General features: G+C 40.6%; 1 protein-coding gene across 7 annotated transcripts; it reads left to right on the forward strand.

The window, feature by feature from the left end:
- Positions 1 to 44,763: 44,763 nt before the first annotated feature.
- On the forward strand, positions 44,764 to 206,408 carry SULF1 (sulfatase 1). 7 transcript variants are annotated; one of them, XM_082433479.1, is made up of 22 exons: positions 68,820 to 69,272; positions 78,936 to 79,030; positions 109,413 to 109,439; positions 130,070 to 130,142; positions 130,450 to 130,679; positions 144,611 to 144,850; positions 154,815 to 154,966; positions 157,418 to 157,587; positions 168,250 to 168,400; positions 169,355 to 169,530; positions 171,042 to 171,170; positions 171,448 to 171,504; positions 172,291 to 172,420; positions 184,100 to 184,316; positions 186,572 to 186,824; positions 188,339 to 188,435; positions 188,862 to 188,956; positions 189,270 to 189,335; positions 190,271 to 190,443; positions 192,085 to 192,227; positions 192,322 to 192,445; positions 204,092 to 206,408. In XM_082433479.1, the coding sequence occupies exons 5-22, from the start codon at positions 130,508 to 130,510 to the stop codon at positions 204,760 to 204,762; spliced, it is 3,216 nt and encodes a 1,071-aa protein (XP_082289605.1). In that variant the 5' UTR covers positions 68,820 to 69,272; positions 78,936 to 79,030; positions 109,413 to 109,439; positions 130,070 to 130,142; positions 130,450 to 130,507; the 3' UTR covers positions 204,763 to 206,408. The 7 variants fall into 7 exon arrangements, with proteins under 7 accessions (XP_082289604.1, XP_082289606.1, XP_082289605.1 ...); XM_082433482.1 differs by lacking the exon at positions 109,413 to 109,439 and adding an exon at positions 194,272 to 194,305 and having other exon boundaries at positions 204,092 to 204,263; XM_082433478.1 differs by lacking the exons at positions 68,820 to 69,272; positions 109,413 to 109,439 and adding an exon at positions 44,764 to 45,217.
- Positions 206,409 to 212,773: the final 6,365 nt, after the last annotated feature.

Consider the following 212,773-nt stretch of genomic DNA (forward strand, 5'->3'; position numbering starts at 1 on the left):
CATTCATAAAGGAGGTCTGTGAAATTACGTATTACAACAGGAATTCATTTATCAAGAAAGTTGGGAAACTATTCTAATCTACTTTATTTCCCAAAGAGTTCAAGTACACATAGGAGACATCATTGAAAGAAAAAGTACACCTGCTGGGCACATAACCCTATCTTCTCATTTTCTTACCACAATTTATCTTGTATATTTTAATACACACATGCATGTACACCCACACTCAAGCAATCGGTGAAAATGACATTTACAGGTTTCCCCAATCAATTGCATATACACATAAGTAAACGAAAATAACCTCTTAGATTTTTAAGGGAAGAAGCATCTGGGAAATCTTGAAAAACTTACAACAATAACCCACAGAATTGATTTATGCTGCAAGTATTCAAGCCGCCAAGGTCAAGGTCAGCCTTGATTGGCATTTAGAATTTCATGTATTTCAAGATGTGTATAATTTTAATTAAGTCCTAAATCTCTTTCGTGGAAAGTATGCAAAGAAAATTCTTTTCTTACTACAAAATCTCCGGGATTTAGCTTGGCTCCCTGAAGTCTGAACAAATCACTTAATCCCTCTTCCTCAGTTTCTGGTTGGGAATTATAGCCTTACCATATAGAGGTGGGATGATCAAATACCCCAGCATCTATAATGAGCTTTGAAGTCTGGTAATACGGATGTACTGGCTGGGGGCAGCGCTATTGTTTTCATTGTGCTTCATTACTTTCCTGACCCAGGGTTTCCGTTGATGTGAGCCTGCAACAAAGCATTCATGGTGTGTGTGTTTCAAGCTGCCACATTAGTGGCTGCTTGTGTTTACATACAAAACAGCCACTTATTGGTAAATCAGTGTAAACTATTATTATTTGATATTTTTCAACTTTTCCATTCTTTTAACTTACCTTCAGAGTCACCAGATTTATACAGGTCAGAAGTGCTCTTACTGCATACACCCTGCATGGGATAACAACACTTATTTCACAGATTTAATTTTGACCAAAAAAAAAAAAAAAAATGCGGAGTTTTATAGCCTGCCAAATGAATAAGCCACCAAAAAAGGCTAATATTTAAAATATGTACATATGATGAGATCAAATATTGCCAAATCAATGTGACTTCCTGAAATCCCAGTAAAAATGAGAGCAGGAAGACTATTTCATTGACATCCATTAGAAGAAGTACATTTAATAAAATAAAACATATTCTTATTTTCCTTTCTTTCTCAATTTCATTTCAGAATGATGTAAAGGCTTATGTTCCAAACTGAAGCCAAGAAACATCTCTCCATCAAGACCACACTTCTGGCAGAAAGGACAAAAGGTATGCCTTACAGATAAATCAACTATCTTATCTTCATTGCCTCATTTAGCAATAAAGGAGGTTGGAAAATGTGTTGCTTTATCTGGATGTTTTGCTGCCTCAAATAAACTCATGATTCTGTTACTAAGAATGAAAAATAAAATGGCTATTAGTACAATAGAAATCTCTGCCTCAGCATAAGAGCCTTAGGGAAGTTAAAAGACTTGAATAAGGTCACACAACTAGTAAGGGGAGTGAGTCGAGATGTGAATGTGGTTGTAGAATTCCAAAACTCATATGGCTAACCACTATAATATATTTCTTCCTCAAACAGACACATGAGCCACAGAGTATAAAGAAATGGCACAAAAAATATTCACTTCTGGGTTAAAAATAAGACTCTACTTTAGAGTTATACCTTATTGTGTATATAATTTACTGATATCATAAAATAAAATCTATAGCAAAATTAATCTAATTTAATGATAGAATTATCGATATGTTGTCTTTTGTTAATAAACGCTATGCCTTGTAAGCACTTTCAATTACGCAGTACTACATTCACAAGTTTTACCAGAATCATTTTAAATCTTCAATCTATTTAGCCTCTGCAGAAGTATCTTATTTATTCTATATCCCCAAGTAATAGAGTGGCATGAATTAGCTTCTATAGTCAAATGATATATAACCATTATTAAAATGTATTTCAATTGTAACAGAGGTGGAAAGGATTGGGGATCAGGCAAACTCTGTCTGGATTAAAAGAACACAGGGTTCAGGTTCTAATCCCATCTTTACCACTGACTCACTCTCTGATCCTTATCAAGACATCTCATCTTTCTGGGCCTGGATTTCCTCATTTGTTAGAAGACTGGTAAGTTCCTTTCATTATAAAATTCCAAAATTATCATGTTCAATGACAGTAAGATCTACATCTTAGATCGTTGGACAGGAAAGGAGCAGTCAGAGAAGACCCAAAGCGGAAAACCAGAGATTAAAATGTTTAATCCAAGGTCCTACACTGTCCTAATTATGTTTTAACAGAATCCCTGGAGAGAGACAATTTGGGTCCTCTGTGTGTTCTAGTGTGAATCCTTAACCTGGGCATTTCTCGGTGTGCATAAGGGGAAAAGGGCCCTTCTGCAAAACTCTGTTTCAGAGTTCTGAATTTTACAGTGTTAGTGGTTTTAAACAGAATTTTCACACCAAACTCTATGTATTTTTTCATCTTTACCTAGAATTTAAGGAACCAATTCTATCTTACAATTGGATACTAGGCAGTCATAAAAAATAAATGAGGTAGTTCTATAAAAACTAATAAAGAGGTCTAACACACATTGTTAAGTAAAATAAAATTCAGGTGCAGAACAGTGCATATAGTCTGATTCCATTGCTGAAAAAATTATATTTATGTATCATATATATATATATATATATATATATATACACACACATAATTTGAGAAAACTCAAAGCAATTATCCTTCAAATATTGTTTCCGACCCTTCTAGAGTCAGACATTTTCACCATATTTTAATGTTTCTTCTTCTCTTTTCTTATTTACATTCTTTATTCTGTATAATGTGGATATTTGGATATTTTCTTCTGATCTATCTTACAGTTCATTTATTCTCCATTCATCTTTGTTTAATCTGCTGTGAAATCTATTGATTCAATTCTTTATTTCATTTATTATATTTTTTACTTCTAGACTTTCTGCTTGTTTCTTTTTTATACTTCCCGAGTCTATGCCAAATTTTCAATTTCATTATGTAGTTTCTTAAACATAAACATAGATATTTTAAATTTGGTTTCTGATATGTACATTATCTGGATCTCCTGTAAATCTGTTTCTACTATCTGTTCCTTCTCTTGGTTTTTAGTCACATGATCTTATCTCTTCATATGCTTTTTTTTTTAATGCTGGAGGTTATATATGAAAAATTATAGCAATAATATGAGGCTTTGGAGAATGCCATCTTCTTCCTGAAATGATAACTTGCTTCAGACAGGCAGGTATGCTAGAGTCACTAGCAATCCCAAATCAACTATCCAGTCAAGAATTGGGATGATTCAAACCTGGGTCTCCTCCATTTGAGGACTGATCTATTTCCATTTATCATTACTTATGGAACGTAGTCATTTTGAATCCTGGTCCAAAGCTTGAGTGGGATAATTCTCCTTAGTGGAACCTGAACTTGTTTTCATCCCTTTAGCCCATGTATCTACTGAAGCATACTTTCAGAACTGATGGCACTTCTAGGGCACAAATGCCATGTTCAACTCTTTGAAATCCTTCTTCTCCAGAGTCTTGGCTGCAAAATCCCTCACCATTTTGGTAGCTCTCCAGTGCCTTTAAAGAGAGTTTTCAAAATTTGTCCAACTTCTGTAGGTCTTCAGAATGGGAGGTTTTGTCCAAACTACCTAGTTTGCAATTGACAGAAGCAGAAGTCCCAGGTATATTTTTTATAATGCGTACCAATCTCCAGGAAGATATACAAGAAAATATAAATGTGATTATCTCTTGGATGAGGAATAGAAATTCGGGTAAAAAGACTTCACTTTTAGCATACATCTCTTCATATACTGTTGGAATTTCTTTTCCTATGAGTGTGCATTACTTTTATCTTCAAAATCTAGTTCGTAAAATTATTAAATGAAAGTTTTAAAAAGAAAACTAGAAATCAAATAATGGCAGTTTTGTAATTTATTTAATGCTCAACAAGTCAAAATGCTATCTGATTGCCTACCTAAACTATAGATCAGAAATAATGTATGTTAATTTGATGCATGATCCATGTTACATAGCTAAAAAAAAATACATTTCTGCAAAGGAAGGGGGTACATGAAAAAAATAGTTGAAGAGGGCAAAAGAAATCAGCAATGTTAATCATTACATTTGAGATCTTAAAGTTCATTACCATTTATGTGGCCTATTACTATTCACAATAAATATAATTATCATCAATTTGTTAGATACTTTGTATATGCAGTGTGCTTTCTAATCACTAAGCTAATATTTATAAAAGAAGAATGACTGTCTCAGAGCAAAGTACAAAGTATGGAGACTTTCTAAAATTGGCAAGTGACTAGGAAAAAATTGCAGTGCTCCCTACCAATAATTATGTTGCTTGTGCCTCAAATATGTACTTAGAACTATTTGGTAGCCCTGGTAGATCTAATCATTCGGTCCTTTGGTAAAACCAACAAAAACTATGGCTTAAATGGTTAGTGATTGTGAGGACCATTGTTCTTTAATTTCCTCAGCTGTTGAGACCTGAAACACACCATTGGTCAGGCCCTCGTGCAATAAATACCTCAGAAGGAAACTCAAAAAAAAAAAAAAAAAAATAGAAACATGACATTTAAACCTGAGCTAAAGGCATACTTTCATTGTGAGCTATGGTTCATATCCCAATCAATGAAAGTATAACTTTGCAAATACTTGTTGTCTATTAACAAGCTTGAACTTGAAATTTATTTTAAAATGAAGAAACACAGGAGTACAGAAAACATCTAGTTACACGGTTGTACTCAGATGCATCTATTAAAGCTATATGAACTATTCACATTTTGCTTCCATGAACTGTATTACTGTATTTTGTTTTTCAAATTTATGGGGAAACAACTAGTTCTTTAAACAAAATTTTAAAAGATTAAAACTGAGCATCAAAAAAAATCTTTCTTCCAAATCTCGACTCACTTCCATTCTATTCCTGTTATAATATCCCATCTTCATACCTGGAAACCATACCTGCCAAATAAACCAGCTCACATTTAACCCCATATAAAGTAGAAAGGAAAGTGAAAGAGGGAAACACACACACACACACACACACACATACATACTCACACAGTCACACACACACACACATATACCAAACCAAGGAAGAAAATGTAACACTGTAGCTTCACATCTTCAAATATTCATGAGGATATAGCTGATATTTTATAATTTTATAAATCTTTCCTCCACTATTCATTCCATGTTCATTTTCTATAAAATATATTTCTTGTTCAGAATCAATGTTAAGTGATTCATCAACGTGTCTTACTCATTTGGTGTCTTATTCACCAAGACAGTGAATAAGATAAGCAGTGACTTTAAAGTCAGGTATAGCAAGCAGGGAAAACAAGTGTATATCGAAAATAAGCACTTATTCCATTGAATACAGTTCGACCAAACAGAATAGACCTAACATAAGCCACCTTCTGCTAGAACATGATGCCCTACTGGGGACTTAGCTTGCATATTTGCAATAGACCAATTGAGCATTAGTTAGCAGTAGTTTGATCCACCTTTGGGAGGAGGAATCCAGATTCTCAGGTTTCTATCCCTGCTGCCTAAGCCCCCTTGTTCATATGCCCATTGATAGCCTTGAGGTGACCAAGAAAGAGGCTACCAACCACAGAGTAGGAAATTTTGTGCACTAGATTTTTCAGAACCTCTTCAACAGGGAACACTTATGATGAATATTCATTTGGGGCATAAATATCCACCCAGTCTAAGAGGCCAATTTACATACCTGTTCCCCAAACTTTCTTTTCACCAGTCTTCCAATTGTGGTCTCCCCAAGTCCCTGACCATTTGATCAAACCACTAATCACTACCCAAGAATCAGTGGAACTTCAAATCAAAAGCAAAATTTCCTTCCAGGAAAGTGGAGAAGCGGATATAACTCTCAGTGTTCTTTACTTGGAGGATTTGGCTTTGACAACATCCCTCAGAGCCAGGATGGGCACTGCAATTCTGCAGCAGCCTTGTTCCAGCTAGCATTGGCCCATCATGTACCACTAGTCAACTGGCCTTAGGGAAAACCTCATGAGGAATGGGTATAGATTGGAAGATGGCAAAGGAGCCAGTGCCCTGGCACTGTGGCCCACCTGTTCTTAGAATAAATTTGTCACAGCAAGATCCTTTTTGACCCACCTCCTAGAGAAATGGAAATAAAAACAACAACAAAAAAAATGGGACCTAATGAAACTTCAAAGCTTTTGCACAGCAAAGGAAACCATAAATATGCTAGTAATCTTGATCAATGATAAAAGGCATTGACCATAAAACTCACTGATGCAGTCTTCTATACTATGCATTGGAATTTTTTTTTTTTTCTCCTCTATCCCAATCTTCATGGTTTGAAAGGAACTGAGCCTATGTCCTAGCTTCAGAGATGAGCACATGTTCCAGACTTGGCCAATTAGAATATTCCATTTCTCTGGACATGGTGATTAATTCAGGGATTGTCCTATGTTCCAAATCATACGAATCAGAATAAATGACTAGAAATGTTGGCAAAGAAGATTTCTCCTGAGATTGCTAAGATTTTAAGACATGAGCGCAGAGTTGCTGATGGCCTTTTCTGCCACCACTGGGAAAAGTCTAAGATTAAAACCAATACACATAACAAAAAAAAGAAGAGAAAGTGGAGGAAAGAAAGTTTCTACAGCTTGCAATATATGAAGCCAATATATGGACCTCTGGACTTCATAGTTATGAAAAGAAAAAAATGCACTTCTTTTTCATACTAATGTCAGTTTCAGTTTGTTTCTATCACTTGCAACTGAAAGAATGCAGGCTAATACATCTAAGTTGACTTTCATTAAAATTTATAAAATTGGTTTCAAAATTTTATTTGAACTTGGCTATTGAAGATCTTCTGTCAATCCAAAGATATGTAAGTTGAAATTTTTAAAGAAATTGTCACTAATTATAACCCACAAGGGGAAATCCACATAAAAGTCTGAACCTAAGTGACCTACCCCTAAACTTCTGGGCCCTTTCACTGAGGCAGATTTTGTAATAAAAAAGAAAAAGGGGGGGAAAAAAAGATCTTTATATGAAATATACATTTTAAAATATTTGGATAAATCTCTCTCTTTTATTTTCACACTTCTGCCTTGTTTTGGCAAATCACAACTAAGAACCTCAAAGCCTAAGTAATATAAAGCAAATGGGGTAATATAAATTCAATATCATTAAATATTACTTATAGAACATTTAAAAATTCAAATAAAATGATAGCTCTCTGTTTTCCATGTGCTTTTATGTTTATCAAAATGCAAATGGAACCAAGTCTTTGATACATCATATTGTATAATTTATGAGTTTATATACAGAAATATTTCATGATATCAAAATTGAAATATAATCCTGATATAGCAGTTTGATTCACAGTGCAAGATTATTTGAACATTATAAAAACAGAGTTTAACTGAATTTCGGTAGGATTATTTCCAACATATGTATGAGATGACTTCAAGATTTGGGAGCAAGGGGGTAAAACAAAAGTTTCTTCAAAGATGTTTTCCTTCCAGACCTAATAGTGACAACATGAAGCCTGCCCTCTGCAAACTGTGTCATCTGGTCCTCCCCAAAAGAGGCCGTTTACTATGTGGCTGTCATTGGTCCAAGGCAGGGCTGGCCTTCTCCCCTTCAGGCCAATTTTCTGGTCTGAACGCACGTGCTCTGAGGCGTATAAACAGCTTTACTTCCCTTATTAAGACATTGACATAAGTGTCCCTGGAGTAGTAAAGAAAGACTTCCAAATTGAAATGAACCACCCTTGGGGTTTAGTGTTCTTGTCTTGTAGAGTTTCTTCTTTTCTTTCTTTTCTTTCTCCTGTTCTTTTCTCCTTTCTTTTTCTTTTAATAAAGACTATAACAGCGGGCAACATGCAGACCCTGAAATCACTAGAAAATGAAATGTTTCCGCAGCGCTGAGATGCATTTAGTGCTAAGACAGAAATTTAGGTCCCTCTATTGTTCTTTTGTAAGAAGGAGTTTTTTTAAAAAAAACACAAACGAAATGGAAATAATTTCAGGGTGATGGGAGAGACCCATGCCTCAGGACATGCTGCTCTCTTATTTTCAGGGTGTTTGGTGATAAAAGAAAATGAAGAAAAAGGGAAAATTTCCTAATCACAGTTCTATCAACAGAGTGGATACACTGGAGAAAATGAAAATGGTTGGTTTTGTACTCATTAAAGTGACTTTGCGAAAGGAGAGACTTCAGAATCAGTGACACTGAGTGCCTACTGCTGAATTCATTGCTGATTTTTACTTGGACCTTTTTGTTTTATGCACTTTTCTCTAGTTCTTCTTCAGTGGCATAGGTTCATAATATATACTTACATATGTAAACATACATATACATACATACATAGTTGTGCCTTTCTTTTCATTTCACTCTTTAAATTCAGATTGCTGATGTTTCATTGTCCTTGAAAACCTCATTCAAAAGAAATTTAGGGGTTTTTAGTTTTTAAAAAGCAATAAATAGGTCAATAAATATATACATTTTTCATTTAAAAATTAAAAAAGAATAAGCTATGCTCTTTATACATATATTGTTTTTATTCTTAAAAAGTTCTTTATTTGGGGCTTCCCTGGTGGCGCAGTGGTTGAGAATCTGCCTGCTAATGCAGGGGACACGGGTTCGAGCCCTGGTCTGGGAAGATCCCACATGCCACGGAGCAACTAGGCCCGTGAGCCACAACTACTGAGCCTGTGCATCTGGAGCCTGTGCTCCGCAACAAGAGAGGCCGCGATAGTGAAGAGGCCCACGCACCGCGATGAAGAGTGGCCCCCACTTGCCGCAACTAGAGAAAGCCCTCGCACAGAAACGAAGACCCAATGTAGAAATGCAAAAATAATCATTTCCCATACACTCCCATCCCTCACCTCATCCACCTACCACCATCTTATCCCATTGAGTTAACCAATACAACACCCTTGGATATATCCATTCATGCTGCTAAGTCCATTTATCTTATATGGGCATATATACAGAGATTAGAGAGTGATTATTTTTAATGAAAAATAATTTTATTTTATTTTTTTTGCAAATTGCTCTTTTCATTTTGAAAATTCATCACATAAATTCATGTAAGATTTTAGTTATAATTTTTTAACTTTAACTGTACAAAATTTCAAAAATATACAAAAGCAGACAGTTTAGTATAATGAATACCCATGAACTAATCACCCAGCTTAAACAATAAGCAACTGAAGGAAAATATTTTATCTCACTCTCCTTACTCAAAAATTCTGAAGCAAATTTAGACATCATATATGTTCATCCATAAATGTCTAAGACGTATCTTTAAATAATGAAAAAAATTTGAACATGAGCATAATACTTCTAAACAATCTTAAAAAATAATATTCAATCACTATCCAAATTTCCACTGTTTTCTCATAAATGCATTTTTCTCTCTTTTATTAGTTTCTTTGTTTGAATTAGGATCCAAATAAGACCCAAACATTGCAATAAATCAATATGTCCCTACATCTCTTTTAATTTATAGGCTTCCCTTCTTTCTTCCTCCCTCTCTTTCTTCCTCCCTCTCTTTCTTCCTCCCTCTCTTTCTCTCTGTCTCTGCAGCTTATTCTGGGGCGGGGGGGAAAGACAGGTTGTTGGTCACAGACTTCCTCACAATCCCACAATCTGGATTTTTTGGCCGGGATAATTCATACATAGGGTTGTATATTTCCCCCAAAGGCACACGTCTGGTGGTCTCTTTTTGTGATATTAACAGCGATTAATGTTGTATATCTTAAACTTACACAGTATTATATATCAATTATATCTCAATAAAGCCTGAAAAAAATAAAAATTTTGAAAGATACAAAACAAACAAACAAAAATCTTCGGCATAAATGTTGGTGTTATTTGTAGTGGAAATATGACTGCTCATCAATATCCTTATTTTCCTTTCCTTTTTGGGCACATTTCTAACCTTAGCTCTGCAACTCAATATAACCATAAGAACTTAGGTAAGGAGATTGGTTCAAGATGGCGGAGTAGAAGGACATGTGCTCACTCCCTCTTGCGAGAGCACCAGAATCACAACTAACTGCTGAACAATCATCAACAGTTAGACACTGGAACTCACCAAAAAAGATACCCCACATCCAAAGACAAAGGAGAAGCTGCAATGAGACAGTAGGAGGGGCGCAATCACAATAAAATCAAATCCCATAACCGCTGGGTGGGTGTCTCACAAACTGGAGAACAGTTTACCACAGAAGTCCACCCACTGGAGTGAAGATTCTGAGTCCCATGTTGGGCTTCCCAACCTGGGGGTCCAGCAACAGGAGTAAGAATTCCCAGAGAATCAGACTTTGAAGGCTAGCGGGATTTGATTGCAAGACTTTGACAGGACTGAGGGAAACAGAGACTCCACTCTTGGAGAGCACACACAAAGCAGTGTGCACACCAGGACCCAGGGGGAAGGAGCAGTGACCCCATAGGAGACTGAACCAGACCTACCTGCTACTGTTGGAGGGTCTCCTGCAGAGGCAGGGGGTGCTATGGCTCACCACAGGGACAAGGACAATGGCAGCAGAAGTTCTGGGAAGGAATCCTCGGCATGAGCCCTCCCAGAGTCCGCCATTAGCCCCACCAAAGAGCCTGTAGGCTCCAGTGCTGGGTCGCCTCAGGCCAAACAACCAACAGGGAGGGAACTCACTCCCACCCATCAGCAGACAAGCAGATTAAAGTTTTACTGAGCCCTGCACACCTAGCTCTATCCACCACCAGTCCCTCCCATCAGGAAACTTGCACAAGCCTCTTAGCGTCATCCACAAGAGGGCAGACAGTAGAAGCAAGAAGAACTACAATCCTGCAGCCTGTGGAATGAAAAGCACACTCACAGAAAGATAGACAAAATGAAAAGGCAGAGGACTATGTACCAGATGAAGGAACAAGATAAAACCCCGGAAAACAACTAAATGACATGGAGATAGGCAACCTTCCAGAAGAAGAATTCAGAATAAAGATAGTGAAGATGATTCAGGACCTTGGAAAAAGAATGGAGGCAAAGATCGAGAAGATGCAAGACATGTTTAACAAAGGCCTAGAAGAATTAAAGAACAAACAAACAGAGAGGAACAATACAATAACTGAAATGAAAAATACACTAGAAGGAATCAATAGCAGAATAACTGAGGCAAAAAAACGGGTAAGTGACCTGGAAGACAGGGTGGTGGAAACCACTGCCATGGAACAGAATAAAGAAAAAAGAATGAAAAGAAATGAAGACAGCCTAAAAGACCTCTGGGACAACATTAAACGCACCAACATTCACGTTATAGGGGTCCCAGAAGGAGAAGAGAGAGAGAAAGGACCCAAGAAAATATACAAAGAGATTATAGTCGAAAACTTCCCTAACATGGGAAAGGAAATAGCCACCCAAGTCCAGGAAGCACAGAGAGTCCCAGGCAGGATAAACCCAAGGAGAAACATGCCGAGACACATAGTAATCAAATTGACAAAAATTAAGGACAAAGAAAAATTTTTAAAAGCAACAAGGGGAAAATGACAAATAACATAAAAGGGAACTCCTGCAAGGTTAACAGCTGATTTCTCAGCAGAAACTCTACAAGCCAGAAGGGAGTGGCATGATATATTTAAAGGGATGAAAGGGGAGAACCTACATCCAAGCTTACTCTAACCAGCCAGGATCTCATTCAGATTCGATGGAAAAATCAAAAGCTTTACAGACAAGCAAAAGCTAAGAGAATTCAGCACCATCCAACCAGCTCTACAACAAACGCTAAAGGAACTTCTCTAAGTGGAAACACAAGAGAAGAAAAGGACCTAGAAAAATAAACCCAAAACAATTAAGAAAATGGTAATAGGAACACATATATCGATAATTCCCTTAAATATGAATGGATTAAATGCTCCAACCAAAAGACACAGGCTTGCTGAATGGGTACAAAAACAAGACCCATATATATGCTGTCTACAAGAGACCCACTTCAGACCTAAGGACACATACAGACTGAAAGTGAGGGGATGGAAAAAGATATTCCACGCAAATGGAAATCAGAAAATAGCTGGAGTAGCAATACTCATATCAGATAAAATAGACGTTAAAATAAAGAATATTACAAGAGACAAGGAAAGACAATACATAATGATCAAGGGATCAATCCAAGAAGAAGACATAACAATTATAAATATATATGCACCCAACATAGGCAAACGCTAACAGCTATAAAAGAGGAAATCGACAGTAACATAATAATAGTGGGGGATTTACCACCTCACTTACACCGATGGACAGATCATCCAGACAGAAAATTAATAAGGAAACACAGGCTTTAAATGACACAATAGACCAGATAGATTTAATTGATATTTATAGGACACTGCATCCGAAAATAGCAGATTACACTTTCTTCTCAAGTGCACATAAAACATTCTCCAGGATAGATCACATCTTGGGTCACAAATCAAGCCTCAGTAAATTTAAGAAAATTGAAATCATATCAAGCATCTTTCCTGACCACAATGCTATGAGATTAGAAATAAATTACAGGGAAAAAAAGTAACAAACACAAACACATGGAGGCTAAACAATATGCTACTAAACAACCAAGAGAACACTGAAGAAGTCAAAGAGGAAATCAAAAATACCTAGAGACAAATGACAGTGAAAACACGATGATCCAAAACCTTTGGGATGCAGCAAAAGCAGTTCTAAGAGGGAAGTTTATAGCTCTACAAGCCTACCTCAAGAAACAAGACAAATCTCAAATAAACAATCTAACCTTACACCTAAAGGAACTAGAGAAAGAAGAACAAACAAAACCCAAAGTTAGTAGAAGGAAAGAAATCATAAACATCAGAGCAGAAATAAATGAAATAGAAACAAAGAAAACAATAGCAAAGATCAATAAAACTAAAAGCTGGTTCTTTGAGAAGATAAACAAAATTGACAAACCTTTAGCCAGACTCATCAAGAAAAAGAGGGAGAGGACTCAAATCAATAAAATTAGAAATGAAAAAGGAGAAGTTACAACAGACACTGCAGAAATACAAAGCATCCTAAGAGACTACTACAAGCAACTCTATGCCAATAAAATGGACAACCTGGAAGAAATGGACAAATTCTTAGAAACGTATAACCTTCCAAGACTGAACTGGGAAGAAACAGAAAATATGAATAGACCAATCACAAGTAATGAAATTGAAACTGTGATTAAAAATCTTCCAACAAACAAAAGCCCAGGACCAGATGGATTCACAGGTGAATTCTATCAAACATTTAGAGAAGAGCTAACACCTATCCTTCTCAAACTCTTCCAAAAATTTGCAGAGGAAGGAACACTCCCAAACTCATTCTATGAGGCCATCATCACCCTGATACCAAAACCAGACAAAGATGTCACTAAAAGAGAAAGCTACAGGCCAATATCACTGATGAATATAGATGCAAAAATCCTCAACAAAATACTAGCAAACAGAATCCAACAACATATTTAAAGGATCATACACCATGATCAAGTGGGATTTATCCCAGGGACGCAAGGATTCTTCAATACACGCAAATCAATCAGTGTGATACACCATATTAACAAATTGAAGGATAAAAACCATATGATCATCTCAATAGATACAGAAAAAGCTTTTAACAAAATTTAACACCCATTTATGATAAAAACTCTCCAGAAAATGGGCATAGAGGGAACCTACCTCAATGTAATAAAGGCCATACATGACAAACCCACAGCAAACATCATTCTCAATGGTGAAGAACTGAAAGCATTTCCTCTAAGATCAGGAACAAGACAAGGATGTCCACTCTCACCACTCTTATTCAGAGAATCCAAATAAGAAAAAAAGAAGTAAAACTGTCACTATTTGCAGATGACATGATACTATATGATAATACTAAAGATGCCACCAGAAAACTACTAGAGCTAATCAATGAATTTGGTAAAGTTACAGGATACAAAATTAATGCACAGAAATCTCTTGCATTCCTATACACTAACAACAAAAGATCAGAAAGAGAAATTAAGGAAACAATCCCATTTGCCACTGCAACAAAATGAATAAAATACCTAGGAATAAACCCACCTAAGGAGGTAAAAGACCTGTACTCAGAAAACTATAAGACACTGATGAAATCATTGACTGTTGGCAATTGATTCTACCTCCAGCCCCTCTCCCCTCCCTGGAGGTCAGGGGTGGGGGTGGTGGAAGGGGGGAACTGAAAGTTTCAACCCTCCAATCACATGTTTGGTTCCCCAGGCAACCATCTCCATCCTTAGGTGCTGTTCAAAAGTCATATTACAATACACTAAGGTGTGGTTGAAAGGGGTTTGTTATGGATATCAAAGACACCTTTACCACTCTCATAACTTAGAAAATTCCAAGGGTTTTAGGAGCTCTGTGTCAGGAATGGGAATGAAGAGCAAATATATATTTTTTATTATAAATCACAAGATATTTTATAATTATTTAATATATTCATTATAAATCACACAGTTGTGACAACTGTTAGAACTAATAAATGAATTCAGTAATGTTATAGGATACAAAGTCAATATGCAAAAACCAGTTGTTGTTTTTTTTTTTTGGCCCACGCCCCCTGCAGTGGAAGTGTGGAGTGTTAACCACTGGACCGCCAGAGAAGTCCCCCAGTTGCATTTTTACACACTAGCAACAAACTATCAGGAAGAGAAATCAATAAAACAATCCCATTTACAATAGCATCAAAAACAACAAAGTACTTAGGAATAAATTTAACCAAGGAAATGGAAAATCTGTACACCAAAAACTATAAAACATTAATGAAAAAATTTGAAAAAGACACAAATAAATGGAAAGCTATTCCATGCTCATGGATTGGAAGAATTAATATTGTTAAAATGTTAATACTATCCAAAGCAGTCTACAAATTCAATATAATTCCTATCCAAATTTCAAAGGCATTCTTCACAGAAATAGAAAAAACAATCCTAAAATTTGTGTGGAAGCACAGAAGACCCCAAATAGCCAAAGCAATCCTGAGAAAGAGGAACAAAGTTGGAGGCATAACACTTCCTGATTACACAGCTAGAGTAATCAGAACAGTATGGTTTGAGTATAAACACACACACGTAGATCAATGGAGCAGAATAGAAAGCCCAGAAATAATCCCATGCATATATGCTTAATTATGCAAAGAATGAAACATGGACCCCTTTTTTATACCATACACAAAAGTTAACTTAAAATGGATTAAAGACTTGAATGTAAGACCTGAAAATATCAAACCTCCAGAAGAAAACAAAGGGAGTAAGCTCCTTGACATTGGCCTTAGCAACGATTTTTTTGGACTTGACACCAAAAGCAAGGGCAACGAAAGAAAAATAAACACGTGGGGCTACTTCAAACTAAAAATCTTCTGCACTGCAAAGGAAACAATTAACAATGAACAATAAAAAGGCAAGCTACAGAATATAAGAGAATCCTACGGGAGAAAATATTTGCAAACCACATATAAAATAAGGAATTAATATCCAAAATATACAAGGAATACATACAACTCAATAGCAAAAACAAACAAACCCCCCCAAAAAAACCCCAAATAACCCAATTTAAAAATGAGCAAATGACCTGAATAGACATTTTTCCAAAGAAGACATACAAATAGCCAACAGGTACATGAAAACGTGCTCAACGTCACTAATCATCAGGGAAATGCAAATCGAAAGCACAATGAGATACCACCTCACACCTGTTAGGATGTCTATTATCAAAAAGACAAGAGATAACAAATGCTTTCAAGGATGTGAAGAAGGGGAAACTCTTGAATACGTTGGCAGCAATGTAAGTTGGTATAGCCACTAGAAAAGCAGTATGGAGGTTTCTCAAAAAACTTAAAATAGAACTACCACATGATTCAGCAATGCCACTTCTGAGTATATTTCCAAAGAAAACGAAATCACTATCTTGAGGACATACCTGTACTCCCCTGTTCACTGCAGCATTATTCCCAATAGCTAAGGTATGGAAACAACCAAAGTGTTCATCAGCGGATAAATGAATAAAGAAAATACGGTGTACATACATGTCCAATAAAATATTCTTCAGCCTTAAAAAAGAAGGAAACTCTGCCATTTGCAACAACATGGATGAAACTGTAGGGCATTATGCTAAGTGAAGTAAGCCAGACAGAGAAAGACAAATACTGCATGGTATCATTTATATGTAGCATCTGGAACAAAATGGGTTAACTCATAGAAACAGAGGTAGAGTGGCGGTTGCCAGGGGCTGAGGGATGGAGGAAGTAGGGAAAGACTGGTACAGTGCATACATACTTTCAGTTGTCAGATGAATACCGTTTAATGATCTAATGCATAACACAGTGATTATAGTTGATGATACTTTATTATTTTCTCCAATTTTATTGAGATACAATTGACATATAACATGTATCAGTTTAAGATGTACAACATGATTTGATATACGGGTATATTGCAGAGTCATTTCTACAGTAAGTTTAGTTAACACCCATCACTGCACATAGTTACAGTATTTTTCCTTGTGATGAGAACTTTTAGATCTACTCTCTTAGCAGATTTCAAATATACAATACAGTATTGTTAACTATAGTCACTATGCTGTACATTACATCCCCAGAACATATTTATCTTATAAACAGAAGTGGTTTTTTTTGACCCCTTTCACCCATTTTGCTCACCCCCCCCTTCACCACCTCTGGCGACCACCTCTCTGTTCTCTGTAATTATGAGTTCAGTTTTTTTTAGATTCCACATATAAGTGAGATCATGCAGTATTTGTCTTTCTCAGATAATACTGTATTCTATAATTGAAATTTGCTAAAAGAGTAGAACTTAAGTGTTACTAGAAAAAAAGAAGTAAATATGTTAGGTGATGGGTATATTGATTAACTCAATGGCAACAGTCTTTTCACAACATATACACATATCAAATCATTATGTATGCTTTACTACAATTTTATTTGTCAATTATATATCAATAAAGGAGAAAGATGCATTCCTGTAGGCAGCAAACAAAAAATTACAATGGAGCAATTCCTTCAAACTTCTGAAGGAAAAGTATTCCCTACTTCGAACTCCACCCGCAGCCAAATTTCAGATCAAGTCAGAGGGCTAATAAAGACATTTTCAGACAAGCCAGGTCTCAAAAATTGCACATTGCTTTCATCCTTTCTCTGAAAGCTCTTGCAAAATACATTCCTGAAAAATGAGGTCATAAACTAAGAAAAAGGAAGAAATGGAATACAGGAAACAGGAGCTCCCACTCTGAAGAGAGGTGAAGGAATTGGCAAGAGGATGAAGAGGCAGACCCAAACTGGCGACTCTGACCTGGCACACGAGTCAAGGAGGCTGCGTGTATGCAGCTCGGAAGGTTCTGGCCGGGATTTCCTCCAGAAGATAAAAAGAAGAGAATTGCTGATCAGCCTGAAGGTCTTTAGGGCGTGGTTCATACCCTCATGCCCTTCCTGTGTCGCTAACTCTTCTGCATGTTCAGGTTGACTAATTCCACGTACCATGGCATTTAGACAGATGACTGCCATTGGAGTTAAACTATTAATGGTAAGAAAATGAAGCAAATAAAAACAGGATAATTGTAAAATATTTAATTCATATTCCATAAGGTTGAATTATGAGAGACATGAAAATATTTCATGTAACAGATCAACATTCACACCACGTCAGAATTAACTTTTTTTACAACTATATAAAATAATAATATATAGCATTCATGACAATTTTTTTTAAAAAGGTAATTATCTTCAGAGAAAACACAACATGCTGATAGAAAAAGTAAGAATTACTTAGTACAGGGCTCCACTGTGACTAGCATTTACATTTATGCTGTCATGATAATATAAACTTTGACTGTCGATGGCATCAAAACCATGATACAACAATGTTGGGAGGATGAAAAGCACATGTATGTGGGCAGGGGAGGAAGATGAAAGGGAACTAAATATCATCCATAGGGGAAGATGGATCATACCTTAGCTAAAAGTCAGAACGAGCAAGAACATTGTAGAATTTAGAGATACGGAGTTCAATATAAAAATCAGCTTAAAAGAAAGTGTTTGCCTCTGGGAAGAGAAATCTGGGGCAAGGCAGAGAGAATTGCTATTGTTCATAACATAAATTGTAAAACTATCAAGTTCTTTCAACTATAGGTATACACAATGGTGCTAAAAGTATAAGGAACTAAAAATCACTTTTATGAAAATAGGATTACTAAACTACATTTTAAAATTATAAATTCCCAAATGACATAATGGACACATCTTCAAAGCTTACTTCCATAATTTATTTCATTATCAAATCCTTTTATTATTGATGGAGCCTGTCCTCTTTCATAAAAGAAAAATTAGAATTAGTAGAATTCATCCACTTATTTATGCAATCAATCAATATCTATTAAGGTGTCTCTGTCTTAAAGGACCTCACAACTCCTCGGGAGAACATTAAACCAAAAATCTTTGGCTGCTGTAGAAAAATTGCATAAACAGGGCTATCAGAGTACAGGACAGGGATAGATCTACCTAGGACTGTCTCAGAAAGCTTCCCAGAGGTATTTTAGCTAGGTCTGAAAGGGTTTTAATTTATTTTGTAGGTTTTCTAAATAATTCAACATAGTGTTATGGTATACATCTTTGTGTGAATCACTCTACCGGGGGCTATAGGAACTATGAAGGTTAGTAAGGACAATATTTTTATACCCAGGAGGCACAAAATATAAGGAGTAGGGTTACTATTGATAGGAAAGTTCAGAGAGTTGTTCCAGATGAGGGATCTGGAGTTTGAGGAAAGTGGCATTCAGGAGATGGGTCCTGCTTCAATGTCTATCTGTCCCGTTGAATTCCAGGAGAAGAACGCTATTCTTTGATTCATTCAGCTACCATTTATGGAGCACTGTCTTCTATACACCTGACATCGGGCTAAGTACTGAGCACACAAGGTGTCCCTGAGCATAGGTGAGGGAACAGATCACCAAACAGCTTCAAAGAAAGGAGACAAGCCCAACCAGGTAAGTGTATAGGAGGGAGATGGGTAGGGAACCAGCAGGGAACAGAGGAGACGTAACACAGGAAAGTGAGTCCAAAAATTAGGAAAGGAAGGCTAGGCTGTTTGGTAATTCTACCCCTCTTGATTTATTTTCCCAATGCTCTCTAACCCCTAAATTACTCACTGCCAGTTTTAAGGCATTTTTAAAGCACTTCAAAGAAACAATTCAAGTTCTTAAAAATGAACCTATGCAGAAGCAAGGTTGCTTCTCTGTTTTACAGCAGGAGCATCTGACATCCTGAAGGGCGCTGATGGATGACCTCATTGGAGCCCTAGAGTAGAGAAACCCTTCCCAGAGCCTGGTCTATGGACCCTTGTGTGATAGTCTGCCACCCCCTGCTGACGCCTTCATTCTTTCTAAGGACAGAAATGGTAAGTTCAGTATTTCAAGTTCATCTGTGTTGTAGCATGTATCAGTCCTCTGTTCCTTTTCATGGCTGAATAATATTCCACTGCATGGCTATATCACATTTTGCCTATTTACTCATCTGTTGATGGACGTCTGGTTTGTTTTTACATTTTAGCTACTGTGAATAGTGCTAGGAACATTCATGTACAAGTTTCCCTAGAGACAGAATCAGATGAGTGGTTGCCAGGGGCTGGAGAGTGGGGAGCCATTGTTTAATGCATTCCTTTTGGGGTGATGACAAATATCTGAGACTAACACTGCGATTCTACAACACTGTGAATATACTTAATGCCACTGAATTGTGCACCTAAAATAGTACATGTTATAGGGTGTGTATTTTACAGTAAGGTGAAGGAGCAGCTCACTTTTTCTTGTCTCTGGCAACTTCTCCCTCCCACCACTTCTCACTCGCCCAGGCAACTTCCTCTTCCCACCTTTACTCAGGCAAAGCTTTGACTCTGGGCAGCACTGGGCCTTTGCTTGAAACTGTAGGAAGAAAATGCCCAAAGCAGCCTATTTTACAGCAGAGCTTACCGGGCCTGGATAGTTGAAAGGAAATGGCCTTAGAAAATCCACTCGATCCCATCCCTCCATCTGATCTTATTCTTCTCTTGTCACTTTGCTGAAATCTTTCACAGTTTCTATTAAAATTGCTCCTCAAGTGTAGACAACGGCAATCCCACTCCAGTTCAGTCTCTGACTTCGAGTCCAAGCGCGCGCGCGCGCACAAACACACACACGCACACGCACACCCCCTGCGCTTGGAGCCCCTCGTGCATCTTGCTTTGGGAAGAGGAAATGATCTGCACGGCTCTGTGTGCTCCTGGACTCACGTGTCTTCATCAGGATGAGCAGCGAGGCAGAAAGTCCAGGGGCAAGACTCCTAAGGATGAGTGATTTCTTACATGTTGCCAGCAGAAGTGGAAGAAAGAAGCAGCTTTCCTCAATTATTGGGAGTTAATAGTACATCCGAGCTGGCAACCAGGCGTGGAACTCCCCACCTATCCCCACCTCTAGTTTTCTTAAGTAAAATGACAGAAAAACTACCCTGTGACTCTCTATTTCTGTTTGCTTTTATATGCGGATTGGGTGAGACCTATTTTGTTTCTGAGGGGGTTTTGTGGGGGGTTTTTCTTAACCACCGTGCAGAAGATTTTTCACGGTGCCTAATAATGAGAACTAAACTAGTGATAAGAATTACAGAAGGATCTTTAGGAACTTAACATTAATGAACAGATAGATGATTTGCAGTTACCTGCTACACACAAATAGATAACATCAGGTTAAAAATGAGCGTCTAGAGCAAGTTTGCAAGACAAAAAATATATTCTAACACAGAAGTCAGATGTCCCAGCATTAGGCAAGGGAGGGAGAAGGTGACTAACCATTGCCTTATAAGCTCGTGGATTACTTGACTGGTCCTATTGGTTAGAATTTTATGTTTAGGAATTACAATAAAGTATTTTGAAAATTTAAATTGAGTGAAGAGCAAATGTAAATGATCAGAATCCTCAAACCAGATTTATTTTCATTTATCTCTAAGGAAAACCTAACACAATACAGATTTCTTTGGCTATTCACCTTAATTTTTAGAGTGAAAGTTTCAATTTGCCACCTATCCTATTACAAAATGCAGGTGCTGAATCTCTGCTTTACTTTTGTCTCCATTCCCTCCGAAATGATTCCTTTTGTCCTGAATAGAAGACACCAAGATGTATTCCTGACTCAATGATGGCTTACCGACATTTTTAGACAAGCTTGTTTTGTATCACAGGAAGCTCCTTAGAAACTACCTGGAAGAGGAATGAGTCACTATTTTGTCCTCTGTATCTTTTTCAAATAGAATATTTGAAAATAACAGCTTTATTGAGATATAATCCATATACTTTACAATTCACCCATTTAAAATCTGTACTTTTGGACATTGAGTGATAGTGATGTGTCATGTAGGCTCATCAACTGTAACAAACATCCCACTCTGCTGGGGGATGTTGATAATGGGGGATTTAGGCATGTGGGGGGAGGGTTATATGGGGTACTGAAGGGGGTACCTTCTGTTCAATTTGCTAGGAACCTAAAACTGCTTTTAAAAATAAAGTCTGTTAGTTTAAAAATTTTAGTTCAAAAATAAATTAAGTGTACACTTTAAAGACCTTTAGTCTACTGGCTGAGTGGGGCAACCATCGTCACAATAATTTTCGAACATTATCATCACCCCCAAAACAAACAGCATTCCTATTAGCAGTCACTCCCCACTGCTGGCAACCACGAATGTACTTTCTGTCTCTATGGATTTGCCTATTCTGGATATTTTGTTAAATGGAATCATGCACTATGTGGTCTTTTGTAGCTGGCTTATTTCACTTCGCATACTGTTTTCAAGGTTCAACCATATTGTAGCGTGTATCAGTACTTCGTTCCTCTCTATAGCCAAATAATATTGCATTACATGCATATACCATATTTGATTCATCCATTCATTGGTTCATGGACGGTTGGATTGTTTCCACCTTTGGTTATTATGCATAATGCTGCTCTGAACGTTTGTATCCAAGTGTTTGTGTGGACATATGTTTTCATTTCTCTTGGGTTCACATATAAATTTTGACTTGATGTAGAGTGGACTTGCTTTTGAATTACCTGGGTAGATACTCTGAGTAGGTGAGTGGGTGGGTGCCTGAGAAGCGTGAGGAGAGGGAATCAAAGAAGAACATGAAAGAGTAAGTGGATGGGACTTAGTTCACTGATTTCCCAATTTCCAAATCCCTCTAAAATAATACCACCTAATATCATAGCATCTTAGAATCATAACATTATGTGGGAAACTGAGAGTCCAGTAAAGTTAAATCACTTGCTCAACGATTGCTAAAGACCAAGCAGGACCCAGGGCCTATGGTTTACAGTTCTTCGGACACTGCCTTTTGTGCCACCTGCATCATGTCAGCATACGCTGTGATCCAGGAGGTGTCTAATTCAAAAAATTTACCAAGGACCCTATTGAAAAACAAGTTTAGAATTGACTAGGATTGTCTTCATTTTACTGAGAAGAGACATTCAATCTCTCTGTTAATCAAAGATAATGCTTATGGAGGTCTTACTATGTACCAACTTAAGTGCTATGCCTGAGCTACCATATTATATTTTAAAAACAGCCCCATTTTACAAATGAGGGAACTAAAGCTTAAAGATAAGAATTTAAACAATGTGACACATGGTGAATAAGAAAGTTGAAGCCAGAAGAATCTCACTGTACAAGACGCAGTTCTTAAGTGCACTGCTGTGCTGATAGAAATCAGGAAAACACACTCTGCCTCCTTTCCGAGCCCTCCCACTCCCCACTGCTGTTTTCATAGGTTATGAGTCTTAAACAACCTACGAACAGAACATTTGTAAATTGGGAACGTCTTGTCTATACATTTATAACTGCACTTAAGCAAAAATATGAACTCATTCCATTTCTAAATAAAATCACATATATGCTTCTCCAAAATTATCAACAGACGTGAAATGTTCTTCATCTAAAGCCAGATAGGCAAATGCTTTTTGAACTCAAGTGCAAACTTTAGTTAAATGTTAGTGACTTCTGGAATATTGTGTTCAGTATTCCACAGATTATTGTGAAGCCTTGACCAGATTCGGAAGAAGATTGCAGCGATCTGTTTATGAACTTCTACTGGTGTGGGAAAGGGGCACGAAAGACATGTTTTTGCCTTTCCTGAGGGTTTAAAAAATTCTCACATCAAATTACAGACAGTAGAATGTGTTTGTATGTGTTCCTTCTAAATGTTAGTTTTCCATAGGTATGCCCACTTGTTTGTTTTTTCACTTAAAAAAATAAGAATCTATTCATGTTTTATTTAGGGTATGTTGTAGTTAAATAAAGAACAATAAGAAAATCAAGGGTAAATAAATATTATTATAAGGGTCAATGTTATATTAAATTAAAATGCCTTCAATAGAATAGTTGGATAACTTCTATGATGATAAGAGTAACAAGATCACTTTAGAGGAACATCTCTTTGGGCAAGTTGGGTAGCCAAAGAGAGTCTATGAACTAGTATAGTGACCATATTTTCTAAACCTAAATCAGAACAAACAATTCCATACTGTTGTTTTAAATGAATGACTACATTTAATGGTATAAAGATATTTTGCAAAGACATTAAAATTAAATAACGTTTAAGGATGTGTTCAATAAATCACATTTATATTAAAAGTGATATTTAAAAGATATACAAATACATTATATTTGGGAATGGTCTTGGAAAATGCAGGACTGTTGATTTAAATAGCAGGGAAAAAAATTCTGGAGCTGCTGCTCTCTGATTGCTTCAAAGAAAAGTCCTTCCACCTTGCCAGACACATCACCTCCCTGAAATTCATTCACCTCCTTTAGCTTCTGCCTGAAATCCGTTAAGTAGGAGATCAACTGTTCTTGTCAGCTAGAAACATACATTTCTCTCCAGAATGAGTTAATATTCTTAAGAGCAAACTCAGGTTCTGAGAGTTCAGTTTCTAGAGACATAAGGATGCCACTTCTTATATTAGTTGTAATTTCAGGGTCATTCACATCAAAATTCGAGGTTCTCACCCTTTCATACTCCTGAAATCTCCCCCTTCTAATCATTTGCTGACTCTCTAGGGGTGGCTTTCTTTTAGCTTTGGTTTTCATTTTCATTTTCGTTTTTCCTGGTGACCAGGCAATCTGTTACTTTCATGAATGGTCTAGGAATTCTTCAGTAGAGTATAAATTCCTCCAAATCCCAGCTCTATTGTCCTTGCTCATGACCTTTAGCCCCAGTTGAAGACTTTTTCTGTAGTCATCTGCGTTTAGCTTCAGGACACTGTGCCAAACGCAACAGGACAAAGTCTTTTAACTTTGGCATCACTTGTCAGACCTACCCTGAATGACTATTTTTCTCTTTTTCCCACAATAAATATAAAAAGTGGGTGCCAGTGCATTAACTAAGGTGAACCTCAAGGTAAACCAACTACCCTATTTAATGCCCACGAATAATGTTTCATTTTATCATGTTTTCTTGCCTCTTCCTACCCTGTTAGATGTTTGTGCTTAAAGGTTAAATCAAGCTTCTCCATTCCTGGATTTTTTTCCTCCTATTCTTTTATCCTACATTGAAATCATAATGCTGGATTTGTGACGTCACTCTCAATCATTTCCAGATGTTTCTCAGGCTGATCAGAAACAACGTGAGGCCAATATATGTTAGTAAAAAGGTAGACCTTCAAACAGGGAGATGGGTCAGAAAAAATAAAGAGTATAATAATAATGTTGAGATTGCAAAACAGCTATAGGTAAATTGCCTTTTCTCTGTATCTTAAAGTCTTTGATCAATTGTGCCAATGTATGAAAATTTGAACTCTAAAGAGGCTGGGCAGCTTTCTAAACCCAAACATCAAAAGCTTTGCTTTCGTTAGAAAATTTTACATCCATGATACTCTGAATGGATTTGAAATTCTCTAAAATGAGCTCTAATAATAACCTTTACAAGCAGAAAGGAAAAGAACAGTAGGTTATGTGGCTTCATGCTACCATTTTCTCTGGTACATTAGTTTTCCAAAGATGGCATTTTGGCTTGTACCAAATAAAAGGACAAAGGTTACCAAATGCAAGCCTGGGGAAGCCAGAAGAGAGAACAGCTATTACAATGGAGGGGGAAATCCAAGCTGTCAGCTCTGAATGGATAGAAATAGCATGTGTGAAATTGACAAGCAGCAACAGCATGGCGCCGTATGAAGGGCCAGGAAATGAATTCTACCAGCATTCCTATTTACTGTATTAGAGCTGCAGTTCTGTGGTGGCTTATTTAAGATTCATAAAGAGAAATGTCTGGGTCTTTGATAACTTTGGTAATATTTGGTTGTTGTTTAGAAAGGAATTTAAACAAATAAATATCACGGTGAGAATGGTAGAAAAATGATTCAGAAGAAAAAATAAAGAACAAAAATCACCCATCATCCAACCTCTCAAGAGGCATTGTTTTTGTTTTTTTATCTTTAAAGTCTTTTTTATCTTTAAAGTGTTTATTTTTGTCTTACTGCAGCTCCATGGGGTTTTTTTTTCTTTTATAACATCTTTATTGGAGTATAATTGCTTTACAATGATGTGTTAGTATCTGCTTATAACAAAGTGAATCAGCTATACGTATACATGTATCCCCATACCCCCTCCCTCTTGCATCTCCCTCCAACCCTCCCTACCCCACCCCTCTAGGTGGTCACAAAGCACCGAGCTGATCTCCCTGTGCTATGTGGCTGCTTCCCACTGCTATTTTACATTTGGTAGTGTGTATATGTCACTGCTGCTCTCTCACTTCGCCCCAGCTTACCCTTACTCTTCCCTGTGTCCTCAAGTCCATTCTCTGGATCTGCGTCTTTATTCCTGTCCTGCCCCTAGGTTCTTCAGGACCTTTTTTTTTTTTTAAGATTCCATATATCTGTGTTAGCATACGGTATTTGTTTTTCTCTTTCTGACTTACTTTCAGTCTGTATGACAGTCTCTAGGTCCATCCACCTCACTACAAATAACTCAATTTCATTTCTTTTTGTGACCGAGTAATATTCCATTGTATATATGTGCCACATCTTCTTTATCCATTCATCTGTCGATGGACACCTAGGTTGCTTCCATGTCCTGGCTATTGTAACTAGAGCTGCAATGAACATTGTGGTACATGACGCTTTTTGAATTATGGTTTTATCAGGGTATATGCCCAGTAGTAGGATTGCTGGGTCATATGGTAGTTCTGTTTTTAGTTTTTTAAGGAATCTCCATAATGTTCTCCGTAGTGGCTGTATCAATTTACATTCCCACCAAAGGTGCAAGAGGGTTCCCTTTTCTCCACACCCTCTCCAGCATTTGTTGTTTGTAGCTTTTCTGATGATGCCCATTCTAACAAGTGTGAGGTGATACCTCATTGTAGTTTTGATTTGCATTTCTCTAATGATTAGTGATATGGAGCATTCTTTCATGTGTTTGTTGGCAATCTGTATATCTTCTTTGGAGAAATGGCTATTTAGGTCTTCTGCCCATTTTGGGATTGGGTTGTTTGTTTTTTTGATATTGAGCTGCATGAGCTGCTTATACATTTTGGAGATTAATCCTTTGTCATTTGCTTCATTGGCAAATATTTTCTCCCATTCTGAGGGTTGTCTTTTCGTCTTGTTTATGGTTTCCTTTGCTGTGCAAAAGCTTTTAAGTTTCATTAAGTTCCATTTGCTTATTTTTGCTTTTATTTCCATTTCTCTAGGAGGCGGGTCAAAAAGGATCTTGCTGTGATTTATGTCATAGAGTGTTCTGCCTATGTTTTCCTCTAAGATTTTACAGTGTCTGGCCTTACATTTAGGTCTTTAATCCATTTTCAGTTTATTTTTGTCTATGGTGTTAGGGAGTGTTCTAATTTCATTTTTTTACATGTAGCTGTCCAGTTTTCCCAGCACCACTTATTGAAGAGACTGTCTTTTCTCCACTGTATATTCTTGCCTCCTTTATCAAAGATAAGGTGACCATATGTGCGTGGGTTTATCTCTGGGCTTTCTATCCTGTTCCATTGATCTATATTTCTGTTTTTGTGCCAGTACCATACTGTCGTGATTACTGTAGCTTTGTAGTATAGTCTGAAATCAGGGCGCCTGATTCCTCCAGCTCTGTTTTTCTTTTGTTTTTCAAGATTGCTTTGGCTATTCGGGGTCTTTTGTGTTTCCATAAAAAGTGTGAAATTTTTTGTTCTAGTTCTGTGAAAAATGCCAGTGGTAGTTTGATAGGGATTGCATTGAATCTGTAGATTGCTTTGGGTAGTAGAGTCATTTTCACAATGTTGATTCTTCCAATCCAAGAACATGGTATATCTCTCCATCTGTTTGTATCATCTTTAATTTCTTTCATCGGTGTCTTATAGTTTTCTGCATACAGGTCGTTTGTCTCCTTAGGTAGGTTTATTCCTAGGCATTTTATTCTTTTTGTTGCAATGGTAAATGGGAGTGTTTCCTTAATTTCTCTTTCAGATTTTTCATCATTAGTGTATAGGAATGAAAGAGATTTCTGTGCATTAATTTTGTATCCTGCTACTTTACCAGATTCATTGATTAGCTCTAGTAGTTTTCTGGTAGCATCTTTAGGATTCTCTATGTATAGTATCATGTCATCTGCAGACAGTGACAGTTTTACTTCTTCTTTTCTGATTTGGATTCCTTTTATTTCTGTTTTCTTCTCTGATTGCTGTGGCTAAAACTTCCAAAACTATGTTGACTAATAGTGGTCAGAGTGGGCAACCTTGTCTTGTTCCTGATCTTAGTGGAAATGGTTTCAGTTTTTCACCACTGAGAACGATATTGGCTGTGGGTTCGTCATATATGGCCTTTATTATGTTGAGGTAAGTTCCCTGCATGCCTACTTTCTGGAGAGTTTTTATCATAAATGGGTGTTGAATTTTGTTGAAAGCTTTTTCTGCATCTATTGAGATGATCATATGGTTTTTATTCTTCAATTTGTTAATATGGTGTATCATATTGATTGATTTGCATATACTGAAGAAGTCTTGCATCCCTGGGATAAATTCCACTTGATCATGGTGTATGATCCTTTTAATGTGTTGTTGGATTCTGTTTGCTAGTATTTTGTTGAGGATTTTTGCATCTATATTCATCAGTGATATTGGCCTGCAGTTTTCTTTTTTTGTGACATCTTTGTCTGGTTTTGGTATCAGGGTGGTGGTGGCCTCATAGAATGAGTTTCGGAGTGTTCCTCCCTCTACTATATTTTGGAACAGTTTGAGAAGGATAGGTGTTAGCTCTTCTCTAAATGTTGTTAGAATTTGCCTGTGAATCCATCTGGTCCTGGGCTTTTGTTTGTTGGAAGATTTTTAATTACAGTTTCAATTTCAGTGCTTGTAATTGGTCTGTTTATATGTTCTATTTCTTCCTGGTTCAGTCTCAGAAGGTTGTGCTTTTCTACAAATTTGTCCATTTCTTACAGGTTGTCCATTTTATTGGCATAGAGTTGCTTGTAGTAGTCTCTTATGTTGCTTTGTATTTCTGTGGTGTCCATTGTAATTCTCCTTTTTCATTTCTAATTCTGTTGATTTGAGTCTTCTCCCTTTTTTTCTTGATGAGTCTGGCTAATGGTTTATCAATTTTTTTTATCTTCTCAAAGAACCAGCTTTTAGTTTTATTGATTTTATCAGTATATATAACTCTGATTTCTGCCTTTTTAGTTAGGATTATATCCTAAGTATTTTTCTATGTTATGAAAACGTCTTCATAACCACTGTTGTTAATGCTTATAGAACATTCTGTTGTATGAATACACAGTCCTTAATTTACTTAACTTGATTAATTCAACAACTCTTTCTCCTTTCCTTTCTCCTATTCCAATATATTTACTGGACAACTAAGAGTGAGCATTTAAAAGTCAAAGTTGATCTTGTTACTCGCCTTTTTTAAATCATTCAACAACTTATCATTGCTCATAGAAAAGATCACTATCCTTAGCAGGCTCTTGGGGGTACGTTCTTGCTTCTACATCACTCTCACATGGGGACTTCAAAATGTAGAATCTCTACCTCCTCCCAGAACTACTGAATCAGAATCTGCATTTTTATAAGATCTTGAGTGATTCCTATGCATATTAGGATTGGGAAGGGTTGGTCTTCATGATCTGGCTCTCCTGTCACTGCACTAGCCTCAGTGGGACCAGCCTCCCCAGGGCTCCCAGTGATCCAGCAGCAGAGACGTACCCTCAGTACCTAACTCACCATGCCCTTTCCCCCATAGAGCCTTTGCGGGTGATACAGACTGAAGGTTTGTGTGCCCCAAGATTCATACTTTGAAGCCCTAAACCCCCCATCTCTGTGTGATGATATTTGGAGATGGGGCCTTTGGAGATAATTAGGTTTAGATGAAGTCTTGAGGTTGGAGCCCTCATGACAGGATTAGTGCTTTTATAAGAAGAGATAACAGAGAGCGTTCTTTCTCTCTCTCTCTCTCTCTCTCTCTCTGTCTCTCTCTCTCTCTCTCCCTCTCTCTCTGTCTCTGTCTCTGTATCTCTCTCTCTCCCTCTCTCAGAAAACACAAAGAGAAGGAGGTCTTCTGGAAGCTAGGAAGAGAGCTCTCACCAGCACTTGACCATGCCGCCACTCTGACCTCAAACTTCCAGCCCTCCAACACTATGAGAAAATATATTTCTGTCGTTTAAGCCACCCGGTCTATGGTATCAGTCTGTGGCAGCCTGAGCAGACTAAGACAACAGGTATACACTGTGCTCTCTGCCCAGAAATATCTTCTCATGACTCTTTACCAAAATAACTCCTTTCAGAGCCCAGTTAAAAGGAGAGGGGGCGAGGGGCAGGTCTAATATCCTGAATATATAAAGAACTCTTATAAATCAACAACAGAAAATAAAGCAAATCAATTTAAAAATGAGCAAAGGACATGAACAGACATTTCTCCAAAGAAGATATATAGTTGTCCAACAAATATATGGAAAGATGCTCAATGTCATTAGTTATCGAGAAAATGCAAATCAAAACCACAATGACACACCACTTCACACCCACTAGGGTGGCTAGGATGGATAGATAGATAGATAGATAGATGTCAATACATAGATAGATAGATAGATACCAAGCATTGGTGAGAATGTAGAGAAATTGGAACCCTCATACATTGCTGGCAAGAATATAAAATGGTGCAGCCACAGCAGAAAACCAGTTTGGTGGTTCTTCAATAAATTAAACATTGATTTGCCATACAACCCACTCCCCAATTCCACTCCTGAGAGAAATAAAGACTTATGTCCACACAAAAACCTGTACACAAAAATTCAGGGCAGCATGATGCACAATAACTAGAAGGTGGAAACAATACAAAGGTCCACCAATATATGAATAGATAAATGTGGTATATCCATACAATGCAATATTAATTGGCCATAAAAAGGAATATAGTGCTGATACAGACTACAAATGGATGAATCTTGAGAACATTATGTTAAGTAAAATAAGCCAAATAGGAAAGACTGCTTACTTTATGATTCCATTTATGTGAAATATCCAGGGTAAGCAAATCCTTAGAGACAAGAAAGCAGATTAGTGATTGCGAGGGGCTGTGGAGAGGGGGCCATGGAGAGTGACTGCTTCATGGTATTTTGCTTCATGGGTGTGGGGTTACCATTGGGAGTGATAAGAATATTCCAGACCTAGATGGTGATGATGGTTGCAGAACATTATGAATGTAGTTAATGCCACTGAATTGTACAATTTAAGATGGTTAAAATGAATTTTGTTATGAATAGTATACCAAAATTAATTTTTAAAAAAGAAAAGAGGAAGAAGCAGAAGGAAAAGAAAAGAAACAAGCTGGGAGATAAATAAAAACAAAGAGTTAAAGAAAAAGAGACCCAGATAAAAGAGGATTCCTTTAAAAAGATTGCTTATTTACTGTGAAACCCAACCATCCTCTTTTTTTTTTTTTTTTTTTTGATGATATTTAATATTTGATACTGTTGGTAACCGGGTCTTCTTAAAATTTTCCTGGATTCTCCCATGTCAAAAAGAAGTGCTTCTTCCAAACTTAGTCCCTGGGCACAGATCTGCTGTTTATATCTTTTCTCCCTCCCGAGCTTCAACTTTCCAGATGCGATGATCCAGCTGGTATTTTTAGTCGTCACTTCTCTCCTGAGCTCAGGGACGGGTATTTCCAGCTCTCAAACCATCATTTCATACTTAACATATTCATAATTCCACCCTGAATACATCCCCCATCTCCTGCTTTTCTCCTGTACCCTTTTGCCCAATCCTCTGAATTTATAGACTCCAAAACCAAAGAGAAGTGAGTGAGTCACGACTCTGAAAGGTTACAGTCTTCTCTCACTCAGAATTTTCCTTCATCCGGGATCTCCCATTAGTCAGTAAGTTGTGTTGACCTTTTCTTCAAATGGTCTTTGTATCCACCTGCACCCTTCCATCCCCACTGCCAACCCCCAGATTCAGCTTTTCAGTACCTCTCGCCTCAATCCTGTGGTGACCTCCCGGCGGGTCTCTGCAAACCCATCCTGCACAGCAGCTTAGGGAGCGTGCCTGAATCCACAGAAAGTTTGCACAGAAAGGTTTTAGGAGATCATCAAATCTGTTGCACTAAGCAGGGAGAATGTGTGAGCTAGTATGAACCTCCAGATCTTGTCTAGGTCCACGAAGAAAGCAATATAGGATGAACTTTAAGATAATCATGTCCCCCCGCCCCCCGCCAGACTGTCAGCAGGGCTAGTCTTGTGCATGAAGGGACCAAACAGGGGTAGATGCTCTTAGACTCTCACCACAGGGAGAAGAAGCACAACACTGTGTGGGGTTTGAAGAACGGCACAACCCAGGTACTGTCCTTCCTCCTCAGACCCGGTAGGTCCGCAATATCAGAAAAGAGGAAATATGGGATTTGGCCAAAAGTGAAGCGTCCCAGGATTAATTTTTTTTAATATATTTTTATTTATTTATTTTTGGCTGCGTTGGGTCTTCGTTGCTGCGCGCAGGCTTTCTCTAGTTGCGGCAAGCAGGGGTTACTCTTCATTGCAGTGTGCGGGCTTCTCACTGCGGTGGCTTCTCTTGTTGCGGAGCACAGGCTCTAGGTGCACAGGCTTCAGTAGTTGTGGCACGTGGGCTCAGTAGTTGTGGCGCATGGGCTTAGTTGCTCCGCAGCATGTGGGATCTTCCCGGACTAGGGCTCGAACCCGTGTCCCCTGCATTAGCAGGTGGATTCTTAACCACTGCGCCACCAGGGAAGTCCCGGGTCCCAGGATTATTTTGAGGGAACTTGGGAGCCACATTTTGATGGTATGTGGCTGCCTAGAGCAGGGTCCTGGAGGGACACAGGGGCAACAGAAGACTTTAAGGTGGACCTTGGAGCCTTCCAACATCCCATTTCACGGATGGGAGAACCGAATCCCAAGAGTGCACAGCAACCCATCCATGATGCTCAAACAATGGGGAGCAGAGCCAACATGGAACTAAGATGATCCGCCTCCCAAATTAGCACTCACTTTCTTTCCTTTATGCCTGACATCAACCTCCCCTAAATAGGGTAGTACTCCTAATAGGGTAACATTTGAAAACGATCAAAGCAGCAACATTATTCACAGTTTTCTGCCTTCCACAAACTCCACTCCTGCCAATCCCAAGGGTGAGACAGCTGGGGGCTGCCACACTTTTAATCTTATGATCCTCAGAGGGTGGGTACCATGGGCATCAACTGCCAACCGCACCGAAATGCCCGGACATGTAAGATCCATCCTGAGCTCACTGTCTTAGTAAAGGAGACCACGATGTCCGGAGATCATTACATTAGTGCCTCCTTAAGTACGATCACAGAGGTACAAATGAAGCGGGAAAGCAGGAAAAAGAAAGGCATGATTGTCTCTGTCTGTGAGGGTAGAAAATATTTGCAGAAGTGACACCTGAGCAGGACTTTCCAGGATAAATAGAAGTTGTGCAGATAGAGGACAGGAAAGTGTGTATGTTCTGGATACACACCAGTGTTTTGCCTTTGGACCTCACTCCCAGCTGTTGGAGTCAGGCTTACTGGAGAATACTGTTTGTTACTCTCATCACAAGCTCCGGTCCAGGAACGCTGCTTCAGTCTGTACAAAAATTTCCCATCCTCTTAATCCTGATCTGCTATTTCTAGGTGACTGTTTAAAATCAGGGAAGAGAGAAGAAAGCCTCTGGCTTGGCAACTATCACATATTAATTTGGCAAATGTACACACCTCTTCCAGATTCTGCAATGGTTTTCTGTTCTCCTGGCCTGAAACTTTTTTTCTATCCATCGTCACGAACTCCTAAATCCAATCCAAGCCTCTGCACTATGACTGCATTCCCTCTGCCTAGCTCAGACCTCTCTGTTGCCGTGATGCCTGACCTCTTGCCAATCCACTTGAATTCTGAACCTTCTCCAGTTAGTGGTACTTCAAACTCTGATCTCTCTCTCTCCCCTTCCCTTTCCCTTCCTGTTTCTGCGTCATGACCCCACTCGCTAAGCCTTCCTCCCCATCTTGACTCTTCCCATACGTCCTTTTCCTTGACTGCACATGGCCTTGGTCTGCACAGAGCATACACAGAGAGACCCCAAGTCAGACTTTTGATAGTATCTTCAAATTTGATTACATTTATAGACCCAGAAGTACTCTAAAAGGATTGAAGAAAGATGTTTGTCATTCAACTTAAATGCGTGTCCTATTTCCAGCCCGTGCTCTCTGTTGTGTACTAGGAATTACTATTTTTGATATATCTTATAATCACAGTATGAAGGGCACAATTATATTGCATTATATATTTGTGGGTTACAAGCATAAAGTTTCAAATGTAAATGTATACCACACTTAATGTATACCACAAGGCTGTATTAAGTTATAGCAGAATCACTTTTTTTTTAAATATGCTAGAAACTTCCCTCCAGCCTTATATTCTCCTAGACAACATTATCTCTAGCAAGGGTCTGCAGAATTTGGTCTCCCAAAGCCACTGCAGAGGTGAGGGTGAAAGAAGGGAGATGGGAGGGCACATTAATTTCCAAAGGTATATAGGAATTTGGGGGCTGCCTGGATGCTTACAAAATAAGTTTATTGCTAACTCCAGCTTTAGATTAATTTGCATTTCTAAACTTCCTCTAAATAATACAGAAAACACAGTGTCCAACTCACTTGGATTCCTGATGTCTGGAAACCTAAGAAAACATTTTTCCTGATGACACGATGCTATAAACGTGGTTATCTTTGAGGCAAGGAGCAGAAGCCTAATTGATCTGCAGTTCGACTAAATCATGCAGTATGGAGGAATCTCACTCCCTAGCTTAGTGAAAGGTCAATTCTAGGCACAGATTTTATTTGATGTCTTCCCACCCCTCTTTCTGTCTTCTCTGCCATCCCTCCCACATCACCCTCCCATGCAAAGTCCAATATCCTCACCATGAGTTGGCAAATTTCTTCTCTGAAGAATTAAGGGCAGATGGTTTTTGTTTTTAAAACTACACCTATTAAACCAGATAAATCTCCATCAGAGGAATTTCAGATATGAGAGAGGTCAACAGGGTTAGAGTTTTCTGTGAGGATCAGTTTCCCTAAACTTCCACTTTGTAGCTCTCAGGATATGGATAATTCCAAGGTTTCTGCAATGATTCTCGTGGCTATGTGAGTTGGGAGACTTTCAGGGTTAGAAGAAGCATCGGCTCCATTTTAGACCCCCAATGTTCCTATGTTAAAGATTGTGTAAGCAATCCTCTTCCCATCTCCCAGAAGACTGGGCTTCTGTGTTGAGTCTGATATTATACTGAGTTCATTTTAATGAGGCCCAAAACAGCCGAGGTAGAGCCCTGATGAGTTTCCGTCCTTCCTTCCTTCCTTCCTTCTTTTCTTTCTTTCTTCTTTTTTCTTTATTTTCTTTCTTTCTTTCTCCCTCCCTTCCTTCCTTCCTCTCTTTCTTTCTTTCCTTTCTTTTTTCCTTCCCTCCCTCCCTCCCCCTCTCTTTTTCTTTCTTTCTTTCTCCTTCCTTCCTTCCTTCCTTCCTTCCTTCCTTCCTTCCTTCCTTCCTTCCTTCCTTCCTTCCTTCCTTCCTTCCTTCCTTCCTTCCTTCCTTTCTTTCTTTCTTTCTTTCTTTCTTTCTTTCTTTCTTTCTTTCTTTCTTTCTTTCTTTCTTTCTTTCTTTCTTTCTTTCTTTCTTTCTTTCTTTCTTTCTTTCTTTCTTTCTTTCTTTCTTTCTTTCCCTTGCAACCATTGCAACCACGAGGAAAGTATCCTGACAATTTGGACTTGGTGTCTAATACTCATGATCACGTAACACCATGAATATCAGAGAACAGTAGCATTTAAGGCAATAATAAAACACTTTAAACTGTCCCTTTTAAAGGCTTCACTTTCCAGGGTAACAAAATACAAATGCTTGATTGCCACTTCTGTTCTGAAAGATGATCAGAAGATAGGGCTTTGGAACCCTTCCCTCTGTTACTCTCCATAGGTGTGACATATGGAATGTTCTGCCAGTTGATGCCCTATAGGGGCATTTCTCTAAAAACAAATTTCCTTTGAATTCAGGTCTTCCCATTTATTTAACTTTAAATCACCTCCTCAGAAAAGTGCCTTGAATTTATTCAAGTGACTCTTTCCAGAAAATGTCTTATTAATGACTTTATCATCAAAGGTTAAAAAGTACCTTCCTAAACCTATTGACATACTTTGAAAATCAAGGCCCTGATATATTTTCTCTAGGAAAAACTTATTTTTTTATTTAGTCAATAAAGGAGCCTGAGATACATGAAGTATTTTACTCAGGAGATCTTTATAACCAATAAGAAAGTTTAATCAATTTCCTAGGCAACTTAGCCAGCAAGGTAATAAAATTAGAAGATACCATATGATATCAAATTTTCTTTTTTAACATATTTTGACAAACCATTTAAAAAATATCTCTGGGGTATTAAAAGCCATAGTCTTTTTTAAAAATGCTAGAACCCTTTACGTTTACCCCTTGGCTACTTCAAAATCTAATTTCTAATCCCATAATTGAGCTCACAGTGGTTTAAACTGTTATCAAACATCTTTAGGGGATTAGGACTCACTTCTGGTCCAAATGAAGCAACAGAAAAGCATGCATGGGGTTGTCCTGAGAAAGTAATGCCTGTCAATTAAAATTCCCCTGGGATTAATTAAAAGAATTGGAAATGATGGATTAAGAATGGTATTTAATGACTGCCCTGGGGCAGTCATATTTTTTTAAAAAATCAAATGCATGTGGCTATTAAGCCCTGCAAAAGATGTAGAGGCTTACAAAAATGAAAGACGACCAAGGATCTGATATAGAGAATGCAGGTGTAAATAGGTGCATGTACCTGCCTCACCGCTACTTAATATCACCTCAAATAGCACCTTCTGGGTCCTAAGTGCTCCGGTGTCCTTGCATTGGCTAGGTGCGGGAATGAGATCCTGCCAGTCAAATGCCAGAGACAGATCATGCATTGTAGGAAAACCCTTCCTTAGGTGTTAAGAAACAAAATCCAACTGAGTACATTTTTAAGATCTTATTGGCTCTATTCAAGAATTCATGATTGGGCAACATCCCATCTAGCAGATAAAAAGGAGCTCCAAGGAGCTGTACAAAATGAAAGACTTATAGGCAAAAGGCAGCAGGAACAAGGAAGTTCTGTTAGACAGAAAAAGAAGGCTGGTTATTGCAAGGTCACTTTCCTTTAGGGCATGGCAGGGTCTGCCAGGCAAAGCATCTCACTAGTGCTAATCAGGTGATTCCTGATTGGTTTAAGATTCCATTTCTGGGAGAGTCGAAACTAATTATGTCTTGGTTTGGTGATGTGGGGCTTAGCATAAGTGACTCCATTTTGGGCCTGTTGTCTGGTTTCTAACAGGGTTCACTTGTGCCTCTCATTTCAGAGCAAAAGTGGGGAGTTATTTCTCCAATTTGTTGAAACGTTTCCTTCTGGAAGGTATTCTTATACTTCCTGAACACATATGTAAACGTTGAGTACAACTGGGCTTTAGCAAAGTGATAGACACTCTTGAGGAATGACCACCTTAAAAGTCTCATAAATAGAAGTTAGAGAGTTGAAACAAGAACAAATTCATTAGTGACATACACCCTGAAGGTCGGAGTTCAAACCCAGGATTTGCTTCTTACTGGATGTTTGACCTCAAGTAGAGCACTTTCTATCCCTAAACTTCAATACTCTTGTCTGTAAAATACGGATAATAATAGGATCTTCCTCATCGGAGTATTGTGATGGTTAATTAAACTAGCCTGGGTGAATATATTAAAAAGCCTCGCTGATAGTGAGTATTCCAAGACTATTAGGTATTACATGATTATGATGATAGACTTTAGAAGAAGAAACAGTCCTTTTCATGGGATAGGTCAGGGGGATAAAAGGCCGGACTAAAGAGTAATATCTTTAAATGAAGAGCTTTATCAATGCTGGCAAGGTTTACTTTAGCAGGAGAAAATTAAATTCTTAAAATAAAATACAGAAAAAATCCTTTCAGAGAATAGACTTTTAAAAAATTAATTATGTTTGTTTTAAAAATAAATTAAGAATCATAGTAATGAACCTCTAAAAGTGTACTATTTTATAGCTTCTGGCTTGAATATTGTCATTGATGACATTAGAGGCAACTAACCCATTAATTAGAAATCTTCACCGATGCAAAGCATAGAGGAAATAAACTACTTCATCTTTAGCTTCTAACATATTCACACTTGACATCAAAGCTTTTGTTAAATTAGACCAGAAAGAGCTATTTAGCATAAGTAAGAGTTAACACTGGCTTAGGGATGTCCTATTTTTAAAAAAGAGGTCTGTTGGAAAATACTTGATAAATCTGCCTTTAAAATCAGCAAAAATATTGTGACTACTCTTTTAACAGCCTTCCTAGGAAGCAACTGATGCGAAAGAAATCGTGATTGTCAAAATAATAAGCAAACTACAACTAGCAACAGAAAAAGAAGCAGAGTTTTCTATTTTATACAGTTGCGTTTTTTTGCATATCCTGGTGTGTGATGACTAAGAAAGACCAGCAAAAGTATAGGATAATAATGTCAATCTGTCAAATATCTTTCTAAAAGAATCTAACAAAATCCAAGCTTTTATTTAGCTTGCAGAAATTCCATTAGCCTATTAAGTAAGCAACCGAAGATGGCTGCTCATTTAACAAACTCTATATTTTATGGAAATGAACCTTTTTTTATTAACATCTGTTAGCTTCAGTTTCTTGATAAAGACTGTAATAGTAACAAGTGTGAGTCTGCAGCTGTTTTCCATCAGTTACTCAGAAACTTTTACAAAGGTACTTATTTCCCAGTAGTGTTGAGTACTAGAACCATATTACCTTCCAGAAAATGAGAAAGAAAAATATGTCAAGGGACTATATTCTGCTTTTGAACAGCTATGTATTCAGCAGGTCGGTTATATACTCAGAAGTAAGGGCCTTCAAACTAACTACTTAATCTCCCCCAAAAAACTGAGCTAGGTCATTCAAGAAGCAGCATTTGTAAATTCAACCAAGACAAGCAACCCCCAGCACTGGAAACTTATATTGAAAATCTGTTTTGTAAATGCACTGTACTAAATTCTAAAGAGAAGAGATGCAAAGGTAAGACAGTTTTTGCTCTTAAAGAGTTCGTAATTTTAAAATGGATTGGCTTGTGAGCCCAAGAGAAGGAAACTCTCCCTCTTTTTTCTTTGTTTACTGACAAGTTATTTATTTATTTTATGGAATACTTCTGCCGTATGTATCCATTCTTCTGTGGTGCCCTGTTGTGGCATTCAGTGATTATTGTTTTTGTCACTAAACTTTTTATATCTTCCACTTGCCTAAGGCCCAGCTCTATATTTTAAATTTTTCAAATAAATGTCAGAAAAGCAGTGAACTCTACTTTTAAAACCATGATTCTGGTTGGTATATCGGGCAATATACCTTTGTTAATTTCCCAGGCATTAGGCAAATAACCGGGACATATTCCTGCCCTATTTCCCAATTCTTATGGCCCCAGCAAGGAAAACTTTCAGTTCAGGATCTGATATCCATTTCTCCCTAAATCAATATAGCATTAATCTTAGTGAGATATCCCCAAATCTCTAATCCTGTATATTGAAAAAAATACATGAAAGTAAGAAAGGTTGATGATGTGTCCCCTGGAATCTATCCCACTTTTTGCAATAAAGGATAGCCACAAGAAAAATCATTTTACCCAATAATTACTAAGGAAAGCTCTGTGGCATTTATGATTGCACCTGCTACCAAATCCCATGGCTTTAAGCACCCTAATGACTTAAAGAAGAACTACTGCAGAACTAAAGGTATTTCGTACATCTGAATTCCCAGTAATTTCTCAAATTATTTAACACCAATAATCATACTTACTCCAGTTTAAGAGAATTTTTGCAGTTTTGAATTGTCTTTCTAATAAAAGTGCATGATGCTGTTGAGAGCAAAAGAGGTGAGCTAATAGACTGAACCCTCGGGTTATTCCTCGTCCCACCAATGACTTAGATGGTTGGCCTCACTTTTCTTATCTCTAAAATACGGGGATTCAATTTTATCTACTATTTCTTCCGAAAGCAAAATTCTGGTCTATTCTCTGGACACGAGTGACGCCCATCCCTGCATCCAGTTTTCTTCCTTCATTCACACTGTTTACCTTAACTGGGAAATACACATAATACAAATGAAAGACAATCACGTGACTCTTTAGGTCTCAGATATACACCCCATCTCAAATATCCCAATCCTACCTCCAAGTGAATCCAATAAAACCTCAAGTTCTTACAGCCAAAATTCATATTTTTCTCTTACCTGATATCTATACTTTCTAATATAATGTCTCATAAATTTAACTCTCTGCTCAAATGAGACTACCCAATGCCTCAAACACTGATTTCCACAAATATGGATTTCAAATAGGTTTTTAAATTTTTGATTAGCCTATTTGCCATATTCTATTGAATCCAGTGTCTTTTATTAAATTACCCCATTTGTGGGTCACTGTTTTGTCCTAAGTGGTTCAGCACCCTCCCCTTTATCCTCCCAAAATTATTTACAGTGCACAGCTACCTACCCCTTTTCAGCAAACTTAAGCTTGTGCTTCCTGGAGGAAACTTAACTTCAGTGATAAAACCATCCATCTGACATGAAAGTCATCACTGGCTCCAGTGTCACCTCCCCTATAGCTCTGCAGTCATTGACAACACGAACAAGCCTAATGCTTGTTGAGTACCATGTGACTTCATTTAACTGGCAATAATTTCCCCTCTCTGAGAATGATTTGGTTCAATGTGAATAAAGACAGTAAAGTTTAGCTGAAGGAGAGTAAGTGAATGTCTGTGTAGCCCTGAGTAATTTAGAAGTGCAGGATGTTCCAAATTATAAGATATATTGGGCATATACAGACACTTTACATGATATGAATAGCAATGGGCTAATTATTACACATATTTCTAGCGTCATGGTACTTTAGAAGACATTTGCCGTTTGTTTTAAAAGAAAAAACCTAAAGGGATGTTACCATGAAAGAAAAAAATTCATCTGGATAAGGAGTGCCCCAGATTCCCATATCCTATCAGATAAAACATTGGTGATCAGAACTTTTTTCTTTTCTAATACATAGATTAAGATGACCTCAGAGCCAACCTCAGAAACTTATTTTAAGAGTAAAACATTTCAGCAGCAGAATTGGGGGAATCTGGATCTTAGTTATGTCAAAACAGGTATTGGAAAAGCAGTGGTAGCCGAGGTTATACGAAGAGGAGAAATCTAAGGCTACCATTTTGACTTACTCTTATCAAGATTAAACACAGCCCTAATGAAAGAATTGGCTTCCAAGCTGTAGGCATCATCTCAATTCTTTTATTTATTTATTTATTTATTTATTTATTTATTTATTTATTTATGGCTGTGTTGGGTCTTTGTTTCTGTGCGAGGGCATTCTCTAGTTGCAGCAAGCGGGGGCCACTCTTCATCGCGGTGCGCAGACCTCTCACTATCGTGGCCTCTCTTGTTGCGGAGCACAGGCTCCAGACGCGCAGGCTCAGTAGTTGTGGCTCACGGGCCTAGTTGCTCTGCGGCATGTGGGATCTTCCCAGACCAGGGCTCGAACCCGTGTCCCCTGCATTGGCAGGCAGATTCTCAACCACTACGTCACCAGGGAAGCCCGGCATCATCTCAATTCTTATAGGGAATGGTTTACCGCAAAATAACACTAATTTAAAATTGAGCTGTGGGACTTCCCTGGCGGACCAGTGGTTAAGACCCTGTGCTTCCACTGCGTGGTGCAGGGGTTCGATCCCTGGCCAGGGAACTAACATCCCACATGCCGCGCAGCGTGGCCAAAAAAATAACAATAAAATAAAGTAGAGTTGTGTCCAAAGAAGTAAAGTCAGCACAAATTATGAGAGCCCTTGTCTTGCTAAGTTCTCGCAACTTCAAGCTTTTGCTGACGGTCCTCCCCCACCTTCCATGGGATTCTTCTGTAGTCACACTAACATTCAGGCACCCCAGCACCATCACCTGCCCGTGGCCCTGGTGCACAGCGCCGCCTGTGACAGCCAGGATGCTGCAGATCCTGGCTCCCTCCCTCCCCACCAGGAGTCTGGAGCGGCAAGCTCACTCGCCCTCCCTGATTATTTGTTTACTGAGCCCAAGTTGGGATTCTTGGCCAACTGGCAGCACAAGGGGCAAAGAACCATGGTGTCTTAAGTGCATTAAATCTTTATATTAGCTCCCTGGCTTGGTAAACCTTTCTGCTGGCTTTGTTCTCTTTTTCCCCAGCATGACAAACAAGTGGTTTTTCTTTTTCACGTTAATGATTCTTTAGACAAAAAGGAGTCAGTTCAGGGCTTTCTCCGAGGCTGATAGGTGTTTCTGTTTAATGAGGTTTTTATTATACTGTATTGGCTTCCCTGAAAAGGAATTACAAGCAGCAAACAGCTGATAATAGAACAAGGCTGGAAGAAACAATAACCAAGAGGGGGAAAAATTAGTGTGGCAGCAGATGCACGCGTTGTAGCTCAGGGATTAAATGCCACTTCCATTCTCCCTTGGCCACCATTGTACTAGTAATAATGTGGATGTGGGCACTTATGTGCCTGTTACATGTGTGCAAAAGATATGGGTATAGATATAGACCCAGCTAAACTGCCATCTGTGGAGGAAGAAGGGTGGTGAGCTCAGTCTAGACAAAGATGAGCGAAGCTCAGAGTAGGGGTTTACAAGGGCTGGTCGGTTACCATGGAAACTAATTGGCGCTAATAAGTAAAGGGACATTTTAACTGTGGGAACAGAATAGGAAGGGCTATTTTTCAATATCACCGTTACCTACAACTAATCTTTCATTTTAGGAGTGTCCCTACTTAATTGCTGTGATGAAGCCTCTGCACACAACCTCGCCCTGATCAACATGACATTCAAAAGCTGAATATCATCTTTTAGAACGTGTCATACTTTAGGTTTCGATCTTTCAAGATAGAATCAATTTCACTTTTTTTTTTTTTTCTTAAAAAATAAACTGTTTGCAGATGGCAAGGGGAAGGGAAGAGAGGTAATGGAAAATTCTTAACTTCTAAACTGACACTGCTGAGCGCTGGAGCTGGTTACAGAGGGAAGGGGAGCCCGGATCTTATCCTGCAGCACCAGCTTCAGGTCTTTGTTTGAGTTGATTTTCCTTAACAAAAGCATGGCAGAACATCAACCCCAAAATGTGTCATTGTGGACTCATTTTAGAATACTTGTGAAAGGTAATGTTTACAGGCACTGCACAGGACAAGAATTAAGATCATAGCGAACAGGCAAGATCTGTTGTTCCACTTGTATTTTTAATTTTAGAGCAAGTTTTAGGTAGCATAATAACGGAAGTTATCAATAAAAGAGAAGTAGTGACTGAGAGTTTAGGAAAAGATTTACAGTTGAGAAGAGAAGAGAAATGTTTCTGTTAAAAAGCTTTCTCCACAATAGTGTGGATCAGAGTCAGGGTCACTGGGGAAATGTCTCACAGAAGGTGTGTTACCAGCACAGGGTTGATAAAACGTGATTCAACACCTTTACAGTTTCTTAGGTTTTACTTTTGTTACTCAATTTAACAGTTTAAGAGAAGGCAAACTACCTTAATAACGTCTCCAGGGTCTTCAAAATCTATGCAGCTGAGGTAATCCAGATTTCCAGACGTGGGTCTGGTTGGATTAACCAAAAGAAAAAAAAATTTTTTAATGAAAAAATTGCTTTGCAATAATTGGCACTATTAAAAATTTTATGGTGCCCAAGGGAAGTTTTAACCCCATGGGGCCACTTGCCATTGTTGAATGTTCCAGTGTTGATTATGTATCTGGATTTAGCTGATTAGGAGTAATGGTTTAGTGAATATACTGCATATTGTGAAACGGACACCTCATAATCACTTCTGGGAAGAAACTGAGCAAATGAATCAGGACTCCAACTTCCAATACTGTTTTTTTTTTCCTTCTTCCCTACAGCCCAGTTATAGGAAAAATTAATTGTCTGAAAATAATGGTTCTCTAATCCTGTGGTTCAGAAAATTGTACCAGAAGTCATTTTTAAGTATCTTAATATCACACAAAAATTCCTGAAAAAAAAAGTTAGTCAATTTTGCTAGATATTGAAATAATTCTCTTGGTGATGTGGGCATTCTGAATATTAGATATCTATTTGTAATCTAGATTTTCATGCTTTAGGCAAGTTTAAAGGGTTTTTTTTTTTTTCCCCAGTGATCCCCCCTCCCAGTCCAAAGAAATTCAAAAAGTACAATATTTAAAATGTTGGCTTCCCACAGACGGTCAGGGAGTTGTTAATATTTCAAATTCCTGTTTTCTATTTCAGATTATCAAAATTCCTTAGAAGTCTGATGGAATTTTTTTAAGTGGTAAGATTTGAGGCAATTAATTTATTTCCAGATAGCTCTTTAAAAGTACCGTAACAAGTATAGCCATTTTCTCATTCAAATTGCTATCAAAGTAATTACTTCTATAAAACAGTTCAGACAACTCAAAAAAAAAAAAAAAAGAAAGAAATGCACAGAAGAAGGGGGTATTGAAATGGCCCCAAATTGAAAACATTTCAAAGCAAAATTGTTAACGAGCTGTTTGAGCTATACGGACATTAAAAGTGCAATTAACTAGAAGCCAATAAAAATAATCAATGACAGAGTGCAGCCCTCTGGTACCCGGCGCTTTTTACAAAGAGATGTCTGTGAAGGCAGCGAGTGATTCAAACAGCCGCCTTTATCTATGGGAGCGCGTGCTATTTTACACGCGTAGAAACGAAAATGATTTTCATTGACTGTTTCTGAAGTTCAGCCCCTGACAAACCGTGAAGAGCTTTCTGTGGGAAGAGAGAAGTTTCTGCTCTCAGCTGCACTCCCCACCCTCCTCCTCCCAGGAATGCTGGAGACAGCCGCAATCTCATCACAGGAAGGTAGGAGTGTAGATTTCAAAATGTAGATGTCACATTTCAGTGCAAACAACTCCCACATGAACACTTTATCAGTATGTCAAGATGAATTTTTTTATCTCCCGGGCGGGGCGGGGGGGGGATGGGTGCTCGTTGAGTAGATTGCGCTCCCTAGATTGGCACGAAAAGATTTTTAGTGTTTCTGTGCATCCTACGGAGGGTCCCCACGGTCCCCACGGTCCCCCGGGGGCGCACAAGGAGTTGTGAAAAGTACCGCACAACTGGCCACCGGCATAATTAATTCCCTCCACCTTCTCTTTAGCACCTCCCACGTCTTCTCTTTTTATAGCAGTTCTTTCTCTCGGAAAATCTCAGGTTACTTGACTGGGAGTTCTCAGACCTCCAGTTTCAGCCCTGCCCTCAGCCTGCAGTCAGCGAGAGACACCCAGCCCCAGCAAATGGATTGGGCAGCCCGTCTTGACACACCACTGTGCTGAGTGCTTGAGGACGTGTTTCACCAGATGGTTGGGGTTAGTGTGTGTCATCACATTTGAGTGGGGATTAGGAGCAGGAAGGCTGCCTCGCTGGAGCTGTGTGGTCTTCTCCAAGCGAGAGTTGCAGGCAAGAGAACTACTTCCTTGGGGAAGAAGAGGAGGAATTCGTTTTCTGCAGCCACAAGAAAAGCAGTTTTTTCAGGTAAAGTAAAAGACATTGAATGCGCCTGTCTCCCTCTCTCTCTCTCTCTCTCTCTCAACATACTTTTGAATGGAATGCTAGCACAGCACACTTGTCAAACCCAGTTGTGGCTCTCCTATCAATGCTGCTATTGTATGGCTGACAGATAACAGTGAACATAGCTTGGTGCTTGGCTGTCTTTATAAAACTAACACTCCTCAAGCCTTGCTCTGGAAGGTGTAGCTCAGAAAATGTCTTTGGAAGCGGTGCTGGTCCCCACCCTTTCATATCCTCGTTGCATACTCAAAACAGGAGCTCTAAATTGTTCATAAAGGATGGGTAAGTCCAAGAATGCATGTATCTTAGCTTTCAAAATTAAAAGTCACTTTCAAACTGTTGCATTTTACTACCCAATTGATCAAGATTCTTTGATGAGTTGCTGGCAGAGATGGAAAAGCTTTCTTCCCCGATTTTTGCAATGTAGATCCTGTCTGATTTGTGAGGGACCAAAGTGTTTCGAAAACAATTTGGAGATGGACTCTAAATTGGGAAACTCCTTAAGAGAAGGGGCTGCCTTCCGAGCAGCTGAGAGAGCGTCTTTAAAACCAAAATGCTTAGAGCTAGAAGAAAAGCAGAAAAGGAAGAAGTAGGAAAATGCTTTTTAACACGGCCCTTCTGCAGCTGCAGGGGAGCAGATGGAGGTAATTCATTTGCAGATCTGTTTGTGAAAGTTTTACAAGTCACTGAAAAGTGAAGGAGCATCTCTGTAATGGATCGTTAAAGTCCCTACATTTATGGGTTTTTAAACAGGCTCTCTGAAGTGTTAATTAAATGTAAATAGATTTTCTGGCTTGGTTCTAAACAAACGTTAAAAAAAAAAAAGGTTTTAATTACAAATTAGTCACTGGAAGTGAATGGTCATCGGGTAACACAAAATGAGTTGTCATCGTATCTGTGAGTAGCCATTGATTTAACCACTGACAAAAGCACCATGAAAATTAGATTGAACTGAACATAGCAATGGGGTTTATATCTGATGCTTAATCTGTGGTATAACAAAGGCCTTTCAAGTTGGTGCCCTATTTTTACAGGGATCAAAGACATAACATTTCCATTTTTCAAGTTTGTGATCCAGCAAGGTGGGTCCATGAGTTACTTCTTTTGCACCCTGACAGGCTTGCGCTCCCACGTCAGTGTTCAGATACCTGTGGTGCTTAAAACTTCCCGCTCCTATTGGACTTCCACATTGCATAGAGAAACCCGACACTGTCCTCACCCTTGGCAGGTGAGAGAGTCTATGAATAATACTGTATATAAGCTATTCTGAAATAGGAGCTGTTTTGTAGGTTGCATAACAGGAATTTATGGCTAATGCTCTGTGATTTTTGTATTCAGCTGCAAAAAGATGCTTGAAAAATTATGTTTCAAGTTGCATTACATATATTTTTGGCAACAAGAGAGTTGATTTTCTTAATCCTCTTTTTAAAAATTTGTTTCTTTTCCATTATTGTTTATTAATCCTCTTTTTAAAAAATTAAGATTACAAGCATTTGTTATTATAGTATCTAGTTGTTATTCAGAGTGTTCTCTGAAATAGTCTCAGAAATCTTCTTCAATGAGAAAATATCCTCATAAATAACCAGGCAGTTATTACAACTGAGTTAAGATCCGATTCCCAATATTACATAACCCTAACAGGACTAAGTTCATAAGCTGCAGTCTTTTGGAATTCCAGTCATTCCATTTTAGCTTTACAATGGAACTGGGGTTTAAAAAAATAAAGACAGAAAAGGCGAACTAATATCTGGCATTGTGTCAGGACTAGGGTTACAGGCACAGCCTGGAGCAGGTACAGTGCTGGCTACCGATGCCATTTTTCACGATAGCAGAGCTATTTCAGGAGAAAGTAAAGTCCCTCCTCACCAATGGGCTCTTCCTCCAGGAGATCTGGCGTGATGGCATCTAACAAAGGCAAGTCCCTGTTTAGTCATGGGAGCCCCAATCCCCCTCCCCTGCCACAAGCATATGTTGCTAATGTTGCAGACTGACCACCAGGCTGCCTGCCCAGGATTTTGGCAATATGGGAGAACCCCCTCCACCCCCCGAAAAGTCAACTGTCCGCAGGATTTAGGCAGGATGAAAACAAGAAAGGAAGTGTTGAGAAATAATAAATTCACACCTTGAGAAGGCAAGGCTGTGTGTTACTCCCCCTAACAAGGCTTAGGTAACGTGAAGTTACTTAAGGAACCCAGAGGGTCTGTTTCAAGACACTGCCCACAGGGCAATCCCAGTTTCTTGTCAAAATCTAAATCCACTGTTCCAGATGGTAAACATTCAGAGGCATATTTATGGTGACTTCTACATACCTCAGTTTGACATTTGGTTTCTTCCTGACAGCACTTGTGCTGGTAACACACATGAAGTTCCCATCAGTATTCTAACAGCTGTGAAAGTGTTTGAGCGCCCTGGGTATCCCTCCCAGCGAGGTGAAAAATCACTGGGGGGTGGGGCTGAGGGAGATCTTGACTTGCCCTGTGGCTGCATCCTGTGATCTAGGCACGCAGTAAGGTGACAAATCTCAGAGGCGAAAAGCAATCTGAAAGCTTGATCCATTAACTTACAAAACCCACTTTGACAGTGGCGTGGAACACTAAAATACATGAATGCAGATAATCATTGAACTCGTGGTAGATGATAAGCAGGAAGCTTCATCAAAGAACTAAAAGGGCTCTACTCTTTCCTTCTAAGGAAATTTATGTGACTTCAAGCAGATTGCTGTGGTCATTTCCATTGTAATAGCAGAGACGAGTGGCACATGTGACACTTTGCATTTACTGTCTTAATTATGTACCCATATGGGAAAGGATAGGGGCTTGGTTCTTTTGTGTTTTAGATTTTAAATGGTTTATCCTTTAGGAATCCAGAAAGCAGGATTTCTAATACTGAGTACTGAGATTTCACCAACCGTTGCCAGGTGGATGAGGCCAGCCAATGGGTCAGGTCAGGACATCTGGTTCTTTTTTCCCTCTGCAATATTTTTTGTGGGGAGAGCATGGAGTAAATTTAAGGGTATTAAAATGTTTAAGGAGCTGACTCTAAATAGATTTTTATTTTTAATCATCATTATTGACTTTGAAGAAAAGGAGGCTCATGTATGAAATTAAGTCTATGGTCATATGGTGAATTTACCTTTCCTTTATGTTAGATCCATGGGCGGAAAAAGATATTTGAAAGAAGATATTTTATGGGAAAAGTTTGTCCTGAAATATGTTTCCTATTTAAAATATTTTCAATTCAAATTCAGTATGCTGGGGAGGAGGGGTATAAGCCTGTTAGCTTTTTTTTCTCCCTAATATTCCCCTCGCCCCCATAGCCAATCTGTCATCAAATTCTGTGAGTCCTCCCTTTAAAGCATCACCCACATCTGGCCCACAGCTACCGCTCCAGTGCAATGATCCAGTCACATGGGGGTCATTACAGCAACCTGCTAACGGGTCCTCTTGCCTCTACTTCCCTCCTGTCCACCAGTTGTGGGCTGAGCTTCCTAAAACACGGCTTCCATCAAAGCATTTCTCAGCTGAGAATTACCACATGGACCCTCACTGTCCAAAGAATAAAGTTTGAATTTCTCAGTCCGACATGTTACCTCTCTGTTATTCAGCCCCAACTTTCCAACTGTATCTCCCACCAAATCCCTACAGCAGCAGAAGTCTACCCTTCCCTGTGGCTCAAGTGGCCAGCTCAATGTCCCCCACTTTCTGGTCTCTTCTCTTACCCGTAATCACTCTAGTTTTCCATCTTGTTGTCTGCAAAATGAGAGTTTATCATCATGTGAGACATTCCTTCTAGTTCTACGTTTATAAGCCTGTGTGTAGGACATCCTCATCACCTCTGTATACTCATTCTTCAAAGCTTCCGCTTAAGTTCCACCTCCTCCAGGAAGCCTCCCCTGACTACATCTCCCAGTGATGTTTTCTTTCCACTGAGGCTATTGGTTATCTGTGGGTTGCAATTAGCACAATTACCTTGTTTTTTTTAGCCCTACTTTCTACTTTGCCTTCTTATCACTTGACTCCTCAGGTACGGTGAAGACTCCTAAGACAGGAACTCGCCTGGTTCACTTTTATGCCTTACTAGTAAATGGGTGTTGGCTAGCTCACAGGGACATTCAAACATCCAAGGCACTTTCCTCTCTAGTTACCCCACTTTAGAGCCATTTACTGGCTCTAATAGTCTCCTCTCCATTCATAAGAGAAACGGGAAAAAAAACGATAAAACTTGATTGGTTGTATTTGGGGGCAGCTTAGGAAAAATGCCACTTGGGCAGAATGTGTGAAATGATTGTCCAAAATTAAGCTTGAGTATTTTCTGAAAAATCCCCTCCTATTTCAGCTTTCTATAACCGTGGTAGGAATCACATCTATTAGCTGCCCCGCTATGGTGTGAAATTTCAAACATGACTTTGGAAGCAGGAGAGTACAGTTTTTGGGTTCAGACAGACTTGTGTTCTAATCCAGGTACCCCCTCTCACTAGCTGCATGGCCTTGGACAGGTGACTTAACCGTTCAGCTCCCTCCTCTGTAAAATGAAGATAGGAATACTTTCTTTGGGGATGTTATGAAGAGAGAGAAAACCACAAAGCACCTAGTTCAGCACATGTGCAATGAATGGGGGAGAGAGAAGGTGGGTAGATGCATAGGCAGATATAGGTCTACGATGCATGACTGTGTTCATCTCAGTCATGTCAATCATTCATTCTATCTGTTTATTTAAAGTGTGTCTTCTTTTAGCTTTTTTCTCTGCCACCAAAGGCAGGGGGGTGGGGAAGGGGGCGGGGGTAGAGAGAGCGCCAGAGGAGCTGCTTTTGGCATTTAGGGATGTGGAGCAACTGAGTTAATGGACCCGTAGGGACAATGGTGACAGTTGAATACCCTTTGCAGGAAGGAGGGAGTCCTGGGTCCTGCCTTAAAGGATAAGAAAGAATGCAGGCGCTGGGCCACAGGGCTGGGGGAACAAAGGGCCCGAACAGTGGACCCCAGCAGGGAGCTGAATTCACCAAAGGGTCATGTGCTCCTCTTCCTTCCTCCTGGCCCACTGTTCAGAAAGAAATAATAACTTGGCAAAACACTGTAGAGAGTCAGGTCAGACTTCCAGAAGTAATTGGTAAAGGAAGATACCATTTAGACAAAACAAGGGGCTTGGACCCTTGCTGTCCTTCACCCTTAAACCAAAGTGAACAAAAAGCTGAAAGCAATCAGCTTGAGCTCTGGCCTGTTCCCAAACTCTGCGCCCACCATCACACACTGAGCTGTCTATCTGCACCCTTTCCCCAGAAGGGCAGCTGACCGAGAAATGATCTCACAAAGCACTAAATGCCACCTAGCAGATACGTCCTTGGACACTGGTCATTCAGCTTCAGTTTTCAGGATCTTGGGACAGATCAAAGGATGTTCTTTCCAATCCCGATCATCTGGTCTGCACCTGCCCCTGTCCAGGGAGAGGAAAGAGACTGGAACTCCTCTAGATGAAGGGCAAGGCAATATATCTGGAGATGCCTCTCTCTTCCTAGCAAACACGACTATAGAACTTTCAAAGCGAAGCATTAACAGTTACATGGCTTGACCTCATCTTTAGCTGTAGCAGATCAACTAGCTGCTCAAAATATGGGATCCACGTACTACTGCACGATAGTGTGTTAAACCTTTGTTAATTAAAAAAAAAAATGCAGCTCTCCTCTTGACCTTCAAAGGTAAAACCTTTTCTTATATGCTGATCTCCTTTTTTACTACACAGCTAGAAATCTGTAAGAAACTACTCCTGCATATTTGAAATTGTGAATCTAAGAAACTTGGCCATGCCACTGTTCATTAACTGTAGTGGGTGAGGTTGATATTGAATGGCTATGCTGAACAAATGAGCAGACACGTGTTTCTTGGTGAAAAGGTAGAGTCTCCCCAAATTAATCTACAAATTTCAGAAAATAATAAACAAATTCTCACACAAGAGAGTTAGATGGCTGACAGTGGGAGCAGCGTTTGGGAACAGGCAAGAGCCCAGATGGCTCCGGTTGAACGTAAAATAAAGATTCGAAAGTTCACATGGGTGGTAAACTCATGGGCAAGACAGGACACTTGTGTAAGAGAAGAACCACAGTAAGAAGGGGACTTGCTTTATCCCATATCCAATCATGTTATAAAACTACAATAATTGAATTTTCTGTTTCAAAGCAATTGACTCTGAAGCAGATGTTCATCTACCTTCATGTATTTTTGCTTTTGTTTTATTCTCCTCGGTTTTTTTGTTTTTTTTTAATTCTCCTCAGTTTTCATCTCTATTCTGTTGTTGGCTTTGTCCAAATCTTCAGCTCAGCTACAAACTGTGGTTGCTAGAAAGAAGGTCTATTGCTACAATTAACTGAAACCCTGAACTAGTTTTTTTATCACTTTGTTCTATGGTTTTTTCCCATCTGCAAATAGAGCTACTGATATATGCAGCTTTTCCACTTCATGGAATATGTAATAGGCCTGAAACAAGTTTATTTCAAGAACTCGGGAAAATCCTCCTGTATTCATTGCCTTGATGGAGGCCCCAGATACACCAATCTAAGCATTCTCCCATTTTTCTGAACAATAAGAGCACATTCTTAATAAACAAAATGGAAATCTGAATTACAGGGGGTTCTGTTTATTGTCCCGTTTTGTGGCATGGTGTTATAACTCACAGGCAACACCTGCTGTATTAACTTAAAATAAAACTGAAGGTTAGCCTATTTTGAGATATTAGCTATACCAGGGTCATGGGGGGAACCGATGAAATGCATACAGAATGTGCATTTATTGATAAGTTAATTTAGAAGTGTGCACCTGTGGATATTAGCCTCAAACTCCTATCACTAATATGGCTTAGCATCAAAATCACCTTTCTATAACACGTCCTCTGAATAGACTTCCTGCCAGTTTAATGCCTCCCCCTTACCCTTCACCTGCCAATAATCAATCTTCCCCTGAGTAGAACGTCCTAGTACACAGATGTGCTTGGCGTTGCATCCAGAAATTCTAGAAACTTCAGCTTTTAACTTTCATCTATAAGGAGTGCATCCCCCGCAAAAAAGAGGCCCCTACAAATCACATGTCCCTTTTTTTTCCTCTTGAGAGCTTCATGCTGGCAAGAAAAAAGAAAATGTTCTGGATATAGCAAATGAATAAAAGCATGGGGTATGTAATATTTTTTATTTGAGACACCTAGAGGATTCACGTGTGTTATCCCATTCTTTTCATATATGACATCTAAATTTAGTAAAAGATTTGAGGGATAGGCTCAATATCGAACAGTTTCAATTACTTTTTGGCAGTTGATCTGATGTCTAAGGAAGAGCCATAGGTGCCTTCTAAATGGAGTCAAAAGGAACAGGCTTAAGAAAGCTGCGTCAATGTGCTAATTCATTTAGTCCGTGTGTACTCAAGAACTTCCTGTGTATGTATTTCTATCCTAGTGCTGAGAGGAGTACAAAATAATATAGGACACCATCCTTGCCCTGAAGGAATCTCTAGTTGAGCTGTGAGCGGAAAATGCACCCCCCACAAAAAAAAATTTCTAGTAGCAATGGAAGGAATTTTGTGGTTAAGTATCAATTATTAATACTAATTAAAAGGGATGTCCACAGAGCCCCCTACTGGAGGAGCTGGAATCGGAGCCGGGCAAGACTTTTCTCCATATCGTTAAGGATGAATCAGAGCTGTGATTCATCTCCATTCTTTACAAACTCCATGGGGACAATTCATTTACCCTCTTTTACTCAGTTTCCTTCTCTACGGGGATATGGTGATCACAAAGTGTGGTTATCAAGGTTCAATGAGATAATAAAATTAAGCGCCTAGAACTTAGTCAGGATTCAAACAGCTGTATTCTTTTTCCAAGATGGCAGAAGGAACCACTTGAGTTAAGGCTTGGAGTTAAACTGTGTATGTCATTTTCAAGCCAAGACATAGTATTTTTGAGTCAGAGGATTTGTGTAGATACAGTTTGGGAATACAGTGAAGAGAGGCACTCGGCAGAGGAGAGGGTGGAAAGGAAGGGGAAGAGGGAGGGAAGAGGGGTGATGGAGGAAGAGAGAGAAGATGAGAAAGGAGGAGGAGAAAGAGTGTGGTCCTTGGTTGCCTCTCCTCTGTACTCTTTTCTATTTTAAGCATGTCATGTCAGCTAAATTAGGCCAGACTCTAGAGTGTGGTGACACATCAGGACACCAGGTAGAGAGGTTGGATTTCATAGTTGAAATAGATGCCTTAGGAAGTTTAAGCAGTAGATTTTTCAGGAATGGGGAGAGAGAGAGAGAGACAGAGATATAGAGAGACAGAGAGAGAGAACATACAATTGGGAGAGTACCACAAGTCCAAAAAAAGAAAAAAAGGGTTGCCTATTCTCATCAGTGACATTGGGAATGAGGAAAGGCTGGGTGTAAGAAACATTGTGAAGAACTAAATGACCATCTCAACAACTTGGTAATTGGTCATATAGAGGACAAAGGAAAGACAAGTGACAGAGAAGACACTGAGGCTTCAAGCCCAGGTAGACAGGGAATGGTGACACCACCTAAGGAAAATGGGGATGCTGGAAGTGTAATTTCATTTTGCAACACCATAAATATCCCAAGCTATGGTTGGGATAACTTTATAATGCAAACACAGGTAAATATATATGCATATAAATGTTTAGCAGTAGAATTTTAAACAGATAAAATCTAACTTTCTGATCATCAATGGACATAAGATATACACAACTGATGTTTTTTATGACATATTCCTCCTTAGATAAAAAGAATCTTTTCTCAGATTAAGAAAATAGTTGACCTGATAACTATTCTAGTGTTTTTAAACTTTAGGGTAGTAAGGGATTTTCAAGTCAAGAACAACAAACTACTTCTGCAAAATACCTATAATTCTCTTCTTTCAACTAAGAAAATGTTGCTGGAGAGGGACATATACTTTAAAGAGTCTAGAGGCAAGAAGAGATGAAATATTTAAGTTGCTTCTGCTCAGAACTTTCAGCTTCTACCTTGGTTGACATCCTTTTGCAGAATGTACGAATGACATTTTACAAGTGATATTGATACTCTCTTTTTCACTAACTACAAAGACAAATCATTTTTAATTTTAAGGTTTGGGAAAGGTTTTCCCACCCCACCCTGCTGCTTTGCTTTCTATCTCCTCTTGTTCCACCCTTTTATTTTGTTTCAGCCACAGTTCATTTTAAGCTTCTCTCCAAAACAGGAGAGCCATTCTTGATACTAAATCAATGAATAGTTTTCAGGATTAGGTATAATTTTATTAGAGGTAGAGGATTATATTTGCCATTTCACAGTCTTGCACTAGATGTTGGGGAGCAGCACGATTAAAGAATACACTGCTTGAGTCTGCCAGATTTGGAATTTAAAATGTAGTCCTGTTGCTAGAAATTTGTGGGAATAACATTGACCTGTGGAGACCTGACAGCATTTTGATTCCTCAAAAGAGACTTGGGTTCTGTTCAAGTTTCTAATGAAGACTTTGGCCCACTTTATTTTACTCAACTGAGTTTTCTGAACCATGTTCCCTGGTTCCTATGGGAGAGATGCCAGCCTAAGTATCAGCACCTGTAAATCTCGTTCTCATTTAGGGTTGCATGGGGGTTGAATTGGCATGAGTCAGCATACACTCGGAAACTAGTAATGGCTAATGACTGAATTGGTCATTCTTGAGACATCCAGTGCAAGGAACCAAGGGGAAAAGATAGAATACACAAGTGCCATCATTAGAGCAATAAACATCATCTGCAGCGAGCACGAAAGCTGGATTTAGCTGTCAAGTTTAACACTAGGTCTCTTCAGCTGGTGTCCACGTAGGTCAATGGGCTCTTGTGCATATTTGGAGATGAAGGCATGGTATATGGACTGATACGCCTAACCTCCTTCATCTCAGACTGTCTAAACTCAGATTTCAATTCAGGATTCTACTCCTACGTGTTCAGCTTGTCGACCTGTCTCAGGGGTACAAAGACTTCTTCAATGGGAGAAGCGTGGTCTTTGTAAGAAAAGAAAAATGAATAAATGGAGAGGAAGGGGGAAAAAATACCAGTCAAAACATGTTCTGTCCAAGAGTCATGTTTTTTTGACACAAAAAAAAGGACAGAAAACAGAGAGGAAATAAGCTTTATGAAACACTTCATGCATGGCGATTGTTATTCTCAGTTGTTTTGCTCGAAAATCAGAGACCCATTGAGCCACCATTCTGGTCAACCACTACAGTTATCTCAGAAGTGGAATTGGAGATGTTTTTCCACTTGCTTCTGCCACTGTTCTAACCCCTTTGGAAGCTTAGAAAACCCCACTGGACTGCCTCATTGGCTTCAGGTAAATCACATTTCATGCTGGGCAAGTAGTAAGTTAAAATGTGACTAGCAATGAAATAAAATTTGCTAAATAGTGGCAGTAGTGTTATAGCTGGGAAAAAGAAGCAGGGTAGTAAAGTGGAAAAACATTGGAAACCTGGATTCTAGAACTTGGCTACCGTTAATAATGAGATATTGAGCAAATTAACCTTTCAGGAGCATGCCACCCACTACGTTTTTACCTTTATTCTGCTGTTCTCTCCATCTAGATTACATTATTCTCCTTAACTGGAAAACTCTGCTCTTCCCTTAAGACCAGTCTAAATAAATAAAACATTCTCCTAAAAACTAAAAACGATGGTGGGGGGAACAGGGAAGGACTTTAATCCAGTTCTGCGTCACCTCTTGCTTCTAAATGGAGCTTACACTTTATCTTTCTTCTTCCATTCATCTTACATATCACTGTTAAACTCATCTTCCTTTAGCACTTTTCATCCTGCCCTTCCATTACTCTAAAATAGCCATCTTCCAGTTTCCTACAGCATCCAGCCTAAATGAAACACCAGCCTTTAAGGACCCACATCATCTTTTCCACTACAACCATCCCCTTTCCCCAATGTGCTTTCTGCTCTTTCCTAAGCTGGTCCAGCATCTCCTAAATTTACATCACTTACTTCTACTACTAAGGATTTGCACATACTGTTTTCTGGGCTCGGGCTGCCCTCCCATTATGGTTGTGAATGTCCACATCTCACCCATCCTTGAAGAAAAATTACCCCCTTACCTCCACGGAACTTTCTTTTCCTAGCTATACCAACCGTTAATAATGTCCTTCTCATAGGTGATCTCTTACCACTTAAAATGTTGCCGTATAATTTTAGCTCTTAATTAGGTACAATTGTGCACTTCTTACTATTCTTCATAGATTTTTAATATTGCTTTCTCTCTTTACTCTTAGAAACAATAAGGTAGAAGTTGAGTTTTAAACCTCTGCATCCATCAAGTATAGCTTCAAGATGGTATATCTGATATATAGGTCTTCATTATATAGTCATAGCCAGAATAGTCAACGATAATTGGGATAGAAAATTGCATTTTAGTCACTGAGAAATTTTAGGAAACTAATCAAAAGTAAATTCACAGCTACACCAGGCAATTCTTTTGACAATGTGGAAAGCACTGTCTCATGCACCAGTCTTCTGGCTTAATTTTTTTCCTTCTTCTGCCCACATCACTGTCCCAGGGCTACATTTGAGCCAGCTGGATTCCATCCAGAAACAGATTCAAATAGACAATAGGCCAACTAGAATTCCCATCTTCCTTGATTAGATGCGAAATTGTAGAGCTGGGTGTCACTCACACACCAGCCACGCAGGAGTCTATGCTATCAATTAATTTCTCTTGAGAGCTGAACTGAGGTGATTGTGACAATTCCATTTTTAAGGACATGTAAAACTACAGCGAGACCGGAATTTTAAGGACAGTGCTAGATAGACCCGTCCCACCTGAATGAAAGTATCCACTATCTGCTGCATATCATAAATTAAAATGCCCTGTAAACTCCACAGTAAATCATACTGTTTTTGGGGGGTGTTTTTTGTTTGTTTGTTTGTTTTTTGTCATGGGATTTGACTGTAAAAATTCATTGGCTCAAAATCACATTCTCATTTGTAGGACAATTTGCCAGTGAGATGAGAGGCTTTAAATCACTTAGAAGAAAGAGGAAATTATCACACATTCTGTCAAAGCTACCAGATATTATGTCGTGTAGTTTTCTTAAATAATCAGAATTAAGGCTAGATTTCCCAGGAAAGGCACGGAAAATATCATAGAAGTACAGAATATTAGAGATATTCCTTAGAGATCATCTATGTAAAATCCCTCATTTTACATCTGAGGAAACTGAAGCCTGCCTAAGAATCCTAAAACTCATTCTTACCAGAGATAGTTCTATAGGCCAGGCCTTATCAAAAAGTATAAGGCAGTAAAATTCTACCAGGATTAACCGGAGTTCATGCGTCAGTTGTACACTAGAACTAAGGAGGACATGGAGGTATGAACCCAGCTCTCCCATGGCCCCTCTTGCTAGTGCCATGATGAAAAATCAGGGACTGCAGAGAATTCTTGGAACTAGAACAAATACCAGCAAAAGCATTTACTGTTTAGATGGATTCTTTGCGGAAAATCCATTCTACCAGAAATGCCCAAGCACTGATTCGAAAGTTTGTAGCTTTGTTATCAAGAGCCTTGTTTGTGAAGGCACTTTTAACCTTTGCCGAAAGAATGCTACCCAGGCGATGATGACAGTATTTACCATCACTCCCTCAAAACATTTTCCCTTGAGTGAAATCATTGGAACTTGCAATCTTTGGGTAAGCAAAGCAAATATGTCATTTCTGCACACCAGAAAACTGAATCTGACAGAGGATTCTAGAGAGCTAGTGAGTGGAGTAATCAGTGTTAGAACTCATGGCTTCTAGCTCCTACTTCACTGCTTCACGCTTCAAGTGATTACAAATATATTACAGTAGGGAAACCTGTTGCCTTACATCAGTTGGGCTGTCCCTCAGTGATGTCACCTCATTGAGAAATAAACATTTAAATACGTCCCCAGGTACTGGACTTTTCCCAAGAGAAGTATAAGAGCCATATTCTTCACAGCTTTATAAATTATGTGAGTGTATATACCATTATATACCTACATAATTTATGTCTAAAACTGATCTATTTGTAAAGGAAGTAAAATTAATCATTGTTGGATTATAAATGTCTTTCATAACCATTAACTTACATTTTTCATCTTGCACTATTGAGAACAACTTAATAATTCAAAATAAAAGATTAACTTAGAATCCTTAAGTGTGGTTTTGATTTTTTTGAAAAAATAGTTTTGTTTTTAAAACATGTCCTAGATTTCTTTTTGTTGTTATAAGTACCTAAAGAAAGCCATTATAATTTTCAGAGCAATGAAAGAAATATGCCACAGGAAAAAGAGTATTTGCATTCAGATTTTTAAGTTATTGGCTATATTTCAGTTCACTGGAGGGTGTGACTGGAAACCTGGTTATTATTATAAAGAAATCAGGCTTACCAGTATTACATCTGCTGATGAAAGGGAGAATTCTATTGTCAATGTAGAGGTAATTTGGCAGAATAATTATGTTTTTCATATAGCTAAACCTTAATCACAGAGAGTGCTGGAAACGGATTCTATGAAAAATTATGTCTTTGGTCCTTAAGAATACTTTGTTCATACTATTTTCAACTAAGCCTATACATTGACCACTTCTATAAAACATGCTTTCCTATTTCTTATTTGTATCTCAACTGTTGTTTATAATGAAAATAAAGCAGGTCATTTTCACTACTCAAAGGGAGGACCAGAAGAAATAAAGCTGAACTCTTCCCAAACTCTTTACAGCTCTTTTGTTCTGCCTCTGAGCAGCAACTGCCCTTGAGTTTCTATGATTTTTTCTCAAACATGCTCACAATCTCCACCAAAGAGACCACATAAAATGGCAAACTGTTAAAAATAAAAAAACAACACAAAAAAAGATGCAGGTCCTTCCAGAAGTAATATAACTTGAGAGCATCTTTCTCGTTTCCCTCACCCATCACAGAGACTCCTAAGTTTGCTCGATCTTTAGCTTCTTATACACATTGAAAATGGACTTCCTTAGTTTGTCCTTCCTTAGTAATTCCTCTGATGTTTTATGAAATTTGATTTTTCCCAATTTATGAAACTTTTAATTTTATATAACAATTTATACGTTCCAAAGTGCTTTCCAACATTTCATTTGATTTGTACCACCCTGTGGAGCATGTCACCCAACTACGTATCTGTGTCATTGAAAGATATTTAGGGTTATAAGACCATGAGGTATGCAACTTTCATTGAATTCAAGGAAGAACAAACAAACAAAATATATACATGCAAACATACATAAATTCATAGAAAGAGAAAGTGAGTGACCAATTGATAAAAAGATTGGGGCAAACTATTAGCAATACACGGATCTGAGTAAATGGTATGCAAGTGTTTTTTCTATTATTTGTGCAACTTTTCTGTAAGTTAGATCAATTCTCCACACCTCAGATTTTTTCTTTGTAATTATTTTCAAATACAAACTTTTTTATAAAAGATACAGAGACACAGGAGTTAAATAATTTGCATATGCTAATAGAGCTGATTAGAATCCAGGTCTTCTAGTTCTCTACACTTCCTCCAAACCTATAATCTATTCCTGTATAAACTGAAAAGTAATTTCCATTTAAAATATTTATAAACCACAATTACATTTTTTGCCAGTCAGCAGTAATCAGTACCATAGCTCAGGGAAAACTCATAATTATTATTTAGCTATAACTTTTATTTATATATCATACTACCCATTTCAAATCATTTTTACAATCCTATTTGATCCTCATAACTCTCTGGATGAAGTAGATAGCACAGGCATTATTGGACCCATTTTACAGATTAAGAAACAGGCTGTGGAGGTTACCTGTATCATTATTGTTCATAGCTATTAACTGGCAGTCATATTCTGCAGAGAGATACTCAGGTCCTAAAATTCCAGAACCAGTACTCTTTCCAATGTATGCCCTTGACATTCCAATGCCTTTTATACTCCTAATGACCATATCTAAAAATTCTAGGGCTCATGCTTTATTTAGTAATAGAAAAAAATAACATTCTCTTAAAGAACAAAACTAAATGACTGAAAAAGATGTCTGTGTTTTATTTACTAATATTATACATAATAACAGCTAAGGTTTATTGAATACCTACCTGCTGTGTGCAAGTAAGTGCTTTATATACATTATCTAATTTAATTTGTTCAACATCTCTATGACATGCAGTTCTCATGGTCCCCATCATACAAACAAGGAAACATGTCTGAGAGTCTGACTAACTTGACTGATGTGTAGAACTATAGGGGTTAAGGCAGGACCTGGACCCCTCCAAACTCCTACCATTAATTAAACTGTCCTATTCCACATTTTCCCTTTTTTGCTTTAAGCTCAGTTGATATTTTAGCCAATTTCTTTTCCATATATTCAGTGATCTTTCAATTCTGCAATCGAGAGAATTCTTTCCAGGAACACAGTTTGTATGGAAAAGCGTATGTTTGAAAAAGCAGGTACCACATCCTATTTGTATCAGCAGCAACCCCTGGGGCACATTAAACATTCAGTAAATGTTTGTTAAATGAATAAATGATGTTTGGAGTTCTCTATTAAAAAGCTTCTAAGACGTCATGATCTAAATACTTAAATACAAGACCTAAAAATTGAGTTGGTTCAAATTGCCAAACCTCGGCTTTACAGCAAAACACACAGTTTCAAAGCCAGGAAAAAAAAATGTAAAGAAGAAACCAAATTTCACTTAAAATTTTTTTTAAGCCAGCTCTTGGAAACTTGAACTGCTCTATCAATAATCTGACAGATTTCGACTGTCTGGATAACCTTTTTTGGATAATCTCCTGTCTCTATGACCAAAGTCATACTCAGTCTTACTGCTGGGAGTCCATGATTTTTCCCTTTGCTATAACCAGTCAGGATAAAAGGTGAACACAGCTGACTTACTATGTAAGGTGCCCTCGCAGGTGCCGGCTGACGATGCAGGAAGGGACCAGTCAGGGAAGACGTGAGGTCACGGTAAGTGGCAGGATACAGGGGATATACTTTTCCACCTCCTTTCTTCCAACCCACGATTCCAGCTGTCCCTTTTGTGGTTTCTTCCCACGCCAAAGTTTCCAATAATATTCACTTGTATCCATTTTTCCTCAAACAAGAATAGTTAGGTGAGCCAAGAGGACCACATTCTCCTCTTTCCTGCTTTAGTAATATGACCTTTGTCCTACCCCGTGCCTCGCCCCCCAGCGCACAGGCACCTTAAGTGCACAGCTTAACTTGATTGCAATGTCAGGGAATTTCAGGGTAAAAAGTGCATTCGTGGAAGTCAATCACACATCGGGTCTCAGGTTTCTCCACTTGGCACCGGTTTATAGCATTAAAGCAATTCCTTTCAGGCGTGGCCCATTATCACTCCTCCTGCTGTCCATCAGCCTTGCCTCAGGCTTGGGCTCTGTAATCTCTGGTTCTTCTTACTAATGCACTTGCCAGCCCCAGACACGGGTACTTGCAGATTCTGCAGAACGAGGCTTTCTCCTGTCTTGGGCTCAGCACATCCTCTATCAGCATCCCTCAGAGACTTCAGCCCCTGCGGTCAGCTATGTCCCCCACGCCTCTGCTTTCTCCTCATCTTCTCCGCCCAGTCTGTGCTCCTATGCTTTGCCCAGCCCCTGCTCTCTAGCATATATGTTTTTGCATTTGCCATTTTTCCCTCCACCTGCTCACAAAAAGACTGGAGGGGGGCAAACTGGATTCGGCATCACTAAATATCTCGGATGATATTCCCTCGGTTCATTTTCTTTCTATATGTCTCTCTAATCCACTGTTTTCTAGCAAAAGCTTTCTTTGGATTTCTGACACCAACCCTAACAGCTTGAGTTGACCTGATGCCCTGAATACCTGTTTGTCTCCAGGGCTGAAGTCACAACAATAACATTCAGGTTATTATTAATAATTATCAGTCATTGTCTTTTTAAAGAGACCCTTACTGTTATCTCTTTATATCATTTAATATTTATATTTAAATACAGAAACCTAAGCAGCTGTTGCCAGGGTCACCGCTTAGTTCGTGCTCACTGAAGAAAGGAATTTTTTTTACTGACTCAGGGCAAATAATACTGAACTAGTGATTAGGACACGAACACCCTAAAAGAGCCAGAAAAGGAGGGAGAAACTGAATGATACTGAGTACCGGCCACGTGCTGGACACTGCTATTCACTTTCTGACTTCATTATTCCTGTACTACTCATTCTAGTTAGAAGAAAAGGACCTAGACTAAAAATTAAAAAAAAAAAAATTACACACCTGTAGAGCTAGGATTTGGACCCAAGTCAGTTTGTCTTCAAAAATCAATGCCGATTTTTTTTTTCTCAAAAGAAAGTTCTACATAAATGCTAAACAGTAAAACCTCATCATTAATTACATGAGGGAGTTTACTTTTGCCTGAAATTTACACCCTTTTTTTCCAGACTAATTAAACTGCCAATGCCAGGAAAGTGCTTCTTCCCACAATTTACTAGGCTTTTTGGTAAAGAGCTAAATGAAGGTTTGCTATCAAGCTAGCGAGGCAGAGAAGACTGAGATTCCAATAAAAACTTGCTAACTGGTGTGCAACACCAGGCCCATTAAGAGTGGAACAACTCCTACAGAATACAGACTGGTCTCTACATCGTTCATTAAGGGCTGGCTTAGACTTGTTCCGTTGGGTTAACTCCCAAGCCGGCCCTGAGAGGGTTGAAACAAACACCCATGGAAAACACTATTGGTTATTTAGAATCTAGGGCATCACGATGAACACGCTGTTTGGTGTTTTCCATCAGGCATTATTACTGTTGTTCCAAATTAGCAAGACATATGTGCGCTTACTTAATGCGTTTTCTCTTGATTTACATGGCCTTGCTTCTTAAATCATTTCCAGAAATCCTTAGGAAATATGAAAGGATTTTATCAAATGAACGTGTTACCTTTTCCTCCAGCAGAATGTCAGACCACTTCTTGAAAGATCCTCTCCAAATTCTTCAGCTCGAACCAATTTTAACAAACTTGAATATACACACCATAATTAGGAAGCCAACTTATTCAGTTCATTTGCATCCGTCTAAATAATTTTTCCTGACAGATGACTTCCGTTCTAAGTACCAAGTACTTTTTAATCCTCGGCAGGTTATTGCTGAGGATAAATGATTTCACATTTCTCATAAAGATGCCAGTCATTAAGAATATTAACACGAATTCCTTCCCCTTGAGTAGAAAGGAGCTGTCATTTTAGCAATGTTGCTGTGTCAGCCTTTCTATTGTCAAACACAACAAATGATGAGAAAATCAATTTACTCTTTAGAATTAGTCAAGTGAGGAATTCTTTGAAGTGGCCGTGCAGGGTTTTGCCTGGGTTCCGTAATCACATAAAAGCGAGTACTGTATATATGTCGGTAAAATGTTGTGAAATTTAATGAGGACTGTTTGCTGCCATAGACCTTCCAGACATAATCTATCTCTGAAAAAGAATTCCCCACTCCTAAAATAGAGGTTTGATGAGCACCAGATGTGCTTCAAATGAACCCTTGTCCAACTGAACTAAGAATATATTTTGATCTGTATGAGGCACAGTCCAGAGACGGGGGAAGTGATTCTATCACAGCCTGTGTTGAGGTTGGTGGTGGAGTTTGAATGTATTTATTTACTCCATAAAGCTTCTCTGATAAGGTAAAATGCAAATGAGCCTTTAATGAATCCTTTCTAATAACTGGAGGATGTCATACTTGCTGCTTATGAGACAATTTACAATTTTATTTTGTAATCTAAGATGTGTGGAAGAAAGCATTTCCACGAGTAGCCACAAACTTTAGAACGATCTGTGTCCTGGCGATGATTTGCAAGTTCCACAACTCAGTTTCTCCACCCATAAAGGGAAGATTAGATCGTTGTTCAAAAATGACAAGCATTTAATATTTGGAAATGACTAAATAATGAAGTGCGTGGATTCTATAGAAATGCTGAGGAGAAAAGAAGATTAATTTCAAGCCGAAATCTAGTACAAACACGACCTTCCTATTGTAAATCTCATGAACAGGGAAAGAAATTACATCGAAGGCTTTGTTTCTGGGGCTGAGAATATTGTACATTAATATTGCGATGTTTCAGTCGGAAAAAAACATCTGCTTATTATAATCTCTTGTCTGTAGAGATGCGAAAAATTCTTTCTGCTACATTGTTCTGAAAGAATGCTGTTAGTAAAGATTTAAATGACAGGCATGGCAGGGTCATCTTTTGATTCCTTTGCCTTTGGGCAGGACTAAAGTTAAGCCATCTCAGGAGAGAGAACAATGCTGTTGCTCGCAAAAATCTCCAGGTGAGAATCGTAAAAATTAACAAGAGCAGATGGGAAAGCTCAGGGGCCTTGAAATTAATAAAGGTCAGTTTATTAGGTCAGTTCCGGCTAATTTCAGTTAAAAGTCATTTCTATTTGCCAATAGCCTAATGCTTAGCAAAACTCCCAAGGATGTGATATTTGGCACTAGTTCTCTGAAAATTCCATTTCGTATTAGCATTAATGTCTGGTCATTGTTTTGTCCTCCTCCTCTTCACCCCGTGGGGGAGGGAGGGAGTCCTGCCCTAGGGTTCTGGGATCACCAAACACAGGACATCTGACTTGGGACACAGGGGATCAAGAGCAGTTTACAAGTCACATACACTAATGACCCAGGGGAAGCGGACACTTCGTGCCACATGGGGCAACACAAAGGCACATTCAGGAACAGAGGGAACAAGAAGGAGCTGGGGGGCACTATTTACAACAGCCAGGACATGGAAGCAACTTAAATGTCCATCGACAGAGGAATGGATAAAGAAGATGTGGCACATATATACAATGGAATATTACTCAGCCATAAAAAGGAACAAAATAGTGCCATTTGCAGAGACGTGGATGGACCTAGAGATTGTCATACAGAGTGAAGTAAGTCTAAAAGAGAAAAACAAATATCGTATAATATCCCCTATATGTGGAATCTGGAAAAATGGTAGAGATGAACTTATCTGCAAAGCAGAAATAGAGTCACAGATGTAGAGAACAAACTTATGGTTATCAAGAGCGGGGGTGGGTTGAATTGGGAGATTGGGATTGACATATATACACTACTATGTATAAAAGAGATAACTAATGAGAACCTACTATATAGCACAGGGAACTCTACTCAATGATCTGTGGTGACCTAAATGGGAAGGAAATCCAAAAAAGAGGGGATATATGTATATGTATGACTGATTCACCTTGCTGTACAGCAAGAAACTAACACAACATTGTAAAGCAACTATGCTCCAATAAAAATTAGTTTAAAAAAAAAGAAGGAGCTGTGGGGAGCAGGCTCTGTAGTAACAAGATGGTAAGTGGTACCCTGGTTCCCAGGGACGATGTGATTGGCCTGTTGCAATGACTGTGTGGGCTGGCAGGGAAGTGAAACCTATTAGGATGAGGACCAGGTGGAGTGATGATGCCCAGCTATCGGGGACCTAACCAGTGGGGGAGCCTTTCCCACTTCGGTGGGAGCATTGCAGGTAAAAGTAGGGGGACTCACAGCCCTTTGGGGCCCCGTGAGGCTCAAAGATGTCAAAGCAGCATGTGAAATCTTAGACTGTACAAGCCATGCAAGCTATGTGGACTTACGGGAGACTCACTTCCCCTTGGCTATACTGACCCCTTTAAGAGTAATGTCTTCGCCACATCTATGAGTAATGTCTTCGCCACACCTATGGCGTCTCCTGTGAAAAGAGTCACTTTTGATTGGACTGATAACCATGGGGGCATAAGCAGTTTTCTAGCAAGAGTACTCTCAGGCCAAGGCTATATAATCAGCTAGATGATGCACGCGGAAGTAACCTCTGCTACTTGCTTTGATTTGAATGAAAAGAGGACGAGAGCCCTAAATCATCCAGACAAATTACATATTTACTCCTCACTTGATTTTCATTTGCCACGAGGTGAATGTTGACAAATGTAGACACGGAGCCAAAGAGACGAAAAATCGTCTATCGAGCCAAAGTCGAGAGTATGCCTGCCTTCAGTTTTCAAGAAGAATACTGTCGGGAAACACAGTCAGGTCAGACATTCTCTCACTTTCCCTGCAATTTAACCACTGGGGAGATAAAGGACTCAGGGAGACCTGGGGTTCCAGGCAGAGCTTGGACATCTGAAGTTAATGCTGGGCCTGTTATAAAATCTTGGGCAAAGCATTTAATCTCTCTGAACCTCAAGCTGTATACCTTTTTAATGAAGAATTTAAACTAGTTCTAGAGTTTCAAAATAATTTTTTTTTAGTAGCAAGACCCTTGTTTTAAACAAAGTCTAAAGTCACTCTATAAAACAGACGGAGATGAAGCTTCTTTGTTTGAATCCAGTGAATGGCGCCCAAGCCCTGTTGACTTGCTTGGTGGTCTCCTCACATTTGCTCCCTCCCTATCCACACCACCCCCCCCCAACCCAAGATTCCTGAAGCACTTCCTTGGAAGTCTAGTGCTCCTTGGAACCCAGTCTGAAAACTAGCAGATAAGATTCTAAGGTTTCTTCCAGCTTTCAGCAGAATGGAAAAATCACAGACAGACTTAGATTCAAATACTAGTTCTGTCACTTCCTAAGCTGTGTGACCAATTTTCCCATCTGTAAAATGAAGATTTTTTTTTTTTTAAACAGCTCTATTTTAGGACAATCGCTATGTTAAGAATGCATGTAAAGCATCGAGCCAGTGCCTGACACCTAGCCGGGACTCACACGTGGTAGCAATAACAATGGTCATGGCTCTGACTTGAGCAGAACAAAAAGAGAGATCTTACATGTGAACAACTGAATTGCAATGGGACCGCTGTCCTTCCTGAAGCCCAAACCTCAAGAACTGGAGGCCAAAATTCCTCTTTAGAACCTGAATCAGTTTTTATTGTGCCAAATTAGTGGAAGCAGGGAAATTCTTCTAACTCACTGAACATTCTGTGCGCATGGGAGAGCATGTCGACACACCCCAAGTCTCTTATATGACATCACGGTCCATCCACCCACCACAGATGGCACTGACAGCACCCTGCTTTCACCAGAGACTAACAGGGGAACGTCCTGAAGAACGCTTGAACGCTTAGCCACGGAAATTCAACACCTAACAGCTCGCGTTCTGTACTTCACCCCATATCATAAATCACCAGAGAGCTATCGTTCTCATGTCGAGCTGCTGTTGTGATAGTCTGCATTCTTGCCACAGTGGAGAAGTTCTCTCATAAAACACATCCCAGAAGTCTGTGATTTCTGAAAATCTCACCTTTCGGGAACTTTTCTGGCCTTCTAGGAAGTAAGTTCCACTTCAGAGGTCTCCTGATGTGCAGTAGCAGGAACTCAGTAAAGGCCGGAATTCCTGGTACCCTCATGAACACATGTCCTAGAGGAATGTGACTCAAGGTTAGACATTCCTCTCCACTTTTTATAAAGCTTTCTTTCTTTTATTTTTTTTTAAATTTATGAAAATTTCCAATACCCAAAAGTAAAGGCTATCACAAACCCTCCTGGGCCCACTGCACAGCTTCAAGAGCCCATCAACATGGGCTTTCACCTGAGCCCATGGAGGTTACACGGGGCCCCTCCACTCTAAGACTGATGGCCCAGGTGACATCACGTTGGCTGTCAGCTGAATTTCATCAACACTCATGAAGTGCCTTTCCTAGGCCACCCCGGAGAACCACCCAAGACCCCAGACTTATGAAACCAGACGCACATGAAGAATTACGTGCCGGGTCAATGGGGAGAAAAGAAGGGAAATCGGGGAAATCTTGTGGGGAAGATGGGATCTGAGCTGTGCTTTGAAGGAAATGGGAGTGAGGACATTCCAGGCTGAGGGGGAGGATGTGAGGAAGGGCGGTAGGGGAAGGAACGGAAAGGCCTTCTTTAGGGAATGATTCATATTCTCATGAGCTGGAGTAGGTGAGGGGCGGTAGGATGGGAAGCGGGTAATTAGTGGGGTGACACGTGGAAGCCACGAATGCCAGGAGGTTGAAGCTCCTCACATGTTGGGCAGCAGGGCCAGGAACAGGGCAGGAAAATAATAATCTAAGAAAACTGGAGGTAGCAGGATGGGGGAGGGAGGGGCGCAGGGAGGATGGGTGCTCAGAGTGAACCAGAACTTTCTCAGACCCAAGCTCTGGCCTAAAGAACAGTCTGGCTGGGTGTCTTGCTCCCACAGAGAAAAAAAAGCAGGGGCCCACGGAGATTGAAAATAGAGGATGAACATTGAGGGTTCGGCCCCGGCCCAGGGAACTCCCTGCAAACCATCATTAGGAAAACAAGAGACCAGGACGAAAGCAAAGCAGCAGAAGCACCTGGTCTGAGTCTAAGAAACATCCGTGTTTACTAAGCACTTGGTCTCTGGAACGTCTGCCTCTCCAAATACCACATCTTCCTCATCCACTCCATCCCGCCACGGGCGGCTACTGTGCCGGGTGCCGGGGAAGGGGGAGCCGGGACCGCAGCCTGGAAGCCCTGCCTACGCCCCCTACCCCCCCTCCCTCCGAGGAGCCTCTCCGCGTGGCCGGCCAGCCAGCTGCAGCGCAGTTTGTTTGCCGAGGTTTGCACACACATATTGAGTTGCCTTTTTTTCCAGCCAGTTCAGCAGTGTCCCGAAATTCACCCCCAGCGTAACTTCTGCCTCTGCTCCTCCCCTTCTTGGAACTGCCTTTTGTTTGTCTGGCAGCCTTGGTTCTATGGGGGTGTGTGATGATGATAATACGCGGGCTTATATAACCCTCCGCATCTTGCAAGCACTTCGCAGACTGGCCCTAACGCATCCCGGGGCCCGTGTCAGGCTGGGCGGCTGGAGCGGCTAATAAGAAACCCCGACCCGAGGCGCCGAGACCAGGAGGGAGGGCAGAGGGGGTCAGAGGCCGGGCCTTCCCGGCCCCTTGCGCCCGGAGGTCAGGGAGATAAGGAACAATGACTCTCGCCCCCAGAAGGAGGAAGGAAGCCCCGCTCCCACCTTATCTCTGCTCCTCCGCAAGCTCCCAGTTCCCAGAGCTTGTTCTCCAGGGAAGATTCTGAAGGCGACTTTTGTAAGTATGATGCTCTGCTTTTTCTTTCAAAAGGAGGGAAACAAAGTTTCCTTACTGCTGTCCATTTCATCGTATTTATTAGCGAGAATGGGATCCCGCACTCAGACGCTGCCATGATGGGAAGTGTGTTTCTGGCTAAAGTCCTCCATCCAGATGGGGCCCCTCCTAAAAGTAATAGGAGGGGAAAGAGGTTTCTGTTGATAATTCACTTATTAAGAAAATAACACCAAGAGGAAGTGCTGAAATTGCCCCTTTCCCCGTGTCCTGGTCCTGGTGGTGGCTATTCTCCACTCACACACACATCTTGCCCTACAAAGGAGCCTTGGTTATTCACCTGGCTTGTTAGGCATCCAGAAACGAGGCAGCAACTTCCAGCTTCAGTTTCTCTGCTTTCAGTGCTCACAATTTCAGGCAAATACAGTTGTTGGAATTTTCTTTTCACACTATGAAATAAATCCCATTTTTTGGCGTAGGCTTGAAACTTGCACTGGCTTGTGTAAACCCTGCAAAACACTGTAACTAGAGTGGACATGTGAATTCTTACGAAGATTTTCACTGCATAGCTGAGGGGTCTAAATATTAAAGGAACATGGGCACAAACTTCTTAAGCACTGGCAAAACCCAAAGCTCTGTGATTGAACTATGTGTCTGTAAGGGATGCTGAATTAACAAAGAGTATTTTTCTCAGGGGTGAGGCTCATGGCTTTGAGAAATTGTCTTTCAACAAAAGATGAATTTAAAACTCTAGGATAACACTCAGAGAGATACAAGTTCTGAACATTTAGAAAGTATGATTCACTAAATGAATAAGCCAAGAAAATAAAGTTCTGTCTTGGGTAGTTGTTCAATTTGCATGTATAAAACCATGATTATAAGTTGGTGTACTATGAGATATAGAAAATTAGTCTTTATTTCAGGTAAGAATACTAAGAAATATAAATTGACGGTAATGTAGAAAAGCAAGGCCTCTCACTTTTAGTGCCGTTAAGTGCTCTGATGGATCCACTGAATGTGATTGCCTTTATCTTTAGACGAACAGCTATGAAAACCACACATAATGTGTGTACACCAGTGTGTGTGTGTGTGTGTGTGTGTGTATAAAAGAGTTCAGGATACCCAAATGTATGTATATATTTAATTAAATATATATATATATTTAATCATCCTGAACTCGTATTTGTTGTAACTCTCCAGTGTTCAGTATCTTACATGACAGTGTAATACCCAAAATAGACCAAGTGGAAAGATTTCATATCAAATTTCAGAATGCAATAGAGCTATTTATTCATTATTTATTCAACAAACATGGGAAACATTATAAAAGTAGGTCTATTTTTAAGAGTCCCTTTAAATGACATTTCCACTTAAAATTCTCTGTGGCTTCCAAGAAATTCTGAGGCATAATTAAAGTTGAAAATAAGACTGGATTCTACTTGGGTTTCCCCCTAAATTTAAAAGTGAGCTGTCAATACTAAAATTCTATACTCTAGCTAATTTTGTTACAAAGATCAGCCACATAATCTCAACGTTAGCCTCAAAAGCATACTCGGTCATGGCAGAAAGAACACAAACTATGATGGGATCTGGATTGGAGGCTTGGTTTTGCCATTACATGGTTATGTGACCAGCAGCAAGATCTTTCAGATTTTCAACCTCAGGTTTCACCTCTATTAAAGGAGACCAATACTACGTGTACCCCAAGGAGAACATTGTTGAAAGGACTAAAAGGAAATAATATATGTAAAGTATCTAGCACAGTGTCTGAAAATAGCAGTTTCATTCAATTTTAGGACTTTTCCATTTACTCTCTTTCTTCATCTTTGATTCAGTGTCTTGGTTTTTTGAGCATTTACTGTGTATTGCATGCTGTGCTGAACACTAGTGATACCAAAATGAAGAAGGTTAATATCCTGCCCTGGAAACAGACCAGAACAACAGATTAATTTTCTTAACAGTATAACACCTGCAAACAACAGAAGTGTGTTGTGATTAAGTGACAGAATTGAGGCCTGAGTAATTCTCCCCAGTGAAAGTCAAAGGAACTTTTACAAAGATGATGTCGATTGGTGTGACTTTTTTTTTTTTAGAAGATTGGTGTGACTTTTAAAGGATCTGCAGGAGGTGTGGAAGGACATTTCAGAAGGGAAGAGCATTGGAGAGCAGACTTTGTGAGGGAGCCAGGGGACGGGGAACTGGTTTCAGTTGGTGCTGGAATGTTGAATCCAGGGAATCTGGAGATTTAGTCAGGGGTCCGATCATGGAAATTGTGGTGCTTCGTGCTGAGGTGTTTGGACCCATTACTCTAGTAAAAGTCAAACTCATGCTCACGAGTCTTTTTGGACCAGCTCATGATCCAAAAAAAGTTTCTTTTATAGGTTCACATCCATATAAAAAGCTTGGGCTGAAATATGCCACCTATATCACTAAGACGTTATTGGGTTCAACAGACTATTTTATTTGGTTTATTTGGTTTGTAGCAAACCCATCTCAATGATGGAAGCGTTGCAGCACAAGATCCTTACCTCCCCAGATCTGGCACTTTCAAGATTACTCTTGAGCCAATGGAGAGACAAGGAAGGACTTTGCTTGGGGTTGAGAAGGCGGAGACTAGATGTGATTTATGTTTTAGGAAGATTTTATATAGATCAACTACTCTCCAGTGTGGAATGTAGGTTAGGCAAAGGCCTAGGGGGTGGTAATGCTATAAACTAGGAGACCGATTAAAAGACTGCTGCTGTAAACAAGTGAGAAATGCTGAGGGCCTGAGCAGTGTAGGTAGACAACAGGGCACAGATTCCAGAGATATTTAGAAGGTGGAACATTCTCAACTTGAGGACTGAATGAAGGAATGAAGACAAAGGAAATGTCTATAATATTAGTTTTAAGCTTGGTCAACCGGGTAGCTATAATAGAATACCATAAAACAAGAAGAGGTACAAGTTCATAGAAGGAAATTGAGTTAGTTGGGGTAATGTTGGCTTGAGAGGTTAAACTACAACATTAAGTAAAATAAAAAGTCAGTTTGGGGGACTTCCCTGGCAGTCCAGTGGTTAAGACTCTGGGCTTCCAATGCAGGGGGCGTGGGTTCCGATCCCTGGTTGGGGAACTAAGAGCCCATGTGCCGCATGGCGCAGCCAAAAAATAAAAGTTGGTTTTTGTTTAATCTTTTTTTTACATAAGTGGTATTGTTTTTGTTTGTTTGCTGGTTTTACCATGTTGTGTTAGTTTCAGGTGTACAGCAAAGTGATTCGTACATATATATATTCTTTTTCAGATTCTTTTCCATTATAGGTTATTACAAGATGCTGAGTATAGTTCCCTGTGCTAGTAGGTCCCTGTTGGTTATCTATTTTATATATAGTAGTGTGTATATGTTAATCCCAAACTCCTAATTTATCCCTCCTCCGCCCCTTTCCCCTTTGGTAACCATAAATTTGTTTTCTATGCCTGTGAGTCTGTTTCTGTTTTGTAAATAATTTCATTTGTATCGTTGTTTATAGATTCCACATGATATCGCTTATATGTGGAATCTAAAAAAATGATACAAATGATATTGCTTATATGTAAAAAGTGGTTTTTAAAAAGTATAAAATTGCCAGATTTATCTTAGAAGTTTAGAGAAGAAACATAAAAAGCGGACTCTCCCCATTATGCTCAGCTAGCTCCCCCAAGAAATGTCAGTCTCTGGGCTCACGGGGCTCTGAGCTTTCATCTCGTATCCCCGCTGTTGAGTGGACTGTTTCCCATTCACTTTTCAACAGGAAGGCCATGTCCAGAGCAGTCTTGCCAATAACTTTGTATACCCTCAAAAAGAGAAATATGTACATCCTCTGAGCCTTCAGAAATGAGCGGAGACTGGGAAAAACATCCGTGGGCAAGTAGAATACTTATTCATAAAGAACACATACTCATGAAGAATTTATACTTATTCATCCAGAAGCAGCTCTTTCTTTAGCAGGGTTTTTTCACTTCCCTTGAATTGGGGGCCCACTCAGAGACTAGAGTAAAAGAGGAAACTTCTAAAACTAAAGCAAAGGAGATGATTTCTTACCTGGGCATGACGTACCCCACAAACATTTCCTTCTTCTTCAGGCTGAGCAGGAAATTCTTCCCATTGACTTGAATGGTGGGTAACTGGAAAGGAGACGTATGTCACGTTTGTGAGTTTTTTAAAGATAACAACGGAAAGAATCTTAACATTTAGAATGAATAGAAAACGATCTAATTAGCAGACAGGAAGCTGAGGTCTGATTACTTGATAACCTTAGTTTTCTTATACCCTTTCACATCTTCTATGGCAAAGCCTCTATCAGATTTCCTGGATTTCAGAGCTCTCAACCCCACCTGAACACTTCAGAGCAAATACCATTTATTACAAAAGGGGCTGAGCCCCAGCCTTCATGGCTGGTCTCACAAAGTCGTATAATATTTCCTCCTGGAAGGTAAACTGTATCAAGACATTTAAAAGCAGATTTAAGAAGCTCTTGTCACCTCTAAATATAAAGAGTTTTATCACTCATCAGAAAGATAGTATTTGATTGTAATCTGAATTCCATCTGGCTTCTCATGGCTCACTTCAAATTCCCCAAACTTCAGAGATTATCTTTGGTTTTTGAGATGATGAAGAGGTTTCTATTTTTGCTAAAAATGCTTCCACAATGAAAAAAAGAAAGAAAGAAGAGACCCAGAAAAGAACTGTTACTATCTCAGTTATACAAAATAATCACCAAATATATACTTTAGAATAGGGTGAGCGTGTATCATGGGAAAGTTTATTCTTTAAAGAAGGAGTAAGATATATTGGAGGGAATTCCCATTAGCATGATTGAAAGGATGAGGAATATACAGCTTCCATATATGGTGCTGGCCATTCTACTTTTAGGTTACTCAAGCCATTTAAAGTCTTGGCATCCTAAGCAAGGGCTACAACTTCACAATCTTTTTGGGTTTGCTGGCATAACAACTGAGTCCAGGCTGGGTGCTGCCTGAGCCACTGTACTCTCCTATGCAGTGTTGGAAGAGGGCTGGGGTGCAGCTGTTCTGTCCCCCAGACACCTGAGTCCAGAATATTGCTGAATTTTGCTTCATTTCTGTGCTCTATGGAAAGCTGGAAGCTCCCCAACTCTCTCGGGTTTGGCTTCCTGTTCACATGTTTTCTGGTCTCATGTCATTGCGCATGAAGTAATAGTCCCACATGCGTGCACCAACCACAATGGCAAGATTTGTGTGGCTCGGTGTAAGCTTTCTAATGAGGACATTTTGGACCTTCCAGCAACTCCTTAGGGAAAGCAGTTTGGAACCGGTTATTACTTTCCAAGGTGAAGGGAGCAGAGACAATGCATTTCTGCAACAGGACTAAAGTCACTTTTAGGAGACAATTAAAGGACAACTGCTTAAGAAAAAAACAAACATTTCTTTTAAGCATCTATCTAAACACAGGTATGTGTACAGTATAAAGAAATGCCTCCAATCCATAGTTTTAAAATATCAGTTACTGTTTCAGCATTTCACTAACTATGAATGGTGCTAGTGTTTTCCACCGGGGACTGTTATTTTAATGACATTTCTCTGCAGCAAAATCTGATGAGTTCACAAAGTTTGAGAGCCAGGAAATGCAGCTCAGTTTCTGAACAACTGAGAAAGCCAGGAGAGCTCAGTCCAATCATCTACTTGCTTTCCAGCATGGATTCCTAAGTGCTAAGACAATAACACACTAATACAGAGAGAGAAGCCAAACCAAACTTTTCAAAGCACAGCTCTTAAACCATCAAACTTAACTTCCCGACATATTATCAGCAGGTGAAATTCTGGGGCACACCCACACTTATTTGTGGATGTTAATGTCAAATTAATGGGCACATGTGCCAACATTTTACAGAATTTTAGAGCAGGAAGTGATTTTGGAAGTCTTCCAATCTTCCCTTTTATTTTACGAGCAGAGAAATTGAGACTCATGTGAGTTCACTCCAGACACACACACATATATACATCTGAGTCCTAGGCCGAGTCATTGCTTGCAGAAAATATGATAGGTCTGGCTTAAGAAAAAGGAAGGACAAAATGACCCAAAGCTGGGCCAGTGGTTCCCTGTTCCATTCAAGTTTGTGTGGCCCGTGGGCCGCTCGTTTATTCTTGCTACAGGAGCCGTTCAGGGTCTCAGATTAGATACACTTGACCAAAACTTGAATAAACTCCCAGACAACCCAAGAGTCAAGGAGTGACTCAGATCTTGACTACACTGCAATGCTCAATCAGTGCAAGGTGTTCTGGGGCCACGTTGTGATCAGAGCATAAAATGTAGACAGAGCCCCAAGTACAACTCTCACACTTCGGAATCTGAAAACCTGACCAGCGAGACGAGACCTTCCCCCGTCTAGGCAGCAGTGGAGACCCTCTCGCTAGATGCTACATCGTGTAGTACAGATTTTAAGTGTTGTAAGTGTTCTGGGGAGAGAGATAAATGAAAATTGAGGTGGTCAGCTGATCCCAGAGGGGTGCTTAGAATTTTCATATGTGGAGGGAATAAAGGTAAACTCTTCTAGCAGAAATAAAAGCATGGAGAGGGTCTCGTGGCTCGGACCCCAAGGAAGCCAGGCTGATGGGTGTTCTCCAGCAGCACTTGTCAACCTGAGCAATGGACTTGAGCCCTGGTACTGATTTCCATCATTATCTACTAAACCGTTACTGAAATAAGCACCCCCTGCCAAAACTAGGTATAAATTACTTTAATTATATTTATATAACTATAACTCCACAATGATATAATTACACTTACATCATTGAAAATCCAAAACAGATTGCTAATTAAAGATAAACAAAACCATAAACCAATAGTATTCTGTTGGTTGGAATCAAATTAATTGGTTAAAATTAGTAATATTGGTTTTATTTGCCAAATGATGCTGTTTTGCTGAAACTAAAGAATAAATTTGTTTTAACCAGTGTTCATTAATGAAATTGTAAAAAAAAAAAAAAGAGAGATAAATATTTTAATTAAAATTTTCCATTGCACATTTCGTACTCTATTTATAGTGAATTATTACAAGTTGGCACATTTAAAGGCAGAAAGGATCCAGGCACTCCATCTGCTGGTGTCGAGATTATGGAACTAAAACCCGTGGTGGTTCAGTCATCCTATCGCCTTACTCTCTCTTGGCAAATAAAACTTCATTCAGCACAGCAGGAGTATGTGACTCTCACAAGCGTACGCTTATCAAGCAGGTATAAATACCTGCCTCTGTTCTTTCTTTAATAGCCTATAGCTCTAAATTATTACGCTATTCTCCTGCACATTATCATTTTAATGATGACAAAGCAAAGTCTCCGTTTATAAAATGGATGAAAATCCTGGTCTCATTCCATGCAAATGTCTTTTGATTGCAAATTACTACTGCAAGGGAAGTTGTATCTTTATTACTGGCTTAAAAAAAAATTCAGGGCTTCCCTGGTGGCGCAGTGGTTGAGAGTCTGCCTGCCAATGCAGGGGACACGGGTTCGAGCCCTGGTCTGGGAAGATCCCACATGCTGCGGAGCAACTGGGCCCGTGAGTCGCAACTACTGAGCCTGCGCGTCTGGAGCCTGTGCTCCGCAACAAGAGAGGCCGCGATAGTGAGAGGCCCGCGCACCGCGATGAAGAGTGGCCCCCGCTTGCCGCAACTAGAGAAAGCCCTTGCACAGAAACGAAGACCCAACGCAGCCAAAAATAAGAATAAAAAATAAATAAACAAATAGATAATATCCTTTAAAAAAAAAAAAAAAAAGCCTCCTTGGAGCTTCCCTTAAAAAAAAAAAGAAAAAATTCAGTGCCAGTAATAATGATCACTGGTGTTTCTTGGCCACTTATGCTTCTAAATTTCTTACGTGGATGTTTGCATGTAATCCTCACGTCAACCCTATGGAATAGATAACGATTTTTAATCCTCATTTTTCAGAGGAAGATACTGAGGCATAGAGAAATGAAGTAACTCGGTCAAGGTCAAAATAGCCAATGGATTCTGTAGGCTGGAATTCACGCTGCTCCCAGTAGTAGATTCTGAATAACAGAGAAAGGATGCTGTAGTTTGACGTTAGGCTATAATCCAGCGTGACCACAGCCAGATACTTGTAGCCTCACATTCAAATGTAAACTTTTACTTTGGAAGATCACAGGGTGCCGTGCATGATTATAAACATAAACATTTATATGTCTTCCCGGAACATATATAAAAAGTGGAGATCTGCGTGATGCTTATAATAATTTATAATGTTATCAGAGAATAGAAAAGTTCTTCTAGAACTCACCAACTTCCAGGATGAGAAGCACAGGGGCATGGTCAAAAGCTGACTGGGTTAGGTGTGTCAGATGACAGGGGGTGTCGGAAATGGGCGGAAGAGTTGATCTGCCGGGAACAGAAAGAGACGTGATAAGGGTAAGGGTGGCATGGGAGGAAGAGTCCTGCAGCAGGCGGCCAGCTGCAGGGAGGTCCTACCACAACAATCTCCCTAAGAGTGAAGCTTCCAGAACAGAGCAGAGGACCTGGAACTCTCCACATTTAACCTGAATCACCAGGGCCAGTTCAGAACAAGAAGAGATTCCAGGTCTATTGTATTGAAATAATCTACATCCATTACCTCTGAGAATATTCACTAGTGAAGAGGTAGGGCTCCAAGTGAAATGTCTTAGTATTACACAGGCAAGAGAAATATTTTTTAAATGTAAAGGAAATTTGGAGTTGTGAAATAGTGTGTGTTGTTTTCCTATTCTTCTAGTTTATGTCTTATAGCTTGTATATTCTTATAAGATATAGCTACTATATATCTTTCCTCTTCTAATTTATATATCGTATCTGCACTTATATATAGCATGCATATGTTAAATGTGCTCTTCATGTCAGCAAGATTGCTTCATCAGATACTTAATGCATTAAAATGGGTTTTTCCTCTTATTCAAAGTACCGAAGTTGATTTTAGTCACTTACATATTTCAACTGTCATAAATGCAGAATAGAAACAAATTTAACCACTTGAAAATGCTTACTTTGCTACTCATCAAATAGTAGCTTGCAGTCACTTTAGAAGATTTCATGATTCTGCATGTTTTCCTCTAAAATAGATCTCAGAACCTGAAATTAGACGTCATTCAACTTTTAAACTTGGAACATTTTGTAAACCTTTAAAGAGAAACTCTTCTTTATTGGCCTTACGAAATCCAGTTAGAGAATAATATGAAATGAATCTAATGGAAAGTCTCTCCCTTGATGAAGAGAAAGTCAAATGGAAACTTCTGTAAAAGGATTGAATGACCCACAATACTTCAGAATCTCTTGGAGTGATTTTAAGAATCACCCTCAGTCTGGGGACTTCCCTGGCGGTGCAGGGGTTAAGACTTCGCCTTCCAATGCAGGGGGTGCAGGTTCAATCCCTGGTCAGGGAGCTAAGATCCCACCCACATGCTTCAGGGCCAAAAAACCAAAACATAAAACTGAAGCAATATTGTAACAAATTCAATAAAGACTTTAAAAATGGTCCACATTAAAATAAAAAAAAGAGAGAAACAATCTGGATGAAATTTGAAGAATGCTATTCCTAATGATGTCCTCCTTTGAAGGTGTGAAAGGGCAACACCTGAAAGATAAATCACTGATGAAATGCAACTGATGGCACTTTTGCTTTCTTCCATCATAGGTGCTGACGGCCAGCCATCACCATCTGAGGAAGGTGAATTTGGCAAATGACATGCAGATTCTCCAAGACAGAATAATTGCAGAAAATCTTCAAAGGTACTCATATCAAATATTGGTCTCGATTAATTAAACCAAGGCACTAATTAAACCCGGGTACTCCATGTCACTTGAAGAGTGGAATGTGTCGCAGGTGGGGAATTATCAGAAACTCAGGAGTCAATAGTCCCGCCCCTTCCTGTAGCGTTCTCCTCCTTCTTGGCTGAGAGAGCTGAAAGGCAGAGCCATTTCTTGAAATTCGTCTCCAGGAATGGCAGAAGAAGCATCTGAAGAATCATGTAACTTTATTAACATGTCATGAGATACTCAGGAAGCTCGGGGGAATTAGAGGGGTTGTTAATGGTAGGCCAGCTATATGCAGTCATCCACAGCTTCAGGCATGAAAACTACAGATGTCACCTGTCTTGTTCACAGCTTGACCTCACAGTTTCTTGCCTTGGCCACATACACTGGTGCCAAGAGTGCAGTGGGACCCAGGGCAGGCCATGGAGACCCATCTCAGCAGCACAACCTTGGCTGCGAAAACATCCCTGGGGGTGTTGGTACATACGAGTTTATACCCCACACCATGAGTCTTTGCTCAGATGTCAACTTTGAAAGTTGTTTCCACCCTCATTGAAAACTAACGCCATGGAAACTGTTGAGTTCCTCTTGGTTTTTGCAGCCCTTCAAAATCGTTGCCCTTTGCTTGATTTTCATTCTAAGTCTTGTGTTAGCCCAGGCTGACTTGGAATAAGTCCTTTAATCACCAAAAAGCTCATGAACCTCACACAGAACAAAACAAAACAAAATCTTCAAGTCTGACCTGAATTTCAGGTTTGTCTTTTGAGGGTTGATTTCTGCAGCTTCTCTTTCTAATACTTATAGAATTAAACATTTTGTCCTCATACTACAAATGGCAAGTGAAGAAGGGAAATGGCTGGAAACGTCTGGGAGCTTGGGGTTCATTCCTTGGGGTTCATCATGAGCACTGGCAGTTTTTCTCTAATTCTCAGAGCTTTGTTGGCAGGTGGTCTGGGATCTCACCAGTAAGGTATTGGATGCTGGTTATTCACAAGCTAAATCAACAGTAAGAGAAGACAAGTTGAAGTTTAGGTCTCCTTACTTCGAAACTCCAAACGGGAGAGGAAAATATTCCAAAACAAACTGAAAAAGATATCTGCTTAGGAATAAGTTCAGTAAACAGTAGAACTGTGACTTCTTAAGACTGCTTCACCGTCTTGAGTCAGTTTGCCAAACCTTTTCCTTGTGAACCTCTGGTCCAATGCATCAATTTTTCTGTAAGAAAGAAACAGGTTGCCCTTGGGTATCATGTCATTCAAAAATTAACTATAGAAGAGGCTGGAAACCCTTAATACTGGAGGACACCCTATATCTTCCCAAGAGGTCGCTGAAGACCTGATTTCTCAAAGCATCTGTCTTAGTTTCTCTTGTGCTATGAAGAAGCCACTTTTCTGGGATGACATGTTGTTTATTATCTGGTCACTAATCTTTCATGTCACACTTTTCTCCCTCTAATGAGTCATTTCACCCCTTTAAGTATCAATATTATATCCTTTCGATTCTCAGCCTATCCTTATTATGAGAAAATAGAAATGCGTTTACTTTAATACTGGATGAAATCAGAATCATTTGCCCAAATTTAACACACATGACACTTATTTCCTAAAAATCTGTGGAACCCCTGTTAGGGCTGGCTCCGGTCTGCTTTTTTCTGTCTTTGGACTGGAAAATTCAAATTCAACGTCTGACCAGCTGCCAGTTTCAGAGATCTCTGCCCTTCCTCATCCATCATTTGAGCTGGACTAGATAGCTGGCTGAGCCCCTTCCCACCACTACACCTGTATTCACATAGCCACAGTTTTCCCAGCTGGCAAATTTTGTAGAAAGAAATGGGTCCTTTCTGTGTGTGCTCAGACAGGCAGGTTTAGAAAGTAGGACCATTTTAATGAGTCTTAGGGTTTCAAAATGCTGCCCTGTGCATTTTTTTTTAATAAATTTATTTATTTATTTATCTACTTTTGGCTGTGTTGGGTCTTCGTTTCTGTGCGAGGGCTTTCTCCAGTTGCGGCGAGTGGGGGCCACTCTTCATCGCAGTGCGCGGGCCTCTCACTGTCGCGGCCTCTCTTGTTGCAGAGCACAGCCTCCAGACGCACAGGCTCAGTAGTTGTGGCTCACGGGCTTAGTTGCTCCGCGGCACGTGGGATCCTCCCAGACCAGGGCTCGAACCCGTGTCCCCTGCATTGGCAGGCAGACTCCTAACCACTGCGCCACCAGGGAAGCCCCTGCCCTGTGCATTTTTGATTGCCTCTCTGCTCGTGTCATTGGGGTATAAAGTCCTTTCAGTTAATATTTTTCCAGCTTTAAGAACTGCTTACCTGCAGTTCAGTGAACTTGGCATCACCTCCAAAATACATAATGCAAGAAACAGAACCAGGAGATGTTATACGCAAACCTCAGAAGCTGCCCAAGCGTCTCCTGGCTGTTCGATTGCCAGAAGATTCTCTCTTGTTCCAAGGAGAGATAGGTTGTATTCACGTATAATAAGACACCAAAAGGACAATTAAACTTCACAGCTTGGGGGAGATTTTGAGAGCTCTCATCAAAAATGTTCACACCTGTGGAACAGACCGTTATGTTTTGTGGAGCTTGGTTTTCAGCTTGAAATACACCTGCCAAAATCTGAATGGCCGCTATTGTACCTTCTGGATTCAAAAACCACACTGTCAGACAGGGTTTGGTGCACACAGATGGGATAACTTAGAACAGCGACTATGTTGTTTGTAAGGCAATTAAGACCTTTCCTAGCCCTGTTGTTGCTTTTTGGAGATGGAAAATGTTATAAGCATGCCTTAACTGTGCCTCCCTGGGACTTTATTTATTTTTATTACTTTAATTATTTAAGTTATACTCAATACCTTAATTTGAATTTAAATATTTTTAAAAAATTGTCCGTAGACTGTAATAGTAAGCAACGTCTTTTCAAAGAATCAGTTTCAGATGTGGACCCTAAAAACCACTAACATTATCCTCGTCTGGTATCCAAGGACATGTAACTTGGTGCAGAGTATAAAAAGCTGAATTGGGGCGTGCTAAGAAGCAGACTCTTGTGACCACTCTTAACATTTCTCATCAAAGAAGGCAATTTATTACACAGAATCCCAATGTCTGTTAAAATCATGTATTTGTTGTAAAAAACAATATAATTGCTACCTAATAGGAACTTTTTTTAAAGTTAAAAAAACACACACCCTTAACCCAAGCCCATACATCTTTTCTATATGAAAATTTGCTAGGTGGAATCTTAGAAAATTACTCCTATTTAACTATTTTTGACCTACAAAGGCAGTAATTTTATATGGTACTACCTAATAGTTTACATAGTTGGAACCTTGGAGAACAGACAATTTTATCTGGATTTTTTTTTCACCTACCTTTCTATCAAAACGGTTTATACTCAAAACACCACAGTCACTGCCTTCCTTCACACAGCAATTCGATTTGGTTGCATTCTCATGCCGGTTTTTAAACTAAGGTCTTCTCCTGCATCATCTTTCCATCTGTCTGAAATGAAATACTTTCACATGTGAGTCTTGCAGTCTGAATCTAAGTGATAAAGCAAGTGTTAGTTCATACAAGCATACAAATGTGCACACATGGTATGTACATAGTTAAATGGATCTGTTTAGACAATACCTCCTCCAAGCCAATGAGTTTGTGTTTAAAGAAAACCCAACTCCAGTGGGATGAGAAACATTGTGCCCGTCAGGCGGGCCGTCTTCAACTGGCTGCTCTCCATTCCCAGCTGACTGAGACCCGTCCCAGCAGATGACCCTCTCAGTCTGCTCTGGCTGCCATCAGAATAATGCTTTGTCTCATGTAGCCAAGAAGCAAACTCCAGCAGTGTTGACGGACCAGAGGAAAAGCCTTTGCTCTTGCCCTAATGAAACATTCAGGCAGGAAGTTCAGAAGAAAATAGCAATGCCCGTGGGGATGAGGAATAGGGAATGGGAGGGGGGAAGCAGTTTAATTATGATGAGTGCGGGGGGACGGTCACAAGTGGAGATCAAGAAAAAGAATGGGATGATGTCATTCTTTACTGGGACATTTCACTGAAATGAAATCAGGTCACACACAATGGTCTTGTTCTCTGCCCAGACCCGTGTGTTACAAGGGATTACTTGGTGGTCATGCTTCTTAGGAGGGGTCTAAGGACCCCGCTCACATTAAGATATCCCCCAAGACATCTTGAAGACAGATAAGAGGGGCAGAATCATTTCATCCAGTGCTGAAAAATGGCCCACACTAGGTTCACAACATTTTTTAAGATCACTGAGCCACAGTTTAGGACAGAGTGTTCCGATTCTTACAACACAGTGAATTTTAAGAAGCAGAGTGTAACTACACAACTTGGTGTCAGGCCAAATATCTTAAATTGGTGCCTTTTTGGTAGGGTAATTTTGAAGGGTGTTCTGAAGTTAAGACGGAATCTATTTCTCGGTAGAAAGTTGGCACTTCCTGAAAAGAAATACTGCCTTGTACCACGTTAAGACATTTTTAGGACTGATTAATTCTGCTTACAGAGGAAGCATTTGATCTGTGGCGATCTCAAGTGCCTAGTGCCACTGGTGGCAGATACATTCAATTTTAGATTCCTTCTCTCAATAGTGTCCTGATTTAACCTCATTCATCTGCTTAGATTTCACAAGAGGGCATCACAATTACAAATGAAGGTTAGATTTTCTAAGAAGTTATCCCTGGAATAATTACATGGTAGGGTCAGATCCTGTTATTAAGATTCTGTTGTATTGCATTAATAGGGCTTAAAACAAATAAGTCATTGACTGAGGCCTTTTTTTTTAGGATATTTTTGCCGCATATTTGTAATAGAACTGAAACATTGCAGCCTTTTTACACTGGCATCTGTGGTTTAGAGAATTTGTAAAACTAAATGATCAATTTTGGTAAACCACTGGTCTTCGGGTGCATATATGTATTTAGGGACAAGGTCTTCCTCTCTCTTGTAGAGTATACAAAGATGTAAAAGTAAAATTGGATTACAGTGGGAATTCATATTTGTCTTATGTTTTTGCTCTGATGACTAGAGAATCTTGTGTGGTGAGGGTGTAGGGAATGGTGATGTATATGCCACAAAAGTGTTTTGAAACTGCTGTGGGTTGTGGCTATCAAAATGGAAAGAGGCACATTTTGAAGGAGTCCTAATTTGGGCAGATTCTAACATGAACTGCAGTGATTTCTGCTTCCCTTCTTTTTAAGTGGAAGGTAGTTAGGCTGCAGGACCTTTGAGAAAGAATAATTATTTAAAAATTTAAAAATAACCAAAATATTTCCAAACAAATGGTCGGCGCCATCAGAAGTTCCCAAGTTTTCAGGACAGTGTTGAATTTTCTTCTCTGTTTATTTTCTAGTAGTCTTTGAAAGAAATCTTGAGTCCATTATTGATAGCCAGTTGACAATGGCAGCTAAAATACAAGTGTTTAAGCAAATCCACTATTTACTAAGCAAGTAGATCAGGCATGGCTTCTTACAATGGATTTACCATAAAATTAATTTTTAAATTATTTGCTTTTACAGTTTTACCAAGAAAGTTTGGATGCATTTTCTACATTAAAATGTATTTGGTTGTTATGTGAAGTAAGAATGCTCCAGCAGGTTAAATCCATCCTACAATATTCATAGGAGTCTGGTCTGGCCAGACATGATAATACTCAGCAATGGACAGTGGTCATGAGAGAATGAGCAGCCTTTCAGCACGTCAGTGCTGTGCCGCACGGGATATAGATACTCAGAATACCTCTCCCAATGATAAGTATATCAAAATATAACTAGTCGCAAAATTCTGCTGTCCAAAGAACCCTGCATTGAGAGTTGATTCTAATTACAGGTATTTTGTTTACTATGTACTTTTCTACACAATTAGCATATACTCATCCCCCTTCCCTCACTGGGCTGTTGTAAATAGAAGATAAAGGATGTAAAAGTACCTTTGGAGGGAGCAGGTGTTTAGAGCCGCTCAAACACAACCTATTGTTATTATAATATTAAAAGGCTAAGGTATTGCGTGGTAATCATTAGTTCCCATCAGACTGTGCTATTCCCAGCACCTTATTTCTCCCTCATTATTCTTTTAGTTTTATATCTCTGCCAGTAAACTAATCCCAATGTGTATTTTTGATAGCTGGCAAAAATTCAAAAATGCTTGGCACAGATGGAAGGCTGTAGAATCACTTGGATTATAACTATGTAGTCAGTGCATTTTTTAAGAAAAGCTTCAAAATGAAATACCTTTACTGGTTGAAGCATTAAAAATAAGAGTGAAAAAAAATAGCTCCTACTGTGTTATACGCTTGTAGTTGTTGGAATTCAGGTTAATGATTGATTCCAAGTAATCTTTATGATTAGGAAAAAGATGTGTACGATCAACTCACCGGGGAGAGGAGCTATTGCTTTCAAGATCTTGTTGATTGGCTCCTGTTGGCACTCAAATGGATCAAGAAATTGCCATCACCTGCATATCCCCCAGACAGAGGCCAGAGAGAAAAAATGACATCCTTCTGCCCTCTGTCAGTTCTTGTCACAAGACTGCCTTTCTCTTACGGAAATATTCAATTGTCTAGTTGTTTTTTCCACCCCTAAGCATCGATTTGTAGAGGAATTTCTTTCAAATGTCAGATACAGTAGCAGCTTCGTAGTTTGTAAGGGCTGAAACGTCGCTTCTGGATGAAAGGAGAGGAATGTAATTTACATTTCTGGTTTGGAAGTCCATCTTAGTGTAAAGAACTTTCTCTCTAGCTATGGAAATATTAAGACAGAGTTTGTGTGGTATGACTGGTGTATGTATGCATGAATAACTGTTCCAGTGACAACCAACTCCTATATGTGACAGACAATAATTCGGACTATCGAAACATTGATTTTTTTTTTTCTTCCGGGCTCCTGTTGAGACAGCAAGACCATGCATCATCTACCTGGTAATCACTAGGCTGAGCTATTGGCCTTCATGGGTGTCTGAAAATGTACACAGTGATGTGTGTTAGAGTCACGTGAAAAGAGCCTTTGGGAGAAGTTCGAGTGTTATCACCAGCAAAGGTGATCTTCTCTTCTTAAAATAGAAAACTCTCTTTTTCTAATTTATAGTGGTGCAAGAGAGAAGTGTAGAGTAATGGTCAGAAGCACAGATTTGGGAGCCAGACTGTTGGGTCTGAATCTCTGCTATGCCGTTGGTTAACTGTGTAGCTTAATTTCTTTGTGTCTCAGTGTCCTTATCTGAAAACTGGGGGCCAGTAATAATACTGACTTTGTTTCGCTGTTTAGAGAATTAGATGACTCCATATGCATAAAGGGCTTAGAACAATGCCTCACACTCAGTGAAGTGCTTTGTGCAAGTTAACTATTACTATTATTTGTGAAAATTTTTTAAATCCAGAAATGCACAAAGTAGATAAGTTCCCATAACGTTAGTCTGCTCATAGCTCCATACACTTAAATACACACCATACACACCACACACACACACACACACACGCACACAGGCACTATATAGAAACCAGTCACGGGTCACAGTGCCCACCTTGTGGAAATTGGTGCTGGTCAGAAGTAGCACATGTACATATTATTTGCCTTACAAATAATACCAAAAATGATACCTTACGCTTACACACCTAAAATCTACATTGGTTCACTTGTAACAGTTGTTGAGAAAGTCAAATGACACGGTGAATGGGAAAGTGCTTTGGGAGTATATTATCAGCATCCATATGGAAAACTTGTTTTAAACCAGTGTTTAATTTTTTAATTTCTGATTTCCCTTTAGACTTGCTTAGCCTTAGCCTCAGCTTTTTCCCCCAGCCAACCATGATTTGGCATATATGAACAAATAAAAACTAATTATTACTAAAATCCCATACAAAGATTCTCCATTTGGAGGCTCTAATGATTCAGTGGGCTGGGATTCTGATCCTCAAATAGGCTGGATACTTCTTCTTTGGTGTAGACCCTGCCTCAGTGCGGCTCCACAGAGCTGGACGCAGAGATCCACAGAAGTGTAAGATGGATTTGCCTCAGGAAAACTTTCTCAATCCTCTGTTTGTAAATTATATAGTTGATGATTTTTTTTATAACTGTCACTATTTAAATGATGATGGAATTTCAAAGCTTCAGGTTGACAACTGTACTGTATCCTGCTCTTCTGTTTGTGCCATTAATAAGATTCCCTTGTTGAAAGGAGAGAAAAAAAAAATCCTTAGAGAATGATGAAGAGCGGTTTCCTCAATATTTGGGGGAGTTTTCACACAATGGAGAGCACTCATTCTGCCTGTATTTTATACTTCTGAAAAAAAATTTTTATATAAAATTCAAAATTCTAACTGCATATTGAATGTTGCTGCAGGATCTTAAAATAATAAACTTGACATTTGGTTTTTCCACTTCTCCTTCTCCACCATTAAGTATATAGGGGTGCCAAGAGTGGGCAAGTCCCCGCAACACCGAAGAAGGAGTAGAAAAGTGCTTTGTGAGCGAGTATTATTCATGCCATCTTCATCATCTCCCAAGTGAAAATTAAAGGTGATCATTATCGTGGCATCAACAGCAGTGCAGTGTCTGCCCATGGTGTGCAGAACCAAGTCCGAACCTTTTTAAGGCCCCCCAAGGACCACTGGTGTGAGGGAAGAAATGTCCATGGAGATAGTCCACCATTTCCGACCTTGTGGGCATAGCTTTTTGATCCTCTTGGTGCCTTTCAGTAAAGTGTGGAAAAGAGCATTTAGCTCATAACGTTATTGTGAGGGACTCAGAGAGAAGGTGTGTGGAAAGCACCAACCCCAGGACCACGCAGATAGCATGAATCTGAGAAGCCTGGGGACTTCATACTTTAATTACGGTTCATATTATTGAAATTTTGTTTGTACTGTACTGTCATTTACCTGTCTCTGCCTCACATTGGAGTGTGTGCTTTTTGAGACTGGAATACTATCGTCTTTCCATTTCTTATGCATTTAGCACAGCACTTTGCATACAGTTGAGTGTATAATAAATGCTCATTTTTTAATATAAAAAACAAAGTTGCAAACTTCTGGTTATATTGAGCTTTGTGAATTACCCAAAAGAGGCAGCCGTGCTTTGGCCTGGGCCAGTTCCTAGCAGTAAATTTTAAAATTCATTTATCAAGTTTTCTTCTATTTGCTTAAGTATTTGAATATTTAAAAGGCTCCTATGCAAGTAGACCCAGAATTAAATATCGAGGAGGAGCCTGTGACCTAAATCTGTCTGTAGAGTTTAGTGAGAGATACCAGGCACATACAGAGTTGTTATGAAAGGCAGGGACCCCGTGGAATAATGAATGAATAATCCCCAAAGCTCTTCGCCACACATCAATGTCTTTTAAAAGTAGCTTGTTACAAGGGATCACTCTGAAGGACCATAACCCTTTGGACACAGGAACACTGCAGAGACAGCTGCAAGCCTCATGGTCCAGCCATTCATGGCCGAAAAATAACAAGATGGAGACAGCAGAAAAACCACATTGGTGGTCAGATGCCTGAAACAAGGTGATTTTATGTGAACAAAGCCCCGTGACTCCCATGAGGCAAAAAGGCAGAGCCACGACACCACGTGGTGTTTGATCAGCAGCAGTCGCTGGGCCAGGGGACGGCCCACCCATGCACTAATTATAGTCAAGTCTTCCTGTCCAACTGCCCTCATTTCAGCCATATTCCTAAAAAGAGACAGAAAGGATTCCAGCAAACACTAACATTTGAGAAACAAATAGTAAAACACACTCTTAATAAGTTTTCTAAGAGGGGGTTCTAAAATGTATTTTTGTTGTTGTCTATAAAGATATTGAAAGGGTGACAGTATAAGGGGAAGTTTCAGGAGGCCTGGACTTTGTCCCAGCTGCATATCTAACTGGCTGTGTGACCTTGGGCAAGGCACTTAATCTTTCTGGGCCTCTGTTTCCTCATCTGTGATATGATACAGGTGTTCACTTCCAGTTCTAAGATCACATGACCAGATTCTACAAGATTATGCCTTTACTGTATCCTACCAAGGATTGATCACTACTCAGATGAGAATTGTACCTCTCATCTGAGGTTTGTCAGGAAAATGGTGCAATAAGAATACAGGATGAAAACATAAGTGACTTTGACTTTTTTCCTTTACTCAGGCTGACCCTAGATTTTCTCAAGCACTGAGGTGGAACGTTCGTTGATATGGTTGTTTGTAAATACAGGCAGATCCCTGGTTACAAAGAGACAATGGTAAATAAAGATGATCATTTATAAACCAGCCTACCAGTGGTTCGGTCTATATTATACTATTATCCAGTAACATTATTACTGATGCCATATTTTTTACAGATCTATTAAAAGACAAATGCCTTAGCAGGCCTGCTTAGAAATCTAAGCAAGAAGTTTAAAATTTTGGTAGGAAAAAGGCGTTTCATGTGACAGGCTGTAATACTAGAAATCCATCTTCCCATCTATGCTTACCATCCCCTAACTGCTTCCCCAGCCCTTGCAAAAAGAGTAAAGATTCCTCCTTCTCTTGTGAACCAACGCTGATGAAATATTCAGGCCTGAAATTCTAATGATACATAAATTTCAGAACCAGGAAGTAAAGGATTTAGGAGAGATGAAAAGGCTTGAGGGAGGGAAAGAAATGGGGTTTCACCATGAGGCACTTAAAAGGTAGGTCGATGGATGGGACAAAATGAACATAAGGACCATTGATGGAAGAAGCCTAGTGAGAGAGCTGAGGATATGAGAGCCTGGGGGCTTTAAACAGTAAGTACTGGGGTAAATTAATTGTAAGGCATGAATAGAAAATAAGAGAAGAAAATATTTAGTGAATAAGAAGGCTGTGGACAACAAAGAGGGAATAGAAAAGAATTTCTCTATATTTTCATTCTACGCTTTCATTGTCTACTTCTGCTTCCACGCCTTCTCATCACCACATATTCCAGTCATCTTGACACTTGGTAAGAGGATAGTGGAGGAGTTGATGAATACTCCAAGTGGATGTGCAGAAGGAAGGAGAAAAATATATGCAGAAATTGATCAAGGAAAATTATTTATTTGAAATTTATGTAATAGGCTTACATTTGTGTATTTCTGTTATGGTATTCATCACATTGTATTTATCATGCTTTTGATTAGTTGAGCTTTTTGGATCTGTGGGTTTACATTTTTTAACACATTTGGAAATTTTTCAAATATTTCTTCATGTACAAAGGTCCCCCTCTTTGTACCATAGTCCAGAAAAGTGTCTCTAGTGGGACATACTTCACTTGTGTCCCTTCTCTCACAGATCACAGCCTATTGTCCAGTGTCTGAGATGGTTGCTTCATATACTTTGTTTTCTGGCTGTTTACAGCAGAAGGATTAGTGTGATACCAGTTGCTCCATCTTACCTGGAAATAGGAGTCCCACCATATTTGTATTCAAACTTTGTTTTTTGTTTTTCTTCTTTTCTCCTTACTAGTCAATAAGACCTTTCAAGGCAGTAAGAGGGTCTCCTTCAATGCCTAACATGGAGTTAGCACATAGCAGGCGCAGTAAATACTATTGAATGAAAGAATGAATGGCTATTGTTAAACTGATCCACAATATTTAGGGTCTCTGTATTTAGTTGAGACATTGATGTAAACATATAAGTGCTTCTGTAACATGTGCTTTTTTAAACAATAGAGAAAAATCTATCAAACTGAGTTCATATAGGCTAGAGATCAATGCTAGGGTAAACTAGTCTTACATTAAGATTACTTAAGGTTCCTTATAGCTGTGACACGCCGGTATCCAGAAATAGGAATCACACGTTTTCAGATACCTATAGGACACTCATGACAAGTTATTCTAGAATTAAAATTAGTGGTGGCTATTTTTAACATTCATGAAGTTGGCAAATGCAGTTATGCACCTTCAGGGATTTCTGCCTCTAAGTATATACCAGGATTATAAATATCCAGACTATAGTTGAATTTACCTTAGTCTCTGATGGCCATGGACTCTGATGGCTTTTCATTCACATAGCAAGATACATTGAGTTGGTCTTTCAGATGTCTATCTAGCTTTCTTTCTGTGATCAAAAAGTAGACTTATAAATGAAGAATTACGGTCAACTGCACAAATTGGGCAGAAAAGAAGTCCTGCATTTTCTTGTTAAAGATTTCTCTCTGAAACCTTAATACAACACCTGTACAAGCGGTTGTATATAAGAAATACCTGTATCTGGAAGAATATAGGATTTGTGGAAGTCTTTTAAAAATCTATGATGCTTAAAATCTCTGGACATGGGAAATTTCCTATAATTAGAATACTTTTACCTAACTATTTAAAGGGTCCCTAAAATTCAGAATTATTCCAGTCCTAAACACACACACACACACACACACACCACACACACACTCATGTGTACAAACCACATTACTGATCAATTATTCCTACTTTATAGATCAGCTCAGGGTTCATACAGTATTGCTATTATCAAAACCACAGCCTTTTAATACTTAATCACATTTGATGCACGAGATTCTTAAAATTTCCTTTTGTTTCTTTTTGACTATATCTCTGGTTCCCTTCAATGACAGGCAGCAGCTTTGTAGGCCCAGGAACTCAGCTGTGAATACGACGTTGGTTCATTCTTCCAGTTACCTTCGGCAACTCACCTTTTCATCTTGATGCTTTGATTACACAACCTAGCAGATGGAAATAATAATTTGATCTCCACATGAGTGTGAAGGAGCCCTGAAATTCTAATATAAGATAACAAAAGCTGGTTCATTGTTGAGGGAAATTTTTTCAAAATAATGATCGTACTTGTTTAAAGCCTGAGTGAGATGACGTTTACAGAGCAGTGATTTACGTTTGTGGTTCCAGGACTGTTCAGAACTGAAGGTTTTCTTTCAGTTTGTTTTTCTCCAACATTCCCTCCCCCCTTGATTTACATTCCCCAGTTAAGAATTTAAAGTGAACCTTTGCCAAAGCCTCAGGTTCCACCTGGTTTGGGGTTGAAACCACATAAAGCCACTGAATTTTGCATAGTTTCCATTTGAAATGATGTATCAGCTTAGTTTCTATTTCCCTGTGAGCCAGGCTTACAGGAAACTTGGCCAGGCTTTCGATGAACCTGCTCTGAGTTTTGATTTTATATCAGACCCTAAAATGAGGCCACTCACCTAGTTCCGTCTTCCAAAAAGCTCTTATTATAATGTCCCCAGAGTGTGTCCTAGCAGCTGAGGCACAGTTATACCTTGTTTTAGTAGAAGGTGAGGGAGAATGTCTCAGCTACTTGGAACCCATTCTAACTGGGAAACGAGTCAGACTCCATAACAGGCTCTTACTGTCAGGCATAACACTTTAGGGAAAGAATTTCTTTTGAAGTCTCAGCAAAAGGGTTTTCAAATAAATAGCTCAGTGAGACCTGGTTAATTCACTTTTTCTTTTGTTCCTTCCTTCCTTCCTTCACTTATGCATCATTTAATTCTCGGTGAGTTAAGTATTGAGAGCCTGACATTTGTGGATCTTACATTTTAGTGGCAGAAGACAGAAAATAAAACAAAACATAATACATAGGTCAAATATATGTAGTATATTAGAAAGTAGTGAGTACTATGAAATAAAAGAGAAGTCGAGCAAAAATTGGAAATCAGTGTAGGTTGCAATGTTAAGGAGGGTTCACAAGGAAAGTGTCATTGAGATGTAAGATTGGAACAAGACTTGAAAATAGTGAGGAAGTAGCAACCGGATATCTTGAGGAAGAGAATTCCAGACAGAGAGAAGAGCTACAGCAAAGTCCCAAGATCCGTACACATTAGAGGAACCACAGTGAGACCATGGTGATGGAAATAGAGTGAGGAAATGGAAGAGTGGTAGAAAATGAGGTCAAATCAGTCACAATAGATCAGCACCTCACCTGTGAACCATGAGAAGGCTTTTGGCTATTTCCCTGGATGAAAGGGAAGCCATTGCAGGATTTTGTACAAAAGGATAGTATATTCTCATTTCTATTTTAAAAGCCTCTCTCTATCTGTCATGTTGAAGTAGACTACAGATGGCAAAGGTAAGGAGAGACTGATTACAAGGCTATTGAAAGAGAGAAGAGTGCTTCCGATTTGGTGATAGCAGTGGAAGTAGTAAAAAGTAGTCAGATGCTAGCTATCTTGGAAGCCAGAGTTAACAGTATTGCCTGACTTACTGAATGTGGTATTGGGAGGGGTGGGGAAGAAAAGAATCAAGGATGCTTCAAAAGTTTTAGCCAAAGCCACTGAAAGGATAGAGTTGTCATTAATTGAAATCAGAAAGGCTACAGTTGGAAGAGTTCTGGGGAGGAAGATCAGGAGTTCAGTTTTGGAAATCAAGTTCAAAGTGTCTGTTAGACCTCCAAGTGGAGGTATCATTGAGTCAGCAGGTGGTTGGGTTTATGAGTCTGTATTTGGGATTAGAGGTTTGCATTTGGAAGTCATTAACGTCATATCAACAAAGATGTGAGTACAGACAGAGGAAAGAAGAAAAGACTAGCCTCTGCCTCTGTGGTACTCCAACATTAAGAGGTCAAAGAGAAGAGGACAGATTAACAGAAGATAATGAGGAGGAACCCAGTGAAATGGGAAAAGAAAAAGGGTAGAGGAGTTGCTGGCTTCCTAGAAACTGAATGAAGACCGTGTTTCAGGGAGGAGAGTGAATAACTATGTATGGCAGGTCCAGCGTGATGAGGACTGAGAACTGATGGTTGGGTTGATCTCCTTGGCAGTCACTGGGAACAAGTCTGAGAGCAACTCTGGTGAAGTAGAGGGAGAGAAAGCCTGACTGTAGTAGGCGTAAGAGAGAACGGGAGAAGCAAAACTAAGCCAGAAATATGGCAACGCTCCCAAGGACTTTGCTGCAAGTGGAGCAAAGGAATGTGGGGCAGCAGTTGATGAGAGACAAGAAGGTTTTTTAAAAGATGGAAGAAATAACAGCATGTTTCTATGCTTATGGGAAAGATGTAAGTTGGGGAGGAAGAATGATGATCTGAACAAAAGAAGGTAACATTGCTGGCGCTAAGATTTTTTGAAGAGGAGAGAAGAAGTAGAAGCTAGTACGCAGGTGTAGAACTGGCTTCAGACAGTGAGAGCACAGATAATTCATTGACTCGAATAGATGAGAAAGCAGGATATTGGGGTGCAGAGGCTGGTAGGTGAGCAGACTCGGGGACTGGGGTGGGGGGAAGCCTGTGGAAGTTCTCTTCCAGTTGCTCCCATTTCTTGAGTGAAGTTCGAACCGAGGTGATCTGCTCGAGTGAAGGAGGAGGAGTGCTGAGGGTGTGAGGAGAGAGGAGGTGACTGGAAGGGCATCTCAGAGAATGGAAGAGCACCTGGACGAGGGAGAGCAAGGGTCGTTGCCTGGCTGCACTTGGGACTGTTCAGGGCGACACCTTTTTTTTCTAGGCACGTTTATTTGCACAGGTACAAATGAGGAGCAGGCAGGGAGTTGGATTTCACTAGGGTTTTGGTGCGCCAAGCAAGGATGGTGAAGTGATGGAGAAGGAAGTGGGTGGAGAGTATTTGCAAAGACTCATTATAATGACTGTGTAAAATGACCTTGACCTAGTTAGGAGGGGGGTGAGGATGTCAAGGGAGGAAGGGCTGGTCAAAGAGTGGTCAGATCAAAGGACTGAAAAGCCCCTCCGGGTCGAGAATTGCTGGGGTTGGCATCATGGAAAGACAAGACACGTCCGAGGGCAGGAGGCATGAAACTGAGACGACAGGAAGGTGACAGTACTAGCCCAGTACTGCTAAGGGCTGGGGATTGACTAGATCGGCCCCGGGAGTAGCTAGGGTAAGAGGAGAGGTGGTCCAGAAAGGCAGAGGCTATGGAGCTGGTAAGCTCACATCACGAACTTTGAAATTTCCAAGAATTCAGACAGTGTCATAACGGGGAGGGTGAGAGTGAAGCAGAAGCTAAAATCACTTGGAAATGAGGAGGAATGTCCTGGGGTCAATCTATGGAAGTAGTAGGCTATGTAATCTAATAACACAAGCTGAAATTTTTCATATGATGAGAAATAAGAAAGCACACAAATTTAAGGAGGAAGAGGGAGAGAGAGGTGCAGGCAAGCTGGCCGGTGAGCTGGCAGACTTTAAGAAAGGTTTTAACATAACAGTCAGAAGATACACCCAAATTTGCATTCAGTTTTCCAGAATTATATTATTCAAAGACAGCGTAGTTACCCATGAACCTGGATAAATCATTACATTTCATAAAAAGTGACATTTTGCCACAATGAATTTTTTCCCTTTCCCCTGCCAGAAACCATCAAGATGCCCCATAACTTGCTGCTTCTTGATTTACAGTGAAATAAACAAGAAAGTCCTTAGAAAGGTGCCAAACAATAGAAGCACGGAAGAAGGAATCCAATTTAAGCATAGATGGTCTAGGCTTGCTTTCTGGCAATAATAAACCAAGTATCTTTGCTGGGAGAAAGAGCTGAAATCTCTGAAGGGCGCTGAATAGTGCTTTATATGTATAGCGTTGGCTTTATTACCCCTTTTTATGGTTTTGCATCTTCTCCCTACTTTAACAAAAGATCATTCAGATGTGAATTTATTTTGATGACATCTATACGATTTTATGCCAGTAAAAGTAATAGTATTTATCCTGGTGATGGCTCAGGGGAGATGATCAAATTTTTATATTTTCATCATTAAGCCATATTCCATTCTTGATGCCATAGGCATATTTGAAAAAAAATTTCCTGGAAGTTAGGAATGGCACCTTGGTCAGATTCTATACAAATCTGAGCGCACAGATACTCAGAAAGTGCTCAGTGGGACTAAGTCACTTGACTGTCAATCCCGTTGTAAGTTCCATTTTGTAGTGGAAACAAATCCTGTTTTTTGTTGGAGTGGAATCAAGAAAGATGGCCAGGTAGAAGTTCCCCGGAGTAATTTTCCTTTTTGTGTTTATGAGTCATATCTTTGCCTGCAGTGAGTCAGGGCAAGGATGACACCAGGTGACTTGTTTTAAAAATTAGTAAAGCAGAAGAAACCTTCCTTGCACTCTTGTAGGAAATCAGGTAGGGAGAAAGAAATATTCATATGGGGAAAGAACGTTAAGTAGAGGGTTTTTAATAAATTAGGATCTTGCTTATACTTTACTGTAAATAGCAATTATAAATTGCAGTGAGTTTCCCAGGCAGCTGATACTATGTGAAGAGGATTTTGTGGACTTCCCTTGAAATGGCAAATCTCAATTATTCATTCATTTGATAGATGTCAATGCATACCTTACATGTGCAGGATGTTGTCAGGATCTGATGTTGGGTGTGACCCGTGGGCTCTGTTCTCAGAAGCTTACATTCTAAGAAGACCCTAAGACTGCCTGGTGTGAGCTGAAGCTCCCTGCCAGTGTGATTGAGAGAAACTGCATCTTTACAGGGGTAATGAGTGGTCTTTAGCTCTTGGTACATATATCTTAAAACTCTTCAGTGGCTGATAACTCCAGCTCTATTGTTTGTTAGAATATATTTCAGAAAAATGATTAGAAGTTAATAACGTAAACAACAAGGTTGTACTGTAGAGAACAGGGAACTACATTCAATATCCTGTGATAAACCATAATGGAAAAGAATAAGAAAAAGAATATATATATATATATATATATATATATATATATATATAACTGAATCACTTTGCCGTACAGCAGAAATTAATATGATGTAAATTATCTATACTTCAATAAAATAAATTTTAAAAAAGGAAGTTCATAATGCAAATTGGCCAGATCCTCCCAAGAACTGGAAAGTTTGTAAGTACAAATTGCTAACACAACCAAATGCCGGACTTCTGCCCACACTCACCAGCTTAAGGATGCTCAGGACCGTGGCACGAAATATTTCCCAGTAACTTTTTCATCAATTAGGTGTTCTGAGTGCAACAAAATCCCTTTCCTCGTATTAGAAGTGCGGTTAACATCCCGGCAGAGAGCTCTCCTTCAATAGCCTTTAAACAGAAAGGGCTTCCTCCCTGAGCTATTGGCTGTGTTTTCATGCAAAGAAGAATTTAAACTTACAGACTTTTGTTCCCAAAGATCAACCTGTCTTTTCTTAAATTTTATTTTATTAGTCAGTCTGTTAAAATGATTTTTTTATTAGTCAATATTTTAAAATGCTTCTGTTTCAAAATACTTGTTTGCTGAAGCTTATAGAGCGAGGTTACGTGAGTTCCACTCAAGTTATGGGATTTGCTTCATGAGAAAGATAGAAAAAAAAAATCAAAATAACCATCTCTTGTAAGTGTCTGAAAGATAGGAATAATCCAAAAGTACTTTAAACACTCTAGAGATACAAACAATAAAATGTCAGTGTGAATGGTTCTTGTTTGGCTTCAGCTGGCAGCTGGAGTGGGGATGGTCTTGAGAGTTCCCATCCAGTTTGCAAACAGGGCAAACAACCCGCTAGCCAGCATATTGTTCCATAGAAGGCCTTGCAGTAGGAACCAAAATACTACAAAAACCTTACAATAGCCATGTCACTGGGGGCAAGTGAAAAGACAAGGCGAATGACCAGCAGAGCAAGAGGAAAGAACCGGAGGTCAGAAGGACAAAGGGCTCTGCGGAAAGGGCCAAAGATGTCATTCCAGATGCCCCAAGCCAGAGGATGGCCGGTGTCAGCAGGAGATTCCTGGGCAGCTTAGGGACTAGGCAGGCACAGCGTTTTGGTTTACTTAAAATACCAGTTACGCAGAAACCAGAATTGCAGGTGTCTCCAAAGGATGTATTTTTCCACATGTCCCTATGTAAATAGAGGATAGACAGAAAGCTGGATAGATAGATTAAATGAAAAATAAACAACCATTATCCATACAGATTTAAAGGCTTAAAAATGAATGAGATTCTCATCGTGTGGTTCCTATCCATATAGTGTGGACACGTGTGTGTGCACGCGCATGTGTGTGCGTGTGTGTATTTTTCTTTCTCTAGAACTGCAGGAAAAATGCATGATGAAAATGATGCTTGGATAACAAAATCCGTATGTGTTTCACTGGGGTGGGGCAGAGAGAGACAAAGATGAGGGAGATGAGAAAGAGGGAATGTGTAAACAGTTTCATTCCCTATGCCCTCCCCACCCCCAGGATAATGCACTAAACTAAAAGAAGGTTAGTTTTGCTAAATAATTTAAGCCAAACAATAAAATGTGATCTGTCCACCAGTTTCTTGCTTTCCCAGTAACTCTTTTTATGTCCAAAACCACAGTCTCTATCTTCTAATCCCTTTCAGTCTTCTTGCCCTTTGCCCCACGTGACCTTTGGCACGTTGCCTCCTAACCTTAAAAATGAGGAGTTCAGAGTTTCCCGGAGATTTTGATGAAACCACCTGCTGTTCTCCTCTCCTCTTTCCCCCACCACTGAATTCAAATAGAATTGGCAGGCTGTATAAATATGCTAATTTTCTGAGCCACCCTAAATCCCCAATTCAACAATTCCTGTGAGATGGAACAGTTGTCATGATTGGTTGGATTTCATAATTCTCCCACCACTACTCAAATAGGAAAAAGAATGAAAAATCTTATAGACAGGAGCGAATTCTAATTTCTTCTCTCATACAGAAAAAGTCAGTGAAAAAGTTAGATGTGATTCTCAAAAGATGGGTCAATTTAGGATTGTGCTTTGAGATTGAGGCAACTCTTGATGTTTTTTTCTTGGTTTTCTTTAATTATATACTGGTAAACTCTGCCTAGAAAACTGGAATATTTGGTTACCTAAAATTTTCTTTGAAAAATCCAACTTTCAGATATACAACTCTTAGAAGACAGAGTCATATCAATGTCACCTGAGGTAGGGTGTCATTTAGGTCTGGGGGTAGGGATGAAATGAGATCACCACGCATGGCTTTGGGATATCAGTACTGGTGAGACGTCATCTCGCTGCGAAGGCGGGGATCATGGTAAAAAGAAGTAGAAACTATGAGAGGGGTAATATGTTTAAGTTGTGAAAATAAACTGGTAACAAAAATGGTAACTTACAGGGAGCTTACTGTGTACTAGCTATTGTCCTAAGAACTTCACATATATTAGGTTATTTAACCCTCACAATATCCATGAGGTGGGTACTATTACATCATCTTTATTGATGAGGAAGCTTCAGTCCAGAAAGTTTTAACTTGTGCAAGTTCTCTTAGCTAGCACACGGCAGAGCCCAAATCAAAACCCAGCTTGTCAGTCCCCAAACTCATGCTTATTATAAACCACTGTGATAGATCGGAAAAGAGTGCCTGTACATAAGAAAGGGAAAAAGATGTAAGGATCTTATGAAAAAGCCATTAGAAAATTCCTTTGAACCATCACTGATAGAGCTGTTAAACTTTCAGGACACCTGTACTCCTTATTCTCATGAATTATTAACAGTTAACACTAACTCTCACTACGAAACTGAAAGGTGACTTCAATCACTCGTGAAATCAACCTTCTTTGGAATCCTATTATATTAGTTATCCATTGTTGCATTAAAAATGACCCTGAATGTTTGTTGCTTAAAATAACAATCACCATTTATGATCTCATATAATTTCTGGGGGTCAGGAACTTGTGGGAAGTTCTGGTTCAGAGTCATTCATGACATTGCAGTCCAAGACCTTACCCAGGCCTGCAGTCATCTGAGGGACTGACTGGGGTCAGAGGGTCCTCTTCTAAGCTGGCTCACTTACATGGCGGGCACATGGGTGCTGGCCATGAACAGGAGGTTTCAGTTCCTTGACAAGTGGACCTCTCTCCATGGAGCTGCTTGAGTGTCTTCACACCATTGCGGCCTGCTTTCCCCAGAGCAGGTGATCTAAGACAACGAGGCAGAGCAGCAATGATTTCTATGACCTGGCCTCGGAAGTCATACTCCATCATATCTGCAATATGCTGTTAGTTACCTGGGTCAGCCCCACTAAGTTACACAAAGGTGACTCCCAGGAGGTGAGAATCATGGGGGACTGTGTTGGGGGCTGGCTGCCACACATTATCAGGTTATTAATGATACCATTTGGTGTTCATTTTTTCGGCTTCAGTGCAAGACCAACAGAGAGATGAAATAAAAGCAGTAAATACATTCAGAGAGTTATGAATGCAGCAGGCAATCTGCCCTCCATCTGTCCCAGGAAAACTAGAGTTTGAGGAATCTTGCTTGACTAGCAACTGGTCATCCTCTTGCCCTACTGCTGACATCAAGTGTAGGACTGTGTCGGAATCTAAGGCTCATCAAGACAGTCAGCCATCAAGCACTTTGAGCAGACAGAAAAAGCAGGCATGTTTAAGACTACTCTCCATATTCATTCGTTTATTTGACAAATATTTATTGGATACCTCTCAATGGCCAGAACTACAGTCTATGCAGAATCTGAGACATAGTGAACCACTGGGAAGGCTCAGTCTGTTATTCTTAGAGATTCTTTGCTAAAATAAGCCTTAGAGATAATTCAATATCTCCACCACCCCTTATTACAAATGAGAAAATTGAAGTCTCTGGAAAACCAAAACTTGCTTATTATCACATGGTTATGCCTATTCCGCCCTGACTTCTCATTCATGAAATCACAGTCAAAACAACCATGATTCATCTGGTTACTTGAGTAGAGGAAAAACTATGAAATCCATGGAGAACCTCTCAAAACAACTGCCTAAACTGGTTTTCAGTTTTTATTTCATCATTTAGGAAATCTCTCTGTTGGTCTTGCCCTGAAGCAGAAAAACAAACCCAGATCACCCAACAGTACCATTAATAAACTGATAGTGTGCAGCAGACAGCCTTCAACACAGGCCTGAAACTGTCTGTACCTCTTTCCAGGGTTCAGTCGAGGGTCATAGGTTGTTTATGGACATGTAGTCTGCTTCCTTTATTTTAGAAAGAGGAAAATCTAACTAACCCTCAATACTGGCATTGACCCACACCTAAATTAACACTTTCTATGCCTTTTGACCAACATATCAAATCAGACAACTGTCCTTTCCAAAGTGGTTGGAGCTATTGGTATCCTGCATAAGGAAGTTCTGAGAAGGGGTGGAGTGAGAAAAAGGGAAAGGACACGATGAGGGCCTCCTGTGTGCCAGGAAGATGCTAGCATTTCCGCACTCTTGCCAGCTCTTCAATCCCCACAAGAACGGGAGGGGGTAATAGGCGTGATTCTTATTCTACTTTACAAGAGAGAAAACTAAGAAAAAGTAAGTAATTCGCCCACGGAAGCTCAGGGAGCAAGAAGCAGATTTGGGACTTCAATTCAGGTCTCCCTGAGCCTGGGTTCTTACTCACCACGCTGTCCAAATACCACTTGAAACTAACTTCTCGACGACCAGGCCTAGCTCACTTCCATGCTCTCCTTAGACTGTCCGTGTTGCTTTATAAGTGTTGATCTTTAAAAGGCTCTTTTATCTTCAGGTTTGCATATATGTATGAATGAAGAGCTTCCAAAAATATAGTTATCTCCTTAATAATAGTGTTCCTTTTTAATTTCCCCTTTCCCCACCAGTAGGGCACTCTGCCCACAGTAAACTCCAAAGGTAGTTTTTGTTCTCACGGCAAATTTTCAGCCAAGCCGCCACCAGCCTCCTCTGTCTCCATCCCAACCCACTGAGTGTTCCCTTCTACTGGTGGAGAAAAAAGTGATTCCTCATTTTTTAAGATCATGTTATTTTCCCCCAAAACTTGTGTAGATTATAACCCCTAAAAAAGTCTTTCTTAGTCAATACATTTGGCTGCTTTGGAGTTGTGATTACAGTAATTAATATGGAAGCTGAAAAGTCAATTGTATTGTGACTGAAAGAGGTCCCTACTGGGACTCCAGATCTTAACATCACCTTAGAAGTATTTTCTATCCTGGAATCATTTTTTAAATGTAGTCACTTTATAATACTTTTTATTTCTTTTTCTCTTTCTTTGTAATTCCCAAGAAGGCTTTTTTCTTCCTTTCTGCTTAAGCGTTGGCTCCACAGCTTAGGGTCACCACAGGCAAGAGAGGCTAAGCTGATTAAATACACCACCACCCTCTTTGGAGGGAATGCTTTGCTACCAAGTTCAGGAATTCACATCCTTAATGGCAGTCTCAGCTGAAGACCTGAGACTCACTTGCCCGCTGATGACGTACAGTAGGATAATTTTTAGCTGTACTGACACTCCAAGAGGAACACAAGTTAGGGGATAGGAAGCAAGAGTATTAATGCAGTGACCACTCTCCATTCAAGAACATTGAGACACAAACCCTTAGATGAAGCAACATATCCATTTAGATGACGAAATTGTTCTTCAGGTCATCATAGAACCTCAAACTTTATATCTTTTATTTAAAAGTTTTGTGTTTTTTTTTGCCCAAGGGTCTTGCAAGGAAACGAGTCATTCTATGTCTTAAAATAAGTGTTTCAAAACAGACCCATGAGAAAGCTTTAAGCTTCATTGAACCTTCAAGGAATTTTCAATTTTTAGGGAGAAAAAAATCTTCACTTCTTAAAGAACAAAACAAAACCAAAACACTGGACAGCAATATGAATAGAACAGATTCATTAGCCTTGTGAAAAACAGGTCACTAGCTCCTTTTTTTACAAAACAACAGCAGATACTTCGCCGCTACTATTAACTGTTAGAAAAGTCAGCTCATACACAGAAAGGAACTAGTGCTTTCACTACCCTCTGAAAGAAGAGAATGCATTGTATGGTCTTTAAATGCATTCTACGTAAGAAAATGGAAAAAGAATGCAAGAGGAAAGTGGGCGACTACCCGCTTGACCCTTAGATATCATAGATTTATTACTAATTAGAATAATTGTGAATACAAATAAAATTTCGATGTGAATATTGATTAATCTGAAGGTACTAATATAAGAAAATCACAGATTAGAACCTTGACTGACCAAGTGATTAAGAACAATTATTTGACTCTTACTGTTTCTAATAGAGTCTTCTATGTGCTTGCTTTTATGCAAAAGCTGTTAAAAAACCTAATCACAGATACCTACAATCCCAGAGAGGCCAGGGTCGTATTGGGCTGTGGAGAGTGGTAAAACCTAACTCTAAAAGCCCGTGGGCCATTTGTTCCACAACCAAACAAGTTGGAAAGAATGTGGTTATTTTTACCCCTAATCTGGCACTATTGTGGTATTAAAGTCAAAGGCTGGTTGTGAATAGCTGAAAACTCCATAAACAAAGTTGAAAGGCAAACAACGGACCAAGAGAAATATTTGCAAGGTTCAGTTGTAAAGTCGACTATTTTTCCCAGCTTGAGGGAGTTTTACTCTTAGTGGTTATGATAATGACAAAAACCGTGACATGGAATGGAAATGATAAGGAAGCTATCAGTGGTTTAGGAAGATCTTCTGTTAATGACTTTAGTGAGAGCTACATGATCCAAGTTCACCTTGAGACTGAATATACTTGATAATGTACGTTTCACATTATTGAACGCTTAGGTTCACTTACTTTGCAGTTCATGCAGGAAGTAGCTACTAATTAAATAGGCAATCTCCAAGGGCCAAATGAAAATTGAAAAATTCAGGAAGCATTAACACATGCTTTGTTTAAATGTCTGTAATATCATATTACATCTTTAGAGCCAAACGGATCTTTGAGAAACTCCTAAATTAAGAGATACACAATGGCCTTTTCGCTAAATTGTGCATGGTCAATTTTCGTGCTAAATCGTGCATGGTCAACAGTAAGTAACATGGGTGACTTACTGTTAACTCAGTTTTTAAGGGAATTCTTTGTATGCCATAAGAAACAAAAATCTAGTGCACTTGGAGATACCAGCTGTGAAGAACAGGGATATATTTCTAGAAGCATCACCGTCATTTGAGGTTTTAAAATACATAAGAACAATTGCCAGAAAAGCAGTAATATTACATTCCTTTTACTTATATCTGTTTTATTACCAGTTCAACCTTCGACTTTGATGAAATCAGCTTGATCTTCCATATGTCATGGACTGCATTTCCTTGACAAATGAATGGATTCTAAGACTTTATTTCCCCACTCTTTTGAGACTTCAGAGAAATGAGACAAGATAGTAGTACTCACAGGCAATTTGAGGAGGTTGGCGAGATTGCAAATTTCCCAGTTCTGTGAAGTGAATGGTACATTGATACAATCAATGTCATACATATTTAACAAGACTTGTATCTTTAAATTGTCCTAAACACAAAAGTCACCATTCATAATTAATTCTTAAGCGAAAAAATTTTAAATAATTCAGATAGGAATGTGCTGATTGGAAGTGAAATAATAGTAGGATTCATAAGGGTTGTTTGAATCATAAAAGCAAGCTGTTTTTTAAGTTAAAGTTTTACATTTTGTGTGTGTGTGTGTGTGTATGTAATTTAGAATACTTCGGGTTGCAATAGAAAAAGAATCAGCTCAAATTGGCTTAGGCAACAAGAGTGTTTTGGCTTACAAATGATAATTCCAGGGACCACTGCTCACTGCAGCTGGAGCTGTACTGGAGCTCAGTTAAAGTCTCCTACTCTTTTTCCTTCCATACCTCTCTTGGCTCTGCCTGCTGCAGAGAGCTCTATGTTTAGACATGTGTATGCCCTCATGTTTACAATGTGGCTGCTGCCACTCCAGCTTTTCATCCTCACAGTCTTAAGTCAGTGGATGACAGTGCTCAGCTCAAACAGCATAGCTTCTGAAGTGAGTCTCACCAGCTCTGAATGACTTGGCTTTGGCCAACACTTAGTCTTTGAAACAATCACTCTTGCCGAGGAGAGGGAAAAAGAATGCATTTCATAATGGGGGGAGGGGCGGGAGGTGTGAATATTCCTAAAAGTCCATGGGATAGCAAGGGGGGAGAAATGATTCCCCCAAAGCCAAAAATCAGAGCCATTTACAAAAATAGAGGGCAGTTGCTGGATACGAAAAAGGCAAATAGCCCTTCTGGCGCCATGACATATGAAATAAAGCTCTAGCCTTATATACTTCTAATATAAAATCCGTGAAACTGACTTAGGTAAAATGAAGGTTTCAATTGATAAACCGCATGCCAACTGTCAGAGAGCAACGCAACCACCCTTGTCCAAGGGGAAACCACAAGAGCCCTGTCTGCCATCACTAGCACCCCACACTTGATGGTGAAAATCACCTAGATGCTGGAAACCTCCATCGATTGGACTTGATCATGATTTTTTATACTATTTATGCCCTGGTGTTTTGCACACATCATCTCTCCTCCATCTAATCCTTCTGGTTTTGTTTGGTGTTGTGGGAGCCACGAAGCCCCATGCCTGTGCTTACGTGCATAAATTTTTTCCGTACTTTTACCATGATCCTGAGTGTCACTTGCAATTTAAATTAAAAATAGTGGATGTCTGGAAACAACCTAAATGCCCATTTACAGGTAAGTGGATAAAGAAGACGTGATACATGTTAAAATGGAATATTATTCAGCCATGAAAAAAGAATAAAATAATGCCATTTGCAGCAACATGGATGGACCTAGAGATTATCATACTAAGTGAAGTAAGTCAGACAGAGAAAGACAAATATCATATGATACCGCTTACATGTAGGAATCTAAAATATGACACAAATGAACTTATCTATGAAACAGAAACAGACAGACAGATGTAGAGAACAGACTTGTGGTTGCCAAGGGAGAGGAGAGTCGGGGAGGAAATGATTGGGAGTTTGGGATTAGCAGATGCAAACTAGTATACCTAGGATGGATAAACAACAAGGTCCTACTGTATAGCACAAGGAAATATATTCAATGTCCTGTGATAAACCATAATGGGAAAGAATATGAAAAAGAATGTATATACTTGTATAACTGAATGACTTTGCTGTACAGCAGAAATTAACACATTATAAATCAACTATACTTCAATAAGGTAAATTTTTTAAAAAACAACTGATGTCCTACCATTACTACGACGTATCAGAAGACATTCAGACTCTCTTTGCAGCCTGCTATTTATGTTTATAAATGTCTGTGGTAAGCAGGACACCCCACTACTCAGTACATTCGGCCAGGGGGCGTGGCAGACGGGAACACATTAGCCACATTCTCCAAGCTAAAGTGGGTTGCATTTTAAGATAATCATTTGGCAAACAAAATTACTAAGGATGGAGCCCCAGATCCCAGACACTGGAAGATATTTCCTTTTCCTAGGGGTGCTTGGTATGTTGATTCACTAGATAAGAGTCTATTCATTTAGAGCAGTGTGGCGGATGTATTGTCCAATTTTTATGCCAGTATTTCAGAAGAAGAAGCTACAGAAACACGACACAGAGTGGAAAGTGCCAGGAAGTCTGGTGAGATGGTAGAAAACCATGTTCCTGCCCAACGTGGCTCTCCCGACTAGCCATGTAACGTTGGAAAATCTGTTTAACCTGTCTGGACCTCAGTTCCTTCAGCTGAAATGGAGAAAATAGTCCTGCCTCCTCAGTTTTGTGGGCTGTTACTGCACTGTTCTTGGCACCTACCGTGGGCTCAATCAATGTGAGCTTTTATTCTTAGCACCTCTGACTCACATTGGGCACATCCGTAAGAGCACCTGTGCCCTAGGGAGAGAGCGAAGCTGAGTTGGAACTTTTCAGAGCATCCTCTCCTTTTCCCTCTGCAGGTGGAAGGAGATTAGCTCATGAACCAGGTGCAAACACCCAGATTTCTGGGCATCCCCGACAGCACATGGTACACAGGGTGGCGCTTTGGAGGTTTGTTGAATGAATGCTGGCACCCTGGCTGAAAATTCCTTCTCCCTGAGCCCCTGAGGTTATCAATCACTTGGTAGTTTCATACATTTCTTCTTAATAACCTCAACCCATGTCCTATTCATGGATTTCTGTTGCCACAAACAGTGATTAAATATGTATAATTCTGTTAAGAGATTTTCTTGATCCAGCTTCTGGTCTCCAAGAGTACACCATATTATATAGATATAAAAGTTCTTAGCTCCGCTCTCAGCATGGGTGTGGGCATCTTAGGGGTACCTCAGAAATGTGACTCATTCAAGAAGAGTCTTCCTCATACTAAGCTGTTCCATGACAGTCAAATCATGTGCTTCCCATTTTTCCCATAAAGGGCAAAGCAGCTTCCAGAAATTCTTCATGCCTGCCATCGTGTCAGAGGCATGGAGGCTAACCTCTGACGTTTGAAATGAGAGTCTGTGATGCGTAGTGCTTTGTGCGATATAAGACGACAACTTTTGACTTTCAACTTCTCGCTTCTTTAGTTGGTTTTCAGATTCCTTGGAGGCTGTGTCCTTTCAGGGCTCTTTTAACCGTGCATCTGGAATTGAAATATTATACAACCTGAGAAAATGACTTTTGGGGGAGGGGGTGCAGGAGGGGAGAAGTAATCAGCGTGCTTTTTGTTTGGTTTGCATATTGATTTCTTAGTTTGTTTTGCCTCTTTTTTCTGAGCAATTGAACTCTTTCCAGACACATGCTTCTCACCCCTGATCTCCTCTACAAGCCCTAGAAACTAAATAACTTCAGGTCCCACACCCATTTGCTGTGTTTAGTGTCTAGAAATTTGGTTTGAGATTTCTAGGCTCATGTACTAAGGCCAGAACCCCTTTCTCGAATATTCAGGAGTCTGCCCCAGGTAGGCGGGAAGTTTAGTGAGTTTTGAAAGCACTTTTCTAGAAGGTGAGGGAGGAATAGTTAGTAATGGTTTCTATGGAAAGTTGGAAACAAAGCACTGAGCAAAAATGAGGCAATGAGAAAAAACAGACAGTCCTGTCATGCCTAAGCCTTCCCACGCTATAGTCTTCTTTCTGTTTGCAACCTGCAGTTTATTTCCAAAACAAAGTGAGATAAGCCAGGACTGAGCCCTGCAGCTGTATACCGACCAGTGTTCAGGGCTGTCTTTGAAAAGAACAGGGACACGTGTGCCCGAGAATCCCTCCCTCTGCTCTCACACTCACCTTGCTATCACCTCACTTGCCAGAAGGCTGATGGGAACGCTTCAGAATCCAAATACCTGAGCCTTTGTTCTCGGAAAGGACAACTTAAGAACTAAGTGATGGCTTTCAAACTGATTGGGAGTAAAGTCAGGCATTCAGCTTTTCATTCTTTTTTTGAGTCTACTGAATGAAAATGATCTTTTAGAGAAAGATTGCAGCTCACTGAAAAAAGAAAGCCTTTTAGAGATGAAAGATCATGTTCTATTTGAAAAAGGCGTGCCCTAATTTTTCTTATATTATACTATGATATGCAGATATGAAAAGATCTTGTCTCAGGCAATTGCTAATCAGATACTTAGGTAGGCTTGAAAATACCAGAGGGTGGGACAGCCAATTATTTTTTAAGATATTTTACATTTGGGTTGAAGAAGCACTCGTAAAGGAGCACATTACCATCTAGACATCCATTCTTTTATTCCACAAACATTTACCAGGCCCCTGTGGTGTGCTAAATTCTGGGTGGGCTTTAGAGGGACAGTGATAGAATTCCCGGTGTGTGAGTGGCAAGGGGAGGTCAAGGAAGGCCTCATTGATGTCTGAATTTTCTTAGTGAATAAACAAGAGATCAACCATTTTGGTGGGAGTGGAGTTGGTTGGGCACATACCATGCTGGTGCTTGAATCTAGAAGGCCTTTTTAACACTAAAGCCATGTTTGGGAAGACGTTGAATTTTGAACAGGGAAGAGACATGGTTAGGCTAGCATCTAAGAAGATTGCTCTGGTTCCCCAGGGGAGTTGAAGATGAATTTAAGAGGAAGCAGGTAGGAGACAGACCATTAGAAGCTGTTAGTGATCTGGAAAAAAGAAGAAGGCATAAACTATGGTAGTGAAGAAAGAAATAGAGAAAGGGGAACAGAACTGAGAAACATTTAGATGACAAAATCGATAGGATGAGTGACTGATCTGATCTGATGAGGGGGGAAGGTGCCGGAATAGATGGAGAAATAGGATCCATGTGGGCTCCGGATCCACTTATCACTCATGGAATGATAGCTGTGCCATGAAGACAGAGACACTGATAAGACCCTGAGCCGCTTTTCCCCCTGACACAATGACATAGATAATTTTCTGTAAATAGAGACTAAAATATTAGAGTGCCTAATATTTACAAATCCTTTCGTGTTTATCAAGTGCTCCACGAATTTTCAGTCATTTGGAAGACAGGCAGAGCTACTGCATTTTAGAAACGAGAAACTACTGATTCAGAGAGGATGTTGACTTGTCCAGAATCACACGACTAGTAAGTGAGACAGCAGAACTTCCAAATCTGTCTGTCCTGCTCTGGCAGGCCTACTTCTGTTTCAAGGAGCTGTCTCCGTGCCAGGACAGAGGTACAGGCTGTTTGGCTTGGGGATGGTGTTTCCCGCCCAGGTTTCTATGCTTACTTGTGTGTGTTGCTGACCATGGTTAGGAGTGCATGTTCTTGCTATAGGATGACATTCGAGAGCTCCACTCTAGATAAATATTTATTATGCCTTCTTTTTCCTTTTGCCAGATAGAATCCACAAGTGAAAGACCGATGGTAAGTTTGCAGGGAAATATACCTGATGTATACCCTCCCGTACCTTCTTCAGTGGCATAACTTCTCCTGGACGTCACCACTTTAAACCCCTGAAGAAAGTTGGAGAGGGTTTCACAAATTTTAGGGATGTGGATGGGGTAGGGGTGATGGCATTTCTTCATGCTACAAATGCAATTTACTCATTTGAGCAACTCCCTTAAGACAGAACTGGCCTCAGTGAAAATATTCATGGAACTCAAAGGAAACTGCTTTAACTTAGTTGTGCATTAAGTGCAACGGATAGCTCAAATGTGATCATGATGGAAGGTTCTGTAATGTAGTAGGAGAGTACAAGATGAGGGGTTCCTTCTCTGCCTTGAGAAACAGCGATTTGGGGGTCAGTCACTTAGCCTCTCTGAATCTGGTTCCACCCCTACAAAAATAGGGAGTACTGCCAAGGGTTACTGGAAGATTCCAATTAGAAAAGGTATGCGAAATCTTTGTACAGTATACATTTGGTTACTTGAGGTATCATTGATTACTCGAGGCCTCCATTTCCTCAATTCTAAAATAAGTTAAATAAGATGATTTGTAAAGTCCATCCTTGACTTTATGAGTCTATGAGTTTATGAGTCTATGACTTCTGTGAGTCTGTGCTTCTGTGAAGTGGAGATTTAGGTTGGTTGTCCAACTGATTCTTCTTATTGGTCAAATCAGACTACTTTTTTTTTTTTTTTTACTCTAAAAACACCACGGTACATAGTACATACAAATGTAGAAATTAAGGCTCTGATTTTCTTCATATTCTATTTTCAATATCTCTACGTCGTATTTTTTGGAAAAAATAGCAACATCGGTTTAAAAACCTCATAGCCCAACTCAATTCTCTAGAACCCAACACCCTAGTAGTCCCTCTGCGTTGGCAGTGGGCCACAAAGAGGTGACAGGTGTGTCACGATGCCCATGTCCGCAGTTCAGGATGGCTGGGAAGGGCCAGACTGGCCAAAGTCCCCTCATCTGCTTACTCCAATGTGCTGTGCATAATTGATATTTTGATTTTCTTTGTGTGCCACGTCATGCAACAGTTTGGAGAACAAAATCTACACTAATCAAATTTCCCAAATAATTTCCATTTCCTGGTAGCTAAACATAAATCAAATTGAATAAGGTATTTTTGTTTGTGCATTCATATTTTTTCCTCCTAAGCTTTGCTAGTTTATTAATGGCAACATCGGAGTAACCATTAGTAATTGTTGTGGAGTCAATCTCACCAGTCTAAGAATAGTGTGTCACTTATGTATTACTTTGAGTTTCTAAAATCCTAATTTGAGGTGTATAACTGACGCATAACTGAGACACATATGAAGAACAAACCCTTTTTCTTTATTCCTGTCGTACCCCTAAGAGAATGGACTTGAGGACATGGGGAGGGGAAAGGGTAAGCTGGGACGAAGTGAGAGTGGCATGGGCATATATACACTACCAAGTGTAAAATAGATAGCTAGTGGGAAACAGCTGCATAGCACAGGGAGACCAGCTTGGTGCTTTGTGACCACGTAGAGGGGTGGGATAGGGAGGGTGGGAGGGAGATGCAAGACGGAGGAGATATGGGGATATATGTATATGTATAGCTGATTCACTTTTTCATAAAGCAGAAACTAACACACCATTGTAAAGCAATTATACTCCAATAAAGGTGTTTAAAAAAAAAAAAAAAGAACAAACCCTTTTAAAAAATTCCTTTAAAGCATAGAGACCTTGGGTTTCAGGAGGTTTTTTTAGAAAATCCTTACTATTCAAGTTAAGGCAGAATCTGTATTTTCAACCAAAAACAGAAGTCTCATTTGCAAGAGTGAGAAGGAAAAAAGGGAAAAGGTCCGCAGGTGAAGAGAGGTAATTAAGTTTTTCTCATGAATAAACATGTCTCAGCATTCCTTCAGAGGGGTTGTTTTGTTACCATCTTTTTATCCAATAAAATTCTGCAATTAGGTAAAACAATAATAAACTATCTTAAGCAAATTTTTTGAAAGTATGAAAATTCCTCCTCTGGATGGGAAATATGAAAATTTATCATTGGGGGGTTACAATTTAACCTCTTATAAGAAAACTCAGGTAGAGTACTGGTTATTGTCTACAAAAAGACTTCAGGCTTTTTTTTAAGATGCTAAAGGGCAATTCACACCATAATGAAATCCACTTGAAGCCTGGGAAATTACCAAAAGCTAGAGGAATCCATTTCTGCTTTTCATTTCCATAGCTAATGAGCGATTTCTAACATTCTTTAATTGACCCAGAAACCTTAAACTGCCTTAAATATTAGTTAATTATTAGTTGGAGCTAAAAGCCTGCTGAGAGAATTTCGTGTTCCCACTTGCCCCTATGGATTTCTTAGCATTTACCATAACTTGTAATTGCACGTTTATTTGTGTAGTTCCTTATGTCTTCAAATCTCTCATTTAACCACAGGTTTTGTTTTTTTCTATTTTGAACATAAATCAGACTCTTCTGGTTTGCTTTAAAAACCCATGTTTTCCTAACATTTTAAATATAGGATGGTGGTAGAATGAGGAAAAAAAATAGTAGTGTTAGTTAGAAGATGTCATTAGGGATTTTGACTACACATAGCAGAAATCAAAATAGTGCCTTAGCCACAAAAGGTTTTGTTCTCTCAAGTAAAAGAAATCCAGAGTCTGGTTGTCAGGGCTGGGATAATAGTCACTAGGGACCCAGGCTTTTTTCCCTCTCTGCTCCACTATGGAACATTCCATCAATGAGAGTATCTTATGGTTCAAGATGAGTGCTGAACTATTTACAGTAGCCAAGACATGGAAGCAACCTAAATGTCCGTCAACAGATGAATGGATAAAGAAGGTGTGGCATACACACACACACACATATATATACACACAGTGGAATATTACTCAGTCATAAAAAAGGATGAAATAATGCCATTTGCAGCAACATGGATGGACCTAGAGATTATCATACTAAGTGAAGTAAGTCAGACAGAGAAAGACAAATATCATATGATGTCACTTATATGTGGAATCTAAAAAAATGATACAAATGAACTTATTTACAAAACAGAAATAAACTCACAGACATAAAAAAAACAAACATATGGTTACCAAAGGGGAAAGAGGAGGAGGGATGAATTAGGAATATCTTGTAATAACCTATAATGGAAAAGAATCTGAAAAAGAATGTGACTGTATGTATGTATATATATATACACATATTCAGATATAGATATATAAAACTGAATCACTTTGCTGTACACCTGAAACATTGTACATCAACTGTACTTCAGTTTTTTTTTTTAAAAAAAGATGACTGCTTAAGCTCCATCCATGTTAGACGACAAATGGCCACTCACCCTTTTTTATGCAGCCACCCCAGAAGTCCCACATAACCCTTTCATTACATCTCATTGGAAAGGATTCAGTCATGTGGGCACAAGGAGAACTGGGAGATGTCACCTAAAGCTGGGCACGTAACCACTGCACATAAAATCAGGATCTTGTTTTGAATGAAGATGGTAATGAATGAGGAGGTGGGCAATGAACAGTCCCTGCCATATAATTTAAAACCATTTGCATCAGTCAAAACTGTGTTCTCCTTCCAACAAAGGGTGACAGAAATTATATGAGCTCAGAATTTATCTGGAGAAAAATAGGGTGTCACCATCAGACAAAATAAAGTTGTGCCTTATCGTTGGCTGGAATATTATTTTGGTTTCTCCATTCATCCCCATGGTCAGGCAAAGCAATGACTCAAGATGAGGTGAATTTCCAGGAATAACTGGTAGGTCCTACTGCCCTCTCCCCATGACTCCTACCTAGACAACTACAGGTTTTCTGGCCGCTGTCCACTGAGAAGGTGCAAACTTCCTACAAAGCTGTCTTTTCCTGTTTAACTGAGTTTAACTGAGTTTCATGTCACCTACAAATGTATTTTCAGTGGTGTAATCAATCTAACTTTCTAGTCTGCTTTTGTTAAAATGTTAAAATCAACATATCTTCAAGGCTTTCCTCAAGTTATTAATCCTCAACTTATTTAATCCAAATTATCTCATAGACATATTTTTACCAAACAGTTGTTTTTCCCATACGTTTTTTAACCTAAGATTCTATTAAGGATATTCCGATCAACATAATAGTACTGCTAAAATTATTAGAAAGCAGCACCAGCACTTTAACTCACTCTATTCCATTTCTAGGGACATTATTACTTCTTTGTATTTTCATTGGTTGTGGGTTTGTGCAGAAAGAATACGTAAACCTAAAAACCAATATTCTGTTTCCTTGAGTTGCAATGAAAAGTTGCAATGAAAAGTTTGAAACTCATACAAATGCATTTTTTCTTTGCAAGTTTGTGCATTACATTAGTCTGTATGTTTTTAACATTTGTGTCCAGGGATGATTAAGTTGGCAATTATTCACAAAATAATGGGGTAAAATGGAAAAGAACTGATTTATTAGGGGAAAAAGCCACCAGGTTCAGAGTCAGAAGACATGATTGTGAGTTTCAGCTTCAGCTTTCTGAATCTCCTGTACGGGATGGCGGTGGATTGGAGAAGGAAAAATAATGCTGCTCTAGCTTCCTATAGAAGCTGTTGTGAAAAACGAATACTAATAATTCATGCCAAAGTCTTTCCTGAATTGTGATGCATTGTGAACATAGGAGGAGTTATTTTATCCACAAAACAACAAAGATACTAATGGGATTTGAGATACAAGAAAACACCTAAGCATATGAAAAATCTTGTTCACAGTTCAATTACTATCAACGTAAGGTCAGGCTTTCAGAAGAAAACTAAATGTATATCAGAGAAAAGTACCAGCTAAGAAATAGTTGTCCACTAACCAAGTTGGAAATATTTGACTTTCATTTACCCTGACAGGCTAATATGCTCTTTGGGGTTTGTTTTCATTGGAAAAAAAATGAACATCTGATTCCACTATGGTGTTCAGGGTGATATCAACCTGAAGCAAATATCGTGCACATTCTAGGGAGTCCTGGGGCCTTTTTAAAAATTTTGTATTGAAGTATAGTTGATTTACAATGTCTCAAGTGTAGAGCAAAGTAACTCAGTTATATATATGTGCATATATATTCTTTTTCAGATTCTTTTCCGCTATAGGTTATGACAGGATATTGAGTATAGGTCCCTGTGCTGTACAGTAGGTCCTTGTTGTTTATCTATTTTATATATAGTAGGGTGTATCTCCTAATCCCAAATCCCCAATTTATCCTTCCCCCACCTTTCCCCTTTGGTAACCATAAGTTTGTTTTCTATGTCTGTGAGTTTATTTCTGTTTGTAAGTACGTTCATTTTTATCATATTTTAGATTCCACATGTAAGCAGTATCATATGATATTTGTCTTTCTCTGTCTGACTTCACTTAGTATGATCATCTCTAGGTCCATCCCTGTTGCTGCAAATGGCATTATTTCATTCTTTTCTATGGCTGAGTAATATTCCATTGTATATATGGACCACATCTTCTTTATCCAATCCTCTGTCAGTGGACGTTAGGTTGCTTCCATGTCTTGGCTATTGCAAATACTGCTGCTGTGAACATTGGGATGCATGTATCTTTTCGAATTAGAGTTTTCGTCTTTTCTGAATATAAGCTGGGGGCTGTCAAGTGTGATATCTGGCCAACCTTTAGAAAGTTGGCAGTTGCCAGCACGTTCTGGATCTGTATTATACCTGGCATTGGATATAACTCTCCATTTGAGAGCCGGGCTCTTCTCTCATTCACCCATTATCTCCAATCATGCTTTATCCAGGAGCTCTGCAAGACTGCTGAATTAAGTATGTGTGGTGATTAAGGTAAAGAGAATTGAGCAAGAAATGACAGGTAGTTTTAGTGCTTAGTCAACTGTCTAGGAGAGAATATGGAAAATGGCAAAGCAGGGGCGCTCCTGTGGAAGTCAACTCCAAACCCAGCCCTCCCTGACGTTGCTTATCTGACATCCTCAATCAGCCAGACATACAAGAACAAGAAGGAATCGAATAAGCCTATGAAGCGCCCATACCCAGACGTTTGTCCCAAAGCCCGTGCGCCAAACCCACCCACGTACTGCGCTTGAGAGAGCCTCTCGTGTCTTCACTCTTACTTGAAACGCACATTTCACAAGCCTTCTCTTCAGCATCTCCCTAGTGTGTTAGCAGAGGGCAGGTGGAGTTGTGAGAGGTAAATACACTTATAACAACTAGAAGTGATAACGGATAGCGACGGAGGTAAAACAACACGATGAGAAATATTCATAAGGAATTCCAAACAGTATCAGTCCCGTGTCATTTATGTGTTAACGCAGACAGCTTTCCATATCCCAGTATCCCACAGAAAAAAAATCTGAATTGTAGCTAAAAGCAGTATTTATGTTAACGATGATGACCCAGAGCCATAAAACAAAACAAAACAGTGACATCATTCCCAGTATTTTTTGAAGACTAGGAAATACGTGATTAATTTGTGAAAGTGCACGCCATAGATTAAATCGTGATCCCAATCTTTGCCATCCCTCCCCCACCAGAGGAGTGACCAGAGTTCAGCGTCCCCGCCCACTGCCTGGGACTTGCAGAGCCTCCCAGGGAGCAAAACCTACTCCCACCCCCACCCTGGGCTCCACTGCGTGTATTGCTTTGGCCAAAGGCATGTAAGCAGGTGCGTCAGATGCCGCGTGGAAGCAGATGACTTTGAGCGGCGTTCCAGATTTCCACCAGCTCTCCCGCGCCTGGGGTCTGTCCTGAGAGTGGCATGTCTCGCATCAGGGCTGCTGCCCCGGCCTGAGGGCTGGAGCGGGGAGACTCAGAGAGCCACCACCACTGCAGCCTCCACGTGACACAGGGAGACGTACCCCTTCCTTTTCTGTTACAAGCCTCTGAGTTTGGGGAGGTTTTTTTTTTGCAAACTCAGTGTGCTTTAAAATGGTTCCTGTTTGTTTGTTTGTTTGAAGCTCCTACCCTTAAATAATTAAAGTAAGGTTTCATGGAAATTTACATATCTGGAGACCCTTCCCTGCCCTGTGATAGATAACTGAGGTATTACTAGGAATAACCTCAGTTAAAATTGCACTTGAGGAGATGGTGGAAAAACAGTCACAAGCAGCCCTGTGCAATATGTGAACGAGACTGTCCCCTCCTCCACCTGGCAAGTTGGGGAGGGCTTCTGTGGGCCGGGGAACAGGGCCCGCTGAGGAGAGGGTGGTCTCAGTGGATGGTGTCTCCACGGATGGGTGATACTGGAGATGATGTCATGAGGGTGTGGGTTAAGGACAGCTGGCAACCACCTGCCTTCCCTTTAGAAGATTTCAGGGCTTGAGGGTGTGGATCTCTGGGATCACAGGCACAAAGCAGAAAGTCAAGTCCGATCTTCTTTCCATCTCGGGAAAGCAAAGCCCTCCGGCGCTAACTCGGAGCCTGAGAATGAATAACTTCATGACTACGCACAAATTATTTCACCTTCTGCCTCGGCACCCAGGATTAATTAGTCATTGCAAGTTGTCTCGCCACTACACAATGCTAAATACAAATGGAGGAGACCCCCGAATTCATGGAGCTGTGACTCGTGGTCTTGAATATTCATGTTCAACCACACCAGTCCACTCTCTCGCCCAGCAACAACTCTTTGTTTTACTGAGCTCTGAGGGGTCCCCATCTGTTTGGAAGGTGAAAGGGGACCTGTACGTGGTGTGTGGCTACAATACCAGTGCCCTGTCGCGTGCTGCTGGGGGAGACGCTCTAAGGCGCATTGACAGCTGCCTGGAAACATCAGCAGCACCTGACACCCATTTTTGCCCCCAGATTCTCCCTGTTGATTTGGCAGGTTCAGAATTCACTAGCCCTCCAAGATCTTTTCAAGTGAAAATGCACTTCAGGAGAAAATACTACAAAAACAGAACCGTTACGAACAAAGTTTCTGGTGGGAGGTAGCCCCAGTTCTACCCCTTGCTGTGTAATCTTGGACAGATTCCTTAACTTCTCTGAATCTCAGTTTCCTCATTAAAAAAAAAAAAAAGCAATAGGAGTGCCTGCTTCATTGGTACATGGTGGGCTAAAGGGAGCTGATGCCAAGTTTGGTACATGGGACGTGTTCAATGCATATTAGCAAAAATTGTTACTTCTGGATAAAAGGTAAAGTCTGATCCACATGTTGGAAATTGTAGAAGGTTGGAGACTCAGGAAAGCAAAAGGAAAGAAGGAGTGGTGAAGAACTTTAGGTGGTCAAGGGGCATATGGGGGTAGTAGAATGTCAGGAATGAAGGAGAAATCGACAATAAAAGGAAGGGGTGAGGGGGAAGGCCACAAATTCAAGATGTGCCACTTCTGAGAAGTGCCTGGGTCCACACAGCCATCACATGGTGCTGGACTCTACGTCCTGACGTCGGGCAACTGGAAAACCCGGACTCCAGAATTCCTGCCCCTTCTCGACCAGGACGACTCAGTCTTCTGAGAAGTGTCTGCTACAGGAATTAAAGATGCACACAGTAGGTTGGAAGGTTGCAAACTTGACCTTTGCTCTGTTTACACCCACTGTTCTAGTTCCGGGAAGTTCAGTCCTACTTTTCCAGTTTACTTTTTTGTGGTTTCATCTCTTTCCCTCCTCTTGCTCAGTGGGAGAAGGAGAATTCAGCTCGGGGTTTCCCAGAACACCTAACGTGCGTCATGCATCGTGGTGGGTTGAGATCTTCTGGGATCATACTGCGTCATTTAGTCAGTTTGTTGTTTTACTGCGTCTGTATTTGTCTGCCAGTGTCTCAAAGAGGAGGTGATGGATGAGGGTGAAAGACCCAGAGTGGGCGATTGGCAGAGACAGCTGGACAGAATTAGCAAACTGAGGATGGGCTTCCTCAAAACAAAAGCAGTAACTCACTCTGCTGCCTTCATCTCTAGTAATAATTTACCTAAAGGTGGAAAACAAATTTTGGTGCTGGCAAACCTACCTTAGTGCATGACAATTGTTTAATAAATGTAACAAATTTCGACATTGCACGGGGCCACTGTCAGACTTTGCTAGTTCATGTATTCAAGGATTTGTGAAACCTAGTTTCTTCAGACATTGAAAGAGAATATACAGAAAGGGAGATTAGAGGGTCATTTGAAAGCTGCTCTGAAGAACACTTCTAGATATTTGCTCTCCAGCAGAAAACTCTTTCAGTTCCTAGTGAGTGTGTTGGAATGCTTGCCTTTTCGGCAACTCTGCAAAAGATGATCTTACAGAACGGTCCTATCAGCTATGAAATAATTGGCAATCTCAAGTGTCCCATTTTGTGAATTATCAGCTGTCTCTGCCAATGCAAAGGCCTGAGAGATCACTCCTCATGAGAAGACTTGAAGCACCTGCTCCAGGCTTGGTTCCATCTACCTTTTCTTTTGCCAACGCTAGTCGGTTGATTGCTCTACCCTGGACCAGTACTAAAAGCAGCAGCGTCTCCTAGGAATTTGCTAGAACTGCAATTTCTCAGGCCCTACCCCTGAATCAGGAACTCTGGAATGATTAACAAGACCTCCAGTGATTATAATGAACCCCTGCTCTACCTTAGGATTTAAGTACTTGAGCTTGGGGCCTTTGTTTAATAGCAAAATGGTTGTTCTTCTCTTGCATGGCTCTTTTAAAGTATCCAGGGACTTCCCTGGTGGTCCAGTGGTTAAGAATCCATCTTGCAGTGCAGGGGACGCCGGTTCGATCCCTGGTCAGGGAACTAAGATCCCACATGCCACGGGGCAAATAAGCCTACACGCCGCAACTACTGAACCCGTGCACTCTGGAGCCCGCGTGCCACAGCTAGAGAGAAGCCTGCACACCGCAAAGGAGAGACCGCACACCACAACTAAAGATCCTGCGTGCCGCAACTAAGACCTGATGCAGCCCCAAAAAATAAATATTTTAAAAATAATAATAAAATAAAAAAATTAAGTATTCAGTATTCTGAAACTGGGAGCCAAATGTGGTAAAGAAGATGTTTCTTCTTAGAAGGAAAGCTTCCTCAAAATCTAGAGAGAAATCAATGACTAAATTGTAAAGGAATGAAAAATATCTAGTCCTTGGATTAGCATTCTTAGCCTGGATATTCATCTTCTTGTCTGGCTTTATTCTCCAATAAAACTGATTAACAAGTTACTTATGCATATTTTGGAAGATATTTGAGTTGAATTTAGTCCAAACACGAAAGTAGTGTTATATAAGGAAATTTTTCTTAGTGAACTTGGAAAGCATCGATTAGTAGCCTAGTAGTCCGAATTCCTTTGAGCCAGATGGACATTAAATATACTGGCTTCCTATCTGTGTAGCTACAGCTTTGTAGGATCTATTGATCCACTACTTAACAAGCCAGTGGCCCAATTCAAAATAACCACTTCCACTGTTCTCCCACAATGTACCACATAAGTATATTTTTTAAGAGGAAAAGATTCAGGAGTTAGATGGAAACAATCTTCAAATATTTAAATCATTCGTTATTGAGAAGAAAATAGAATTATTTTGTGTGGCTCAGTAGACTAGAGCATGATTAAACACTTAGAAGAGAAGAGGACAGATTTTTGTGCAATAAAATGGAGAATTTTTTAACCTGTTTCGCTGCCCAAAACTAAACAGGTTTCCTAACGAGGTCTGTGTTACCTAGACAGGGGCATTTTTCATTGATGGTCTAGAGAAGTTTTCTTCATTAGTTAAAAGTTAATCTAGGTGAACTTTAAGATCCCTCGTCTTAGTGTATTCAGGCTGCTATAACAAAAACACCATAGACCGGGCGGCTTAAATAGCAAACATTTATTTCTTATTGTTCTGAAAGTTGGAAGTCCAAGATTAAGGTGCTAGTGGATTGGGTATCTGGCGAGAGCCCACTACCTGGTTCATAGATGACCATCTTCTCAGAGTCCTCATATGGTAGAAGGTGGGTGGGAGAGCTCTCTGTGGCCCATTTTATGAGGGTACTAATCCCATTCATGAGGGTTCCACCCTCATGACCTAATGACCTCCCGAAGACCCCCACCTCCTAATACCATCACACTGGGGGTTAGGATTTCAACATATGAATGGGGAAGGAGGGGGACATAAACATTTACTCTATAACACCTTCAAACTCAAAGATGCTATAACATATTTTCAAGACTGTCTCCTTCACATTAGCTCTCTAGAGTGGAGGTTGCTTCTCTCCTTTTTCATATATGATCTGTTCTGTGAAGCCATGTTCCAATGAGGAACAGCAGATTTTCTGTGGCAGGGTGTTGCCGTTTGCTGATTTTGCAAACCTGTTCATGATCATGTACATGTTTCCTTTGTTTGCGTTTCAAGGATACAAAGCTGTAGGTAGGAGATCCTGAAATGGAGGGACCAGAAGCATATCAAATCTAATCCTTTGTATTTTCATCCACAATTGAAACTAAATACAATCAAGACATAGCAAAAGGATCAGGAAAAATAAACAACTCCTCCAGAGATCCGCCAGAACTGGAGGTCTTGGTAAGCTTCATAGGCAGCCAGACTTACCTAATAATCCAGTTCTACTAATGATGACAACTAGTATTTTGAAGCTATCATGCTGTTATATGACACATTTTGATAATGTTTCACCAGAGCGAGCCAAAAGAATGATATACTGGAGATTCACAACTTTATAAGGAATTGTCTAAACAATCTAAGCTCCTCACTCTTTAGAGTTATAAATACTTGCTGTGCTTTGCTAATCTGTCCATCAGTGAAAACTGTTTTAGTTTCTCCTCCACTTTTATTTGCAAATTTTATACATTGATACAAGCCCAATTCAGATAACAGGGGAGCATTCTTTATTTTTTTCCTTAATTAAGTAAACATCATGCACCTTTGTATGGATAATGTTTTAGTAAGCTTACAAATAAAATCGAAAATTGCTTTCTTCTTGAAGACTCAGGTATTAAAATCAGCCCAACTGTGTTGCATTATAATCTCTAATATCACATCAGGTTTTAATAAGCCTCTTTTTTACAGCACACATGTGCTTAAGACTTCATGGAAACCAAATCTGTGGAGAGAAGGGATTACTTTAGATTACTTTGAAATATGCATTGTTTGAAATGGCCTCTGGTGACCAGCTTTCGTGAATGGCTGATTTTACTTGTGGGGCACGTCATCTGGGTTAATTATATTAGCTCCTTTGTGTGACAAGTGCTGGTCTTGTGTGTGCTGAGAAATGAAGGTTTCAAACAAAGTCGAGTAGTTAGAAAATAAATTCTGGAAATGGAGCCGCATTGGGTGTTTGTAGTATAGATGGTTAGATGAGATTTAAGGACTTGGCCAGCTGTAAACATCTATTTATAAAGATACTCTGGTGACAATAAACATACATTTGCCCCAAATGTCCATAGACATAGATTATAATCTGAGCCTTTTCAGGAAGATTATTTTACAGATGACAGATAATTGTTTATGGTGATAATATAGCTCTTAAAATTTTCCTTCTATAAATTCTTCTGCTTAAAACTTCATAAAGTTCACTCTTTTATAACAGTAGAGTAAAATGTGAGTTTTCATTAGCTAAAATATTTCCCAGCTTCTGTCCAGACAAAAAGCTAAGACAGAAGTCATATTTTAAGTTTCAAGTTACTACAGGCCTTTTATGCAAGTACTGTGATTTGAATCAGTGTTAGTGAATTTATGGTTTAAAAAATGTCCTACTGTGTCTCTTCAGGTGCTAGTCACCTGAAGACTGTGATAAATATCCCTATGTCCAAATACTGTTTTGAGGGTAAGCTGATGAATTTGATTGGACAAGAATGTCATAAATCAGATGGATGTCAATAAAAATGGGTAGACAATTTATCTTTGTTGTATGCTTTGTGTGCTTTGTGGCTAAAATTAATAAATTAATTTTCCTAGAGAGGCCTGCTAGCTACTCAGTTTGTTCTACTATAATGATATTTTCCACGATTGCAGACCTGAATTTCACTTGAAAGTTAAGTAGAGTTGCTTTTTTTACTTGATAAATGTACAGCTATGCTTGGTAATCACTGGGAGGTAAGTATATAGCTGAAGGAAAGGTGACAATCTGAAGACAATAGAGGGATTTAGGTACCTATAAAGCACATGTTGAAGATGACTTTGTCATTAAAAGGCTTGGAATGGTATATTTAGCCAATAACACAAAAAAACCTCAAACCAGCATTTCCCAGTACAACTTGTGAAGGAAGTATTTTTGAAATAATACATGAACTAATCTGAATTTTAGGGTTTCCTTGGAAATGGGTCTCTGAGCAAAGGTGTTGACTTAAAGATGGATGTTTGATTTTCTTTAAAGGTTCTCCTGTAAATAATACATTTTGGAAGAACAAATTAAAAAACAGAGCTATTCCCCATAATTTGTCCCTAAATCTTGAGCTAAGAACTAGAATTTGTTGTCTTTTGAAATGCACATTTGTTTTTCACACTCTGTGTTCCCAGACCTCCCTTTCTTGGTCATGACTCCGTGTGAGGCCAGCAGGATCCCTCAGAAGGAACTTGTGTCTCCACTCTTCTGTATTTAAACCCTTAGAAAATGTTAAAGAGTATTATATTGGTAGCGAGCTTTATAGCGTAGAAAGTAAGCCAGTGGGAACTCTCTTGACTGTGGCTTAATTATAAAGCTAAGTCAGGTGTTCTTCTTTCCTCGCATAGATGTTATCTACAAGAAAATATTTTGAGAAGTGCTTTTGAAATCTAAATGTAGCACCTACCTGTATTTTTAAAAATATTTTCTTCAACTTAAATGTATCACAAGAACTGTAGAACTTTATAATAAATTCATATTGTGCCAGATTATGTACATCAGGGAAACAAACTAAAATGAAACATGTCCCCCAAATTCCCAAAGCTGTTAAAAGGTGCATTTTTTGTACCTAGGAATGGTAGAACTTTAAGCTACGAAGATTATGTTTCTTCATTACTTAAACATGTATCGGCATGTATGAATATGTTTGTACATGTACCTTAAGTATGTGCATGTGCGTGCATGCACGTGTGCGTGTGCAGGCATCTAGTGAGAAAAAAAAGATAAATACATAGGGTACTGATGAAACTTGATGCTTGTGGTAAACAGTAGTGTTCAGCACACTTCAGCTGTGCCATCAGTTTCCAGCCCTCTTGCAGTTGGATGTGGCCATGTGACTAGTTACAGCCAATGAAATATTAGAAGTGATCTGAGTCACTTCCAGGTTGAAGCCATGAAAAGCTCTCCTGCAAGATTCTCCAGTTTTTTTCTTCCTCTGCTTCTTGGTCCAGCTATTGCAGCAACACAACAACTGTGCCCCCATCAGCCCGCATCCATGCATGACCGGGCAGAGCAAAGATCCCGTCACTGTGTGTGTGACTTGCAGTGTGTGTTAAGTCATTGATATTTGGGGTTTTTTTCTTGTTGTTATTGCAACAAACTATTTCTGCTGACTTATGCAATACCTCCAGATACTTCAATACAGATAAGCTATAAATATATGAAACCAAAGGCAAATTTAATGTAATAAGTCATATACCGTAAGGAGTAGCTAAGATGCCTAAGACCACATTTGTGGTTCTTTTAATCAATATGCTATTCTTGCACTAGACCCAAACTGAAGTTTCCAATGCCCCACTTTTTAAAGTTCAACAATCTTTTTATTCTCATTATCTTGGAGCTCATTGCCACCATCAAAACTTGTGACCATTATCAGATCCTTTGGACACACTGTAGCATCTGCTTCAGGAATATCAGATCCTTCTGGGGTTTTTTTTCATAATTTTTAGGTCACTTTGGTTTTCTTTGTTTTGCTAAGTTTGATTTGAAAGAAGCTGGACAAATCTCAGTCTTGGACCCTTTGCATTCTCCAAAATGTTCTTGGTGAGCTTGTTGTTATGTGGTTTTAGTTCCTACCTTTGTGGGGTAACTCTCAAAAGTACATTTCTTGCTGTAACCTCTCACTTCATTCTTATCACTGCTTACCTCTTTCTGTCTATTCTGTTCCTCCACGAGAAGACAGAGGGAAAGCCTAGGAAATTTACTTATTTCTATTCTTATCATGCAACAGATCATGGGAAAAAAATCCAACTTAAACATAAATAAAATAAAAAATAAAATCTGTCCCTCTCCCTCACCGTACCCCAGGGATAACCAACGCTAACAATTTTGTGAATAGATGACTTTTCAAGGTTCCTTCCAATGTCAGGATTTACAGTGTTGGGGGGAGAAAACAGAAAGGGAAAAAAAGGGAAGAAAAGCAAACATTGTTCAAGGAGGATCTCATCACTTAGCTAAGGATTTCCCCAAAGGTGCTCCAGGTCAGAGACGCACACTTTTCAGCTGTCGTTGGTGACTGCAAGAGATTTATTATTCGAGGGGTATAAAAATGTTATCGCACCAGAAGGAGACTGTTGTCTCTCTTCTTTGCTTGGAGTTGTAATAAATTAGGTTGGGAAACAGGCTTTCTTGGGATTAACAGTAGATGAACTTTGCCAGCTATGGGGTTTTTAAAAGAAGAAATTAGCTCCTTCATGGTTTCACATATATCATAAAGAAGCTAGCACATCCTGAAGGCTTCCTCTAAAGAAAAAAAGTGATATATGGGAAACTTGAAAGTCAAAATTAAAGGAAAAGGGCCATGTAAACTGACCCTAGGAAATGTGAGAACTATGTCGATTGGCATTGGGGGGTGGGATGGGGGAGGGTAGATACCGCCTTCTTGCTGGTATAATCCTATTTTGCTTTACTCTAACGATAAACTAAGTGTGCTCTGGCTAAATTCAGCTTTGAATAATTGCATGCTGCTGGCCTAATCTCCCCACTGCTGTGGTTGGTTATGGTGTCCTTTTTTTTTCTCTCTGGAGTGGCATTGCTTTGTACTAGAAACAATTCCATTGCCCCACCCCTGAGAGGTTGATTTCTGGGCTGAGTGGGTTGTTCTGAGCCTGTCTCTCACATACTTTAGATTTGTGGGCGTTCACTTATAAAGTTCTGTGTTATCCTCAGATTAAAACACACACACACACACAGAATGTCATCACAGAATGTCATCACTCATTAGATTTGCAGGCATTTAGAACTTAGGACAGTTTCAAGGCTTTAAGGGGAAAAAAAAGGAATTAAGTTTGTGACTAGGGCCGAATCTGTAGCCTTAGAGGTGAAAGGCCAGGCTTAACTATGGAACCAAATATACTCTAGGCCAGTAATTCTCAAATTCTTTGGGCTTGGAATCCCTTTATATTATTGAAATTGTGTTTTTATCATTTTATATTAGTAAGCTTGTGTTTATGGGGATTTTAGCTATTGATACTTAGAAATTCAAACTGAGAATTTTTAAAAGTATTAATTAAAAAACAATCTATATGTTAAATGATATATAATATTTTATGAAAAATAACTATATTTTCCCAACCAAAAAAATATTGGTGACTAAAATTGGCATGTTTTACATTTTTGCAAATCTAATATTTATCTGAATAAAAGAGAACTGGATTCTTATATCTGCTTCTGCATTCAATCTGTTGAAATATATTGTTTTGGTTGAGGTATAGGAATAAAGTTCAGCCTCACATGGATAAATAGTTGGAAAAGAAGTATTTCAAGAGCTTTTTTCAGATACTTGTAGATCTTCTTTGATACTATACCAAAACTTGCCAAGTGGTGATTCCTAAGGTTAGTTGTAGTAAGAAATCTGAAACCATATCAATGAGCTTTTTCTACTCTGTTACATTAAAATCCAATGGTCATCTTGCACTTTGAATGAATTTCTTTTACCCATGTATGATTTTGTAACATTGTGTTTGGTCATTTGGGAAACATTGGTTCATTGAATTATGCAAATAGTCTAAGTGTTGACACATTTCATTTTACAATACCATGAAATAACATTCGTTAATATCAACATCAGTGTCATCAGAAAGGTTTTACATATTGGAAAGCTGCCAAGCTCACAGTAGCAGATACAAGTTTTCCAAAATTCTGCTTTTGACTTGAAAGCTAGATTTCTGTCATTGGCAACAAACACGACAAATACCGTCAGTTGCTTTCCTTGAAATGACAGTCTTATTTCATTTACAACTTGAGAAAATGTGTGCCAAAAATCCAAGTCCAAGTAATTCTTTCAACTAAAAATAGCGTTTGAGCAAAAACAGAGAAAAAAGATGTGTCTAGTTCACCTGGCAACTCAGTCCCACGAGTGCTTTCCCTCAACAAGCATCACACATCCATAGGCTGCAAAGGGTTTTATGTGTCCCTCCTCTCTCAAAACAGAAAACTTAAAAGAAAAGATGTGCCTTCAAGGGTCAAGGTTTAATCAAATTAATCATGTTACTGCTTCATCTTGAGTGAAACTGTTTTTTTTTTTTTAACCGTATGTGGTGCTCCCTTCACTCATACAAAAGCAGCTTTGCCCACCATTGCCCTTAGATCATCAGTGCAAATGTCAGCGAAGTGAAAAAGGGAAATAAAGTGTCAGTATTCTTCAAAATAGTTCTGGTCTTGTGGATTCCACCACAAGGATCTCAGGGTCCCCCCCAAAGTCCCAGATTACACCTTGACAACCACAGTGGTGGACAAGCATATGGCCACCGTCCCCTGTACCTCGGCACCAGCTGCCCAGACAAAGGGAGGCTTATTGAAGACAGAGACCCCCTTAAACCTACTGGGGCAACGAGGGCTTTGATTTAGTGTGGGGTTTTGCTAGACAAGCATATGTGAACTAGACTTTCTGTCCAGTTGGCTTGAAGGCTTCCCAGTCTTTTCTTTCTTTTATATGTGACTTGAAACTTTTAATGTCACATTTATAGTTGGCTTGACTGCCCCAAACAAAGTGTTGTAAACTTTCCCCACCAATTGGCCATAGCTACAATTGGTGTTTTCACTTTAGAGCTTGAAGAATAGGCATCTTGTGTTCCGGTCCTGATTCGTGAATACAGCAACCGTTCCTCAAGCTCACTTTCCATGTGTGAGAAAAACCTCTTTTGACATTTCTCCCATTTTCGACTATTTCTCAAGACAAGCTGTTAGTCTCTAAGGACACTTGTCGTCTGCCACAAAGTATCCAATTCAGACATTGCATCCTTGTCTCCTTTGTTGAGGTCTGCATTTTGTCTGTCAGGTTTTTTTCCTTCTTTTCCTTCTGGAGCTGGAAACCAGGCAGTGAGAGGATGACAGGTTCTAAAAGGTCATTTTTGAATAAAGAATTGTCTGTGTGCACTTTTCTTCAGAGTTCTGTGTTTTGTGTGTTTTAGTAAAGGGAGCGCTCCTGCTGGCCAGACCTGTCTGAAAGTTCCATTTTCTTTACCACTCAATTTCTCGGCTTTTACATATGTATCCCCTGAATCGATAATAAATTGTGGCAGAAAAAATAAACGTAGGTCTCTTCTGCACCTTTGACTGTCCAGAAAGGAAAGCTACTTTATAGGTAAAGCGTGCATCTTCTCTGCTGTCCCTTTTCTTTATTAGGAAATGATTTTCAATGTAGTTTATACAAGGTACCATTAAGGCTAATTTTCTTTTTCCTAAAGGAAGAAGTAAAGTAAATACAATAAAGAAAAGAATAACCCAGAACACTGATTGGGTTCCAGGGAATGTTATCAGCATCTTAATAGTCAAGAATTTTCAGTTGCATGTGTGGCTGATTATTTAAACCAAGCGCTGCTGTTCCCTCCATACTGTGAGTCTGACTGTATTTTCTGGGTCACCATTGTCAGCAGAGGTTAGTTTAAACCATAGCGGATGCAAGAAACCCCGCTGACTCTCTCTTCACACAACGTTGCCGGCTTTGAGAGGTGGGCAAAGTTTTGCTACTTCAAGGACCAACCCCCTAAGAAACTTCTGTATTTAACTCTTAGACTAATGCACGCTCTGTGGGAGAAAGCCATTGTTTCACTCATTTCTTTTGCTTTCCCATCCTTTCATGCTTGTATCAGTTTTCTCATGATTTAAAACAAATGCCCAGAAACCCAACAGTCAGGGCAGAACAATTGCGGGCTTTCAGTGTTCAGCAGGCACCGCAATCACTGAAATAACCCCGAGTTATTACCAAACAAAAAACAAAACCGCACGCCAAACCGTACGTATTGACTTTCTCAAGCCACAGGATCAATCGGAGGTGGCTTGCTTTTTTGCTCTGCAGATCATGTGGTCAGGACTGCCTTGCTGCAGACACTGGATTTTTGTTTTAAAACCTAGTTCTTACTGAGTCTTTCTCTCTCTCTCTCCCTCCCTTCTTCCCTCCCAAAGAATAATTACAGGCTGCAAAGTAAAAAGCATTAGAACTGTTTACAAAACAGCTCATAAAGTTTAAAATAATAGGGGCGTGTGTGTTTGTGTAAAACACAATAATGTGTATGGCAGGGGGAAGCGGTACACCGTCTTTCTTTATTCTTCTTTCGCTGCCCCATGTCACCCTCCAGAGTTGAAGGCGCGGAAGGGAGCGATGGAGTCCCTTTCCTCCTGCTTTGCATTCCTCACACTTCATTCGTGATGCTTACTTATCTGACCCCCATTTATTGTTGAGCATCAAAATACAGACCCTCAGGTGTGTGGGGACAGAGTGACTGCTGGAGCGGGCTGCTATCTGATTAATTTTAGGGCAGTCGAAATTCCCATACAGATGCTCCCTCGTGACAGTCAAGAGAAAGATGGTGTTTTTTTGTTTTTTTGTTTTTTTTAATGAGCCCTTTGCTATCTTTCAGAAGTCCAAGAGAACAGCTTTCAGCAGGTTAGCGTTCTAAAGTGAAAGGGGCATTTTTCCAACCCTTTCCAAAGTCTCCTCCTGTGCAGATTCGCAAAGACTTCCACAGTGCTCCCCTCCAGATTTGATTTGATTTGATTTTTTTAAGGTGGAAGGGTCGCCTCTAACCTCCAGCCTCAGAGCCCATCAGTCATGTTGCTTTGCAGGTTGAGATCTGCTGCGGCAAAGCCAAACCTCGGTGCTAGCGGCGCTGCACCGGCTCTGGACAGTAGTGAAGCTGGTGCTGACAGTCGGAGGAGGGCTCTGTCCCCTTAGGCGCCGATGCGCTGGGGACGAGGGCTGGGCCGAGGGACCAGCCCAGCCGGGAGGAAGCATCCCTTCCCCCGGTGATTGATGGAGGACAGTTAGCTTTTCGGAGACTGGGAAAGGTTGCTCTCCCAGCCACTTACTATGAAGTCTTTGTCAGCAAAAAGAACTCTCCTGGGCAGTGAGTGACATCATGCAGATGACAAATGACAGCTTTGCGTTTCATTCTGCTTGATAAGTACTCAATATCGTCCGCAGGTGAGTTAACGCTCCCCAGATGCAAACACTCCAGTGCCCTGTGGTTTCACAGGCACTGCTGGCTCTTCCTTATCAGTCATTTGTTTTCTTGGGGATGTTTAAAGTACTATTAAAGTGTGAGCAGGGATGATACCCAGATCACTGTATTTATGATTATGAAATGAAGGTGTTATTCATGTCATTTGTTAGCAGTTCTGAATGTTGTTTCCTTCTGTTTCTCCCTTTTGGAGTACAGATTTTAAAAATTATATCAATATATATGTATAGATATGATTTCTATATTACATTTATATTTATTATACTTATATATAAATATAATATATAAATCATATCTATACATATATATTTATGCTGTTCCAAGAGACTATTTCAGACCAAAAATCTGTGTCAAAATCCTTGACTGACGTTTCCTTTGTATTTTTTCTCCCCCTTCCAGGACCCCATCTGCAGATGTCCTGAATACCTCTGAGTATAGCAATTGATTATTCAACCAGGATACCTAATTGAAGGTATTAGCTCTTGTCAGAAAGCTTTTACATCTGAGCTCTGTGTTGGAAATTCTATTTTGGCAATGAATTTTGAAATCGGAAAAGTTGGAATGAGAATAAAGGACAAAAGTGAATTTGCAAAATAATCAAGCGCTTAAAAAAACGACCTGACGCCTGGGAGGGTTTGCCGCTTCTGACTCATGGGCAGCCCTTTCTCTGCCGGTTTATGTGCCAGTTCTCACTGAGTTGTAGTGCTTTTTCTACAACTGTGTTTGGGGCTTGGATTTCATTTTCGTCTCTCCCTCTCCCTTTCTCTCTGACTGCCCAGAGCTGCAGGAACCAGGAGACAGACATTTTGTCAGTTTTGCGACATTGGACCAAGCACAATGAAGTATTCTTGCTGTGCTCTGGTTTTGGCTGTGCTGGGCACACAGCTGCTGGGGAGCCTCGGTTCAACCATCAGATCCCCGAGGTTCAGAGGCCGGATACAGCAGGAACGAAAAAACATCCGACCCAACATCATTCTTGTGCTCACCGATGATCAGGACGTGGAGCTGGGTGAGACACTGGGTTTTTCACTTTTGGTCTCTTTTGCTCAAATGATTTGCTGGCTTTGCATTATCAGTAACAGTCAGTTAACTTTTGGGGGTTTGGCACATCATGGTAGTATCTGAACCAACAACCTAGGTTATAAAATGTACTCGTATTAATGATACAGCATTTGGTTTGTGTTTCAACTTGACTCTTCTGATCTTAAGTTTTTGAAGCTGGGAGTGGGGTGGGAGGATGGGAGGATGGCAGGCAAGAGGAAGCACGAAACTGTAGAAGTCAAGGGTTGGATCGTGCGCCTTGGAAAACTCTTGGTCCAGAACTTTTCAAAATATTTGGGCAAATTTGTTTCAAAGAGTATGAGATTATGACTGTAATTCTCTGCAATGCAGATGAACATAGACGGATACAAAAAGAACTTGTCGATTGTCATTATTATTAAGGTGATTCCTTTATTCACAGCTTGTGATTGTTAGGGAATTGAAAGTTACAGTATCCTGCACATCCTTCCGGTAGTAATTCACTGCTACCACCTTAGACAGGATGCTTTTCTGAAGAATTCACTCACCTGGGTTAATTCTAGAGCCCTTAGAAAGCCTGCCAACATCTGGTGTTTCAGCTCAGCTTCTGTATCACCTGATTTAGTTTCTCACCTTCTCACTTTCTTTAATGGCCCAGCCCTATGGTCTTGCCCATAAGCTTAGGGTCAAGTTCTTCTAGGGTACCTAGGACAAATGAAAAGCTTGCCCTTACAAGTTGTCACCACCACTCATTTCCATTCCTGGACGCAATTCCTTGCTCTCAGGAATCGCTCAGCTAGGCTTATCCATCACGCTGAACTTGACCGTTGCTTGTAGCTTTTAGACTTCCTGCTAGCAGAGCACCCTGGGCTTCTTTCCAGAGCTCCTCTGGCTAGGGTCTTTGAGGATAAACCCCTCCAGGCTGGAATTTGATCCACAGGGATAGGGACTTTGATTTCCAATTGGAAACCAAACCCTGGAATCCCAAAAAGTTAACTTTTTGGGTTCAGCTGGAAACAAAGGCACTAAAAGCCAGCAGAGGTAATGATTGTTGGAGGTGACTTGCAGCGTCTGTTGTCTCTCACTTAATTGCTTTTTTTTTTTTAATAAATTTATTTATTTATTTATTTATTTATTTTTGGCTGCATTGGGTCTTAGTTTCTGTGCGAGGGCTTTCTCTAGTTGTGGCAAGCGGGGGCCACTCTTCATCGCGGTGCGCAGGCCCCTCACTATCGTGGCCTCTCTTGTTGCGGAGCACAAGCTCCAGACGCGCAGGCTCAGTAGCTGTGGCTCACGGGCCCAGCTGCTCCGCGGCATGTGGGATCCTCCCAGACCAGAGCTCGAACCCGTGTCCCCTGCATTGGCAGGCGGATTCTCAACCACTGCACCACCAGAGAAGCCCAATTGCTTATTTTTTAATTTTTATTTACTTATTTGGTTGCGCCAGGTCTTAGTTGAGGCCGGCGGGCTCCTTAGTTGTGGTACGTGAACTCTTAGTTGCAGCATGCAGGTGGGATCTAGTTCCCTGAGCAGGGATTGAACCCGGGGCCCCTGCATTGGGAGCGTAGAGTCTCAACCACTGTGCCACCAGGGAAGTCCCTCTCACTTAATTGCTTAAGCAAGACCATGGATTTTCAGGCATCATGCCAAAATGAAAAGTCTTGCAGGTATGACTTTAGTATGTATGTGGCTGGTGGTTTAAGTTTTCATTCGCCTACAGGGCAAGTAAAGTGAAGACCTTTGACTTCACCTCCCTTAACATCTCTCGTATCCATCCTTTTCAATGAAGCCATTCTCTTCTCTCCCAGTTTTTCCCTAACTGGTTGGTCACGTGACCCACCTGTGCCCTCTAGTCTTGGCCCCTCCTACCTATTCTTCATTTCCTGCAAGTATCTGATCAGGTCTCTGCTGCTTAAAACCCTCCACCGGGTTCCTTTACCAAGAGGATTAAGCCCCTCCCCTCTGCAGGCTGATGAGCGCTGGGCATCTGTCCCTACCTATTTCTGTAAGGCTATTTCCCTTTCCCCCACTTTTGCTCTGTGCTTCATGGAAACAACTTACACTTCCCTGAAGGTGTCTGGTGGTTTCATCTCCCTCACCTATATTTCATGCCTTTGTACATCTCATCCCCTCTGCCCTTTCCCCATTTTTCCACCTGGCGAACCCCTACCTATTCTTCGTGACCCAGTCCAGATGCCTTCCCCTCGGGGGTCTTCCTTTACCAAAACAATCCTGCTGTCCAGCAGGGTGGAGGGAACTTTCCTTTGCACCACCTTGGACCTGCCTCCAGCAAATGACCCTTAATCCACCATGTGCTTCCATACCTGTCTCTTCCACTCAACTGAGAGCAGCTAGAGGGCAGGGTAGTGTTGCAGTCCTGATGCTGGGACTGTGCTGGGAATCTAGTAGGTGCTGAGTAAACTGGAAGTGGACCCACAGGGGCCTGAAAAGGCTAACAGAATTCCCAGAAATGAATGCAAGTATCCGTCATGATCTACCTCTTCAATATACAATCCTTGTCTTTAAAATAAATTAAGGAATTGTTTGATCAGTGTATTTTTAAGAGTTCAAAATTTCATCCTTATCCTATAGTTAATTAATTCATTCAGTAAATATTTATTAAGCAGTTATTAAACACTGGCTTCTAGTGGAAACACATGGATATAATGGTGAAGAGTCGTAGGCCAGGTTCAGTCAACCCAGCTGTTTCCTACATGTTTGCCTTGCCTTTACTTCCTTCCTTGATTTCCTACCCAGATACCAGGCTAAGCATTCACTCATTTAATCATCACAATCGCTCTATGAAGTGGTTACTATTACTCTCTTCAGTTTATACTTAAGATAAATGAGGCTTAGAGAAGTCGCATAGGCTGTGATGAGCTAGGAAATGGTAAACTCAGGATCTGTATTAGGGCTGGGTCTCCACAGCTACACATTTAACCATGATTCCTTCCCTCAATCCGTCCTTCAACAAATATTTATTGAGCCCTTCCTAAAACAACCTGTAAATATATGGTCACGCCCTAGGTTCCAAGATAACAGCTAAGATGGGTCTTGTTATCCCACTGGCAGAACAAGTTGATGATGAACCACTGTGAACCATGGGTAAAAATTTAGAGAAGACTTCTTTTCTCAGCAGAAAAATTATGCTCTTGGTAGTGAGGACAGTTTGATGGAGACTTTTGCCTGGCCGATTGTAACGCTCTCGTGATCTTTCTTGACACTTAACTGCTCTAGACTTTAGTTGGCTTTTGTGTTTTTTTTTAATCATCTTAACCAATTTTTTTTTTTTTTTTTTTTGGCTGCGTTCTTTCTTCGTTGCTGCGCATGGGCTTTCTGTAGTTGCGGCAAACGGGGGCTACTCTTCGTTACGGTGCGCGGGCTTCTCACTGCAGTGGCTCCTCTTGTTGCGGAGCACGGGCTCTAGGCAAGCGGGCTTCGGTAGTTGCAGCATGCAGGCTCAGTAGTTGTGGCGCACGGGCTTAGTTGCTCCGCGGCATGTGGGGTCTTCCTGGACCAGGGATCGAACTCGTTTCCTCTGCATTGGCAGGCAGATTCTTAACCACTGCACCACCAGGGAAGTCCTCATCTTAACCATTTTTAAGTGTACAATTCAATAGTGTTAAGTACATTCACATTGTTGTGCAACCAATCTCCAAAACTCTTTTCATTCTATAAAATTAAAACTCTATACCTATTAAACAGTAACTCCCTAAACCCCTAGCCCTTGGCAACCACCATTCTACTTTCTGTCTCTATGAATTTGACTGCTCTGGGTACTTCATATAAGTGGAATCATACAGTATTTATCTTTTTGCGAGTGGCTTATTTCACTTAGCATAATGTCCTTCCTCACTGTTCATCTGTGTTGTAGCATGTCTCAGAATTTCCTTCCTTTTGAAGGTTAAATAATATTCCATTATATGTATATCCACCCTATGTTTATCCATTGATCTCCTGTTAGACATTAGTGTTGCTTCTGCTTTTTGATTATTGTGAATAATGCTACTATGAACATAGGTGTATAAATGTCTCTTTGAGACGCTGCTTTCAATTCTTTGGGGGTATATACCCAGAAATGGGGTTGCTAGATCATTAGATAATCCTGTTTTTAATTTCTTGAGGAACTGCAATACTGTTTTCATAGCGACTGCACCATTGTCCATTCCCACCAACAGTACATAAGGGTTCCAGTTTCTCCACATTCTTGACAACATTTGCTGTTTGCTGGTTTTTTGATAATAGCCATCCTAATGGGTGTGAGATGTTCTCTAATTGTGGTTTTGACATGGTTTGTTTTGGTTTGATTTTTTACTTACATGTGATTATGTTTGCCAAATATTGAATAAATCTTCACCTAAGCAAAACTTTTGCACCTGTAACACTACAGGCATTTTTGGCTTCTGTGCCTCCAGAAGGATATAACAGACTTAGAAAAGGCTTAGGAAAACAACTACAAAAATTGTAATAGAATACTTTTCCTTTTGGGAAAGAATAAAACAATTGTATCTCTTTGTCTGGAAAGACAAAGGCTAAGAAGGATTGTAATCCAGGTTTATGAAACAAGCTGGGAAGGAAGGCTCTTGTTAAGTAGGACTGGGGCCCCTCCCTCAACTTTGAGGACAAATAAAGTAAACTAGTACTTTGTGAAAGGAGTGAAACACATGAGGAATTTACTAATAAAAGTGCTAGAACCTTATATGTGGATAGCACTTTATCTTTTTCCAAAGAACACTTATTCTCATTATTGCATTTTATTGTCATCCCACCCAAGTTGGGTGGGTAGGACAAAGATCATCATCCCAGGAGAACACTTGATCCATGGAAAGATTAAGTAATTTAACCAACGGTCCCCGTACTTCTGGATTTGCTTTTTCCACAACTTGAGAAGTGGTTCAGGTTATGCCTCTACCTGTAAATAGTTCAGGTTTTTAGGCAAAGTTAATGGGTGGAGATTTACACCTTTTTTAAAAAAATTGAAGTATAGTTAATTTACAATATTCTGTTAGTTTCAGCTGTGCAGCAAAGTGATTCAGTTATACATACATATATATCTATTTTTTTCAGATTCTTTTCCCTTATAGGTTATTACAAAATATTGAGTATAGTTCCCTGTGCTATACAGTAGGTCCTTGTTAGTTATCTATTTTATATATATTAGTGTGTATATGTTAATCCCAAACTCCTAATTTATCCCTCCCCCTCCTTTCCTCTTTGGTAACCATGTTTGTTTTCTATGTCTGTGAGTCCATTTCTGTTTTGTAAATAAGATCATTTGTATCATATTTGAGATTACACGTATAAGTGATATGATATTTGTCTTTCTCTGTCTGATTTACTTCACTTAGTATGATAATCTCTAGGTCCATCCATGTTGCTGTAAATGGCATTATTTCATTCTTTTTTATGACTGAGTATATTCCATTGTATATATACGTACCACATCTTCTTTTTTAAAAATAATGTATGATTGATTTTATTTTATTTACTTTTTATTTTTTGTTTTTGGCCACACCACATGGCTCGTGGGATCTTAGTTCCCCAGCCAGGGACTGAACCTGCGCCCTTGGCAGTGAAAGCATGGAATCCTAGCCACTGGACTGCCAGGGAATTCCCAGTACCACATCTTCTTAATTCAGTTGTCTGTTGATGGGCACTTAGGTTGCTTCCATGTCTTGGCTATTGTAAATAATGCTGCTATGAACATTGGGGTGCATGTATATTTTTGAATTATGGGTTTTTTTTAAGCTAGGAAAACACAAACGGACATGATTAACATGAAGTTTGGGATGATGGTTACCATCTGGGGAAGGAGTGGTAACCAAGAACATCAGCAGTATCCATATTTCATTTTAAAATTTAAAATATTTATCTGAAGCGACTGTGATCAAATGTTAAGCTTTGACAAAGCTAGGAGACATGTTATTTATTCTATTTTTCCCTGCACTTGAAATATTTTACAAATCAAAACGAAGAAAATCAGAAAATCAGCTTGTGGGACTCCCCTAACTTTCTGAGACTAGAGTCAAAGAGATTAGGCTCTAAATCTTTCCCAAATGGTCCCTGGGTGCCACTCTGAGAAACAGAATAATGAGCTGATTAGACCATTGATCTGGCTCAATGTGGCATTTCTTAAATTCTTAGGAAATTGGAGTGGTGCTAACATCTCAGTAACGCTGACCCAATGCTTCTCTTAGATCATAAGGAGAATTAAGAAATCTTAAATACATGGAAACACTTTGTCTAAAGCAGAGGTCACAAATGGGATCTACAGTCCAGAGCTAGCCCACAGATGTGTTTTGCTTGACCAGCACACTTTTTAAAATCAAGGCAACATTTTAAAAGATCAGGTGATTTTACATAAAAAGAAAAAAAAATCCAGATTCCGACTCTTCTTGAAAGTTCAGAAGAATGAGGGCTTACATTCCCATGAGGCAGCCATCAGTTAAATGCTTGAAGGGGAGTCAAAGCTGCCCCCATTAGGTGGGGCGTGTCCTCCCGAGACCCTCACGGTCCCCACCACTCTCCACTGCTCCCCAACACTTAGGCCAAGGAGCACTTGCTATTTGCCATCATGCCCATCCTGCTGATTTTCGTATAGCCAGGGGAAAGTTCTGTATACCCACATCTCTATCAAACATAGAAAACTGGAAACATGAAAGCTCTGTGATTTTTCTTGTACCTGCCTACCTTCTCTGTCTAGCCTGTAGGCATTTTTACTTCCATTTCCCTAAAAAACTAGTCCCCACTTTTAATGGCCTTTAGCTCTTTAGGGGAAAAAAAATAATGAGTCCTAGTGACCTGGAAACATGCCAGACAGATTTATTATCTGCTTCTTGGTCCCTTCTTCCCCCAACTTGTTTTCCCTCCTCTGGTTTTAGCTGAAACATCTGTTTTTTTCTTTCCTACCAATTTCATAGTTTTGGTAGAAGACGGTATACTGTGTGATCATGTTATCTTTTTAATGCTTTCAGAATTAAAATTTTCAATAGACCAATAAAGCCGTTTTTAATATGGGAAATATCACTGTTTAAGGTTCCATACTTAACTGTTGGCATAGGAAAATAGCAGGGATGTGCTTTAGCACAGGCCATTTATATATTTAAATCATTAACCTTACCCCATCATAAAACAATGGCGTCTAGAAACAACCCTGCACATTTAATGAGTTGTGTTTGCTTGTCATTATCACTCATCAAACCATGAATTGTTGCAATTCACACAGAGGTGTGTCGCTCTATGAAGCCAGATGTGTATGAATGCCACATATCTGGGACTTCCTTAAAGGATGATGATGACAAAATTTATTATTGAATTTCTGGTTCTGTGAGTTTTTCTGGACATGATGAACAGCCTCGATGAAAATGTTCATGTTTGATAGTATGAAATATTGAACAATCAAATGCTAAGATATTTGAATCAGGAAAGGCAAAGCTTTGTTGTAAAGTTTAACATGTACGTGAAGTAACAAGCTCTCTGTGTGATTTTGGTAAAGTCATTCCGATTAGTGGGGCATTTTCTCCCTCCTGACCTTTTTTCACACATGTGGTTTGGGAATAAATGAGTTGAAGCCTGTAGAATGATTTAAATTCCTGGCTATGACATCCCCACCCCTGCAAGAGCGAATGGCAGATGTCTCCAGTCCCAACCTGGAACTCTGGCACTGGGACAGCTTTTCTTGGCAGCCCCAAGATTCAGCTGTGGCCTGGACCTTCCCTGTCCTCAAGCCAGCCCAGTCAGCAGTGCCCCCATGCCAGCTACTGGACTTAATTACGGTCACTTCAGAACATCCCTGTCAGGCTTCCACCTCACAGGACAATTTTAAATGATAATGAAGTCAGGCTTCTGGCTTAAGAGGGGCGTGGGGAACAGTGTATGATGGGTGGAGGGGAGCTGATATCTCTCAGCCAGCATTAACGTTTTATGTCTTGAAGCACAGACAAAGCAGTTGACCTCTGTCTTAGTCCGTGAGGACTGCTCTAACCAAATATCATAGACTGGGTGGCTTAGTGACTTATAAACAGCAGATATTTATAATTATTATAATATTTATAATTATAATATTTATAATATTATAATTATATTATAATTTTATTATAATTATAATATTTATAATATTATAATTATTATTATAATAATTATAATATAATTATATATAATATATAATTATATATAATAATAATATATTTATATATAATAATTATAATACATATAAATATATAATAAATATAATTATAATATAATTATATATAATAATATATGATATATAATATAATTATTATAATAATTATAAATATAATTATTATATTTATAATTATCAGGTAATTATTTCTCACAGTTCTGGAGGCTGAAAAGTCCAAGATCAAGGCTCCAGCAGATTCGGTGGGGGGTGAGGACCCACTTCCTGGTTCATAAGTGGCTGTCTTGTCACCATGTCCTCACATGGAGAAAGGGGCAAGGGAACCCTCTGTGGCCCCTTTTATGAGGGGCTGATCCCATTCATGAGGGCTCCACCCTCATGACCTGATCACCTCCCAAAGCCCCACCTCCTAATACCATCACCTTGGGTGTTAGGTTTCAACCTATACATTTTGGAAGGACACGAGAAAGTTCAGTCTGTCGCAACCTCTGTATTCTTACCTTAGCTTTGGAATGCAGATGTGATTACAGATAGGGAGATGGAAAAGGCAAGAGTAAAGGAAACACGTTGGGGCTGAGGTGATCACAAAGTAAAACCGCAGCTCATGTCGTTTGCTCAACAGCCCTGCTAACTAGTCCGGGGAGCTATTATTAGCTCCATTTTACAGCTGAGAAACACAAACCAAAAGAGGGTAAATGGCTTGTTCAAGTTCATCTGTGACAAACGCCCAGATGTTTCCCCCCAAGTCCAAACCCAGGGCTCTTTCTCTTCTCGTGCTCACGCTCCTAAGCCCTGCTTTGGGAATCTCGTTATGATTCTTTAACCTTAAGCTTCATGTCATTCCTATGAAATAATTGTTCTGATAACGAAGAATCAACACGATTTGCATTTTAGGCACCAAAGGCCTGAAACCCAGAAGAAGTGAGGAGCTTCAGCTTAAAACAAAACTGAGTCCTTCCAGCTATAGGACAAGACATGGTCCCATCCACCGCTCTCAAGCTGGAAATGCATAATTATGAGTTGTTTTATGCAGAATAGTGTTTGGTAGTTTCCCAATGAAAAATCAATGGTGCGATCATAGTGGCTGTAGAAGCAGGACGAGGCAGTGTTGTTGGCTGACATATAAAATCATTGCACAGCCATAAAAGAGAAGAAGGAGCTTTTTGCTTACCTTGTTGGAGTGCAGTGACTCAGCAGAGGGAAGAGGTGTGATTCCTGTGCTCCATCATCTGTGTCTACGCAGGGGATCCGAGATCAGAGGCAGCAGTTAACACCAGTGTGACTGTCGGCTTCTGAAGACAGACACGCCTGCAGCCCACTCACCCCGACCTGGGCCCGAGCTACTTTAATCACTTCAGCCCCTAAGAGGGCAGGAGACAGGCTTTAGTGTCTGTTAGTATCTCCCCTAAGAGGCCGGATGAAGCAAGATATGAGATTACAGAAAATGAGACATATCCTGACTCCGAGCAGACATCGTTTCTGTGTCTCAGTCTTGAGAACGTCAGTGTCACAGCCAGGACCCAGCCTACTTGGAGCTTAAGAGCGTGGTCTCTGAGCAGACTGCCTGCCTTTGCATCTGGGTTCTGTTGCTTAGGGTCTGTGTGGCCCTAGGCACATTGTTTAACCCTTTTGCTCCTCAGCTTTATCATCCTTGGTATGAGAATAATAAATAATAGCACCCGCTATGGAAGGCTATTGTCAGGGTTAAATGAGTTGCTACACGGGAAGCACTTAGAAGTGGGAGTAAAGTAGAAAATCCATGAGAGTAAAATAAAAGTATGAAATCAGTGCTTCCTCTTCCTCTCTGCCCACCTTACAGGCTTGGAAGCGGTCTAAGCCACTTAGATCACTTAAAATGAGGCACCCACGAAAGTCTCTTCCAGCTCGAGGCTTCCCTGGCTCTGTGTCAGGCATCAAAGAGTTCTGCAAGAGTGGGGAGGGGCCGCGCCAGCATCCTCAGGGAGCTTGTTAGAAATGCAAATTCTCTGGTCCTTCCCGGGTCTTACTAAATCAGCATCTCAGGGTGGACCCAGAAGTCTAGGATTTAACATGTGCTCCAGGTGATTTTTAACGTTGGAGAAGCATTGTCTCAGAATCTTCTCCTTACTGAGAAACGTGAAGCCACATTCAGGAACCTCACATTCGGGAACCCCGCCCGTGGTTCTACCGTGGTCACAGTACCTGCAGGGACCAAATGTCTTCATTGTTCCCTTAGACGTGTGGGCTGGTTGGAAGCAGAGCATTTGGAGGGATTTTTTAGTTCCTCAGTACAACCATCTCAGTCAATTAAGAAAAGAGAGATACTTAGAATGAGAGGAGAGTCCTGGCTGGGGCAATTATGATGCAAGGGGCTAAGTTTTAGTCCCCAGTTTGTAGATTATTTGACCTTAGATCAGATTTTCACCTCCCATCCTGTGCTGCGGTCCAAATAAGTCTGTAAACTGGAGGTTGCAGCTTTGTGATTCGGGACCTTGGAGGATGGCCTCCAGCTGCATTTTTTTTTTTTTTTAATTTGAGTCCAGCTAGGCTCATAAGGAAACTCTGAGAAGTCATTCTTTGACATGAAACGACTGTTAGGCAATAAAAATTGGTCAACAGTGTTTGCTGAGTTTTCCCAAAATTCAAGCTATTACCATAAGTAATCACTGCAGTTTTCTAAAGAGGAAGGAGTAATAAGGGAATGGACTTTGGCATCAACCTCGAACTCTCTCCCCACTCCTGCGTCTCATTTCATGTATTTTCTCCAGGCTCTTTCCCCCTGTGTGATCAACCAACACAAATATAAAACACAACATTTCTAAAATGCACTTCTTTGATCTTCTATAGGACATATTTCTTGTTAGTTACTTCTTGAGTAACAGTGAAACCATTACTTTTCCAGTTTTCTTCCCAGGCTGAAAACTGTGAGTCAACTCACAGCCTTCTGAATGCATTACAACGTCTCTTGGGTCCGCTGCTTAAGAGTCCTTCTATTTTAAAGGCACAATCCACTTCAAGTTCTTATCAGCCCATGGCCGGGTGGGTTCAGCAACCTTTTGGCCGTACCCTTGATGGACCAGCCTATTCCCCACTCCACCCCGCAATGCACATACTTCCATTGCCATGGCAACACCTCTCTTTGCCTTTGACAAAGAACTTGCTCTGCCGTCATTTTGTTGATTCTGTCAAATCCAAATATCTCTGCCCAGCCTCCAAGCTATTGGCTAAATCTGCCGCCCATTTCATCAAGAGAAGTCTTCATATTCGTTTTCATTGCAGAAAATCCACGTGCCATTTTCATCACTCCACTTACTTCTTCCCACCTCCAGTGCACCGTGCATACCACCTTCCCCGTGCTACCCACAGTACACTTCACCCATCCCATGTTTTTCTTCCTCCTTTCCTTCCATTTGTCCTCATCTCCTGTGGCAGAGCTCTTATTAAACATTGCCTCCGGTCCCCGCTGTCTTTATACGTCCTGCTACTGCTATATCCACGCTCACGTCTACCTTGCTTTGCAGATACCCCTAAGCAATTTTCATATGTAAATTCTCATCTGGATGGTTTACTGCTGAAGATGAGAGGCAGCAGAGAATTTTCCATTTCTTTTGTTAGTGCTGCACTCTGGGGGATCCGTCCAGAGGGTTGAGGTCAATAGAATGAATGCTTAGCATGAAGTAGGTGCTCACTACATGTTATCCGCTGATGGCAAAAATGTTGCTTGATCCCCTGAATACAACCAGGGGAGAGAGAGCAGTTAGGAATCCTCCTAACTGAAGCATATTTTAGGGAGCTCTAAGGAGGCCCAATTAGAAACCATCTTTTCTGTTTTCATGTGAATGGTAAGAGCTCGTATGTGAAAAAAAATCAGGCTAACTGTGGTTTTTGGATGGCTGCACGCTTCTCTTCTGCTCTGAATGCTTGCCTGGTTTGCATTACGATTTCCTTCCTTCTTGGAAAGCTACATAGACTTTCTCCCTTTCTTTGGAAGAAGTAGGACCTGTTGGAAATGTGAGGCTCCAGGATTGAAATGCAATGGCCTTGGCTGTAGTGCTCTGTAGTGCATTTCTTGACAGGTCCTGAAAAGACTATTGAATTCTGGCCTGAGCTTTTTTTTTTTTCCTGCAGTATTTGGATGGGTTTCAGCTTCCATGTTTGGCTGGATAATCGAAATAGGTTTTTTTTTCCTTCCTCAGAAATCGTATGTACAATTTCATCCTTTACAGTTCAAATGGCATACTTTACTACTATGCAGATACTTTTGAATGCGATAGAATCATAGCTCTTTCACAAACAAACAACCCATCTTTTAAAATGACGTGGAAACAGGTGAAAATATAAACTGGTCGTACTATCCTGGTAGAAAAACTGGCAGGTATGTGGTGAGTTTGCTAGAGAATACCAACTTACATTGAAGATCTTTTTTTAATTAAACACAGGCATTTTGCAAACCAAAACTACAATGAGATATCACCTCACACTGGTCAGAATGGTCGTCATCAAAAAATCTACAAAAAATAAATGCTGGAGAAAGTGTGGAGAAAAGGGAAACCTCTTGCACTCTTGGTGGGAGTGTAAAGAGTATGGAGGTTCCTTAAAAAACTAAACATAGAACTACCATATGACCCAGCAATCCCACTACTGGGCATATACCCTGAGAAAACCATAATTCAAAAAGACACATGCAAAAAAAAAAAAAAGACACATGCACCCCAATGTTCATTGCAGCACTATTTCCAATGGCCAGGACATGGAAGCAACCTAAATGCCCACTGACAGACGAATGGATAAAGAAGATATGGTACATATATACAATGGAATATTACTCAGCCATAAAAAGGAACGAAACTGGGTCATTTGTAGAGACGTGGAAGGACCTAGAGTCTGTCATACAGAGTGAAGTTAGCCAGAAAGAGAAAAACAAATATCGTATATTAACGCATATATGTGGAATCTAGAAAAATGGTACAGATGAACCAATTTGTAGCACAGGAACAGAGACACAGGCATAGAAAACAGACGTGTGGACACAGGGGAGGAAGGGGGGTGGGATGAACTGGGAGATTCGGATCCACATATATACACTACCATGTGTAAAATAGATAGCTAGTGGGAACCTGCTGTACAGCACAGGGAACTCTACTCAATGATCCGTGGTGACCAAAATGGGTGGGATGGGGGGGTGGGAGGGAGGTCAAGAGGGAGGGGATACGTGTATACATATAGTTGATTCACTTCGTTGTACAGCAGAAACTGACACAGCATTGTAAAGCAACTATACCCCAGTAAAAAAAAAAAAAAACACAGGCATTTTGGAAGGACTTTTACTTAATTGGAAAATTTCTCCCCTCTTTTATTTCATACGATGAAAACATTCTATCTCGTCATCTCTACAGTGTCTGAGGCATGGTGCGAGTGTGGTGGGCTAGGAGTTTTGATGCTCTGTTTTGATGCTCTCTGATCATCTTCAAAGGGCTGCTGGCCTTGGAATCTGCTCCGTCTCTAAAATTCTAGCTTTAGTGATCAGATAAACCTGCTTTTCTTTTTTTTTTTTTTTTTTTCTTTGTGATTAAGGAGGGGAGAAGCTGAAATGTGTTTTTTATTCTGCAAAATACTTGAGATGGCAGAATCCCAAATGTTGCATTTTGTTCTAGAAATGAGAGCTCGTCAAATGATAGACTCCTTCGAGCTAAGGAAGAGAAATGAACAAGTCAGGGGGAGCAGAGTCCCTGAGTGACGTGACGTCGGCGGGTGATCGTGCGGTGCTGTCTGCTAACAGTGCTGGCCATTGTGCCTTCCAGGGTCCCTGCAGGTCATGAACAAAACCAGAAGGATTATGGAACGTGAGGGGGCCACCTTCACCAACGCCTTCGTGACGACGCCCATGTGCTGCCCCTCCCGGTCCTCCATGCTCACGGGCAAGTACGTGCACAACCACAACGTCTACACCAACAACGAGAACTGCTCTTCCCCCTCCTGGCAGGCAGTGCACGAGCCGCGGACTTTTGCCGTCTATCTGAACAGCACCGGCTACAGAACAGGTAAAGGGGGAGCTTTCCAGCCCGTGAAGCTCTGGTAGCGCACCTCTGGGGGATGCACTGCATGGTGAAATATATGAAGTTCCAATCAGTCCCTTAAGTGCAAGGAGCCGGGGCTTGTCTCTCTCAGCATCCTCCCCGTCCCTTACTTTCCCCTCTGATGGACGTCCCAGAGAGAGGTCCCTTAGAGAATAGTCAGTGATTCTCAGCAGACACGTTAAGAAAGTGTTGTCCCCGTCAGAGCAACCGGCAATTGGAACTTTCCAGGGGAACCTGCAACAGAAGAGTTTTCATCCCATGAACGTGCTTACCTCAACCTTCCACATGTCCAGGCATCCCGGCGCAGCTTGAGGCTTGTCTCAATTGTTGGCAAATTCTTGCCGATTGGGTGAGAAATCATCAAGCGCTTTGAAATTGCTTAGCACCTACCCCAGGATCTGGGGCACAATAGATTATCAAAATTATTTACTGAATTCGTACGTAACTGAAAGAAATAATCCAATGAGGTGTACCTTATTAATTCATCTATTTATTTACTCATAATTAATAGGATTGGGAGTTTCTTTAGCTTAGTTGTGGTGACTTTTAGATCTCAAGTGTTCGCCCCCATCTCCCAGGAAAGGAGGGCATCCCAATTGCTACATCTTCTATCACTGTTTAACCTACATAGGTGAGTGGTTTGGTGAGTTGGTCTTTTGCAAACTGGGGACCTCCTTCCAGAGAGGTCATGAACATCATACCAGTCTAAGAAAGAAGCAAGGCTCCTTCCTGTGAGGTTGCCCCCAAAGCCTTTATTCTCCTAGCATTTATATGCTCTCCTTGGGTTTTCTGAGCATTTCTTTATGAAAAAGAAACAAAGATATTGATTGAGGGGCTGTAATGAAAAATAATTTTTTCAGAACCAACTAGACGTATTCATAAGAATTAAGGGTGTCATAATTAAAGCTTGTTGAAAAAGATTTTCAGGTCTGCAGATTCTCTATTCTGAAGATTTAAGAGGAAAGGATATCAGATAAATGTATTCTCTCAAATCTCTTTTAAAAATGAAATTAATCTTTTCCACTGGACTTAGGAAATATGTGGCCATTTGCTTCTTTGCAGAGTGCCTTGTGGGCACTTAATACTTGTTATTTATGGATGAAAATATTGATTGTGGATATGATAACACTGTCATCCACAGGCATTCAAGAGCTCCACTCACAGAAGAAACTCCTCCCATGAGCCTCAAGGGTGTTTGCTTACGCTTCAGAAAGAAACTAGGTTACTCAGAATGCCTTATCCTGAATGTGTTTTCCCAAATAAGTGATTTAAGTTTATAGCACCTTTCACCTGCGAACTCTAAAGCAATTTGCAAATCTATCAAACATCCCTGTAGGGTTCATAAACAGCAAATGTACTTAGCTCCATTTTATAACTGATGTGGGGATTTCAAATACTGTGTGACCAGCTCAGAAGCAAAATCAGAAATGGTCCCCTGATGCCTGATTCCTGATTTTGACCACCAAATTGTGTTTCGTTTGCATGAAGCATTGTATGAAATCAGTGCCTTTCAACTCCCAGGCTCCCTTATAATTTAATTCCTAGTAGCAGACACAGAGAGACGGAGAGGGTTGGAACCTAGGGAGTTAGAACTCTCACTGTATCCAGACCGGTGTGGACGGTGTCCATCCTAGGAAATGGAGATGCTGGTGCCACAGAGAACCCTGCCCAGAGCTCAGAACTGTCGATAAGGACTTGCTAATTCATTTCAGGGCTAAATCAAGAAAGGGCAAAAAGAAGATAATAAGTTCTGGACAGATAGTGAACAGCAGTGTGGCTATAGTTGACAGTATTCTATTGTGTACTTGAAATTTGCTAAAAGGCTAGATCTTGGGTGTTCTCACCACAAAAATGGAAGCTAGCAAAGATGTGAAGTGATGGATATGTTGATTGGCTTGGCAGTGGCTAATATTTCACAATGTCTACGTATAGCGGACCATCAGGCTGTAAACCTTACAATTTTTTTTAAAGATTTTTTAATTTTTTATTTATTTATTTATATTTGGCCACATCGGGTCTTAGCTGTGGCTCTCAGGCTTCTCTCTAGTTGTGACACGCAGGCTCCAGGGTGCGTGGGCTCTGTAGTTGTGGCCCCTGGGTTCCAGAGCACGAGGGCTCTGTAGTCTGCGGCACACAGGCTCTCTGGTTGAGGCGCGCGAGCTCAGTAGTTGTGGTTCGCGGGCTTAGATGCTCTGCGGCATGTGGGATCTTAGTTCCCCGACCAGGAATCGAACCCGCGTCCCCTGCATTGGAAGGCGGATTCTTTGCCACTGGACCACCAGGGAAGTCCCACCTTACAATTTTTTTTTAAGTTTTTTTTTTTTAACATCTTTATTGGAGTATAATTGCTTACAATTTTTGATTGTCAATTATATCTCAGTAAAGCTGGGCAGCGGGGAAGAAAGGGGAAAAAAGGGAAATTGATATTTGATGCTTGCTTCCTCTGTACCAGGCACTTTAGCTAAGTTTTCTCACCTAATTCTTCCAGAAACTTTGAAAGGATTTGCCCATATTGCCAGTGAAGAAACCGAAACTCAGGAGGATTTATCTGAGCTCACAAACTAATCAGTGACAGACTGAATCCAGCACACCTGACTCCAACATCTTTCCTCTTTCTTTCTTTCTTTCTTTATCTTATTTCTTTACATATATTTCTATCATGCTTCATTCCGAAGTGCCTGGCAGAGACACATAAAACATAATAAGATACAGAGCAATAAGGACACTGTCGAATGGAAACGAAGGGTAGAACCAGTTAAAATCAAGGCAAAGGTTAATATGCAAACTTCAGGCATGCCACGGAGTTGTAGAGAAAGGCTGCATATTTGGAACTAACTTCCAGATGGCAAAAGCAGAAATGGAAATGCCATCCATTACACAGCTCACTGGGTCACCAAGAAAAAACAAATCTGTTGCTTCTAAGAAGTGGAGTGTACTCTGGAACTTGTTTCAATTATCCTGTGCTGTGTCCACCCTACAAGAGCTGGAATAAAACTCAGAGATAATTTAGTTTTTCAATTCCTTTGTTCTCAGACGAACAAATTTAGACCTACAAGATTAAGGTGACTTGCTGAAGTGACACATCTGATGTTCTAACAGGAAGAGTGGGCAACAGGACTTTGGTCTTCAGGCCTCTTTCCAGTATGCTACCCTAACCTTATGGGTTAGGTCTAGGATGAAGCCGCAGACCATCAGGCTTTCCCGGGGACAACTGTCAGTCCTTTGGTGCAGCCCAGTAGGCCTGCTTCAATCAGTTGTCTTCTTCAGGGAGAGGAGATTTGCTCCTGGAAACTAACTCAGATTCTGAAGCCAACCTTCTTCCCAGGGGTCTAGACACTTAGGTAATAATGGAATTTATAGTGAGTCATCCTGTAAAGTAAAAGGAATTCTTTAAGGGAAACAGGACTTTTCCAAACACTTAGGACTCGTCCAAACACTTAGCTATGAATAGAAAACGGATGATATACACTCAGGAAAATAAATTTTGATGTGTCCATTAGTAAATCAGAAAAATTGGAAGACTAAAATGGCAGTGATAATGAGCTACATAATTTAAATTCATCTTTGATGGGAAAATATTGACATGTCTCAGACGATTAGGAAGTAAAGATGTCTCTGTGACAATAATTATCGATCCAACCAGGGACAGAGACCCATTTGAAAATCCACAAATAAGCACATCAGGATGACAGACATCTTAGGAAGTTAAGAGAATTGGTGAGTAGGTATTAAACCAGCATATTTATTTATGAGCCACTAAACTAGTTGGGGGGTGGGAGGAGCCAATAGATAAAGATTTTAATGTTTTCTTAATAATGAGTACGTTATTTGGAACATTTAGCTGAGAACCTAAGAAAAATAATGACGGAAACTGAACTATGTATTATACATAAATATGCATGTAGAGGAAAGCACAAAGCAGCAATCAGTTTTATGAAGAACAACTCAGAGAAGACAAATTACTAAGAGGCTTATTTTGGGAGGCATCCAGAATACATGGATTTAAATGAATTGAATTGATCCAATATTGTATTTACCATTGTGTGACATGATTTTTCTTTTTCAGAACCAAGGCATATTTTTGGACTGGCTGTAACTTAAATTTTTCTAACTTTACTCATGGAAAATATGACTCTACAACAGCTTAAATGTTTAAGAAGGGAAAATACAGTAACGTGTCTATTGCATTTTATGTTCTAAGTATAGTGGGAACGATACTGGATTATCTATCATAAAAAGGAAAATTCTGCCTGACTATCTGCTCAAAAAATTTTTAGTTTAAATTTCTTGTGAGGGTATAGACATGAATGTAAAACCTGGCATAAATTTTAAGGTAAGAATAATAATCCATGTTTTTTTTTTAACATCTTTATTGGAGTATAATTGCTTTACAATGATGTGTTAGTTTCTGCTGTATAACAAAGTGAATCAGCTATACGTATACATATATCCCCATATCCCCTCCCTGTTGCACCTCCCTCCCACCCTCCCTGTCCCACCACTCTAGGTGGACACAAAGCACTGAACTGATCTCCCTGTGCTATGCGGCTGCTTCCCACTAGCTATCTATTTTACATTTGGTAGTGTATAATAATCCATGTTTGAGAGGTAGCATCAAGTGTTAGAAAAAACCCCTGAACCGAATGGTGGAGAACTGGAGTCACGTCCTTACTCTGCCTTAAACTTGTTTTGAGAACTTGTCCAGCCCAGTTTTCCAACCTATATAATGCAGAGATTCTTTTCCTGTCCAAAACTATTATATATTGTAATTTTACTATAATCACTGTAATCATATTAATTCCTTTAAAAATGATAGTGTTCAAATTATAATCATAATACAGGATACGTAAAATCACATGTGAATTAAATTTTAGTCATACTAATTCTTCTTCATATCACTGGGGTAGAAGGGCCAATATTTAATAGAGACCTGCAATAAAAATTTTTGGAGAGAATTCTTTTTGTAACAAAACAACGTAGACAAATTAATCAGTTTTCTAGTTTCGTGTCTTTTTACATTACAAAATTTATTTATGTTACTTGTAGCAAGTATATTTATTTATTCTCTAATATGAGATGTTTTAAAATGTAGAGTTCACTAAAAGTAAGACAAAGTAATATTCTTATTTTTATGAATTGTGGTATTATCGATTTCTGGTAAGTACACAAGCATAAGATATAGCATACCATAGTATGCTATTTATTGAGCCACACTATGCTTAGAACTATACTAGACATTGGTGTATGAAGAGATATAAAGTAAGATTCCTGTCTTTGCTACACTTACAATCTAGTTGGGGAAGCCAGACTCACATGTACGAGGTCACCTAAGAGTAGATCATAATTTTAACTTGGTTCAAAATTATGTAAATTTTTAGTTACTACCAGTGAAGTCCTGCCACCCCAAATCTAATAATACATGGAGTTAAAGCTCAATTAGTGTATCATTTGTTATATTCAATAAGATTTGACTTCCCTACAGCATCAGAAATCTTTTGTCTATGTGGGTACTATTGCCGACCTAAAAGTAGATGCTTTTGCCTTAGATGGCTCAAGGGAATTTTTCTAAGTATTATGTAGCAGGCAGCCCTGGACAGAAGTAGCATGGCCTGAAGTCAACAGTCGTTATAATCAGGTCTTTCCGACCTTTCTCCCTGTCACCCAACAACCCCCTGCCACCTTCTTAAACAGCTGTGAAGGGAAGTGTTTAATGGCCCAGAGAAAAGAATGATACAGAAGGAGGGGTAGGTGGTGTGTTAGTGACATATTCAGACAGTAGTTAAGTTGGGCTGAATTGCCAGTGCCAAAGGATAGAAAAACTTCAAACCACACCCAATATAATGGCAATACGGGCGAGAAAATGTAGTTCATCTTAGGGAGGGAGAAAGAGATGTAATACATCTGGAGGAAAATAATTAGAAGCCCAGATAATCAGTTGCAGAGCATTGCCAGGAAGCGTAATGTTGAAAGAGGCCAGGGGTGATTACAAATGAGCCTCGGTCTTAGGAGGCAACAAGAAAGGCCGAGTAACTTGAAGCTGACAACGCTGGGTGCTGCCTCATGACGCACGAGGTCCCCGGTCTCTCTTGGAACCAGTGTGATGGGTGAGGCAACATCTGGAGTACTGAATACATTTTTTACACCCCATTAACACAAAGACACCGAAAACCTGGAGGGAGTTCTAAAGCACATAACAAGGACTATTAAGAGACTTCAAGGAATAGTTTATAAGGGGAAGATTAAGAGAAAGGGCAATAGCCATGGCAATGGGTAGAAAACAGTCCTAAATAATCTAACGGGTAAAACAATGAGGGAAGGGCAGGAATGACTTGTTATGACTTCCCTGAGAGGAAAAAAAAAAACAGAGAACAAAACTAAAAGTAGCAGGAAAAAAAAAAAATCTAAAACCTAATTAAGCAGGAAAATGTCAGCCAGTTGGGAGAGAATTTGTTGCCACAAAGTAAATCAGATTGGGGAAGAAAACTATGTAACCTCTCAAGCAATGTTTTCAGATGCACAAGTGCAGAACTCTAGAACAGGATTTCCTTGCATTGCAGGAGGGTAAATTATTTAAAATCAGAGCACAGATCATTGAAAGGCTAATGATCATAGCCATGGTAATCATAATACTGGCAGTGGCAGCATTTAATAAGCCCTTGTTATGTGCCAGGTACTGTTTTCAGTGCTTTACATATGTATTAATTCTTTTTAATCCTCACGACGATCGTACCACTATTATTGTTATCATCTTCATGTTTTTCCAGAAGGGGAATTGGAGGTAGACAGAGGTTAAGTAACTTGCCTCCGACTGTATAGCTAACAAATAACAGAGCCAGGATTTGAACCCAGGCAAGCTGGCTCCAGGTTTTATATTGCAAACCACTATGATCTTTTACAAAAAGAGAGAAAAGTGAGAAAAACCCCTGGGGATGAGGAGCAGGCCAGGGGAAAGAAATGGGCTTGAGGTTATTAAGTGAAAGGCTTCTGGAAACAGTCCCGTTCTGAAGTCATGCTGGTGGGGTGTGGCTTTGGTCCGCCGCCTATGACTCTTAAATCACGTTGCCTTTTGTCGGAAAGGAAAATCATCTTGTGGTTCGATGTGAAAAGGTGGTTAGTCTCTGAAGACGAGAAACCCCTCATTAGAAGAATTTCTACTGCTCGGAGCCAGCTCACAGGGAAACCGTGAGTCATAGCTGACGTGAGACCCTCTGACACTTTGTCCCACACCCGTCCACCTGCTCAGGGGCCCTGGCAGAATCCTCAAGCAGTGGGTGTTTGGCTAATTGACCACCTGATTGATTTACTCATTTGCAGATTCAACATATAAACATTCATTCAACAAATAAATAAACACTGCTGTGTTTCTCAGACTTGAGTCAGCTCTTCAAAGAAAGTAAATCCAATGAGAAGTGTCAACTTTTCTAACTCTGAAGCTCTCCTCTATGAAAATATTTAGACCAAATCAGCTTTTTAAAAAAAAATCATAGCTCAATTGAAAACACAGCATTTAACAAGTCCAGAACAGGTACCATCCCCAGAAGACATGGGGCTCCATGAAGCCCAGTTCAAGAAACAAAAATTCATGCAGCCCCTAGACTACATGCAAGGATGAGGGGAGGGTGGTCCACAGATGAGGTCAAGGCAGTGTTTGCCCTCAAAACCCTTACAGTTTAAGGGAGATTAGGCTTCTACGTGAACATAACTATACCACAAGGAAGAAAGCGAAGACAGCTTCAGAGCCACAGAAATAAAGTGCTGTGGGATCGGGGCAAAGACTGGAATTGAAATGGCTTCTTCTCTGGGCTGATTCATACAGAGGGTGGCAGAGAGAGTAGCACAGGCAAAGGTGGAGAGGTGGAAACCAGAACAAGTAGAGGCAACACGTTGACTGGAGAGAGGGACGATTCACAGAGACGTGCAAGATGGGGTTGGAAAGAGAGGGATTTTTTCCAGAGACAAGGAAGGGCTTGGATGGCAAGGTGTCAAACTCAATGTGATTCTGCAGGCGAGGGGGGGCCATCCAAGATCATGAGAAGGTGATGTGACCCGAGCTGGTCTTCAGGAAGCTGGCGGTGAGAATGGAAAGACCCTGGAGCCTTCATAGAAAAGCCAGTCAGGAGACAGTGGGCCCCCATGAGGGGTGTCAAGTAATCAGGAAAGAGGGACAGATCCCAGAGCTCCGACCCCACTAGAACCTTCAGGCGGTAGCCGCTGCACAGCAAGGGGAGCCAAGGGGCAGGTGAGGCGCTGGATGGCCACGCCTGGTGAGTGATGGTGCCACTCCGAGAGTTAAAGGATAGCTAGAGAAGTACATGTGGAAGGGAAAATTATTCGTGCTGTTCTGGGCAGTTGCATTAAGGAGCAAGGAAAACATTCAGATGGAGATATTCTACAGGTAGTTATAGATCAAAGATGAAAGCAAGCTAAACAGAGATCCCGTCACGACCCAGAAATGAAATACGTTGGATAAGTTTGAGGTTCAGAAATGTGTGCTTTAAGAGCAATACCAATGAAGTGCCTGGATTCTAGGATCTGTATTCATCGTTCCAAGCCAGTCATCCAAGAACTGTCTTCCTTCCTGTATGTAAGTGCAGGCGTCGGGAAAACCTGCTTAATGAAGCCAGGGAGTGGCTTTGACATGGAAGGCATCTGGCTGCCCTTGGACATGGTCTCTCCCTAAAACAGAAGATTGAAACCTTCTAAAATTTAGAAAAGTTAAAACTTGCATGAGTGTGTTTGTATAGATACAGATGTGTATAAATATATATTCACAATCACATACATACACACATACGTGCACCTATATATACATATAAAAGGCAGAATTTTCCTAGTCCTTCCTACTTGCAGGGAAGGCTATGTATGTGGTTAATGGGGTGAGCAAACCCATTAACCACATACATAGGTCTAGGTTTACCCCCAGGAGTGCCTGTTCTCTGAGTGTAATTACATTGATTACAAAGACCACCCTCTTTCTCTCTCAGAAATGTGCCAACAATACATTTATGGCTACCCTTCTGAGAGTTATAAGGTCTTAGAATTCAAGAACTAACCCATTTTGGTCCCCAAATCTCAAGCTCCCTTGCTTTCTCCTTCACCCCCCTCCTATTGTCATCTTTGGCAGAGGACAAATTTGCAGTTTCCCTCTTTAAAAGGATCAGTAAGCCCTGTTGCACAGTGTGGCCTTTCTTGGGTGTGACCATGCCAAAGTTACAAATGTGAAGTCCTTCCAGTGGCCTTTTCAACGAGCAGCGGAGTTTTTGTGGCACATATACCTCTATTTTACTATAATTCTATGAAAATTAGTCGTCTAGGTTGTAACTCCATGTTGCTAGAATTTTTGATTATCAGTAATAAACACATTTGCAAAATACACATAATGCAAACACCGATGACATAAAATACATGTGACATAAAAACCCTGACCACGTCCCACATAAACGGAGTTTACTACAGTTCCTTGGCTGGGAAAATGTGTACTGTCCTGATAGGCAAAAACAAAGACAAGTTTTTCAATAGTGGTTTTGTAATTCGCAACTCTCAAACAGTTAGAAAACTAATTTTATCACAAAGACAACTTTCAGTATTCCAAATTTCATACTGGCTACTTCTCTGATTCTTATATCAACTTAACAAAAAGGTACATTCTGCTTTTATCACTTGCACTCAGAGTATCATGATCATGATGGCGATTTTACTGAACTATAATCCATGTACTTGGGCACTACTTTTATTTATTCAGAAGGAAAATGTATATATGTCACCTTGCTAAAGGATGAAAGTATTACATGAGTGTTATTCTGGCATCCACTGTTACCAGGTTAACTTTTGTTTCACTGCCTTTTTTTCAAGTCATAATTTCATGTTGATGCGTTTAGTTATGCTTAATCATTTCATATGAGAAAATAATCCTTTTTTCCCATTGCAGCCTTTTTTGGAAAATACCTCAATGAATATAATGGCAGCTACATCCCTCCTGGGTGGCGAGAATGGCTTGGATTAATCAAGAATTCTCGTTTCTATAATTACACTGTTTGTCGCAATGGCATCAAAGAAAAGCATGGATTTGATTATGCGAAGGTAATTTTCAGGCACTTTTACACTGCATCAATTTACTTTGTGCATAATGGGGGAAAGCCATTTTCAGTGTGTTAGCCCATACACTAGATTGGCTTTCTACATTCTCACAGTATTAGAATGAGAAATTTTAAGGTAATTTTAAACTCCAGGCAAGAAAAAGGCTCTCAAGGAGCACTGACTTTGAATAGTGATTTTTTTTCCATTAGGATGAAAGGCAATCAGCCTTTGATGAAAGTATTATCAGAAAAATCATAGATGCCTCCACTCTGTCTTGGGATAATTTTTGAGTTTTTCCTCCTCTAGGGGACTTATCCACATAATCATATGTTCATCTCATACTGTTTTGCTTTTCACTGGGGTGAAAGTATATTCTGTCTATGGCTTCCAATTTAGATGTAAGAATAACAGCAGACAAGTGAAATAATCAAAAGTTGAGAAACCACATTCTTTGCTTTTACTCCTGTCTGATCACACTTTGATATTGACAAGGACACCTGCCCCATGGCAGCTGGAGTCCGCAAAAGTCTGTAAGGCTGTCAGTCCTACAATTTCCAAATCAGTTCATAGAAACTGAAATGGACATGCCCCACAATTCAATCCTAGGATTTCTAGGATTTCCAAATCAGGTCATAGAAAATGAAATGAACATGTCCCACAGTTCTCTAACAAATGGATTCCAGATTAGACTTTGTAAAAGTCACACAGGTTTTGTGATTGCCAACTTAAAATAAAACTATTTCCAGATCGCTTAAAATAAAACTATTTCCAGATCGCAAGAGTGGCGGGGGAAAATATCTTTGAATTTAGCCTGCTAATTAGCCTAAAATGCCTTCTTCCCTCCTAGCCATATCCATCTCTTCCTCATTTATCTAAAAGAAGCCGAGAATCTTCTCTATCTCGCACAGGTCACTAGGAAACAGCTATTGGTAGAAGTCAGAAAGAGGAGACTTGATCTAACTTTGGCACATTGCTGTCTTTCCACTTGGCCTGATTTGAGCACAGGGGACTTGGGGTGAGGGTGTATGTCTCACTCTTTCATACCCTTCAGAAAACAATGCATGCAAATGAATGCGTATTAGCAATTCACAAACATTGCTAATAGGTTTCCAAACTCATCAAATTTGAGAGCTGGCAGGGAGGGACCTTGGAGGCAGATTTGAGCACTGTCCTACCAAGTGCACTAATTGTCACTGCTCATTTTTTATCTGTGGGGATGCTTGTCTTGCTTCTGTTCAAGCTGTTAACCTTTCTTTCCCTGTTGTCCTAAGGAGAGGAAAGTAATCAAGATTCCTTCCAAAGACTAAATCAGCGTAACTTGCCCGTTAGCACAGCTGATTAAGTGTCAAAGATAACTGTGTCAAAAAGAATATGTATCTTTTTTTAGGGAGGAAAGGAATGAAACAGACACTCCCATGGAGGAAGGTGTTAGCCTGTGGACTTGTCCTAACAATGACATGTGACACAGATTTGGTCCCTTGGGCACTGCTTTTGCAGCTGTTCTGGTCCTTGAATCTACATGTGATTAGTCATGCCTAGGAGCCTCTGACGGTGCACATTGCCTAGACACTTTCTGAATAAACTTTATACTGGAGTTCCAGGCCAGTGATACACACTTAGAGGAAGCAGGTGTTTTAAGTTTTCATTTTTTTCTTTTTTATTCCATTTCTTCCCCCTCTTCCCCTTATTGCTCTGTATCAGCCCCTTGGACTGCCGGTTTAAGTCATTTTATTAACAAGTCAGGCTCCAATCCCAACAGCTGGGTAATTTTAGTTGTGCAATTAACAGAGTATAATCTGCAGGAAATCAACTGCTCCCCATATTGAGTGTTTCAAATAAATTAATTGATAAAATGTTGCCACTCTTCCCTGTGCACCCAGATTTTGGCCACGACTTTCATTAGCATTTATTATGTAATTCTCACAGGTGAATTTTTAATTTAAGGGAAAGATCTTTTCTTTTGTTTGTGCATTTACGCATGTGTGTGTATGCCTGTGTGTGTGTGTTCTGCAACTGTGAATTTGTAGTAGGTGTGGGTGTTTCCTGCCCTTGAAGTAATTAAATTTTTTTTGTCAACGAATTACATCAGCGAAACCTGAGAATGAAATATGTATCCGGTGTTTCATGTGCTGGAGCATTTGTATTGCCAGATCTGATCATTATCTTGGGCAAACGGGACTTGACCCTTTTTTTTTTTGCTAATTGCTAAATTGCACATTATTTTTTAAAAAAGGTTTGTGCACGTTACCACTTTAGCAAACCTAGAAGGTAACTGGCAGCTGATTTCCTCTGTCTCCGGAAGATGTTTTGCTCCTTTGGGAAGTAGTTTCCCTTACTGCTTAAGATCTTACCTCCTCATTCAGTGAGTTGCTTCTGAGGGAAAGCAGTATTCAAATGTGATCTGATGAATGTCACCTTTTGTAATTTCTGTTTTGTGTCAAATGTATGTTTCAGGACTACTTCACAGACTTAATCACTAACGAGAGCATTAATTACTTCAAAATGTCTAAGAGAATGTATCCCCATAGGCCCATTATGATGGTGATCAGCCACGCGGCACCCCACGGCCCCGAGGACTCAGCCCCACAGTTTTCAAAACTGTACCCCAATGCTTCCCAACACATGTGAGTAATAACCTCAGCTCCGGGACCTGCTGAACGTGGGTCCCTCCTTTGCTCCCCATCTCGCTCCTCCCCTGCACCCCGTTTCCTTCCACGCGGCATCTCCACGAGACAGGAACACCGGCTTCTGCCCCGAGATCGCGGAACAGGCAGACCCTGAACTCAAGGGCTTGTCGAGGTGGTTTGATTAGGAATCACATCAACATTTGTAAGCGGCTAAATGAAAAGAAAGAGAAGCATACGGGGTGAATGGGGGGGCGATTTTGATCAAGGGTTTCCTTCAGTTGTCTTAAATAATATTCACAAACGTGATCTAATAATAATAATGATCAAGCAGTGTGTTTCTCATAGCAGCTGGGTGGCAACCCCTGGTCTGGTTATAAAAACCTGGGTGGATTTCCTGGGCGTGGACTGTTGCAGCTTTACCGCAGATGTGCAATTAGCATTGCTGCAGAGGCAGCTGGAGTGGGCTTGCCCGAGAGGCCTTCTCAGGTCACGGCTTTCAAATAACCTGATGTTTCTTTTTAAGAGGAGGGGGTGGGGAGACACAGAGTAGAGGGCTGATGGCATACAGGGACAGGACAGAGAGCAGAGAGCTGTAATATGCCGATCATTCTCACTAGCCAAAGTCGATGCTTAGGCAGCAAAGGATGTGATGTTGATTTTCACTCGGTCCTCACACTTTCTTCTTATCCATTGCAATAATGCACAGTCTTCTACGCAGAGCAGTTGGCTCTGTGTCTGCTGAAAGTTTGACCACCAGAGAGGTAGGGAACAGGGTACTGATGTGCTTCCTTCATCACTAAACCTCCGGAATACATTCTTCATCTGTTTGTGCTTAAATATCATCCCTTTTCATCCACACTGATTTTCTAGCTATGATCCCAGACAGAAAAAAAAAAAAAAAAAAAGATTAAATATACTTCCTTACGAAAAGAGGTAAGTAACTATGGAAGGCATTCTAGTTGCTGGTCAAGACATATCCCTGGAAAACTTTTTCTTTTTATTCTTATTTTTTATCTTATTATAACTAATAAACTGCTGGGTCCTGGTCAGTGGTACTTAGATCCTCTCTATCGTATCAAGTGACTTAGAAAGAAAGAAAGACAAGAACTGACAATACGTATGAAGCCAGGGTGGGTGCCCTACTGAGCATGCCCAGGAACTTGGAGGGTGAAAGTGTTTTGATGCATAAAATATTGTCAACAAAGAAGGTTGCCCCAGCATCTGGGGAATACGGTCTGGATGAGCCATTGTGCTCTGGAATCAACCCTGTGGACGGATATACAAGCCTCTGAAAACCTACCCTACGTATAACTATGCCACTAAATTCACGAATGAAGCCCATGAGTGGTGAGTTGCTCTCCATTACCAATCACTTGCAAATTTAGTAACCAGCTGGTTGAGTGAGAGAAAAAGGTTTTTGCAGGCTTCTTCCATGCCCTGGGACCCACCTTTCTCTTTTCTTTTGAGTCAGAAATCTCTCCCTTTGTTGCGTTAGCAGAATCTCAGCCTAAGGTGATTTTCCACAACTGTAAACTTCACTGATGTTTTCCCGAGTTTGAGGACAAGAGGTTGACAAAATGTGTTTTATGGCTCCTTAGAAGTCAGCCTGCCTTTGAAGCTTCAGGGCAAGGTCCTGAGCCTACAGGAAAATCAGCCACAGGTCAAGAGGTTCTGACAGCTCAGCGGCATGCACAGACAGCAGTGCAGGACCAGAGGAATCTGCAGAGTTCTCGGGGCCTCAACAATGGCTTTTTTTAAAAAAAAAAAAAAAAAGCATCTCTGATTCCAGCAATTTAAAATTCTATTAGTTCCACAAATATTTATGGAGCGCCACCTGTGACATTGTACAACATAGCAGGGATATAGGCACGAGGAAGACACAGTTGCTAACCCTGGAGACCCAATGAACTAGGACAGAGGTTGGCACACAGGGGCCAAATCCAGCTTGCCACCAGTTTTTATAAATAAAGTTTTATTGAAACAGCCATGCTCATACAGTTAGGTATTGTCTGTGGCTGCTTTTTCAATACAACAGTGGAGTTGCGTAGTTGCCACAGATACTGTATGGCCTGCAGTGCATAAACTATTTACTGTATGATTCTTTACAGATAAGTTTGTCCTGGTCCCCTGCTCTAGGGGGTAGTGTCCAAATAGGCTTATCAGCAGCAGGCCCAGAAGTAAGTACTAGAGCAGGGATCCCAGGGGCTGTGGAAGTTTGGAGGAGGAAGCATGCACATCTTTTAGAGGAACCAGGAAAACTTCAGGACCCAGGAGGCGTTCAAAGTGGGCCGCAAAGGATGGGCAAAATTTCTGCAGCTGATACGCAGAGATTGGGTAGATGATTTCAGGAAGAGAATATGGTGTGGAAAAGTGGTCGCCATGTAAATGAGACCATCTAAGATGTGACCTAGGAAAGCAATAAGGGATAAAGCTAGAAAGAGAAATTCACAGAATATTGAGAATTTGTGTAATTTGTATGTAACCATAAGCAGAGAGTCACTGGAGGCCATTTAGTAAAGGTAGAATGACATCATATGTGACCTGATCATTTTCCCATGCAAAGTTTCCATTATTCCTTTTTAATTCAAATAAACCACCTGTGTGCCTTAGTAGTGATTCTATAAAGTGAAATCTGCACATGGCAGAGTGAAAAGTTCTCAGGCCTTGGAGCCAAACAAGCGTGGGTTCCTATCTCAGTTGTCCTCACCGAGCCTGTGGGCCGTTTCTTTAAGCTCTCAGAACCTGCATTGTCTCATCTGTAAAATGGGAGTAATAACTAGCACCTTGACGTGGTGTCATGAATGACAATTAAAAGAGGCCCCACCTTGGGCCTGAGACACAGAAGCCACTTCATAGATGCTAATTCTCATTGATCCTTTCTGTTAAGACAAACCATAAAAAACTGTTCTTTCTGGATTGGATCTTTCTTGACCTACAAAAAGTGCTGCTTTGTTTGGTTCAACTTAACGTTCAGGGAAAGCAGCTAGAGAAAGGACGAGTTGATACTTGTCTGTCGTGACTTGACAAGTCTGTTGACTAGCTAAGACCCGCATTGATGAGGCTCTCACACCTGGCTATTCTAAAAACACAGACAGGAGAAGCACCAGCCTGGGCTGTGTTATCTTTGCCAGGGGCAAAATGTGCTATAGGCAAGTGCCAGTTTGGAGAACACCCTTAGCCATAGAAAATGAAAATTCACACAGTGGGTTGAGTGATTCAGCTTCTGTTTGCTGCTGAGCTTGGGGCTTTGTGCACCTAGAATGGGGAGATCCGCTGTGTCTCCTGCAGACCTTCGAAGCCTTGAATTCAGGGTATCTTTGTTGTAAAAGTCTCCCCGGCTGCCGCTGGAGGAAAGGGCTGGAGAGAGTCCGTGTGTGTCTCTTGTCACTGTGAGTGACTGCCCAGGTTCACAGTTCAGTCCGCACACAAAAGGAGTGAGACAAATTGAAGACAAGCTTTCCATTGTGGCGCTCGGAGCTCCTGAATGGCTGGTTTCCTTAGCGAGAACAGGAGCAAGGCATTCAAGCAAAGGGATGCGAGAAGTTAAGTGCTTTGCAGAGATATTCGGCAGGCCCTAGGAAAAGAGAACGAGAAGCTGTAGGCTCTCCCCTGTCGGCAGGGGGATGCAAGCCATGTGAACGCTTTCCTTGAGGTCACCTTCCTTGGTGGTCAAGGATTATCCAGATGCCTTTCATCCGCCTTGGGTTAGAGCTATCTGACCACCTCAGCCTGCAGCGAATGTATCGGGTTTCCATGGTGTTCGCCGTTCCAGCAAAGGAAGGAAGCCAGTCCAATGTTGAGGCTAGAGGTTATGCCAGCCAGCTAAGAATGAGAACAGATTACAGACAGACGGAAGACACTGTTTGATCAGACAGTGGCTCAGCCACTCCTGGCCTCTGAGAGTTCTGAGGGAGCCTCCGTCATGATAATACCTATAATCACCGTTACCATAGAGCCCTTCACTATGGCTGCGACCCTACTGCACTTCCCAGTAAATTCTCTCCCCCGTATCCTCACAGTAATGCTATAGCCTCATCCTCACTTGGCATCGCTTTTCTCTCCTGGCCTCAGTGATGTGATAATATGCACCTGTGGACAAAAGCCTTTATGAGAAAGGAGATTCCATTTACCTTCCCGATGATTCTATTTGGAGCTCAGACTCCCTGAATACTTTCCTACCAACTATGCATCTATGAACTTAAAAATTTTTTTTGTTCCAATTCAACAGTTCTTTCTTTCCATCCCTGGAAATGTGTATGACTGTACACACACACACACACACACACACACACACACACACACACACATGCACACACACACACAGAGGTTCATGTGAAATCTACAATCTCAGTAGAACAATCCACATCCACTGAGTTGCAGGAATTGTTCTGACAGTGGAGTTTGGGATGGACATGGCATGTCAAATGGAAAACTACGTCTGTGTAAGCCTCAGAACAGTTTTCGAAACACCTTTGTTATCTCAAGTTGGAAAGAAATGTCTTGCCTTAAAAAGAATTTGCACGTTCTCCCTTCATTTTTTCCACAGATACATAAAAGGATATGCTTTCGAAGATGAGAGAGTTTTAAATCCTCCATAAACATTTGTGATTGGGGCAGAATTCATTGCTCCCTTTCCTATATTCCCACTCTCTTCTTCTCTCTCTGTTTACTACATATCCCATTGCACTGGCTGTTTACCCAGATCCCTGAAGTGCAATCGCACAAGTCCAGGGGGCCGTATTCACACTCAGTATCACGTGACTGGTGCCCTGCTGCTAGGCAAGGTCGCTCTTTCCCAAAGGCAGGACCCAGCGGTCCATCTCTACCTCTCGTTGTCTGGTGAGCACAGCTCCTGTTGCTCTAGTTGTACAATACATTTTTGTTTAGCAAATGAGTAAACATGTTAACCCCACCAACTAGCTGACATTAAGACACTATTTTAACTAGTATGAAAATAGTTGCACAATCAGTTTTATAAATTAAATGGGTACCTAGAGATAGTATAATTCCATAAATTTTTACATTAAAAAAATGAATACCCAAAGTTTATTTTTTTAAAAAAAAGACCCAAATAGCTTTGCCCACGTCACATAAGTAGATAGGGCCAAAACTGGAGCCCAAACTCGACTCTCTTGGACCCTAGATCTTTCCACTACACCGGGCTTGTTCAGTACCCATCACAGTCACAATTAATAGGAGAAGAGTTCCCTATGTATGTCTTTGCACAATTAGAATTGGAGTTTGCAGTATCATTGGAAGACTCTTTAAATGAGTTTTATGATATGCCTTTTTATTTTAAAGTTTTATGATATATCTATAATCAAGATCATTTGGTATTATCCTGCATGTGTTCAAATATTACCCACCTAAAGACATTTGAACTCAAATGGGGAAGATCTCCAAGAAGTCAATTAAATTAAATAAGTTTAATTTTAGTGAAAGCTGAGATGGTGTGGCCTGGGAGATTAAGTCTAGAATTTCCAATTTAATGTTTTGAGTGTGTGCGTCTTAAATCTGTACAACTAACTTATTCTGGGAATCGAGACCTATTTCTCAGTGAGTAATGATCCTGCTGCCAACAAGGGTATTAAGAGTTAGGATTTTTGTTGTCGTATGAGACTAAATAGCAAATGAAGAAAACACATGTTCAAATACAAAACGCTCGAAATATATTTTCTCTGGGGTGACAGCAAAGACCATCAGTGGTACAAATGAACTGCTAAGTTCTTTGCATTTCCCCGCGAATGGGTTTAATGTATGACACATGCATTTCTTGAAACTATTTCTGTGCTAGTAAGAATTATTCTCCCTAAACAACCACCCATCAAATAGAAAGGGGACATGATTGATTTTCAGAATTCTTATCCCTGTTATGTCAATAAGCAATACTAGCAAGAAAACCAAAGCCCGGGGAGAATTGGCATTGATGGCAAAGGTTGAACGTACAAGGCCAGTAGTCTGAGCGATCTGCGAGCTCGTACACTGAGCAATAACTCCAGACAAACAATGACTAGAGAAAAGCAATGTGCAGGGAAGCCTTGCTGGGCAAAGCTCACGTTTCCAAGTATTGGAATAATCTGTTGAGGGTTACAGGTGCCTTCCTGAAAGTTAGGAGGTCTGGAGAGCACAGTTCTGGGCCAAACACGTATCTGAACAAACAACAGACCAGACACTTGTTACTGTAACTCGGACAGATTTTCGTTTTTTGAGGTTTTTTTAAAAGAAAGCAACAGAAACTCAAAAACGACAAGTTGGTCCTTTGTCCTCTCCATTTTCAAGCAAACAGCCAGTGTTATCTACCTTTTTGAGGGTGCCTCCAGTGCGCCCTGGAGGGTCGGACTTGATTCTGTATTTGCAACAAACATAGACACACTGCAGCTGGTGGGAGGCGTCTGAATGGGAAACAGAAGCAGCTAATATTTTATTTTATTTATTTTTTATTTATTTCTTTTTGGCTGCGTTGGGTCTTCGTTGCTGCGCGTGGGCTTTCTCTAGTTGCGGGGAGCGGGGGCTACTCTTCGTTGAGGTGCGCGGGTTTCTCATCGTGGTGGCTTCTCTTGTTGTGGAGCACGGGCTCTAGGCGTGTGGGCTTCAGTAGTTGTAGCGTGCAGGCTCAGTAATTGTAGCTCGCAGGCGCTAGAGCACAGACTCAGTAGTTGTGGCACATGGGCTTAGTTGCTCCGTGGCATGTGGGATCTTCCCGGACCAGGGCTCAAACCCGTGTCCCCTGCATTGGCAGGCGGATTCTTAACCGCTGCGCCACCAGGGAAGCCCGCAGCTAATATTTTAAATCAGGATGAAGGCTAATGATTTCAGGACTTACTTTTTATAGAAAGAAATGTATGGATCAGTGCTTATAATGATGGGGATTTTGAGGTGCTTGCTGGGGACGGCAGTTCAGTGTGACGTCACGGAGGGAGCAGGGGTCCCAGCATGTTCTTTCAGGGCCACCTCCATACGCTTTACTATCTCATTTGTAAAGTGGGAGTAAGATGCCCTGCCTTCTCCGGGCTGCCACAGCAAGCAGGTGAGCTGTGATGTGATAAGCTCTCTCCCAGCTACCTGTAAGTGTGGGTGTGATGTGGTCACAGCATTTGTCCTCTGGAGTCACTGACACCCCTTTGAAGCCTCACAAGAACTCTTTGAAATCCTTGCTCCCATTATAAAGATGAGGAAACAGAGACCTAGAGCAAAAAGTTGCTCTAGACCACACACTAGTAAGTAACAGGACTGGGATGAGAATTCAGGTCTGATTCCAAAACATTCTGGAACAATTGGATATGTGGTTTTCCACTGTTCCCTAAAACAGTTACTTGCTTCTCTGTGGCTCGTGTGCCAGCCAACAGCTCCAGGCTCTGTCTGAATAATTGTAAGTCAATTCTTAGGGCGGCAAGCCTTCATTATCCCTGGGGGACAGAAGGCTGCATCTTCCAGGAATTTGGCAAACCCCAGCAGGAGGCAACCGCAGGTCTTTGGCAAAAGATCACTTTTCAACAACACTGTCAGTTCCAGCGACCCCCAACCTTCCACCTGCAGGTCCCTGAGCAGCTGCTGTTCTGTGGGAAGCAGTGGAAGCCGGTCTTCCTTTAAAAGGCAAATGCTTATCCCCCCTCCCCCCCTGCTGAGATCCCACCTGGAATCTCATCCCGAGAGCAGGGGGGGTCATCTCCCACATCCAGAAATTAAGAAAAACAGGGGATGGGGGAAGGACAGGTTTGACAGCGGACCTGAACTCTCCCTTTTAATATAAGCCAGATTGAACATATGTCATTCTGTAAATCCGGGAGTCCAATTTGAGGCTTGTAATTTGCTGCAACCTTCCCTGTTCCTCAAAGCAAGGTGGATGGAACCCTGCCAAACACTTGAAGGTAAACAGTGGAGGACGTGATTTGCCCACTGTGAGCCTGCCTTTCGGTTCCCTATTGTAATTTTTATTTGTGTTGAGTTTTTGTGGTTTAAAAAAAGTCGACTAGATTTATTTTAAAATTAAGGCAAACCAACATCAAAGGCAGTAAGAGGAGCTGGTTAGGTATTATGAAGAAACCCCATGTAATCTTTTATAGCCGTATTGTTTTTCAGGGCACGTATCAGTAAGTGGTGAGGGACCTTTCGTGACCCACTTGCTCTATTCTCTGACCTCAAACTACCCCCATGGGTGAAAATCTCTTTCCGCCGGGATTTAGAAGCCCTCTCTCTCCACCTCCTCTTCTGTCTCTTAATCTAATCCTGTTTGTAAGGCGACACGCTGCGTGAAGAATAAGAAACATGGGCTTAAGTCCCTTCCTACTGCCCAGGTCCCTGAGATACAAGAGTCAGATTTGGCCCATGGTGCAATTTTAGATATGAAGAATGCTTTCAGGCCAAAAATGGGACCATTTGGTTCATGAGGTGTCTACCTGGTAAGGAGACGAAAGTTAATGTTGAAAGTTTCTCTTGAAAAGAGTGGCAAGTGATATCTGAAAGTTTGTTTTTTAATGCCATGAGATTTTTTTCAACCCATATCCTTATATAGAATACATTTTTTATTGGCTCATGTAGGAAACTCAGGTACGTCTTCTGTTCCGGGCACTTTAAAGTGATAGATAGATAGATAGATAGATGATAGATAGATAGATAGATAGATAGATAGATAGATAGATAGATAGATAGATAGATAGATATAGAGAGATAAATATAGATAGAGGGGCTAGAGATAGATGACAGATAGATAATAGATAGATAGATAGACAGATAGATAGATAGACAGACAGATTTGTTGTTCCTCAAAACAACTTTTTATTAGAGATGCTCTTATCCCCATTTACAGGTGAGCAAATCGAGCTGCAAGTGCTTTTCCCACCCTACAAATCTGTCTCTTTAAAGGGGAGTTAACTTACACTTCTGAGTGTAACTTGTACACTTTTAGGGACAGTGTTATATTGGCATTTGAGCTGTGGCATTTCTGCTGGTTAACCCACATTCTTACAGATCATCAGGGTAACTTTTTGCACCAGGAAGACCAATGGTACCAAAACAGCATTTTCAAATATTAAAAGAGAGGTGCTGCAAATCCACTGGCAGAAGAAAATGTATAGTCACAGGTGGCATTTATAGAGCCCTGTGTTCATGGAAACACCCCTGTGTACAGTCATGCATCTCAGAAACTCCAAGTTCCCCCATGCGAAATTCCCTCCATGACGGAACCACTGGAACACGGTCGAGGCTCTTGGACTCACCAGGCTCACAGAGACTGATTGTTTCTCTAGTTTTATAATAAATGATGCCACAGGGTCACCTTCAGTCATCATTATCCACCATCTTTCACTGATAGGATCCTCCCCAGAACAGAGACTGGTAATCAAATTTCTCGATCAACATAGACTGTTGCTTATTCTGTGAGACTGGCTATTTGCACAGTTGTGGTTCATATGAATCTCAGATGCAGGAAACCCCCCTCATTCTACTTTCTTTTCATTTTGTTAAAGCGAATGGGCTTTGGAACCAAGTCCTGGGTTCTATTACCCGCTAATTTTATTAACCTGAGAAAGTTATTTATCTTTGCTAAGCCTTAGTTTTCTCGGCTGTAAAGTAGGAATGATAAACCTATATCCCAGAAGAGCTGAGCTAATTAAATGAGTCGATGTGAATAAAACACTTAGCACGATAGCTGACACGTGGTAAATACTCGCTAAGTTTTTAATGTTAAACAACACTTATATGCTTATCAGCTAAGGAAAAGGTTCAAGTACATTATAGTCTGGCGGAGAGGTCAAAGGAAAAACAAATATTTCTCACTGTGAGAATTGTTCTAGCATAGATATGTTCTTTGGGAGTGTGAGGTAGCAGCATCTAATGGTCCAGGGAGTTGGGGAATACTTCAAAGAGAAGGTGAGGTGCTTTGTGCGGCCCCAAAGGAAAGTATGGACACCTCTTGGATCTCTGCAGTAGATTAAATATAGGCTCGAACCACCTGTCCTAGAACAACAGAACCCACTTCCCTATAGTTAGCAAAAAATTATGCCCCGCACCTATATTGATCTGTCTATAATGAATAGCTCTATTGGTAAGCATGTATATTGCCGTAGACTTGGTTATAATTCCAGCTAATCCAATTAAATTAATGGTATCTATATACAAGGTTAGGAATGAGAAAAATTCATAGAGACTAGATATGGAAGTAATCCATAAAATACCCTAGTAAATTCAAGAGAAGAAAATGTATTGAAATTTTGATTCCTCATCATTGCACATAACGTATTAGTGACTATATTTCATACCCTAATTAGCAATAAAATTTTACGAGTTAATATCACCATGAGAACATTCCCTTCTACATTACTGAGTTTTATCTGTAGATTTGTAACATGACCACGACCACGCTGACGTGTTTTTACACATTTTATTCAAAGGACCCAAAGGAACTTGCACTAATTAGATTTTTAGCTGCCCGTCTTGGTCTTATAAATTTGAATCCATATACCTTCAGAGGACTTGTGCTGTTTGGGGTGGTGCAGACTTCAGATCTCTATATAAACGCAGAGAGATGTATGGGAGAAAAAAATACTTTAGCAGTGTCTAAATTATCTTTCCTAAATGGTTATTTCACAGCCTTTAACTTGAGATATGTCTCTAAGTGGCTAAAAAGCGTATGTAGTAAGACTCCTTTCTGGATATTTGCAGAACTCCTAGTTATAACTATGCACCAAATATGGACAAACACTGGATAATGCAGTACACGGGACCCATGCTGCCCATCCACATGGAATTTACAAACGTTCTGCATCGCAAACGGCTTCAGACTTTGATGTCAGTGGACGATTCTGTGGAAAGGGTAAGCACGCGAACTTGCCTCGGTGACAGGTTTTGGTCCAGCTCCCCTTATGTAGACCCATTCTTGCCAATCCTGTTTTTGTAGTTGTTGTTGTTGTTGTTTTTCATTTTAAGAGAGAGAGTGTGTGTGTGTGTGTTCAGTTAATTTATCATTGCTCCCTTATCTCGTCCCCTTTCTATTACCTCTCCATGCTTGGTTCTTGTGGAGCCAGTAACAAAGAGGAGATACAAATCAAGACATCATAAATCAAGGGCTATAGCCACAGATACCTTCAGGAATTAAGCAAATAATGTAAATAGCGAAATCAGATCCAGTATAAGGCAATAGGGAATGGTGGGGCTTGTGGTGAACTTGAAACTAAGTGCCCCCATCTAAAGCAAGGAGCAACTACTCAACTTCAACTAATTTTTGTTGTGTAAGAATGTGGATCCAGTGTCAAGTCCTCTGACTTCTAAAAGAAGCCAGAAATACAAAAATTTTATTTGAAATTTCCTGAATTTTAAAACATAAGCCAAACAAGACATGCCTGAAGGCTGGATCTAGCTGGATCAGGCTCAGAAGTAGCCTGTTTTTAACCCTTGATAACTAGATAAGAGTGATGATAGTCAAATTTGCTTTTAAATGGACTTTTCAAAGTAAAACCTTAAAGTTTGGTGGCGGAGGTTGTTTTGTGGGATTTTTTTTTTCCAAATAGGCAAACAAAACCTTTAAATAGAACGTACCAGACTCACAAAAGTTACATATTATACAAAATCAACTGTGTTATTGGACTTTTTCCCTCCAGGATTGCAGGCAACTGGAAAATGTGGGTAATGTGCATGTTTGTCGGCCTTATTAAAGCAGCTCTTGCCTTCTAAAAATAATGGAAAAAAGGTTTGGGTGAAATCATGGCAACGTTGTTGTCATCTTGTGCCATCACAATTGCTTCTGACTGGTGTCTGTGCTGTGTTTCAGCTGTACAATATGCTTGTGGAAACGGGGGAGCTGGAGAATACTTACATCATCTACACTGCCGACCACGGTTACCATATCGGGCAGTTTGGACTGGTCAAGGGGAAATCCATGCCATATGACTTTGATATCCGTGTGCCTTTCTTTATTCGTGGTCCAAGTGTAGAACCAGGATCGATGTACGTATTTCTCTGTTTCCCACATTCAGCTGTCATAGCTCGTGTACGTCTGAGATAATTCAATTACCAATCTCAGGCTCTGGTTTCCTTTCATCCAAACAAAAAGGGTGCATGTAGGTTGGTAATTTAGAAGACAAAAAACTCCTCCCTGCTCCACCCCTCCCCCACCTCTGCCACATGTTAAATTAACTGAAGCATACTCTTTCAAGAGAAAGGAAAAATCACTGTATCAGTGATCAATTCTCTCAAATTTACCAGAATGCAAGAGGCTGTGTGCACAGACACAGAATGTGACCTTTAGGGACATCACCCTTACCTTCTTTGAATCTTTTTCTTAAAAATAACCAGTCCTTCCTCTTGTTTTTTTATTTTTTAATTATCACTGAAGAATTTTTTAAAGAAAATTAAATTTTAAGAACTTTAAATAAAGTTTAAATAAATTTAAATAAATTTTAAGAAAAGAAGCCTGAAGGACTGGAATTCCATTTCTGTCACCTTAAGCAAGTCTCTGCATCCCTTTGTATCTAGATATTCCCATCGTAAAATGGGTTTCATATGCCCTACCGACCAGAATGTTTTGTGTAACCGTTAGTAGACATAGAGCAGGTGCTGCCCGTTAAAAAGCATCTGTGAAAAACTTCTGATATTATTATGGAAGCAATAGGCAATATTCAAATGGAGGCAACTCAACCACTTAAATAAATGTGTTTTTAATCATTAAAAGAATGTTTTGTGTAAAATGAGATCTTGTACATGAACCAATTATGGAAAGAGTGAAGGAAAAGAGTGCAAGTAGAATTCAAAAGCTGGAATGATCCTTAAAGACCATCCAGCCTGGACCCCTGATTTCACAATGACGACGCTCCGCAGACAGGGTAACGTGCCTGTCTCAGAGTCCCCGATCGTGGAGGTGGCAGCCTTGGGGCCCAGATCCCAGATATCCAGAGTCTCCTCTACGAGTCTCGTCCGCTACTGCATTCCACTGCATCCTGGGGAGGAGGGGATGGCAGTAAGAGGGACTTCTTTGGAGAATGTTATTATGTCTCTCCAGATCACTGGAAACCCCTGGGGAAGTGTCAGATCTAGAGTGAGAAGGCTCTATGTTTGCAAGACTAGGTAGCATGGATTGAATTCAAGTATAAAAACCTTGTGTCCTTTTTCAGAAGGTTGTTTTCGAAGCCCTAGTTCAACAGAGGAGTGGTGGACTGTCGGGTTTCAGAAGAAAATACACAGCTTACAAAAACCAAATATCAGGCCACAATTTGCCTGGCAGTGTGGCCGGAGTTCAGGGGTGCAGGCGTCTCTCCAGCCCTGTGAGAGCCGGTTCATCTTTCTCTCAGCCCTGGTTGCTGACCACTCAGGCACCTCCCAGATGCAGCCAACATCCCTTGGGGACCAGATGAGAGGCTGAGAAGCAGTGAAGGCCAGGGAGCCCTGGGATGGAGAAAACAGCCCTGGTGGCACCCTCCACTGGTGCTGGGTCTGGGGCGTGACCATCTGTCCCTTTGCAGAGTCCCACAGATTGTTCTAAACATTGACCTGGCCCCTACCATCCTGGACATTGCTGGGCTCGACGCACCTCCTGACATAGACGGCAAGTCTGTCCTCAAACTCCTGGACCAGGAAAAGCCAGGTAACAGGTGCGTCAGTTTTCTTCCCCTGAGCCAGCCCCGAGCACATTGGCTCCCAGAGCTGGGCAGCAGCTGGCAGAGGTAGAGGCAAAATACCCTTTGCACCTGAGGATCCCCCAGAGCTGAGACTTTCTTGGCTGTTTGTGAATAGCGTATTAATGCAGATGCTGTCCTCGTGTCCTGGTCTGCGGGAAGTGAGAGGTGTTGCTTTAAATAAACTGTTAGCACAGATCCGTTTGGAAAAACGTCCAAATGCCAACAGTAAATATTCTTGTTTTGCTTTCAGGTTTCGAACAAACAAGAAGGCCAAAATTTGGCGTGATACATTCCTCGTGGAAAGAGGGTAATTATTGGTTCCTGGGGTGCTTCTGGGCACCAGTCCTCGTGGGCAGCTCTCCCTGCTGGGAATGTTTTTCCCCTTATTTTGGTTTACTAAGCGTGCAGATTTCGTAAACTTAGTCATAAGACTGAACGTTTGCGACTCATCCTTCCCTGGCCAGCAGAGAAATGACTGTTGCATCAGAATCGCAAGGATGGGACCACAGCCCTTACATGGCTGTGGATTGACAGTTGTATTTATTTCTCCACCTCGCTTCCTAATTGGACCGGTCAATTGACTTTCTCAACCTTCTTTCCCATCTTCTGCCTGACACCCTTTTCCTTCTTTTCCTTATGTGCCTTTACTAGCTTTGACGAGACAAATAGATGAGATTGTAGCTGTTCCTGAGTCACTTCTGGGTTTGCCCTTTTGATTTATAACGCCCAATGCCTTTGTTTTCCTCCATACTTACACTGAGCGGGAGAAAAGCTTTTCTATCATTGCTTTTTAACAAAAAAAGAACTTTGAGCCTGGAAAGCTAAACATTTCTGCCCAGAGTTTTGAAATGAATGATTTTGGAGGAAATGACTCTTCCTCCCCTGACCTCTCGTCCTCATAGTTTCCAGCTTGTAATTTTTTGCAAAGGACTCGTGAGATTTGGGGTTCCTGTGGTTTTACCCTTGATATCAATTTCTTGCTGTCTGGAGAATGTGGAGTCATGTGACAGGGAAGGAAAAAGAACAGGCAGGTCTCAGCGAAGGTCATTTCAGATCCCTTCTCACATAAGAAGCTTTTCCCTTTCTGTCAAAGGAAATTTCTACGTAAGAAGGAAGAATCCAACAAGAATATCCAACAGTCAAATCACTTGCCCAAATATGAGAGGGTCAAAGAACTGTGCCAGCAGGCCAGGTACCAGACAGCCTGTGAACAACCTGGGCAGGTGAGTGACACAGCTGTTCTGCACCATGACTCACATGCTTCTCTAATTCTCACGTAAAATATTTTCAACATGTCAAATAATGTACATTTATGTATAAAGAATTTCTTCATAGCAGTCATGGAGTGCTTACTGTGACATCTTTCCCATGACTGAGCAGTGTCTAAGTGGTCCAAGCTGGGCCTCCTCATCACTGCTTGGGCTTCCTCCAATTAAAAAAGATGGTGCTCTCAGAGAGAGACTTCCAAATATCCACCCAATTAGCCAGCATCCATTCAAGATATCAGACATATGAAATGGGTAGTCCAGTTAGAAAGATCAGAGACTGGTTCCATCTGAGGAGAAAGCTCCATCCCTGGGGCCCCTCCTAATTGGTCATCAGGAAGCATCGAGAGGCAGCTTAATCAAGATCTTGGGTAGATGACTATGTATAAAACAGGTAACTAGTGAGAGCCTACTGTACAGAACAGGGAACTCTACTCAATACTCTGTGGTGACCTAAATGGGAAGGAAATCCAAAAAAGAGGGGATATATATATATACGTACAGCTGATTCACTTTGCTGCACAGCAGAAACTAACACACCATTGCAAAGCAACTATACTCCAATAAAAATTAATTTAAAAAAAGAGATCTTGGGTAGATGCTGAGCCTCTGGACAGTGAATCACCCCAAGAGATTGGGTCTCCCCACGCCGACTAAGATCAGATGTCATCTAACCCAGAGAGGAGGACAGAGTCTGGGACCAAGGCTGAAGAATGAAAAGGGAAACCATATTCTGTTTGATTGTTGTTTCTACCTGTGCTCACAAAATTTCTGACATCAAATATTTCATTAGAATGAATCCTCTTCATTAATAGAAATATTACCAGGGAGTTCAGGGCTACCCAGAACACCAACTATTACCAATAAGAACTAAAGAATTACCGTGTGATGAATTAACACAGATCTGTTTTTAAGGAAAGTGAGAAAATAGGAACACAAGTTATTTTAAGCACTCTTGATGGAAACCTATGCTAGCTGGGAGAAATACACTATGTCATGATGAGAGGGACTGAATTTCTGCCTAAGTCATTGCGATTTAGAGCAAAATTGGAGGAAAGAGAAAAATAACATTTATCGAGCATTTGTCTTATGTAAGACACTGCACCCAGAGTTTTATACACATTAGCTCAATTTAATCTTCACATCCGTTGAGTGAAGAAGGCATAGACATCTTCATTTTACAATCTGGGGATCCATAAGTTTTCTGATTCTAAAACTCCAGCCACTTGCTGCTTTCCAAGGTAAATTTCATTAACAAGGTGAAGAGAAGTTCAATTCTTCTGTGAGTCTTTTTTTTTTTTTAATTTATCTGACCTCTAAATAACCACACAACTAGCCAACACCAGTCCAAAGTATCAGACACATGAAATAAATAGCCCCGTTATTATTAAAATGGCCTCACTCATTATACTCTATTTATACGGCATCTAGCGTATTGAATAGATGTTCATAATGAACTACTTGACCCTCATATGCTCTGAATTTCCTCATGCCTTTTCACACATAGGAATCCCTTTGAAGTGGAAAAAGGTGAGGAGGGAGGGCTCTTGAAGGAAGGGATAAAACCAGGCCTTCATGGCACTCTGGTAAGTCAGATTTCAAGTGCTTAGTGGAGAAGCTTAGACCTATTCATTATATTTCAATTTGAAGTCTTCAAATCCTTCTTATGGAAGCTCTAAGTATTATTATGATTAAAGTCTCAGAATTGTTTTGTAGCTCTAAAATGATTTTTATGAGCCAGCCTCAATAGACTAATTTTACTTCTATTCAGGAGTTGGAAATGTTCGGTGTTAAATATATCTCATGCACGTTGGTGATCTTGTTACTATTTCAGCCCTTTAAGTGGCGAGACTTATAACCCTTTGAGAATAAGATACATGGCCTACCTTTCAGTATACGGTTTTGCAAACCTATCCATATGGCTTGCGCTGAAATTTTAATATATGTCCTCAAGGGCAAATGCAGTATAAACTAGATTATTGGCACAAGTGCTTCACTCATGTGCTGAATGCCAACTATGTTAAAAACTTCACTTTGCTTTTTTATATTAATAGTTTTCTAAACTTGTTTTGCCCCCATGAAATGTTTTAATATTTGGCTCCCTGGAATTTTCCTCTGCTGCTTTATTTCTATGTTAATCAGTCTGAATTTGGATTCTATCACATAAATATATGAGACCTTCTCAAAGAACAATCTCTTTGAGAAGTGCCTGAATTAATGGAGCAAAGAATTAGACTCTGCCCAATGGTGATTTCTTTCTATAGGTGGTGCTCAAACCATAGCTTGAGAATCTGAGAACTGTGAAAATTTTGAGCCTCTTCAAGGTAGTTATTAAATCTGTAAGTCTAACCTGACATAGCTGTATTCTATAAATCTTTATATGTTGGCCTTTTGCTCTTTTATCTGGCTCCACTTTGAAGATTATCTTTTTAGTTACAATATCACTGACTTTTAGAAGAAAAGAAAAAAAGTCCAGAATAATGAGATTGTTCAGGAACAAGGCGACAGCTAAGGCTAGAGCTAACTTGCTGGGGTTTCCTTCCCCTGACATGGGTTTCACACATGGCTTGTGCCCTGCTTCTCTTCCTCTAACCAAAGTTAACTGCCTTCCTTCAAAGGCAGCACCATCTTGTCTTTGGTTTGACCCTCTATGTGGTGTAGAGGAGAAATCAGCACCATTAGCCCCATTCCCTTCACTCCTAATCCCCAAAGAAACAGTGCACCGCCCCCTCACCAGACCCCCGTGCCTGGTCACCGAAGGATGGTTTGGGGTCAACGTGGATGCAGGAAGTGGAGTAAATAGGAAAGAAGAATGTGAAGTTCAAAGGTTTGGGTTAGAATATTGACATCCACTACCTGTCGGTTGCGTGTTCTTGGACAAAAAGCTTAATTTCTCCTGAGTCTTGGGTTTTCTAGCTCAAGAAAGAAACTTGATCTCTGTCTTTGGAGGAAGAAGTGATATCATATATGTAAAGCGCTAGATGAGCTGTAAAGCATGTGCAAGCGTTGGATGTTGGGTGTTACTATTGTTCCAGGCCATCTTACCTGTTGTTTTCATTCCTATGAAGCCAACAGGCAGTTAAAATGGGCCAGGATCCCAGGCAGTTGGCATCACTTCTCCACCACGTGAACAAAACAGCCAGCAGGGACTAATTAAGACAGCACGGACATATGTGTTTGCATTACTTCCATGTTCCTGAATTAATACGAGGCTGAATGTGAATTCCCACCACCCTCTCAGCTGGCGTTGCACCCCCAAGCGTATTTATGTACACACTACACACACACACATGCACGCGTGTATGCACACAGGCACCCACTCATGCACAAACTCAACTTCTGTCTGAAGACTTTGGCTCAACAGAGAACATAGGAGTTACATAAATGAGAAATTCCTGGGCATTCCATTTTGAAGTACATTTTATATATTCTCTGTCATTTAAGAGGAGAAAGCAACTTGTTTTCTTTTTATAAAGCAAATGTCATGTCCTTTTGTAAAGTTGTTGAATTCCAGCATCTTTGTAATTTAGTTTGCCTTTCTACTATTGTATCAATACAAAATAAAAAATCCGCTGAAATTCTAAAAGGACCCCAGCATCAAGCAAAGGAAATTAGAATGTAGCATGTTGAGTGTAAGCTGGTTTAGCTCCAGGATCTATGTCGTCATCCCGAAATTATCCCTCTGACCAGAGGTCCCTGAGACCCTTTGTGACCAGCTACAGAGCAGGAATAAAAAGACATTTGCCAGTAAGTTCTGGCTAGAATTGTTAGCGTGCCAGAAATGGGCTGCCTGTTTCCAGAAACTCACTGAGCCCTAGTTAAGATCACAGGATGGCTTGTAACCATCCACTGACCCACCTCCCCCTGCCCTGGCTCTCCTGGTACCAGAGAAGCTGGCCAGAAAGACTGAGCCCCCAGTGCCTTGCTCTGGCTGAACTGTCATTTGCACAGGAGCCCAGCGTGGAAGGCAAGCCTCCTCCTCTCTTCAGCCTGCACTGAAGGATGTGTCTGAACAGTTGGGCATCTACCTAGATGCTTGGCTTCTTTGCATTTTTCAAAATACAAATCGCAGGGTTAAACATCAAACCGTATTTAATAATGTTCCAAACGAGTCAGAAACAGACAAACATTAAGGACAGACACTTTTCTCCATCAATTACGTAATGTGGCCCCACCTTATTTAATTTTTACTCTCATTTCCCAATACGCCCGCCCTGTCTCGTAAACGTAACATTCTCACCTGCATGTAGGTTGTCACCTCTGTCTTCCCAAGTGCCATTCCCTCAACCGAGGCCCACCTGCAGCCTCACACTCTGCCCCAAACCACTCTCCTTTCGTATCGGTGTCCTCATCCATTGGGATTGCATCCTGGGTCCACTGCTTGCTTGGCATGTGACCGTGGGCAAGTTGCTTAACCTAACTCTGCCTCAGTTTCTTCATCTGTAAAATGGGCGTAATAATAGTACCTGCCTCCGGGAGTTACTGTAAAGGTTATAGGAGTTAAATATATCAAGCAGCTGGAGTAGTCCTTGGCACATAGCAAGCACTCAGCAAATACTAGCTATTGATTTTTAGCCAAGGTCAGTTCACCAGTTTTACTTTCCCTCATTTGCAAGAACCATACTTCTTCCAGCATTCCAACACTGACTTTTACAAATGGTTATTCACATTAAAATCTAAAGGAGGAAACATTTTCTGTCTCTTCTGCTATTCCCCCTCCCCTTTCCCCTCCCCAATCCCATCTTACCCCATCTCAGAGAAAGCAGGAGATAAATCTCCTCAGCACAAGTAACTCTATTTCGTATTTGTGAGAAAGTTTGACAATAGCTTGAGTTAGTAGCAATTTGAACAAGGATGCTTATGTGGTCTTATATTCCGCAGTGTTGAGATGAAAATTCTTTTCTTTAATTGAAGCATAATTGACATATAACATTATATTAGTTTCAGGTGTACAACTTAATGATTCGATATTTGCATATATTGTGACATGATCACCACACTAAATCTAGTTACCATCCATCACCACACAGTTAAAATTTTTTTTTTAATGTTTTTTTGATTGTGGTAAAAGTCACATAATATAAAACATACTATTTTAACCATATTTAACTGTACAGTTCAGTGACACTAAGTACATTCACATTGTTGTACAACTCTCACCATCATCCATCTCCCGAATTTTTCACTTTCCTAAACTGAAACTCTGTCCCCATTAAACACTAACTCCCCATTCCCCCTCCTCACCCCACCCTGCCCCTGGCATCCACCAATGTACTTTCTGACTATGAATTTGACTATTCTAGGTACCTCGTATAAGTGGAATCAAACAGTATTTGTCTGCACCTAATGTACATTGGAATGCATTTTTTTAATTTATTTTTGGCTGTGTTGGGTCTTCGTTGCTGGGCGGGCTTTCTCTAGTTGCAGCGAGCAGGGACTACTCCTCCTCGTTGCGGTGCGCGGGCTTCTCATTGTGGTGGCTTCTCTTGTTGCGGAGCACGGGCTCTAGGCGTGCGGGCTTCAGTAGTTACGGCACGTGGACTCAGTAGTTGTGGCTTGCGGGCTCTAGAGCACAGGCTCAGTAGTTGTGGCTCGTGGGCTTAGTTGCTCCACGGCACGTGGGATCTCCCCGGATCAGGGCTCGAACCCGTGTCCCCTGCATTGGCAGGGGGATTCTTAACCACTGTGCCACCAGGGAAGTCCCTGGAATGCATTTTTAAGGTTAACTTAATATATGTCCTGCAAACAGATGGTACCTTCTTTTTTCTTCCCCCTGTGCTCTACAGTAGGCCCTCACCAGCCATCTACTTCATACATAGTAGTGTACATAGGTCAATCCCAAATATTTTTTCCTTGTGATGAGAACTTTTAAGATGTATTCTCTTAGCAACTTTTAAATATGCAATAGAGTGTTATGAACTGTAGTCACCATGCTGTACATTACACTCCCGGGGACTTATTTATTTTATTACTGGAAATTTGTACCTTTTGACCCCCTTCACCCATTTTGCCCACCCTCACCCTAGATGAAAATTCTAAACACATGTCCACATGCAGGTAACTGCTTTCCATGATGTTGGCACTGGCTTAAAGGATAATCAGGTTATCAGAAAATTACTGTATTGTGGTTGCATCTCAGAGAATATGATTTGACCCGAATTAGGACCAAATCCATGTAGTAAGACGTATAATAATAGAAAACTAATGTGCGTGTGTGCATGTGTGTAAAATTAAGCTTTCATTGCAGTGTATCTTCGAACAAGTTGTAGCCAAAGTTTTTTTCTTCCTCATGAAAATGGGTATAAGTAGGTCTAAATAAGAATACAGAACATTCTTAATCAATCTGAGAAATATATACAGTTCAAAACACAGAAACTATAGTGATCCTCTAGTGGTCACTTTAGGAAAAGGAAGTCACCGAAGTTCTATCACCATCTCATACTATGCTGAGCATTTTACATGGAACGTTTTACACCTGAAAACTCTTCTAAAAAATAGATATTATGCCCGTTGTAAATATGAGTTTCAGACAGGAAAGTAACTTGACCAACGTCGCACAGTTAGGAGGGTGACAAGTCTGCATTCAAACCAAGATCTGTGTGATTCAAAGCTCGCAGTCTCCCCACTAAATACTAATTACTATATTTAAGACAGTTTACAACCAGGGAACAGTAACTTGCCCAAGGACGGGATAGCCTTTTTAAAGGTCAGTTGTAATAGTTCTGCTCTGGATTCATGTAGCGCATCTTTTCCTCAGAACTCCGAAAACACTCAGCCATTTATTCTCATGACATATCCTTAAAGCCAGGAGGAGCAAGTATTATTTTACCAGATGTGGAGTCTGGAAGAACAAAGAGATTCTGCAGTTTGCTCAAGGCCATAGAGCTAGCAGCAAAGGAAAATTAAAATCGAGGTCGTCAGATCCCTAACCCAATACTTATCTCCATTAAAAATGGCTACCTCTCATCAAGTTTACATTAGATCAAATTCTTTCAATAATAAACTGTGTGTAACAATAATAAGAATAAAAATAATAGCAGCTATCTTTGTTGAGTGCCTGCCATGTGCTAGATTCTTCCTATGTGTTATCTCTAGTGCTCATGACCCTGCAGAAACTTAGATTGTGTAGCTGAGTTGCCGCAGGCCCCATAGCAATGTGATAAAGCTGATATTCAAATCCAGGCTTTTCTGGCTTGTAAGTCCAGACTTTCCCACTAAGCCACATCAATATGGGTATGAAATGCCACTTCCAAGTCCCAGGCAGAATATAGGTGATATTCACTACTACAAAACCCTACTCCAATAAATGAATTATGGTAGCACTTTAGGTTATTGTGAACAGTAAATGAATAAATCTTTACATAAAGCACTCTACACCAGTACCTTATATGGAGTAAGAGTTTAATAGGTGATGATAATGTGACATTTCTCATTACGTTGGATTCCACCCAAAGAGCTGCACACATGATTCCTTGAACCAAAATAGCCAACCTTCTCTTCTTCATCAGGTGTGATTTACCTTAAGTTACATATAATCCATCAAAAACACTAAGGCATAATTATTAAATGGAGTGATTCAATGCTGAGCTAACTTCAGGGAATGATTCAGGAGTAAGAGACTTGGTCCTTGCCCTTCATCCCAAGTTTCAGTGTAGTTGGAAAGGCTAAAATGAAATAATAATAACTTTGGAATTATTGAAATACTTTTATCGAGAGCCTCGCCCACAGTAGATGTACAGAAATATTTGCGGAATAAATGTGCGCTAAATTATCAGCACAGACTCATACGTCAGAGAGGCAGGAGGAGGACTGAAGTGGTGTCCCAGAAATCAGAAAAGGAATTTGCAGGAGTGAGTGGTTGGAGAAGATGGACAAAACTGGATCTGACCATTAACTGATTTACCGATAAAGTCCAAAAACAGAGATGAAAGCGAGGCAGTGTGCCGTCTGTATTTCGGGAGGGCGCTGACTTAACGAAGCTCATTTCTGAGGCTGATTCCACGTCGCATTAGCCTCGCCTGAGCTCGGGCTCTCATCTGACTCTGGCAACTCTTCTGCAATGCAAAGTCATCTCATTATTTGGAGCCTGTAAATGGCTTGCAGCGTGTTTCAGAGCAATTCTTTTATAAGTTCTCTTTCTCCGCCTCCCTCTATAAACTCTCTAAGTAAGATGACCGTTTAGTTGCCACTATTTCCAGGTTTGATTGCTCAGCCATAAAAACTGTCATGATATCGGACACTGAGATGACTGTGGCCAGTGTGTGGTAATTACATTTCATTAAAATTCCTAGTATGCTTGCTGCTGAGGTTTTCAAAGCCTCTAGATAATTACTCTATCTAATAGGGTCTGTGACTTGTTCAGAGAGTCCGAGGTACAGAAAATAATTGGCTTTTTTGTCAGTGGCTCCTGTTTTATACAAGAATGTGTGCGGGTAGATGTACGTATACGGTGTTTGTGGGTGTATGTGTGTGTGCGTGTGTGTACATGTGCATGCATGTATGTATGTCTATTTGAGTTTGTATGATACATCATCCACGCCAAGGACCACGCCAGACCTTACATGTGGTTAAATTCAACTCTTCAGGAAAGAAACACACTTTCTCTTCATCTCTGTCCCATAGGAAATCAACAAGGAATTTGGCTAATGGGAAATGCAGGTTGTAATCCAAATAGGCTAAGTCACTAAAAATTTTCCCTATATTTTTGTGTTCTACAGGAATCTACTTGTCCCTTCAGCTCTTACAGGGCAAAAAAAGAAAAAAAAGAAAAATGTTAATGCATTGTGGTTATAAAACTAAGGAAGGTTTTCAGTGTAGTTGGGTGCTTTAAAAATTAGTATGTGTACTAAAGTTGATATCAGTTGGGACACAAAAAGACATAAGACCATCATTTTTCAAGAATAAAGTTAACCACATTTTTTTGTCTAATAGCAAATAGAGCAGTTCTTAAGCTTCTGCTTGGCTGTGAATTGTGCATCCACCGATGCCTTCTTTTGCTACTACAGACATTAAGTAGTCAACTCTTGGTTTCTGAATGCTTGAGGTAGCATTTCAGGAGGATGGATATGTCTTAAACCATTTAGATTTAAGACAGATATAGATACTCAAGCACCACTGATTCCCAAACTTTTTGGAGCTATGAAATGTTATTTATTTTAGCGACACTTTTCACAAGCAAGAATTCTAAATGACATTTAATTATTTCTTAATGGAGTTGTACATGAGTCTCAGAGAACTTTTTTGAGAATTTCCTGGCACCTCCTCAAGCTAATTGGACATATCTAGGAGTGCTGTGAACCCAGGCCTGGAAATCACTGGTCTCCGTGTTAAAAAACTGCATGAAACCAGCTACATGCAGTTTTCAGCTAAGAGTGTATGAAGACTAAGCCTGTCACTTGTCAACTAACTGTTACAGTTAGGGTTAGGGTTAGGAGAGAGAGTGAGGAGAACTGGTTACTCTTAAACAAAGCACATTGTCCTGTCAGTGTAGGCTGAAAGTGTCCATCTGTTCAACTGGAGTCATTTTCTGACCTGGTTACAACAGTACATTTCTAGACACATTTCTTTTCACAGTCACACTCAAAAATACACATCCCTCTCAAAGACTCATCCATCTGAGCTCCTTAGACCTAAATATATCCCTTCTGCCCTCCTTGTGGGATCCAGCTGCAAAGAAGTCCGGTAACCAGCTGTGAATCTAAAGCAATGGTTCTTAACCCAGCTGCACATTAGAATCACCAGGGGAGCTTTGGAAAAATCCCAGTGTCCAATCAAGTGTGAGAACCACTGATCAGATGTAACTCCCGCATGCCTTATCGATTTGAATTCACGTTTTGGGGTCTTTTTTTTTTTTTTTAGTTAAATCATCTCTAATTTAGTTAGTCCTTACATTACTCTTGTCTTCTTATCTTTTCATGGCTTTGTAGATAGGTAGTCAGTGGCCTTCTCTTTTGAGCTCCTGCTTCTCTGGATGGAGATGTGAACATTCAAGACATCCTGGCCAAGCCACTAAAGAAGGTTGTAACCTGGTGTATCTTGAAGTAATTTAATTCAATAGCAAGAAGAGTGTATAGAGGTTAAAGTGAAATTATAGTACAAGTTCTGTATACTGGGGATTTGGGAACTCTGTGGTAGAAGCACAAAGGCAGCTGTGATAATTCAACACCCACTGAAGGCATGTGACTCTGTTAAGAGAAAACAAACTGATAAACATCGTGGTCCATTGTGAAGGGCTCTATACTATTTTGTACACAAGTGTCATTTTTCTGCTAACCAAGCCATCTGGGACCCTTGGCCAAACTTTACCTTGCATTAGGACAAGATGTTCCCCAATGATACAGGTACAACAAAGGGATATATGAGGTCATTTTACATGGTGCCTGAAAGAACATCTTTTATCTGACATTGGGGTAGCCAAAAAGTTCGTTCGGATTTTTCCATAAGATGTTACAGAAAAACCCGAACTTCTTGGCCAACCCAATAATTTTTCACTTACCTTAATATACATTTGAAAATACATAACTGGCACAACAAACGCATAATTTTACAAGTATTATTGCTTTGGCCACAGTTTAGAAATGTGTCTTTAAAGAAAAGAGGTATCAATAAAAATTGTACACAGGTGACACTCATACATGGAAGGGGAAAAAAAAAAAGACACAAGTTTGATAATACTACACTGTAGCATGTTGTAACAAACACGATCAACTTAAAATAAAAGTCATCGTTCTTCCTGTTTGCCAGATGAACATTTTAGGGAGGGAGAAAGGGGAAAATGAAAAGTAAAAGGAAGGTGATTAGATCTTTAAGTCAGTTATAGAGGATCACATGAAATAACCCCCAGGCAAAGAAAGCGCTGTTATTGCAGCCAGGTTTGATACTCACGAAGCAGGGTGGGGGGCACTGAGACCCGATCCTGGGGCATACTCATCCGGAATTTAGCCTGCAAGCTCTGTGGCTGTCTTGAGAGAAAGCTCGAACTAGAAAACCCAGGCCCAGCTCCTCATGCGTGTCTCCGAGGAGGTGAACCTTCCTCTTTAGGGAGCATCTTGTTCTGCTGGCTGCGCGCTGTTTGCAGAAGGATAAGAAAAAGCACAGAGAAAGCCTGGCACATCTGCTAATGTCTGGGCTGTGTGAACTTTGCCTTGCCCCGTGATGGACTCAGATTAAACTCATCTCTGTCTTCCTCATGTGCCACTCTTCCCGGGCTCGCATTAGAAAATTCAAGGACAGAGAACAAAGCGGCCACGTTTGTTTTTCCAGAAAAAGAAGGGTCTGGTGAAAACAGCCCTGACAGCTGTGCTCTGTGGCTTGGTGAGTTAAGTAAGGGCTTTTACGTGTTTCATTCAAGACTCTGTTTAGTCTGGATGCTGAGGATTTATATATCAATTTTTGGCTCTGGTGTCATTGAGGTAGCTCTGATTTCCCGTGATTTTGTGGTCATCTGTATTTGCCTGCAGTGAAGGAAATACCTAAGAGAACAGGAGTCAACGTTATTCCAGGGTCACTTAAAAGCTGGCCTTTTGTCCTTGGCTCTTTTTAATGGTGTCGCCAGGGTTCTAAAAACAAAAGCAGCAGTCCTTAATCAGGAACACCTGACTCGGGATGGGTAACTTGCTCTCACGTTGGCTTTTGCAGAAGTGGCGGTGTGTCGAGGACGCGTCTGGCAAGCTTCGGATTCACAAGTGCAAGGGGTCTGGTGACCTGCTTGCTGTCCGGCACAGCACGAGGCCCCTCTTCTCTCGCAGCTTCCACGACAAGGACAAAGAGTGCAATTGTGGAGATGCCGGTTATCGGGCCAGCAGAAGCCAGAGAAAGAGTCAGAGGCAGTACCTACGGAACCAGGGGACCCCGAGTAAGCGATTCTTTGTGACCCTCTCAGCGGCAGGCCAAGGCCTTTGGGAATGGATGTTAGGGGGACAAAAACGTCTTGATCCGTCTACATGTTAGATATTATCAATGCACAGGTTTGGGGCTAAAAGCAAATAATAGTTCTGTTTACAATATGAAAGCTGAGGTCATTTGAAATTTTGCTTTGTGAATATTAAGCTTAGGATGAAAATATATTCAGTAAAAGCAGCAGACACAAAACATATGCACACTTAAAAAAGAAAGAAAATAAGAATCCGAGGTTTCAGTGCTTGTGCATTTAACTAATAGGAGAAGCATAAATGCTTTTTTAAATGGCATATCTGTTTTAGGATAATATATGTTTCTAATTCCTCTTATTGACTGGCAGGGTCAAACTAGTCGAATTCAGCATGAGAAGCACTGCCTAGCATTTTCTTTATAAAAACTCTTATCAGGCAACTATCAGATTCCTATGAAGAGGCACCTTCCATAAAAGAGTGAGAGTCTAGTGCCATCTAGTGGCTTGATGTGAAAAGTGACTTATTTCTATGATAACGCCTTTCTGAACTGGTTTTGGAAAGCAGGATACATTAAATTAAATTCTATGCCCAAAACCAGGAAATCAAATCATTCACTAGAGTGCAATGGAAGCTCTTAGAACAGGCTTTTTTACCCTGGCCTTCACAGATGAACTTTATAGGATCGTAAGCCTCTAGCATTTTATCCAAAATTTTAAGTATATTCTATGTGTATATATGCACGTTTCTGGATGTCCGTAACTTTCAACAAAATATTAAAGGAATCTATAACCCCAGAGGCTGAAAATCATTGACTTTGGAGGTTTTCTTTCCTCCTGAGAGAAAATGCCAGGTTTAATAATTCACACAAAGATTTCAAGTGGGAAAACGACAAGGGACAGGACCCCTGACCGTCTCCCTTAACAGAAGCCATCTCCAGTGTCCAGCTTGGAGGTGGGGGAAGCCTCTTTTCTCTCAAGAAGTTCAGTTGTCGCTCCCCTGGCACTGACCATAAAACACACTGATTTTTCCGTGTGGAGCGCCAGCTCAAGAAGTCTGGGGCCACTTTTTCAAGCCACGTGGAGTGCTGTGTATTCGAGAACAGGAGTGGACGTTCCCCTTTTGCGTAGTGATGGGATTCGTGAGCACTCGCAGTGATCCAGTGCACAGGGGCGTTTCCTCTGAGAGCAGCACCCTGCAGAGAGCGACATGATTCTGATCTCGCAGCCAATGTGCTCCCTTTCTTCCTACTTTAGCAGCAGGCTGGACACGTAAGGCCACTGAGTGCCCCCCCGACCCCCCGCAGAGCCTGAGTGCATCTGACCAGCGGGGACCAGTGTGTGCATGTAAAAGCTCTTATCTAGCCCACAGTGAGCCTTGACCAGAAAGCCCACTCACCTCCCCCTGGCATTACTGTCCATCTGCCAGGCATTTAGTCAGTTGGCTGATGAAAGCATTTGCAAAATTTAATTTTTCTTAGAGCAATCTTCTATTGTTTGTGCAAATAGAAGGTGTCTGGAGCATTCACCTTTTTGAAAAAGCGGCCCAGTGTCGTGGGAAGACTGTAATCTTTAGAATCTGATAGATTGTAGTCTGAGATCCCACAACTATTGGCTGCATCACCTGGCAAAAGTATGTAACATTCAAAGCTTCAGTTTTCTCATCATAATATAAAGACGATAACGAACTCATGAGCCTGTTTTGACAATCTGATAGATTTTTTAATGTGAGGATTTATTGTCATAATTCCTGTCTTTCATGATTGTGCATTAGAGATAAGGACGACGGGAATAATACACAGCAAAAGCTCATTATAGTCATTACTATTATTAATAGTTTTATTGTTAAAAACTAATTATAGTCATTACTATTACTAACAGTTTTATCCAAACTGCCTTGTGGTTCACTTTGAAAACTTGATGTAGAAGTTCACAGCCTACCCTAGGGGGAAAGGGTCTTAGAGATCACCTAGATCTACCCCCTCACTTGAGGGATGAAAGGCCTGAGACCTAGAGAAACACACCATCCAGCACACTGCTCTGCACTTGCAAAGCCAGGACCATAGCCTGCCTCTCCCAGTGTGAATTCCCATGGGCCGGCCACTGCACCATGATGTGCCCCTCAGCAATGCAGTGTGTGCTGCTTGCCCCTTCCCAAAATGCTCACCAAGCCTGGCGATCATTTTCTTCCCTCCTAAACTACACCTGGCCATCCGTGTTAACCTGTCTGCCCTTATTTCCAGAGTACAAGCCCAGATTTGTCCATACCCGGCAGACACGCTCCTTGTCAGTCGAATTTGAAGGCGAAATATATGACATAAACCTGGAAGAAGAAGAACTGCAAGTCCTGCGACCGCGAAACATTGCCAAGCGTCATGATGAAGGTCGCCAGGGGCCCAGAGGCCGCCAGGCCAGCAGCGGCGGTGATGGGGACGCGATGCTGGCCGACAGCGGCAATGCCGTGGGCCTGCCCGCCACTGTCCGAGTGACGCACAAGTAGGAAGGCTTTGTGTTCACGGGGATTGAGTTCAGAGTCATCCCTCCACATCATACGATTTTGCCCCTTTACAAAAAGCGGTGTCACTCAGCAGTACGGTGTTCCTAGAGCTGGCCGATGTGGTACATACCTGGGGGTTAAAGAAGCAACAAGGAGTCCAAACAGTGATAGGTTTGGACGTTTGCTTTGGGTCAGTTTCACATGAAGGCTGATCAGCTGGGCATTTAGCCAGAGTGATGCTGTCACATCTTGACTCAGCAGGAGTGGAGTTCTGCCCTGAAGCAGTTACCTTTGTGGAGTCTAGAAAACACATGGAAGCCGTTACCAGGGCTGGAAAGGCTCTCGCTGCGTGGGCACTGTGGCTCAGAGCAGTTACAGTGTGAGGCTCTCAGAAATGAAACACAGCCCAAGGGAGGACTCTGGGTCCCGGAGAAGCTTCCAGAAAGATGGCGTGGGTTGAGGATGGATATGAGATGCAGAAACACCTGACCTCTCCAGATCCCAGAGAGTCACGGAGATGGGGAGGGAGGTGATTCCCCTCGGCTTTAACCGACTACCCTGGTTCTTCAGTTCCTTCCAAAATCTGTGTGCTCTCTTGATAGAGAAATCTTTTCTTCCTGAATTTTTTTAGCGAGATCTTTGTTTTCTCTTGCATTTCATCACTTTAGGGAGGTGGGGTGCTGTGAGCCCTGCCAGGATTTTTATCTCTGGGACGGGTCTCCTGGTGCCTGCAGCGGTTATGGTTAGATGCTAAAAGATTTAGACGCGGGTTTGTTTCTCATTCAGTGTTGATTTGCTCCCCCATCCCACCTGCTGTCCATCCCTGGGGCTGCTTCTTTGCTTCAAACTTAATGGGGCACCTCAGGCAGGCTCTTTGTAACAAAATAGGTAGGATGAATAACCACCTTCTAACTCTGTATTTCTTCAAATCAACCATTTCCGTTACAACTGTGAGAACTTCATTTTTTTTCCTACAGTATTTGGTGGGGCTTTCGAAAATGGAGTTTGGGGGGGGTGATGTTTGTTCACGGGGACGTGAATATTGAATGTTGCCTTGATCTTCGTGATGACGTCTCTCTGATACCATCCTCTGTCCTCACCAGTAACCAGGAAACATTCCCACTTATCCTTGTCTGTAGCTCAGCTCCAGGTAACTGCTTGCATCCAAATTAAGCAGTTAGAGCAGCGGTCCCCAACCTTTTTGGCACCAGGAACCGGTTTCATGGAAGACAATTTTTCTACATGGTGGGGGAGGGAGCAGGGGATGGTCTAGGCGGTAATGCGAGCGATGGGAAGAGATGGGGAGCGGCAGATGAAGCTTCACTCGCCTGCCCCCCGCGCACCTCCTGCTGTGCCACTCAGCTCCTAACAGGCCGTGGACCACTACTAGTCCATGGCCTGGGGGCTGGGGACCTCTGGTATAGAGGATAATGAAGTTCCCTTGGCTATTTTTAATGCTTTTTAATATTAGCATAGAAACCTATTTCTAATGTTGTTTGCTTGGTTTTTGCAGATGCTTTATTCTTCCAAATGATACAATCCATTGTGAGAGAGAACTTTATCAATCAGCCAGAGCCTGGAAGGACCACAAGGCACACATTGATAAAGAGGTGAGCCACGGCCATGTGACTGGAAGGTATATTCCAAAAGCCCACCCCACTTGCCAGCCCTGCTGTGTGCACTCATCTTCTTTTATAATTATGCGAAGAATAGAAGAACAAGCTGCTTCTGCTTCTCCAGTGACACTGTGATAGTCCTGACTGAAAACAAAATAGAAGGTGAAAAAAGCATGACCTCTTGAAGTCTCTGTGAGCAAAATGATTCAATTATAAAAGAGCCAGCTGTTAATGTTTATTATAACACATCGGTTGGAATATAGAGGTAGACATATTCTAGGCCCAGCTTGTTTCCAAATTAATTATCATCTCAGATGAATAGCTGTCATTGTGGAACACGGAAAACAGGGTGGAAGGGAAGATGCTTTGTGTAGAAAATTTTGATCTTAAAATGCCGCTGTGGACATGCGTGTTTTCCAGATTGAGGCTTTGCAAGATAAAATTAAGAATTTAAGAGAAGTGAGAGGACATCTAAAGAGAAGGAAACCTGAGGAGTGTGGCTGCAATAAACAGAGGTGTGTGTGTGTGTCCATCCGTGGTCTCATTTTCACGCAAGCTGCAGTGATGCACGTTAGGCTTCTTTCTCTCTTTTACCAATAGAGAGCTTACTAAATTGATATCATGTATTGTGATGATCTAAACCATTTATGTCAAATTAAACATGTCATAAACCTAAGCAGAAGCTTAAAAAAAGAAGTCCCATTAACTTAAGATTGTTACATACAACAAAATAACTGCCTACCTTGTATTTTGCTTCCATTTTATAAATCAACTGTTTGATCAAATGCACGATTATGAAGACTCACTTTTCAACCTTCTTGCCTGCAGCTATTACAACAAAGAGAAAGGTGTGAAAAAGCAAGAGAAATTAAAGAGCCACCTTCACCCATTCAAGTAAGTAACTGTTGGCCACATTTGCTGGGAGTGAAGGACTTTTGGCGGGGCCTTCCTGAAAGGCTGCTGCGACTCCTGTGTTCCAAGTGGTGCTGCTTAAGAAAAGTAGATGCAACTGGGAGGGCATTAGCTCAAGAAGTGGAAAACAAGCCCACGTCTTGCCAAGGGACCATGGCAGTCGATATTTTTGGAATCCCGGGAGGGATTATCATTTGAAGTTCTGCTCTAATTGCGTGTGTGCTCTCTGCTGGTGTATCGGCTGGTATCTAGATTGTACTCCATGCACTGCTTTCTGTGGACTTGCTGAATTAGGTCCGTGTGTTCTGCAGAGCAGCGTGCAACTGTGTTGAATTCTATAAGCTGGAAGAAAAAGACATCTTTTTAAAATAATCATAAAATTTGCATGTAAAGGGAATTTAATATTTGAGCCTCAACAAAATTTGAGCCCTTCATGGAAAGATCAAGATAATAAAAAAAAAATTTTTTTTAATTCTTTCCAAGTCTATTTTGTAGGATTTGTCCAGAGAATTTTAGAAACCTAATTCTAGTCATCTAATCCGACCAATCATTGACTTCATGGCTGATAGATACTGGGCCACCAGGAAGTTAAGCCACTTGCCCAAAGGGCATGGCCAACAGGATCTACTGGTTCACATTGACATTTATTTCCATCAATGTTTGCATGTCAGTAAGGAAGAAAATGTCAATCCTGTTAAGACTCAGTACAATTCTAAGAGCGTTGTCACTCCATGAGTTTGTCTCCAATATTGCTGTTTATATTTTGTGTTTCGAGGCCCTCTGAAAAAGTGAGGCCATCTGTTATTGTGCGTCTACTATCTTGTGCCTAAATCTGTGTGTGCGATTCATAGCCACGATCCTATTTTTACTTGAGAAAGTGCTTTCTGATCATTAAAACGTCCCTTCTATTGGAATAGAGAAGCCGCTCAAGAAGTAGACAGCAAACTACAGCTTTTCAAGGAGAACCGCAGGAGGAAGAAAGAGAGGAAGGAGAAGAAGCGGCAGCGGAAGGGTGAAGAGTGCAGCCTTCCTGGCCTCACCTGCTTCACGCATGACAACAATCACTGGCAGACGGCACCGTTCTGGAACCGTGAGTCGCCCCATCTAAGTGCCACCTCCCGCCACCAGCCTGACAGCCAGCAGCTCGTGCACAGTTACTTAGACTGGGAATTCAGCAGCTCAAAACCAGGAATCTAGAAAGACCCTAGACTAAAGCATCATATCATTGTCTATACTGACAGCTAGAATCATTTTGCCCAAAATTACTTTTTTCTTTAGAAATTTGTATTTTGACGTTTTGTTTGAAAATGCCCAGCTCTCCGTGGGTTTTTCTCCTGATGATATTTCACGGAGTACCCAGCCCCTGACAGACTTCTGGCCCAGCAAGACTGCTTTGTCACTAAGTAACTAAATAAATGGATGAACAATTTTGTCCCAAATGTATTTCATTTCTGCTTTATTTCAAGTGCATGGAGACTTGCACTTGAAGTCCAGGTCAGTGTTTCTCAAACTGGGATTTAGAGACTCCCAGGAAACCAGAGACCATTCTTGGGGAGACCTAAGACCTATTTGTGATCATTTTTGTTTTCCTTTCCGTTTTGGTGCATCTTGATTTCAGGGTCTGTGTTTGCATTTATGTTTACATAATGTTTACATACTCAAGGCTGAGTGAACTCTTAAAGGCCTAGCTTTAACTTTGAATGTGGGGATCTGAGGGTCACAGAGCTTGCTGGGGATCTGTTCTCCATCAGGCTCTTGGCCGAGCACGGGAGACACACGATGAGCGAGACACACCTCCTTCTCTGCCCTCAAGACACTTATATTCCAAAAGCGGGTAAAGAAAGAAAGTAAATGAAATCAATAAAATAATTACAAGTTGTAATAATGCTGTGAAGGAAACAGTGATCAAAGTTTTTAAAAGGGACCCTTTTAGAGAGGGTAGGGATAAAGGGCCTTTCTGAAGAGGTGAAATTGAAGCTGAAACCTAAGGCGTGGAGAGAAGGAATCATGTGAACAGGGCTTGGGGGTACAGCACCCCAGGCAGAGGGAGTAGCAGAAGCTTTCATTTGACCGCTCTTTCACGTACTTTCTACAAGTTAACCAGCGAACCTCTGCGTGGTACAAAAGATGTTCATGGTAACGGTCCATCTCATGTTCAGGTGTTGTAGCGAGCCTGCAAGATCACAAATTGCGACACCCTTAAATCCACTGAGCTGCGCTCAAGCCTCCTCCAAACCCATCCACACTGCAGAATCCCCTCTCTTTCCAGGCACCATTTGTGACACACGACCATCTGACATTCAGAGCAAGCTAAGGCACTGGGTCCATCTTTTTATTAAGTAACCATTTTTTCCCTCTTTAAAAAAAATTAAAACAACCATAAATAGGAGTTCCGATACTTTCCTTCCCGTTCTCCACTCAGTCACCCTGTTTTGGAGACAGTGCCCCACAGAGCTAAGGGGACAGCAAACGAAAGAGCCTGAGACTTCACCTTCACCTTCAGCCTATAATCACCCTCCTAGGTTGCCACTGTTTTTTTGCATCGTCACCTAATCTCACGGCAAATTTGTATAGAGAGGGGGAGAAATGTAGTTGTTTTTAACGTCTACACACACAGTATTTGCAAGAAAGAAAATGTGAACTTTAAAATGTAAAGATAAGGAAACGCTGGAATGGCGAGGCTCCTGGGTTTTCTCATTCTTTTTGTTTTGTTTTTCTTTCTTGCCAACAGTGGGCTCTTTCTGTGCTTGCACGAGTTCTAACAACAACACCTACTGGTGTTTGCGGACAGTTAATGAGACGCATAATTTTCTTTTCTGTGAGTTCGCCACTGGCTTTTTGGAGTTTTTTGATATGAATACTGATCCTTATCAGGTAAGTCAATATGTTTTCATTTTATGAAGCTTATTGAAAATGGAATAAGCAGAACGTGAGCTTAAAGATACTGTCCTGGCCGCTTCATCCGCAGCTCACAAATACCGTGCACACAATAGAACGGGGCGTTTTGAATCAGCTACACATGCAGCTGATGGAACTCAGGAGCTGTCAAGGGTATAAGCAGTGCAACCCAAGACCTAAGGGCCTAGAAGTTGGTAAGGAAAAAAAATTTTTTTGTCCCATAGTACCTGGAAAATTCTTTCTGTTGTCAAGTTTTCTGCCTTTGAAACATATAGTTGGGGATAGAAGACATAGAAACGTCTAGTTTGGGATCCTTACAGGGGAAACTCTCCAGGCAATTCCAAACATATTTTGTTCCCTAATTTAGCTCTGGGTGCACTAATGAAAAATTTAATACCCCCAAAGATTTGGTGAGTGTTTCATTCCATCTCGCCCAAAGATCCCTTCTCTTAGTAAACCTCAATTCCTGATGGAAGCATCCACTGGAAAATGGGATGAAAGCATCGGGGGTTTATTTGTTATTGATATCAACAGTCATAAGATATACTCTAGGTCAACCAGGATATCCTATTTTTTTTTTAAGAGAATTGGGATGGAAACACACAGTGCCCTATTTCTGCCTCTCAGAGTTTGGAACTCCCCCAGTTGGATCCCTGCCCACGACACATTGAATTAGATTTCTTCTGCAAGTGTTTCCCATCTGAAACTAGAGATGTTTGGGCACAACGTTGTCTTGAGATCTGAAAGTATAAGAGGGCCTGTATGGAATCAGCCAGATGTTCCCTCCCTGGTCTGCAATGTTAAACTCATTTCTCCTTTGGCTCATGGAGATGCAGTTCTTTTCAGTGTCCGTCCCAGCTCTTTCCTGGTTAATGAGGATACTTATTTTCTCATAATTCCTGTGGAAATGTAAATATCAGCTGTCCATAGAAGGAAGGAGAAAGAGCTGAGGCTGGCCAAGGGCACAGCATGCCAACCCCAAAAGGGTGAAGAGCTAGACCCAAAGACAGTGGGAACAATTTGCAAAAACCCGCTGTTGGGCAGCTGAGTTTTCTCAGCGCCCTTAAGGGCCTGTGTCTCTGTGGGTCCCCTGCAGAGCCAGCAATAAAAGTAGGCAGCTCCCCAGGCCATGAGCCTTGATGGGGGACTCGGGGGGGGGGCAGTGGCGCATGCTGAAATGATCAGCATCGTCACCTGTCATTTCCACCATTATAGGGTCCTCACGGCATTCAAGCTGCGAGTCCCAGAGGAAATTCTAAATCCTGTGGGCGGTGCCATCACAGCTGTCAGTCACCACCCCTCAGTTAAAACCTTATCGGAATTCATTGCCAGCCAGAAGAGTCCAGCCAGGTCTTTTGGTCACTGACTCCACTCAGCTTAAATCTTTCCAGATATCCTGCTTATCTGTTGACCTTTTCCTCAAATTTTACTCCCCAAAAAAGCCCCCTAAGGCCTGGAAATTGAAACAAGTATTAGAGGCACTTGAAATATTACACCCGGATATTTCTCCCCTGAAGAACATAGCACCTCCTACTGGTGATGACATAGCAGCTCCACTTAGTGAAACCTGATAGAGTCTCTAAATGGTGAACGACACGCCAGGCGGAGCCTCTTGTTACCGTTACACTTCAAGTAGTCCTGTCCACCTTCTAGACGCTTCCTGAGGGAGATGATTATTGGCCCTTTTTTCCAAGTGTTTTGTCTAAAATAACCAAAAGTTAACTATTCCTGAGACTTACGTGGACTTTGGGAAGTACCGCTTTATCACTTTGAAATGGGCTTTCCTATCTCACCCTCACCCATTTTTCATGTGAAGTCTGATACGTTTTATCTTAAACCTTTTTATTTATAGCTTTCCATCCTCATTTTGAACCTGTCTAATAGAAAAGCTCTGTGGGACTCCGGCACAGTCTGTATTTCACACGATATATTTCTTTCTAGGGTTTAGATGTTGTGCATGGAACATGGTTTTATGAGTTGTAAAGCTAACATAAATTACTCTTATATTTTCCTATATCAGGAAATAAAGATGGAGGAAGCTATGACCTGCACAGGTATTCACACTTTTTTATTCTGCCCGGCAGCTTCTTTCCCAGTCATTGCATGATCCAGCCATTTTAACTCATTTCTGTTTCTCACCTTGTCGCACAGAGCGTAGCTTGGGGTGCACGCATGTTCTAACAGCTTTCTCCACCGTCTTGTGTCACTGGGGACAGATCTGTCATTTTGCTTTTACATCAACTCATTGTCACAACAAGATGTCTCTCAGAGCATTCACTCAGTCCCACGCTTGATTGCTTGTTGGATGGTGCTTTTAAGCACGGAATGATGTGAAGAGGGAGAAAACAGAATGACCTTCGGGAGCCCTGGGGAGAAGGGGGGAGGATTATTTTTCTGGTGGTGCTTACACGTTGATTTGGTGGAGAGGCTTCACAGAAAGGAGGTAGAGATTTTATGAAGTCAAAATCACAAAAGGAGTCACGGGAATTTTAAGAGCACGCTAGAGCTGAAGTTGGAGCAGAGAGAAGGCGTTTCCTTGTTCACAGTCCTTAATTAACTTTGGCGGTGAAAGCAGCGGTGATGGGGCTCAGAAGCTTTGCAGGAGGCTGGTGAGTGAATAGGAAGCGTGGGAGTCGGGGTCAGGGTATCTGGAATCAAGACTCGCAGAAAGGTCTCAGCACAGCCTGGAGACAATAGTGCCTGACACATGAAAGCTTGATGAAGACCCCTCAGCCCTGTCCTCTTATCCCCTCCAGCCCCCCATCCATCCCGCTTACCTCCCTGTGCTCTGGGGTCGGGGAGGGGGACCCAGAACGCCTGGCGGCCGTGTCAGCCCTTCCACAGAAACTTCTACTCCAAGCTTAGACTTCAAGCAGGTCTGTCAGAAACGTGCCGTGTGGGGCAGGAGGGGTCTGTCCTTACCACCTTACTGAGAGGAAACTGAGGCACGGATGTGTCACTGCCTTAGTTCACAAATCCTCTTGGGAGAAACACTTTCATCAAAGGGACATGGACCTCCCTGGTGTCACCCATCTTGATACTGTCTCAAAGAAATAGAATAATGTCGCCTGTCCAGGGCACCCTGGTGGCCCCCCTGCCCCTCCTCCAGGCTCCTGAGCTGTGGTCTCAGGTTCCTCCTTTCAGAGGGCAGTTCATTGGTCCCATGAGAAGCTGAATGATGGCGGGGAAGGTGTAAGCAAACAAACAAGACAAAGAAAGCTGGACTTCTGGGGATCCTTGATAGCGGTCTCTCCGTCTCTTCTTTTTCTCTTCCCTCTTGTCTTTCTTCTTTCCTTTCCTCACTCCGCCTCCACACCCACCCTGCGTGCCCCGCACCAGCACACGTGAGACAGAGCAGGACAGCCCCCTCTTACGCGGGTCTCCCCCAGGCTGTGGGCTGCCGAGGTAGCATCTCACACACCAGGACTGATCTGCCTGCTTCCCGGGGGTCCCGTTAAGACATTTCTGAAGTGGGGCATTTTAAGTGGACCTCACACTAGATACTGACTTTACAGTTATTTTATGATGCACTCGATTCTACAGCTGCGGGATTTTCCGTCTGGCCCTCTCTTATTTCTGTCATGACAGAGGTAAAAGGGTATTAACAGGTTATTTAAGACACCAGTCTGGTCAGAGCTGAGGAAGAGAGTTCTTCTTCAGCAAGCCACCCTTGGACAGCTTTGAGATGAAGAATGGCTAACTGCACTCCAGTCATGGGTAAAGGGCAGGCATCTGGGACCCCCCCCTACCCTGACCCCTGTCACCACCATCACTAAGCGGGGCCAAATCCATCATTTCTGGGGTCGTTTGGGCAAACGCTTGGTAGCTTTAGTTGTTGAGGACATGGCGTCCCTTCCCTGGGAATATGGCGAGTGAAAGTGTGTGTGGCAGGGTAACCTCGTGTTACCTGTTCTGTATTTTTTTTTCTTCTAAATTCCTTGCCAATGGACAAATCTAAGGATCCTTTTTAACTCAGAATGACTGGCGTTTTCAGACGCCACCGTTTCATAATCCATGAGGCAAACTACCTTTCAGCTGCTGTCCACATCGTAGGCAGGAAATGATGAAACAGGAGGGCATCGACCTGTCAGACCTGGGCTCTCCCCGGACACCCAAAGGCAGTGCTTGATGCGGCCTCCCCTGTCCATCGCATCCTGTCGGATTGAAAGGCGACAGATGTGGAACGGCCGGAAAAACTGCCGTCCCACTTTACCAGTCTACAGCCCTCCCGTGACGGCACCGCTGATGGGTTTCTGGACGCTTCGATTCTTTCAGATTTTTATTTATTTATTTTAGAAAACTAATGAAAATGCATTTTGAATCATGCAATTTGATTACAAAAGCCTTTGAGAAAAATGAGAGCAATCACACCTGAAGAATTTGGAATTATTTGAAAATTCAAGGATATTTTAGAGAATGTACTTTGTACAAGATTGACTACAGAAGCGTTTGTAAACTGCCTTCGGTTTTGTGAATTTTTGAAAATTAATCCTCAGGCTTATTTAGAAGGTCTTTTAAAAGCCAGTCTGTTCCCTGTTCAATTTCCTTTTTTTTTTTTTTTTTTTTTTTTTTTTGGCCTGGGAGGTCCATGAGGCAGGGCAGCTGAAATGCTTTGCTTATTCCCACTGGTCATTTTCCCGGTTAGGACAAGCTCAGGGTAGGGACACAGCTCAGTAAAGTGGCCCCCATTCTACTCAGGAAATAATTGCTGGCTTGAGTTGAAAGTAATAAGTTCTGTGTTGCAAAATAGAATCGGATCCACAGGTTGATGGGGTGTTTGTTTTTCCCATTGCCGGTGAAAGCTGATGCCGCTGCCCTTCGATGAGCTCCGGGCGGTCCCGGTCACTTCTTGGCAGCCTAAGGCCGGCATGGCTGCTTCGTGCCCCTTTGGCCCCGCGCCCTGCAGCCCAGCAGGCCACGTCGTGCCCGCCCTCAGCGACCATGCTTCTGTCCACATTGCTTTTGCTTGTTTGTTTTTTCCAAACGTAAAGTCGACTTTTTATTGAAGTATAGTTGGTTTACAATGCTGCGTTAGTTTCTGGTGTACAGCAGAGTGTTTCAGTTTTATACATGTATATACATATACATATATTCTTTTTCAGATTCTTTTCCCATATAGGTTATTACAGAATATGAAGTAGAGTCCCCTGTGCTACACAGTAGGTCCTGTTGATTATCTATTTTATATATAGTAGTGTGTTTCTGTTAATTCCATACTCCTGATTTATCCCTCCCCTCCGTCTTTCCCCTTTGGTAACCATAAGTTTGTTTTCTATGTCTGTGAGTCTGTTTCTGTTTTGTAAATAAGTTCATTTGTATCTTTTTTAGATTCCACATGTAAGTGATATCATATGGTATTTGACTTTCTCTGACTTATTTCACTTAGTATGATCATCTCTAGGTCCATCCATGTTGCTGCAAATGGCATTATTTCATTCTTTTTTATGGCTGAGTAGTATTCTATTGTATATATGTACTGTATCTTCTTTATCCATTCCTCTGTCGATGGACATTTAGGTTGCTTCCATGTCTTGGCTATTGGAAATAGTGTTGCTATGAACATGGGGGTGTGTGTATTTTTTTGAATTAGAGTTTTCTCCGAATATATGTCCAGGAATGGGATCACTGGATCCTTTAGTTTTTAAGGAACCACTTTTGCTTGTTTTGATTCATTTGCCCCTGTGGCCGCAGTGCGTTCCTTGTAGACAGTTATGGGTGGCATAGCTGTGTGTTAGGGGCTGCGCAGTACTGTGGTTAGAGCACAGACACTGAAGCCAGCCTGCCTTGGGTTCAAATCCCAGCCTCACTAGTCAGAAGCTGAGAGCAGAGCCTGACATATAGCAAGCCCTGATGATGATGAGTATTATTAGTAAGGTATAATATGGGGGCACAAAGCACTCACATGAAGAAAGCGGTATGTGAAAGGGGGTAATGAGTGATACAAGAATGCTACTGTATTTTATAAGAAACACGAAAAGATATTCATCAACACCAACACCATCTCCATCATCACTCGTTGGCAGCCCAGAGTTCAGCACACAAATGCATTTTCTGAACCACCCGAACCTCTTGAGATCAGAAGGGAAAAACACAGCCTTCACTGCCCTGCTCTGTGTTGCCCTAAGGAAGCTGCCCCGGGGTCTCTTCTCTCAATCACATCTCAGGGCTCCGTTTTCTTTTCAAGCTGCCTTGCTAGCACTGTTGGACTTTTCTGTTTAAGGCACTAGACCAAGAGATGGGTCAAAGCCAGGGTTTGGAGTTCAAGGGGCTGGAGGTGAGGTCGGCTTCCTAAGACGAAGAGGGGACCTGTGTCAGGGCTGTTAAGGTGTGGGTCAGGACCAGGACCACTGGGTACTGCTGTGCAGTTTGCACCCTGAAAAGAAGTGTGCCGTGGAGGGATGGGTAGGCACTGAAATCCAGTTTCCAGTATCCCCAGTGGATTAAGTCATTTGTTAAATGCTGCGGTACACAGAGAGCGATTTCAGAATTGCTAAATCACACTACTGCAAAAACAAACCTGCTGTCTAGAGTTCAATGTATTTTTCAGTTGTTTCTCTTTTGAGTAACAAAAAACAGTGCTATGTTCAGAGTTATCTGGGCTTGTTCTGTGCCCCGCCCTCTTTTATTGTGGTTATGTTATTCATTTGAAATAAAGTAAGGTTTGTTTATTTGTTTGTATTCCATTTTAGGTTCTTTTTATCTTCATCATTATTCATTTGATTTTGGTTTTTATTTATGTAATGCCTTCACCTAGCTCCAAAGTCAAAACTGCGAAAAGCATAATTTATTCAACTGCTCTTTTATGTATTATTCAGTTATTTTCATATTTTACAATTACAAATAGTACTGCAGTAAAGGGCCTTGTGCAAGTATAATTTCATGTTGTTGAGAATATCTTCAGAGTAAATTCCGAGTCATGAATTGGTGGGATTACTGTATCAACAGGTAAATGCATATGTGGATGTATTAAATATTGCCAAATTCTCTTCCATAAGGGTTGCATTCCCATCATCAATGTATGACAGTGTTTGCTTTTGACAGCTGTCAAGCTTTTTAATTTTTTTCCAATCAAATAAGAAAGAAAGGGTATCTCAGTATGGTTTTAATTTGTATTGCTCTTTTTATGAGCAGAGTTGAACATATTTTTGAAAGTTTAAAGGACGTTTTACATATTTTGTATATTATCTGGTTATGTCTTTGACCATTTTTCTGCCTGGTTTCTGCAAGAATTATTAGGAAGAATTCTTTATTTTTTATTGAAGTATAGTTGATATACAATATTATGTAAGTTACAGGTGTACATTATAGTGATTCACAATTTTTAAAGGTTATATTCCATTTATAGTTATTATAAAGTATTAGCTATTGGGAAGAATTTATATCTTTATGATGCTGAGTCTTCTATCCAAGAGCAAAGGACATCTTTCTATCTGGCTAAGTATATATGGGTCTTTCAGGAGCTTTTAAAAGTATTTTCTTAAAGGTTTTGCACATTCTTTTTTTTTTTTTAAACAAAGGGTGGTTATTGCTGGTATTATTATTGTGTTTTGTTTTATTTTTTCTTTTTTTTTTTTTAAAAGGTGTAGGCTTATTTATTTATTTATTTTTGGTTGTGTTGGGTCTTCGTTTCTGTGTGAGAGCTTTCTCTAGTTGCGGCAAGTGGGGGCCACTCTTCATCATGGTGCACGGGTCTCTCACTCTCGTGGCCTCTCTTGTTGTGGAGCACAGGCTCCAGTCGCGCAGGCTCAGTAATTGTGGCTCACAGGCCTAGTTGCTCCGCGGCATGTGGGATCTTCCCAGACCAGGGCTCGAAGCCATGTCCCCTGCATTGGCAGGCAGATTCTCAACCACTGCGCCACCAGGGAAGCCCACACATTCTTATTAAGTTTATTTATAAGTACTTTATCTTCTTTGTTACTATTGTAAGTAGGGTTTTCCTCCAGCATTAAAACCTCTCCTTGATTATTGTTTGTGTATATGAGGGCTGTTGGTTTCTGTATATTAACTTTACATCCTGCTACATTTTAAATTTTTTTCTTTTTTTTGAGTTAACTTTGTCATGGATTTTCTTGGATTTTCCAGATGCACTACCATGCATTTGCAAGTAGAGATAGCTTTGCTTCTTTTCCCACTTGTGTGTCTCTGATTGATTTATCTAATTGGATAAACTAATGCTTTCAGTACAATGTGACCTTGTCCCTGTTCTTAATGAAAAGACTTTCAGGATTTTCCCATGAAGTGAGAAGCAGGTTTAGGACTAAGGTATTTACATTTTTGTTACGTTAGGGAAATAGCCATCAATTCTTTTTTTAGTGTTTTTATCAATAAAGAGTGTTGAATTTGTCAAAAGCCTTTTCAGCATCTATGGAGATACGCAGATCATTTTTCTCTTTAGATCTACTAATATGCTATATTGTATTAATAGACTTGCTAAGAATGAACCAACCTTCCATTTCTGGAATAAATTGCAGTAGGTCATCATGTGTTATTTTCTTAATATAATATTGAATTCTCTTCACTAATATTTAGGATTTTTGCATCATCTTAATAAATGATTTCAGTCTGAAATTGTCTTTCTGTTTATGCTAGTGTTCTCTTTTTAGGTATTGTACTGGTTTCCTATTACTCTTTTTTTTTTTTTTTTTTTTTTAAATGAAGGTCTTTTTTTTTAAACACTATTTTATTTATTTTATTTATTTATGGCTGTGTTGGGTCTTCGTTTCTGTGCGAGGGCTTTCTCTAGTTGTGGCAAGTGGGGGCCACTCTTCATCGCGGTGCACGGGGCCTCTCATTATCGCGGCCTCTCTTGTTGCGGAGCACAGGCTCCAGACGCGCAGGCTCAGTAATTGTGGCTCACGGGCCTAGTTGCTCCGCGGCATGTGGGATCTTCCCAGACCAGGGTTCGAACCCGTGTCCCCTGCATTGGCAGGCAGATTCTCAACCACTGCGCCACCAGGGAAGCCCTCCTATTACTCTTATAACTAATTACCCCAGTGCCTTAAAGCAACACAGATTTATTCTCTGACATTTCTAGAAGTCAGAAGTCTGAAACGGGTTTTACTGGGCTAAAATCAAGGTATCAGCTGGTCTACGTTCCTTCTGGGGACTCTAGGGAAGAATCCATTTCCTTGCCTTTTCCAGCTTCTAGAAGCTGCCTGCATTCCTTGTTCATGGCCCTTTCCTCCATCTTCAAAGCTGAAAATGTAGCGTCTTCAAATTTCAATACCTGCCTCTACCCCACCCCCGCCAACATACACGCCCCTTTGCTTCCAAGGTCACATTTTCTCTGACTCTCCTGCCTCCCTTTTTTCTAAAAAGGACCTTTGGGATTACATCGGCCCCACCTGGCTGCTCCAGGATAACCCCCCCAGTCTCAAATCCATAACTTAATTCGCATCTGCAAAGTCTATTTTGCCATGTAAGGCAACATACCCAGCTTCCAGGGATTAAGATGTGGACATCTTTGGGGGGGTGAGTCCACTATTCTGCCTACCACAGCTAACAATGTTATACTTGCTTCGTAAAAAGTTTGAAAGTTTTCTTTGATCCTCTATGCTCTGGAACAGATTGTAGAGCATTGAGATTCTCTTTTCCTTGAAGGTTTGGTAAAATTCTCCTGTGAAATCATAGAGACCTGGTGCTTTTTTGTAGCGTAATTCTTACAAGACTGATAGAAAGTTCCTATAGTAGTTCTTATAAACTTATATAAAGGTTATAAACCTTTCTTTTCCTTCTTTGGAAATTGTTCTGTGTAAGCTGTCTATCGCTATTGGGTCAATTTCAATAAAATGTATTTTCCTAGACAATTATGTGTTTCATCTAGGTTTTCCAATCTGTTCACTTTAATGTCTGCAACATAGTTGCTTGTGTTTTAAATTTTGTATATTTCAATAATTATTTCTCCCTTGTCATTTTCTATTTTGTATATTTGAAATGTCTCCCCTTTTTCTTAATTAGGTAAGCTAATGACTATCTGTTTTGATCCTTTTTTTTAAAGAACCAGGATTTTGATTTATTTATTAGATATGTCATTTTTTTCTGTTCTCTACCTCATTAATTTTGGTTTACTCCTGGATCTGATAAATGTGTTAAATGCTCGCCATCAATCCTTTTGCTGAAGTTTCCCCAGTGATTTCTTGGTTGAATGAAACTCATCCTCTAGGAGACTGCTCAAGGTGAGCTGATGTGTGCAGTATTCTCTGCACCCTTACATGTTTGAAGCTGTTTTTCTGTAGCCTTGATACTTGAAGGAGAGCTTGACTGAATATACGATCCTTGGTTCCTACTTTAATTTCTGATTTAAGGTGACTTTTACATCCTTGGACGCTTGATTGAGAAGATTCAATTTACTTAGCAGTGTTACGTTGTGGTTTTCTTCACTTTGCGGTTTATTTTGGCAGGGGCATTTTCATAAGATGGTAGACCTTTTATTCTTATTTTCTATTTTCTCTTATAGTAATATTGTTTATATTTAGACTGCTTCTATTAATTTCATGGTCTTCAAGTATTTACAACATGTCTAGTTTAAGAAGATCCTTTTCTGTGTAACCAAGTATACTTTCTTCTTACTTTTTTATTTTCTTATTATTGGGGGATGGGATTGTAAGAGGTTGTGTGTCCTTGAATTTCTTTGTTTCTCTCTTTTTCTTGCAGGACCTGAAATTTCCCCCCTTTGGCTTCCTTTTTCCTTTATCACCAGTTTCCAAAGGCTGTTTCTCTCTTCCTTTGTATCCTTTTCTCCCTGAAATGATGCCTTTCAAGACTGCCACCTCGATTCATCTGCCCTTCTAGGTCTTTTCCTCATTGTCAGTACCACGATTTACCAAGACTCTACAGTGTTTTATACTTCAGGTTGACATTCTTTCCAGCAATGGTTTCAAATCCATTTTTGACTTCATTCTCTCTTTTTTCTTTTCTGTTGTATACAGTCTTCCCAGGGCAGGTGCCCAAAGTGTGACATACAGCTCTACTGGGATTTAGTATTAACTTTTTTTTCACTTACAGGTGACTTGAAGTTTCTAGAATTCTCTCTCTTCTGGTTATACTGAGGGTGTGGGTTTTGTATAGTTTTACTCACTCTTCCTGCTAATCTGTATTGCTTTGTGGGTAGTTCATTGCATTCTTGGGCGCACCTAGAGAAAAGCTGTTGTTTTCTGCAGAACTATAGTCATCTTAGTGATGTAGAAAAATCTGAGAGAGAGAAAGCTGGTGTATTCTTTGCATGCTGTGAAAAACCACTCAATGATTGATTTATCTAAAGGATAGAACTTTTAGGGCAAAAAAAGCAATCAAAGAAACAGATCCATTTACTTGGAAGAGTTTAATTGCATTCAAATGTGTTTTTATACTGAGTGTCAGGGAATATAAAATAAAAATATCTTACTAAGCGTTGCCTATTACATTAAATTACTTTGAAATTCATCGTTCATCCAGCAGCCCTATAAGCAGTAAAGGTTTTATCACACAACTATTCCCACATGTGGCAGATGAGGGACCAAGACTCAGAGAGACTCACTCACTTGATTTCCTGATTGCACAGGGGACTTGAGTAGAGCCAGTAGTAAAACGTAAGCCCCCTGACCGGTAATACCAGTGTATTTCCAGTACCAACCAAGTCTGGTCATAGAAGTTCTCACTCGTTCGATCTTCTTTCCAAATTTCATTATCATTCAGTCACTTTTGTAACCTTAGGCCCCTCCTTGACAACAAATTACTAGGGAAACATACTTTTTAGTGTTTTATTTCAAATTGACTTGTACCACAAAAACAATGTAAGTTACTTAGCCAATAAGTAGGAAATATTTTCTCCACTAAGGATCCACCTTCATCTCTTTTCACAGAGGACAGTTATGGGACGGATGGGAAGGTTAGTCAGCCCAGTCTCACTGCAGACGTCAACTGGCAAAGCCTGGAGGATCTATACCGTGTGAATGGAAGCATCTACGAGGACAGACCAAACTATAGACTTAGTCTGGTTGACTGGACTAATTACTTGAAGGCTGCAGATAGAGTATTTGCACTGTTGAACAGTCACCATGAGCAAAATAAAGCAAATAAGACTAAAAGTGCTCAAAGTGATGGGTTCCTGGCTATGTCTGCTGAGCTCTCGGCACCAGCAGAGTCAGATGAAGACCCGAGGCGTAGGGTTGGGGAAGCACCTCCTTTGACCTTGCCGGCTGACCATCCCACCCTGCATTCCAACCTACCAACATTCAGCCCAGAGAGTAAACTTGAATGGAATAACGACATGCCTGAAGTTAATCGTTTGAATTCTGAACACTGGAGAAATCATAAAACTGAGAAGTGGATGGAGCATGAAGGGATCAATCTTCTTGAAACTGATTTCAGTGGCGATGGCACGACGGCGGAGCTGGTGCAGCCCGGGCCCAGGCACCAGAAGGGACTTCCCCAGGATGGTCCTCCAAGAGAAGATGCTTCTGAAGGTCGGCTGCGTCTTACCACACATCCTGATGTTGACTCCGTTCATCGGGATCGAAGCGTCCACCAATAGGAGCAGCCGATTTCCTCCTGCAGCCAAGAGAGGATGTCAGACCAGGTGGGGAAGAATCACAAGAAGCGGAACTTAACAGAGCCTGGAAGGCAGTGCCTCCTTTCCACTCTCCTCTGATTAGATGCCATGTTACCTTACCCTAAACACAGTATTTTTTTTTTAACTTTTTCTTAGTAAACTAATAAAGGCAATCATGACAACCGACATTCCAGACTGCCCCGGCTACTCCCCCGGGTACACCCGGGCAGCGGAAGTCAGTGCGCATGCGAGCGGTACACGCCCAGCGACTCTGTGCTAAGTCGCTATTTGTCAAGAGTAGAAAGACAGGTGGATTTGTGGGGTTTTGTTTGTTTGGGGGGTACTAAAACAGTATTATCTTTTGAAAGTTGTAGGGACATGAGTATATAAATGTTAACCAACCAAGATGGCTAGAATTGTGCCTTTCTGAGTTTCTGGAACTTGACGTCCTCAGTGAAATTTCAGTCCATTTTCCACGGCCTGCGAAGTGTGGTTTTGATTCATTTTTAACCACTGGAATTTTTCAAGGCCCTCGTTTTTAGCTCAGTGATTTTGCACTTTGAGATCGGAATGCCATGTCTATTTGGTTAGTCTTATTTTTTTTCCAGACTTGTCAGTCTCACTGCTTGCTCTCAGTGTGACAAAGGAAAATGGACCCCCAAGGGTGACACACAGTGTGGATCACATATTGTTCAACACACGCTTTTGCCAGAAAATAATGCATGTGTTTTACCTCGACTTGCTAAAACTGATTAGCAGAATGGCATGGCTAAGGATGTTGGCAGTAAAAATAAATAAACAAAACAAAGATTGCCTGCTTACTCTGTGCCTGGCCTCAAAGTGTTCATCATATGCTTAAAATTGCTAAATTTTTATTATTTTCTTAACAGCATAAAAGGACTGAAGACTTTTTTTCATCTTTGTTTTGTTTTCTTGACTTGGCTAATAAGCTTAAGTGTTAAGAAAATATATCTAGTTATGAATTTATATAAGGAATTCTTTTCAGTATAACAAACTCATGAATGTTTCATAATTTAAATGCACCGTATGTGTTGTGTGATTATTTTTAAGGCCTTCACCAGGTTCTGATTTTTTAAAGGCATACTTCAAAACTGCTTTTGAAATTCTGTGTTCTTGAAAATATTCTTGTCATGTATTAGATGTTTAAATACCAGCAAAAGGATTATTACCTCATTGAAAGTTACCAGTATCCTAGCCAACTTCCCAAAAAGGTTTTTTTTTAGCTTAACAATAATTTTTGTTTTATTTTTAGATAATTCAAATGCATAGGTAAATTATGTTTCCTTTACGTGTTTAAGGTGAACTCTTTTAAAGAAAATTTAATATGTTATAGTTGAATCTTTTGATAACTTTAAGTCTTTATCATAGACTCTGTACATATGTTAAAATTAACTAGCTCTTTATCAGATGTGTGTGTCACCGGCTGAATGACAGATGAAACATATTTATGGTCATGAATGATGTGCTTTGTAAAAAGGTTTCACGTTATTAGGAAGCATACTGTGTTTTTTAATCTTGTGTAATATTCTGTGATACTTTTATAGAACAATTCTGGCTTCAGGAAAGCCTAGAAGCACTATTTCTTGAAATAAAAGGTGTTTAAACTTCACCTGTTTCAGCGAAATGAACTTAACCAAGTTTTTGTGGTACACTCATTCCTTGCAAGTAAACTGGAGTCCTGATCTCAATGTACCAATGCATGATTAAACATTAGCCTTACTTGTAAAATTGATCCAAAGTCAGTGTGTTATAGAACACTCTCAGATTGATGATTTCACATGGATTTGCCTCATTGCTGTCCGGTGGGATGTGGCAGAGGCAACCTGAGGGCCGCTTCCCGGGCAGGCATCTGGGCAGCTGCACAGGGCCAGCGCTGGGTTAATTTCTCTACTGTCGCCATCTTGAAATACTCAATCGTTTTTGAACAAGGGACCCCATGTTTCCATTTGTCACTGAACCCGCAAATCATGTAGCCAGTCCTGGGCAGCAAAAATGTAGTTTTTCAAAAGCAAGAGGACAGGACCCCCGACCCCCTCCGAAGGAAGTTTGGGTTCTTTGGGGACCATGAATTTTGGTGGAGACCTCGCCGCCTTCCAAAACCTCAAGTGTTCTGATTGACAAATTCCATGCATTTCCTTCCGCTCCAGATCTCCTGAGGAGCTTTGTCCCCTTCAGACAGAGAGGCTGACAATCTGTGAAATGTCCAGAGCTCAGAAGGTTAATAATAAAGGAAAAAAGCAAAGGACTTTGGGATCGCCAGTTCCATCCTTGGATAATTAAGGAAACCATCTGTATTAGTTTGGTAGGGCTGCCATAACAGAATACCACAGACTGGGTGGCTTAAACAACAGAAATTTATTTTCTCACAGTTCTGGAGGCCGGAAGTCCAAGGCCAAGCTATCAGCAGGTTTGGTTTCTCGAGAGGCCTCTCTCCTTGGCCGGCAGAGGGCCACTTGCTCCTGTGTCCTCACATGGACTTTTTCTCTGTGCATACCCATCTCGGGGGTCTCTTCTGATAAAAACACTAGTCATATAGGTCGGATCAGGGCTCTACCCTTAGGACCTCGTTTAACTTTACCTGTTTAAAGGTCCTCTCTCCAGATACAGTCACGCAGGGGATTAGGGCTTCAATATATGAATTTCGAGGGGACACAGTTCAGTCCATGACACCACAGTTTCATTGAGAGAAGAATCCCAGATAATAGTGTTGTCCAAAGACACATCACTGTGCCTCCCTCCTTGTTCCTTTCCTATAAAATGTGAATAGGCCAAATGCTGCTATCCTGGAGGGAATTCCATTGTAGTTCAATAACTATTCCTGGAGTAGCTACTCTGTGTAAAGGGCACGAGAGAGACTATTTCAGATATCGAAGAGCCCTTGGAGATTGGCTGGCCACTGGGTCCCATTTGATCCCTGAGGAATCTGGTGCCCAGAAGGGCTGAGCTGACTCCCATCTGTGCATTCCCCGCTGATTTAGAAGAGAAAGAGATTTAGCAGACGTGAGGGCAAGTCCTCTCCACTTTCTCCATTCCAAGACCCATGGGCGCACGTGCACACACACACACACACACACACACACACACACACACACCCCAAATTAGTGAAAAGAGAGGCCACAGTGGGACCCCATTTGGTAACGAATAGTGGAAAGAACAACGGACATGAAATTAGACAAGACTAACTTCACTGCACACTCTAGTTTTTCCTATCTGTGTGAGCTTGGAAAAGTTACATAACCTCTCAAACACAGCTTCTTTGACTATAAAATAAGAGGTTTGAATCAAGGATGGCAAATACATAGCACATGTGCTGCTTTTCCCAAAATGTGCCCATGGAAGACAGTGCTAATTCTTCGGGACAGTTCTCCATTAAGCCAGAGTGTTTGTATCCTTAGAATCCTCAGTGCAGCCAGCTACTATCAACACTGCTGAATTGGTGTTGGCACGCAAGACAAAACCTATTTGCCATATGCAAATTAGATCATATCTGAGGCTCCTCCCAGCCTTCTTTTTTAAAAAAAATCCTGGAAATTCCCTGGCGGTCCAGTAGTTAGGACTCAATGCTTTCACTGCTGTGGCCCAGATTCAATCCCTGGTTGGGGAACTAAGATATCACCAAAAAAAAAAAAAAAAAAAAAATTCTTGTGATGGCAGCATCTGCAGGGAATTTTGGTTAAGAGAGAAGGAATGAATACTTCACACTTTCACACTCCCACCCCAAGCCAGACATACCTACACATGTTGACCTTCTAAAAAAGATTTTTAAATGCTTCTTTTTTAGGATTTGCTTTAGAGCTGATTTGATCTCAGATATAAGAAGGTCCTCAATTCCCCTAAATTAGTCCAGTTCTGCTTGAGATTTTCAAAACTTATTTTAATAGAAAAGAAAGATTTTTGATGGATAATTAAAATACCTAAGGAAGTTAATACCTCAGTATGGTCCACCTCCCTGGTTCATTAAGGCCTCATGACTTCCTTTTTTCTCTTTCTTAATCAACTCAAATGAAAAATTTATTTTTTCATAGAATAAAAAAAATATTTTTTTACGAAAATAAAAGATTATTTTTAAAATTTTTTGTAAATGTTACAAACTTACAAGGTTAACACACAGGGTTGAATTTTCTAATCTTCAACTCCTCTGGTATTTTATCATCTTCACAAAAGTGGCTTTCAGCGTTCCTTTCCCTTATATTAAGAACAGTGACCTGTTCTGGCAGGAATTCTCTTTGGGTTTGTGCCCTCCCTTGAAGGGGCAGGGTGGGTAATGTTAGAAAAAAGAGGGAAGAGATATGGGAGCATATGTATACGTATAACTGATTCACTTTGTTATAAAGCAGAAACTAACACACCATTGTAAAGCAATTATACTCCAATGAAGATGTTAAAAATAATAATAATAATAATATTAATAATGCTAAAAAAAAAAAAAAAAAAGCCTCTTCCCTGCCTCTCCTCCTCTCCCCATCCCTGCTTCTGTTTCCCCTCCCCTCCCTACTTCTTCGCCACTTTTCTTTCTGTTTAACCCCATTCCTCCCTCCCTCACTCCCTCCCTCCTTTGTACCCTAGTGTTTATTAGGCCTCTGTGACTTCCTATAGAGGCTGCAGCAAAAGCTGTAAGAGCTGCCTAAGCCCCTTTCCCACCTCCTGCCCCTCCGTCTCTAACACATCCATACTCACTGCCGTGGCTCAGATCTCAGACTTCTGCTCAGAAATCTCCAGTGATTTTTGTCCCCTCCAGAAGCTTCCTCCTTCCATCCACCCACTTGTTCCCCTCTCCACGAACCTCTCACTACCAGCTTCCCCTGGAGAAGTACCACCTTCCCAGGTCTAAATTTTTCTCTAACTTTTCATCTACCCTCCTGGGCCATAACCCCATTTCCCACCTTAATCTCATCCATCTTTCATTCCCCTACCGTTTCAAATTTTACCTTTTCCTTCCATGTAAACTTTCCTGGACATAATATCTTGTCCATTTTACACTCTCCCCCAGGTAAGAAAACACTGCTGTTGTACCAAGTCTGGGGCCAAGGGAGTGAGAAGAACTGGCCACATTTATAACCTTGCTCCTTCCCCCATTTCTTTTTTTAATAATTTTTTCAATTTTTTAAGATAAATTTATTTATTTTATTTATTTATTTTATTTATTTATTTTTGGTTGCATTGGGTCTTCGCTGCTGCGCGTGGGCTTTCTCTAGTTGCGGCGAGCGGGGTCTACTCTGCGTTGCGGTGCACGGGCTTCTCATTGCAGTGGCTTCTCTTGTTGCGGAGCATGGGCTCTAGGCACGCGGGCTTCAGTAGTTGTGGCTCGCGGGCTCTAGAGCGCAGACTCAGTAGCTGTGGCACACGGGCGTAGTTGCTCTGCGGCATGTGGGATCTTCCTGGACCAGGGCTCGAACCCGTGTCCCCTGCATTGGCAGGCGGATTCTTAACCACTGCGCCACCAGGGAAGTCCCTTTAATAAATTTTTATTGGAGTATAGTTGATTTGCAGTGTTGTGTTAGTTTCAGTGGTACAGCACAGTGAATCAGTTACACATATACATGTACCCACTCTGTTTTAGATTCTTTTCCCATATAGGTTCCTTCCCCCATTTCTGACCAAGAAACTTACCTAATGTGCCTACTGTTCATTGTGGTCTAGACAACTCACCTTCCTCTAAGTTGTGTGGTGGACTTTGGGGACGTCCCCAGCCTAATACCTTGGGCTGATAGCGCGCCTGTTGCTGTACGAAGTAAGCAGAGAGAATGAGTTTCAAAAATTAGATTGCTTCTGTTGGGACTAGGGTGTCCCTGCTCCCTGTTGTTAGGGAAAGCACTGCAGAGGGTTGGGGGACAAGGAAACGACAAATGTTGAGGTTTTTTTTGCGCTCAGTGTCGCTTCACTTTTCTGCAGGCAAAAGGAAGTGGTGAGTGACGATATCTACCTTCTGTTCTGAGTTTCTAGCCCCCGCATAGGAGGGCATCCCAGGACTCCAGAATCTGCATCCTCCCTGCCGCAAACCTCTCCCCCCACGTTACCTCACCTCCTAGCGTCAACAGCACAGGTGACCCAGAGCTAGAGCGGACACAACCACTAAAAGGTTTCATCCGAAGAGGAGATGTGATCCACCGTACAACCCTGATATGTATCCGGTCACTAGGAGCTCCTAAGTCAAACCCAGGAACTGAAAGGGCCGAGAGATTACAGCCTGTGTTTTCCATAATGACCATTAGGTGTCACTCTAGTGCAACTAAAGACCTCTTTGCTGGGCGCCAGGACCTGGGCCCTCGGCAAAGCTGCCATTTACATTGATTTCTAAAGTAGCATAGCACTATCATTTCGACAAGAAAACATCTAGAACTTGATCCATGGCAAGTTTTCGCTCTTTCTTCAGTGCCTAGGATCTTAGCCATTCCAGCGGGCCAAAGAACAGTTTAGCTTTCCACTGATTTATATTGGTATTATGAGTTGGAATTGCATCAGACTTTGACGTTTAATTTCAAGAGTGAGCACCGAATATTTATCTCCTTGCTTTCCAATGACTCCGTGCAATTAAAAATGTTTTTTGGCTCCCCTACACTGAAGCAACAGAAGCCATCTCTGCCTAGCTGACAATTTTAAAAAGAAGAAAGGAACTGGATGCTTTTTAACAGCTCTTAAAATGCTGAGGTTTTACCAAGTCTGGGGCTAAAGCAAGGAAGATGAGTGGCCACATTCATAACCTTTCTGCTCTCTTCATTTCTTAAAGAGAAACCGTTTTCTCATACGTCTATTTCAAATGGCACAAAATCCAGAATGGCTCTGCCTCTCCCTTGAAAGTGTGCGATATTGAAGAGATTCAAGAGAATCCTTTTGCTTAAATTGCACACATAATTGAAGAGAAGACGGTAGACTTGGGCAGGGATTACTATTTGCTTTTTACATAAATGGCTCCCTTGTTAAATGCACGAAGCCATGGAGGAAAAGAAAGCTTTACCCAGAAGTCAGCACGGAAGCACCCACTCCCTCCAATTATGCATGTATCTTGGGCCACTGTGACCTTTTCGTTTAGGTGTGCAAGGGTGTGATGGAGTGACAAATGGAAATCAATTGCCCTGCTTTCCGCCTATAGAGTGCTCGAAGCTGGCTTCTAAATATAACCGCTTTGCACTTCAGTCCGTGAGTCATGCTGTTATTTCCATGGCTCCTTCAGCTCCTTCCGCCTCTCACTCAAAAGTTTTAGATGCCAGTGTACTTAGAAAACTCTGCTGGCCGTCAGACAAGACCTCAAACTCCAGTGCTTTTTCTCCATGGTTGGGGTCTGACCACAAGTTCCTCCTCCAGTCCCAGGCCAGCTCCTGGGCCCCTTGAGCAATGACCAGCTTGCCATTCAGTAGAGACTGGGGAAAGGGAGCCTTTAACTGCTTTGTTGATCAAGTTCTGGTATTTACTCCTTTGGAAATCATTCTTTTTTATGTTTGAGACTTTCCCTTGGTTTACCAATTTTATCCTTAACTTATCACGATCAACAGTGTGGCAAAGAAGAATACCCATCAAATGCCCACCATCTGCTGCCCAACATTTCCAGGATCCCAGCAGTTAGGCAGGAACATGGCACTAGTTCAGACTAATGCAGTTTGACATGTGTCACTTCCGGGCTGAGAAAGAGAAACGGACTTTTGCCTTTCCCTGGGCTCTTTGCCTCAGCAACCAAAACCAACCCTGAAAGTTCCAAATGGGGCAATTTCCAAGATGAGGGAGTCTCGTCAGTCTGGGTCCCTGAGGGGCTCTGTGGAACAGACCCACATAGAAATGTCCTGTAAATGAGAAATAAACTTTTGTGCTAGGAGGCCACTGAGATTTGGGGGGTGGCATGTTATTTAAGCATAACTTAGCCTATCCTAACACCAACCATATTCAAGGCATATAGTTCTGTAACCCCAAATTCTGTTTGAATTTAAATAGATAAGTGGTGAAATATTTAAATTATTCTCTTTGCTAACTCAATGGAACA

The sequence above is a fragment of the Balaenoptera physalus genome (assembly GCF_965194825.1).
Source record: "Balaenoptera physalus genome assembly, chromosome: 17".
Lineage (NCBI taxonomy): Eukaryota > Metazoa > Chordata > Mammalia > Artiodactyla > Balaenopteridae > Balaenoptera > Balaenoptera physalus.

Bases quoted from the DNA above. Each gene is read 5' to 3' on its own strand.
- SULF1 (XM_082433478.1), top strand. From the start codon at position 130,508: ATGAAGTATTCTTGCTGTGCTCTGGTTTTGGCTGTGCTGGGCACACAG. The intron at 157,588-168,249 runs GTGAGTAATAAC...GGATATTTGCAG, and splicing joins CCCAATGCTTCCCAACACAT to AACTCCTAGTTATAACTATG. The intron at 192,228-192,321 runs GTAAGTCAATAT...CTTCATCCGCAG, and splicing joins TGAATACTGATCCTTATCAG to CTCACAAATACCGTGCACAC.